The sequence below is a fragment of the Mesoplodon mirus genome, assembly GCF_964341445.2.
Source record: "Mesoplodon mirus genome assembly, chromosome: 16".
In the NCBI taxonomy this organism is placed as follows: Eukaryota; Metazoa; Chordata; class Mammalia; order Artiodactyla; family Ziphiidae; genus Mesoplodon; species Mesoplodon mirus.
Window position 1 is genome coordinate 18,432,660 of NC_138992.1, and position 250,506 is coordinate 18,683,165.

Here is a 250,506-nt window from a genome sequence, read left to right on the forward strand (position 1 = left end):
AAATGTTTGTTCCCCTCCTCTTTTACTTCATCTAATGGATGATCTCAAAAGCTTATCTAATATTCACAAAAATACACTGCTATCCCAATTTTATATATAAGGGATACAAGGAGAAGCTAAGAGATTCATCCAAGTTCACATACTCGTGCACGACAATCTCTGACCTCAAACAAAATGCTCTGTTTCTTCGGGAGAAGATTTATATTAAGAAGTCACCCTTCACTTAGCTAGAAGAATGAGTAATTTAACACTACAAACTCTCCGCTCATCTGAAATCAGGGAGAACTGAAGGACACAATCTTAAGAGTAGTATTCTCTCTCTACTTGCCCTTTACTACCTCTTAGTAGAGAATGCTAGTCACACAAAACAAAAACACAAGCTTCCCATTCTCAATATGACATGAATGAAAGAGTCTACATTTCTCTGGCTTATGGGAAAATATGGATTTATCATAAGAACTGCTAAGTTGAACTAGAAAAGGAAGTTGGCTAAACCTAACATTTGGATGAACAGAGAAACTATTACTGTTTGGTTTCGACTGGAACTTGGGGAGAAAAATCTATTTATAGATAGGTTCTTATTACTTATGGAAGAAAATTAAAAATAAAAGTTTTTAAATGTTAAACAACACATCCAGTTTCTGAGCCGAATCTTGCCAGTGGGCTGGTAGACATCCTTGGTCAAGCTTATCGCAAGGTCCTCATTTTTGCGCCCTTTTAAAAAAACTGAGTACACAGTATAAAGGTTACTAAAGGCCTGACAGACGCTTCTGGTGTTTGTTTTTTTTTTTTTTTTTTGCGGTACGCGGGCCTCTCATTGTTGTGGCCTCTCCCGTTGCGGAGCACAGGCTCCAGACGCACAGGCTCAGCGGCCATGACTCACGGGCCCAGCCGCTCCGCGGCATGTGGGATCCTCCCGGACCGGGACACGAACCCGGGTCCCCTGAATCGGCAGGCGGACTCTCAACCACTGCGCCACCAGGAAAGCCCCTCTGGTGTGTATTTTTAAGCATTTCTAATGAGTTCTAGCTTTGTTTTAATTGAACTTAGTTTTTGAAATCTACTATTTGTATTACTGGGATCTGCATTTTTTTTTCTTTTTTTTGGCCACACTTCACAGCTTGTGGGATCTTCCCCGGCCAGGGATTGAACCCAGGCCACCACAGTGAAAGCCCAGAATCCTAACCAGTAGGTCACCAGGGAAGTCTGGGATCTCCACTTTTATTTTTGATTTCTGCTAATTCTTATAAAGTATGTCAGGGGGTGGCAAACTACCACTCATGGGCCAAATCTGGCCCATTGTCTGCTTTTATAAATAAAGTTTTATTGGAACACAGCCATGCTGATTTGTTTACATATTGTCTGTGGCTTATTTCACACTGCAATGGCAAAGTTGAGTAGTTGTGATAGATACCGTATAGCCCACAATGCCTGGAATATTTATTATCTGGCCTTTTGCAGAAAAAGTATGCTAACCTCTGAAATAAGTGTACAATATATATAAAGTGTGCAAAGTGACATTACTAGATAAACATGGTAATCCTGAAAAAATGGCAGTGTTGGTGCTGAAAGAGTCATTCATCAGTAGAGCAAGGAAGTCTAAATGTGATAAAGTGTTTAAGGAGTGCTAATGTCTAATGTCTGGAATTTAAGGCTGTAGAAAAGTCAGATGCAAGAAACACCACGCTCTTCAAAGTGAGGCTCACTTGTTTGGAAAGGAATGGAACTTGACTCTTTGCATGGTCACATAGTTTTAAAACACTTGGAGTTAATGACCATATTTCCAACTACTTCCTGCAACACATAGGGATCAGTTGGGAAGAAACATTCTCTCTTGTTCTAAGCACTGGCTTTGTTATAATTTGTTACAGCAGCAATAGAGAACTAATACAGTCAGTATTAAAAGGTATACAGGACACTAACTCTCTCCTCCTAATCAACCTAATGCCCTTTACCTCTTAGTCTCTCCATGTAATTCTTAACTTTCCCTCTACAGAGAATGTGAACCTCCACTGGCCCAAATAACTGTTTATATCTGGATTATTCCAGTATTTTCTTTTCAAAACAAGTTATTAAATGAATTGGAACATAGAGAATGTAATGGTGTGTTGGCTGTAAGGGAAAAATATGTATAGCATGACAGAATGGTGGTACCAATAGTGTCTCAGAACTTCACAGTAAATCTATACTGGGTTCTAGCAGTGTTTGTTTTGGATGGTTACAAAAATGAACCACTAAAGATAGAGTAACTGTCACCTAAAAACTTCAAAGCATATACATTTGAGACTTTGCATAGGGGCTAGATTTCACTTTATAGAGGCCTCTGTGTTAACACATTTACCCATACTTTTTGCTGTTATTAGTAGTCAAATATATTTGGAAGTTTGAGAATATTTTCTTTACTGCGGTTTTCACCATCTTTGTAATAGATTATGAGATTATAACATTTTAAATTCTAAGCAAGATAAAAAGAACTCTCTAGCATATCCCAGAGTAAATTTCCCTCAAATTTTAATTTCTCCTATTTCTAAAACAATACTTTTAATACATTTACCAATACATTTAATTAAAAAATGACTGAGATAAAAAGTTAAGGTCTTCTGTTATTTGTTTGTGGTTTTTAAGACCACTTGGAAATATAATACAAATACTTCTCTGCTGTTTAAAGGTTTTTTGCTTAATAAATATAATAGTTTATTCCACCAGTATAGCACTCTAAACTATGTTTTGAAGGGGAAAACACTCTCACTGCCCATACTGCTCCATTTCTATCAGTCAGAGATTTTTGGCTGCAAATAAAAGAAACTTTCTCTGGCCAATTTAAGCAAAAAATGTATTTACTGGTAGATAATGAAGTAGGTCATATAATTATAGTAAAAGTTAAATAAGCTTTGAAAGTATAGGAATCTGGGAACACTCTGGGTAGAGTTTCTAGGAACTAGTGACCATTTTTTCTTAGGGCATGTCTTTGGAATGAAATGACTGGAGCTATTTTCCATCCTTCCATCACTGGACACAAGTTTCAGATTCTTGGGAGAGTTGGCCTGACTGGTTTGAGTCATTTTCTCACCCCTTAGCCCAGAGAGGAAGTCTGGTGGATACAGCAGCCAAGGCTCCATGTGGTGGGGGAGGGAGTGTTGTTCCTTGGAAGAAAACTAAGAGACTGTTAGAGAAGCAAGAGGCAGACTTCCCTGGTGGCACAGTGGTTAAGAATCTGCCTGCCAATGCAGGGGACAGGGGTTCGAGGTCTGGTCCAGGAGACCCCACGTGCCACAGAGCAACTAAGACCATGCACCACAACTATGGAGCCGGTGCTCTAGAGCCCATGAGCCACAACTACTGAAGCCCACGTGCCTAGAGCCCGAGCTCCACAACAAGAGAAGCCACCACAATGAGAAGCCCACACACTGCAATGAAGAGTAGCCCCTGCTCACCGCAATTACAGAAAACCCGCGTGCAGCAACAAAGACACAACTCAGCCAATAAATAAATAAATAAATTTATTTATTTATTTATTTATTTATTTATTTATTTATTTATTTAAAAATAAAAGTGAGAAGGGAGGTAATAGTGAGTAGGGAAGAACAGAAGACCTTCATTTCAGTGTTCCTTTGTAAAAAGTAGTGTTTCAAGAAATTAAGAGTATTCCATTAGAAAGATTTTAGATGAGCTGAACTGAAGTGAAAGAAAGGAAGGAAGGAAAGGAGGGCAGAAAATTAGTCCTTTAATACATATTCGTATGATGAAATAAAATTTCTTAAGTACCTGATAACAGTGAGTCTTTGACAGAAGACATAAACATTCTTTTTCTGCCTACAAGATTTGATTTCTATGAGAATGATTGCAGTGAAACTCTGAGTTTTTTAAATTTTATTTTATTTCTTTAACATCTTTATTGGAGTATAATTGCTTTACAATAGTGTGTTAGTTTCTGCTTTATAACAAAGTGAATCAGCTATATATATACATACATCACCATATCTCTTCCCTCTTGCGTCTCCCTCCCACCCTGCCTAGACCACCCATCTAGGTGGACACAAAGCACCAAGCTGATCTCCCTGTGCTATGCAGCTGCTTCCACTAGTGATCTATTTTACATTTGGTAGTGTATATATGTCCATGCCACTCTCTCACTTCGTCCCAGCTTACCCTTCCCCCTCCCTGTGTCCTCAAGTCCATTCTCTATGTCTGTGTCTTTATTCCTGTCCTGCCCCTAGGTTCCTCAGAACCATTTTTTTTTTTTTTAGATTCCATATATATATGTTAGCATATGGTATTTGTTTTTCTCTTTCTGACTTACTTCACTCTGTATGACAGTCTCTAGGTCCATCCACCTCACTACAAATAACTCAATTTTGTTTCCTTTTATGGATGAGTAATATTCCATTGTATATATGTGCCACATCTTCCTTATCCATTCATCTGTCAATGGACACTTAGATTGCTTCCATGACCTGGCTATTGTAAATAGAGCTGCAGTGAACATTGTGGTATGTGACTCTTTTTGAATTATGGTCTTCTCAAGATATATGTCTACTAGTGGGATGGTTGGGTCGTATAGTAGTTCTATTTTTTGTTTTTTGAGGAACCTCCACACTGTTCTCCATAGTGGCTGTATCAATTTCCATTCCCCCCCCAACTGGGCAAGAAGGTTCCCCTTTCTCCACACTGTCTCCAGCATTTATTGTTTGTAGATTTTTTGATGATGGCCATTCTGACCAGTGTGAGGTGATACCTCATTGTAGTATTGATTTGCATTTCTCTATTGATTAGTGATGTTGAGCATCCTTTCATGTGTTTGTTGGCAATCTGTATATCTTCTTTGGAGAAATGTCTATTTAGGTCTTATGCCCATTTTTAGATTGGGTTGTTTGCTTTTCTGATATTGAGCTGCATGAGCTGCTTGTATATTTTGGAGATTAATCCTTTGTCAGTTGCTTCATTTGCAAATATTTTCTCCCATTCTGAGGGATGTCTTTTCATCTGCTTTATGGTTTTCTTTGTTGTGCAAAAGCTTTTAAGTTTCATTAGGTCCCATTTGTTTATTTTTGTTTTTATTTCCATTTCTCTAAGAGGTGGGTCAAAAAGGATCTTGCTGTGATTTATGTCATAGAGTGTTCTGCCTATGTTTTCTTCTAACAGTTTTATAGTGTCTGGCCTTACATTTAGGTCTTTAATCCATTTTGAGTTTAATTTTGTGTATGGTGTTTGGAGTGTTCTAATTTCATTCTTTTACATGTAGCTGTCCAGTTGTCCCAGTACCACTTATTGAAGAGGCTATCTTTTCTCCATTGTATATTCTTGCCTCCTTTATCAAAGATAAGGTGACCATATGCACGTGGGTTTACCTCTATGATTTCTCTCCTGTTCCATTGATCTATATTTCTGTTTTTGTGGCAGTACCATACTGTCTTGATTATTGTAGCTTTGTAGTAGAGTCTGAAGTTAGGGAGCCTGATTCCTACAGCTCCGTTTTTCTTTCTCAAGATTGCTTTGGCTATTCCAGGTCTTTCGTCTTTCCATAGAAATTGTGAAATTTTTTGTTCTAGTTCTGTGAAAAATGCCATTGGTAGTTTGATAGGGATTGCATGGAATCTGTAGGTTGCTTTGGGTAGTATACTCATTTTCACAATGTTGATTCTTCCAATCCAAGAACATGGTATATCTCTCCATCTATTTGTATCATCTTCTATTTGTTTCATCAGTGTCTTATAGTTTTCTGCATACAGGTCTTTTGTCTCCATAGGTGGTAGGTTTATTCCTAGGTATTTTATTCTTTTTGTTGCAGTGGTAAATGGGAGTGTTTCCTGAATTTCTCTTTCAGATTTTTCATCATTAGTGTATAGGAATGCAAGAGATTTCTGTGCATTACTTTTTTATCCTGCTAGTTTACCAAATTCATTGATTAGCTCTAGTAGTTTTCTGATGCATCTTTAGGATTCTCTATATATAGTATCATGTCATCTGCAAACAGTGACAGTTTTACTTCTTCTTTTCCAATTTGGATTCCTTTTATTTCTTTTTCTTCTCTGATTGCTGTGGCTAAAATTTCCAAAGCTATGTTGAATAATATTGGTGAGAGTGGGCAACCTTGTCTTGTTCCTGATCTTAGTGGAAATGGTTTCAGTTTTTCACCATTGAGAACAATGTTGGCTGTGGGTTTGTCATATATGGCCTTTATTATGTTGAGGTAAGTTCCCTCTATGTCCACTTTCTGGAGGGTTTTTATCATAAATCGGTGTTGAATTTTGTCGAAATTTTTTTCTCCATCTATTGAGATGATCGTATGGTTTTTATCCTTCAGTTTGTTAGTATGGTGTATCACGTTGATTGATTTGCGAATATTGAAGAATCCTTGCATTCCTGGGATAAACCCCACTTGATCATGGTGTATGATCCTTTTCATGTGCTGTTGGATTCTGTTTGCTAGTATTTTGTTGAGTATTTTTGCATCTATGTTCATCAGTGTTATTGGTCTGTAGTTTTCTTTTTTTGTGGCATCTTTGTCTGGTTTTGGTATCAGCGTAATGGTGGCCTCGTTGAATGAGTTTGGGAGTGAGAGAAGGAGAGAAGGATAGGTGTTTGAGAAGGATAGGTGTTAGCTCTTCTCTAAATGTTTGATAGAATTCACCTGTGAAGCCATCTGGTCTTGAGATTTTGTTTGTTGGAGATTTTTAATCACAGTCTCAATTTCAGTGCTTGTGATTGGTCTGTTTATATTATCTATTTCTTCCTGGTTCAGTCTTGGAAGGTTGTGCTTTTCTAAGAATTTGTCCATTTCTTCCAGGTTGTCCATTTTATTGGCATATAGTTGCTTGTAATAATCTCTCATGATCCTTTAAATTCTTTGAGTTTAAAGAGAATCTTCTCTCTCAAAAAATACAGCACAACAAAATAAAAATACCCCTGTACTTTCAGTAACAAGGCTAACCCTGCAGTCAAAGAATATAACAACTGGACCATCCTTGGTCTTCTTGCAAAATCCCCGTTTGGGATGTTCATATATTCACAAATGTTGTAATTGGCCATAACCCACATAGGAAGCCTGACTTTACTACACAAAAGATGAGTTTGTTGGCTCACTCTGGGTTCTTGATGTGTGCCAGAAATCAAGCTTTACACTTAATTTTTCTCTTTAAAGATTTTAACTGACACAAATTAACTTTTGAGTCAAGTTCATGCAAGCATTTATATTTATTACAGAGTTAAGTATATGTATTGAAGCACCTCCTTTGTGCTTGCAAAAAGAAAAATCATGGTTCTGATATTAAATATACACACATTTTTGTTCCATGAGATAAGAACAATTATTTCTCCACTGCACTTACAGTGTTTCTGTCAATCTCGCTGCCTTTGCTTTGGCACAAGTCCCAGTGCCTTCCATATAGGGAAAAAGGAGGTAACTTTGAAGTTCAAATCGGTGACCTCAGGCCTGTTTCTTTCTTAAGTAACATATCTTCTTTTCAGTGTTTTTCCCCTAAAGGCAAAAACCTAAAGGAAATATAAACTTTGTGTCTAACCAAGGTTTTCTTTTAATGATTATAGAATATTTATGCATATCTAGGCAGTAGATGGGGTCCATTGATAAAAGAAAATGGTGGTATTGTTTTTTGCTAGTAGTTGTAATGGGACTGTAGTCATATAAACCATTTATAAATTGTTTTTTTAAAAAAGTTGAATATTGAAGGATTTGGTTGCTGCCTTTGCTACACACTTTATTTCCTCGAGTAGTTCAGTTGAAGCCAATGCCACTGTGGGTTCTAAAGCACCATCCGTGTTGTCTGGGCATGATCTGTGGTATCTGGGCATGGTCAATGTTATCTTCATTACTTCTCCCGGAGGTTCGGAAGTTTGGCCTATTGACTGAAAAGATGTTGTGGGCTATAAACTCAGACCACATTTAAAGAACAAAAGCCTGGATAGAAGATGCTACAAAGATTTCTAATCTTTAACCTAGGAATCCTGAATGTTGTTAACTTCTTTGCCCTCCTTGTGATGTCAAGACACCTGGGGTGCAGATAGAATCAGTTGGCCCTTAGAACTGACCAGACTGAAGCCTCCATTCTGCTTCTTATGCTTTTCCACTCGATGCTTCCCAGGATGCCCACTTCCTGTCACCCAGGTATGAAGTGGCAGAAATATTTTGCTGACAGTCTTTTTTTTTTTTTTTTTTTTTTGCGGTACGCAGGCATCTCACTGCTGTGGCCTCTCTCATTGTGGAGCACAGGCTCCGGACTCACAGGCTCAGTGGCTATGGCTCATGGGCCCAGCCGCTCCGCAGCATGTGGGATCTTCCTGGACCAGGGCACGAACCCTTGTCCCCTGCATCGGCAGGCGGACTCTCAACCATTGCACCACTAGGGAAGCCCTGTTAACAGTCTTTTTAAGAGACAAGGCATGATCGAGATACATATATACACACCTTATAGGCCCTTATTAACAGAATTGATTTTGCAAATTTGACTTTGCTGATTAAATTTGTATGACATATTCAGAAGCACATTAAAAATGAGCTGTTTAACCAACTGCCACAAAATTAATATGCTCAGTCACTGGTGAGGTCGTAACCTTCATCAAAGTTGTGGCACATTTCTACAATGTAAACAGTTAGTAAAACTGAGTAAAAGTCAACCTATGACCCTGCCTAAGCCAACCTATGACCCTGCCCAACCTATGACAGCTGAACCAGTGAAGCACTCTTAAGGTAAATAAAATAAAAAATGATAATCAGAACCAAAATGGCCAGACTCCCAGACCCTAATTATTATATTCAACTTTTCCATTACCTTGACCCTGGACATTCGTGCAAAAATAAGCAATTGCCAAAAAAGCTGGAAACAGCCAATGCTGCATCTTGCACTGAAAAATCTTCATTTTATTTCCTGCTTTTCACATGGGATGTAACAGTAGTCCTAGAAACAGAGAACACAGAGATATTTTGAGAAGACTAAAAATAAATTATATGCAGTCATCTAAAACAAATAAGCCAACATGTATTAGTATTGTCAGTAAGTAACTCATTCCTTAGGGCATTGTATATTTCACTCTAAAACGTACACTGATAAAAGAAAGATTTTTGAGAAGATGCTGTAAATGAAGAGAATTATTAGAAATATTTGGGCGAGAAATTCAGAAGGTATCCTGTGACTCTTTTATAAGGCAAAAATAGCACAATGAATTTCCCAGATGGATAAATTCCAAAAGTTGGCCTGAAATGAGCATTATAATCAGACAGTTACAACTCCCTTGCCAGTCATAAGTATAGATACACAGTACGATTCTTCTAGTGATCAAGGAGCATTTGAAAAACCACTTTGTGTGATTATTAAATCACCACTGAGCTTTCACTTCATTGGGCTGAATAACCCTTAATCTTTTCATCTTTGCTTATAATTTTTTTCTCCATATGTGTGAATCTAAAACTCTTCTAAGATCATCCTTTTCATTAGAATATCAATAAAAGAAAAGCTCCAAGAAAAGGTGAAAGAAATGAAAAAGGGGGAAATTAAGGAAGGAAAAGAAGGAAGGAGGGAGGGTAGGAAGGAGGGAGGGAAAGAAGGGGGTGGAAGTGTGAATGTTTGGGGTTAATTTAAAAGGCTAGTCTACAAGTGCTTGACTACAATTCTATTGCAAGCCATTACAGAGGAGAAATTCTGAGTCCTTACCTCAGAAATTAAGACATCTCAAAAGTTTTCTTCTATCCAGGGCATTTTTTGAAGTAGGTATGATTATAATATTGATTTAGAGATAAGGAAAACGAGGCACAGAGAGTTTCCCCAAGTCACATAGATAGTGAGTTCAGGATCCAGGATTTCAGCCCACACAGACAATCAGACATGGTAGAAGCATCTTAGGAAAATGCTTCTAAAGTATCACACTTCATATAACTTTCTTTCCACTTTAAAATATCTTTTCTCATTCTGATTACAAAAATAATGAGTTTAATCATAGAAAATTAGAAAATACAAGAAAGCACAGCAAAGAGTATGTGCAAATATTTGCTGATGACATAAATGTCCTGTTACAATATGCATGGCAATATCACAACTTATTTATTATCTAGCTTTATTTGGAAATTTAGATTGTTTCTAAATTTCCCTAATACATGTAACACTGAAATGACCATCCTTATTCACATCTCTTTGAATACATGACTATTGATTTCTTTGGCTAAACTCCCAATTGTAGAACTGTTGGGTAAAACAAGATGTGTTTTTTAAAGGTTTTTAAAACATAGGTACATAATGCCTTATACTGATTTCCACTTCTATCAGCATCTTATATGAGTACCAAATCACATCACTTCCATCATCACAGGGGTTCATTGCTTTCAACATATCCTGATTTGATAGGTAAAATGTGATTATCACAATATCATCTTAATTTGTTTTTTATAATCAGTAAAATGTAACATTTTGTGTTTGTTAGCTACTTACACTTTTTATAAAATACCTGTTCATATATTTCACCCATTTTCTCATTGATTTGTAAGAACTCTTTATATATTATTAATTTTAACATATATACTGCAGTATTTTTCAAGTTTGTTTTTGACCTTTCTATTTTGTTTTATTGGGTCAAGATTTTTTTTTTAATCAAGGCATCTGATTTGATCTTTTTCTTTATGGTTTCTGATTCAGTGTCATGGGTAAAATCATTTTTTCCATCTCAAGGTATATTTCTAGTTATCTTAATTTTTTAATTCCAGTTGTGAATGGAAACCTGGATTATTTTTTAATATAGAAAAGATAGTAATTTTTATCTAATTATTTTATAGTAGGCCACCATTCTGAACTCTTACTCTATATTTTTTCAATTTAATCTCTTGCATTTTCCAGGTTGACAACTGCAACCACCGTGTGTGTGTGTGTGTGTGTGTGTGTGTGTGTGTGTTTAATTATATAGGCCAGGAGTTTTAAAACCATTATTTTACAAGGAATGCCTCAAATATTTCATCATTAAGTATATTGCTAGTAGTTAGATTGAGATATATTGTCTCTTTCCGTTAAAAAATAAATTCTTGACTTTTTACTGGGCATTTTTTTTCAACCAGGAATGAATGCTGAAATCTTGCCTTTTTGCTGTTTCATCTATGGAGATGTTCATGTTTTTCATCTATACCTCTTAGTGTAATTCATTACTTTCGTAGTGTCTAGTATTAATCTATCCTTGAAACACAGAAATAAATCCTGCCTGTTCATGGAAATTACTGTGGTTTTTTTTTAACTTTAATGTAATTATAATGGTTTTAGTTTTCAGCCAAGCCATTTTCAAATAGATGACAGAGTCATATTATTTCTTTCAAGAAGATTCTGTAACATTTGAGCTATTGGTTGCTTATGGTCTAATTAAACTCTTCAAACTGAAAGGATGGAAGCAGAATTGTTTGAAATAACAAAGACAGTAATAGAGCAAAAGAGTCCTTCTCTCTAACTCCTAAGGAACTAACCAAATGCAAGCACTCTTTGTTAAATGCTAATGATTTTTCAAATGTTTTAAACTGTAAAACACCTATGATTTTCTCTGTTATAGATATATGTCTGTGGTGGCAGAAAATAAAAGTAAATGAATTCAAGTTACCTATTTGCAAATTAAAAATGAATATAATTGATTGTAGGACTCAAAAATTGGATATTAATTCTTCTTGAGCAACAAGAGTGAGTACTATTCTAGGTGACATTTATCCCCAAATGGAAGAGTATGGGTTTTAAAAAATTATTATTACAGTGATATTGTATGCCACATTAAGTTTATCTAGTATTTTCATACTATTACCTCTTCAAGAACTTTGATATATCCAGATAAAACCCCTTCTGTAGCTTTGGATTATATCTAGTAGAGCTATCTTTTAGTTTCCAAAGCTTGGGAGGAGACTCTGACCCTTGTATGTTTTTTAAAGCATCAATATTGCTTATTTAATCCAAGTATTTAAAAAATTGCTATCATGTTACTTTTTCCCAATCCTGGCTGCTGTTCTTTTGAGAGATGCTACACTGGCACATTCTTTGAAACAACATATGTAATCTAGTGAAGCACATGTCAGCCAGGCTTTAGGCTGGAGCCAGTCTTGGGAAATATTTTTCAAACAATCCTGCTTCCATCCTTTCAGTTCGAAGAGTTTAATTAGAAAACTGCACTGAGTGAGTACTGGGTCCCATAAGAGTGAGTCCTACTATTCTCAGATTCTGTGAATAAAATGAGTAGGAGGATTAGTACAGCCTTCAGGTAGCAGCTATAGATGCTAAAACATCTGATGACCTACTTCAGTGAGCTTCCACATGTTAGGATCTGGTCTCTGCCATCCTTGGGGGCACCTGGGGCCTGGCCTTGCTAGCAATACCACACAGGGCTCTGAGGCTCAGCGATCATCTCTGGGTGAGGAAGTGTGAAGGCCACTGTAGATCTCAGTCAAGGCTAAGATAGTGATTTCTTCCTTTTCTATGTAAAATCATAGTTATCCTGCTTTCTTGGCTTCTTGTAACTCCCCCAAGGCCATTCATTGCTCTTGAGAGAGGATTCCTTTTTCAAGGACCCTCGTTCCTTCATGATCCAGTCCAGCACCATGTGGCTGTTCATCTTTTCATCCAGGGAATACTGGAAATAGTAGGTGACTTCCTGTCAGGAATGCTTTGTTTCACAAAGGGCTTTTCGGCTTCCTTCCCAGTGCAATAGTTGGAAAATGGTCATCAGCTCTTGAAATAAACATGGTTGTCCCAGTGTTTAACTAACATGGAGTCATAGGCTTTGATGCAGATGCTGGAGTCATCAGAGCATCTAGTGTGCCTCTGATGCCGCAACTGTTTCCTGAATACTTTCCATAATGAATTATTTGGTGTGATCCTTCTAAAGGGCAGCTCACTGAAGGAGTTGACTGGGACAACTTCAGGAGCATCCCATCAGGCCTCAGCTCTACCTAAGCAGCACTGAAAATTGCCAAAACAGTGTCCCCCTGGGAGGGTCACATAACTCACAAAGGAAGGTCTAGGGGATGACATGGACCTGTAGACCACTGCAGCTTCACTTGGGAGTGCAACCCTTTCTGCTGCTTGCTTTTCCAAAGTTTCTGTGACACTGAGACAATATTGAAGTCTTCAGAGATGAGAGCCAGATCTCTCTGAGGCAAGAGCTGAGCAATGTAGTGTCTGAGGGATTTCAAGGTTATGTCCACCTTCAGTCTGCAATGTAAGCCTTCTGCAGAGCGCTCCCAGGCTTGAATTCTTGCAGTCCTGGACTGAGTCTGTGCAGATCATTGACGCATTGGATTACCAAAGAATCCCTTTAACATCTGCCAATCGGACATTTTCCAGGGTCTAAAGACTCCTCAGGGCACCCTCCTCCCGGTCTAACTGATCTTTGCTGTATCTGCATATTATTGTTTTTATATCATGTCGACTTTGTATAGCTGCTTTTTTGGATCTATGTTAATAATCAAAATTGACTAAGAGTTTTCTTTTCTTAAAAGGTTTGGTGTCAAGATTATTCTAGCTTCATAAAAAAAAGTTAGAAAGGTTTCCATTTTTTCATTGTGCCATAATAGTTTAAGTAGCATGAGAATGATCTACTCTATGAAAGCCTATGAATAATTTGATTGAGAAAATCATATGGGCCTATTCCCTTTCTGAAGCTAATTCCTACACAACTTTAAAAATATATTTTGTCTTATTTATAAATCTACTTAGCTTTTTTACTTCTTGGTTCTAGTTTGGATATTTTCCCATAAAGTTATTCTTTTAATTTTGATTTTCAAATTGATTAGCAGAGTTGTGTGATCTCTCAAACTACAATCTATCTTTTCTTGTTATAGCTCCATTATCAGTATTAAGTGATGTGTTTCTGACTTTCTCTTTTCTCTCCAAAATAGATAAGCTATATATATTTGTCCAGATTGTAATTTTTTGAGAATAGTTTTTTTTATTTGCCAATATTATTTTTGATTTCTAATTTATTTAGTTCTGTATTTATCTTTGCTTTTCTGCTCTTTTTTTTTTAATATTTATTTAATTTATTTATTTATTTTGGCTGCGCCGGGTCTTTGTTGTGGCACGTGGGATCCTTTAGTTGCGACACGTGGGCTCATAGTTGCAGCATGTGGACTCTTAGTTGCATCATGCATGTGGGATCTAGTTCCCCAATGAGGGATGGAACTCGGGCCCCCTGCATTGGGAGTGTAGTCTTACCCACTGGACTACCAGGGAAGTCCTGCTCTTATGTTTTTAATTCTTGTTGTTCTTTTTGTTTATTTAATCCTTAATTAATGTAATATTCTTTATTTGAGGCCATAATTTTTCTCTGAATATGCTTTGGCAGCAACATACAAACTTTAATTTCCTTTTTAACCCAAGAGTTATTTCAGTGAATGTAGCAAAGCATAATTCTATGAATCTTCAAAACAATATGATTCAATATGATTCATGCACTTAAACTTATTCTGGTTTTATTCCAGAGTGATACAGTATATCCAGAGGAATAAATTAATTATATTCCTTCAAGCAATCATTCATAAAAAAATTTTTTTGGCAACTACTTTTATAATATCCAGTGACGGTCTAGTGTGCAATTCTTTTGTATTGCCAATTAAAGGAAGATCCACATGCTTTGATAATCATAGAAATAATCAAGTTAAGATCCTATAAAAATATTAAAGAATGTATTCATTTGTATTTAGGGATCCAAAAAACATCTCCCCCAAACAGCCTACCATAGTTCCAAAATGCTAATTACTAAAGAATATTTTCTTAAATTAAGACTTTCACATACTGGAAGCCCCTTAAAATTCAATGGAATAGGCAACACATTGAGTGACTATTTTATATGTAATATATATGGCATTTTAGTCTGGATGAAGTTATTATTAATTTATTACAGATTAATAAACCAACTATTTGTCAGAGCACAGAAGAAATGGGACAAATGGAGAGTGAATTTAGATAAAATACAGGGGGAAAGGCCCTGAGGCATCTAGAGAACCCTAACCCCACCCAGGCAAGTAGAACAAGATCAGGTGGGTTATCCAAAGGAATGTGAATCACTCTTTTGCTCTTTTGTATACAGAAGGCTTGAATACAGGGGATTTGAAAAGATAGGGGAGTAGGCGTCAGCCCTATCATGATCAAGACCGTGATACCCAAAGAAAACCACAGAAGTAGAATCACTCTCTCAACTCAAACGAAATATTCTTTCTAAGATTTTGTTCCCCAAACATAACCACAGGTTTCATCCAGAACAGAGCAAAGGGAAGGAGAGGTAAGGAAACAATTTATCTCTTTGGCATGCCCTTTAAGATCAGGGACTTTTATCAGATATCACAGAATACTATGTTAACATAGTAGAGAAAGTCTTTTTACAAGCCACAGTCCAATAGTCTTTCTCTTTCTCATCAAAACACTGCAGTTCCTGTGTCCAGGTGTTTTGAAGCAATACTTAACATGCCACATTAGAAGTTAATCTGCATTTCACACAATTTAAATAAATAAATAAACAAACCGATAAATTAGTGCTACCCTAATCTTGGCAACATTTTTGAAAACTGTGTATTATTTATATGGAAAAAAAACTGTAGCCCTAGCGTATCTTTAAATTCTTCCTTTTTTGTTGTTTATTTTAAATTAAGATCAGTAATACCATATTGGGAGAAGTGGAATTTTCATTTTCCCAAGGTTTTCTGCCAAGTCTCTTTTTTGGACAGTAAAATAGGGGCAAGAAAAAAATCCCAATTCCTATTAAAGTGCCATGAGATATTTTAACATTTACCAAAATATCAAAGCCTAATTTGTTGAAACTTTGCCTAAAACCTTGCACAAAACAAATAACTCTGCCTTAATTTTTTTTTTTTTTTTTTTTTTTTGGTTTAAAAACATCATGTTAGAAGTGGCTATCTAGCTCTAAGTTCGGAAGGTATAAACCCAATTTAGGGGAAGCTGATAATCTTTAGTACAAGTTTTCTCAGAACACTGTCATGAGATTATGTAATCAGTAACTTAAAACTATCCCCATTAGGACTAATTGACCCTTCCTCTACTTCATATGTTTGTTTTATTTAATCGCATTTATACAACTAAGTTTAACAAGGAGCAAAGCCCATTGTGCAAGCCAGTTTTATCAAAATCCCTTAAAATATTTATCCTAAAGTTTTTGTAAACTACTCATACACACACACACACACACACACACACACAGACTTACACACATATATACCCAAACCTTGGATAATGTTCTACTCAGTCAGTGCTGACATATAAAAAACCATAAACTTAAACAAAATTGTTGCCAGCCAACTGGCACACCAGGCCCTGAGAGAGACTGATATTTGTAATATCAGAATCTTCATTCCAACAATCACTAATGAGAGTCCTACTATGTAACCAAAGCTCTCTACTCTAAGGGAGATACAAAATTTCATACCATATGATCCCTGCCTTCAGTCAACTCACAGTTTTATTGAAAATAAGACTGCAAGCAAATATATTGCCAAGTTAAATGAAATAAGTATGAAATAGAACAAAGAGTTAGCAGAAACTGGAGGTATGAATAGAAAACTGGGAGCTAGGAAGACAAATCTGCCAATAATTTGCTAGGGGTCCTTGACTAACTAGTTTAACCACTCCATGACTTGATTTCTTTATCAGTAAAATGTGCAAGTGAACATCTGCCTTATAGGATGATTGTGATAATGTAAATAATGTACTTAGAAACTCAGGAAGCTCTCAAAAAATTCTAACTAGTAACATGTTAGGAACAGGTTGAAAGGACACAAAGGAAAAGAGAATGATAATCATCAATGAATTTACTACTTGGGTAGATACTAAAGGAGGAAAAGACTCAAGAAGTCTTTATCAGGACTTCTCTGGTGGTCCGGTGGGTAAGATTCCGTGCTCCCAATGCAGGGGGCCCAGGTTCGATCCCTGGTCGGGGAACTAGATCCCACGTGCATGCTGCAACTAAGAAGTCCACATGCCGCAGCTAAGAAGTCCGCGTGCCACAACTAAGAGTCTGCAGGCCACAAGTAAGAGCCCGCATGCTACAACTAAAAGATCCTGCATGCCGCAACTAAACATGCCGCAATGAAGATCCAACGTGCCATAACTAAGACCCAGTGCAGCCAAAATAAATATTAAAAAAAAAAGAACTCTTTATTTCCTCCATCTAATGAAGGTTGTGGGACTAACTTCATGTGGGCATAAAGGTTTAGGCAAAAACGGAAGATCCAAATAAGGACAGAGGCACAATTATTTGCATGGGTGAACTACTTTAAACTTTTCTAATTACATCCCTATCCATTTTTTATCATTTTCCAAATGACAGCTCTATACAGGTTCAAAATAATCAACCATCTGAAGATCTGGAAGATTTGACTTAAGAGCAATTCATTGACTAAAAAGAAGACTTAGCAGTTTTAGTTGACAAGCCCATGCAAAGAAGATTTGAAAGAAATGGGAATGATTAAGCATGATTTAAGCCTAGGAAAAATAAGAATCGGAGGCACATATTGGATGTCTTCAAATATTTGAAGGGCTTTAACATAGAAAATAAAACAAGATTATTTTGTGCAGCTTCTGCAAATAGTACTCGAATCAATGGACAGAGCCACAGAGATGCGGATTTGGATATAAAAATCCTCTAACAACTAGAATGCCTTCTTCACTTTTATTAGAAGTTCTGAGGCAGAAGCTGGCTAAGTTTTACCCATGAGAGGTGTTATAGAAGAGATTCCTGGATTTGTGGGCAGGAGAACTGGACAAAATGACCTTTAACTCTGAACTCTTTCTGGACTCTACATTATTAATATTTTGATATCAATTTTATAGGAGAATTTTCCAGTGAATTGATGATCTAGTTCATACGTATTTACAGATAAGAAAGCAAAGACTAAAAACAGGGCTAACGTCTTAGCCCAGTGTGTTGACATGTTTAGTACTCCTAATTTCATCTCTGTAGTGAAAATACCACCCTCCTTACACCCAGAATAACCAAAAGGGTTTTCAGGATTAGTTAATGAGGTCTACTTAAAAACAAGCCCTAGAGGAAGTCAGTGGTTATCACTCTTCTCTGTTAGCATCAGGACACAGGAGAAAACAACTCTAATTTAGAAATAAAGACCTAGTTGTGTTACTATTAGCTTGGTGACTAGCCTTTTTCCCCCTGTGCGAACTCCCCACTGTGCATGGCATTCTGATTAGAAATCAAGTGGAAAGCCACAACTGTATTAGCCTAAAGTGTCAAAGGGTAGAAGAGCTCAGGAATGCCAGAGACTGGAAATTGAGAAGGGGTGCGTCAGAAAAGAGTGAGCCACAAGTAGGGGGAATCAACTCTGCATAAAAACGCCCCTTGGGACTTCCCTGGTGGTCCAGTGCATAAGACTCCATGCTCCCAATGCAGGGAGCCCGGGGTTCAATCCCTGGTTGGGGAACTAGATCCCACATGCATACCGCAACTAAGAGTCCACATGCTGCAACTAAGAAGCCTGCAAAGAAGCCCACATGCTGCGACTAGGAAGCCTGCATGCCACAACTAAAAGATCCCACATGCCGCAACTAAAAGATCCCACACCTGGCAATGAAAATCCCATGTGCTGCAAATAAGACCTGGTGCAGCCTAAATAAATAAGTAAATAAATATTAAAAAAAGAAAAAAAAGTCCCTCAAGTCGTGGACAATTCAGAATAAAGGGTCAATTAATCAAGAAAAGTTAACAATCATAAATGAGTACGTGCTTAATAATAGAGTTTCAAAATACACAAAGCAAAAACTGATAGAACCAAAGAAAGAAATAATAAGCAAAGTTAGAGATGTTAACAATCCCCTCAGGAACTGAATGAATAACTAGACAAAATATCAGTAAGGATATAGAAGATGTGAACCACTCTATCAACTAGTAATTGATATTTATTGAACATTACATCCAAAAACTGCAGAACATTCTTTTTTAAAAAAATTTCTTATAAAATCGGCCATATTCTGCATCCTAAAATGAGACAATAAATTCCAAAAGACTCAAAGTTTGCAGAGTATGTTTTCTGACAACAACAGAATTAAATTAGATATCAATCATAATAAAATATCTTTACAAATTCAAAATATTTGGAAATTAAACAGGATGCTTCTATTTAATCCATGGGTAAAAGGAGAAATCACAATGCAAATTTTTTAAATAGTTGTAAGGGAAAAAATATAAAAAGATAACACATGAAAATTTGTGGGATGCAACTAAAGGATTAGAGAGAAATATTTACATAAAAAAAGAAGGAATTTAAAAATTAATGATCTAATTTTCCACTTAAAGAAGCCAAAAAAAGAAGGGCAAATTAAAATCCTAATTAAGTTGGAAAAGGGATTAATAAAGACAAGCATAAAACCCAAAATTACATAAAATAAATATTAGTAAAAATTAACAAGGCCAAAATTTGCTTCTTTAAAATATTAATAAAATTGAAAAATCTTTAGAAAGAGTGATCAATCTCCAACAGACTGCATTGGCCTCTTATCCCATTGTAACTCTCCAGCTAACTTCATGGCCCCAGTAACTTTACTTTCTGAGTCTTGGGTAACATAATACATCTAGATGGGCAGTTTGACCCATAATCAAAAAAGTTCAAAGTGCATGATAGTCAATCAATAAATATTGATTGATTTAATGATCAGTGATTGAATGACCAGGGCTGATGTATACAGTTCACAGTTGACGCACTGCACAATTTGCAATCGGCCTAGGGCAAGTAATGCTTGAAATTAGCAGACACTCTCTCCAACTTGTATGAAAAACTGTTTTCCAGAGGAAAGTATACTGTTTTCTTCTCCCAATAGTATGGGTCTGCCCAGAGGTACCTTTTTCTAGTTTACAGAAAGACCCCATGTAGGATCATAGCAGCCCAGTGAATGGCTCAAATGCAAGGGATATGTCTGCAGATCACCCTCAGAAATGTAGCTGTTCAGTCTTAAACTAGGTTGCTGTAAGTCCTACATGACAGAAGGCAGAGCCACTCCAAAAGTATGGCAAACTGGAGACTTTCCTTGACTCAGGAATGTTCCATTACCCAGCATTGTTTTTTTTTTTTTTTTAAGAACTGACATAGCTTCTTGGTCAAAGAAATGAGAGTCGCTTTTAACTAAACTCTATCTACAAGCAGCATAAAGGGCAGCTGCACATCTCAGCGTAGACATCTCATCCTTTAGGAAGGCTTCCCTGATCTTCCAAGTATGGGCCAGATGCTCCTTCTGTGTTTCCTACAGTAGTAATCTTTATTTTCCATTCTAAACCTACAGTAGAACATCATTTTTTGATATCGATTCAGTGTGCTCCCCTTTGCAAAAGCAGACAGAAAGCCATTGAGGAGGAAATCTTTATCCAGTAAAAGATCCCCTGAGTACCTCTAGTTATAGACACCACCTATGAAACTCAGAAGAACTCAACCAAGACTGGCCTCCCTCTGGATCAATTTTTATAAACAATCCAGGTTATGTCTGGGAGGAAAAAGACTAAACACAGCTCCCTAAAATTAAACGTTAGGGACCCTTGCCGGTGAGCTTCAACAAAGGCCCACTGGCAGAAAAGTTCTTCGAGAGCATTGATTTTAAAAAATTACCTTGAAGTATAAGATAAAAATTAAATTAAATTTTAAAAAATTACCTTGAAGAAATGTGGAGTCTAGACTCTAAGCCCCAACTTAAACAGACACTCAGTTCTCAGTATTTCCTGAGAATTTCCTGTGCCTTTCTAGTCACAATCCACTCAAAAAGCGGAGCAGAGAACGAGAGAAGAGGAAACGTGGGAAGAAGAAAAAAAAAAGGTAGAAAGAAGGAAAAAGAAGCAGGAGACAAGAGAAACCAGTTTTGTCTTCCCTACTCTGTACTAAATCATTTTAGGCCTTAAAACATAAGGTAGCTATGTTATCCCTGTTTTCTAGAAGAGAAAACTGAGGCCCAGAGAGATTAAGGAACATGGGCAGGGGCACAGAACAAGCAAGTGTAGATTTCACCCACACCTCTCTGCCTTCCAGCCTCTGTTTCAGCTCCCAGACTTGTATGGCCTCAGTTGATGTCATCCATTTACAGTCACACACCCTTGAAGTGAAGGGTCACTTCACCCTTCCCCACCAAAGAAGCTGACGGAGAAATGGGGTCTGGGTTCAAATCTCATACAGACTTTTCTTAATCACGTATCTGGCACTTGCTGGCTTTGCAACCCCAGGCGAGGTAGTTTATATCCCCGAATCTCAGTGATCTTACATCTAAAAGAAGGAGAATATTTACTTCCACAAGTAACTGGGGGGCTTAAACGTGTTTCTGAAAAAGAAAAGGGCAGGTACCCAACAGGGACTCGAAACACATGTCAGCACTTCCTCGACTACACACACCCATCTCCCCACTAGAACAGGATAAGGCTTGGTCTTCACAAGGCTTGTTCTATATAGAAGAGTAACTGGGGCCCTGCCACTTTTTATTTAGTTAGTTACCAAAGAGGAGGAGAAACAAGAGGAGACTGTTTTCTTGCCATCTAGCACCATCAGGGGCAAATCTGTCAAAGAGGAAGTTTGTTTTTGTCCCTTTCCCTTAAACTTTCCTCTTCTCCCCTCCCCCACCCCACCCGTCCCGCTGTTCCCCTTGGTCATTTATCATCTGTTCTCTACAAATTGTCATAATCCCAGATAATTTGTTAGCTCAGTGGTGCTCAAACACCACCACCTCAGCCTGCAGCAATTCAGGAAGGCCCTTGTCCTTTAAAGGAACCTTGAGTTACACTCGACTGGCCTGGAAAACAGCAGTCATTTGGCTGAGTTTGGAGTAGAACGACAGCAAATGTGGCTCTAGAGTCACATAATTGCAAAGACTCTCAGCCTAAAACAGGCAAAAGATCTTTGTGTTTTACTAGCTGACACTAGGAAGTATTTAAGAGTCAAAGGGAGTGTACCCCAATGAGCCCTTTTTTGCTGTGCTGGGGCTTGTTCCGGTGCCCCTCAAATCATCCGAATTTGCTCAGCCCTTTCTTTAAGGCCAGCCCTGGCTGATTCCAAAAACCAAGACTTTCATGGAAGGCCCAGAGTTCTCTGAAATCCACAGCTGGACCATTAGCAGCAGGAAAAATGCCAAAGGACTCCTCCCATCAATCCTAAAGCCTGGGACCTGCCCAAAACTGCTCCAGGAATCCTGATGGGTTCCAAGGAATCCTTCCCAGGGAATTACTGGGAGGCCTCACCAGTGTGGTTCTTGTCCTTTCAAAGGGACCCCCAGGAGGTCAGGGATGTAGTGGAGGTTCAGGTCTGTCCTGGCTCAGGGCTCCCCAGGCAGAAGGAGGTGATGCCCAGTGCTTAGTGAGAGAGTATCCTGTACATAATGGATAAACCTTGAAAACATTTTACTAGGTGAAAGAAGCCAGTCACAAAGGACCACACATATATTGTATGCTTCCATTTACATGAAATGTCAGCAGAAAGTAGGTGAGTGGTTGCCAAGGGTGTTGGGGGGGGGCGAGGTTGGGAAGAAATGGGGAGTTTCTGCTAATAGGTACAGAATTTTTTTTTTTGAGTGATAAAAATCTTCTAAAATTGACTGTGGTGATGGTTGCACAACTCCGTGAATATACTAAAAAACCACCGAATTGCACACGTGTGCAATTATATCTCAATAAAGCTGTTTCTTCAAAAAAATACTATCCCGAAGTCTATCTTACAGTAGCCACACCCTTGGGACCAGGTTCAAAGGAAATCCATCCAAGCTGCTCTTTTGAAGCAACTCCAAATCCAAATGCTATCCATGCATTAATTCATTCACTCATTTTACATTTGCCAGTGAGTTCTCTGTGGGCAGAACTGGACCACCTTGTCAGAAACACACCACCAGCTCTCCCCACTGCATCCAGCTTAAGCCGGTTTGCTGGATGCGAGCAGGGCCTCTTTATCACATGCTGCAACCAGGAAGGGCCCCCCTTGACTCTCTGTAGCGGAGGAGCCCCGGAGCCTTTTAAGAGGGGAGTTTCAGGAATACTCTTTCTCACTTCTGCTCCCCACAGAGCCACCAATGTCTTATCCGCATATTTCTTTGTTTCTGCCTCCTCCCACCCCCTTCTACTGCTGCAGGCAGCTGACTCTCCAAAATTTCCAGAAGGGAATCCAAAACTTCCAGAGGGAATGAGGCTCTCAGCTGTAGCTCCAGAAGTAGTTTTCCGGGGGGGGGGGGGGGAGGAGGGGGGAGGGGCAGACCCAGGCCGCTGTGAGAGCTGCACGCAAGCTCCATTTGCACAGTTGTCCTAAGGACAAGCCGAAAGCCTGAGCACAGTGCGCGACCCTGGGTCAATCCTGAGCTTCGCGTGCCACAGGGCGGAGCCTCCCACAGAGGACCCAAGAACCCAGCTCCAGAATCAGAGTGCCCGTGTCCTTTACTTGCAGGCAGCGTTCAGACCCTTGCTTAGGACTAAGGCCACTCCAGCGGCACAACGCCGGCTCCTCTTGGCCGGGCCCTAACCCTGTCTTGACTGTGCGCTGTGCACGCTAAAGCCAAGCTCGGCCAGATGCACCTCCGCCCAGGCGCTGCGTACTAGAGCGCTTGAAGCCGCGGGCAGTTCAGAGGGATAAAAAGGGGCGGGTGGGGGGTGGGGGGGTTGGAAAAGCCAGGGCAGAGAAGACCCTCCAGCACCACAGTCTGGTGGTGCATCTGAAAGCTGCAACCTCCTGGGTCCAGACACCAAAGTAAAACGCGCGAAGCATCCGGGTTTCCTGGCGTGGACGAGCCATCACTACGTGGAAGAGCTCTCACTACTGCCAACATCCTGCATCGAGGCACTGCGTTTGCCTGCTCCTCTTTTCGCGAGCACCTGGTCCCCAGCGCGGGTCACCCACGGGGATCTAGGTGAGTTGCGTACCCCATGATCTCCATCGACTGTTTCCCCAAGCGACCCTTAATACAATCTAAATAAAAACAGCGTGCTTTCTGTTTATATACAGCTCTCCAAAACAATCCCTAAGCCCCTTTCTCAATGGAATGGTCGCCCTTTACGAAGCCCCTTCTACTCGGAAATTCTGGAGTCTCCACTGTCTCGAAGTGGGGAAACCCGCTCTTTCCCGCCGAGCACTCACAGCGCCCAAGTACCAGGGGGACCTGAGAGCAACCCAGGGCATCTTACTGTCTGCATTTGCATCACGCAGTGCCACCAATCTCCCTGCCCAGTGACCCCCTGCGAAGAGGCACACGGGTGCACCTTCCCATCGCACCTCAAACGTCCCCGGGCCATCCCAGGCGCGCGTGCAGAGAAGGTCCATGGAATTGCACGGTGTCTGCAGGTGGCTCGCCCTTCCCACTTTCCCTTCCTCAAGAATAGACTTTGCAAAGCCGACCCGAAAGAAGAGCGGAGAAAGATTGCAACTGACCTGTGCAGGAGAAGATTCCAGCCCAGGTAGGGGGCCTCTCCGTGCCTAGGGAAGATCCAAGTTCCGCCGAGAATTGGTTCTGGGCGGCGCACGGGTCTCGCGCGCTTCCCGCCGCGTGCCCCTTTCAATTAGCCTCTCTCCCTCTCCTCTACCCGCTTCTGCCCCCACTCCCGGCCGCTCAAAGCTGCCTCCTCCTCTCCAGAGCTTCCCTCCTGCTAGGCGCCCGGGATCAGATAAGAGGAAAGGAAGGCCCGCTGGCAGCCAATTATAGAGCGGAAGGTGGCTGCGGGGGGAGGTGGGAGGCAGGCCTAAGTCCCTAACGCACCCCCCCCTTTCCCTCCTCCTCTTCTCCTCCAGCCCGGCCCCACAAGAGATGCTCTGAGGAGCCCGCCCAGCGCCGCAGGCGCGCCAGCCCCGACCTGGCGGCCGCCCCAGGTGCGGGCCGCAGCCGGGTGAATGGTGCCGGGATAGAGCGGCTTTTGCCCCTCCACTCGCACCGAGGCTAGCGTGCGGCTGGCTGCTTTGCGAGGTCTGGAGCCCTCGCGGACGCAGGTGCTGTGTGTCCGCTTTCCCATTCCCAAAGACCAGCCTCGTCAGGGACCCCGCGCTCGGGGGACCGGTACCCGCTATAAAGGGGTAGCCTGCCTTGGGACTTCCCTGGCGGTCCAGTGGTTAAGACTCCGCGCTTCCACTGCAGGGGTCGCGGTTCGAGCCCTGGTCAGGGAACTAAGATACCACCAAAAAAAAAAAAAAAAACACACCCAAAAAACCAAAAGAACAAGGGGTACCCTTCCTCCCTTCCTTCTTCTGAACGAGGGCTATAAAATGCCAAAGCAGAGATGCTCAAACTTTAATGTGCAGGAGAATCACCTGCGAAAGTTGAAATAGACATTTTTGGTGTTTAAAAGGACGAATGTCGGCTGTGTCCGGTGGTTGGACTTCTTAAACTGCATATGCTCCCTCGCAGAGATCCTGTTTCAACAGGTCCGGGCTGAGGCCAGGGACTCTGCATTTATCAAACACCCTGGTGGTTCTGATACATGCAGGCCACCCTCCGAGAGGCTCTGCTTGAGCTGTGAAGCCCACGAGGCGCGCCAGAGCCCCGCGCCGGGTCTCCAGGGACTCGGCCCTGCGCGGTCATCCCCTGGGACCCCTTGGAAAGTCATCATCGTTACTCATTTTTTAACCTCACGAACAGCCTCCCACTCCCCTCCCGCGGCGTCTTTACAATCCAGCTTGTTGTGTGCCCACAAATGTTGGGAGCTGGGAGGTATAAAAACTAAGTGTTTATCAAGAAGCCACTTTTGTGAGAAAATACCCTCTCGCCTTGGAAAACTGCAGAGGGTATTTCACCACCGTTAAAGGCTGGTGATGGCGAAGAGAGAAAGGGCAGGCGGTGCTCTTAAAAGGTCCCCGAACCTGCTACCACCCTGCTCAGCCCAGAATACAGAAAGAGGGGCTGTGACCCATCCACCCCCTTTCAAGGGGGTCCTTCGGATATTCTAACCTTCCCAAGCCACCTCTTCTGCTTTCCCCGAATTTGCTGGTATTCGCATCCCTTTGTCCACGCTCTGAACTTCCCCGCTTGTCCTGCGATTGGAGTGCAAAAGGCCCTCTGCAGCTCCCACCGCCGCCCTGCGTCTGTTGGTCCCTTTCCGAACGGGCTTCAGGTCTGCCACAGGACAGGGCCCGAGCTAGGCGCCGTTTTGCTTCTGCGCTTCACAGAACGTGATTCTCCCGGGTCAGGCAGCCAGCGCGACTTTTTAGCAGACAGGGTCTAAATCCGAGGGTTCCATTCGCTGAGCTGCGAGCATGCGAGCGCCACCTGGTGTCTGCGACTGGGAGTTCGAGATAGGGCGGGAACTGGAAAGCTATCCATCCATCCTAGATTGACACGGAGGGACCAGAATTCCTGAAATTCAGTACTTATAGCTAGAGAAAACGACCACTTTAGTTAGATCTCCTTTCCTCGGCCCACCCCCAAATGAGAGTTAGGCTCCTTATACACAAGGAGCCTGACTCCTTGTGTACAAGAAGAGAGTCATTAATTATATCTCAGGGGATAGTCATGCAGATTAAATGACAGATGTGTTTATGGACCTAATCATACTAAATAATAAATGGCAACTATATCACCCAAATTAGGACTTTATCTCCCTTCTGCCCAAGGCATACGGCTCTCCTCTCTTCAGTAGCCCCTTATGGATAACTCTTGCAATCTGTCTAAACAGAGATGCTTTGACATTTTGGATAGGTCGGCATGACTGTCCCAGACATTGTAGAACATTTATTATTCCTGATTCCATCACCAAATTCCAGTAGCACCCTCCCTATCTCCTAGCCATTGTGAAAACCAAAATTACCACCACACATTTCCTTATACACTCAGCAACAAACCATTAACTCTTTGCAGTTCTACTCCAACCCCTCTGTAATAGCCAGCTATGATTTTTCCTCAGCCTATCCATTCCCCCTTCCTTTGGTTACAGAAGGTTCATACTGATAATAATGTGCTATACCTATAAGCAGTAACCATGGCCCAGGATCCTGGCTCCACGTCCACACCCCCTCTTCCATGCTGACCCCCGGGACTCCTAGTATTTGCCCTCATCTTGCAACAGCACAGCTGGTAACGAAAGGTTAACTCCCAACAAATCAGAGAAACTTCAGGATCCTGCCCCCAGTCAAGGGCTGATGTACCTTCTCACTGATTGATGTCCCTGCCATACCAGCTGTCAAATACGTTATTCTCGCCTTAGAGTAACAAGGACCTGACTTATTTTAGGAAAGTGCCTCCACTCCATTGGATGCAGCTGTGGCTGGGCTGTCCTTAGGAATGCTCTGTTCTCCACTAGCCGAGTGTGGGCAGGAGCCCGCAACTAGGCCAACCACACACTCTCTCCCTCAAATGTGAGTATAACGCAGTGGGACACAAGAGGAGGAAAAAAGTGCTAAATTTTTATCTCGATTCATCCTAGCAGTGAGGCCTGCAGTAACAATAAATAGCTCCTTAAATCTAGACATCCTGCAGAAACACACCAATACAGCTGTACCGGCTGTTAAAATATTGAAATACTTCCCTGCCAGTTGGTAAACAGCTGCCTCCTCACCACCCTGTATGTCCTCCCCACCATCCCCTTCCTGGGATCACTACGCCAGCTTTCCCTTTGATGCAGCAGCTCAAGAGGTAACCCCTGTGCTATGGTCTGAATGTTTGTGAGTCCCTAAAAGTCACATGTTGAAATCCTGACTCTCAAAGGTGATAGTTGTAGGAGGCGGGGCCTTGGGAGTTGCTTGCAACTCTTGAGGGTGGAACGCTTATCATGAACGCTTATCAAGAATTAGCATTCTTGCCTAGAGAGATCCCTCGCCCTTTCTCACTACAATGAGAAGTCCGGGACCTGCAAGTGAGCCTTCCCTCAGCCCTGCTGGCAATTGCCTGAGCTTGGACTTGCAGCCTCCAGAACTGTGAGAAATATATTTCTGTCCTTTATAAGCTACCCAGACTGTGGAATTTTGTCACAGCATGGATTGAGACACCGTGTATCAGCTGAGTGCCGCTAGGTCTCTGTGTGGCTACTGGTATCCATTCCGATTTGCCTGTGCCATCTTGTTGTTTTATTGTTTGAATATCAGCCCTGCCCAGAGCTCCACAGTATCTTTGGCTCCTGGCCTTCCTGAAGCTTTTGTCTCAGTTCTGTAAGCTACCCTATTTTTGCCAAATCTGATTTCTTTTTCTGCTAACTGAAGAACTCCAAGTCCATCTTCATTTTACCAAACCTGAAGCTGCGATAAAAGACATGAGAGAGTTTGTCAAACTTACCTGGGGGATTAATGGCAAAGTCAACACTAGAATTCAAATGTTTTAACTCCCAGGCCAGAGCTTTCCCCACTAGAGTGCACTGACCCCTTTCCAAACAATAGTAGAGATACAGCTTACGCTTGTATAGGATTTTCACTTTACAAAGAGCATCCAAGTACATCATCCCATTTTAATTATATCAGCTCTGCAAGGTAAGACTCATTCCAGAGGTTGAAATCATATTGTCTTATAATGTCCTTCGTGGTGCTGGAATCCCCTCTTTGTCTCACAATCACCTTTCATGTTCTTGAACTAGTGAGTAAGACATTGCTCATCTTCTGGGCTCCATGGCGCAGATCAAAGTCAGGACTTTAAAAGCAGCCAAGGGCTTCCCTGGTGGCACAGCGGTTGAGAGTCCGCCTGCCGATGCAGGGGACACGGGGTCGTGCCCTGGTCCGGGAAGATCCCACCTGCCACGGAGCGGCTGGGCCCGTGAGCCATGGCCGCTGAGCCTGCGGGTCCGGAGCCTGTGCTCCGCAACGGGAGAGGCCGCAACGGTGAGAGGCCCGCGTACCGCAAAAAAAAAGAAGCAGCCAAGTTTCGCATGTGTGACAGTAACCTGTCAGTGTATGCATGTTGCATAAATAGGTCCTGTTCATAACATAATAGGGCTGGAGCAGGCCTAAGAGGTTTTATATATATATATATATATATATAAATATATATAGATGGTAAATATATATATATATGGTAACCCCTTAAACCCCTTACATATGGCAACCCCTTAACCCCATAAATATATATATATGGTAACCCCTTCACTTTACAAATGAAGAAACTGAGATCCCATGTATTAAATCCCCAGAAAGAATCAGTGGCAGATATTACTAGATTCAGTATCAACTGACAATAAGCCAAGACTCTTTCCAATAATAATAATAATAATAATAATAATAATAATAATAATAATAACAACAACAACATAGAAGAAGAAGAACCTTTACTGAGAGTCGTTTGGATACCAAACTTTTGTGAAAGCCCACGTGGACACTTAATTTTTTTTATAACATTTTACTAAAATAATTTATATATGTAATTTTAAATAATACTAAAAATGTGTTAAAAAATATTACTTCTGCTCACCAGAAGTAATCACCTTTGACTCTTTTAGCAGTTTTTTTTCTGACATTTTCAAATCTCCATATTTCTCAATATAATGTATGTACTGCTATGAGTTTAATAATCAATTTTACACATCATTTCTATATTTCCCGTTATGGTAGAAGAGGATGTAGCTCCTTCAGGCTGCCATCCCTTTTCTCCTCTTTTATCTTCCCAATATGATGTTTACCTCCACATTCAGTGTTTCCATTCCTATGCTTTGCAAATATTCACATAAAAGCATCATAACGTATTATGATCATTTTCCTTCTACTTTTAGGTTTTCTCTGAAGTTAATAATTGTCTTGTTTTTTCCTTTGCTTTGTTTTTTGCTTATTGCTAATCTTTCCAACTACTTCCAATAACGTCTCAGTGCAATGTCCAAAAGTCACTGATATCAGGTAAAAATATTTTTAAACACCGCTTCTTCTCCAGGCAGGCTTTCCTTTAGACCTGCTGCTCAGTTGTCATCCTGGCCTTTGTTTTCTACCAAACTTGGAATTCCTTCTGTCTTTCTCCAAGATTGGCTTCCCTATTTCCTGGCTATCATACCTTCCTCTTTCTTAGTATATTCCCTTGTTTGGGTTGATACTTTCTCCAGGAGTTTTCTCTGGTTAAAAGATGGTTCCACAGCAGCAGGCATGGTGCTGACAGCTCCAAACAGCTTGTCTCCTGAGTCTTGCTGCTTCCATCTGGATGGCTGCCCTTTACAGCTGAATTATGAATTATCTACACCACAGTCATTTTTCTGGGGGTTCTCTCCTCTGCTGGATACCCTGTTCTCAATTTTGCACATCTTCCTAGATTGAATTTTACTCCCTCTTTTTTGTTGTCCTAATTTTTTTTCTTTCAGTTTTATTGAGATATAGTTGACATACAGCACTGTATAAATTTAAGGCATACACCATAATGATTTGACTTACATATGTCATGAAGTGATTACAACAATAAGTTTAGTGAATATCCATCATCTCATATAGATAATGAGATGATGATAAATATTCCCTCATTCTGAGGAAGGACATCCTCTAATGGTATCCTAAGACAAGGGCATGGGGGGCAGGAAATCAATACATTTTTGAGACCTTGTATGTCTTTATGCTCAAATTTCATTACTAGTTTGGCTATGCATAGAATTCTAGCTTAGAAACTATTCTCCTTCAAAAATTTAAAGGTATTGCTCCCTAATTTCTTAGCTCCAGTATTGTTTTTGTGATGAAGAAGCCATTCTTGATTTTTGGTGAAGTCCATCGCAGGCAGAATTGCCTTTCCCTCCTTTGAGCTCTTACAGTAATTATTGTCTACTTTTGCAAAGAAAAAAAAAAGCATAGATTACTTTGAGAAGGCTCTTTTATTGCTGTCAACTCCGGTTACTATATATATATATATATATATATATATATATATATATATATATATATATACACACATATATATATATATTTTTTTTTTTGCGGTACGCAGGCCTCTCACTGTTGTGGCCTCTCCCATTGCAGAGCACAGGCTCCAGATGCGCAGGCTCAGCGGCCATGGCTCACGGGCCCAGCCACTCCACGGCATGTGGGATCTTCCGGACCGGGGCAGGAACCCATGTCCCCTGTATCAGCAGGCGGACTCTCAACCACTGCGCCATCAGGGAAGCCCCTGGTTAATATCTGATACGTTTCTTTCCTACCTGCCCAGGGTAGAATGCAAGCTTCCTGGGAGGCAATAATAGTGGTTAAGAGCATGGATTCTGGCACAGAGTTCTGGCACGATTACTAACCTTGGACAAGTTAATGAACCTCTTTTTTCCGTTTCCTAATTTGTAAAATGGGAATGGTAAGGGTACCTACCTCATGGGCATGTTGTGACTATTAAATGAATTAATTCATCCAATCTGATTAACCTATTAAGCCCTTAGAAGAGTATCAGGCACCCAGTAGGTTCTCACTGTTAGCTGATGTTAACTGTACCCTCCACTCTTTTTATTCCATCCTTTGTATAACAAAGTCCTAATATAAATGTGTGCATTTAAAATTTACTCATATAAAATGATATAGATAAAATATACCAGAAATTAACTATATAAGTATTTGCACAAAAGTGAATCCTAAATGTTCAGAAAATAATGAGGCAAAGATATGAATTTTTGGTTAATTTGTAAAATATGTATTTTTTTCTTGTCTCAATCAAAAGTGAACATCAATGAGCAGTGTTGGTGCATGATTCTGGTAGAACTTTAATAGCTTTAACATTTGCACTTGTAGAAGTACTCGGGTTAATACAGCTCTCCAAGGTCTATAATCTTATGCTGTACTGCTGTCCTGAATTATTTTTTCTGAGTATCAGATTTGCCATTATTTGAAGGTGAAGGATCAACACCCTTATGAAGTCCATCAATGGGATTAATCAGCAGCCTAGTGCCTTGACTGTAGTAGGGATTTGACAAAGGCGTGTCAATTTAAATTTATTTCAACAAGAATCAGAAGGGGGTGGGACTTCCCTGGTGGCACAGTGGTTAAGATTCCATGCTCCCAAAGTAGGGGGGTCTGAGTTCGATCCCTGGTCAGGGAACTAGATCCCACATGCATGCCACAACTAAGGAGCCTACCTGCCACAACTAAGACTCCAGGCAACCAAATTAAAAAAAAAAAAAAAGAATCAGAAGTTGGGGGGTCCCAACTGTCTGAGGAAGCCTTTCTGCTTTGGTTCTTCTTTGTAAAAATCAATTATAAGGCTTCTTCAGAGAAGCAGATGTGCCAATATCAACCCCCTGCATATGGCCTTACTCATAATAGGGGCTGGATAAGTGTTTGCTACATTGAATTGAATACAATTCATCAGTTATGCCTCCTCAATTCTTCCCATGTGGCTATCATCAGTTTTAAGTCATCCACCTAAATCCATATGTGTAGCACATGCTGGCTATGTGATTAAGGTAACAGAATCTCCAGAGCCATCCATTTAGTCAGCAGTCCATATTTATTCAGTCAGCAAATACTTATTCAAGCAGGAACTTCTTGGAACTTACTCATGGAGAGAGAGACAGAAAACATCATTGACAAGTGATAGAAAGAAGAATAAGACAAGGAGGTGGAAGAGGACTAACTGCTGTTTTAGGTGGGGAGGTCAGGGATGAGTCCCCAGAGATGACGTTTGAGCAGAGACTGAATGAGGGCAGAGAGCCAGTGGTGGAACTCACTGGAGGAAGCGGAGGGAGAACCAAAAATGCAAAGTCTCTGAGGACAGAGGAACTGCAAAGAGGCCTGTGAGGCATAAGAGAAATGAGCAAGATGGGCACAGTGAGGGATGAGATCAGAGAGGCCTCTGGGTCCAGATATGGTGAAGCCTTCAGGCAAAGACTTTGGATTTTACTCTGCTTGAGAAGGGGAATTGGAAACACAAGAGGGATCTGGTCAGATTTCACTTCCAGAAGAATCGTTCAAACATCCAGTTCTGTCTTTCTCATTCGCTTCCCTCATCCGAAAATCTTGTTGTTGTTGTTGTTTTAATAGATCTTTGCTGGAGTATAACTGCTTTACAATACTGTATGAAAATCTTGTTTTTGACGGGGAGAAGAAGAAGAATTTTTATGGAATAGCCATTTTGCTTTCCAAACTTCCTGAAATAAACTATCATGCAAGATCTTCACCACACAACTCTGGTTATAGAAAGAACACACAGTATCATCCATTTAGAAAAACAAATGGAAGCATGAAGAAATCAAATAAGAAAAAGGTTTCTTGTAGTTCATGGCAGATTCCCAGGAAGCATTACCTCTTGAGGATGGGGTTTGACTTGCTGCATATTTAATTCGCTTGATCTCCTCAAACACCATGAAACGCTTCTATTTAGCAACCCAGAGGAGGGTACAGGAACATAAAAGTTAGATATATTCCTTGCTTTGAGGAGGTACCTGCACAGGGACCCTGTCTTAAACTGGGGGAGACATCCTGACAAACCTTCAGCTTATTCCAAACCTCCTGTGCAGTGAACTTGCCAAGTCTGATCTGTCAGCACTTGTGATAATGAAGTAATTTATGACAACCTGTGATGATAGAATTGAACACGATTTCAAAATCTTTTCTTAACAACACAGGACAAAAATGCATTTTCATCTAAGAGGTTTCAAATCAATGATCAAAATAAACTACCCATCTGATCTTTGAAAGAAGTAGATTTACTCCTGGTATACAATGTATATTCATTTGTAACACTGTAAGAGCTTTCAGTAATTTTATTTAGTACTTAAACTCAAACACATAGAGAGGAAGTAAAAATTCTGGTGGTGAGGCTCTGAAATTCTGTTAACTCGAAATATTTTTCAGAAAGGAGTTCCCTTAAAAAATATTTTTAATGAATTTATTTATTTATTTTTGGCTGCGTTGGGTCTTTGTGGCTGGGCGCGTGGGCTTTCTCTAGTTGTGGTGAGCAGGGGCTACTCTTCATTGCTGTGCGTGGGCTTCTCATTGCGGTGGCTTCTCTTGTTGCAGAGCATGGGTTCTAGGTATGTGGGCTTCAGTAGTTGTAGCACGCAGGCTCAGTAGTTGTGGCTCGCAGGCTCTAGAGCGCAGGCTCAGTACTTGTGGCGCATGGGCTTAGTTGCTCCATGGCATGTGGGATCTTCCAGGACCAGGGCTCGAACCCGTGTCCCTGGCATTGGCAGGCAGATTCTTAACCACTGCGCCACCAGGGAAGCCCTCCTTTAAATTTTATGAATATATTTTATACATTTGAACTTCGCAATTAAAATGACTGTTGGTCATCCCCAGGTCTGCGGGGCTATCTGAAAGAAAACAGTTGACTTGGCTGACCTTCCACAGTTTTCCCTTTTTTCCTAATTTTATGATTCATGAAAGTGGAACTTTCCTGGAGTTTCAAGTGTATTCTTTTTGTTTTCCCAAACTTTGTCATTGTATGACAGCCGCTGCTTTTATGTACAGTTGGTCTTGTTGGAATGGCACTTTCTTGCATGCTTGCCCAGAAAAGGGTCTGTTATAGTGTCCCTGGAGCTCATGGTCTACTGATTTCCATACTAAATTTCACTCTACACTTTTCTAGTCAATTCTAGAAAGACCCATTAACAAGATAGATTCTAAAAGAGTTGAAAGCTGTAAGATTCTTCATCTGGAGTTAGTTAAATGAGGTAGTAGGGGAAAAAAATGGTAAATCATTCCAGCCAGGAAACAGTCATACAAAATGATAGACTCATCCACTGGAAAGCGTTTGGGGAATTAGCTCCTCTATTTTATGCTTCCAGGGAAGACATTATCTAAGTGATTTCACCTCCTCAAACTCCTTCAAACTTTTGGAAGATTCCAGTGAAGGAGAACTACCCTCGTCTGCTCCCTTTCTACCAACAGCCTCATTTGGGGCAAAGTCTTTCATTCCTAGAGACCAAATAGCTCTACAGAAGATAGGAGCCTATACCCTAGTGATTTTGCCCATAGGACAAAAAAAAAATGTGTGTGTGTGTGTGTGTGTGTAAAGAGAGAGGGAGAGAGAAAGAGAGAGGCTTTAAATCAAAGCTGATAAATTATTAAAGATATTCAAAGGGCTTTGAAAAACCTAACACCATTCCTACTTAGTTTTGAAATATCTCCATTCAGATTTATATAATTTTAAAAATAGTTTTAAAAAATATTTTTATCTAAATAATTCATGTTCATTATGAAAAATTACAAAAGGAAAAATAAAAGAAAAAAGAATCACCCAATATTCAACCTCCTAGAAACAGCCACTGTAATAGCCACTAGGTTTAAAACTATTTCCTCTGTACATAGGGACCTCTGTGAATATTTTATGACGAGCTCATACCTTTTACAATTTGTAACATTTTCTTCTTACTGACCATCACACCACCATCTTTCCATGTGTATAAATAGTTATATACATAATAATTTTAGTTAATCTTAAATGTATTGAATGTTTGAAAAATCACCTTAAACCTCCAATGCCGATAGAGGTGAGACAGCCTACATATTCTTAACAAATTTCCATTAAAAAAACACAAAACTATACAATGTATTTATATAAAAGCTCTTAAAATACATTGTTAAACCAGTAAGAAATTTTTTTTTAATCCTTAGAAAGCAAAAATTAATAAAAGGCAGGAATCCAGAGGTGAGTAAGCACATAAGCATTCTTTGTCCTTGAGCATCTGCCAACCCCTGGAATCTGGTCTATTCTGGCAGACTTTCAAGCTCAAGGGTAGAGCCCCTAAAGAGAGAACTCTTCTAGGAGACCCTCACATAAAGCTGGGAACCTAAATGACTATTTCATCAATGAAAAGGAGATCCAGAAATAAACCCACTCTCAGAAGCAGACAGTAAAGAGTTGTTTGGCTTTTTTTTTTTTTAATCTTGGAACTGGGTGAATGAATGGGGAGAGATATTGCCTGAGAAATTGTAGCTCTAAAACAGCCCTCACCAGGTTTATGGCCTGAATTCACACTATCCATGTGAATTAAGAAGCCCCAAGTCTAACTGTGGAAAACAGTATGGAAGTTCCTCAGAAAACTAAAAATAGAATTACCATATGACCCAGCAATCCCACTCCTGGGCATATATCCAGACAAAACTATAATTCAAAAAGATACATGCACCCCTATGTTCATAGCAGCACTATTCACAATAGCCAAGACATGGAAACAACCTAAAGGTCCATCAACAGATGAATAGATAAAGAAGATGTGGTACATATATACAATGGAATACTACTCAGCCATAAAATAGAATAAAATAATGCCATTTGTAGCAACATGGATGCAACTAGAGATTATCATACTAAGTGAAGTAAATCAGAAAGAGAAAGACAAATGCCATATGATATCACTTATATGTGGAATCTAAAATATGACACAAATGAACCTGTCTGTGAAACAGAAACAGAATCACGAACATAGAGGACAGACTGGTAGTTGCCAAGGGGAAGGAGGTTGGGGGAGGGATGGAGTGGGAAGTTGGGATTAGCAGATGTAAGCTTTTAGATATAGAATGGATAAACAACAAGATCCTACTGTATAGCACAGAGAACTATATCCAATATCCTATGATAAACCATAATGGAAAAGAATATTAAAAATGTATATATTCAGTCATATATATTGTTATATATAACTGAACCACTTTGCTGTACAGCAGAGATTAACACAACATTGTAAATCAGCTACACTTCAATATAAAAATATTAAAACTGAAAAAAAAGCCTCAAGGCTAAGAATTGTTTTGAATTCGTCATATGTTGATATTGTCCTTAAACATCTAGCAGAAGCAAATGGGGTCCTTTCTGGAGGAACTCACTCTAAATGGAGGCCTCAAATAATTTCACAGATAGAATTCCAAGGAATATGAATACATGGTCGAAAAAAATCGCAAAACACATAGGGAATAATAGGCCACGAGCAACAGCCAGCAGAAATAAAATGAAGATGATAGAACTAGATCTGCAAAGACTTTAGATAGTGAAACTAATAAGCTAAGTTATTTTTAAATGCTTAAAAAGCAAAAGATGTAGTTAAGAATGAGTACTAAAGCACATACAATTTTAAAGATAGCAAGGTATAAAATTAACTTACAAAATTAATATCCTTCATATACACAAAATAATGGAAGAGTGAATCCCATTTACAATAGCAAAAAAAAAACCAAGTTAAAATACTTAGAAATAAACTTAACATGAAATTTGGAAAATCTACATGAGGAAATGCTAAAACACTCCTGGAAGACGTATAAGCTTAAATGGACAAGCATCCCTTGTTCTTGAATAAAATGATTCAGCATCATAAAGCTGTCAGTTTTTCATAAGTTAATTTAATAAATGTTTCATAAAGCCTCTGTAAAAATACCAAAAAAGCTTTTATCTTAAAATGAGATAAGTTAATATTAAAAATCACATGAAAAATAAACATGCAAGAATACCCAGGGAAACACTAAAAAAGAGGCACCATTGAGAGACAGGGAGAGGCAGAAATCTCTATCAGACCATCAAATATATCAGAAAACCATTTTAAGTGCAAGGATGTGGGAATAATTCATGAATAGACACATGAATCAGAGAAATAGACTAGAAAGTACAAATATATGTGGAAACGTAATGAGTGATAAAGTTGACATCTCCGATCACTGGACCAAAATTGGACCAAAATAACTGGAAAACCATTTAGAAAGAGATAAAATTGTATCCCCAACTCACACTGTACAAAAGGAAAAAACAACAATAACACAACAAATAGATAAGAACTCTAACTATAAAAATGAAGCCATGAAAATACTAGAAGAAAACAGGTGGGTTCCTTTGAAACCTGTAAAGAAAGACTTTCTAAATACATCTAAAAATTCACAACAAAAGGAAAGATTCATGAATTCAACTAGATAAAAATTAAAATATTTTTAAAGAGGCTTTGCATGGCACAAAACTCTATAAGCAAAGTCAAAAGGCAAATTACAAAGTGGAAGAAAATACTTAACAGCATATATTGCCGATAAGAACTAATATCACTAATGTGTAAAGAACTCTTAACGCCAAGGTGAAATTGATCAAACCCCATTAGATAAATGGGCAAAAACCTTGAAGCAGAAAGTAGCCCCCTAAAAAGATATAAATGTTCCTTATACTTATGAAAAGCTCTTCAGCGTCACTCATAATTAAATTCAAATTAAAAGGAGAAACACCATTTCTTATCAGAGTGGTGAAAATTAATAATTATGATATATTCTGTTGGCAAAGCTATAGGGTAACTACTATTCTTATACATTGCTGACCAATGTATAAGAATACTAGTGTGTGCAAAATGGTACACTCTTTATCCAGACATCGTGTTACAAAGACTGTTTCGTTCTTACAACTATATTTATCTCCTAATGGTTCTGCTTCTTTGCACCCTGACTGATACAGAAGGCTCCACTAAGGAAGTAACACTTGAACTAAATCTTAAAGTCTAATGAGTTGGATTTCTCATGTAAAATTTGATAAGTTTGAAAATGTAAACCAATTGCCTCTCCTATCTTGTAACTGTTTTTTTTTTCCTGCAATGTTGCCTTACAGAGATACCTCTAAGAAGATAAGCTCCCCTGTAACGCTACTGCCATTGGTCACGTTTTATCCATAAAAAGCTAACTGCCCTGTGCTTTCTGGTTATACTTGTACATCTCAACAGCTGTACCAATTAATGTCAGTTCACAATATTTATATCTAAGATGTATCAAAATTGTTTCCTGAGCTCATTTTAATTGTATAACATACAGATTAAAAATTTTGCATTTTGGGGGACAAAAGGAGGACTCTAGACCAGCTGTCTATCTTAGGTTCTCCAGTTGGGGCTCTAACAAAAACCAGATTAACAAGAAAAAAACAAACAGAAGTTTACTAACATGGGCATTGTGCATACACATGGGAATACCCAGTGATGAGTAACTCAAAGGGGTGGTTAGAACTTGGTCTTATAGAGCATCTTACCAAAAGAACAATACATTTTTATAGAAGTGATAAAACAAAGAAAAAAGACTTTGAGCTTCTAGGGGTGGCAAACTGTGGGAAGAGAAATATATGAGGCAACTAACTCACGGTAGGTAAATGGTTAGTTTAGCAAGGTTTGTTAGGCAGATTCCTATGGTGCCACCTCGTGAGCTCACAAGGGACTAGAGTTGCCTCTGGTGATTAGCTTCTGCTCTTTATGGAAAAGAGGAGCAGGGAGGGACACCTTTATAAATTTATATTCTGCTTTTAAGCGAATAAGGGAAAGGCAGGGAGTTTTTCTTGTACCTGCTTCTTCTCATTTGCCTTCAGTTCAAAAGCATCTTTTATCCCAAAGTGGCATATTTGGGGAAGGCATATTCTGCTACCCTTCAGGGAAATGACCAGACATTGTCTTTCACCAAATAATTCCTCAGCAAAAGGGGATGTTATAGACTACAGCAGAACAACAACGGCAGTGCTGTGAATCTCAACAGGTTGCATATAAAGGTTAGAGGGGAGAGGACGGCTAGGAACGTATATGAAAACTAGTTCCGAGAGAGAAGACCTTCAAAATTTGTGTACTCTTTGACTCAGGAAATACAGTAATTACACTTGTAGAAATTATCCTAAGGAATTATCATGGCTATATGTGATGTTTAAATGACAATCATAACAGCAAAACAAATGACTTATATTTTATATGCATGAAAAAAAAAGTCTGGAAGAATATATACCAAGGTGTAAACCACAGATTTCCATGAGTGGTGAGATAATGTAAATGTTCTTCTTTTGTTTCTCTCTGTTGTTAATGTTCTCTATAATTATTATGCCTTTCTTTTATAATTTTTACAGAGGTTTTTATTTTTTTTTAATTTGTGGGTGGGTCTTTTCTAGTTTGAAAGCATTTAAAAATGTTCTCTGCTCCAAGAGTAGAAGTTAAAATTCCAGGGAAGAGGAATCTAGTGGTAAACACAAGGGTTGTGGAAACATTAAGAAGTTGAGTCTCCTTCCCATCCTCAGACTATCTGGTTTGATGTTAAGCTAGGTCTTTTCCACCCCCACTTCTGTCATGAAATGATTCCTACTGTGTCATGTAGACGGCTGCTAAAGGCCAAGTGAATCTATGCTTGGGCAGTGAGCCTGGAAAAATGGAGGGTACTGCCAAAAGGGAGTTCAGATTCCTCCCCAGTTTAATTGTTTTCCATTTCACCATGACTAGATGATCTCCTGGTCTTCTCCTGCCCAAGAATGTCCCTAAAAACTTGGATGCTTTGTCTGGTCTCAGGAATGAATCATCCAGAAAGAAATGATTCTGAGAATAAACATTTTCTGTACCAAAGATATGTCAGAATCTGAGTCAAGTACTAGCCCAAGTCCCTCAACAACCTTAAGATTCTCCCAGGTGTGGAGAGAGCGAAAAAGATGCCATGATGGATGATATGTAAGAACCAGGTGCAAAGGTCCGTGGGGTCCAGCCCATCATGGGTAGAAGTATGTTTGGAACACAGTCTCTAAGAAATGCATTTCAGTGATGTTTTGTAAGCATTAAGAGACATGGTCTTACTCATGAAAAGAAAATTCAGGAGACTCTCAATGTTTTCTACAATACCCTCCATTGAAGAGCAGCAAGAAAGCAAGCAGATTAGACTTAAATTCTTACAAAAATTATAGTTGGGTAAATAATTTGAACCTACATGTCTTTGACTCCAGAAACATTTTGTTCTGTTTTTTAAACCATGTGATACGGTCACCAAATATATCAGTGTTGTAAAAACCTTTTTCACCGCAATGAAAAAAAAATTAACATCACACACACATACACTCTAACACACATTTACAAAGAAAAGCTTCACAAAACAATACATACTTTTACTATGTGTAAGTAGATCATTTCTATTCTACCCTATTCTTTTTTTTAAGATTATCTTTTCTTTTCTTTTCTTTTGGTGCTGGTTTCAACCCACTCAATATATTTCACAACCCAATGATGGATCAAAACCTACCTACATCACTTACACAAGCTGCTTCAAGCAATTTTTCCCCAAAATTAGCTCTTAAATTTTCATGGTTTTATTTTCTACACCATTACCACAAAAAGACAAGAGAGTTTGTTTTATGTTTAAACACATTTTTAATAAGCTCCTCTTTCAGACAAAACCTTCTCAACCTTTTCAATTAAGTATTCTGTCTTTAATTGTTTGGGTAGAATCCTTTTTGCATGAATAATACAGGCACTGCATGTCCAAGTCATTAATATTGTGGTGCTATCGGAAGCAAGTTCTCCAGGTAATTCTATATAAAGTGGGTTAGAATAACAGCATGCTCCTAAAATAAAGCATCCTACTTACTGTGTGATCTTAAAGAAGTTATCTAACTTCTCTGGGTGATGGTTAATTCATCTGCAAGATAATGTCATTTTATTGGACTATTGGGAGGTTTGTATTAAATAATCCAGTGAAAGGGCTTGACTCAGGGCCAGACACAACATAGGTCCATTTTGAGACATGAGCTAGTATGATTTTAAATAAATCCCTTGTGTTAGACAAGGTTCTCTAGGGAATAGAGCCTGAAGCAAGCATTAAGATCCTAATACTGTTTTGGAGTGAAAGCCCTCCTTCCTGCTCTACATTTGCCATTCTCTCTCACACACACACCTGTATGTTCTTCCCACCACCCTATTTAACCTGGCTATACACAACTGGACAATTTCTGGCTACAATAATGATGCCTAAGCCATCCCAAGCTCATCACACCCTGGCACACATCAAAGAAATTGATAAAGGTAAGTGGTGGTGTAGCTAGCTGCACCACCATCAGTGCCAGCCTTGAAGTGACAGTAAAGATGTCTCTTGAATTTCTAAGCTCACGAGAGAGACAATTTTTACAAAAATTCCAGGAGGTGAGTGGAGTCAGCCTGACCTGACACAGCTACTCCTTGAGAGAAGCAATTAGACCTGCGGACAAGGCCACATGTCCTTGGTGACAGTGGGTTACTATATTGGAACAAAGTAGATCTTGAAGAGAAGACCTAGTGAAATGGTGGAAATCTAGGGTCCAATCTATAAGACGCTGTTAAACATCATGAAACTTCAGGTGTGATTGGATTTGTGTGTCTGAAAGAGAAGCTTCCAGTCAGAACTGTCACAGATTGGAGTGGATGAAGGAGAAATAACTGCTAAATATAATTCAGGATCCTGGATAGGATCCTGGAACACAAAAAGGGCAACAGTTGAAAAACTGATGATATTGGAATAAGGTCTACATTTTAGTTAATAGCATAGTAACGATTTTAATTTCCTGGTTTCGATAATCATACTATGGTTAGGTAAGGTGTTAACATAAAAAGAAGGTTATTTTGAGTCAGCTCTACCATTGAGAACCAACTAGAAAAGCTGGAATTAATTACTGAGGTGTAATTTGTATGCAGCAAAATGCTCAAACTTAAGTATAGAGTTCAATCTATTTTTTTCTTTGATTTTTTAAAAATAAAGGTATAGTTGATTTACAATGTGGTGTTAGTTTCAGGTGTACAGCAAAATGATTCAGTTATATATATTCTTTTTCAGATTCTTGTCCATTATAGGTTATTATAAGATACTGAATATATTTCCCTGTGGTATACAGTAGGTCCTTGTTGTTTATCTTTTTACATGTAGTAGTGTATATCTGTTAATCCCAAACTCCTAATTTATCCCTCCCCTCTCCTTTCCCCTTTGGTAACCATAGATTTGTTTTCTATGTTTGTGAGTCTTTTTCTGTTTTATAAATACATTCATTTGTATCATTTTTTTTAGATTCCACATATAAGTTGTATCATATGGTATTTGTCTTTCTCTGACTTACTTCACTTAGCATGAAAATCTCTAGGTCCATCCATGTTGCTGCAAATGGCAATATTTCATTCTTTTTTATGGCTGAGTAATATTCCTTCATGTGTGTGTGTGTGTGTGTGTGTGTGTGTATCTCACATCTTCTTTATCCATTCATCTGTTGATGGACATTTAGGTTGCTTCCAAGTCTTGGCAATTGTAAATAATGCTGCTATGTACATTGGGGTACATGTACTTTTTGAATTAGTTTTCATTTTTTCTGGATATATGCCCAAGAGTGGGATTGCTGGATCATATGGTAACTCTATTTTTAGTTTTTTAAGGAACCTCCATACTATTCTCCATAGTGGCTGTACCAATTTACATTCCCACCAACAGTGTAGGAGGGTTCCCCTTTCACCACAACCTCTCCAGGATTTGTTATTTGTAGACTTTTTGATATTGGCCATTCTGACTGGTGTGAGATGATACCTCATTGTAGTTTTGATTTCCATTTCTCTAATAATTAGCAACGTTGAGCATTTTTTCACATGCCTGTTGTATGTATGCCTTCTTTGGAGAAATGTCTATTTAGGTCTTCTGCCCATTTTTTGATTGGGTTGCTTTTTTTTTTGATATTGAGCTTCACGAGCTGTTTGTATATTTTGGAAATTAAGCCCTTGTTTGTCACATCATTTGCAAATATTTTCTCCTAGTCCATTAGGTTGTCTTTTCATTTTGTTTATAATTTCCTTTGCTGTGCAAAAATTTCTAAGTTTGATTAGGTCCCATTTATTTATGTTTGCTTTTATTTCTTTTGCCTTGGGAGACTGATCTAAGAAAGAATTACTTCGATTTATGTCAGCAAATGTTTTGCCTATGTTCTCTTCTAGGAGTTTTATGGTGTCATGTCTTATACTTAAGTCTTTAAGCCGTTTTGAGTTTATTTTTGTGTATGATGTCTCAATGTATTCTTACATATGTAATATATAAAATGTGACATGACCCTACACATCCAACCCAGATCAAGATGTAGACTGCTTCCCTCACCCTCACCTCATGAACATATGGTATTAGAAGTCAAGACAGTGGTTACCTTTGGAAAGAAAGGACAGAGTAGTGACCAGGAGGGGGACCTAGGGAGCCTTCTGGGGCTCTGGTAATGTTCCATTTCCTGACTCCAGTTTTGGTTATAGGTGTCGGGTTCATTTTTTGATAATTTACCGAGCTGTACACTTATGGTTTGTGCATTTTGTATAATTCTATTAGAACATTTATTTTAAAAATATAATTTGTACTGAATCTGACTGAGGGAACTGCACAGTGGAAGTCATTTTAAAGTCCTTAAGTGCTCCTAGGCACTGGAATTTGTTTGGACAATGTTTTCCACAATTTCCCAAAAACAAAGACAATATGTCCCCATGGGACAGATGGGCTATAACACGATTCTTCATCTGAGTGTCTTCAGCATTCCAAATAAGAAAGGATGACAGATTTAATGGAATGGGATTGGCATTTACAAGGGAACTTTTTTTAACTTTAGAATTTTTTAAAATTTATTTTTATTCATTTATCTTTGGCTGCGTTGGGTCTTTGCGGCTGCCTGTGGGCTTTCTCTAGTTGCGGCGAGCGGGCACTACTCTTCTTTGCGGTGTGCGGGCTTCTCATTGCGGTGGCTTCTCTTTTTGCAGAGCACGGGCTGTAAGTGCACTGGCTTCAGTAGTTGTGCCACGCAGGCTCAGTAGTCATGGCTCACGGTCTCTATAGCACAGGCTCAGTAGTTGTGGTGCACAGGCTTAGTTGCTCCACAGCATGTGGGATCTTCCCGGACCAGGGCTCGAACCCGTGTTCCCTGCACTGGCAGGCAGATTCTTAATCACTGCGCCACCAGGGAGGTCCCAAGGGAACTTCTTTTAATTTATTTTTTAAGCCAAGTATCAGGAATATTTGATTCAGTGGGAATTGAGCATAACAGATCAATTTTTAAATGAAGGATTTTAATCAATTTAAAACGAAGACTTTATTTAAATTTTGTAAAACTAGATGAACCCCGAGAAAACACAAGGGGGCAGCATTCCATAACATTATAAATGAAGAATGCTGAAGGAGTGTTTTTTTGTTTGTTTGTTTTAGTAACAATATAAATATTGAGAATGGTCCTTAAAGAGAGCATCTTATCAAAGGAGTAAACAAAAGGTCAGAGAGATTATTACAGGAGTTGCTTTAAATTCCCTGAAATCACAGAGGTCAAGAGTGGCAAAACAAGGACCACAGCTTATGTTTCCCAACTGCAGATTGAGTGGTTTTTCCACTCTGTATCGTCTCAAATGGTCTCCTGGATGAAAGAGCACTTGCTGTGTGCTGGAAATGGTTAACTTCTCACCAAAAGACCCTTGGATAAGATCTCCATTTACTGTGGACACGGATTAGGGTGTAGGTGCCTGACACCTGTTACTGAAGATGAGTAGTTTCATCTGAGTGAAACATGAATCAATTTGCAGAGCAGAAATATGCTTCTAATTTAATATGTGCTGATCTTCAATATAAAGGAGGCCTTGAGGGAATGGTTAGATGGTGATAGTTTTAAAAATGTGGTTTGGAAATGTTAGCACTGTGCATTGTAATTTCGCCCTTGAATTATGTTTTATTGCACTCTCTTGCCTCTGAGAAGGAGCCATTATTAAGCCTCAGGGTGATAGAGTGTATTTGCCCTCTTTAGAAAGACAATAAAATCAGGCTTTATGGGGAGAGATGATGAGGGTTTGCAGTAGCTTTTAGCTGTGGAGTCTTTTTACTACATCAAGGTTAAGCCTAGTGGACTAATTCACAGGGTTCTTCCTAGTATAGAAAAGCCACCCTTTCTGCCCATGACAGCTGGGACACAAGACTTCCTGCTCCTTGGGAATTCCCTGGTTGTCCTGTGGTTAGGAGTCTGCGCTTTCACTGCCAATGGCCCGGGCTCGATCCCCTGGTCGGGGAACTAAGATCCCGAAAGCCACATGGGTGTGGAAGGGCCAAAAAGAAAAAAAAAAGACTTCTTGCTCCATGTTTCAAGGTGGCTGCAATGTCAGGGAAATAAGAAAAGCTCACCTCTTGTAACTGATGGGATTGTGGGAAGAAGAAAGTGAGAATGGACCAAATGAGGAAACTAAAGTCCAAAGAGGTTATTCAGTGAGTCACTTTAAGTTCTCTTAAATCACAGAGGTCAGAGAAGAAGGATGGAGAATGCAGTGCTCAGAGTGTGTCCTGATTTCCCCTCTACAGGAGAAAGCCTAAAACCTGGAGAAGAAAGCCAATAGGAAGATTTCTACCTTCCTAATCAGTTAAGACTCTGAAAAGTGACAGCCACTTCTGGCAACCTGGTGGTTGGTGCAGTTAGTAGGCGGAGGCCTTGACTTTGAGGTTCTCCAGGCAGCTCTCAGTCCAAGGGCCCAGGAGTCCCTGAAGCTCCAAGAGACCTTGGAAGGCAGCAGAACCTGCAAACCTACCCAGTGCCCTGTGGCAGAGGATGAGGCTGCCACGGGGCAGAGCCTGACAGTGGATGGGCAATGGATAGGCAGGCCCAGAGGGCTTAGGTGGGAGATGTGGCAGAAACTCAGGTGATCTGTTGGGCCAGACAGAGCCAAAGTGAGACTAAGACAGCCAAGGAAGAACCCAGACCCTAGCCAGGCCGAGAGAAAGCAGTTTACAAACTGCAACAGCTACAGCCTGTTAAAGGCTGACGATATTGAAATGTTATCCCACTTGGGTCAAACTCTTTTATTCCATCACAAGCAAGACAGCTGTGCTCCCTCCCTTTCCTGAGGCTGCATATCAGCCTAGCTCTCCTTTGCTATTTGATTCATTAACAATCCCTGTATGTCCTTATTTCTCTAGGGACCTGATACCAAGTCCCCGTGGTACTGACTTGACCGGCATTGAACTTAAAAAAAAATCTCTCTTGGTTAATTCCCAGCAGGTACACCCCGAACATTTTCCCAAGCATTCCCAAGCTTCTGCACCCCAAAACATTTTCACTTCTCAAGGGGGCATGCCTTCCGTATCTGGCATGCTACCTGGGAAGTCAAAAGGAAGCCGTTGGTCTCCCCAGTTTTGGAAGTCTTAGCCCTGGGGAACAGCCATCCAGTCCTAGCTCACTCACCTAGGATGCATCAGGCTTTCATGCTAATAGGATTTTCATCTACCTGTCCACGCACAACCTGGACATTCTCTCACATGCTCCAATTGGCAGTAACTATGCAGTTAGGCCCTTACTCCGAGACCCTCGCCATTGCTCTGAGGAACTTCAACAGAGATAATGAGGCTCCAAGAAGAAATAGGGGTCAAGGGGTTGCCAGGAACACCCCTCATGAAACTCTCTTTCTGCCAGGCAGTGGGAGTAAAGATGGCTGCAGGTCTAAGGTTCGGCAGTATCTCCCTCCACTGGCCTGGGCAAGGATTCAAGAGAATTCGTGGAGTCTATGGAAGGACAAGAGGTTTACTGTTAGTTAATTAGTTAGCTAGATTTATGGATGGTAACTTGGCCACACCCCCAGGTCCAAATTCCATCTCTGCCACTTACTGTGTGACTTTGGAAAAGTTGCATAACCTCTCTGTCCTCAGCGGCATTCTTATTTGTAAAATGAAATTAATAACAATACCTGCATTGGAGGGTTGTTGCAAGCCTTAAATGAGACAATGAGGCATTCCATGCAAAGTATATAGTGTCTGACTCATAGGAGGATGATAAATGTTACTTATTATTATTGGCTTAATGGCTTTAGTTTGCTTAAAGAGATAAAGTTTAAATAACTCTGGAAATCAACACATTTCCATAACCAGATAGTACTGATGGATGCAAAATCATCTTTATGTTTCCTGGTATAGATTCTAAACTCTAACCTAGTAAATAACCACACCTGGATGTAATTAACATGATCCATTCTACCCTTGTCTCCAGAAACAATTATCATCATGTTCTTGGGTAAATCATCTGAGTAAGGCTGTCCTTATGAGCAAGGCTGAAGTGGCAAGTGAAAAGAACACTGAATGGCAAATTTGCAACCTTCAGAATAGGCAGCGGCGCCGCTCCACCAGCTTCGGACCCTTTCAATCAGGATTTATTAACGTGTGGGTCGAGGGGAGCATGGGGCCTGCAGAGGTGTTTTGTTGGGGCAGTGATTTTGTTCTATGTTGTTTTCAAACAACTACAGATGTGAGCTGAATGCTTTAGGAGGAGCATGCCTTCTACACTAGTGGTAGCCTCACCGTTCACTCTTGTCTTAGGCTGTGCCTCTCCACACCTGTCCATCACCCACCTGTCAGTCGGGCATTTGAGGGAGTATCTCTTGAATAAAATAAACTCTATGGGCTTCCCTGGTGGCGCAGTGGTTGAGAGTCCGCCTGCCGATGCAGGGGACACGGGTTCGTGCCCCGGTCCGGGAAGATCCCACGGATCTCCGCCCAGCGGAGCGGCTGGGCCCGTGAGCCATGGCCGCTGAGCCTGCGCGTCCGGTGCCTGTGCTCCGCAACGGGAGAGGCCACAACAGTGAGAGACCCGCGTACCGCAAAAACAAACAAACAAACAAAAAAGTCTATGGACCAGGACCTACCTGAATTTCTGTTATGGGGCTTCTCATCGCAGAAAGACCCTGCTGCATCTTCTCTCGAAAACACAGAATCCACACCCAAGTCCGAGACCCACCCTTCCCTCTCGCTCTCTTCACAGTTTACGTCCAACTCTCCACCCAGTTTGTGGGCTGGATTCTGCCGAAGGGAGGGGGCTCTGTTAATCTTTTCAATGCGTCTCACCTTTTTAATAGGAGACAAATTACTTACCTGTTTTCACGTGTTTTAAATGATGTGACTCTTGGCTCGGTCTTGTCCTAAATAAACAGCAAAACGTCAGGCAGATCCAAGCATTCAGGTACCTTCTGACTCACTGGGAAGCTGTGAGCACAAAGACAACCCCAGGCTATAGGCTGGGTGGGAGAAGCTTCCAGATTTTAGGACTCCTTTTCTTGCTTTCATGGTTTTTCATACAGAGCAGGAGCTCTCAGTGACACCGTTTTTAATTCCTGTAAAGTCAGGTCAAGTTCCTTGATACTGAACTGTTATATTCACAGAGTATTTAGACATTTTTTTCTATCTTTACACACCTATGTTCCACTATATTTTCCCAATTTAGGAATTCCACTTATTGTCTCAAAAATTGTCATTTGTTTTGTTGGGTTTTTTGGTTTGTTTTTGGCATTTCAGTCAGAAGGAGTGAACGATCCTAAAGAGAACTAGAGGAGCAGACAAGTACTGGTCTAAGTACTGTGATGACTGTCTTTTATCAACTGTCACACTTTGGTGGTGTCCCTACCACAGCTTCACAAAGCCTTGTTTCCTTCATGTGGAAATACAGTCGAGGAATATTTTTTAATCTATCACTAGCTGATAAGAGCTTTGGTTACCCTGTAGAGCCAGAGGGAAAAAGCCCTACAAGGCACATTCTATAAGGGAGACTGCTTCTCTGGCCAAGGCCACCATGTTGCACAACTCTGAGGGATACCATTCCTCAGAGTTTGTGTGAATGGGTCCCCTACAGCTGTGCACTATGCAACCATGCATTGGCCTTTATGCATTGGCCCTATAAAGCATCGTTTTACCTATTTTGTATCTGAATATATCTATATTAAATAGGTAAGGCCTGTCCTTTTCATATATCTAATTATGATCATCCCTAGAGGGTTTCTTTAACTCAGGGCTTAAGAAACAACAGTTTAATTTGTTGGGACAGACTTACTTATACAAACTAATGATTTTAGCAGTTCCTTGGTGAGGGCTAATTGGTATTCTCTGGCAGAATACCATTACCTAGTAACTGGAGTTTGAGCCATATAATTATAGAATGTTAATTGTAGAATGTAAATAATTCTCATTCTAGGGTGTGGGTTCAGTCTGTTCCCTACAAATTCAGTTGTTGTTTCATAATGTCCGAGGTACTGGGGGTTTCCTAACCATAACATCCATTATCCAAGGGGTGGCTTTTCTTTGTTTGCTAAATACTGCAGCACTCTGGATACCTGCTCAGTTCAATCACTGGGGGTCTGCACCTCTTCTGCCAGATCAATAATCTGCTCCTGCTGTATCAGTGGATGTGATTAGAGTGATTAGAGTTTGCTTCCTGTGATGAGAAGAGAGCCTAATTGTGTTAAAATAAAGCAATGTTTTGTTTTGTTTTCTCTTTAAGCAGAAACATGGACACTATGACATTTCCTGTGTAAAACCAGTAAAATAACCTCTGATTGGCTAAAATTAGGAGTTACTCTTAACTGTTTCACTTCCAACTGGATATAAGCCAGTTCTTTTTTCTTTCTTTCTTTCTTTTTTTCTTTTTTTTTTTTGGCTGCGTCGGGTCTTAGTTGCAGCACGTGGGTTCTACTTTGAGGCATGTGGGATCTTTCATTGCAGCACGGGCTCTTCGTTGTGGTGCGCAGGCTTCTCTCTAGTTGTGGGGCACGGGTTTTCTCTCTCTAGTTGTGGCGCGCGGGCTCCAGAGCGTGTGGGCTCTGTAGTTTGCGGCACTCAGGCTCTCTCGTTGAGGCACGTGAGCTCAGTAGTTGTGGCGCATGGGCCCAGTTGCCCCACAGCATGTGGGATCTTAGTTCCCCGACCAGGGATCGAAGTCGTGTCCCCTGCACCAGAAGGCAGACTCTTCACCACTGGACCACTGGGGAAGTCCCTAAGCCAGTCTTTTTGAAGTTTAAAATTGCAATCCATAGGTGAATTTGAAATCAATTTATTAGATTGTGACTAGCATTTAAAAAAAATAGAATATAATAGAGTATGATAGAATGCAATTAAATTGAAAAAACAAACATCAGCATGCATCATACATAGTGTGGGTACATTTATCAGTCAGGGTTCTCCAGAGTAACGGAACCAATAGGATATGTGTATAAAGGTAATTATTTAAAGGAATTAGCTCACCTGATCAAGGAGGCTAGTAAGTCCAAAATCTGCAGGGTGGGCCCACAGGCTGGAGACCCAAGAAGAGTCAATGTTACATTTCAAGTCCAAAAGCTGTCTGATGGCAAAATTCCTTCTTGCTCAGGGGATGGTCAGTCTTTTGTTCTATTCAGACCTTCAACTGATTGGACGAGGCCCACCCATATCATGGAGAGCAATCTGCTTTACTCAAAGTCCACTGATTTAAATGTAAATATCATCCTAAAACACCCTCACAAAAACATCCAGAATAATGCTTCAACAAATATTTGGGCACCGTGGTGACCCAGGCAAGCCGACACATTAGATTAAACATCATGGAACCTATTTGCGGGAGTCATTCATGCTGTGCACCAGATATTTTTGGTTCTTTCCCCAGGCACATGGTGGAATTGCACTGAAGTTAGGTATGGCCAAAGAAATGTGAGCAGAAATGAGGCCTGCCAGGCTGAGTGGAAGTTTTAAGTGCCATTGTGGGATTCACCATGGTCTCTTTCCCTCTGCCATTAAGACCAGTGACCTATTTACAAAACAGAAACAGACTCACAGACTTAGAAAACAAACTTATGGTTACTAAAGGGGAAGGGTAGGGGGAAGGGATAGACTGGGGGTTTGGGACTGACATGTACACACTGCTATATTTAAAACAGATGACCAACAAGGTCCTACTGTATAGCACAGGGAACTCTGCTCAATATTCTGTAATAACCTGAATGGGAAAAGAATTTGAAAAAGAATAGAAAAATGAAAAGGAAAAAGGAAAAGAATAGATATATGTGTATGTATACTGAATCACTTTGCTGTACACCTGAAACTAATACAACATTGTTAATCAACTATAGTCCAATATAAAATAAAAATTAAAAAATAAAATAAAATAAAAAGGAAAAAAATTAAAAACTGGTGACCTTTGACATGGAGGCTGCTCCATCAGCCTGAGTCCTGGAAGGACAAGGTGGAGCTGTGTCCCCAACCACCTTGTGAGACAGAACAAAACGCTGGCTGCTTTGAGATTTGGAGATTGTGTATTACTGCAGCAAAATGTGGTGGATCTGGCAGTTTCAGTATGCTCTGTAAAACTTATATTTCAATTGTGTGTGTGTGTGTATGCTGAGTCATGATGCAAAATGAATCTCTTACTGTACATTATAATCAAGAAGTTTGCTAGCCAATGACACAGATTGCAGTTTTACCTTATATCATCTCTGGGTAAAAACATTAGCACTGGAAGGACCCTGAAAAATCATCTAGTTCCATGCTCTCATTTTAGAGATGAGAATTCAGAGGCCGAAAGAGGTCAAGTCATTTATCTGAGGTCAAAAGGTGAGCAAGGACTAGGACTCAAGCACATGTTAGACTTCAAGCCGGTGCTTTACCACAAAACCCTGCTTTGGGGCTGATCTTGCGAAAGTGCTTTGAAAACTACAAAACCTCATAAAAATGTCAAGTAATGAAATTACCACAAGAACTAGTCAAGTAAGTTGGTAAAAGGCCTAGGCTTTGTCAAACCTGGTTTCAAATGCCGGCTCTGCCACTTATGAGCTATATAACCTTGGGGACATCATTTAATCTCTTTGAACCTCTGTTTCCTTATGTGTAAAATGACAATAATATTATGTATGTCCTATTTTCATGATGAGTAAATGAGATAATAAATGCAAAGGTCCTAGCACAATGCACATCTCATAGTAAGTGCTAATAAGTTATTGATATCTGTAGTAAATATAATGCCAAAGAATTTGGTTTGGAATAACCACGACAAAAAAAGCGATTCCTGGCCTTGGAAAGAGCCAGGGTTTAGTACAGAACAAGGTTTCTCAACTGTAGCACTATTAAAATTTGGAGTCAGATGATTCTTTGTTGTGAGGGCTGTCCTGTGCACTGTAGGGTGTCTAGCAGCATCCAGGGATGCTACCCACTAGATGCTCCAAGTATGTTTCCAGGCATTGATGAATGTCCCCTGGGGGCAAAATCAATCCCAGTTGAGAACCACTGTTGTAGAAACTGTGCTTAGAGTTTTTCAATGAATTCTTCCTATTAAACAACAAAAACATAAAAGAAGGTTAAACACTTTGAGAGAAAGGAGTCTGAGCTTCCCTATTCTTATATTTTATTGATGTTACCTACTTAATGTCTATGTGACCTATTGGAATAAATGCTCCATGAAGGCGCTATGTCTGTCTTGTGTCCCGCTGTGTCTCTAGGGTGCATGTCACCCAGCACATAGCAGATGCACAAAAAAGGATATATGTATATGTATAATTGATTCACTTTGCTATAAAGCAGAAACTAACACACCATTGTAAAGCAATTATACTCCAATAGAGATGTTAAGAAAAAAAAAGTATCACTGAATCAATGAATGAAAGTAATTTTTTTCTGCAGTCCTTATCTAGTAACTAACAGGCACAAGGTTCCTGCAGGATCAATAGGGTGGACTAGGTTTGTGGAAAGTATCCATTTTCTTCACCCCAACTCTAAAATATAAAGGTTCCTGAAGAGAACCTATTCTTAACCAAACAGTTAAGGTCTTCACCAGAGCACAGGTCCTCAGATAGCGGTATGAAAAGGGCAAAACAGGGTTCCAGTTTTTAGGGTGAGCCACCAGGACCCAAGAATCAGCATGAGGAACCCCTTTAGGTCAAACTGATAGAAAAGCAAGATCCAGAGTGGCTTCAAAAGTCCCCGGGGCAGGTAAGGACTGGTCTGACGTCAGAGCTGGGGTGTGGAGAGGGCTGATTTGTAGACAGGTAGAAAGAGGATGCAAAGTCACAGTAGATCTGACTCTGGCCCCCTCCTACTGTTTGAGGTTGTGGACTGCTCCCCAGGAACAGAGCTGCCTAGAAAATGATGTTTTTGTGTTCTCGGTCACTCTGCCCTTGTTATTTCTCACATGTGGTGGTTGAGTGAACCTGAAAAAAAGCGTGCACCCACTCTTCTGCTCTAAAACCGTGCTACCCACTTAATGATCTCGTGACTCTGCCTGGATATACAAGTCTAACAATAACCATTCTGTTTCATTCTAACCTCTGTTTGGATGCCATCCGGGAACCACAGCCTTTTCTAACTATTCTGGCAATCGTGAATAACATTTCTTATGTATTCAGAGTCTTATCAGTTGAGTGGACTCCTGTGATTCTTGCTGGCACCCACCCAAAGCCACTACTTTGGCTTCCCTGCATCCCCACAGCTGGACCCCATCTGTGTCCATGGCTTCCTGGACGCCACCTCAATTTACATTTCTCCACATGAGTCTATGGCTTTGCTCCTGTGGATGAATCTCATTTCTACTTCCCTTTTCCAGCAACTTTGAAGCCCGTGTTTATCATGTCCTGCATATTTTCCTGCATGCTTTGTCCTTGGACAAAATACCATTCCTCTTTCCCTATATATCAGAGATGATCTCTGTAGGGTTTACCAACAGCCAACAGTAAAGAAAGAATTGTCTTGATAACCCAACAGAAAATGGGCAAAGACTTGAACGTTCTCAAAGGAGAATATCCAAATGGCCAAGAAACATATGAAAATGTGCTCAGCTTCACTGGCCTCCAGAGAAATGCAAATTAAAACCACAATATACTCACCACCCCAATGGCTCAGGATGGAAAACACCAAGTATTGGTTTTAATGTTCATGGTCTGCAAGTGGCAGTATAACTTGGTACAGCCACTTTGGAAAACTGTTTGGTAATATCTACTAAAACTAAGTATTTTAAATTCCCTACAGCACTGAGCATTCATGCCCTGCCAAAGACCTATTCTAGAATGTTCTTTGCAGTGCTGTTCATAACTGCCTCAAACTGGCACTACCCAAGTGCCCATCAGCCACAGAGTAGAAAAATAAATGGCATTATCTTGTCACAGTGGAAGACTATATAGCAACAGGAATGAATTATGTAGAACCTCATGCAACACCATGAGTGAATCTCACAACATGTTGAGCAATAGAAACCTGACACAAAAAGAGTATACACTATATGACACCATTTCAATAGAGCCCTAAAAGAGACAAATCTATGCTATTGGAAGTGATAATAATGGTGACCCTTAGTGATGGGAAGAGAGCATGTGGGATGTCTCTCTCTTTTTTTTTTTAACTTTTTTTAATTGAAGTATAGTTGATTTACAAGGTTGTGTTAATTTCTGCTGTACAGCAAAGAGACTCAGTTATACGTATATACATTCTTTTTAAAATACTTTTCCACTATGGTTTATCCCAGGACATTGAATATAGTTCCCTGTGCTATATAGTAGAACCTGTTTGTCCACCCAGGATGTTTCTTGATTTGGGTGCCAGTTATACAAGTGTGCTCATTTTGTAAAAATTCATCAAGTTGTACAGTTATGGTCAATGCACTTGTCTGTATCTGTGTTTTACGTTATCAGGGGTCAGGTTATCTGGAAACAAACTCCAAGATGGAAAGTTTGTTGGCTAGGAGCTCTCAGGAACAATATCTGTGAGAGTCAAGACTTGACTGAGCAGGGAGAGCCGGTGACTGGGAAAGCCATCCTTGGCCAGTCCCACAGGGAGTTCTGGAATTAGGATGGTCCTTCAGAGACATCAAATTGGGAGTGCAAGAGTCAGGCCTTTATACACTCAAACTAACCACATATTCTCTTTTGAGAAGTGTCCCTTCAAGTCTTTGGGAATTTTCTGTTCAGTAAGTCAGTCCTTTCTTTTTTTGTTTTTCTTTTGCCGCACCCTGTGGCATGTGGGATCTTAGCTCCCTGACTAAGGATCAAACCCGTGCCCCCTGCAGTGGAAGCAGAGTCTTAATCACTGGACCACCAGGGAAGTCCCATCAGTCCTTTCTTTAAAGATATGGACTGTCTCTGGGCTTCCCTGGTGGCGCAGTGGTTGCGAGTCCGCCTGCCGATGCAGGGGACGTGGGTTCGTGCTCCAGTCCGGGAGGATCCCACATGATGCGGAGCAGCTGGGCCCGTGAGCCATGGCCGCTGGGCCTGCGCATCTGGAGCCTGTGCTCTGCAACGGGAGAGGCCACAGTGGTGAGAGGCCCGCGTGCCGCAAGAAAAAAAAAACATATGGACTGTCTCCAAGGAAAGGGCCATGACCTTGGATGAGGCAGCTCTCTCTCTCTCTCTCTTTTTTTTTTTTCTTGCCCTTTAAAATTTTTGTCTTTGGTGAGAACATTTAAGCTCTGCTCTCTTAGCAAATTTCGACTATACAATACAGTGTTATTAATTATAGTTACCAGGTTATACATGAGATCCTCAGACCTTATTCATTTATTTTTTTTTTTTTGGCCACGCCTCGGCATGTGGGATCTTAGTTCCCTGACCAGGGATCGAATCCCCACCCCCTGCAGTGGAAGCACAGAGTCTTAACCACTGGACCGCCAGGGCAGTCCCAGACCTTATTCATCTTATAACTGAAAGCTTGTACTGTTGTACCAACCTCTTAATATTTTCCCATCCCCAACCCCTGGTAACCACTTTTCTACTCATACTGTCTAGCTGGACCAGAAAGGGGCTCAGCTGAGGGTTACTGGCCACCTGCACTCCCGGAAGCTGGGCGACTGAGGGCCTCAGTCTGGAAGGGGTCTGCAGCAACCCCTCCATATTTGAATTAAAAATTGAAAAAGAAATAGTCTGTCTTGAACAGTGAATAAAGAGAGATGAAACATTTGAAAAAAACAAATGAACAAAATGGGACCACCAGTATGTACACTGACCGTCGACCAGCACTGAAATGATTATAACAACTATCAATTTGTTTCATTACCCTGAACTCTGGAACAAGCTGAGCTATGACATATTTCATTAGCTACTTCTCCTGAACCAGATGTCCATGCTTGTTTGTTTATTCACATACTGTTTAGTTCCAAGAATTTCCTGTGACTGACCCAGATACTTTAAGCTCAGCAGGAGAGAATTCACCTATTAATAGCCCATGTGGAATCTCCCATTTAGAATGTGGAGTCCCAACAAGTGTGTCCAGCTTCCAGCGTTTTCAGCCTTACTGACTGGTTCCAAAGGGCAGGGCTTACTGGCAACCTTCCTGCTGTTCAGCACTGTGGCAAGGGTAGCACCATCCACTCCAACGGGGCTTGGGCTGAGCCCTTGGTTATTTATTAGAGTTCAGGCTGCAGTTTTCTGGAAGGCACAGGGGGACCTTGGGGTGAAGCGCTCTCTCCAGTAAACACTGCGTTCCTCACTGTGGTGAGGGATCCATTGCGAAATAGTGTCCCATTGGGCCTCGCTCTCCACCCAGCCGCTGTGCCGAGTGCCTTCTTTGGGTGGGAGCCCACAGTCACCCAGGCAGCCTTTCACACACTTATCCACTCCTTTTTTTTTCCCCAGGGAAGGGCTGGGCAGGGAGAAAGCAGACTGCTGCTGAGTTTTAGCCACCATGCGATCCTCTGCAAAGTGGAGAGGACCATCCCAGGGTGGCAGAAGGTAGCGTCTCTGTTCCAAGTTTTATCACAAACAGTGGTGCTTTCCAACAACAAGCTGAAACAGGAGCCAGTGGCGGTAGATTTGGGAGCTTAGCCAAGCGGCGATGGAAGGGAAGTCTGCCTCTAGCGTCCTCTTTCTGAACCCTTTTCTAGGGAGTCCTCGCCTGTCTTTCTGTTCCCAGCTCCCCCTTTAAACTCAGGGTGCCCACTGCCCTTATGGTTCTGCCAAAGCCTTTTGGGGGGTAAGTTCACTTCATTTGAGAGGTTCTAGAGGCTCATAGGAACACCAAGCCCTGAGGCCTTCCATATCTCTAATGGACTGTTATATACTAGACTCCAAAGGGATAGAGCAATCCACTTTGTGAAAGTGGATTGTAAAGAGTTTCCTGGGTAAATGGGTTAATGGTTGCTCCAGCATTCGGACAGCTGTTCGTATAATGTGTATTTTATCCAATAGCTGTGTTTTACGTTCCCATACTGCCAGTGGATTTGACAGCAGGCGCTCTGTAAGAGTCTGTCATAGTGGATATATATGGTTTTGTCTCTCAGAAGAACTCTTCTCTTTGGGGAAATGCTGCTTTAAACTACTGGGCCTATTGATTAATGGTACTCCTATGTCATCAACACAAGAAGGGCATATGGTCCAAGGTGAACCAATGGTAGGAATGTATCCTTTTTTTTTTTTCTAAATTTTTTAAATTTATTTATTTATCTTTGCTGTGTTGGGTCTTCATTTCTGTGCGAGGGCTTTCTGTAGTTGCGGTGAGCAGGGGCCACTCTTCATCGCAGTGCGTGGACCTCTCACTATCACGGCCTCTCTTGTTGCGGAGCACAGGCTCCAGATGCGCAGGCTCAGTAGTCGTGGCTCACAGGCCCAGTTGCTCCGCATGTGGGATCCTCCCAGACCAGGGCTCCAACCCATGTCCCCTGCATTGGCAGGCAGATTCTCAACCACTGTGCCACCAGGGAAGCCCAGGAATGTATCCTTTTGTTCACAAAGATTGGTCCAGGGGTTATCAGGTGACACAGGCCAGGCTGCTTGAAATTCTGGGGCAGGTTATTTTATACTGGAGCAGATGGAAAAGCATCTTTTCTCCTCTGACTGGTAATCTGTAAGAATTTGAGGCTGGACCTTCTGGCAGTGTGCCCCCTGCTACAAACACTTATGCAAATAGAGCCCACACAAGAGAAGTAGAAAGTAGAGAAAAATAACTGTTACACAAAGAGAGAGATCCCTGGCAGCCTTTTAGGTTTTTTTATTCTATTTCCTTACATGAAGATTCATTCCAGTTTGCCTAAGGCACGCCCAGTTTACATCTGTTATCCCAGCTTAATCATTAACATCTCCCTCTTTCGTTCTCAGAAGTGTTCCAGGTGGGTGATAAATTATATAATCACTGCTCCTATCACAATGTGGTTAATAAAGCAATAAAGTCCTTTTCCCCCTTAAGCTAGTTCAAGCTGGTTTTCTGTCATTTGCAAACAAAAAACATCCTAACTGACCTACCATTCATTTCTAAATTAATCAGGAAATCTGATTTGCTAAACTCCTAAACTTGATTGTTTCTACTTACTTGAACTCTTTGGCAGATACCTGATTCTATATCTGGTTCTTGGTCTCCACCTGTTCTGTGGAATTGACACCCTGTGCTCTTCCAAGCTTACCCAACCACCTTGTCCTGACTCTGAGTGCCTTTACTCCACACTTCACCAAAGGTCAGCATAGCCCACAGATTTCATCAGAAGGCTCTGGGACCAGGCTTAGAGAAGAAAAGAACCAGGGTAGGTTTGAGGGACCACCTGGGTTCATAAAATTCAACTGTGTTTCCCATTCATGTGTTATTCTGCTCAAAGTTCAAAGTCCTGGAAGAGAGTGTTGATTTAATTTGGGTTTGGGGCCCATTCTTTCACTAGGAGAAACTAGGGCACCATGATAGACATCTTATCATAACTGTACAAACTGAGGGAGAGGCAATTCACCTCCAGGATATAGGTGTTGTTAGCAAAAAAAAAAGGGAATGAGTGCCAGGAGACCAAAAGCATATTCAACAATGTGTATTTAATAATGCTATTGGGTAGTTTTGCCAGCTATTAGTATGTCTATACCAGTGAGAGCTAAGTGAGCTCTTAAAATACAGGTGCCTGGTGCTCAGAAAAATTGGAGATGAGGTGGTTAATCTTTCTGGAAAAACCATGAACCCCAAATCTGACTATCCTAAGTGATAATGGAGCTAGTCTTCATATACTGTGCATTTCTGTAATCCATGATCATGACACAGAAATGCTAGCTGGCATTTGTAGGGATTTTTGGAGGGTTCCTGCTGTTCTCATTCTCTTGCCTCAAATCCTGTCCAACAGGGCCTCCCTGGTGGCACAGTGGTTGAGAGTCCGCCTGCCGATGCAGGGGATACGGGTTCGTGCCCCGGTCCGGAGGATCCCATATGCCGCGGAGCGGCTGGGCCCGTGAGCCATGGCCGCTGAGCCTGCGCATCCGGAGCCTGCGCATCCGGAGCCTGTGCTCCGCAACGGGAGAGGCCACAACAGTGAGAGGCCCGCATACCGCAAAAAAAAAAAAAAAAAAAAAATCCTGTCCAACAGGGCTGTCCCCTTGGCCAGCATTACATGAAATTCAGTCTCCAGGTTGAGCCCCTCTTCCTGATTCTGTCCCTCTACACTCAGTCCTGTTACCCTCTTTTGTCTTCTGGCCTTGTAGTACATTTCCCTTCTTATGGCACATCTCACCATTCTGAACTTTCAGCACTGCCTCTTTAGCTTTGCATTTTGGTTCTCTCTTTCTCCACTGTTCTTGACCTATTAAAGCCCTGGGCTAACACATCATTTGATCTAGTTTGGCCTCTGAGACCTTGTACTTTATCACTGACTCTTGCAGGAGGCACCTTGACTGGTTCATCCCCAACTGATGTAGGATGGAGTAAGGAAAAATACCGGTCCTAGAGTCAGACACACCTGATTCAAGTCTCAGTTCTGCCATTATTATCATTATGCAAACCTGGAATCTAACCTCCCAGCAGAATGATGCTCTATAGCTTTCCTAAAACTCCACATACAATTTTGCAGATTTGTTTCATGTGTGAATATTTACTTCTGCCTTACTTGGTTATGAACTGTTTTCAAATAACTAATTTAGAGAAAAATTGTTTCCCTTCTCTTCCACATCATTGTATTAGTCAGAGTAAGATGATCTATGCTACAATAATGAATAAGCCCTCGAATCTCAGTGGCTTAAACAAAGTTTGTATTCTCTCACATCATAACCTGATGTGAATCTGAATGCTGTTCTCCGTAGATGACTCAGGGATCCAGGCTCTTTCCATCATGTGGCTCCTGTATTGCAGAATCCTTCTCTTCTAGCTCCATATAAGGGGCAGAGAAGACACATAAGATTTCACAGGATATTCTATAGCCAGCCTTGGAAGTGGCATCCATAACTTCTACCCACATACCATAGGCCAGAACTGAGTTACCCTGTCCCTCCCAGATGCAAGGCAGGCTGGATAATATAGACTTTCTATGTGCCCAGGAAGAGGAAGCAGGGTTGGTGTCAAGCGCCTAGTTAGCCTACCACAATCACATTTCCCAGCTGGTATGTATTGAAAATAAAACCACATGATGTTATCATATAATTATTATAGTAAGTATAATGATATTAAGCCAAGCATATAATATATGCCAAGCATATAATAAGTTCTTTATATGAATTTTTTAAATTAATTAATTTATATATATATATTTTATTTTTGGCTGCATTGGGTCTTCATTGCTGTGTGCAGGCTTTCTCTTGTGGCGAGCCGGGGCTACTCTTCATTGCAGTGCATGGGCTTCTCATTGCGGTGGTTTCTCTTGCTGCAGAGCATGGGCTCTAGATGCATGGGCTTCAGTAGTTGTGGCACACGGGCCCAGTAGTTGTGGCTCACAGGCTCTAGAGTGCAGGCTCAGTAGTTGTGGTGCACGGGCTTAGTTGCTCCACAGCATGTGGGATCCTCCTGGACCAGGGCTGGAACCCGTGTCCCCTGCATGGGCAGGCGGATTCTTAACCACTGCGCCACCAGGGAAGTCCCTACATGAATTATTTAATTCTCACAACAACCTCATGAGTGTTACAAGGATTAAACAAGATAAATGTTGTGGAAATGCCTGGTGCCAGGAATTATTCATCTCATTTGTTGGTGCATTTCACATTCCACAGGGCAACTGCCCAAGTTAGGATATTAAAATAGACCCTAGTACTGTCTTTAATGTCTATGTTTGGAAATGAATCATTTTGTTATGGAGCTCCATGATAGGGATGTGAGGTATACCAAAAGGAGTCTGCTCAGGTCTTTAGTGATAAGACATAACAACCGTATAAATAGAATTAATACGAAGCAGACAGTTACAGGGAATAAGGATGAGTCTGCTTGAATTCTGTGATTTAATTTAACTGGGGTTGATTTGCAAAGACATGACCTTGGTTCTATGTCTTGTTTGTCATCCAGAATGGACCCACCAATAGACATAGCCTCTCCACATAGATTCTCCAGGGCTTCTACTATTACGTAGTTTTGCACCCAGACTCATGTTTATGCTTGCCCCATCCCAGCCACCATCCCACAGATAGACTTCAGCATTCAGTAACTGCTGGAAGAGCCTGCTAGAGGCTGATAAGGAGAAATAACAGATTTTATGTCAAAATGGGGAAGGAAAGATTAAGAGAGAGAGAAAGTCAGTTGGTGGTCAAGGAAACAGAAGGCAAGGAGGAGCGAAAGGAAATAGCCTTGCACCCAACTCACAATCAGCATAACTTTTTTAAAAAGGAAGCTTTCCTTGAAATTAGTCTAGAGTCTGGACACTAACCGTAAAGAAACTTTTCACCAAGAAAGAAGAGTACTGAATGAGAAGCTGTGCACGCACTATTTTTATTTTTTTGCAGTAGGATTCCCTTTGGGGTGGCAGGGGTTAGACTCCAGCAGGCAAATGAGAGGCAGTCTCTGTTCCTACAGGGGAAGGTCTCGGCCCTTACAGAACCCTACAATTGTCTGGCCCCGTCAGACTCGCCTGACACAGCAATGCTTGCTTTGTTTCTGGACTTGCTCTTTTTCATATGAAGAGGTTGACATCATCCAAAGGCATCTGCCATATAGTTGATGCAAACAGAAGCCATTTCCAAGGAGTAAGAAGAGGGTACTTCAGCCCTTGGCTGGGCGGGTGTGTGTGCATTCTGCTCTTGCTTCACAGGGCTGGGAGCTGAATTCAGGAAGCCCCCTAACAATTACGTGCATTGTGTTAAAAAACCATAAATACACATCACCATTGAGTTTTTCTCATTCTAGGCACTAATGATCTTGGATTATTAACAGTCCCTTTCTCCACTGAGAAAATCTGTCATAGTCAGTAACTTAGCTAGGATGTTGAGGTAGTCTTCCAGAATCAGATGACATGTTCCTATTTCTAAGTGAAAACTTCAACACACTCTTCTTGACTTCTAATTCATGTAAGAAAAGCACAACAGATCCAAGAATGAAGAATTTGTCAGAAACGAAAAGATAGCACAACTCTCACAACCTGCATTAAGATGAAAGTTTCATTTCCTTCACATCTGTGTGTGTGTGTGTGTGTGTGTGCACATTCGTGCGTGAGTGATAAGTCTAGCTATATCACAAAGCCCTGGCCTTATAACCTAGTTGTTCTCATGACGGAGGTTGTAGGGGAGGGAGAAGATCAAAAGTAAAGGTGGGGCTTCCCTGGTGGTGCAGTGGTTGAGAGTCCGCCTGCCGATCCAGGGGACGCGGGTTCATGCCCTAGTCTGGGAAGATCCCCCACATGCAGTGGAGTGGCTGGGCCCGTGAGCCATAGCCGCTGGGCCTGCGCGTCCGGAGCCTGTGCTCCGCAACGGGAGAGGCCACAACAGTGAGAGGCCCGCGTACCGCAAAAAAACAAAAACAAAAACAAAAACAAAAGTAAAGGTGGAGTTGATAAAACATGGTGACATGCATTAAAAAATGGTTACTCGGGACAATGTGCAGAAAGTAAATAAAACACTTAGTAATGCGCATAAAATACTTAACATGGGCATGGCACTGAGTGGACATTCAATAACTGTCACTATTATCATTTTTAAATTAATTAATTAATTAATTTTTGGCTGCGTTGGGTCTTCATTGCTGTGCGTGGGCTTTCTCTAGTTGTGGCGAGCGGGGGCTACTCTTCGTTGCGGTGCGCGGGCTTCTCATTGCAGTGGCTTCACTTGTTGTGGAGCACGGGCTCTAGGTGCGTGGGCTTCAGCAGCTGTGGCATGCGGGCTCAGTAGTTGTATCACTATTATCATTGAAAAACTCTTTCTAGAAGCCTGGAGTCCTGGGGATTTGCCTTCATTCCTTTTATGGTGGGTCTGTGACCTAAATGTCTGTCCTTATAAAGAAGGAATTCTGGAGATACACAGACATACAGACACACAGACACACAGACACACACAATGGAATCCTACTCAGCCATAAAAAGAATAAAATTTTGCTATGTGCAACAACATGGATGGACTCAGAGGGCATTATGCTAAGTAAAATAAGTCAGAAAAAGACAAATACTATATAATATCGCTTACATGTGGAATCTAAAAAATACAGCAAACCAGTAAATATAACAAAACAGAAGCAGACTCATAGAGAACAAACTAGTGGTTACCAGTGGGGAGAGGGAAGCAGGGAGGGACAAGCTAGGGGTAGGGGATTACAAAAAAAAGAAGTTCCCTTTGTCTCTCCTCTGTCCTTGCTGTAAGTTCACTTTCTTTTCTCTAAGCTTCGAGAAAGATGCCAGACTGAAGGTCTCCTGTGCTCCAGTAGATGTCAGTCTGGCCTTATGGGAGGACCTAGGGAAAACTAAGATACACGCAAGCCTGCTTCCAGGAATGAATGAAAAGGAGGGTGGAGTGCCTTTCACAGGCCATCTAAGAAATAAGGCAGGAAAGAGGAGGCAACAGCAAGACTTCGAAGCCCACTTCCATCTCAGGAGAGTATGTTGTAAATTTGGGATTTTTACAAACACAAACTTTTATTTAACAAACATTAATTGAGAGGTTACCGTGTGCTGGGGACCTTCTTAGGTCCTGGAGATAGAGGATTTGTTGATGTGGTTCCTATCCTCTAGGGCCCCCAAGTTACTTTTTTTTTTTTTTTTTTTTGGCTGTGTTGGGTCTTCGTTTCCCTAGTTGTGGCAAGTGGGGGCCACTCTTCATCGCGATGCGCGGGCCTCTCACTATCGTGGCCTCTCTTGTTGCGGAGCACAGGCTCCAGACGCGCAGGCTCAGTAGTTGTGGCTCACGGACCCAGTTGCTCTGCGGCATGTGGGATCTTCCCAGTCCAGGGCTCGAACCCGTGGCCCCTGCATTAGCAGGCAGATTCTCAACCACTGCGCCACCAGGGAAGCCCCCCAAGTTACTTTTTAATTGCCCATCTGTAGTGATTAGCACTTACCATGGCAATAGGAGGCCATCTATTATTATGTGTTGAATGAATGAAATGAAATGCATGCATGAGAACAAAAGTGTCTGAGTGTTTGCTTGCAGAAGAGCATCTTGGAAAAATAGCCACACACACCCCCCCCCACAGTTTTGTAACAAAGGAAACCCTAAGGATGAACCAAATGATACGTAGTGATGTTGAGAAGAAAGAGGAAAAGAGGGGTGACCCCTGATGTCTGCAGGAGGAAAGTCAGGTGAAACAGCAGCCACCAGGGAAGAGGAATGAGCCCTGGATCATCACTGCTCAGGAGTGCAATGATGCGTGTGGACCCCACAGCAACATCAAGGAAGTGGAGTCCTCTCAAGGAGCGAGTTCTGGCTCTCAATGGTTCTCTGCTACTACGAGCATGTGTGATCTTGGATCCTTGGGCCACCCGGGCGGCCACTGGAGCCAGATACCATCAGTAGTCAGTGACTGGTTCCAATTCTGACCCACCACTTGGCTGGTGTGTGGCCTTGTGCCACCAACTTCACCTCCCTAGAGAGCTCCTTGCCTATAAAATGAGGATTTTTACCAGAACCTACCTTATGGAGTTGTGTGAGGATTAAATTAGATCATCCCTAGAAAACAATAGACTAGCTGGTATATATTGAGAGTGCAATAAACATTAGCTATTATTGTTTATTGTTATTCTTATTAATTTTTCTAGGACTGTTTCTCCATTCATAGAATGACAGAATAAACCAGCAAATGTACAAAGTCTCTTACCAATGTAAAAAGAGATGATTCTGATTTCATACTTTTGTTTCCATTTATACACTAATGTGGAAGTGTGGAGTATGGGACAAGCTAATTCTCTTCAGCAAGAAGGAAAGCAAAGACCATGGACTGGTAAGGAGAGAAGTAAGTGAGTGGATTACCGGCTGGTGATAACAAACAAAAAGATGGTATAGTGCCTCCTCCTCATTCCCCTTCTTTTTTTTTTTTTCCTTTCTTTGGCTGTGCCACGTGGCTTGTGGGGTCGACCAGGGATCGAACCCGTGTCCCTGGAAATGTGGAGTCCTAACCACTGGACCGCCAGGGAATTCCCCTCATTCTGTTTCAAGCAAGGAAAGCACTAGAAATAGTTTTTTACATCCAATGTAGCTCAGATTTGCTGAAAGAAAATCCGAAAAAAACAGCGGTTCTTTGTCTCACACAAACTGGCTGGTCTGACATGCGCAGACTCGTCTTCCTTAGAGCTCACAGCATTTGTTTCCTTCCCTTTCCTGCTATGAAACACCAGACCTGGGAGTCTCTCTGCTTAATCATGAATGAACCTTCATGTTCCCGAGTCACATGGTCCATGGGTTTCCCAGGCTCAAGAATAAGGGCAAGTATTCTACTTCTTCACATTTCACGGTGGCAGGAACATCCAGAACTTTTAAAATCTGGACTCCTCTCAGAGTCTTGGCTACATTCACATACACATTTTCAAAGTTAGGGTAACAGAACAAATGCCCTTCTTCTCTCTTCCTTTCTCCTCCTCACTGGCTTATCCACCGAAGTCCCATCCACTCAGGTTGGATCTCAAGACGTGTCACTAGCCACCTTCATAAAGTTTATATTATGAATTGGCCTTTGTGGACCCAGACATTTCAGACTTCAGGAAGAAATGAGTTTAATGTTTAACCCCAAGGGAACAAAGGGAATTTAGAAGATGCTATGGGGTCTCAGGAGGCAAAGAAAGGAAGTCAGAATGACAGGCAAAGGAAAAGAGTTGTCAAATCCCAGATGTAAGGACAGGAGACACTTCACCAAGTTCCTCACAGAGCACTCCATTATTTTGCTCAGTACCTTCATCAGATGTACAAGGCAAGCAGCAACCTGTGTCTCCACTCCCTGCCTGCAGAAAGCTTGTGCCAACAGAAGCACAAGGTGGTGATTTTTGCTTACATAATTCTGGCATGAATCCTAAACCTCTAGACCTGGGAAGCTGCCCACGAAAGACAGATGGACAAATGGAATGATGTCTCAATTAAGGTGTGCTCAGGAAAAGAACTTCCTTTATAATCAAAACTAAGTCTCCAATATACCCTGAGAGATAGTGTTTGCCAAGGAATGTGGGGCACAACAATTGATGACTTTTATTGCGTTCTTAATAGGATCTTAAAGTGCCAGAAGGGAATTCTCTGGCAGTCCAGTGGTTAGGACTCCAGTGCTTTCACTGCCAGGCCCAGGCTTAATCCCTAGTCAAGGAACTAAGATCCCCACAAACCACCAATATACAAACAAACAAAACCAGGAAGGGAGCAAATGCAGAAACAAGGGAGGAGCAGTCAAGCAACAACAGTGCAGCCTTGGGGCAGGGTCCTGGTTCTTCCTCAAGGAATATACATCACAATATCATTGAGTTCTTCTGCAGGAACTAAGGTCCCCACCAGCTGGTAACTTCAGGCTGAGCCCAAGATTCCTGGAGTGCCACCCAGTTATCTCACCACCAACCAATCAGAAGAAAGACACACACTCTGCAGCCCTCACCTAAATTATGCCTATAAAAACTTATAGCTGAAAACCATTGGGGAGTCCAGGGTTTTAGAGCAGGAGCCACCCGTCCTCCTTGTATTGGCACTGTTAAAATAAATGCTGTCCTTTCCTTCACCATAACCTGGTGTCAGTAGATTGGCTTTACTGTGCCCAGGAAAGCAAACCTGAGTTTGGTTCAGTAACATATTGTCGGTGATGAAGACATATATGTACAGACAATATATAAAGGCGATAGTATGGATTCGTGTGGGTCTTTCAAGGTATCAGATAATCAGCATGGTATAGTACTAAAAATGATAACAATAGCTATCATTAGTTGTTTTTGGAGTACTTAACTACTTGCCAGGCACTATACCAAGACCTTTAAATGTATTAATTCATTAATCTTCATAAGAGCCTTATGAGATTGTTATTTCTCAAAAATGAGAAACCCAAAGCACAGAGAGATGTACTGAAAAGAGCATTGACTGAGCATTTTGGGGGCCTGAAGTCCAGTCCCAGGTAAAAGTAAGTTGGCATGAGTTTAGGGAAAAGTCTAGCTTCTCCAGAGTGCATTTTCTTTTCCATTTAGTACACAAACAAGAGAAACATCCAATTATTGATTATTTAGTATGGATCAGGCACAAGAGTGAGCATTTTACATGCACTATCTCATTTAATTTTCATAGTTAAATGGGGTGGGTACTGGTATCCTCATTTTACAGACAAGGAAATTGATGTCTCAGAGGTGAGTAACTGGATGTGCTCCTAAGTGCTACAGCTGGAATCTGAATCCAGGCCTGTATGTATCCAGAGCCCATGCTCTTAACCCACACAACCTTTCCAGCTTCAGTACCTTTAGACTTGCTTCCTTTACCTGTAGTCTTTCTTTAAGGCTGTGTCAATCCCATCCTTTAGGCATTAACTCAAAACATCAAGTTTGTAGAAGCTTTTCCTCAAGGCTGTTGCACTGCATAACTCCAGGGGGCGCTGTCCACATGGACCATCATGTGAGAGGTGCCCCACTGAAAATGAGTAATATGGCAGCTGTTTTCACTAACCACCGCATGAAATCCTGTTCATTCTCTATCACCCCATCTGGTTTCATTTACCTCTTAGGACTTACCCCCATCTAAAATGAATTATTTTATTTATATAATTATTTTCTATGTCTCTGTGATGTTGTGATTCATAATAAGACATATTTGGTCTTTGTCCCATTTCTGGCACAGAACTCCTAAAGCCTTTGGAATTTCCTAAGTGATGAGAGCAATAAAGGTGTCTTGTGTTATGTTAATGAGGTGACTTTCCACACACACCTAAAGGTGGTTGCCAGAAAAGCCAACCATGTGATTAGAGGGTTGGAACTTTGAATTCCACCTCCCTGACCTCTGGGGAGGGGAAAGGGACTGGAGGTTGAATTGACTGCCAATGGCCAAAGATTTAATTAATCATGCCAGTGTAATGAAACCTCCATTTAAAAAATCAAAAGGTTGGCTCTTGAAGATGGTGGAGTACAAGGATATGCACTCACTCCCTCTGGCGAGAGCACCAGAATCACAACTAACTGCTGAACAATCATCAACAGAAAGACACTGGAACTCATCAGAAAAGATACCCCACATCCAAAGACAAAGGAGAAGCCACAATGAGACGGTAGGAGTGGCGCAATCACAATAAAATCAAATCCCATGACTGCAGGGTGGGTGACTCACAAACTGGAGAACACGTATACCACAGAAGTTCACCTACTGGATTGAAGGTTCTGAGCCCCACGTCAGGCTTCCCAACCTGGGGGTCTGGCAATGGAAGGAGGAATTCCCAGAGAATCAGACTTTGAAGGCTAGCAGGATTTGATTGTAGGACTTTGACAGGACTGGGGGAAACACTTTGTGTGTGGAGGGCACACACAAAGTAGTGTGTGCATCAGGACCCAGGGGAATGAGCAGTGACCCCATAGGAGACTGAACCAGAACTAACTGCTAGCGTTGGAGGTTCTCCTGCAGAGACGGGGGGTGGCTGTGGCTCACCGTGGTAACAAGGACACTGGCAGCAGATGTTCTGGCAAGTACTCCTTGGAGTGAGCCCTCCCAGAGTCCAACATTAGTCCCACCAAAGAGCCAGGTAGGCTCCAGTGCTGGGTCGTCTCAAGCCAAACAAACACCAGGGAGGGAACCCAACCCCACCCATCAGCAGACAAGTGGATTAAAGTTTTACTGAGCTCTGCCCACCAGAGCAACACCCAGCTCTACCCACCACCAGTCCCTCTCATCAGAAAGCTTGCAAATGCCTCTTAGATAGCCTCATTGACTAGAGGGCAGACAGCAGAAGTAAGAAGAACTACAACTCTGGAACATGTGGAAGGAAAACCACATTCACAAAAAGATAGACAAAAGGAAAAGGCAGAGGACTTTGTACCAGATGAAGGAACAAGATAAAACCCCAGAAAAACAACTAAATGAAGAGGAGATGGGCAACCTTCCAGAAAAAGAATTCAGAATAATGATAGTGAAGATGATCCAGGACTTCGGAAAAAGAATAGAAGCAAAGATCAAGAAGGTGCAAGAAATGTTTAAAAAGACCTAGAAGAATTAAAGAACAAACAAACAGAGACGAACAATACAATAACTGAAAGGAAAAATACACTAGAAGGAATCAATAGCAGAATAACTGAGGCAGAAGAATGGATAAGTGACATGGGAGACAGAATGGTGGAATTCAATGCTGTGGAACAGAATAAAGAAAAAAGAATGAAAAGAAATGAAGACAGCTTAAGAGACCTCTGGGACAACATTAAATGCACCAACATTCACATTATAGGGGTCCCAGAAGGAGAAGAGAGAGAGGAAAGACCTGAGAAAATATTTGAAAAGATTATAGTCAAAAACTTCCCTAACGTGGGAAAGGAAATAGCCACCCAAGTCCAGGAAGGGCAGAGAGTCCCAGGCAGGATAAACCCAAGGAAAAACACTCTGAGACACATAGTAATCAAAGTGACAAAAATTAAAGACAAAGAAAATTTATTGAAAGCAACAAAGGAAAAACAACAAATAGCATACAAGGGAACTCCCAGAAGGTTAACAGCTGATTTCTTAGCAGAAACACTACAAGCCAGAAGGGAGTGGCATGATATATTTAAAGTGATGAAAAGGAAGAACCTACAACCCAGATTACTCTACCCAGCAAGGATCTCATTCATATTTCACAGAAAAATCAAAAGCTTTACAGACCAGCAAAAGCTAAGAGAATTCAGCACCACAAAAACCAGCTGTACAACAAACACTAAAGGAACTTCTCTAAGTGGGAAACACAAGAGAAGAAAAGGACCTACAAAAACAAACCCATAATAATTAAGAAAATGATAATAGGAACATACATATTGATAAGTACCTTAAACGTGAATGGATTAAATGCTCCAACCAAAAGACACAGGCTTGCTGAATGGATACAAAAGGAAGACCCATATATATGCTGTCTACAAGAGACCCACTTCAGACCTAGGTACACATACAGACTGAAAGTGAGGGGATGGAAAAAGATATTCCATGCAAATGGAAATCAAAAGAAAGCTGGAGTAGCAATACTCATATCAGACAAAATAGACTCTAAAATAAAGAATGTTGCAAGAGACAAGGAAGGACACTACATAATGATCAAGGGATCAATCCAAGAAGAAGACATAACAATTATAAATATATATGCACTCAACATAGGAGCACCTCAATACATAAGGCAACTGCTGACAGCTATAAAAGAGGAAATCGACAGTAACACAATAAGAGTGGGGGACTTTAACACCTCACTTACACCAATGGACAGATCATCCAGACAGAAAATCAATAAGGAAACACAAGCTTTAAATGACACAATAGACCAGATAGATTTAATTGATATTTATAGGACATTCCATCCAAAAACAGCAGATTACACTTCTTCTCAAGTGCACAAAGAACATTCTCCAGGATAGATCACATCTTGGGTCACAAATCAAGCCTCAGTAAATTTAAGAAAATTGAAACTATATCAAGCATCTTTTCTTACCACAACGCTATGAGATTAGAAATCAATTACAGGGAAAAAAACATAAAAAACACAAACACATGGAGGCTAAACAATACATTACTAAATAACCAAGAGATCACTGAAGAAACCAAAGAGGAAATCAGAAAATACCTAGAGACAAATGACAATGAAAGCACAACGATCCAAAACCTATGGGATGCAGTAAAAGCAGTTCCAAGAGGGAAGTTTATAGCAATACAAGCCTACCTTAAGAAACAAGAAAAATCTCAAATAAACAATCTAACCTTACACATAAAGGAACTAGAGAAAGAAGAACAAACAAAACCCAAAGTTAGTAAAAGGAAAGAAATCATAAAGAGCAGAGCAGAAATAAATGAGAGAGAAACAAAGAAGACAATAGCAAAGATCAATAAAACTAAAAGCTGGTTCTTTAAGAAGATAAACAAAACTGATAAACCTTTAGCCAGACTCATCAAAAAAAAGAGGGGGAGGACTTAAATCAGTAAACTTAGAAATGAAAAAGGAGAAGTTACGACGGACACTGCAGAAATACAAAGCATCATAAGAGACTACTACAAGCAACTCTATGCCAATAAAATGGACAACCTGGAAGAAATGGACAAATTCTTAGAAAGGTATAACCTTCCAAGACTGAACGAGAAAGAAATATAAAATATGAACAGACCAATCACAACTAATGAAATTGAAACTGGGATTAAAAATCTTCCAACAAACAAAAGTCCAGGACCAGATGGCTTCACAGGTGAATTCTATCAAACATTTAGAGAAGAGCTAACACCCATCCATCTCAAACACTTCCAAAAAATTGCAGAGGAAGGAACACTCCCAAACTCATTCTATGAGGCCACCATCACCCTGATACCAAAACCAGACAAAGATACTACAAAAAAAGAAAATTACAGACCAATATCACTGATGAATATAGATGCAAAAATCCTCAACAAAATACTATCAAACAGAATCCAACAACACATTAAAAGGATCATACACCATGATCAAGTGGGATTTATCCCAGGGATGCAAGGATTCTTCAGTGTACACAAATCAATCAATGTGATAAACCATATTAACAAGTTGAAGGAGAAAAACCACATGATCATCTCACTAGATGCAGAAATAGCTTTTGACAAAATTCAACACCGATTTATGATAAAAACTCTCCAGAAAGTGGGCATAGAGGGAACCTACCTCAACATAATAAAGGCCATATACAACGAACCCACAGCAAACGTCATTCTCAATGGTGGAAAACTGAAAGTATTTCCTCTAAGATCAGGAACAAGACAAGGATGTCCACTCTCACCACTATTATTCAACATAGTTTTGGAAGTCCTAGCCATGGCAGAGAAGAAAAGGAAATAAAAGGAATACAAATTGGAAAAGAAGAAGTAAAACTGTCACTGTTTGCAGGTGACATTATACTATAGGTAGAGAATGCTAAAGATGCACCAGAAAACTACTAGAGCTAATCGATGAATTTGGTAAAGTAGCAGGATACAAAATTAATGCACAGAGATCTCTTGCATTCCTATACACTAATGATGAAAAATCTGAAAGAGGAATTAAGGAAACACTCCCATTTACCATTGCAACAAAAAGAATAAAATACCTAGGAATAAACCTACCTAAGGAGACAAAAGACCTGTATGCAGAAAACTATAAGACAGTGATGAAATAAATTAAAGATGATACAAACAGAGGGAGAGATATACCATGTTCTTGGACTGGAAGAATCAACATTGTAAAAATGACTATACTACCCAAAGCAATCTACAGATTCAATGCAATCGCTATCAAACTACCAATGGCATATTTCACAGAACTAGAACAAAAAATTTCACAATTTGTATGGAAACACAAAAGACCTGGAATAGCCAAAGCAATCTTGAGAAAGAAAAATGGAGCTGGAGGAATCAGGCTCCCTGACTTCAGACTATACTAGAAAGCTACAGTAATCAAGACAATATGGTACTGTCACAAAAAACAGAAATATAGATAAATGGAACAGGATAGAAAGCCCAGAGATAAACCCACGCACCTATGGTCAACTAATCTATAACAAAGGAGGCAAGGATACACAGTGGAGAAAAGATAGTCTCTTCAATAAGTGGTACTGGGAAAACTGGACAGCTACATGTAAAAGAATGAAATTAGAACATTCCCTAACACCATACACAAAAATAAACTCAAAATGGATTAGATACCTAAATGTAAGAGCAGACACTATAAAACTCTTAGAGGAAAACACAGGAAGAACACTCTTTGACATAAATCACAGCAAGATGTTTTTTGATCCACCTCCTAGAGTAATGGAAATAAAAATGAAAATAAACAAATGGGACCTAATGAAACTTAAAAGCTTTTGCAAAGCAAAGGAAACAACAAACAAGAAGAAAAGACAACGCTCAGAATGGAAAAAAATATTTGCAAACAAATCAAACAACAAAGGATTAATCTCCAAAATATATAAAGAGCTCATGCCACTCAATATTAAAAAAACAAACAACCCAATCCAAAAATGGGCAGAAGACCTAAATAGACATTTCTCCAAAGAAGACATACAGATGGTCAAGGAGCACATGAAAAGCTGCTCAACATCACTAGTTATTAGAGAAATGCAAATCAAGACTACAATGAGGTATCACCTCACGCCAGTTAGAATGGGCATCATCAGAAAATGTACAAACAACAAATGTTGGAGAGGGTGTGGAGAAAAGGGAACCCTCTTGCACTGTTGGTGGGAATGTAAATTGATACAGCCACTATGGAGAACAGTATGGAGGTTCCTCAAAAAACTAAAAATAGAATTACCATATGACCCAGCAATCCCACTACTGGGCATATACCTGAAGAAAACCATAATTCAAAAAGACACATGCACCCCAGTGTTCATTGCAGCAGTATTTACAATAGCCAGGTCATGGAAACAACCTAAATGCCCACTGACAGACAAATGGATAAAGAAGGTGTGGTGCATATATACAATGGAATATTACTCAGTCATAAAAAGGAATGAAATTGGGTCATTTGTAGAGACGTGGATGGATCTACAGACTGTCATACAGAGTGAAGTAAGTCAGAAAGAGAAAAACAAATATCATATATTAACACATATATGTGGAACCTAGAAAAATGGTACAGATGAACCGGTTTGCAGGGCAGAAATAGAGACCCAGATATAGAGAACAAATGTATGGACACCAAGGGGGGAAGCTGGTGGGGTTGGTGGTGGTGATGGGATGAATTGGGAGATTTGGGTTGACTTATATATACTAATATGTATAAAATAGATAACTAATAAGAACCTATTGTGTAAAAGAATAAATAAAATTCAAAAATTAAAATAATAAATGAAGTAAAATAAATAAAAAATTAAAAGATTGGGGTTGGGAAAGCTTTGGGGTTGTTGAACACATGGAGATTTAGGGAGAGTGGCATGTTCTGAGAGGGCATGGAAGCTTCATGCCCTTTCCCCATACCATTCCCTGTGCATCTCTTCCATCTCTCCCGAGTTATATCCTTTTATAATAAAGCAGTAATCTAATAAGTAAAACATGTCTCTGCTTTCTGTGAGCTGCTCTAGCAAATTAGTCAAACACAAGGAAAGGGTCATGAGAACCTCTGATCCATTCAATCAGAAGCACAGGTGATAACCTGGGCTTGCATTTGGCAGCTGAAGTGAAGTGGAGGGGCAGTCTTGTAGGTCTGAACCCTTAAACTGTGGAATCTAATGCTGTACCCGGGTAGATAGTGTCAGAATTAGGTTGAATTATAGGACACCTTGTTGGTGCTGGAGCATCGTTTGGTGGTGGTGGAGGAAACCCCCACAATGGAACTGGGTGCAGAACTCCTTTTAGTCCCCCAAGAATATATAAACTTCATAAGGACTGGGACCTTTCTTATTTACTGCTGTTTGGGAAAGATTTAGTGGCAGGCCTATAGTAGGTGCTTAATCAATTCTTTGTTGGGTGTTTTTGAAGATGTTACATGGCTTCCAGTAATCCTTGTCTCATCAAAATCACAGAGTTGTTGTAGGGTAAAACATTTCAAAGACATCCTGTGCGTAAAGAAGACATTGATATACTAAGTTAGGATCACAAACGACTTCTCACATTTTTTGTACTTTAAACTTTATGAACTTTACAGCAACTTAGAATTCTCAATATCATTGACCAAATAAACATTTGACAAAAATTAAGAAGTTTCAGAATATAGGTGTTGGAGAAGATACTGATCCACATATACCGCTTTTATATTTCAGATGGGCAACTACATTGGTTCAACCACTTTGCAAACTAGTTACATGTGATCTTGTAGAGTTAGTATTCACATTTCCTATGACTCAGAAATTCTTGTGGATACCTAAGAGAAACTCCTACACTTGTACCCAGGAGATGATATCAGAATGTTCCTAGTAATCCTACTTATGACAACAACAATGGAAACAACCCAAATGCCCATGGTCAAGAAAACAGACAATTTTTGCTCTGGAAATATATGAAGCTGTAAAAAAATGAATTAATTACAACTACATATAAAAATCTAGAAGAATCTTAGTAATATAATCTTGAATGAAAACAAGCAAGGCCCAGAAGTTTATATAAAACTTGATGTTCTTCTAATAAAGTTCATTTTTTAAAAAAACCTAAACAATGATTAAGAACAAAAAGAACAGTGGGGAACTCCCTGGCAGTCCAGTGGTTAAGACTCAATGCTTTCACTGCTGCACAGCCAAAAAAAAAAAAAAAAAAAGAACAAGAGAATGAATGGTAAACTCAACATTTGCCATTGTGCTTTCCTTGGGTAAGGGCAAGTGGGGGACAGGATTGGGAAGGAGACAACAGTTTAAATATAAGTTGTTGTCAGTGTTCTGGTTCTGGGGTTGGATGGTGGTTTGTGGTATTGAAACACCCATATCAACCTAGGATTTCATATTCCCACCTCTCCATGGAGAGAAGTCTTCTAGGAGACAGGCCTAGAGGTGACTCCTGAAGGATGAGCTGAATCCAGGGTCTGGTCTACTCGGTTTTATACTTCCAGGGCCTATATATACTGTCCAGCAAAACACAGGTCCTCAGTGAGGTTTCTTGAATGAATGAAAGCACAAGTGAATAAATGAATAAATGAGAGAAAAATGTAAAGTCCTTTTGTTTAATATTGCGTATAGTCTGAATAACCACTCACCTCCATACTTCTGCCCTACACATACTGAATTGTGTAACTGATTTCCTAATTAGTTGAAAAAAACCAAAAAGCAAAAAAATAACATTCTCTCAAAATCGTAAACAACAACATAGCATATTTCCATATAGACTATTCCCTAACACTCATCAGTAACTGTGTAGTGAGGAAATGATTTCAAATCAAATACACTACAGAAAAAGCTTTTTAATGCACTTTTTTTTTTCCAGGCAAAAGAGCTTCAGAAAATATCCATCATTAAGTAGTTTTACAAATGGCACTTTTGGCTACATTAGAGAATTAGATATGAGTCCCATGTGTTTTCTCTGATAGGTTAGCAGTAGATCAGCTTTACAATGCAACCCTTTCTTAGGATAAAATAATGGCTAATGTGTTCTAAAAGACAGAAAAAGCTGGAACCCTAAAGTCATTGTTTTAAAAATTTAACATTTATTTTATGCTGTACTGTCTATTTTCATATTACAATTTAAAGTATTTTGTTATAATTTTTAAGAAATGGAGAAAATAAATTTCAACCTAATTTTAAAATAAACATATATATTAAGTACATATATTAATGCATTTGACAATACCATATACTAACTTTGATGATGAACTTCCTTTTGGTACACTGCAGATTTGTCCTTTTGGTATTCAACTGAGGACAAACATATTACACCTGAAATTCTGCCTTAAATGAGTAAAACCATGGTCAATGACACCAATAGAGTCCAACCAATTTGCAAAACTGAAATGTTCTAGAGTTATTCTGATCATATATAACCAAAATGAAACAGGATTAATATTCAATGGGAGAGAATAGTCAACATCATTCAAGTAGATCATAAAAGCAGATTAATTTCACAACATATTTGAAAGTAATGAGTATTTGGAAATGTGAGACTCAATTCTGGCCTGAAAGCAATGATTTTTTTTTTTTTGCGGTACGCGGGCCTCTCACTGTTGTGGCCTCTCCCATTGCAGAGCACAGGCTCCGGACGCGCAGGCTCAGCGGCCATGGCTCACGGGCCCAGCGGCTCCACGGCATGTGGGATCTTCCCGGACTGGGGCACGAACCCGTGTCCCCTGCATCGGCAGGCGGACTCTCAACCACTGTGCCACCAGGGAAGCCCTGAAAGCAATGATTTTTAAATTATTAATTGCTACCACTCCAATGCATTCACCTTTTATAAGGTAGTGTGAAGTTGATCATATCTAATCTACTCAAACATGGATATCTTCTTCATGTTACCAACCATTTCTCAACTAGAAATGTATCCATTTATACAATTATTTATCAGAGATTAATAAGAAAACATCAGATAATAGAACCAACCCAAAAGGCAGCTGCATTTTTCTCTCTACAGCAGAATTAACCAACATGGCTTTCAAATCCTATGCTAAAGAATTAACGAAAAATGATTTCTGTCTCTATCACAAAAACACAGACACATTACACAAACACCTGAAAAACCAAAAGTGTTTTCTCTAGGATAAAAGTAAGCCATTTCAGGGATTCTCCATGAGTGAACTCTCACACACAATACACCAATAGACACAGACACACACATACATAGGAAATAAAAGCTCTTAGAAATACTGCTTACTGTTAATTTAGAATCATTCTTGGTGTTACATTTAGGAATGGAGTTTCTAAATTTTAAAGCTGTTCAACTGTCAAAATATCACCAAAAATATTTATTTATTTATTTATTTATTTATTTTTATTTTTTATGGTATGCGGGTCTCTCACTGTTGTGGCCTCTCCCGTTGCGGAGCACAGGCTCCGGACGCGCAGGCTCAGCGGCCATGGCCCACGGGCCCAGCCGCTCCGCGGCATGTGGGATCTTCCCGGACCGGGGCACGAACCCGCGTCCCCTGCATCGGCAGGTGGACTCTCAATCACTGCACCACCAGGAAAGCCCAAAATATTTATTTTTTAATGATATGATTTAACAACTCAAGGCCTGAGTTAATTAAAGTATGTATTCTTCACCTGCACAGGTACATGGCACAACTGCATTTTATGAATAATCCAAAGCCAAAGGCCTATTTTCACTGCATTACCCTCCACTGCAGGAGGCTATATAAGAACATAGGATTGGAGGGCGGAAGGCTGGTGTTTGGCCCAGGCTCTGGCCCCAACAAGCCTCATGAGTATCGGCATGTCACCTGACCACTCCACACCTCAGCAAAATGCAAAGAATAAAAACCGTGCTCTCCGTGGTTCCATGCAGCACTATTATTTCAGGATTTTTCTGACTCTAGTTTTCATTAGGCATGGGGCTTTATTCACAACTGTTGTACGTCTACCCAGTGGTTGGTCAGTAATTTACATCTGGATAGCTGGAGCCTTTCAGTAACTAGGTAAGTTTTTGGTCCTTTATTCAAAACAATAGTGAGTACCTAGTCTTAGTGGGTTAAAAATGGCCAGATTTTTTGCAGCTCCTCCCATCAAAAGGAAGAGTCTGTTTCCCAGACTCTTGATTCTGGGCTAGCTTTGTGACTTGCTTTTGGCCAACAAAATGCTGTGGAGGTGACACTGTGTGACTTCCAAGCAAGTCCACAGAAGGTCTTGCAGTTTCCATGCTCCCCCTCTTTGATCTCATGAGGCCTAACAAGAAAGCCTGGGCTAGCAATGGGGAAAGGCCACGTGAAGTGAACTGAGGCACCCCAGCCAACAGCCCCAGCCAACAGTGAGATATATACACAAAGCCATCCACAATCAGCCAGCCCCCAATCGACACGCTCCTTGACCACAGATGTTTGTTTGAACCCAACCTGTAGCACATCAAGCTGTGGCTGGTCATCCTAGCAGAGCTTTGCCCAAAAGGCCAACCCACAGGATCATGAGCAAATAAGTAGTGTTATAAGGTATGTTTTGGGTTGATTCGCTAGACAGCAATGGATAGCTGACATACTGCTCTGTGTTAGGAACTGTGCTAGGTGAAGGGGCAACCTGGGCAGCAAGACACAGTTCCTGTTCTGCAGATGCTTAGAGTGCAGTTAGGGAGACAGACGTGTAATGGGACAATTTCAAAGGAAATGTCATCAGTGCTGTCATCACAAGAGGGTGGCGTATAGGGGTCCATGGGAATTTAGAGAAGGGCATCAATCCCAGAACCAGATTGCTGGCAAAGACTTCTCAGAGGTCATATCTAAGAATACCTAAGGGGAATTAAAAAGACAGATTTTTCCAGGCAAAGAAGGAGAAAGAATAATATTCTAGGGAGGAGAAACTGCATGGGCAAAGGCTGCAGGGAGCTAGACCGGGGCCCTTTTGGGACTGGAGCTTTCACTTTAACTACAGGGTGAGGATACCAGGGGTGGGCTGGGACTATAGCTAAGGTGAAGCTCTCTTGGCCTTAAATAGAATTCTCTGGCATTTGCACTTTAAGAGTGATGGGAGTCAAAGGAGGAATCAGGTCCATCCTCCCTTCCTGCTTTTCTTCCCTTCCTCCCTCTCCCTCCCTCCTTCCCTCCCTCCCTTCCTTCCTCCCTCCCTCCTTCCCTCCCTCCCTTCCTGCTTTTCTTCCCTTCCTCCCTCCCTCCCTCCCTCCCTTCCCTCCCTTCATCCATCCTTCCTTCCTTCCTTCTTCCTTCCCTCCCTCCCTCCTTCCCTCCTTCCTTCACCTTAGTGTTCATTTGAGCAAAGATATCAATGCCACTCTCTGAATCAATGAAATTTCACAGACAGGAGGCTGTGTGAAGTCAATAAAGGCAGATGCTTCTCTGGTGCTTAGTCTGGCTGAAGGGAAGTGGTATTATGCCAAGGTCCAAGACAATGGGCATTGGGACATGCATAAAAAGGACAGGTAGCAGCAAGAAGATGCCACGCCCAAAAGGCATTCCTCCTTCTTTTATCAGTTAATGAATACATGCAGACAGGAGGCATTTAGGACTTATCTTTTTTTTTTTTTTTTTTTTTTTTTTTGCAGTACGCGGGCCTCTCACTGCTGTGGCCTCTCCCATCATGGAGCACAGGCTCCGGATGCGCAGGTTCAGTGGCCATGGCTCACGGGCCCAGCCACTCTGCGGCATCTGGGATCTTCCCGGACCGGGGCACAAACCCGCGTCCCCTACATCGGCAGGCGGACTCTCAACCACTGCGCCACCAGGGAAGCCCTAGGACTTTATATTTTAAAGATGTTATACATTTTTTTAAAGTCTAATGGTAAGGCTTCCCACTTACTAGTTGTGTGGCCTTGGGTATATGACTAACCTTTTTATGAGTCCGTTTCCTCAGTTGTAAAATGGAGATGATGACAACACTGACCTCACAGGTCAGTAAGGATAGGCAATGTATAGTTTTAGCACAGCACTGGCTACAGGACAAGCCCTCAACGGAAGGTCCCTACATGCGGAAAGGCTGGGGAATGTAGGAGAGGGAGTAACATGGGCTTTAGCATTAGATAAACTTGTGTTTGAATCCAGGCTCTATCACTTAGTAGCTCTTGCAACTGTGTGAACTTGAGACCATTTTAAAACTTGCTCAGACTTAGTTTTCAAGTCTGAAAAATGGGGGGTATAATACCAACCTTGCTGGGTTGTGATGAGTATGAAAAGAGAGAACGTATGTAAAGTGCCACAGCGCACAGCCTGGCACAGAGTTTAAATGCACATACACACGGAGATGATAACATTTCTCAAATGTAGATCGACAGTATTAATGCTAGCCATCCTATATTACTTCAAAGTCCTATTCTCTGACTAAAGCTACAGATCAGAAAAGTTGGACTACCAGAAACATATATATGTGGTATCTTTAACACGGTATGTCCATTCCACCAGTACCATTACATTATAACCTATCACCAAAAAATGGCCAAGGTACAACATTCATATTTTGTTACTACAGGATAAGAAAGTAACCTTGTCGTTCAGAATGTATTATATGAAAATAAGAGGAATTGAGCATTCCCTGATTCCCTAATTTGGCACGTTGAGCTTCCTCTATACAGCAAGCCCCAAAATGCATTCTCTTTGAGACCAAAAAAAGAAACACGCATATATACAAGTGAGCTGAAGAGTTACAACACAAGAAGTTTCTTTTGGTGAAAAATAATCCTGCCAAATAAGCAACATGTCATGTCCTTAGAATATGTCACACTAGAAAGCTAGTGAAAATTCAGGCCAATAAGGCAATTTAGTTTCAAGTTTTATCATATATGGGCCAAGTTCTAGAATACTTCACTTAAAAGGGGACAACTTCAAAGTGAAATCTTGCCAGAGGCGTGATTTTGAATGACATGTGTATATACAAACTTGTCTGTTTCGACATTCAACATACTCAGGATTATTTCTAGAAAGCTGCTGTTGCTGACTGATAGGCTCAGAAAGAGAAAACAGAGCACACAGTTTTAAGTAGTTATCTCCCTATCTACCCCACCCATACCATCGTAAGGTTTTTGGTTTTTGACCAACGCCATAACTGAAAACACATGTTAAGTGAAAAGTTGATACTAAAGGCAGGAATTAAGAAAAAGTCAAAAATTTGATGGCTTTTAAGCACTGAATGATATAGAACCTTCAAAATGCTAATTAACAAGTACTATTCCTTTGGATGTTGTTTTAATTTGAAATTTGGTGAAATCTAGATCCTCTAATAAACAGTTCCATGCTCATTTGGTGACAGTACAACTTCAAGTCTGTAAAAACTACTTTATTGACTCCTGTGAAGGGGATTTTAGCACATTGCTGTCTTGGCAAGAGAAGCATTTCAACAACTTTCTGCAAACTAAGATATAAAACAATGGATGAGAACTGCAAATGGAAATTGAGTGAGGCAATGCTACTATGTAAAAAAAATTTCTGTTTCTCAAACTTTTTCTACACTGACGTAAGTCGTTTTTTTTTAAAAAAAAGATGTATTACCCGGTTCTTCCACATTCAACAGGGAAACAGTGTGTGAAACTCATAAGATGTGTATGTATGGAGAAAAGATCTGTATGTCCAAAGCCATCCAGGTATACAGAAGTCTTGTCATTGCAGAGCTTTGTGTTGTTCTGCCTTTGATCCTCCGCAGGCCACGGGATGGGCTGGGAGGGCTGCCCTCTCAGCACTCTAACTCCTCCATGACCTCCATCACAATCGTCCGTGGGCCCGTCAGAATCAGGTTGCTCACCGTCCGGTAGTCAACGTGCAGTACGTTAAGCCCATTTACAGAGACGACGAACTGACAGACCTAAAGGAAGGACAAAGAAAAAGCATCTCTTGAATTCCCTAGCGGTCCAGTGGTTAGGACTCCCCGCTTCCATCTGCAGCAACATGGAAGGACCTAGAGATTCTCCTACTGAGTCAAGTAAGTCAGACAGAGGAAGACAAGTATCATGAGATATCGCTTATATGTGGAATCTAAAAAAAAGGGCCTACAATATGGCACAGAGAACTCTACTCAGTACTCTGTAATGACCTATACGGTGGAAAGAATCTAAAAAAAGAGTTGATATATGTATATGTATACCTGATTCACTTTGCCGTACAGCAGAAACTAACACAACATTGTAAATCAACTATACTCCAATAAAAATGAAAAAAAATAAACTATGCAAATTAAAAGAAAAAAAAGCATCTCTTAGAGCTCCTGGTTTTTCATAGACCTAGAATAAAGACATTGTGTATCTTTAACAGGTAACTTCCTACATTGGTACCCAAGTGTACCCAGTCAGCAACTGCAATTTAACAATTTCCAAGAAACTATACTTTTCCTGGAAGGCAGTATAATAGAAAAAGCATTTGGTTTAGCGTTTTACCAACTTGGGTTTAAATCCTAACTCAGCAAACTTATTAGCTTAAGCTAGGTACTTAAATTCCTGAGCTTCATTTCCCTCAGCTCTAAGATAGGGATGATTAATAATCATAATATCTACCTTATAAGATTGTTGTAAGAATTAAATGAGGTCAAGGACATAAAGCTTCTACTCCAGTGCTCTGAACCTATGGGGTACTCAATACTTTGTCATAATCACAGTGTTTGTGGCTGTTACTATTCATTTGGACTCAGTTTATAGCGAGATTCTATGTCCTCGTGTTCCCCAGTCTTCTTTTATACCTATTATTCCTGCATGATTATTAATAGTTTCTCCTTTCACCTGCCATGGTGTCCCAGTTGAGATGATAAATTCCACACATTTCCCTATTTCCCATCCTTACGAAAATGGATGAGGCCAACAAAGGTCAGCTTTTAAACTAAGTGAGTATGAGTTTACCTATGATAGGACAGATAATTCCAATAAAAAATTTAAAAAGCATTATTCAGTAACGAGCGGCCACTTTGGATGTGTCATACTGAACATAATACTGACCACAGCTACTGCCTCAAACGGAGGGGCTTCTCTTGAGGTTGGTGGTGGCATCAGGTGCTGGGTACTTTCCATTTAGCTGACACGGATTAACAGATGGTATATCTGTTGCGTGTCTGAACAGTGCACACTGGACAGGAATGATTTGTTTATGTCACTCAAATAGAAAAATGGAGAGATACACAGATCTCCAGCTGTCGGTGATAAGTACTTCTAATCAGCAAAACAGAATCAAACAGAATATAAATCTGTAAGGTGCTTGGCATATAGTAGGCACTGGTGGTGAGCTGAATGATACCCCCAACCCCCAAAGATGTCCATGTCCTAGTCCCCAGAACCTGTGAATATATTAGTTGACATGGCGACAAGGAATTAAGGTTGCACATGGAACTGGACTGCTAATCAGCTGATTTTAACATAGGAATTATCCAGGAGGGCCCAATGTAATCACAAGGGTACTTATAAGAAGGAGACAAAAAAGTCAAAGGCAGAATTAGGAGATGTGACCACAGAAGCAAGACTGATGTGAGGAAGTGGCTAGGAGCTGAGGGATGCAGGTGGTCTCTAGAAGTTGAAAAAGGTAAGGAAATGGATTCTCCCCTCAGAGCCTACAGAAGGAATGCAGACCTACTGATACCTTTATTTTAGACCCTTTACTCCAGAACTATAAGATAATAAATTTGCGTTGTTTTAAGTTACCAAGTTTGTTAATTTGTTACAGCAGCAATAGGAGATGAATAAAATAATCAATACATATCCATTGTTGAATGAACTGAATGAATAATGTATTAAGCAAAAAAAGCACAATTAGGATTGAGCCTGAAGGATTTCTGGCTTCTTATAAATTATTTCTTCATTTACTGGGAAAATAAGAAAATAAAAAGAGGGACTTCTCTGATGGCACAGTGGTTAAGAATACACCTGCCAACGCAGGAGACATGATCCCTGGCCTGGGAAGATCCCACATGCTGCAGAGCAACTGAGCCCATGTGCCACAACTCCTGAGCCTGTGCTCGAGAGCTTGCGAGCCACAACTACTGAGCCCGCGTGCTGCAACTACTGAAGCCCATGCGCCTAGAGCCCATGCTCTGCAACAAGAGAAGCCACCGCAATGAGAAGCCCTCGCACCGCAACGAAGAGTAGCCCCAACTCGCCGCAACTAGAGAAAGCACACGTGCAGCAACGAAGACCCAACACAGCCAAAGATTAAAATTAATTAATTAATTAATTAAAGAAAAAAAAGAAGACAAAGGGGAAGGGACAGAAGTTGGGGGGGGGAAGGAGATGGCTGAGGTTGATTAAGTTAATGGAGTTGTTTTCATGGCTGTTAGCTTTGAGCTCTAACCCGCCCCCTTCCTTGAGGGAACATAAGCTGCAGCTGTGGAGAAGTGTTATCCTTATCTTATAGAAAACCACCAGAAAAGAAAAACAAGAACCCACCAGAACTGGTTAGAACCAGCCAAATCCAAGATGGCAGAAGACCTGACCTTCAGGAGACCCTGAACCTCATTATACGCTCATTGTAATATGTTAGCATGCTAAAGGACACACCCACCAATACCATGACAGTTGACAATTGCCATGACAACAACCAGAGGAATCCATATTAGGACTGAAAAGGGATGTTGCCCCAGTTCTGAGCAAACTACACGCCTGTTCTCGGAGAAGTAATGAATTCCCTCCCCCAACCCCTCCCCTCTATATCAGAGGTATCCCAGCCCAAGTCTGGTGAGAAGGTGATTTGCAAACTAAGTTCCCGATTCTCCATTCTCTGGCCTCTGAATAAAGCTTGTGCTGTTTCTGTCTCAGCGTCGGTTTTGTTATTGGCTGTGGAATCCAAATGGACAAAGAACCTTCCCTGCAGAGGCAGGGGGTTCTGGACAGGGCCAGGGCCCAAGTCGGGGTCCGTCCAACCAGTTCGGTAACAATGTGTCCCATATCTGTGTTCTCATCATCATACTTCTTTTAAGTGTAATGTCTTAAGAATTAAGGTGCACACCTGCTCCCAATTATTTATTAATAAATTAATTTAGTGTTGACAACACAAAGAATGTGAAAACACTAAAACACTTGAAAATCACTGTTTCCTTTTACTGTTCTCTGAGTGGGTAATATCAATAGAAACTCAGATACCATATTAACAAATATAACAAATATGAAATAGAACTAATATGAAATATAAATTACATGTTATATTTTAAATGTAAGTATGAAATAAAATACATAAAATACTGTATTAAGTCTAAAGATATCTATACCTATTACTTAGATAAACCAAAAGTGGAACTTATTAAAAGGGCAGCTGTGTATCTGTGGAAAAGATGAAGGATTTGGAATCCAATGATATGTATTTAAGTCCTAGCCTCCTTTGCTGGATGATCTTTTTTTTTTTTGGCCGCATAGCTTGTGGGAATTTTAGTTCCCCGACTAGGAATCGAACCCAGGCCCTTGGCAGTGACAGCGAGGAGTCCTAATCACTGGACTGCCAGGGAATTCCCTGAATTATCTTAATAAAGTCATTTGCCTCTATGCCTCAATGACATCATCTACAAAAGAGAGGTAAAAATGCTTATCCTCACAGGTTCAAATTAATGAACTGAAAACCTTTTTGCAAATACCAAGCCCTACACCAATACTAGCTTCAATGAACTTCTTTCCCTTTAAAAATACCCACTTTTTTCAAGGTCACAAGCAAAACAAAATGGAAAGTGGATAGTGGAAAGCACAGTGGTTATTTACTCAATAAACACTCACTGTTGTCATAAGCCTCAATATTTTCCACTCCCCAACTTTAAAATACTATGGTGTCGGGCTTCCCTGGTGGCGCAGTGGTTGAGTGTCCGCCTGCCGATGCAGGGGACACGGGTTCGTGCCCTGGTCCGGGAAGATCCCACATGCCGCGAAGTGGCTCGGCCCGTAAGCCATGTCCGCTGAGCCTGCACGTCCGGAGCCTGTGCTCCACAACGGGAGAGGCCACAACAGTGAGAGGCCTGCATACCGCAAAAAAAAAAAAAAAAAAAAAAAATACTATGGTGTCATTCTCCATAAGGAGACCGACCTCTGTTTTTCTTTTCCTGTTCCCACAAATCTGTCACCGTGAATTGAGGACACTTTTTTTTTTTTTTTTTTTCCCCGTCAGAGCACATCTTGTACAGAATCAGCAGTTCTCAACCATGGTTGAAGTCATAGTCAGAATCAAGGTCACGCATCATTCAGGTCAGAATTCATCCTGAAACAGGCTACAAGTGTAATTTGCAGGACAATTCAGCATGAATTCAATGTAGACATTTGCTGGAGTTTTGTGTTTTCTACTCTAGCATACTCTTGAGCCAAAGAATGAGAGGAATTCCACCCCCACCCAACCCAGAGTGTTGACTTTAGACCCGGGTCCTTCTTTTCTCCAAAGGGATGAACAGCCTTTTTGTGCTGCCCAAGGAGAGCGCAGAAGTTGCCTGGTAAACTCACACTCTAGCTAACCCTTCATAGGCTCCCAAAGATGAGACATGTCTCTGCATCACTCAGGGATCACCTGCAGCATTTAGTCTCGACCAGAATTGTATTCTCCCTCTCCCACATGGTGTTGGTTTCAACTGACCAACATTTAAAAATTAGAAAATTTTCACATAAAAATCTATATTCTGGCTTCTCTGGAACAATCTGAAGATCTAACAATACCAGGCCTGGATGGCCACTTGACAATGGCTCCATAGGGGCTGCCCCTTCTAGATGGGCACACATTCTCTCATTTGCCGTGGTCCTCACCACTTCCTATTTTTCTTACACCTAGCTGAGAGACATTTGAGTCTGTGATCCCTGATCTGGGGCCATCAGAGAGAGAGCTTAAGAGAGGAAAGCTTTGGTGCTTCAAAATTAATGGACCCCAAATGTTTAACAACTGATGAAAGGGGAAATAAAATTTGGTATATCCATACAATGGAATATTATTCAGCAATAAAATGGAACCAACTACATGTTAAGACATGGCTAAACCTGGAAAACATTCTGCTAAGTGAAAGAAGCCAGTCCCAGCTCTGACTCAGCCAGGTGATCACAAGGTAAACAATAAATACACTTACAACCATTCTGTTTTTCACTTTCAATACAGTATTCCATAAATTATAAGAGATAGTCAACACTCTATTACAAAACAGGATTTGTGTTAGATGATTTTGCCCAGCTGTAGGCTAATATAAGTGTTCTGAGCATGTTTAAAATAAGATAGACTGGGCGCAGTGGTTGAGAGTCCGCCTGCTGATGCAGGGGACACGGGTTCGTGCCCTGGTCCGGGAAGATCCCACATGCCACGGAGTGGCTGGGCCCGTGGGCCATGCCACTGAGCCTGCGCATCCAGAGCCTGTGCTCCGCAACGGGAGAGGCCACAACAGTGAGAGGCCCGCGTACCAAAAAAAAAAAAATAAAACTAAAAATAAAATAAAATAAAATAAGACTAAGCTATGATGTTCCCTATGTTAAATGTATTAAATGCATTTTTGACTTACAGATATTTTCAAGTTACAATGGGTTTATCAGGATGGAACCCCATCATAGGTCATCTAGTTCTCTAGACCTGACTTTGAATCTCTTACATTCTTGATATCCTTCTAATCAATTTCTTTTTCTTTCTTTCTTTTCTTTTTAATGATAGCTGGTTTCTGTCATTGGCAACCCATGCTCATCAATACAATCCTTAAGGACAAACTGAATATCGGAGAGGTTAAGTTATTTGCTCAAGGGCACACAACTAAGTGCCTCATCTGGAATTTGAACTCCATGACTCTACAGCCTGACATAAATACAAATTTATAAAGTACAATATTCAAGTTCTGAGGAATGTAGAGAATAGTGGAAAACAAGTGTTTTCTCTCTTGGCTTTAACTGTTAATTAAACAGTCTGGGTTCACTCAAATACCTTGTGATGTTGATGTTTAGGCTCTTCCAACTTCATTAAGAAGGTTTTTACTCAGTTATGGTTGGGCTGCTTTTTGTGTCACTTAAAATCCTCAAAAATATGTAAATTTGGACATTTATTTCCATTTTTTTTTCCTTGAATGACACAAGAAAAAAAAAAGGTCTTTCAAACACTTATCATGCTTATATTCAAGGTAGTAATTTTAGGGTCAGGCTGTTGGAAAGACGTCATCTCTCCCTAAGTGGTCCCAACAACTTCTGTGGTTCCAGCAGTTCCAATATCCTGTTACTAAAAATGTGCAAAATGATCTAGAAATGCAGGTATTACTATGTAATGTATTCAGTTTTAATGGACTTTGAATTAGCATCTATGGTACACTATGTTCTGAAAATCAACACACAAGCAACAACAGGAAGCACATGGCCTGGGGGAAAATTATTTCTCTACTATATTAAAAAGCACAAACACACAGAACATGTGATGAACTCTGAATAGACCTACTTTAGATACCTATTACCCCCCCTGGGGTGGGGGACTTAGATGCCACCCAGAGTGGGTAATGAGAATTTGAGTGAGGTTGTGATGCTTTTCTTCTGCTTATAATTATCTTTCTCAGATTTGTTCTCAAAGGTTTGAACGCAATTACCTCATGTCCCCAGTTCACTGAAAAGAGCTGTCATGAGCTCCTATAGCTGCTCTGATCTCGTCTCCTACAAAAAGGAGGGTACCTTCACTTTAGAAAGAAGAGATGTAGAGGACATTATCCTTAACGAAAGGGAAGAACCCAGCCTTCATAAGTCATGGGTAAGTGATGTCTCTGAGCATCCGGGCAGTGAAGAAAAGGCCTAAAAACCAGAGCAGGTCCAGTAAGAGTTAACAAGAAGAGGGAGTCAGGACTCATACGTTTCAGGGTGTGACCGCGTTGGGATAAACACCTAGGCTGAACTCCAGGCTTCTTCCTGATAAGGAGCCAGAGCGACTAAATAATCTTGCCTCTAATTCCTCTCCCTGAGCCAGTGCTGGCAGAGGTACACTAACCCTCTGAACAGACTGAGCGCCTGTGGGATGAGGCAATTGCACATGAGTTCTTGTATGGCTGGAGTTCCCTCACAACCATTTGATTGTTTCAACCAAAGTGGGAGCGAGATTGAGGAGAAACACTACACCTATGATTACCTAAGTGTCTTCTCACTGCCATGGAAATCTGTATTCACCAACATCCCTGAAATGGCTGCACTCATGTGAAAGCTACTCTAGCTTTTCTCTATTTTTTTTTTCTTTCTGATCTTGAAGGACAAAGAAGGATTGGAAGGTAAGGCTGCTTCAGGCTTTCCCTGAAAATATTAAAACATTTAGCAAGACAGAGACCAAGGCAGATAAAATTTCGGAGACAGAAAGAGTCATATGGAGAAAAAAGATAGACCCAGACAGATACAGAAAATAATCAGGAAGGGCTGAGTCCTGGTGAGTAGGAGACGGAAGCTTGTCCAATCAAATGATACAGAAAGCAGAACCAAGATATTAAGGGCAAGTTAATACTTAAATTCTTAATCAAGTAGAACCCTCAGATGTATTCTAGAGATCACCCTAATCAAGCTCCCACTAAAAGCAGAACTCTCCTCTACAAATCCCTGCCAGGCAACCAACCTATCTTACTTGGATGCTACGTATGACAGGAAATGCACTAATTAATGAGGAAGCTTATTTTGAGCCAGTTACATGTTAGAAGTTTCAGCTACACATTCAGTCAACATTATTTAAACCATTTTCACTGTTCAGTGCCTAAGTGAAAAGCATATCCAAATATAAAACAGTGGCTCTCAAACTGTAGTGCAAATATAAGTAAACTTTGAGGGCTTGTTGAAAATGTGAATTCTCAGATCTTACCCAAGACCTACCAAATACGACTTTTCAGGGGGTGGGCCCCAAGAATCTGCACTTTCATTAAGCATATCAGGTGATTCTGCTACAGCACAATGTTGAGAAACCAATGCTATAAAGTATCCACCAGAATTTTTTGTACCAAAAGTTAGTTTATGTGCTCATCCCATTCCTGTTAGTATTGTGATAATACATTCTATGGTTTGAGAATTAACCACCTCAAATACAAGAAGGGGGCTGACATTTCAGATTTTATTATAATTATTACTTGCCTGAAGTCTATTTCGTTTTTAGAGCCAAATTTTGCTATCTTCTAGACTTTAAAATTAGTAATAACAATGTATAAAATGTTTAAGTTTAGAACTATTATCTGAGATAATATCCAAATTGCTCAAAATGCAATACCCCAAATAACCAAACCTGCTGCCATGTTACCACACATATTTTTAAAGCCATGTGTGAGCCACCAATGTCAACTGTTAATGTGGCAAACACAGCCCACAACCAGACCTGCTGATAATGAAGCTTGAGGCTTTTTGACAGCCAAAGTATCCAAAGTAAAAGAAGACGGAGGGTGAACCAGATTAACAAAAGTCGTGAGTAGATTAAGAAATATTTGAAAGCTGCTGAAGTTTAGAAAGGAAAAATGTATATTTTGATTGTTCCTATTTCTTTAAACCTTGCTCCAAATCATACACCATGGCTTTTATAATCTGACATCAAAGGCTGTGAAAGCAACAGCATAAATACTTAAATAGAGAACTATCTTTTTATGGATGATTTTTAATTTCTTTTCTTTGTTATCCACCCTGGGAAAGCCTAGCCATTTGATCCATATACCTGGACCACTTCTCAGGTTACAACTTGCCAGTCAGTATGGGCAGTGCTCTAATTGCTAACAGGACCACCTAATATTTTTCCAAAGTTCTTTACATGTGTAATCTCATTTAAAATTCCCAACATACCCTATGAGGCAGGTATGATTATTGTTATTATTATTTACATATCACAATCGAGGGTACAGAGAAATAAAGTAACTGGCCCAAGTTCACAAAGCTAGTAAGTGGCGGAGCCCAGGTTTTGACTCCAAACTTTTATACTTAAGCCCTAGGCTACCTTGCCTCCTAAGTAATAGATAATCAGCTCCCCTAAAATTGGCACTGACACCACATGGATAAACACCTCAGTATGGTATCTAAGCACCTCTCACACACAATGAAGTTTCTTAAGAACACTGCATTTGATTTTTCCTTCTATGATCCTTGAAAAATGGAATAATGCTCACTTCATCATCATCATTATCAGGGAAGAAAACAATGGAGAATAGTAAGGGGGCATTTTTTTACTTTTAAGAATAACTCAGGGGCTTCCCTGGTGGCGCAGTGGTTGAGAGTCTGCCTGCCGATGCAGGGGACACAGGTTCGTGCCCTGGTCCGGGAAGATCCCACATGCCGCGGAGTGGCTGGGCCCGTGAGCCATGGCCGCTGAGCCTGCGCTTCTGGAGCCTGTGCTCCGCAACGGGAGAGACCACAACAGTGAGAGGCCCGCGTACTGCAAAAAAAAAAAAAAAAAAAAAAAAAAGAATAACTCAGGCTCCGGGCTTCCCTGGTGGCGCAGTGGTTGAGAGTCCGCCTGCCAGTGCAGGGGACACGGGTTCGTGCCCCGGTCCTGGAGGATCCCACATGCCGCGGAGCATCTAAGGCCGTGTGTGCCACAGCTGCTGAGCTTGCGCTCTGGAGCCTGCGAGCCATGGCAGCTGAGACCGCGTGTCACAACTACTGAAGCCCAAGCGCCTAGAGCCCGTGCTCTGCAACAAGAGAGGCTGCTGTAATGAGAAGCCCGTGCACTGCAACGAAGACCCAATGCAGCCAAAAATTAATTAAATAAATAAATAAATTTTAAAAAAAGAATAACTCAAGCTAATCTTTACATCTGGGCTAGACCTGGCAGGTCTTATTATCCTCAACCAAAGTTTAAAAACCATGTTTATTTATAACTCTTCTGCTAGAGTGAGGTGAATGTTAATGATTCCTGAATGAAGATTTTAAAGGTTCCAGGAGGAAGGACATAACACAAATAGAGGATTGTATAATTACCCTTGGTAACAATGCTTCATATAATTCAGCCAGCAAACTCCCCCAAGGCACACCATTTGTCATGGTGATTACATCACCTAATCTGTGCCTTTAACTGGCATTACCAATTCCACTCACATTCCCATTTTGCTGTTGCAATCTTTGCTTCACAATAGAAACAGGACAGCAGAAGATTCAATATACCATCTGTCTTCTGTAGGTGGGTGAGAAAGTTGGTATCAGGTGATCAACACAGCATGGGTGTTGCCAAGTTCAATGTGAGGCACCCTTCACTTGTCTATAAAGCTTGGCTTATTCACAGCAAAAACAGACTTCCTAAAAAGTGTATCTCCGGGGATACACTCATTCTCTCCTTCCTTCCTGCCTCCCCAGTGAGGATCTCCCCAAGGGTAAATGAAGCATAGAGCAATGGAGAAAGCACTGGATTAGGAGTCAGGAGAGAAATTCTAGTCTCAGCTCTGCACCCAAACAGCTGAATCATTTTGAACATGCTGTTTGACTTCTCCAAGCGTTAGTTTGTCATCTGATCAACTGGGCTGCCAATAAATGTATATTTATTAGAGACTTTAAAGCACCTTTCAGCTCTAAAATTCAATGAGAAAAAAATAACTTCTATTAATTAGTGATTGAACAACACTTACTATTTTTTTTTTTTTTTTTTGCAGTATGCGGGCCTCTCACTGTTGTGGCCTCTTCTCCTGCGGAGCACAGGCCCCGGACACGCAGGCCCAGTGGCCATGGCTCACGGGCCCAGCCGCTCCATGGCATGTGGGATCTTCCTGGACCGGGGCACGAACCCGTGTCCCCTGCATCGGCAGGCGGACTCTCAACCACTGCGCCACCAGGGAAGCCCAACACTTACTATTAATAACTGGTTACTTAGGTGCCAAGAACTAGGTCAGGAGTTTGCTTACATTACATTTGCAAAGGAGACATTATTTTTAGATATGTAAACTGAAGTTCAGAAGAGTACAAATGAAGAAGTGTAAGATGAATCTCTTCAGGCACTTAAGTGTTTTCGATATGTAAACAACAACAACAAAGGTCTAAAAGACATATTATAAAGCTACGGTCTATTATTATAGTCTATGAGATGGTGGTAGTAATGTTAGTATTAGCATAGGTATATAGACCAACACAACAGAATCAAAAGTCCAGAAACTGGACCCCTACATGTGGGCTTATGACCAAGTCAGCATTGAAGAAAAGCACACTTGATAACGTACAAGGTTCAATCCATCAGGAAGATACAAAAATGATAAACATATATACCTAACAAGTACATATACCAAGCACAAACACGAAATGTACATGCCAAACAAAAAAAGCCCCCAAATACATGAAGCCAAATGCACAGAATTCAAAGGATAGACAATTCAATAATAGTTGGAGACTATTCTGCTCCACCTTCAATAAAGGACAGAACAATTACTCTAGTTAAATGTAACATATACGCATAACTTATGACCTAGCAACTTCACTCCTAGATATGTACCCAATATGATGACTGCAATATGATAAATTTATATAAATTTCAGAAGTAGACAACTAATCTATGGTCTTAGAATTCCTAGGTAGTAGTTGCACTAGTAAGTTACTTTGTAATATAGTTTGAGGTGTGCATGAATAATCTGTACATTTTTTATATAGTGCAATAAAAAATTTTAACTCTCACTTTTATAATTTACTAGTTATGTGACTTTAGCCAAGTTCCAAATTCTCTGAGTTATACTTTACTCATCTGTAAAACGGGGCGCGTGTTTATTATGAGGATCAAGTCTGATTAAGTACTAAGCCCAGTGTTTAATACCAGTGAATGTTAAATAAATATTTGTTTTTCTCTTCTGTCCCTCTTCCTGTGTAATCTCTCCCTCCAAAAGAGCCCAATGGATGCAGATTGTTGAAAGGGAGACAAACCATTGCACGGGTCCACATCCAGGAAGCCAGTTTGGGTTCTGGTTTGGGAAATGGAAATAGATGTCAAGGTGCAGTTATTCATTCAGATAAGAAATTTTAAATAAACATACTTATTTTAAATGGATAAATTTAAATGGAGGATAAATTCGGAGGTTGGGATTAACATATACACACTACTATATATAAAATAGATACCAAAATAGACTTACTATATAGCACAAGGAACTCTACTCAATATTTTGTAATAACCTATAAGGGAAGAGAATCGCTGCACTGTATTCCTGAAACTAACATGCTATTGTAAATCAACTATACTTCAATAAAAAAATTTTAAAAACCTTTTTTTGTTTTTGTTTTTTTGGCTATGTGGCATGCGGGATGAGGGATCTTAGCTCCCTAACCAGGGATCGAACCCGTGCCCCCTGCAGTGGAAGCACAGTCTTAACCACTGGACCACCACAGAAATCCCAAAAGAAAATTTTTTTAAAAGAAAAATTTAAAAAAAACCATAAAAATAAAAAAACAATACAGGGTGATAAGAGAGAATTTTTCCCAATCCAAGAGAACCCCATAAGGATAGAGCATCCAGGAGCCACAGTAAATAATCAGCATAATCTTAAAGTAAACAGAGCAGTGGAATTCAGTTAAAGAATCTCTGCTCCTGTCCCTAAGATATTCACTTTAACAAAGCTGCTTCAGAACTGAAGTAGTTGTAGAGTGTAGCTAGACTCATGGATGGTCCTTGAACAAAATATTAGACAGAGACATAAGCTAAGTCACGATTTGTTAGTTACATCTATGGAATGAGTTTCTTTCATCCATAGAATGCTTTATGTTTACCCACACAGTCAGATTCAGCAAGGGATACCACTTAGGAGTTTTGGACATTCCTGGAGTAAATAAGTTGTGTGTGTGTGCTTATTGCACAACAGCCCTGACAGCAGAACACTGTTCTTGGCGGGGGGGGAAGAAAGAAAATTTGCAGCTGTATGTTCAGTTCCATAAATCTCTCCACCAAATATGCAACTGGCTAGAGAGTGACTGGTGTGGGAGGAGGCGGAGATGCAGTTCTTGGATAAACACAGGATTTGCTCTCCAGAGAACTACCGTCTTCCTCTAAACTTTATGCATTTTAAGCATGCTATGTGGCTATGTGGTGTCCCCAAAGAACAGACTGCACAATTAGCCTTGAAGGAAAGCCAACTGTGTGTAAGAATGACTTTCTTTCACAACACAACAGCGGCAACAACAAAAAGCAACTCTAAAGAATTTTTGTTGCAAATTGAGAAATCAAAGTGCCTGCTGGTTTCAAACAGAATCTGCTCGCTCCCAGCCCAAGTCGACCAAAGGTCTGTTTCAGATCCAGGCTCAGCCTTGGTCCACTTTGCTCAGTCGGGGGTGGTGGTGGCGTCATGTCAGTCATGGGGAGGGGGGATTGTGGTGCACTTAAAGGAGGGGGCGATAGGAGGAACTCGGGTTCAGTCCAGAGAACTTGGATTCCCAAAGTTAGGATGAACGTTTGCCTTCCTGGCGATTCTCTCTAGGGACGCGTGTTAGACTGAATAGAGGATTTGTAGCCTACCCTGGTGGTTCTGTCACCTTCCTACGAGCAGTTCATGATTGCACTGGGACTGCGTCCAAGGTCTGCTTGTGCTAAGGACAGACAGCATGCTCTTGATCTGGTGCTTTCCCGAGGTTCTAAGAAGTGGTCAGGCACCGAAGAGAAGCAGCACAGGCACATTATAACCACAGGTTCCTTGGACTTCCTTTACTACTGAAGGAATCTGTTACCTGGGAGCCTTTATACCACAGGGGGTATGCAAATTATCACTCCTACCCATTCCACACAGACTTGGCTGCCCCTTGTGGATACAGGAAGTTCCTTAGAATTGCCCGTATTTGCAGACTGGGGCTTCCAACAGCAGGAGACATGCTCTGACCACATGTATTAAACTCCCACAGGAGTGACAGCCAAAAGGAAAAAGGCTCCAGAAGGTCAGACTTCCTCCCTGACCCCAAATTCTTTCCTCCACAAGAAACTTTCACTCAATTAGCAGTTTGCCCTTAGAATGTTTATTATTAGCCATTTGACACCCAGAAATTATTATGCTTTTTTTCTGGATTATACTAAAATGTAATATTAATATACCCAAGATTTTCTCTCTTTTTAAAAAATTAATTAATTTATTTTTGGCTTAGTCAGGTCTTAGTTGCGGCACATGGGATCTTTCATTGCGGCGTGCGGGCTTCTCTCTAGCTGTGGCGCGCGGGCTCTGGAGCTCGCAAGCTCAGAAGTTGTAGCACACGGGCTCTCCAGTTATGGTGCAGGGGCTTAGTTGCGCCGTGGCATGTGGGATCTTAGTTCCCCAACCAGGAATCGAACCCGCGTCCCCTGCATTGGAAGGCAGATTCTTAACCACTGGACCACCAGGGAAGTCCCTCCAAGATTTTCAAAGATAGATTACTTAACGAGATACAGAACACATTAAGGTTATTCATCAGACAAAAAACTGCATTATAACTGTTTTCACAAATGCAATGCATTTTTTATATATTATTTTAATCGTTAGAGGAGACTTGTTGTGTGTTGATGACACTTTCTAGCTTTGAAAAGTGAGCCAAAGTCTCGTTTCCTTTATTTTACCTCCAAGGTGGTGCTGCTCTGATCTGGGCTAAGAACAAAATGTGTGTGTGTGTGTGTGTGTGTGTGTGTGTGTACATACTTTGCAGAGATACATAGGCCACCATCTACTTGGTAGTGTTTTGGTGGGAAAAGTAAAAGGATTATAAATAGGTCTGAGCATGGAGCAACCTCCTTTGGGGCGTGATATCTGGACCAAGAAACTCAGACATCCTTTGCGAAGGCTAATGGGAACTGAGTGTTCCCAAGGTGGGTAGCCAAGCCTGTGGTTTCTGCTGTAGAACCCCTTCCTTATTCTACCAGTACCTGGTGCTATATTCAGGACCAAGCAATCTGTGGGCCAAGAAATGGAGCTGCCAACCAGGCTCCTCAGGACTGTCTCAGTTCAAGAACTTGTGCTGAAGGATCAAGAGAGTTCCACACTGACTTGGCTAAAGGCTGGAAGAATAAAGCCTTCTTTTTTTTTTTAATATTGATTTATTTATTTAGGCTGTACCAGGTCTTAGTTGCAGCACGCGGGATCTTCATTACGGCATGCAGGATCTTAGTTGCGGCATGCATGTGGGATCTAGTTCCCTGACCAGGGATTAAACCCGGGCCCCCTGCATTGGGAGCATGGAGTCTTACCCACTGGACCACCAGGGAAGCCCCCGGAGGAGTAAAGCCTTCTATCTCTCAACTCCCACAGTCTAGCAATAAACGGAGGGCATGGCCCAGTGTGTCATATTCTGAATCATGTCAACTTTAGAAGCCTCTCACACCAGTCCCAGAGAACGTGTGGAGTTGAAGACTGGGGTTCCCTCCAGTATCTCCATTCCTAGAGAAACACCTAACCCCTGGCAGAGTTGATTACGTATTTCGCCAAGATCAGCCAGATGGAGAAACTCAGGACCAGAAAAGTAAACTAATATCAACAGATTTGAAGAGCACCATGATATAATGGAAAGGTCAAGGGCCCTGGAGCCAGACAGACCTGGGCTAATCTGGCTTTTGGTTCTGTCATTTAGTTGTACAACCAGAGGCTCTGATTCAAACTGTCAGCCTCAACTGTAAAATACAGCGAATCTCCAGCTCAGAGGGTTGTGACAAAGATGAGAGGAGATGATACATATTAAACAACGAGTATAGCACCCAGCCTGGTACCCAACAAAAACTGGCTCCTTCCTTCCGCCATCCCTATAGAACATACCAGACATTGCTACATTAAGCAGTCTACCCTCTAGGTCAGCTCTCATGCCTGTGAATGTTTACTTCTAATGCTAATCCACTGCATTCTTAGCCAGGACCAAACTCTTTTTGCTAAGCCTGTATGCAAGAAAGTGATTATAGGCTAACCCTGAAAAGCTGACTTCCATTCTGGGCATTCAAAAATGCTTCCAGGAACATTTTCCAGATGGCCGTATTCAGCCTGGTCATATTTCTTCTGTCTTTTACAAAGCAGCCAAAATAAGCCAGGTTGTGTATACAACTCTAGTTTGCCAGAACCAGTTCTTTTTAGAACTTTGGAGAGAAAAGGCCAAACTGAAGACTCCTATCTTAAACATTTCATCCTTTTTGGGTCCCTGCCTCAAGGAACCAGAAGGAACAAGACAGAGATAGTTTCTGCTTACAGAGACAACAGTGAAAGCAATCTCATCCTAGACGTATGTAACACAATTCCATATACAGTAGCGTGTACAAGGTACCGTACCCAAGGAAAGATCTACCCCTTTTTCAGGGCATCCTCACTCTCCTTTACTGGCTGCATCTCATATTCATTCTCCCCATCCCTTCCTCATACTTGTACCGAGGACATTTTGTGGGTCAGTTAGTAGGAAGAACATGAACATAAATAAGAGGGTAGAGCTCTGTGGTGTCAACTTGGCCAAACTAGAACTACATTTCCCAGATTCCCTTCCCAGGGCAGTTTCACAGTGGAGTTGGCCACAGAAGAAATTAGCATAATATCTGGAAGGTGGAAATGAAAGCAAACGTTACTCAAGGCTGCCATGGCTAAATGCAGTGAGAGGCCAACCTGGAGGTGCCGTAGAGTTCCAGCCTGTCCTTGCTCTGTGCTGCTCCAGACCCAGTTCTTCTCCCCACTGACAGCCCTGCCAAACAAGAGTGGCTTCAAGCCCCCCACCAGCCAATGAGCTCATAGCTTTCCAGAGATTTCTTCACCAGCTTCCCTGATAATCCCACTCCAGAACCTTCAGGAAAGGAAGTGGAAGTCACCCAACCAGGAATAAAGATTTGGAAACCATAAACAGCTGAGGGGTTTGCTGAGTGTCCAGGGAATATGAAATGAGTAGTAGAAAAAAGAAGTTATTAATACACATGCAGAGATGTTAAGGGATTACAACTTGTTCTCAGTTGCCCTTGAGGTGAGAGGTAAATGCAGAAGGGCTGGCAGTTTCCAGCTTGTCCTGGCTCCTCCCCAACTCTGCATCTATCTCTTCCTCCCAACTGCCAGCCCTGCCAACAAGAAGGACTCTCACACCCACCACCAGATCCTCTAAAAGAAGTGTAAAAAGGGAACTAGTCACCCAGGCTAGAGACAGAGGACGAAAGAGCCAGAACTCGAGTTATACTGATGGAAATCTAAGGGAGGCATAAAAATGGAAACTGTATAGACAGTGCTGAAAGAGTTGAGGATGGAGTCTGAGGATTAACAGGAGAAGCAAGGTTTTTCTTTTTAACGTCTTTATTGGAGTATAATTGCTGTACAGTGGTGTGTTGGTTTCTGCTGTATAACAAAGTGAATCAGCTATACATATACATGTATCCCCATATCTCCTCCCTCTTGCATCTCCCTCCCTCCCTATCCCACCCCTCTAGGTGGTCACAAGGCACCGAGCTGAGGGAGAAGCAAGTTTAAGGCAAAGATGAGCAGGGACTTGGACACATTGCTATGCTGATGAGACATGCTGGCACTGGTGTCCGGGGTGACATGGAATGTGGCCTGGAGCTCTGAGACAGTTTGTGCTGAAAAGTCCACGTTGGGAGTCTATGACATTGAGGTGATGGGGGAAGCAGTCAGGGATGGACATGGAATCCTTACTGCAAAATGGAACACCTAATTATAGACAAACATGTAATTTTTTTCCAGCTATTTCTCTCTGTATATATCCTATTTCCACAAGATCAGAAGCTCTTAGAGAGGATGACTTTGGACTCTCCACAGCATCTGAGATGCATAAGTCGTGCCCCACACGTGGACCCACAGCACTGGATTCCAGCTTACACAGACGTGAGTACCCTGTGGTCCTCCGCCTCCGCTGACCTAGCCAAGGCGGGAGACAGTCATGCCACCTCTGGGCCTACAAAGAAATGCTCTGTGCCTTGTCTTGATTATTCTGGCTCTGGGAAGTGGAACCTGATCTCATCAACCCCAGCTGTGGGTACAGGCAGGAGGCTGCCCCGCGCAGAACACAGTATAGTTGGGGCACTGTGGTCCTACTGTGGTAAAAGGGCTGGTCACACATGGCCCCGGACAGAGGCAGCTTTCTCCTCCAAGACGCAGAGGGGCTCTGGGGGCCCTCCTTAAGCAGATGGCTGCCTTTCCCCGCCCCCGGCAAGAGAGCCCCATTTAAAAGCCTGCTCTGGGAACTCTTCATCCCTCAGCGCAAACGGTAGCCAGATCTGGGTGGCTACAGGTCTAGTATGAAGCAAAGGGGCGGGGGAAGTAAACATTTTCTCTTCAGCGAAGAAACATCCATGTTTTAAACTGAAATACCCAAGGCACATTTGAATTAATAAAAACTTAACCTCCTTAAACCAGCCTTAGACTTGCCTTGGGACAGTAGGCAGTATATTTTCCTTCTCTTTTAAAAAGCTTCTGTTGTTCAAAGAGAACAGGACACAGTGGAACCTTCCCAGGCTACAAGACCACAGCTGTCCACTGGCAGCCTCATCATCCAACGGGGCTGAAACTCCATCTGAAACCCCATCCCTCTGTACGGGACACGCGACAAGAGCTGTGTCTCATGCTGGCCATTAGGGGAAGCCGGGTTTCTTGAATGCCATGTGGCGTGGCTGCAGTGATTCAAAGCAGCTGAGATGAGCACAGGAGCAAGATGGGCTCAAGCACTGTGTTACTGGGCTTTGGGGGCTGCTGCACTGCATGTTTTGCACCATGAGAATACTGACATCAACTGGAGCTCAGCTATTTCTAAACATGCTTGTAACTGATACACTGCAAGGAAACACCTCAATGCCAAAAGCACACCATCCAAATGCCTTTGCAATATCTTTCAAAGACAAGCCATGGAACACCACCTTCTGTGTGAACCTGAGGCATGAAAACCAGCACAGCCTCTCATCCAACAACCAGAAGGAATGATGCAGCACTGAACCCATCTTTTTAAGAGGTCGGGGGGCTTCCCTGGCAGTCCAGTGGTTAAGAATCTGCACTTCCACAGGTTCAATCCATGGTCGGGGAACTAGGATCCTGCAAGCCTCGTGGTGTGGCCAAAAAAAAAAAATAATAATCACTTTGGACTTCCCCGGTGGTGCAGTGGTTAAGAATCTGCCTGCCAAGGCAGGGGACACGGGTTCGAGCCCTGGTCCGGGAAGATCCCACATGGTGTGGAGCAACTAAGCCCATGTGCCACAACTACTGAGCCTGAACTCTAGAGCCTGCAAGCCACAACTACTGAACCCATGTGCCACAACTGCTGAAGCCCACATGCTCTAGAGCCTGCGTGCCTCAACTACGGAAGCTTGTGCACTCTAGGGCCCGTGTGCTGCAACTACTGAAGCCCACACGCTCTAGGGCCCGCGTGCCGCAACTACCGAAGCCCACGTGCCCTAGGGCCTGTATGCTGCAACTACTGAGCTGCGTGCTGCAACTGCTGAAGTCCATGCGCCTAGAGCCCGTGCTCCGCAACAAGAGGAGCCACCGCAATGAGAAGCCCGTGCCGCGCACCGCAACAAAGAGTAGCCCCTGCTCGCTGCAACTAGAGAAAGCCTGCGTGCAGCAACGAAGACCCAGTGCAGCCAAAAATAAATTAAAAATTTTTTTTAAATGTTCAAAAAAATAAAAAATAAAAAAATAAGAGGTCTGGGATGGTATTCCTTACTCTTGGCTGCTGCACATTTAAATCACCTGGGAGTTTCTGAAAAGTACTGATGTCTGAGCCTCACCCCAGACCAACTGAGTCCCTACCTTTGGGTATTTTGTAGGAGTTTCCCAGGTGATTCTGAGGGATAGTGAAGGTTGAGAAACACTGGTCTGGGCATTCGTTCAAGGACCTTCATGTTCTTGCTTATGCTTATTTTAAACAAGAGGATTAGACAACAGCCCAGTACCCCCAAAATGTAATTCACAGCATGAGAAGAGCTGGAACTCACTCTTCACTTGGCCCTGAACAACTTACTTGGGTCTTTGATTTTCTTACATGTAAAATGGAGTTAACAGGACTTATTCAGCTCTGTATCAGGAAGTTGTGAGAAATGTAATATTCTCTGACACATGTTTTACCAAAGCAAGGCATCTTCATTATTACTATTAAAAACAGTTGAACATAATATGAACTCAAACCAGCCCATATCCATGGCCGCTGGGCCTGCCCATATCATATTAATCACTGAAATGAATATGATGGTAGGGGTGGGGTAGAGAAGGGATGGAAATAATATAAACTTGGTGTCCCCTGGGCCAGGCATTAAAGCTGATATATTACACACATACAGTTTCACAGCATGGCCAGGAGTGCTCAGACCCCAGTTCTGCTTATCTTCCTTAACCCTGAATAAGTCATTTCACTTCTGTGGGCTTTACCTTTTTTACCTGTAAAATGAGATTAGACTGGGAGATTTTTATCCTGGGGTCCAAAGATAAGTTTTAGATGATCCACGAACAGCATTAAACTGTGTGCAAGTGTAGTTCTCTCTCTCTCTCTCTCTCTCTCTCTCTCTCTCTCTCTCACACACACACACACACACACACACACACGCACCCTTTTTTCCTAGGAAGAGTGCCCATAGCTGTCACTGGATTCTCAAAGAGGCACATGACTCTTAAATAATGGGGTCATCATTATGACCTAAATAATGTTAAGAACCCGTGGAATCTTTTTTTTTTTTTAATACTGTTTATTTTTACTTGTTGACAGTTTTGCTTTATTTATTTATTTATTTTTGGCTGTGTTGGGTCTTCGTTTCTGCGCGAGGGCTTTCTCCAGTTGCGGCGAGCGGGGGCCACTCTTCATCGCGGTACGCGGGCCTCTCACTATCGCGGCCTCTCTTGTTGCGGAGCACAGGCTCCAGACGCGCAGGCTCAGTAATTTTGGCTCACAGGCCCAGTTGCTCCGCGGCATGTGGGATCCTCCCAGACCAGGGCTCGAACCCGCGTCCCCTGCATCGGCAGGCGGACTCTCAACCACTGCGCCACCAGGGAAGCCCCCCGTGGAATCTTTTTAACTCTAAGTTTCTGATTTACCGGTAGTGGAAAGAACACTACTACTGCTGTTGGAAATTCAACAGACATTTTTATATGGGTGAATTTCAAACACATTTATAAATCTACCCAATGAAAAATCCTGGATAACAGCCAAGAATAAAATCTAGCCAATAACCGTTAAACATTGTCAATGGCTTCTTTCACCTCCCAGAAGTCAAACTAGTTTGAAAGTGATGTCAAACGACGGGCAAAATCTATACTGGCCTAGAGAGGTCCTGTGGGGATCAGAGCGTGCTAGGTCCCTGCCAATCTGGAGGTCTTCTGTAGATGCTGCACTCTGGTTGCACAGTAGGACTGGTGGAAAGAGTATGTATGTGCATGGGGGCTGAAGGATAAATGAGGCAGAAAGTGAAGTCTTAGGGCAAAGGGGGACAAGTCTAAAGATAGGACTAAGCCAGAATGAGAACTTGAACCAGTGTCAGACAAAACACAGAATGAAGAAAAACCCTGAGTGGAACAAGGTATCTGACGATGCTTAGTACGGATGTTGCTTGAGGCTGTCTATGATCACACCGTCAGGATCTACACTTGGTATCCCGAGACACTAAGATTCATGCTTTCAGGCTTCCGACCAACAGAAAATATTCATTCAGGAGCCCAGCTTAAATGCTGAGTATCATATTACAGCTAAGGATACACAGATTTGGGCTGCTCAAATCCTGGGATACAGAAAGCTCAGAGATAAGGACATGCTCTTGCTAGTTTTCAAAGCTCAATCCTTTACTTTCAAACATGTTATGGATTTGAATTTCTTAACTCACAAGAATGCCACCTATCAGTGTCATATTCTTGGAGGACATAGCTATACAAGAGCCAATACAGAGCAGACCCAAATGCAACATTATCCTTCAGTCCACAGGATCATCTAAATCCCTACGATATATTAAGAGCATTTTTGGCTTATATCTTCTCTTGATATAATCAGTTCCACACATTTACAATAATGGTTCCAAAGCACAGAATCTAGAGCCAGGCATATCTGAATTCATATACGTCTTAACCTTAGGCAAAGTTCTTAACACTTCTGCACCTCATTTTTTTCCATTTGTAAAAATGGAGACAACACCTATGTCCAGAATTGTTATTATCAATGATCAGAGATAATGCACCTAGCACAGTGCCCAGCATGTAATATCACTCAACAAATGTTGCTTTAATTGGTCTTAGAACTGTTTTCACTACTTCTCCATTAAATCTACTGAAAGGATCGGACATGTGCCCCAAAATGTTACATGGGAAAACCCTTTTTATACAACTATATTCAGTGCCATCTGCCTCCTTATCTTAAATAATATATTGTCTGGACATCCATGGACAAGCTCAAATTCTTTTAAAAAACAAAAAAGGGTACCAACTTTGTACAAGGCAAGATGCTAGCGATTTTCATATGAATTATATGCTTGCTGCTGGTCTGCAGTATATTTTATATTTGTCTGTCTCTCTTAGAATATAATGATAGAGCTTTGGGGATCAACTTCCAATTATTTAAGATGAATAAATGGAATCAATTAATTGAGATTTTTAAAAATAGTGAGCACCTATTAAGTGTCATGTGGTGTGGTAGGTGCTAGAGTGAAATTCCACTGGCTACCTGCTACTCTAACAAGCCATTTTACTCTAGTAAAGCAGAGATAGTGCCTAGACTTGAGTCTCCACTGTCTCTACTCACCAAAGTCAATTTATTGACTCAACAAACATTCATTGAGCACGTAGTTAAAAAAGAAAAAGGATTAGAGGGATTTCCCTGGTGGTGCAGTGCTTAAGACTCTGGGCTCCCAATGCAGGGGGCCTGGTCAGGGAACTAGAGCCCACATGCATGCCGCAACTAAGAGTTCACATGCCACAACTAAGGAGCCAGCAAGCCGCAACTAAGGAGCACATGTGCCGTAACTAAAGAGCAGGCGAGCTGCAACTAAGAAGCCCGCCTGCCACAACTAAGACCTGACACGACCAAATAAATAAATAAAATATTTTTTTAAAAAAGGAAAAAGGATTAGATACTATCCCTGCCCTCATAGAGCCTATGTCTTAGAGAGGTTCAAAGAAAATAAATACATATCTATGAAGAAAACAGACATGAAGGTATAAAGGAGAGAAGTGAGTGGCTCTGGTAGATACTGTAGGTTTGATTCGACTCACCTCATCCCATCCACTCTTTCTCTTGCCCTGTGAAAGTTGGAAAATAAAATATTCAAATTCCCAGCCCCTTTGAAGTGACCACACAACACAATTCCAGCCAATGAAATGTGGTCAGAAATGCTATGCAGACTTCCCATCCTAACTAAAAAGGAGACTGTAAGGTGAGGTGTGAAAGATAAGGAGCCATGAGAAGAGAATTCCAGGTGGAGGAAACAGCAAGTGCAAATGCCTCCCGGAGAGAAAGCAATCACTGGTTTGAGGAACTAAAAGGTGGTAATGGAGGCGAGCAAAGAGGAAGGAGGCAAGGAGAGAAGATTTGAAAGACAGGTAGAGGTCAGATCACGTGGGGCTGTGAGTCCAAGGTAACGCTTTTAGATTTTACCCTAATTGCAAAGTGAAACCAACAAAGGCTCTCAAGCAGGGGAATGGCAGACCTGATTGTCTTCTTCAGTTGCTAGGTGGGGAATGGATTATAAGGCTACAAGAGTAGTTGTAAGGAGCCCAGTTAGAGCCACAGTAGTCCTGGTGAGAGAGGACAGTGCTTTGGATTTGGGAAAATAAAGAAAAACAGGTACATTTGGGATACATTTTGGAAGCATCTTGAATTGGAGGGAAAAGAGAAAAGGAAGCATGACTTCTAGGTCTCTGGCCCCAGCACCTGGGTGGATGGTAGTGATATTTACTGAGACAGAAGAGACTGGAGGAGCAACAGGAATGTGCAAAACAAAGCATTCAATCAACTCAACATCCATAATTCCCATTCCAGTGACCTGACCTCTGCCAAACTAATGTTTTCTCATCTTGCTCTCCATCATTTCACTTTCTCTCATAGGCTCTCCTCTGAGAATTGTAAGTTGTAACTGTAATACCAACAATATTTGACTTTATCTGGCAGAAAAAAAAATGATGGGTGAAATTAAGAGACTCTGAAGCTAAAGGCAAAATGGCAGACTCAGCATATGACTCTGTAGTCTTCAGTGTGGAATTCTCAAAATGAATGAAATATGCAAACTTACAAAAATGTGTGTCTGAGACCTCAAGTCTTGCAGCCAGTAGTGTTCCTGCCAAACACACATATTACAGTTTATAATTAAATACTTGAGTGAATAATTAATATCTGCTTCATCACTCGACTTGAAGCTCCACAAGGGCAGGAGCCTCACTTGCTTTGCCCACCAGCAGACCCCACAGGGTACCATATGCAGTAGGCACTCAATAAATATTAGTTGAAGGATGTTTGTACAGGTCTTTCTGGTCAATGACAGAAACTCTTAGTTGTCCTCCAAGATCCATTGTCCCCACTCTCTTTACTAATAGAAGCTCCTTTTTTTTTTTCTGGACACGGTCGCTATATTAGTTTCCTAGGGCTACCATGACAAATACCAAAAACAGGGTGGATTAAAACAACATAAATCCATTGTCTCATAGTTCTGGAGGCTAGGAGTATGAAATTAAGGTATCAGTGGGCCATACTCTTTCTGATGGCTCTAGGGGAGAATCCTTCCCTGTACCTTCCAGCTTCTGATGTTGGCTGGCAATCTTTGGCATTCCTTGGCTTGTAGATGCATCTCTCCAGTCATATGGCCATCTTCTCCATGTACACCTTCACATTACCTTTATTCTGTGTGGATCTGTCTCTATGTCCAAATATACTCTTTTTATAAGTGTACCAGTCATATTGGATTAAGTCCTAATGACCTCATCTTAACTTGATTACCTCTGTTAAGACCCTATTTCCAGATAAGGTCACATTCTCAGGTACTGGGGGTTAGGACTTCAATATATCTTTTTGGGACCAGTATACAACTGAACCCATAAGAGTCACCCAGAATAAACTCAACATTTCCCAGATTCCCTTGCAGCTAAGTGTGGCCATGTGGGGTTACATTCTAGTCAATGGAATATAAACAGAAGTAGTGTGTGTAACTTTCAGGAAGTAAACCTAATGGCTAGAGTTACAGCAGCCATCCTAGACCATGAAGTGGCCTTGTGAATGGAAACCGAGCAAAGTGAAAACACAAAAAGTGGGAAATCAGAGACCTCAGAGACATGTCTCAGCCTTGAACTGACTTTTTTCCAGCTTTTACATGGCAAAGAAATACTAGTCTAGGGACTTCCCTGGTGGCACAGTGGTTAAGTATCTGCCTGCCAATGCAGGAGACATGGGTTCGAGCCCTGGTCCGGGAAGATCCCATATGCCGCGGAGCAACTAAGCACATGTGCCACAACTACTGAGCCTGTGCTCCTAGAGCCCATGCTCTGAACAAGAGAAGCCACCACAATAAGTCCGTGCACTGCATGGAAGAGTAGCCACCACTCACTGCAACTGGAGAAAGCCCATGCACAGCAACGAAGATCCAATGCAGCCCAAAATAAAGAAATAAATAAATTAAAGAAAAAGAAATACTAATCTTAACCACTGTTCATGAAGATTTTACTTCGTTCATAAAGGAAGCTAATTGTAACTGATATATAGCCTTAACCTGTGGAATCTTCTGTAAGTCACACACAAGTGGAGACAGTAAAGACACTACTATATTTATCTTTACTTCCCATGATACTTGGATTGTTTATGGATAAATCCAGGAGTACAGCTTTGGAAAGAGATGTCCTACCTGGGTTGGGACATCTTTGAATTTCTTCCAGATACAGGTCAGTCTTGGGGAGGTCCCTGACTTTATACCTGGAGACAGTCTTGGGGTAACTGGTTTTGTGGAGTCTTTCAGAGGGCTGACAGGATTTGGTGCTCACTAATTATTTAGTTGTGACCCAGAAAAATAAAGCTACCACCTAATCTATGAAGACCTGAGGGCCCCAGGGCTGTCCATTTCTCAGTACTTGCCCTTCTTCCTGTCTCCAGGGATCCAGCACAAAGAAAGCCATTATTAGGTCCCATAGCAGATCTACTTAGGAACAGCTCAGGATTATACCAAGTTATTTCTAACACTTCCCATGTCTTTGCTTTGTAAAAGATTCCTTTTTCTACAGTTCTGATTAAAAGTGTTTAGTTTCACCTCAGTGTTAAAAAGCTTAGCAAGATGTGAAAACAAACCCACTGATATGTGTACAGCAGTCAGTAGGGCTGAAATTTGATGTAATGCCAATAATCACTCATTTTCAGATGCACCTTTTAACAACTCTGAAATCGGGTCACATCTTATGATCAATGCACCTTATATTTGATGAAATACGTTAGCTGATGCTCACTAAATGGTACTACGTGACAGGCAAGGGGCTTGATACTTCATACACATTTCCTTATCTATCCTCACAGTCGTACCATGAAGCAATTAACACTGCCATTTTAAGATGAGAAACAGAGATTTAGCATTTCTAAGAAAGTGATAGAATTGTAATGGCATGCTGCAATATGGCAGAAACATATGATTACATAGATTCTGCTTCCCATGATATCCCATTTTGGCTACTGTTTTGTTACTCTGCGTTTTGTGTTTGTAAATATAAATTTATTTAAGCGAGAGTCAGCCAGAAGACCAACACAAAGATTCTAACAAGCAATATAATACATGACACTTACAAATACTTATTGTTTATTATGAGCCAGATACTGTGCTAGGACACATTTCATTTAATTGTAACTATTATAAGTGCCATTTTAAAGGTGAAGAATTTAAGGGGAGAGGGCAAATAGGGGTAGGGGATTGAGAGGTACAAACTATTATGTATAAAATACGTAAGCTACAGGAATCTATTGTATAACACAGGGAATATAGCCAATTTTATAATAACTATAAATGGAGAATAACCTTTAAAAATTGTTAATCACTATGTTGTACACCTGAAACGTAAATAATATTGTCCATCAACGATACATCAATTTAAAAAAAAGAAGGTGAGGGCTTCCCTGGTGGCGCAGTGGTTGGGAGTCCACCTGCCGATGCAGGGGACATGGGTTCGTGCCCCAGTCCGGGAAGATCCCACATGCCACAGAGCGGCTAGGCCCGTGAGCCATGGCCACTGAGCCTGCGCATTCAGAGCCTGTGCTCCGCAACGGGAGAGGCCAGAACAGTGAGAGGCCCGCGCACCGAAAAAAAAAAAAAAGAAGGTGAAGAATTTGAGGCCTAGAGTTTAAGTAGTTATCCTGGGTCCTATGAAAGTGGTGAAGTTGGGCCTCAAACATCTGGTGTCTGACACCCAAGCCTGGGCTCTTTATGACATGACCTGGTGCCAAACACAAACGAGAAACTTAAGCCCTCGGTGAATGTGGGATGGGCCACAAGTAAAGGGAATGTGATGGGTCAGATGAAAGGAAGAAGAATGGCCAGGAGAAGTCAGACATGACTTCTGGGAATTTTCTGGGAGATTTTATTAAAATTAATTTTTATTGGAGTATAGTTGCTTTACAATGTTGTGTTAGTTTCTTGCTGCACAGGAAGGTGAATCAGTCATACGTATACATACATCCACTCTTTCTTTGATTTCCTTCCCATTTAGGTCACCACAGAGCACTGAGTAGAGTTCCCTGTGCTATACAGTAGGTTCTCATTAGTTATCTATTTTATACATAGTTGTGTATATATGTCAGTTTCTGGGAGATTTCTGAAAGTGCTAGTGGATGAAATCCGTCAGAAAGGACCTTGCAGCCTCAGTATGCAGCAGAGTGTGGCTTTCTAGACAAGCTTAGGAGCAGAAACATGGGGGAAGTGGGAGGACTGGGCAGAATTCTCAGGTCACAAGGCAAATGGCAGCTTAGAGTGGAAAGGCTGGCGCTCAGGGAATCTGAGAAGGATTTCCAGGATTGAAGAAATGCTCAGACTTATTCCACAAGCTGGGAACACCTCTTCAAGATGTATTCCTTGCCGTCACGCTGCGGGGAAGGAAGGGTAACCCACCTCCCTCACCAGCCCTGTGAGGAGGACTCCACATATGTCCTCATTTACCAGATGAGAAAAAGGCCCAGAGAAAAGAAATAATGTGCCAAACATCACAGAGCCATGAGGAGGGGAGCCAGGATTCTGTCTGACTCTAAGTCTAAAGTAATTTCTGGTGACAGAACTCATAACAGTGGTTGCCTCTGGTGGGAGGGGACTGACTGGAAAGAGGCAGGAGGGAACTTTCTGGAGTACGGGAAATGTTCTATGTGCTGATTGGCAGTTACACAGGTGCATACGTTTGACAAAACCTATTAAACTATATACTTAAAAGCTGTGTTGGGAATTCCCTGGTGGTCCAGTGGTGAGGACTCCGCGCTTTCAGTGGTGAGGACTCCGCGCTTTCAGTGGTGAGGGCGCGGGTTTGATCCCTGGTCAGGGAAATAAGATCCCGCAAGCTGCGCGGTGCAGCCAAAATAAATAAATGAATAAATAAATAAAATTTAAAAAGCTGTGTATTCTGTCGTACGAAAATTATGATTCAATTCAAAACACAATTTTATAAATCTCTTAAGCTTTCCTCCCCTAACTTGTGCATTTTCATTGGGGGTGACCTAGGTAGTTTTTTCCCTACCTCTTGGCATATGAAAAAACAATCTTCCTCTTTTTATGTATAAAACATATACGCACATATACGCACATACATATAGTCCATAAACAGGTATATAGTTATCTGTGGTATCCACATTTCATGGGGGAGAGATGAGTAAGGAAAAAAAAACTGTCTTGAAAAGGCTCCTTAAGGGAAAGATAATAAAAAACAGGTTGAGAAACACTGCTCTAACTCACTGCTACCTCTCCTTCCAAAATTTTCTTTACACTGCAGTCAAGTCTTAGCTGTCATTCTTTTCTTCCAAGGAACTATGTTCCATTCTGGGTTTCTTCTATATGGAATAAACCCTGTGTGTATGTGTGTGTGTGTGTGTGTGTGTGCACACCTGCACACACTACAACCATGTGCATGCATACATACACAGATACACTTAGGTTTACTTGATTTCTATTCATTCTTTTGGTCTCACCTCAAGCATTCCTCCCTCGGGAAAGTTTCCCTCTCATCCCTCCCACTGTTCTACACAAATGAGAAGCACTGGTCCTTTTCTTCACAGCTCTCATCTCTGTTTATAATTATACACTTCAGAGTGGAATTATGTGATGAATGTCTCTCTCCCGCTTTAGACCTTAAATCCCATGAAGGCCTAACATGATGTCTGGCTCATGGTAGGTGGTCAAGAAATACTAAGTGGAGCTTCCCTGGTGGCGCAGTGGTTGGGAGTCCGTCTGCCGATGCAGGGGACACGGGTTCGTGCCCCAGTCTGGGAAGATCCCACATGCCGTGGAGCGGCTGGGCCCGTGAGCCATGGCCACTGAGCCTGCGCGTCCGGAGCCTGTGTTCCACAACGGGAGAGGCCACAACAGTGACAGGCCCATGTACTGCAAAAAAAAAAAGAAAAAAAAAGAAGAAGAAGAAATACTAAGTGAACAAAGAACTGTGCAGAGTTGCCCTGTCTTCTCCAGGGCTGCCAGCGCTTGACATGAGGGATGGTTCACCGCCAAGGAAGGGCATGGAGCAGAAAAGAGGTCTGAGCTAAGGCCCTGAGAAGTGGCCTCTAGTGCTGGTAGGGTCCCCCACAGAGAGAGTGGTCATCTCTCTCCGCCCACCATGCCCAATGATGAGCAAAGGAACACTGACCCTTCCACTTCCTGTTGACTGAGAAACTGACAACTCCACTAGAATAAAACATAGCACAGTGCGTCAGACAACCCTTTTTATCCACACATATGACTTTTCTGAACTCAATTGGAAAGGAACTACTTTTAAAATATCACAGTATGCAATTTTTTTCACATGTGTTGATTATCATCCCACCATTTGCTACTTCAGTGCCCAAACTGTCCTGGCTAAATGAATTAGGGACTTGGGATGGTTTGCCCAACCTGGCCTCTTTTGGTTCAGGAGGAAAATTCCATGGAATATACAGGTTTGTGGACATGGGGAGGAAAGATCAAAAAGCAGGATTTTGACATTTTCTTCTAAATGAGAAATGGGAATTTTTGAAAGGAGAAAAAGAGAACACAATGGCCACTAATTCCTTACTCTGACTCAGATGGTTTTGTCTCCATATAAACATACAAAGAAACAAACAAACAGGGCAAAAAGGTCCCATACGTCCACATCCATCAATTCATCACAGCAGGAAACAAGAAAAGAAGCCAGGAGTCTTGAAATCCCTCTGAGAGTTGGCATAGGGTTGCGTGAACTTGAATACTGTTTCTCACAGGATTTAATTATTACCACCAGAAAAAAATAAACTTTCCAGAAAAGAGCAAGGATATCTTTTGTTTCTTATTTGTAAATATGGCTCAAATTCCTTCACAGTCTGAAGGCTGAATGGTTTGCTCTGGTAAGTGTTTGATTAAACTAACAGAAGTGGATTTTTTGTTACATCTTTCACTTGGATGACCCTACAAGATCTAGCCCTGACCTAGGTGAGGGGCTGCTGCCAAGAATAAACATCATTTATTTGATCTTCTTCAAGCCAAGGCAGGTGAACGTCTGACCACCGCAACAATTCATCTTGAATTGAATACAAATTCTCCACGCAAGAGACATGAAAGGTCATGCAGCCAATAGCAGTTCACAAAGGGTTTAAGGTTTTCTTGGACTATATCATCTATTGGGCTCTGCCTCGTGGGTTTGCATTTTTTGAAGTAATGCAATAGGAAGCATTATGAGGACGTTGGGGTGGAGAGACCAGGTTCTAACCTAGCTCTAACATTTACAAGCTGGGTGACCTTGGGAAAAGGATTAACTGGGTCTCAGTTTCCTCATTTGCAAGGTAGGGAGAACACGACCCCCCCCCTTCAAAAGGTATAAGAACAATAAAAGAGATAATGTGTGTGAAATGCATGGGAACACAATGCAGGTGTTCAATGAGTGAATTCCTTAGCCTTTCTATAGAAGCAGCGATTCACTGGATCATTCAACAAATTTGCTTCCAGTGCTTACTAAACGCCGGGAATTGTGCTGAGTACTGGGAATATAGTAGTTAAGACAGACAACAAGGTCCGTACATTTATGGAGCTACTGGAGACAGATAAATAATAAATGTTAAGTACTATTATCTGATTCTGATAAATGTTATGTCTTGAAAAAATAAGACAGGGTAATATGATAAAGAGTAACTGGAGGAAGACAGGGTATTTAAGAAAGTCTTCCCTGAAAAATTGACATTGAATCTGAGACTTGAATGACAACAATGGAACCAGTCATTCAGCCTGAGGCCAATGGAGTTGCAAGCAAAACAGGGTTAAAGATAATGTTCTAATCAAAAGGGCCCAGATCATGTTCTTTGAGGGCCATAGAAGGTGCCTGGAATTTATTTTCATTGTCATGGGAAGCCAATAAGGTTTTAACAATCAGAGTCAAGTAATTAGATTTACTTGAGGGGAAGACCTAGGCACACTCATGATGTATCTGTGAAATGTAAAAATTCTGCCCTGACTAGAGTGGAAGATAGCTACTAGAGGATCAGGGAAAATGAAGTTATGATAGAGAATGCGACCCAGAAATGGGTTTAGACTTGATGTGATAAAATCAGAAAAGAGGATGTCATTAAAGGTTGCGACATGAAGCCAAGTGTAAGTGACATTCATTAGACTGTAGCCAGTAGACTACTCTGGGGAAGGAACTTTATTCCTTTTCAAAGCAGATGAAAAGAGGTAAGAAATAGAAGTATTCCTCCTGGAATTATTTCTTCCTTCAGGATTTTAGTATTTAGCTGCTGATATGAAGTGGACTCATGTACAGAAAGGGGCTAGCATGGTGCAAGGTCAGGCATACAGAAGACACTCAATAAATTATTGTTTTTTTCTCTTCTTTCCTCCTTTCCCCATTGTGTTGAAATGAACCAGAAGTTACTGGTATGGAATTGCTAAAGGATGAGTGAAGGGTGGCCAAAGGGAAAATGTACAGAACAACCTCTTTCAGATGAAAATGCATTGCATGGGTTGACTCAACCTTGATGGGTCCTGTATTTCATGTTCCATTCTAGAGTTGCAATGCCAAGGAAAGGTCTTCTAAGCCAGAGGTTTACAGATTTCATTTTTTAGGTAAAAGAACCTTCAAAATAAAAATAACTCCAAATTAAAAAATGGTGGATCAAGTGAGAATTCTAATGATACTACTGCTGTTGTTCTCTAGGCCATAAGGGGGTGGAGAGGAATATGAAATAATATAGAAACTTATCAGCAAAGTGTAATTAATTGTTCTCTTTTGTTTGTTCATCTTGATTGAGACAAAACTGAACAGTAAGATTATAGTTTCGGGCCTCTGGTAACATCTGTTCCCTTTTTGGTCTCTGGGGACAAATACGCTATTACTGCATGAGGAGGAGAAGGTAATTGGAAGGGAAGAAGGGAAATGGACTAGAGTAAAAATAAAATCTTCAAACAAGCTGGAGATGCTGCAAAAGTCTTTTGACCAAAACACTTAAAACTCAATTCCATTTACAACTGAAGTCAAGGTGGAACCTTCCCTGGCCTACATCTCAGCAATCCCCTCCTGCAAGCTAGCTGCTTGACCCACCCCCAGCAGCCTGGGTCAGCTACGAGGAGGTTGTGAGTATGAAGAGTTCTGGGAATTGGGGCTAGATCACAGACTTCTCCATCCCATCCATAAAAGGATTTGGGTGGATCTTATCACTCTCCCTAAGGACACATTTTCTCTGGAGTTCTTCCAGAACTTCTAGTGAAGGAAATTTTAATACAGGCGTGACAGCCTCCCCTCGTCATGGGGGAAGGGTTCCCTTTAAACCAGGCAAAGAGCTCTTCTCTGGGTCTGGAAAGGTCGAGAAATGTTAAGAGGGGAATATGAAACTCAGTCTCTTCACTCTGGGGCCTGACCTGTCCACACACTGGTGACCCACTTCTTAAAATTTTCCAAGCCTCATTAAAAGGTAAAATAAAAGTGAGAAATGGGACAAGCCTCTTAGATAGCCTCAACCACCAGAAGCAGACACCAGAAGCAGAAGAACTACAATTCTGCAGCCTATGGAAGGAAAACCACATTCACAGAAAGATAGACAAAAAGAAAAGGCAGAGGATTTTGTAGCAGATGAAGGAACAAGATAACCCCCCAGAAAAACAACTAAATGAAGTAGAGACAGGCAACCTTCCAGAAAAAGAATTCAGAATAATGATAGTGAAGATGATCCAGAACCTTGTTAAAAGAATGGAGGCAAAGATCAAGAAGATGCAAGAAATGCTTAACAAAGACCTAGAAGAATTAAAGAACAAACAAACAGAGATGAATAATACAATAACTGAAATGAAAAATACACTAGAAGGAATCAATAGCAGAATAACTGAGGCAGAAGAACGGATAAGTCACTTGGGAGACAGAAGGGTGGAATTCACTGCTGCGGAACAGAATAAAGAAAAAAGGATTAAAAGAAATGAAGGCAGCCTAAGAGACCTCTGGGACAACATTAAATGCACCAACATTCACATTATAGGGGTCCCAGAAGGAGGAGAGAGAGAAAGGACCCAAGAAAATATATGAAGAGATTAGAGTCAAAAACTTCCTTAACATCGGAAAAGAAATAGCCACTCAAATCCAGGAAGCACAGAGAATCCCAGGCAGGATAAACCCAAGGAGAAACACGCCAAGACACATAGTAATCAAATTGATAAAAATTAAAGACAAAGAAAAATTATTGAAAGCAACAAGGGAAAAATGACAACATACAAGGGAACTCCCACAAGGTTAAAAGCTGATTTCTCAGCAGACACTCTACAAGCCAGAAGGGAGTGGCACGATATATTTAAAGTGATGAAAAGGAAAAGACTACAACCAACATTACTCTACCCGGCAAGGATCTCAATCAGATGTGATGGAAAGATCAAAAGCTTCACAGACAAGCAAAAGCTAAGAGAATTCAGCACCACCAAACCAGCTCTACAACAAATGCTAAAGGAACTTCTCTAAGTGGGAAACACAAGAGAAGAAAAGGACCTACAAAAACAAACCCAAAACAATTAAGACAATGGTCATAGGAACATATATATTGATAATTACCTTAAACGTGAATGGATTAAATGCTCCAACCAAAAGACACAGGCTTGCTGAATGGATACAAAAACAAGACCCATATATATGCTGTCAACAAGAGACCCATTTCAGACCTAGGGACACATACAGACTGAAAGTGAGGGGATAGAAAAAGATATTCCATGCAAATGGAAATCAAAAGAAAGCTACAGTAACAATACTTATATCAGACAAACTAGACTTTAAAATAAAGAATGTTGCAAGAGACAAGGAAAGACACTACATAATGATCAAGGGATCAATCCAAGAAGAAGATATAACAATTATAAATATATACGCACCCAACCTAGGAGCACCTCAATACATAAGGCAACTGCTAACAGCTATAAAAGAGGAAATCGACAGTAACACAATAAGACTGGGGGACTTTAACACCTCACTTACACCAATGGACAGATCACAGCGACAGAAAATTAATAAGGAAAAACAAGCCTTAAATGACACAATAGACCAGATAGACTTAATTGATATTTATGGGACATTCCATCCAAAAACAGCAGATTACACTTTCTTCTCAAGTGCACATGGGACATTCTCCAGGATAGAACACATCTTGGGTCACAAATCAAGCCTTGGTAAATTTAAGAAAATTGAAATCATATCAAGCATCTTTTCTGACCACAACGCTATGAGATTAGAAATCAATTACAGGGAAAAAAACGTAAAAACACAAACACATGGAGGATAAAGAATATGTTACTAAATAACCAAGAGATTGCTGAAGAAATCAAAGAGGAAATAAAAAATACGTAGAGACAAATGACAATGAAAACACGATGATCCAAAACCTATGGGATGCAGCAAAAGCAGTTCCAAGAGTGAAGTTTATAGCAATACAAGTCTACCTCAAGAAACAAGAAAAATCTCAAATAAACAATCTAACCTTACACCTAAAGGAACTAGAGAAAGAAGAACAAACAAAACCCAAAGTTAGCAGAAGGAAAGAAATCAGAAAGATCAGAGCAGAAATAAATGAGATAGCAACAAAGAAAACAACAGCAAAGATCAATAAAACTAAAAGCTCGTTCTTTGAGAAGAAAAACAAAATTGATAAACCTTTAGCCAGACTCATCAAGAAAAAGAGGGAGAGGACTCAAATTAATAAAGTTACAAATGAAAAAGGAGAAGTTACAATGGACCACACAAATACAAAGCATCATAAGGGACTACTACAAGCAACTCTAAGCCAATAAAACGGACAACCTGGGAGAAATGGACAAATTCTTAGAAAGATATAGCCTTCCAAGGCTGAACAAGGAAGAAGTAGAAAATATGAACAGACCAATCACAAGTAATGAAATTGAAACTGGGATTAAAAATCTTCCAACAAACAAAAGTCTGGACCAGATGGCTTCACAGGTGAATTCTATCAAACATTTAGAGAAGAGCTAACACCCATCCATCTCAAACACTTCCAAAACATTGCAGAGGAAGTAATACTCCCAAACTCATTCTATGAGGCCACCATCACCCTGATACCAAAACCAGACAAAGATACTACAAAAAAAGAAAATTACAGACCAATATCACTGATGAATATAGATGCAAAAATCCTCAACAAAATACTAGCAAAGAGAATCCAACAACACATTAAAAGGATCATACACCATGATCAAGTGGGATTTATCCCAGGGATGCAAGGGATTCTTCAATATATGCAAATCAATCAATGTGATACACCATATTAACAAATTGAAGAATAAAAACCATATGACCATCTCAATAGATGCAGAAAAAGCTTTTGACAAAATTCAACACTGATTTATGATAAAAACTCTCCATAAAGTGGGCATAGAGGGAAGCTACCTCAACATAATAAAGGCCATATACAACAAACCCACAGCAAACATCATTCTCAATGGTGAAAAATTGAAAGTATTTCCTCAAAGATCAGAAACAAGACAAGGATGTCCACTCTCACCACTATTATTCATCATAGTTTTGGAAGTCCTAGCCATGGCAATCAGAGAAGAAAAATAAATAAAAGGAATACAAATTGGAAAAGAAGTAAAACTGTTACTGTTTGCAGATGATATACTATACATAGAGAATCCTAAAGATGCCACCAGAAAACTACTAGAGCTAATCAATGAATTTGGTAAAGTTGCAGGACAGAAAATTAATGCACAGAAATCTCCTGCAATCCTATACACTAACAACGAAAGATCAGAGAGAGAAATTAAGGAAACAATCCCGTTCACCATTGCAACCAAAAGAATAATATACCTAGGAATAAACCTACCTAAGGAGGTCAAAGACCTGTACTCAAAAAACTATAAGACACTGATGAAAGAAATCAAAGATGACACAAACAGATGGAGAGATATACCATGTTCTTGCATTGGAAGAATCAATATTGTGAAAATGACTATACTACCCAAAGCAATCTACAGATTCAATGCAATCCCTATCAAATTACCAATGGCATTTTTTACAGAACTAGGACAAAAAATCTTAAAATTTGTATGGAAACACAAAAGACCCCGCATAGCCAAAGAGTCTTGAGGGGAAAAAACAGAGCTGGTGAATCAGACTCCCTGACTTCAGACTATACTACAGTAATCAAGACAATATGGTACTGGCACAAAAACAGAAACATAGATCAATGGAACAGGATTGAAAGCCCAGAGATAAACCCACACACCTATGGTCAACTAATCTATGACAAAGGAGGCAAGGATATACAGTGGAGAAAAGACAGTCTCTTTAATAAGTGGTGATGGGAAAACTGGACAGCTACATATAAAGGAATGAAATTAGAACACTCCCTGACACCATACACACAAAAAAACCTCAAAATGGATTAGAGACCTAAATGTAAGACCGGACATTATACAACTCTTAGAGGAAAACACAGGAAGAACACTCTTTGACATAAATCACAGCAAGATCTTTTTTGATCCACCTCTTAGAGTAATGGAAATAAAAACAAAAATAAACAAATGGGACCTAATGAAACTTAAAAGCTTTTGCAAAGCAAAGGAAACTACAAACAAGAGGAAAAGACAACCCTCAGAATGGGAGAAAATATTTGCAAACGAATCAACCAACAAAGGATTAATCTCCAAAATATATAATCAGCTCATGTAGCTCAATATTAAAAAACAAACAAAAAATGGGCAGAAGACTTGAATGGACATTTCTCCAAAGAATACATACAGATGGCCAAGAGGCACATGAACAGCTGCTCAACATCACTAATTATTAGAGAAATGCAAATCAAAACCACAATGAGGTATCACCTCACACCAGTTAGACTGGGCATCATCAGAAAATCTACAAAAAATAAATGCTGAAGAGGGTGTGGAGAAAAGGGAACCCTCTTGCACTGTTGGTGGGAAGGTAAATTGATAGAGCCACTATGGAGAACAGTATGGAGGTTCCTTCAAAAACTAAAAATAGAATTACCATATGACCCAGCAATCCCACTACTGGGCATATACCCAGAGAATACCATAATTCAAAAAGACACATGCACCCCAATGTTTATTGCAGCACTATTTACAATAGCCAGGTCATGGAAGCAACCGAAATGCCCATCGACAGACAAATGGATAAAGAAGTTGTGGTACATATATACAATGGAATATTGCTCAGCCATAAAAAGGAACGAAATTGGGTCATTTGTAGAGATGTGGATGGATCTACAGACTGTCATACAGAGTGAAGTAAGTCAGAAAGATATAAACAAATATAGTATATTAACACATATATGTGGAACCTAGAAAAATGGTACAGATGAACTGGTTTGCAGTGTAGAAATAGAGACACAGATGTAGAGAACAAATGTATGGACACCAAGAGGGGAAAGCGGCGGGGGGTGGGGGGGGTGGGATGAATTGGGAGACTGGGATTGACATATATACACAATATGTATAAAATGGATAACTAATAAGTACCTGCTGTATAAAAAAATAAATAAAATAGAATTCAAAAATTTAAAAAAAAAGCGAGAAATGGTAAACATACAAAAACTAGTTACAAAACGATTTCTGTTTTGGCAAGGAAAGCAGTGAAATTAAGCAGCCACAGTAAAAGTAGAAAAATTCCGCTGGATGGAAAGGTCACAAAGGCCCAGATGTAAAGCTTTGTCTACATTGGAAAGTAGGAGAAAACGAGGGCTGAGACCTGAGACGTGAGCCTGGTCTTCCACGTAGACACGGCCATGGAAGGCAAAGTGGGATGCCTTTCACTGTCCTGGGTCAGCTCTTGCCAGTCAGAGGTGCTAAAAGGAGGCTTCTGACCAGATGGGAAATTTCTACCACCCAGACCAAGCAGGTTGATCACTGCCCAGGTCACCAGATCCTTCCCCAGGACAGGCTCTTGTACGGTCACCCCCGCTGCGCACCCCCATCCCCCCAGCTGAGCTCCACACAACCAGACACGCTGCCCTGAAGTTCAAGAGCAGCAGCGATGTGACAGGTTGGTGGTAACAAGCCTTCAGGATTGGGTTATACCAGCGGTCCCTGACCTTTCTGGCACCAGGGACTGATTTCGTGGAAGACAATTTTTCCCTGGACTGGGGCGGGGGTGGTAACACTAGCGATGGGGAGCGGCAGATGAAGCTCCGCATACTCACCAGCCACTCACCTCCTGCCGTGTGGCCCGGTTCCTAAGAGGCCACGGACCAGTACCGGTCTGCGGCCCGGGAGTTGGGAACCCCTGGGTTATACAAAGGGCTTTTTATATAAGTTATTCTATAACAAATACATATGGTAAATATACGAAAGAATTCATTCAGTGTTTTTTATAACAAAGTAATGGATTTAAATGAACATACACAAGTAAATTACATGGAAGAGCATGGTATTCCCTGTCATTTTCATTTAACTAATAGTATAATTCAAAAATATCTCAATACAGTCATTCTAATACAGAATTTGATCAAAAGCAGGTTTTTAGAACAGGGCTATATTTTAAGATTTCATTTCAGTGATAAATGTTGTGTTAGATAATTTAAACAGATTTTTTTCCCCAGCTGGATTTCCCAGCATTTTTAGTATGCTAATGTGCTTTTTGTAGATTTCCAAGAGGGGAATAAACTGTGCAGCAGTTGAAAACTGTTTTGATCACAGAACCTCAGGACAGGATATTTTGCTGGACCAGAGAGCTGTATAATACAATTTTGGAAACGCTGTTCTAATGAATTCTGTACTGCCCTACAACATATGAAAACCATTGTACAACCCCCTGAGAAACTAAGAATATAAACCGTATGAAGTGTTAGCTTCTGAAATTGACAAAAGTGTATCAGGTTACCCATCTATCAGGGTAGGTAAATTCAGAAGTTAACTAAGAAATCAACTGACAATGTCTAGAACAGTTATGCATGTTAATCAATAGAGATGGACTAAAATCAATGAAATACACCTGGCTAAGCAAAACAAGGTCTTTAGCTGCAATGTAAATCCATTGCTTTCCCCAAAGGAAGTATGCTTCAAGCCCCATGTGAGTGAGTGCACGCTCCGAACCAAAGCACGCTGCCAGAAATAATTTATACTGAGGTACTTTACTGTGGGAATAAAATATAAAACTCTTACCACAGCCAAGAGTTCCATTAGAAAATGAAAAATTCAGCCTCAGCGCAGATACAAATGCTCCTGGCCAACTTTCCTGCTCTGGGTTTGTTTGGTGCTGTGCCCACTGCAATACTGAGGATGTAGGAAGGGCCTCTAATACAGATGGACTTAGCCAACGAGGCTTCTGTAACTTACCCAGAGCACAAGACACAGCAAGCCTGTGCCTCCCTGTATGAAGGAGGTGTTCAAATCAGGGGGCAGAGTCAATCCTGAATCCTACCAGCATCCGTTACCCGGACTGGCCGTAATCTCTGCTCTGTGCTCCCTTGAGCTGCTCTCGGCTGCCCATCTCTCTTTTCTAGTAGGTAAACCATTGCCAGAGGGTAAGTGCTGGAAATCAGAGCTGTGGAGATCCAAACCATGTCATTGCTTCACTGGTTTACTGCTCTAGGAAAAGGACTGAGGGGTGAGGATGAAAGTATTGAAGAAATAAAGGGGGGAATTATCTGTGGCTTTCAAGCCTTCTGCATCCTCCCATGGCCCCAGATAATCAAGAGATAAATACCCTCTGTGAAATGTTTTACAGATGACAGAACAAAACTGTGCTAGATAAAGGTGGTTTTTTTTTTTTTTTTTTTTTTTTTTCTGCGGTACGCGGGCCCCTCACCGCTGTGGCCTCTCCGGTTGCGGAGCACAGGGTCCGGACGCGCAGGCTCCGGACGCGCAGGCCCAGCGGCCATGGCTCACGGGCCCAGCCGCTCCGCGGCATGCGGGATCCTCCCGGACCGGGGCACGAACCCGTGTCCCCTGCATCGGCAGGCGGACTGTCAACCACTGCGCCACCAGGGAAGCCCGATAAAGGTGTTTTGAAGCAGAAAACCAGTGCTCTCAATATCCTCTTATACCATATTTCTTTACAAATAAAAACAATGTGTATATATATACTTATACGTATATATATATATATATATGTATACATACATAGAAGAAGTCTGGAAGAATATAAATCAAAATGTTAACAGTGATACACTTTAATGTATGTCAATTATACTTCAAAAGAGCTGCTTAAAAATGTAAAGAGTGGTTATCTCTAAGCTAGGAAAGATTATAGGCAGTTATCATTTTTTTTCTGCCTGTGTGTATTTTCCAAATTTTCTTGACTCTATATTCATTACTTTAATACTAAAAATGTGTAAAAATTATTTTCAAAAATCTTACACAATTCACTCAGTTTCTTGATGTTTGTGTAGTTCTTTGTACTTTATCAAATGTTTCGACATATCTAATCCATAAAACAGCAGAATGAAATATGATTATCATTTCAGAGAGGAGGAAACAGGCTCTGAGATGTTGCAGAACTTGTTCAAAGAGCTAGTAAGTAGTAAAAACCAATAAAATAATCCAGATCTCCTCTTCCAAACTCCACAACTTTTGTTCTCTTTTTCTCACTATTTACTGTTTCTTGTGTCTTGGCTGCTTAAACACCACAAGTATATACTTTGAACAAAAGCAGTACAATTACTGTATAAGATTTAAGCAAAAAGAAACTTTTTTTCAAATTCAGTATTGGTTCAGGAGAGAAATGTAAAATACCGAGGGAGGTTTGGAGACCAAGAAGGCAATAGTCCGAGCGATAGAAAAACTTATCCTTTTAGTTGCTACCTCATACACGCTTGGCTTCACTTCACCCCCATTCAGAAAGGGAAAAGGAAATGACAAAAATGGGACCAAAACACGCAGGGAGAGAAAGTACAGATGGCACCAAACAATGAAATAAAGCGAGAAGTATTTAGACACTGCTGTACTGGAGGTACCTTCATTCCTGCAGCGGCTGCTGGGCCACTGGGATCCACGGCCTGGATGTGGCATGGCTTACTGCCTCGCACCACAAAGCCCCAGCCTACTGCGTCACCAACAATCTAGAGAGGAAAACCACAATTAGCCATCAGCAGACGGTCCCTGGCAGTGTGCCCGCCCTTCCAAGACAGAGAAAAGCCAAGACTAAAGACATGGCATGAGATACCTCTTCTCCACTTCATCTCTACCCTGTCAGGGGAACAGGACTCTTCTATCACAAACACAGGCTTATATCTCTGTGCAGAAAACATGGTCAAGAAACACCTGTTTGGCAGAAAGAAGCTTCTTCTGTGAGGTCACTACTCAATAAATAACTGGCAGAAGGCCTCTTTCTTAGGCTGCTATGCAGTTGAATATCAGACTCAAATGGAAAGTCTGAAGATCTAAAGAAATAGGGTTGAAATTTCCCTCCAGATCCAATTTCTCTTCCCCTGCATCCAAAGGATACTTTCCTGATGATCTTGCTATGTCACTGAACTTTTTAAAGATTTTTTATTGGAGTATAGCTGCTTTACAATCATTGAACTTTAAAGTAACCATTTCAATTACTAATGGGGGGAAACCATGAAGAGTCTTGGCTCTCTTGAAACACAATTTTCTGTACCAAGAAAAGATAGTGAAAAAGTACATAAAGTTCACAATTTACAAATTGACTCTGGTCCAAAAGTTGTTTGAAACTGGAGGGTGACTTTCCTTATAGAATCATAATTAGAATTGCCAGTTACATTCTCTGGGTGGCTCCCAAACATGTCTCTAATACATACCCCAACTGAAATGGAGATGACAGCCATTCACAGTCAATTACTAGCAATGCTGGCATTGATATTTAAAACCAAAAAGAAATACAGCTAAAAAATACAACCCAATGTCTCTTGAATGCTGGAGACTGAGGAAAAGTAGGGAAGCAACTGAAGTTTTTGTGACCATTCTCAGAAAGACTTTTAGGGCAGGTTTTAGTGTCGATGAACTCTTATTCGTGTTTGCTTGTCTGAGGAGTTCTTTATTAGGTACTTCATTGGCTTTAGGGTTTGCTGCTATTAGTTCATCGTACCTGATTGCACTTCCAAATGTGCAGTTTACCTCTTCCCTGATACAGACATATTACCAGTGCTTTTTTCATATTGACTGGCTAGGACTGGACCCATCCTGTTTTAATTCCTTAGTGCTCAGAACGTGAAGCAGTCCTCAACAAATGTTCGTAGCACAAATGAGTGTGGAAAGCTTTTTCCCCACCCTGAGGTATTAAAACAAAAATTAGAAGACTACAGGAAAGATGAGAAGTATTTTAAAGAAGACGTCAATGTACATGTGAGGAGACAAAGAGACAGAGGCAAGTCGACAGGAAGTGGGTGAGGTGATGTCAAGCAGAGAACATGGATTCTGTTTGAAGACCAGTGGGGGACTTCCCTAGTGGTCCAGCGGTTAAGACACCGTACTTCCACTGCAGGAGGCATGGGTCCGATCCCTGGTCAGGGAAGTTCCACAGGCCTCAGGGTGCGGCCAAAAAAAAAGAAAATAAAAGAATACCAGTGGGACCCTAGGAGTAGAAGGAAGGCTGAAGGACCTTCAAGAAAGGGCAGGTGGTCAGGAGGTGCTCACAGGTACGCAGTGCACCCAAATCAGGTGCTTGTATAACTCAAGGCACGATAACATTGTCAAAAAAGTCATTCCTTATGGTAGAATAATCTATGCCATAGTTTTCTCTAAAGACTTCCCTCATGTCTTACATAATTTTTAGAATTAACTATAATGCAAAAGGGATTATTAGCATGATTTGTTCTACCATCTGCCTTTGAACCTGTCATTATATTAGAATAAGTACATAATGGAAATCTTTTTTTAAGGACACATCAAAAGGAATTTTAAATGCTGTATTAATAATAAATTATGTCAAGTCCTAATGCATTTTAGTGCCTAAAGGTCAAGAAAGTCTACTATTATAATCATGCTCAAAACAAAAGGGAAATTGGGAGAAGCTTTTCAGTTCCGTCCCTAAGCTACATATGGACACACTACCATGTTGACATGGCCCAGACAAACGAGCAGCACGGGAGAAAAACCAAATGATGAGCCTACCGTGAATGTCTTCCTTGCATACGGAGCCCCGGGAGTCAGGAGTTCCTCAGAAGTGACGGGTCTTTTTAACACTGTAAGACAGACGCAGTGTCAAGGTACAGACCCTCTGAGCCCTCTGTTCTTTCATTCAGCAGATATTTACTGAATGCCTCATGTGTGACACCAGTGACCAAAAGTGGCAAAGACCCCTGCCTCCCAGTTTATATTCTAGCTGCCCAGAGGCAGAAAATATTAGCAAACATAAATAACCCTAAACCTAACTTACAGAGCTACAGAAAGCAGAGATGGGAGCAGGGGAAGGGGAAGCAAGAGTGCCAGGGGTGGGGTAAGGAGCGGCTTGACCTTTTTCTATAAAGGAAAAGACCACATTTTCTAGTTCCTGAATTTCTTTCTCTTAGACCTTGATGTGCATTCAACATGTCAAAATTAAGAGAAATCCTTAAAGATGTTAAAAAAAAAAAAAGAGAGAAATCCTGACTCTGGCCGTCTGATAACCGTTTCCACCCCATACAAACCCCTCCCCCATCATACCATACACGCCCCATTCACCAAAGCCGCACGGATTTCCTTATTAATACCCCGGATTGCGCGTACGCACTGCCTTTTGCCTTGAATCATAACACTGGGGAATTCTTCTGCATAATTAACATGTGCTAGGCGCTATGTTAGGCGCTTTAAATATATTCTATTATTTAATCATCACAAGAACTAATGGGTTCATTTCATCCTTATCCCTATTCTATTCGGGAGGAAAGAGAAGCTGAGAAAAGTTAAATAGCTTCCGTCCAAGGCCTCAGAGTCAACGGGAAGTAGAATTAAGATTTAAATTCGGGGGCTTCCCTGGTGGTGCAGTGGTTGAGAGTCCGCCTGCCGATGCAGGGGACGCGGGTTCATGCCCCAGTCCGGGAAGATCCCACAAGCCGCGGAGCGGCTGGGCCCGTGAGCCATGGCCGCTGAGCCTGCGCGTCTGGAGCCTGTGCTCCGCAAGGGGAGAGGCCACAACAGTGAGAGGCCCGTGTACAGCACAAAAAAAAAAAAAAAAAGATTTAAACTCGGGCTTCCCTGGTAGTGCAGTGGTTGAGAGTCCGCCTGCCGATTCAGGGGACACGGGTTCGTGCCCCGGTCTGGGAATATCCCACATGCCGTGGAGTAGCTGGGCCCGTGAGCCATGGCCGCTGAGCCTGCGCGTCCGGAACCTGTGCTCCACAACGGGAGAGGCCACAACAGTGAGAGGCCCGCGTACCGCAAAAAAAAAAAATTTAAATTCAAGCATTTGGTGCCATTGCCTGTACTCAGAAGAAAGGGCACAGAAGCTTCAAAACGTCACTGTGTGTTGTGTTCCTAAGACAACTGTCCCCATCAGATCACTGCTGTGGTCTTCCAAGATGGCAAAGATTGCAGTCGATTCCTGACTTGTGACTGCCTAAACATCCACCAAAAATGAACTTCCCCCTCCATCCTGTGCTAAGAACTAGACAAGGGACTGCCATGGCCACCCAGAGCAGCCAGTGGGTTGGGGGACAGGGACCATCCTATCCCAGTTATAGAGACATCATGAACTTGAGTCCACAAAGAAACTGAAAGGATCAGGGCTAGGAGCCTAACCTGGTGAAGTGCCAGCCTCCAATTCCCTTTGCTGGTGGCCTTCAGAGGTCAGATGCCAGTCCTGGAACAAGTGTGCAGCAGAAAATAAAAGGCAGCCTGGGGGTGAGGCCTGGAGGATCCACCAGGCAGCTGGGCCCTAATAAGCACCTTCTCAGTCAAAGGCAACGAAGTGCTTCTTGTTGAGATGACACATGGCTGGGATTGTTACTTTTGCTTTCAGAAAGCTCATAAAAGAGAACATGAATTTATGCTTCCTCCAAGGAGGGAGAAGGTTGACTACCAAGAACAGAAGCTCTCAGCAAATGGTCAGGAAGTAAGAGAAGGGGTCCATGATTGAGGATTCTGACCTTTTTATTCCCTGTCACTCAACTGCCTCCAGGCCCCTACCCACACAATCCCCTCTGGGGTTTATGAACGTGGATGTAGGAATCACACTGTACTTGTGATATTTGACAATATCGACCATTTATTTTTATTATACTTTTTCTCTATTTTTATTGAGATATAATTGACATATAACATTATATTAGTTTCAGGTTACAACGTAATGGTGCATATATTATGAAATGATCAACTCGTCCAGTTGACATCATCACCTCACATAGCTACAAACTTTTCTTTTTCTTGAAATGAGAGCTTTTAAGATCTATTCTCTAAGCAACTTTCAAATATACAGCACAGTATTATTAACCATAGTCACCTTGCTGTATATCACATTCCCCAGGACTTACCTATAAACTGGAAATTTGTACCTTTTGACCCCTTTCACCCATCTGGTCCACCCAACCACCAACCCCCGCCCACCGACCAACCCCCCTCTGCCAATCACCAATTTGTTCTCTGTATATATGAGTTTTTTGTTAGATTCCACATACAAGTGAGATCATATGACATTTTGTCATTCTTTGCCTGACTTATTTCACTTAGCACAATGCCCTCAAGGTTCATTCATTTTGTTGCAAATGGCAGGATTTCCTTCATTTTTATGGCTGAATAATACTCTGTTGTGTATGTGTGTATATGTATGTGTATGTGTGTGTATATGTGTGTGTGTATTTATATACATACAAAAAAAGTACCATATTTCCTTTATCCATTCATCCATTGATGAGCACTTAGGTTGTTTCCATGTCTTGGCTATTATAAATAATGCTGCAATAAACATGGGGGTACAGAGAGCTTTTCAAATTAGTGTTTTCATTTCCTTTCGATAAATATTCAGAAGTGAAATTGCTGGATCATATGGTAGTTCTACTTTTAATTCTTTTTTAAGGAACCTCCATACTGTTTCCCATAGTGGCTGCACCAATTTACATTCCCGCCAACGGTGCAAGAGGGTTCCCTTTTCTCCACAGCCTCTCCAGCATTTGTTATATGTGTTCTTTTTGATGATAGCCATTCTGACAGGGATGAGGTGATATCTCATTGTGGTTTTGAATCACACTATATTGTAATATGTGGCAACAATAGTGATCATTTAATACACTTTCTCTCTTATGTTAAAAAATGTAGAAACTTTGAAACCTAGGGAATTATTTCTAGCTTTCTCTTTTCATATCCTTGGGAACTTATTTACTCACCACAATGATACTGATTATGTTACTTTCCGTAGCACTTTCTTTATCTGAATTAGCGCATTTATATACAGTGTTAAAAAATATATCCTGATGGATATCTAATGATTAATTTTAAACGCCTTACTGTGAAGCCTGCTTACCTGCTTGAGAGGAAAAAAATCACAGATGAGCTCCCTGCATCTTGGGAACCCTCTTAGAGTAAAAGAGAAGCTTGTCAGAATACAGGTAAGAGGTAGGACTTATGAACCACAAAGAAGTCCTGACAGCTTTGGTCCTTAGAGACCCAAAAAAGGCAACCTGACCTTTCTTTTCTGCCTGCATATCAGTAATATTTTCCCTTTGAGTCAAGGGGGTAAGGAGAAAGAGGAAACAATGTAAACCTACCTCAGGGAAGATGAATGTGTAATTTAAGCAATTAACACTTTGTTCATTTTCTACTCTGGTAAGCAATCAAAAACATGTAAAATGGCTTTAGCACAACTAACCCTTTCCTGAAATTGAACTCTTTTGATTCTAACCTGGAGGTATCAGATTTCTACCAGGGCTTCAAACATGCTATTTCTAACAATATAGTTCTTATTCTACCTTACCAGCAGTGCTCTATTAATTGAAAAACCTGGTAATATATGGGTGCTGGAAGATTTTCCAGCCAGAGACAGTGTGGAAGCAAGTTTCTTCATTCACTTGCAGGTTACAACTTTATTCTTAGAGCTAACCCTCCAGAAGACAGCAAAAAAAGAAGAAAAAAAAAGTTAGGTTAAGAAAAATACCTAGACAACAGCATTAGATGACTGTTTTCTCTTAAAGCCCTTTAACAACCTCTATTTGTCCTTATTCTCATGAGTGCATTTTTTTTTCCTCAAAGAGAGGATGTGCTCACTGAGGGATGGGGTCATGACCTCTCATCTTTGTATCCCCAACATCTGGTAATAAGGAAACAGCATGAACAAAGGAACAAAAGTGTCTTCCCTGAAGGTGAGACACTGAACTGAGGGTGGACAGGGCACTAAACAAGTGGAGTGGAAGGTGTTTTCAAGCCCATGGTTATCATGATGGGCCATGCAAGCTAATCCTGGAAAGGAGGTGGGTAAGCACAGTGAGAAGGTGGTGGTATCGATGGGTTACAGGTTCCTGTGGGGCTTGAAGAACTGATTAGATCTAAGTACAAGTTCATTAACAATCTTTGTGCCTAGGGTTTTTTTTCTGGAATGTACAAGCCATGGAGGTTGATGAGTAGAGTTTGAAACCACAAGGCACCAAGAGTCCACCGCAGGGATGGCTACATTTGCAGAGATCCAAGCTTCTTCCTTAGGGGTGCGGAGACCCAACAGATCTTTGCATCAGTTGCAATCTGGGGCAGCGCTACCTCCCCTGCTGTTTGCTGCTCGAACCTTCCTTCAGGACTGCGTGTTTCCTGCCACTGCTGGGACTGCTAGCAGCAGACAGCCCTCAGACAGCCAGCGTTCTCAACTGTCCTTGGAACTCTCTCTCCAAAGAGAGCCGCCTTTCCCCAGGTCACGCCCTCCTCCCAGGGGCAGCCAACATCCAATGGTTGATCAAGGTGAGGGTATAAAAGCCTGGCCACCTCACCCCAAGTCAGGACAACCCTCAAAAGACCATCCCAACTCCAGAGCTCCACCTGGGGCGAGCGGCAGGCTTCACGGAGACTGCATCGCAGCCCAGTTCTCCCTCGGCCCAAACCCACGTCCTTCCCTTCCATCCACGGGGTGCTGCTCCCCAAGAGCACAGTGTAACAAGATGCTCCCAGGCTAGTCTCCCTCTGCCTGAGAATCCACTTCCCAGGGAGCCCCGCCTGCACACAGGCCCAAGTCCCCCACAGTCACGGTCAGAAACGGGGCAGCTCATCAGCCACTCACCAGACTTGGGGTTGCAGAGCACGGGGGGGCTGCTGCTGGGTGGGGGGCTGCCGCTGAAGTAGCCGCTGCCGCCGCAGCTGCTCATGCTGCTCCTCCGCATGGCAGATACGATCTTGACCTCCTTGCTGGGGCTGACTGTGGGCCGGGAACACACAGAGTCACCGATGGTGATGGTCTTGGTTCCCCAGAGCATGCACGCAGGCTTTCCGCTGCCAGGTATAGTGAGGCAGGTCACGTGTGCCGGAATAAAGCACTCTGGCCTTGGCATCGGAAAAGCAAGGGTTTGAGTGGCACCTCTGCCCCTGACGAATAGCACAGCCTGGGGCCGTTCCCTTCGGTTTTAAACGTACAGTTTCCCCAACTGTAAAGTGGGAATAATGCCATCTCATGGGACTGGTGCAAGGAGTGGATTATATATTGAAAAGTACTCGGTTACATAAAACATTATTTTAAGAACTACCGAGTCCACGCTAAGCATCCCTGAAAGGATGTAAATTAAGTGCTGGCGAGACACTTAATGAATTAACGGTGATGGTAAGTGCCTCCGGGTTGAAGATTAAATCTTTAATCACCCAGAGCCACAGAAGAAGGAGATGAAACCACAGAGCACAGCTTCGGGCTTTGGAGGCGTCTGTGAGGCAGCAGCTTCAGTGATACGATCTCGTTCTCTCCACTGTGGACCTGGCTGGCTCTCAACGAGGGAAAGAGAGGAAGGCATGCGACCCAATGAGAGAAACCATGGAGGGTGCTCCGCTCAGTGCTGGCACATGGGAAGCACAAAAGCAATGCTGGCTTTTATGGTGACCATGGTTACTGTGTCCTCCTCCTCCTCATCACTTGTTCACGTCTACGGGGCCCACTGAGAAACAGGCGAACCTTAGCGCCAGCGAAGACGTGAACGGTTCCTCTGCATCTGCAGGAGACTGCGGCCTGAGGGACACACAACTGGTGCGCATCTAAGCACAGGCCTAGGCTCCTGACCCTTGGCTAGTGTTTGCTTTCCTGGAGTGGCTCTTGGCTCCTTCTCTGCTCCATCCCAGCTGTGTCTGAGGAACCTGGGATGTAGAAGGTTGGGTAGGAGCCAGTATAATATAAGCACTGGGATGAGACAGAACCGGTGCCAGACCCAGCCCTGTCCATCACTTTCTAGCTGTGTGACCTTGGGTAAGCCACTGAACTTCTCCATGCCTCAGTTTCTTCACCTGTAAAATGGAGATAAGAAAAGTCTTTCCTCGAAGAGTAACAGTGAGAATTAAATGAGAAAATGTATGCAACTAAGCTTGGATCTGTGCCAAGGGCACAGAAAGTTCTCAATACATCTAGTCGTAAGTGTTCTCACGGTCCGCTCCTATTCATAACCAAGACACATTTTGGTTTTGCTCTGGGTTTCGGGTGAAGCCCATAACTTCCAACCTTAGGCCAATCAGTTTCTCAAGTCAATGTCAAGTTTTCAGAGGAGTTGAAGATATCCTGTTAAGCACCTCACCCACTTACACAGAATGACACATCAAGTTAACCTTTTCCGGGTGAATGGTTTTATTTTATATTATTTTATTTTTTGTTTAAATGGGGTTATCTTTGTGAACATCAGTCATCATTTCTGTCCAGGTTAATTGTCAATATGGGACAGTCTGACCTAACATATAATGTCCCAGGCTGCTGTGCTTTCTGAGCACCTGTGTCTACCTTTCATAGTTTTAATTTGTTCTGTGTGATGGATTGATAATCAGTTGCCTTTTAGTTGTATATGCCCTAAGAAGACTTTATTCATCCTTAAAATATATAGCTTCTCAATGCTGTGACTTAGAAAACTGGATAATTAATGATATGTAAGGATTGTTTGTAAATGAAAAGTAAATAAGGTAGGAGTGAGAGCTTGAGTAGTCTTCTCTAATTCAAATACATAGTGTTATAAAACAGACTTCTTAGCATGTATGTTGGCTGCACAGGAACAATCTGGTTGTATGTGTGTATGGTTTCTTTTCGGGGGGAGTAATAAATAAATAAATAAAATTTTGGTTATAAATAAATACAAATTTGCTGGAGAACAGAATTTCACAAAGGTGAGTTACAACTATGCTATTTCTCAAAAGACAGATATATATGATCAAACAAACAAGGGAACTGACATACCTGACATAAAACTGGTAGATTTCCGATTGTCATGGCTCTGCTTCCTCAGGCAGAAGGGGCTGTCATGAGTTTCCTGGGAGGAGGGGGATTTTTCATTGAGCAGCTCCATCAGTCTTCGCCTCCGCCGGAAGTTCATTCTGAACTGGTAGAGAAGATTGCTGTCCACAAACGGGTGCTTGTTGGACACTGGGGAGAGGAAACAATAGATGAGGGCCGCCTGGTCACTAAGCACTGTAGCCAGGAGACTCCAGCCAACAGGAGCAAAAGTCTTGAGAAAGGGTCTGGTTCTACAGATGTCCCAGGAGCCTGCAGTCCACACATGGTCCCAGATTCTTTCCACGTGTCATGCATTTTAAAACTTTGCTAACCAATTCCTCTGGGGGATCTCTGCCTGATGTCACCCCAATCTAAGCTATACTCCTCCTGGTATTGTCCTGGCTCCTACTTTACCTCCATCTGAGCACTTGTCACACACGCTCTCATTGCCCCTCAACTTCTCTGCCTTTCCCACTAAACTCTAGGCTCTTTGGGGCAGCGATCGTGGCTTCATTTAGTCATGTGTCCACTGGGCCGAGCACAGTGCTTGTCCCAGAGCAACACGGTCATTCATTTTTAAACGTTTTATCTTGTGATAATGATAGACTCATGGAGAGTTGCAAAATAATATAGAGACCACATAGTATGATTCCATTCATATGAAATATCCAGAACAAGGAAATCTATAGACGCAGAGTAGACTGGGTGGTTGCCAGGGGCTGGAGGGGATCTAGGGGGTTGGGGATGTTAACTAAAGTGTGAGATTCCTTTTTGAGGTGATAAAAATGGTCTAAAATTGACTGTGGTGATGATTGCATATACCTGTGAATATACTAAAAACCAATGAATGGTATGCTTTAATATGAGTGAATCGTATGGTATGTGAACTATATCTCACCAAAGCTGCCGAAAAAATCAACAGCAACAAGAAATAGTAGAGAGTCCCCGTGTACTCTTCACCCAGATTCCCCCAATGGTTTCATCTTACAGAAATAACTAAAGTACAATATCAGAAAAAGACATTGACATTAGTACAATCTATAGACCTTATTCAGATTTCGCCAGTTTTTACGTGCACTCATTTGTGTGTGTGTGTGTGTGTGTGTGTGTGTGTGTGTGTATTTTTAGGCAATTTTATCACATGTATAGATCTCTGTAACCACCACCACACTCAAAGCACAGGACTGTTCCATCATGACAAAGGGACTCCCTCATGCTAACCCCTGATAGCCTCCCACTCCAAATCCTTAATGTCTGGCAACCACTAGTATGTTCTCCACCTCTGCAATGTTACCATTTAGAGAATTTTATAGAAATGGAATCAAACATTATGTAGCTGTTTAAGACTGATGCTAAATGAATGAATGGCTATCCAGATAAAGGCTGGTTACTTCCCAAGGAAAATCTACACTTTTGAGCACCTAATCATGCCAGGCCATCAACTCAAAATCAATAATAACAATAGCTAACCTTCATACAGCATTTTCTATGAATTCAGCATTATTTTAAATGCTTTATTTGTATTAATTACTTTAATTTTAACAACAGCCTGGGGTATAGTTACTGTTACTTTCTTCCTTATTTTTTGATGAAGAAACTGAAGCCCAGAGATATGAGTAAGACCCAAAGAAGACACAGTAAATGGCAGAGGTAGAAATATAACTACAGTATCTGACTCCAGAGTTCAAGTTCCAAATTACTACTCTCAACTGCTTCTCTGAAAAACAATTCCTGTGCTTCTTTAGGTTCTCATAAAGAACTGAAATAATGTTACATAACACTGCTAATGTATGGCTACCAGGCTAAACTTACATCCAATTCTACATTACCATTTATACCTCGGGGATCTATTGTGGTCTATTCGCAACTTTATATTTTGAGTTCTAATCACGGAGTTGTGAAACAGGCAAGACATCAGGCTCCAAAAGCCATGTTCCTAGGTCATTTTGTCTCTGGAAAGTAACCAGGAGCCCTGCAAACTGGCCAGCGTCATGCTGAAGTCTCAACCCCCCAAAATTCAAAACAACCGAATAGACTTTACAAAAAAAAAATCTAATTAGCACGTGAGAAGCTCAACCTCATTAGCTAATATGGAAATGCAAATTAAAATCACAATGAGATGCCACTTCACACCCACTAGAATCACTAAAATAAAGAGAATGACGGCATCAAATGTTGGTGAGGATATGGAGCAACTGGAACTCTCATTTTGCAGGCAGGAATATAAAATGGTAAAAACAGGTTGGAGAGTAGTCTGACAGATCTTATAAAGTTATATACATATCTACCCTATGTCCCCACAATTCTTAGGGACCCACCCACAACAAATGAAAACATATATCCCCCAAAATGTTCATTGCAGCCTTATTCATAATAGCCAAAAACTGGGGCCAACCTGTCCATCAACAGGAGAATGGATAAGTAAATTGTAGATACAATGAAACACTACTTGACAATAAAAAGGAATGAGCTGCTGACACATAAAACAACATGGATTAATATCAAAAGTATTAAGTTGAGTGAGAAAAGCCAGACACAAAAAACATACACTGAGTGACTTAATTTACATGAGGTTCAAGAATAGAGGAAATTCACATATAATGATAGAAATCAGAAAGGGGAAGGGGAGAGGATTGACTGGAAAGGAGTAGGAGGAAACTTTCTGGGGTGATGAAAATGTTCTATATCTTGTTTTTACATGAATATATACATTGTCAAAATGCACCAAACTAAACATTTAATATGTATATTTCATTGTAGGTTAAGTATATGTATGTTAATAAAAAGGAAACAAACAACAACAACATCTTATAAATGGACTGGGAGACTAGGAACAACAGAGTCTTAACAGGGACTTCCCTGGTGGTCCAGTGGTAAAGAACCTGCCTTCCAATGCAGGGGGCACAGGTTCGATCCCTGGTCAGGGAACTAAGAGCCCACATACCGCGGGCAACTAAGTCCGTGCACCACAGATACAGAGCCCACGTGCCCTGGAGCCCGTGGGCCACAACTAGAAAGAAGGCCATGCACCTCAATGAAGACCCCGCATTCCGCAACTAAGACCTGACACAGACAAAAAAAATAAATTAAAAACAAAAACAAAAAATAGAGCTTAACACTGTAAACCCACATTGCCAATATAAGATGTTATATAATGTTAATGCCCAAATAATCATTTGGCTATTAACCACTGGGCATATGGTCAGTCTCAGAAAGGAGTGGTCCTATTATAGTATAATTCACCCACTTAATGTGCATAGTTCTCTATATATTCTAGTCTATAATATATTCACAGAGTTGTGCGTCCCATCATCACAATCAATTTTAAAACATTTCCATCACCCCCAAAAGAAACCCAACACTCCTTAGCTATCACTTCCAATCTGCCCATAACCCCTAGGCAACCCCTAGGCAAGCAGTAATCAACTTTCTGTCTCTGTAGATTTGTCTATGTTGGGCATTTCATATAAATAGAGTCATGTAAGACGTGGTCCATTGTGACTTGCTTCTTTCACTTGGCATAACGTTTACAAGGTTTATCCATGTAATGTCAGGTATCGGTATTTCACTACTTTTTACTGCCAAATAATATTCCATTGTATGGACATACTATACTTTGTTTATCCATGAATCAGTTGATGGACACTTGAGTTGTTTTCACTTCCTGGTTATAATGAATAATGTTATTAACATTCATATACAAATTTTTGTGTGGACATATGTATTCATTTCTCTTAGGTTTACAACTAGGAGTAGAATGGCAGGATCATATGGTAACCCTATATTGTATGCCAGATTCTTCTCCAAAGAGGATGCCCCATTTTACATTCCCACCAACAGAGGAGGGGGTCCTAATTGTTCCACATCCTTAGCAACCCTTGTTATTCTCTATCTCTTTTATTACACTTGTCCTAATGGCTGTGTAGTGGTATCTTATTGTGATTGTGACTTGCATTTCCATGATGGCTAATAACGTTGAACATGTTTTTATGTGCTTATTGTCTATGTGCCTATGTTCTTTGGAGAACTGTCTATCCAAATCCTTTGTCTATTTTTAATTGGATTGTCTTTAAAAAAAAAGATTTATTTTTTAAAGTAGTTTTAGGTTCACGGCAAAACTGAGCAGAAAGTGCAGAGTTCTCATGTACTCTCTGCCCCCCGACACACAACTTGGCTCTACCATCAATTATCAAGAAAGGAACAGATGTTACAACTGATGAATGTATACTGATACATCATTATTATCCAAAGTCCATAGTTTACATTAGGGTTCACCTTGATATTGAACATTCCACAGATTTTGTTCAATGTATCTACCATTATATTGGGTTGGCCAAAAAAGGTCACTCAGGTTTTTTCTGTGAGACGTTATGGTATATAGTATCATACAGACTCTTTTTGCTGTTCAAAAAATCCTCTGTGTTCTACCTATTCATCTCTCCTTCCCCCCAACCCATGGCAACCACTGATCTCTTTACTGTCTCCATAGTTTTGTCTTTTCCAGAAGGTCATATAGTTGTAGGCTTTTAATATTGGCTTCTTTCTCTTAGTGATATGCATTTAAGGTTCCCCTAAGTCTTTACGTGGCTTGATAGTTCTTTTTGTACTGAATAATATTCCATTGTCTGGATGTATAACAGTTTATCCATTCACCTACTGAAGGACACATTGGTTGCTTCTAAGTTATGACAATCATGAATAAAGCTGCTATAAACATCCATGTGCAGGTTTTTGTGTGGACATAAGTTTTCAACTCCTTTGGGTAGATACCAAGGAACATGATTGCTGGATCATATGGTAAGAGTATGCTTACCATACTGCCAAAATCCCTTGCAAAGTGACTGTACCCATTTTCTATTCCCACCAGCAATGAATGAGAGTTCCTGTTGCTCCACAACCCTGCCTGCATTTGGCATTGTCAGTGTTTTGGATTTTGGCCATTCTAATAGGTGTGTAATGGTATCTTGTTGTTTCAGTTTGGAATTCCCTAATCACATAGGATGTTGAGCATTTTTTCATATGTTTATTTGCCATCTGTATATTTTCTGTCAGAAGGTGTCTGCTCAGGTCCTTGGTCCATTTTTAAAACCAGGTTGTTTTATTATTGTTGATTTTTAAGAGTTCTTTGTATATTTTGGGCTAACGGTGTTTTTCAGATATGCCTTTTGCAAATATTTTCAAGTCTGAGGCTTGTCTCCTCATTTTCTTCATGGGTTGTCTTTTTATTATTAAGTTGTAATTGTTCTTTATGTATTCTAGATATAAGCCCTTTATCAGGTATATTATTCACAAATATTTTATCACATTCTGTAAGCTGTCTTTTCATTTTCTTGATGGTATCCTCTAAAATACAAAAATTTGGGGGGACTTCCCTGATGGTCCAGTGGTGACTTCCCTGCTGGTCCAGTGGTTAAGACTCCACGCTCCCAATGTGGGGGGCCTGGGTTCAATCCCTGGTTAGGGAACTGGATCCCACATGCCACAAATAAGAGCCTGCATGCCCCAACCTAAAGATCCTGCATGGCACAACGAAGATCCCGCATGCCGCAACTAAGATCTGGCACAGCCAAATAAATAAATAAATAAATATTAAAATAGAAAAGATTTTAATTCTGATGATGTTCAGTTTGTTTTTTACTTTGTTGCTTGTCATGTTACTTTTTTGTTAGTTTTGGTGTCATGTCTAAGAAACTATAATGTCTTTTAAAGGAACAATTTTAAAAACAGTACCTCACATAAACATGAAGAATAGTGGGCTCTGGATGAATTGACAAACCTTCATAAATATATGTCCATGCATGGATGCCTTATCCATGTTATTTATTTAGGGCCGAAATGAGGAAGATGAAATGAAAATTGGGATGGAAGAATTTATTAGCACCTTTAAATCTATTTCCAGTTTGTAAAATACCTTACACTGCTAATCAAAAAGTTTTGCATGTCCACATTTAAAAACTGAAAAATATAGAAAGTTTTCATGCCTTTAAAAAAAACAGAATTATCTATCTATGTATATATGTTGAGCAAAAACAAGGCTGGCAAATACCAAATTTGATGGAGAGGAATATTCTCCACCTTTTGTTCAGTACTTAAATACTGACTCATTGTTATTCATTTATACTGTGAATACCTAGAGGCCAATCATCTGCTCTAAGAGCTAGAAATACTAAGAGAAATTATATAACAAAATCTTACCCTCAATAAGCTTATAGTCTGGGACTTCCCTGGCAGTCCAGCAGTTAAGACTCTGTACTTCCACTACAAGGAGCATGGGTTTGATCCCTGGTCAGGGAACTAAGATCCTGCAGGCCGCATGGCAGCCAAAATAATAATAATAATAATGACAATAATAAAAATAAAATAAAACCGCTTCATTAAAAAAAAGCTTATAGTCTAGCAAAGGCAATAAAACATGCTCACATATAACAAAAGTACAAGATGGAAATTCCAACAATCTTAAGGAAATTATATATAAAGTGCTATGGAAATTCAAAGGAGACATTATTTTCAGCCTGGGGGTGAAACAAGATTCATTAAAAATCGACATTATCTAAAAAATACACACATATATGAAGCTTATTTGGGAACATGGAAGAAAAACCCACATCAACAATCAAATCCAAAGAGTTAGAATATACATGTTCAACATAGCTTAACAACAAAGACCCTTAGGTAGAAAGGATGGCTCAGCGTTCTCTTTCTCTCTTACTTTTTTCACCTTCACTTGAAGAACGTGAGGAAATGTGCCCAGTTACCTAGTGGCAGAGGCAGCATTAGCACCATGCTCTCTGACACCAAGTCCAACGATTCTCCCATTACTCTGGGACGTATCTCAGGTGGTCGAATGTTGAGTGTTATGTTGACTTCTGTGGGGGGTGGGCTGCCCTCTCAGCCCACCAGGGCTTAATGAAAGCCTGCGTATCTACCGATTGCCATCTCTAACCTGCTCTGCTGAAGTCTGTTATACTTACGTTAGTAGCTCACGTACCAGATGCCACTGTACTAACTTTACAAATACTATACAATACCGTCCCCACGCTCACTCTGTAAGTGATTGACAGTGCAAGAATGGAGACTGAGGTTACTTGAGTAACTTCCCCAAGGCCACACAACTGTGGCTTCTGATCCAAAAGCAACATGCTTACTTAGAAACACAGGCCACAGGAGACTGGAAAAGACTCTAAAGTTCTAGTAAAATGTTACCTTATCCAACACTCAACTTCCATGTTCGTCACAGAGTACAATTTTATTTTCTTTCTGTCACCCATACACCTAGCGATCGGCAGTCTTTTTGTGACACTTACCACACTGTAGTGTGATACGGGTTTATTTGCTGGGGGGAACACATCTCTTTCCCCAACTAAGTCACTCTGCTTGAGAGCCCGGGCTGTGTCTTAAGCATTGTGGCATCCTCAAACCCTAGACTACTACATGTTTGGGTCAGAGTAGGTGCTCTGTAAATGGCTAGAAGTGAATTGTCCATGGTGGGTAGACAAAGGGATACGGAGCACATCCAGAATACAGCTAACTCTGAACTATCTAGCCGCTAGTTATGTAGCAACCAGTCAATCTGTGGGCTCATGGTATGTCACGAAGAGTGTGCTGGGCCATGGGGAAATTGCAACATTAAGGACAATGCATTTAGGTTTTCCTAAAAATAAGTATATTCCATTTAAAGGCTTTCATTTATTCTAAAATTATATCATCACAACTTCTTTGTTGTTCATTCACCCGCCCATTTATTCAACTAACGTTTATTGAGTCAGGATGACTGTATGCCAGGTACTTTTCTTGCCCAGTGTTTTATGAAATTACGGTAAAAACAGAAGTTCTTTTTTCTAAGTATTCATTCTTGGCAAAAAATTTTTTTGGACTGTGAAATTCAAAAATTCTATAAACCACTAGGAAAATAATCTAATACAATGTACTAAGAATCACATTAACCCTTTTATCAATAATGTTTACTGGTTCAACAGCCTCCTTGGGTATTTCACAAACAGAATCACATCCCTTCTAGGTCAACACAAGCAAATGCAATCTAGGGTTGCGACTGTATATATCATCCACATTTGCTAATGAATAACTCTTCTGGTTACATAAATATCAGAGTCTCAGAAATGTGGGTCCCTATCAAGAGAGTACACCCTGCCAAAATTTAACTTAATGATTCATATAGGTGTTTCACAATCTTTAAATGGTGATAAACTATTCACTTCACCTAAATGAATGATGTCGGCCACAAAGACAAACACATCTAATTCAGTGAAAATTCTGCATGTTCTCAGTAAATAACACATTCTTGCATTCAGGAGATGCTAAATGCATCTTGAACCAAAAGATAAGCCAATTACACTTTGATATGATATCCACAAATACTAGCTCTTTCAATAGTCAAATTTTTACATAAATTTAGTACATCACTACATTCAGTAATACTATAATATGGGACTTCCCTGGTGGTGCAGTGGTTAAGAATCCACCTGCCAATGTAGGGGACATGGGTTTGGTCCCTGGTCCAGGAAGATCCCACATGCCGCAGGAGAACTAAGCCCGTGCACCACAACTACTGAGCCTGAGCTCTAGAGCCTGTGAGTCACAACTACTGAAGGCGGTGCCCCCTAAAGCCTGTGCTCTGCAACAAGAGAAGCCACTGCAATGAGAAGCCCGTGCAGCAACGAAGACCCAATGCAGCCAAAATAAATAAATAAATAAAATATAAATAAATTTTTAAAAATGCTATAATACAGGGCTTCCCTGGTGGCTCCGTGGTTGAGAGTCCACCTGCCGATGCAGGGGACGCGGGTTCGTGCCCCAGTCTGGGAGAATCCCACATGCCTCGGAGTGGCTGGGCCCATGAGCCATGGCCGCTGAGCCTGCGCGTCCGGAGCCTGTGCACAACAGGAGAGGCCACAACAGTGAGAGGCCCGCGTACCGCAAAAAAAAAAGCTATAATACAATTTTATAGATAAGTTATTTATTTCTGGCAACCTGTTCTGAGTTTAGGGTGATTTTTTAAATCCTCAAGGTGACTTTGGCAACAGTATCTTAAATTATAACCTGAAAATACATGGTACTGTATATACCCTTATTAACACCTATTGTTTTGTCTTTGTACAGTGAATTACACAAAACATTGGCTTTGGTATAAATAAATTCAGAAAAGCATTGTGAATCTAAACGAATTCCATAACAGATAAAAGTACTTTAAAAATATTTTTAATTGAAGTGGAAATTTGACTACTAAGTTAACTTCCTCAGGCTTTGACTACTGAGTCAGAGATTAATTCACCCCCATTCCCCACCTCCCCAGCATGGTACCACCTCTATCTTAAAGGGTAAACATACCATCTAAGATAAGATACAGGGACTAAGTTTAAATAAGCTTTAATCATCACATTCTCTTTCCAGTAGTGTACATGACCTTAAACATGACCAAATCAGGGAAAACCAGGACTGGATGAGATAGTAGACTATCCATGTAAAGCGTAATGTCAAGTAGATTGTAAGAAGTCAATAAATTGCACTTTTGGGGCTTCCCTGGTGGTGCAGTGGTTAAGAATCCACCTGCCAGTGCAGGGGACACAGGTTCGAACCCTGGCCCGGGAAGATTCCACAAACTGCGGAGCAACTAAGCTCCTGCACCACAACTACTGAGCCTGCACTCTAGAGCCTGCAAGCCACAACTACTGAGCCCGCATGCCACAACTACTAAAGCCTGCGCTCGAGAGCCCGTGCTCCACAACAAGAGAAGCCCGCGCACTGCAATGAAGAGTAGCCCCCGCTCACCACAGCTAGAGAAAGCCCGCACGCAGCAACGAAGACCCAACACGGCCAAAAATAAATAAATAAATAAACAAACAAACAAATGAATGAATGAATATACATGAAAAATAAATAAACAAGAACATTCAATTTAAAAAATTGTACTTTTGTTATTTTACAACCAATGTTGTTGTCTTTACTGTGACCATCATTTGCTGATGATATACTGCCATGTGACTTATGGGAATTCAATTTTATGAGACACTACATTTAATGCCCCACTTCAATTTTCAAGGACTTATTTGGGTGTTAGGGCCTCGGGAGCAGCCACATGAAGGTCTCCATGTGTTCATCCTCCAGCTGTGTGTCTGGCACAGATGGAGTCAAATTCTTCTCTCAGAAGAGAGAAGTGACAATTGCATGTGTTACTTGCATTGTTTTCAATGAATTATTTGGCTTTTAAAAGGATTCTTTATTTTTTACCCTCTCATTAAAAGTTTAATAACATGAACAGAGTTTCATACATTTGCTTTGTTTGTGAGTGTAGCCCTAGGTATAACAAAGATAATCGTAGCTACAAAAGCTAAGAGTGCAGGTAGACAGCCATATTATAGCATCAATCAATCACACGTGACATCATTCATTTATTCAACCAAGTACCTAGTAAGTGTCATGCAGGATCCCAGCTATCTATCCTAGCATGCTGATTGGAATATGACATCTTCGACTGCTCATCCTTTCAAGCTCATCAATACCAAAGTCTTCTAAAAGAGACATTGTTTCATACAAGAAGTAAGCAGTTAAGTTGGGATTTTTCTGAAAACTCTCTTAATGCTAAATAACTTTTAGAAAACAGTATCATGTAATGAAAAGCAAAGGTTCTAGAGTCAGAAAAGCTCGGTTTTACTCCCAGTTCTACCACCTTTATGAGCTGAATGATTAGGGCAACTTATTAAATTTAAGCCTCAAAATTTTTGCATAGTTTTGTTGTGAAGAAGAAATGGGATAATTTACATAAGAGATTTGAAATGGTATCTGACATATAGTGTTTTAAGTGTTCTTCTTCTCAGATTCCTAAAGATTGACTTTAGCTTTTGGTCACTTACGTTCTTGCACAGAACCCATTTCTTCCGTCTTTTCTGCCCTTCTTTTAAGAACACTTTGCCCAGCTCCCACGAGCAGTTCTGTCATCTCTCACTTGAGAAACATATGAAATCTTAACCAGATGTCCAGTTCAAGTTTGGCAAGTATCCCACTGGAAAATAATTAAATCTCAGAAGTCAAAGAAAAGCGAGAAATAAAGGAGTGAGTTAAGACACAGGAAGTTTTAAGAATTAGTTTAAGAAAGCCAAAGATTTCTTTTGTTTAGCCATAAGTTACATATGTAGAGTCTCAAGAAACAAAAATGGCTAAAGGGCATATAGTTTATATTCCAGAGAGAGAGATGCACTGATTCTTTCTACACTTTAACATGACACTCTCCAAATGAAATGCAAAAATCATTTGCTACATAAGCAAGTTGCTCTTTATTAAACACAGAAAAAATACCCTAAGAGCTAAGGGGAAAAAAATTAAAGAGAAGGAAAGAAAAATCAAGAACAGTGACTGGTGTCTCTAAATCTTGAGGTCATTCCAATTCTTCATTTCTTAGATCCCAGTGCTATACAGGACATATATAATTTAAAAATTTTCATTCTTTGCTCCTTGAGAATATATATATTTTTTAAGATGGGCACATCACCATTGTTTGCAGCTACACAAATTTGGAACCAAAATTGATGTCTAGCAATAGAGGAATAGTTGACTGAATTGCTCCTGGAGAAGATTAATCTCTAAGCAGGAGGAAGTAAGGAGAGACAATGTTCAACTCAGTATCTACTGTTCTAGTCATGCTTTTATCACAGCTGTAACTGAAAACTGACAACTTCTCACTCATCTAATTTATAATTTCTGGGACTTTCCAAGCATTCTCTTTTTATTGGTGGAATTCTCTAGGGGCTTGGCTTGGCTTAGTATTAAGTGAGACATAAAACAAGAGGAAAAGCAGAAATAGCCAGAAAGCTGAAGCAATGTAAATACAAGATAATCTTATTGCTTAGGGACATGGGGGCTTTAGAAGCACTAAACTCCCCATGTTGATATTTGGTAAAAGAAAACAGATCCCTATTCACTGTATGCCTTCACTTTTTTTTAAAATAATTTATGCATTTAGTTTTGGCTGCGTTGGGTCTTCGTTGCTGCACACGGGCTTTCTCTAGTTGTGGCGAGCAGGGGCTACTCTTTGTTGCGGTGCGCGGGCTTCTCATTGCGGTGGCTTCTCTTGTTGTGGAGCACAGGCTCTAGGCGCTTCAGTAGTTGAGACATGCGGGCTCAGTAGTTGTGGCTCACGGGCTCTAGAGTGCAGGCTCAGTAGTTGTGGCACACGGGCTTAGTTGCTCCGTGGCATGTGGGATCTTCCCGGACCAGGGCTCGAACCCATGTCCCCTACATTGGCAGGCAGATTCCTAACTACTGCGCCACCAGGGAAGTCTGCCTTCACTTTTCAGAAAGCATGAGGGGAACGTCATGGAGTCTACCAAAATAATAAAGTGACATAGTTCAGATATATTCTTTTGGTGGATGATGTGGCTACATTTTTTTCTTATAAATTATTAGGATGAGTTAGCAAAGAAAGGAATTTTTAAAAGCTGATTATCTGAAAGAAGGAGAATTGGCTTCTATTCCATTCACACATATGTTCTAAGGATGAATATAAAAACTTATCATCTTAAGCCCTGTAAGTTCCACTGAATATAAGACATTTCAGGCTACTTATCTAGCTGGAGAGAGGAAGATCACATACCTTCATCCATCCTTGAAATGTTTGCTGGCAGATGACATAACACAACAGACATCATGAAATAAGTAACTGAATCCAGCAGTGTGATAAGAAAGTAAGAAGGTGGTGGTGAGGAAGGGGGAGGGGGAAAGAATATGTGTACATCAACTGTCCCCTGAATAGCACTTCATCGGAACTTTTAAAAACTTTTAGAATTTAGAAGAGTCAAAAGAGGGCTTAGACAGGGGAATAAGGATAATGACTATTATAATGGGGAAGAAAAAAGACCAGCAAAGTATGAGGCTGAGGGGGCTGTGACTAGTCCTGCAAGTTGGTGTCAAAGCTAAAAGGTCTTCAAGGTCACCTTCCAGGCAGAAGACCCTCCCTGGCTGTGATTAACATCGTTATCATCAGAACATCGCACAGCAGCAAAGGTGGGCACGGCTCACCACGTCACCCAGTGTGCGATGGTGGGTGAAGGATCTTTCTGGGCCATCTAGGATGTCACCCCATCCTACCACTGGCTCCATTTCCTCTTGTTTTCTTTTTTATATCCTACTGATCCTTATAGCTCCTCCTGAAAGGACATTAGCACCTACAGACATTGCTTAAGAGGACTGACAAACTTTAAGGATTAAGAGGTGGCAGACCTAGTCCTCAGACATTTGCATTAATAAAAGGCAAATAAATTCTGCCTATGAAACTGCTGCACCTTCCCTGCCAACAAAAGCTTTCAGTTGTTTCACACGTCCAGGTATGGATTTGCACTCTTTTGCCTCCCTGCTCCTGCTAGATCACAGTCCTACAGAGTCCAAGCATTTTATGTCACTTAGTATGCTGCATATTTAAAAAATTGTCAAAACTAAAAATATAAATATTATGCTTTTTAAATCATGTGTCTATTGGAAAATATGAATTGAGCATTAATTACAACAGAAGATGAAAACTATTCTTTCAAGAAAATCTAAACTGTACTTAAAGCCATAACTACCCATCTCAAACCATCCTAAAGGGATGCAGGAGTTGAAAGAGCTCTGTTTTCCAAAGCAGCACAAGTCCTTGATTCGAGAAGGTTAGGCAATTATGTTTAAGTGCCTATGCCACACAAGGACAGTTAGGTGCCTGGGATACAAAACTCTTCAAAAGGCGATACCAACAGTCAGTCAGAGAACTAAAATAATTACTTCCTGAGTACTGACAATATTAAGAAGAGGATATGAAAGCAGGAAATTGATTTTAGGGCATAAAGTTCTATGAATTGAAATTACTAAAACAAAACACTTCACATACACAAAGTTAGAACCCAATTACACTTATTTAATTGGCTGAAGGGAGGAAAGGAGATGGAAAAGAGGAAAAAGGATCCAAGTAACTTCAGTAAGATTGCAGAAAAGACGAAAATCAAAACATGACATTGTGATTGTACGGGTTTCTGCTGCTTCTGTGTCTTACTGCTAGAAAAGTAAAGGTAATAAACAGATGGAAGGTCAAATTATATTTTATTCTTTTCTATGCATCTTTAAATAACAGCTGGGTGCATTCCAAAGCCTAGAACCTCATGTTGTTAGTGACAAAATTCAGAACAAAGAGTATGTTTTTCAAAAATGAGGTTGTTTTCCAGAGACTAATTCATATTGTAAGTGCAGAGAGGTCTGAAAACAAATTTACTTTGTCTGGCAAATGGAATCCTTCATATGCATAATTCAATGAAAGAAATCTGTAACTCTGTTCTAGAGCCTTTGGAATTGTTGGCATAAATCCAAGGGCCTTCAGTGTTGATTTATTTTTAAAAGTATATATTCAGCATAGAGTATGTATAAGATATTAAGACCAGCAATGGATGAGGCCATTAAACGTCTATTCATCTCTACCCACCAAGGCATCTGATGATGAGGATATATTGATGATAACAATAATAAGAGTAGCAATCAGCTAACATTTACTAAGTGGTACACATGGCATGATTATATCAGTCAGTCCTCAAAGCAGCAGAGAGAGTTATTATAATTATTCGTATTTTACAGATGAGATTACACAAGGTCAACTTGCTCAAGGTCCCATAGTCATTAACTGGAAGATCCAAGACAGAAGCATTGACAGATTAACTCTGAAACCCCATCCCTTAATCTCCTCACTAGACTGTCTCCCATCCCACAATAATGCCGAATGAGGAGGCAGATGAGCTTACAAACACCAGAAAGCAGTCTGCTTGTTCCTCATTTATTCCTGTCACCAGGTAACAGAAGACAATTTGGCTGGGCATGTTTTCTACAAAATTCTTCACCAGGGTAAAATGTTGATTACCTTGGAATTGCTTATTAAAAGGACAAAGCAACAGCATGGGAAACACCCCTCTGCCTACAGATGGTCTTGGGTTGAACACTGGCTTCACTCTTTACGAAGTTACTTAATGCCCCTGAACTTCAATTTTATTCATCTGTAAAATGAGTTGAGGAGGTAATGAAACAACATAGGTAAAAGGCTTATTAGAGTTTCTGGTACATAGAAGCATTCAATTCATGTTAGCCATGTGTGGGCTTCCAATTGAGGGCCCACCCAGGTGTCAGTGCCCAAAGGATACGTTTCTAATCCTTTTCAGGCTTCACCTATGTAAGCAAAGCTTCTGGCAGCAACTCTAGGTGGTCTGTGGGAAAAGAAGGCATCCTACCTAAACCAGATAAATTCAGCATGGCCAACAACGTAGAGAAGGACATCCAATGTGATGCTGGAGGTATCAGAATAAATCCTACTCAAAACCACTGGCTGTGAAAGCCCACCAAAACCTTATTCCCAGATGACATCTGCTTACCATTCCCAGAAAGGTTACCATATAACCTGTGGGTGCTTTAGCGTACAGTAATATATCAGGTATTCCATATGAGACCGGAGAGACTAGGACCCTTGAAGGAGGAAGAAGCAGACGTTCAGAAAAGGAGGATGTCAGTGGTGAGATTTAGTAGCTTTAAAAAAAAAAAGTCTCCATATATTTCTATATTATTTATACTTGTACTCATCTTAAACAAAAAAGGAAAATAGGAAACACCTCACCTACTTTTTTTCCCAGTAAACTTTATGTTTTAAAAAATTTTTAGATTTATAAAAAAAGCTGTAAAGATTGTACAGACAGTTCCCATATATCCTTCACCCAGCACCCCCTGATGTTAATATAACCATGATATAAACTAAGACAAAACTAGGTCAAAACTAAGACATTAACACTTGTACATCCACCTGCTTTAAATCTAGCTTAGAGCTACCAGGAGCTCAGTGTGAGGACAGAGGAAACAAACTGTTCCTTGGAAGCCCATGTTTCAGAGGGAAGGTCACTTAGTTACTTAATGAAAAAGACACTTGTCCTTGTGGCTTACAATGTTAGCTGCTTGTCCAAAACCCATTTTCCCTTTCTTCCTCCTTTATTATTTGTACAGGGCAGCAGTGTGCCTGGCTAACAGCATTAGATTCACTGATTGCCATCCGGAGAATGAGTCCATGTTGACACAGATCTGGCCCATGTAATGTCAGTAGAAATCTCTGGGAAAGGTGACTCTTCCTAAATAAAGAGGAACCTTTCTGTTCAAGCAGGCATTACTACATTTTCTCTTATTTGTAGCAAAACACAATTCTGTTATTGTTCCAAACTCAGGTCTGGACACAGAAATCAAAGGCTTAAAAAACAAACACTCTGTTTATCTGCAGCCCACACCTTGTAACAAACTATGCTTTACTCAGAAGCCAAGACCGATTAGACAGAAAGTCTTAACAGGCAGAAGATGTGCCTTCCAGCAACTCGGCTCTGATTCCCTGGTGACAGAAGTGGTTATGGACAGTCCCTGGGACTCAGTGTTTCCATCTGCAGAAAATAAATTACAATAACTTCTTTTAACCAAAGCAAGTGAAATTAATAAATATATGGGAAGCCACAGCTCTCTGGAAGACAGGGTTGCAATGATGCCTGTGCACCATGAATAAATAATATTGTTCTGCTGTCAGCAAAAATCCAAAGGATCCCAGGACAAAGACTAGGAATTTAAGAAAGTGCTCCTGAATTTGGGTTCATATACTGGATAAGCCCATTCTGAGCAAAAAGAGAACTGCTGAGTTCAGATCCAGTCCAAATGGTCTCAGTCAACAATTTCTGACTTGTTGAAATATTAAAAATATTTAATCAAAGGAAATATTTTAAAAATCAGAGAAAAAAGAAAGCATGACTGTGAAATCACTGAGCTAAAGAAGAGAGAAGAGGGACTTCCCTGGCAATCCAGTGGTTAAGACACCTCACTTCCACTGCAGGAGGCACGGGTTCAATCCTGGTCGGGGAACTAAGATCCCACGTGCCACACAGCAAAAAATAGGAAAAAAAGTAAAAAAGAGAGAGAGAGAGAAGAATTGTTGCCATTCCAGAAACTTGTGTGGCTGGCACCCAGGTTTACTTGGGTGTCCAAACTGGTACAGCAAAATAGAGATACCAAGGTGCTTCCTCCACACAAACTTATAGGCATTTCAGCTGTCAGGGAACAGAGATCTCAACAAAGATCTCTGAGCTAAGGGGCTGAAAAATGGAATACACACTCACCGGGATACCACCATACTCTGTGCTGGTTTCAAAAAGGTCTAGAGCTTTGCTCTCCAGAATGGCTGACAAGCACCAAAAATGTGGCAAGGAGCTATAAGTGTAAAATACACACTGGATTTGGAAGATTGAATATGAAAAAAAAGAACATAAAATAGCTGATTGCTATTTTCCATATTGATTATATTTTGAAATAACATTTTGGAGATGAGTTAAATATGTATTATTAAGGTTAATTTCACCTGTTCCATTTTACTTTCACTGCGGCTATTAGAAAATTTAAAATTACATATATGGATTGCATTTGTGGCTTTCATCCTATTTCCATGGAAAATAGGATCAGTCTAGAGGCTGGTACCTCATAGGAACAGATCAGCTACCCAACAAACAAGTTCATCCCTTTAAGTGTAGCACTTTGAGAGCCATTTGTCCTAGGAGATAATTCTTATCCTGAGCTCTTGACAGCCAAGTGGTGAAAAGTTGTTGGTACTGCTGTCTGCTTCCCACCCCCACACACTATCTCCCTGTCCTATTTCCTTCATTTTGATGAGGAAGTACATTATGTTCCCACTTGACAGGAATCCTTGCTTGAGGTTAAGCTCCCAGCAACTGTGGAAGAGGACTTCAGAGAGACAGGAGTGGTTTTGCCAGTGGCCAAAACCAATACCCAGAGCCCCTTCTTTGGCCTGGTGGCTTTGGCCATTTCCAATCAGACTGAAACCTAGGCCACAGCTAAGGGAGTGGCTAAAATAAAATGGAAGGAATATAGACTCTGATGTGCAGGCCTTCCTCGGGTGGAAGGAGGAGAGGGGCTGGGCTCCTTGTTGGGTCAAATGTCATTACTGGAACAGAGAGAAAGAAAGTGAAGGGGACCTTTTCAGAATAAAGCTAGATAAAGTGTTAGAGACTTTAAAACGTTATGTCAGTTTAAAAATAATGTATATAAGCAATTTTACAAAAAATTACTCTCCATTTTAGATTAAAATTGCTTATGATATTAATAAAAGTATTTTTCCAACTGTAATAAGGATATGTGTGTGTGTGTGTGTGTGTGTGTGTATGTAATCCCTTAAATTTTAACTTAATACTGTTCTATAGTCACATTGATCAGAGTTTACATACGGTCAGTTGTTTTTTCTTTTACAATTTTTTAATTCATTTAAAAAATTTTTAAATTTATTTATTTATATTTTTGGCTGCATCGGGTCTTCGTTGCTGCACGCGGGCTTTCTCTAGTTGCGGCGAGCGGGGGCTACCCTTCGCTGATGTGCGAGTGTTTCTCATTGCTGTGGCTTCTCTTGCTGTGGAGCACAGGCTCTAGGCACGCGGGCTTCAGTAGTTGTGGCTCACGGGCTTAGGTGCTCTGTGGCAAGTGGGATCTTCCAGGACCAGGGATCGAACCTGTGTCCCCAGCATTGGCAGGCAGATTCTTAACCACTGTGCCACCAGGGAAGTCCTGTTTTGCTTTTTACTTGAAGTACAGTTGATTTACAATATTGTGTTAGTTTCAGGTGTCCAGCAAAGTGATTCAGTTACACATTTTTTTTTCAGATTCTTTTCCATTATAGGTTATTACAAGATATAGTTTTCTGTGCTATACAGAAAATCTTTATTGCTTATCTATTTTATGTATTTATATTGGTATGTATCTGTTAATCCCACATTCCTAATTTATCCTTTACCCTCCCTACCTCTTCCCCCTTTGGTAACCACAAGTCTGTTCTCTATATTTGTGAGTCTGTTTCTTTTCTGTAAAGAATTTCATATGTATTGCTTTTTAGATTCCACATATAAGTGATATCACATAATTTTTGTTTTTCTCTGACTTCCTTCGCTTAGTATGATAACCTCTGGGTCCAACTATGTTGCTGTAAATGGCAATATTCCATCCTTTTTTATGACTGAGTAATATTCCAGTGTGTGTGTGTGCGCGCACGCACACGCGCGTGTGTGTGTGTGTGTGTACTACATCTTCTTTATCCATTCATCTGTCAGTGGACACTTAGGTTGCTTCCATGTCCTGGCTATTGTAAATAGTGCTGCTATGAACATCAGTGTGCATGTATCTTTTCAAATTACAGTCTTCCTCTTTTCTGGGTATATGCTCAGGAGTGTGATTGCTGGATCATATGCTAACTCTATTTTTAGTATTTTTTTAAATATATAAATTTATTTATTTATTTTTGTCTGTGTTGGATCTTCGTTTCTGTGCGAGGTCTTTCTCTAGTTGCAGCGAGCAGGGGCCACTCTTCATCGCAGTGCACGGGCCTCTCTTGTTGCGGAGCACAGGCTCCAGACGCGCAGGCTCAGTAGTTGTGGCTCACGGGCCCAGTTGCTCCGCAGCATGTGGGATCTTCCCAAACCAGGGCTCGAACCCATGTCCCCTGCACTGGCAGGCAGATTCTCAACCACTGCACCACCCAGGGAAGTCCTATTTTTAGTTTTTTAAGGATCCTCCATACTGTTCTTCATAGTGGTTGCACCAATTTACATTCCCACCAACAGTGTAGGAGGGTTCCCTTTTCTCCACACCCTCTCCAGCATTTATTTGTAGACTTTTTGGTGATGGCCATTCTGACCAGTGTGAGGTGACACCTCACTGTAGTTTTACATATGGTCAGTTTTATACCTAATAATCACTCCATGGTATCAACAGACTTCAGCTTGTTGATCCATTTCTGTCAGAAGAGGGGAGGAGGGAGCAGGGCGGAGGCAGATAGAAAGAAGGAGCGTCTCCAAAGGACTACAGGCCAGAACACAAAAGACAACCCAGTCACACTGCCTGAGACAAATGTATCAGCTAAGAAAAACGGAGTTAAAGTGAGTGGCTAAGACTCGAGAGCCCTAAGTGGCGGGTGGGAGATTTTCTAGAGGAAGAACTAAGAGAGACCTCAGTGTGGCAAAGATGAAACGGCCATGAGAATAACCCTCATAACTGCTCAAGGAGAGCCTGGGTCCCACACAGGAATCCCTGCCCGGACTCCCAGCCTCCCAGCTGAGAAAGGAGCTCCCTCAAGATTGACAGAGGGTCAGAGCTAGAAAAAAGAGAATGGAGGCAGTTTGTCCTTAAAGGAGAACCTCTTAACTTTTTGCCCCCCGCCCCCGCTCCCAACCTCCCCTTGAGGGCTGTGGTCAAGCTCACGTCCATCAGTAACCAGGAGTGAACACCACCGTGCTCCTTGACCAGGAGGAGAGGGAAGGGGCACATCAGAATCAGCAGTCTGAACTGTCCATTCCACCCAGGAGATCCTGACATATTGTTCTTTTAATAAACTTCAGACCCCAGCCTCCATATCTCTCCAAAAATGACCACCAAAACCCAGCTGAGTCCTTAAATTACCAGGTAAGGCCAGGAGACTGCATACTTTCATAAACTTCAACTGCACAGAGATTGTGTGCATGTGTTTTAAGGCTTCCTTGTGCCGCTTTAACAAGGTCACATTTGGGCAAACTGAAGACCAAGTACTGCAGCGGCCACTGGCCCACAAGCTGTCAGAAGCAAGGCAGGAGTCGGTAGGGGCCCAGGCTACAGAGCCACAGTCTGTATCTAGAGGATCAGTTTCTGGATACCTGACAAAAGCTATACTGATGTCAACTAAGGAAAGAAGTATTTACAGTTATGACACTGTTCACAAAAGACCTCTATTTTTTGCACATAACACCCTTCTTTTGGAAGATTACATAAGATGAGGCATCTCTCACTCCTTTCATACTTTCTAAAAGTCAAGGCTTTGTGTAGCTACAGACCTGTTTTCCTTCAACAAAACCAATACTATATTGTGTGCCAAAGTATTAGCCCGTGACTTTACCAAGGAAACCTGTTTCCTTCTGTTTGCATTGTAACAGCATGCTGGCTGTGTCCGTTTTTCTTCCTGCTTTGGATTCAGCTATTAAAAAAAGTAAAACAGAGCCAAAGCCTATCAGAGGGCACAGTAGGAAAATTCCCAGAAATTTTAAATTGAGAAAGGAAAAAGTTACAGTAGATAACAGATGCTGATAAAGATGACACTTGAAATATTAATTATTGAAAGCAGATTGAGGAAATATCCTACCTGATCTTTATTTTCTTCTATTCAGAGTATAAAATTTAGGAGCTAAGAATGATTATGCTCATGGCAAATGCTTAAATATTGTCATCTAAAGCAACAGGGAAAATAATATCAAGTGAATTGATTTGGGGGGAGGATTAAATGAACTAAGAGCAGTAAAGGACAGCTTGTCTGTTGCTTTCGCCTGCTCAGCCTGCCTTGTGGTAACAGAAGTTGCAAAAAAAATTTTTTTTTTCTTTGGGTGGAACAATGACCCACCACCACTTGGTTAGTCTGTCAGTCAAATGGCCCTGCCTATCCAGGGGGCAAGAGGCGGGCATGTAACCCAGACTCAGCCAATCAGAGTTGTTCTCTAGGGTTTAGTGTCTGGAGAGAGGGACAGCATAGGCAGAAAATAGCTAGCACTGGTTTCTTAGCTGTAGGTGTCTGAGAGGGATTGCCCTGCATCGCTAGTTCCTGGCAACTGGATCCCCAAGAGCTGCTCCAGGTCTTCTCCAGGCAGCTTGGCTTTCCAGTGCTTTAACTATTAGTTAGCTCTGCCATATAGTTGAAGCAAATGATGATTGAGGCTGCTTATATTCAAAGAGCTCTAGCTGGTGTAAACACCCAACTCTGTGCCTGGCAAATGGCAAATCCTCACCAAGTGGTCACTACTGTCGTTCATTCACTCTACACGTTTTTTACTGAATAGCTAATATATAAGTGCCAAGCCATGGGGCATACAGAGACAAGAAAACAAATCCTTTTTTTTTTTTTTTTTTGGCTGCACGGAGCAGCATGCAGGATCTAGATCCCAAACCAGGGACTGTACCAGTGCCCCCCTGCCATTGAAGCATGGAGTCTTCACCAATGGACCACCAGGAAGTTCCCAGAAAACAAATTATCTGTCTTCAAAGCGCTTATATTCCAGCTAAGGGTAAAGAAACACTAAGATACTGGGTACCACCTGTAATGGAAAAATCTTCATCTTGTTGGTGGCAAGGAGTTACCAAAAGCAAAAGCAGGAGAGGATAGGCTTGATAGGGAAGAAGAAAGGGCAGGCAAGCAAGGGTAGGGCGCCATTGACAAAGACTCTCTCCTTTCCAGACTTTAGTCAGGTTTCTCTGAGCTCTCATTTCCATTTAAAAAAAATATTTTTATTTATTTATTTGGCTGCTTGGGTCTTAGTTGCGGCATGCGGGATCTTTCGTTGCAGCGCGCGGGCTCTTCCTTGAGGTGTGTAGGCTTCTCTCCAGTTGTGGCGCTGGGGCTCTAGAGTGCGCGGGCTCAGTAGTCGCAGAGCACGGGCTAGTTGCCCCTTGGCATGTGGGATCTTAGTTCCCCGACCAGGGTGGAACCCAAGTTCCCTGCATTGGAAGGCAGATTCTTAACCACTGGACCGCCAGGGAAGTCCCTGAGCCCTCATTTCTACTAGGCCTTGACATTGGCCCCTATCCTGTGGTAACAGAACTTTCAAAAAAAAATTTTTTTTTGGTGGAAGAATGCTCCTCCCCGACTTGGCGAGTCTATCAGTCAAAGGGCCCTGCTCATCCAGGGTCAAGAGGTAGGCATGTGACTCAGCCAGATTTGACCTACCCAGCCCAGCCTTAGCAAAGAATCCTGCTAAGTCAGGATCCCCCAAATCGTGATATCTGATCACTCTTATTATTTTATCAAGTTCCTCATCCTCCATCTTTGACGTCTAAGTCCCTGGCCTCAAAATCCCCCTGCCCTTGGTGTCTCCCATTAATAAATTTCCATCCACTGACCCCCTCACCCTGTTCCATGGCTATAAATCCTCACTTGTCCTTGCTGTTCTTGGAGTTGAGCCCCATCTCCCTCCCCTGCTACAATACTCCTATTGCACTAGGCTTAAAGTCTTTACCATTTTAACAAGTGTCAGAATAACTTTTTTCTGTAATATCATATGGTCTTGGGCAAGTTGCAAACTCCTCAATCATCAGTGCCTTTTTTCTTCCTTCCTCCCATCCTTCCTTCCCCCCATCCTTCCTTCCCTCCCTCTCTTTTTCTTTGGCTAGGCTATTCCAGGCTAGGCTGAACTCTGTCAAGTGCTCTTAATTACTGAGAAGATGGGGTTAATTCCTGCCTGGATCTGGCATCTAACTTCCTTTGCAGAAGATCCCAAATTCTCTCTTCATGGCTACCAGGGAGAATGTCTCAGCTACTGCCTTCCACTGGAGAATGGGATCACCAAAACTACCCTCGAGCAGCTGGGAGGATTAAAAATATAATACATGGAAAACTGCTTTGTGTGTTGCAAAATTTATATAAATATATTTTTCAAAAACAAAAGAAAAAGAAAGAGGGCTTGATGAAGTGTTGAAATTGTTAAAGTGCTCTGACTAAATCTTTAAAAGAGGAAATTATACGCCTGGACACAGCAGCGGTAGCCTGATTATCCAGGGTCAGCTGCTGCAGCTGTGAGCAATTTACCCACGTGACTCTGCTGTCTGTTACCCTCCATTTAAGGAAAAGATAGCTGGAGAGCAGCTCAGCAGTTGAGGGAGATATTTACGTGAGTAAAGAAATGTGTTCATCGCGTTTGCAAAGGTCACATAAAAATCTCAAGGTACTCGGTCATTGTTTGCGAAAAAGGAATCTTGTAATATTTTATGAGCTAACAATGATTATAGTTGCAATATCTGACAGGCTGTGTGAGCTGATGCAATAAAAGTTGAGAATTTTTTTCCTAGTCTAGTGAAGCTTATAATTAGTATCCAATCTTCTTTACTGATCAAGAGCCAGATATTCTTGATGTGAATCTTGAATCTACCATTTACTAGCTCTTGTCTTCAGCAAGTTACTTAACCTCATTTCAAGAATGAGAATTATTATACCTAACTCATAGAGTTATTTAAAGGAGTAAATGAGTAAATGAGTAGAGTGATTAGAACAGTGTCTGGCATATAGTAGGGACTCTGTACATTTTAACTGTTATTTAGAATTGATCAGATCAAGTACAATAGCTGGCATTTGAGGGCCATAAGAGGTAGATTCTGCTAAAAGCTTTTGCCCACCTTTATCGTTTAATTCTCACAGCAGCTCTGTACAGGAAAGAGTTACCATAGCAGCCTTGAAACAGAAAAGCCTGCTTGTGGGGCTGGCCCGTGGCTAGCTTCTGGGAACTTGGCTTTTTTTTTTTTTTTTTTTTTTTTCCGTACGCGGGCCTCTCACTGTTGTGGCCTCTCCCGTTGCGGAGCACAGGCTCCGGACGCGCAGGCTCAGCGGCCATGGCTCACGGGCCCAGCCGCTCCGCGGCATATGGGATCCTCCCAGACCGGGGCACGAACCCGTATCCCCTGCATCGGCAGGCGGACTCTCAACCACTGCGCCACCAGGGAGGCCCGGAACTTGGCTTTTGAAAGGTTCTCTGAGTTACCGTCTGATAAGCAACTCTGCTTTACCCGGGACACTGAATTCTGCTGTACCAGCCTGCCCAGGTTGTTTGCACAAACACTGCAGTTAATGGAGAATACGTGCTTTCCTTCTGAGAGTCTGGAAGGCAGGGAGTGTGGCTGCCTGGGCAGGCAGAGTATACCTCTATGAGCAGCCCCCAATAAAAACCTTGCCCTCCGAGTTTCAAGTGGGTTTCCCTGGGCAGAGATATCGTACACGTGTTACTGCATGTCCCTGCTGGAAGAAGGAACCAGTTCTGCCTGGCCTTGGAAGGGAGAACAGAAGAATCCTGCACCTGGATTTCTCCAGACAACACCCAATGTGTCTTTTTCCCTTGCTGATCCTTCTCGGTGTCTTTTTAAGATTAAAAAATCTTAGCCACGAGTCCAATCCTATGTTGAGTCTTTCTAGTACATGTGGGTAGTCCTAGGATTTCAGAAACCAAAACCAAAAACCCAACGAACCAACCAAACATAACTCTCAAAGGTATATAATATGACTTTAATTTAATAAATGTTAAAACCTGAGGAATGGAAGAGTTGAGATGTCGACAAGGTCACACAGTAGGTGAAGGAGCTGGGATGTAAATCCTGCCTGTTTCCCTCCAAAGACCATGTTCATTCCACAGTGCCGGGCAGCCACACCCAATTACATACATCCTGGACCAACAGAAACTCCTTTCTAAGGCACAATGCCTAGTAGCTACCGGTTAGCTATGCAACCTTGGAAAAATATCTTAAAGGCTTTGAATTCAAGAATTCTTCACTGTAAAACTGTAATAATGATAGTAATATCATTATATATATATATATATACACACACTCACACATATACATTTGCATGCAAGTTAATCACTCAGCTAACAAGTTCTGTCTTGATTATAGAGCACCATTAACCATTCATAAATGAAGCTGGTTAGGATTTCATAAGTGGGCTTGAGTTTTATGCCTACTAGTTTCAAGCTAGGGAACCACTTTTATCCAGCAACCTTTTGCTCAAAGCCTAGAGGCTGACTTTCTTTAATGTTTAACTTATGAAATTAATTATTAGCTGGACAATTCAGAGCTCTGCTTAAGATACTAGCTGGTATTTATCATTAACTCTAACGTACACATATGTGGTGGCCATGTTTTCATAAGTCAAAGTTAGAATCTGTGATCTAGCAATGAGTTGCTGTGCTGGGAAACTGGAACTCCCTTGGAAACTCTGACTCTGTGCATAGAGAATATTCAATCCTCCTAAAACCATGGAAAACAAATTTCTGTGGATAAGATTTGCTAACAATAATTCCTTATTTTATCCTTTACATCACAACGTTATGGCATTTATGTTTACAGCATTATAAAATTACACTGTAGGGGCTTCCCTGGTGGTGCAGTGGTTAAGAATCCGCCTGCCAACGCAGGGGACACGGGTTCAAGCCCTGGTCCAGGAAGATCCCACATGCCGCGGAGCAATTTCGCCTGTGCGTCACAACTACTGAGCCTGCGCTCTAGAGCACACGTGCCACAACCACTGAAGCCCGTGTGCCTAGAGGCTGTGCTCCGCAACAAGAGAAGCCACCGCAATGAGAAGCCCGCGCAGCACAACGAAGAGTAGCCCCCGCTCGCCGCAACTAGAGAAAGCCCGCACAGCAACGAAGACCCAACACAGCCAAAAAAATAATAATAATTGCACTGTAATTGAGGTATAATTACTCACTCTTTGGAAATCATTTGGAAACAATTTGTGGCATCCTCTATCTTCTCTCTGAAGTCGAGATGTACATTATCAGTCAGTAAACGGTAGTATAAAATTCTGGTTTTCTCTAGAGTTTGGTATCACCAAGTTTTCTGTCTGGGGCAAAGATGACAGCATTAACTCTAACCCAAACACACAATTTTTCATGGTGGAAAGCCCCAGTCACTCCAACCAATTCTGAGTTCACACTAATTAGTGATAATATCCATTTGGACATTACCACCTGAGTGGCCTCATACAAATTACTTAACCTATTGGTGCCTTGGTCTCCTTATCTGTAAAATGGAGATAATAAAAATACCTGCCCTGTAATTAATGGTTACTATTTTGTACACTTAAAAAAATTTTGTTAAGAGAGTTGATCTCATATTAGGTGTTCTTACCACAATAAGATAAATTTAACAACAACAAAAATTAGAATATCTGACTCAAAGAGTTTAAGAGGTTTCAATAAGTTAATGTGTAAAATCTCTAGGACAGTGCCTGGCACATGGTATAAAATAAATAACCAATAAATAAAATATATCCTACAACTTCAATTGCTCTCTAATTGCTTCTATATCCATTTTATAATCTCTACAAGACTATAAGCTGTTTAAGGCCAGGAACCATACTGGCATTTTACAGTTCTATCCACCTTCCAAACCTCAATCAATAGCCCAGCAGGAAACATATCAGACCATCAATAAACAGTTGTGAGTGTTATTGAGGCAACATCAGTTAGGAGAAAACACCCCAAAATATACTGAGTGGCTTGAGTGCCTTGCAAACCAATGCTTCTAGATCAGGGGCTTTTCAAAATATTTGACCACAATGCAGAGTACTAATTTTTATGTTACAAATCAGTGCACACATGACTATGGCCATATTTTATATAGTGTATATCTAACTGAAATAAACGTTTTGCAAAACAATCCTTGACCGTATTACATAAACTATGCTCTGAAATTTTCTATTCTAGTTAAATCCAACCCACTGCATCTCAAACTTTTAAAGTGCATTCGAATCACTTGGGGTTATGCTAAAATGTAGATCAGATTCAGTAGGATCAGAGATTCTGCATTTCTATCATGTTCCCAGGTGACACTGTGGGTCCATGGACCATGCTTTTTTTTTTTTTTTTTTTTTGTGGTACGCAGGCTTCTCACTGTTGTGGCCTCTCCTGTTGCGGAGCACAGGCTCCGGATGCACAGGCTCAGCGGCCATGGCTCACGGGCCCAGCCGCGCCGTGGCATGTGGGATCTTCCTGGACCAGGGCACAAACCCATGTCCCCTGCATCGGCAGGTGGACTCTCAACCACTGCGCCACCAGGGAAGCCCCATGGACCACACTTTGAGTACTAAGAGTCTAGTCTATGAAAAAAAAATTTTTTCTTAGTAGTTCTTTTTTTAAAAAAAATTTATTGAAGTATGGTTGATTTATAATGCTGTATTAATTTCTGCTGTACAGCAAAGTGACAGTTATTTATACATTCTTTTTCATATTCTTTTCCATTATGGTTTATCACAGGATATTGAATATAGTTCCCTGTGCTAAAAATAAATGTTTTTAATGCCGGGGGAATGACTCCCTAAACTAATTTCACTAAACCCACTAAAGGGTTGCAATCTGCAGTTTGGAAAACACTGCTCCCAATAATTTCAAGAGTTTCTTTCAAATAATTCCATTATTATCTCCCTAACACTGGGATAGAAATTCTAGGCCTGTGTAGAAGTGGAGGTAGGAGAGTTTACAGTAAGAATGATTCAAGTTATTACCTTTCATATTGACTCCTAGGCTGAAATGCTTATCTGGTTCCCAGCCCTTTCCTCACTGTTCTAAGCCTACACCTTACAGCTATATTAGTAAACTGATTGAGCACTTATTAAGAGCAAGGCACTGAGCCAAGTGCTTTATATCTACCTCCTGTACTCCTAAAACCAACCTATGCAGGTATGCCCATTTTACAGATGAGAGAAGGTAAGTAGCTAATCACTGCTGGAGTTGGGATTCCAGAGCCTATGTTCTTGCAATAGCCAGCCTCATAAGAACTGAGATGGCTCCAGTGATCCTTGCCTTCTGGTTATCACACTCATAGTCCTCTCTCATACTCAATAGGACTAACCTGGTAACCAATAGAGTATTGAAGAAACAACAGTGTGTGACTCCCAAGGCTCAGTTAAAAGACACTGTAGCTTCTGTCTTGCATTCTCTTGGATCACTCCCTCTGCAAGAAGCCAGGTTGCCATGTCATGAGAATTCTCAGGCAGCCTTATGAAGAAGTCCATAGAGCAATGGACAGAAGCTTCCTGCCAACAGCCAGCACCAGCACTTCTATGGTAGGCACAGAAGTGAGCCACTGTGGAAGCAAATACTCCAGGCTATCAAGCCTTCAGATGACTGTAACCCCAGCCAATGTCTTGACCGCAACCTCATAAGAGACCTCCAAGCCAAACCACCCACTAAGCTTCTCCCAAATTCCTGAGCCACAAAAACTATGTGAGATCATAAAGATTTATTATTATTTTATACCATTAAGTTTTAGAGTAATTTCTTATGTAGCAATAGATAACTAATAGAGTTCCTGAACAGTACACTACATTGCATTATGATTCAGCTCTAAAAAGAAAAGTGAAAATCCGAAGGCCTTTTGGATACTTCTTCAGTGTGGCAGCTTGAACCATGGTTCAACAAATTTTCATTCTCCCAATGCGACCAACGTTGCGAGAGCCATCTACTTCCCATCCAGACTTGACCAGATGACCTGCTATAGCCAGCTGGACATGAAGCTGTAATGTTAAATCACACCCAAGCAGAAGTTTCTGGAGACACTGCAAGAATCTGCCTGCCTTCTCTAGCTTCTGCCCTCATCTGTCAAAACAATATAGTCCAGAGAGTGGATGCTCCTTTACTCTGAGTCCCAGAATGAGAAGGCATGAAACACATGGCTGAATGAGACCCCCGGTGTGGAGACAAGCCAAGCTGAGCCCAAGCAGAGGCACAGTTGACTTACAGAGCCACGATTGAGAAATAAAAGCCTGTAGTTGTAGCACAAGATTTTAGGGTTTAGCAAAAGCTGACCCATACACTCACCATGCTGTATGATGCTGTGCTCCATAAGCCGGTGGCAAAGCTGTTCCGCCTCTTTCCTTGTGGTGGCCTCACCCTCCTGAACCAGCCAATCCAGGAATTCAGACGCCATGAAGGTACGCTCATACTTGACCCCTTCCTCTTCCCTGGGCTGCAGGAGTGTGTTTTCAGGGCTCATCAGCCTGGAGGAAGAAAGTGAAAAAATAAATAAATAAATAAAGCTACACTTACCAGTGGGGAGAGGGAAGAGAGGAGGGGAAAGATAGGGTTGGGGGTTAAGAGGTACAAACCACCATGTAAAAAATAAACAAGTGGGCTTCCCGGGTGGCACAGTGGTTGAGAGTCCGCCTGCCGATGCAGGGGACACGGGTTCGTGCCCCGGTCCGGGAAGATCCCACATGCCGCAGAGCGGCTGGGCCCGTGAGCCATGGCCACTGAGACTGCACATCCGGAGCCTGTGCTCCACAACAGGAGAGGCCACAACAGTGAGAGGCCCACGTACCACAAAAAACAAAAACAAAAACAACAAGAACAAATAAACAAGCTACAAGGATATATTGTCCAGCACAGGGTATATAGACAATATTTTATAATAACTTTAAATAGAGTATAATCTATAAAAATTTGGAATCACTATGGTGTATACTTAAAACTAATATTGTAAGTCAACTAATACTTCAATTTAAAAAGAAAGAAAGAAAAAGAAACCTACACAAAAGGAAAATTACTCATTTGAAATCCTACATCCTAGGCTTCTGTGAAATAACACCACAAGGTTGTCAGACAGACAGATGTGGCTGTCATGTGCTGCCCCAAATGCAATTGTCAAGAGAAGGATCTGCTTCAGAAGTGAATAAGATGCATTTTTTCCTGGTGATTAGAAAAAATCTGAAAAAGCAATCCAAAACTCTAGCTTTAGCAAACTGTATTCAGTTTAGCTATCTTGAAAGGGAGTTCCTGACCAAACCCCACCCTAGTTTTCTAAGAAACTCTCGTATTTCTTCCCTAAAGGCATTTTTCCTTTTCCCAAGTCACTGGGCTAATAAGAAGACTACTTGCTATGGACTGAATGTTTGTGTCTTCCCAAAATTCACATAGTTGTTAGGGGAACCACTGATTGAATCCACCCACCCTAGCCAGGCTGGATAGTAGCCACTTGCATGAGTCATCTTACAACAGGAGATCCTGGTAAGGAATGCGGAACTAACAAGCTACCACCAACTGGAAGAATTCAGGAAAGGTCAGAAGGAGAGAGGAGACGCCAGTCCATATGTCCTCCCAACCTCTCAGAATCCTTCTCACTGGAATCCATCTTGGCCAAGTGATGCAAGCGCCACCAGGAAGGACCCTGAGTCAGAATGACTGGCCAGAGACAACCCAGAAACTAACCCCATTCCTATAAAACCCGAGACTGGGAGCCACATGGCAGAGCAGATCTCCTGGGTTCCCTGATCCTCCTGCTCTCCCCCCGGGCGCCCCTTCCCAATACAGTCTCTTGCTTTGTCAGCACGTGTGTCTCCTCGGACAATTCATTTCCTGGTGTTAGACGAGAGCCCGCTCTCGGGCCCTGGAAAGGGTCCCTTCCTGCAACACAAGGACTAGGGGTGGGAAAGATCTTGGGATATGTGAGGGTGTGAAAGGCAATAGGTGTGCCCTGACATAATGGGAGGGTTGGTAGGGAACAGGTCAGCAGATCCTTATGGGCCCCACTGAGGATTCTATTCTAAGTGCAATGGAAAATAATGGAGAAGTCTCAAGCAGAAGTATGACAGGATCTGATTTAAGAGTTCAGTATATTGGCAACAATTACATAGTATGCTCTAAATGTATTTCCATGTAAAAGACATCTGATATGAGAGGGTCCACCTATTAGGCTCTCTAGGGCCCTAGAAGGGGCCCCCCTTTCTGCAACATATTGAAACACTAAAGACCAATATGATAGAATTTGGAGATGGGGCTTTTGAAAGGTGATTATTTCATGAGGGTGGAGCTCTACTGGGGAGGAAGAAGTTTTCCTCTACCCTTTTAGGTTCTTCTGGCTGGTCTAAGAAGTAGATTGACATAAGACTGATTAACAGGAGAAAATCATACAAAAGTTTAATAACATGTACAGGGGAGAGACCCAGGGAAACTGAGTAACTCACCAAAATGGCCAAAACCCTCACTTTATTTATTTTTTTAACATCTTTATTGGAGTATAATTGCTTTACGATGGTGTGTTAGTTTCTGTTGTATAACAAAGTGAATCAGCTATATGTATACATATATCCCCATATTCCCTCCCTCTTGCATCTCCCTCCCACTCTCCCTATCCCACCCCTCTAGGTGGTCACAAAGCACTGAGCTGATGTCCCTGTGCTATGCAGCTGCTTCCCACTAGCTATTTTACATTTGGTAGTGTACATATGTCCATGACACCCTCTCACTTCCTCCCAGGTTAGCCTTCCCCCTCCCTGTGTCCTCAAGTCCATTCCCTACATCTGCGTCTTTATTCCTGTCCTGCCCCTAGGTTCTTCAGAACGATTTTTTTAAATTTTAGATTCCATATATATGTGTTAGCATATGGTATTTGTTTTTCTCTTTCTGACTTACTTCACTCTGTATGACAGACTCTAAGTCCATTCACCTCACTACAAATAACTCAATTTCATTTCTTTTTATGGCTGAGTAATATTCCATTGTATATATGGGCTACATCTTCTTTATCCATTCATCTGTTGATGGACACTTAGGTTGCTTCTATGTCCTGGCTATTGTAAATAGAGCTGCAATGAACATTGTGGTACATGACTCTTTTTGAATTATGGTTTTCTCCAGGTATATGCCCAGTAGTGGGATTGCTGGTTCGTATGGTAGTTCTAGTTTTAGTTTTTTAAGGAACCTCCATACTGTTCTCCATAGTGGCTGTATCAATTTACATTCCCACCAACAGTGCAAGAGGGTTCCCTTTTCTCCACACCCTCTCCAGCATTTACTGTTTGTAGATTTTTTGATGATGGCCATTCTGACTGGTGTGAGGTGATACCTCATTGTAGTTATGATTTGCATTTCTCTAATGATTAGTGATGTTGAGCATCCTTTCATGTGTTTGATGGTAATCTGTATATCTTCTTTGGAGCAATGTCTGCTTAGGTCTTCTGCCCATTTTTGGTTAGGGTTGTTTTTTTGATATTGAGCTGCATGGGCTGCTTGTAAATTTCAGAGATTAATCCTTTGTCCGTTGCTTCGTTTGCAAATATTTTCTCCCATTCTGAGGGTTGTCTTTTCCTCTTGTTTAAGGTTTCCTTCGCTGTGCAAAAGCTTTGAAGTTTCATTAGGTCCCATTTGTTTATTTTTGTTTTTATTTCCATTTCTCCAGGAGGTGGGTCAAAAAGGATATTGCTGTGATTTATGTCATAGAGTCAAAACCCTCACTTTAAATACTACCTTCAGCTAAAGACAGAAGAGGATGTTGGGGTAGTGGTTCAGGACTTCAAAGGGGAGGAAGGCAATTCACATGGAGATGTAAAGGCAACTGTTTGGTAAATAAATGTTTGTTGTGTCATGCAGAGACAATGGGACACAGAGGGGAATTTTAACAAACAGACTTCGCCAGGTTTCTCCTTGCCTACACACCTAGCTCATTCTATAGTTATCTATGTTGATAGCTCCCTTCCTGGAACAGGTCCTCTATCTAACATTTTTTAGGTCACAGGTCAAAGGTTCTTCCAGAGTCTTTTGGGCCTTGATTGTTTTCAGCTCGAAGTAATCCACACACCAAAGAGACATTTTGGGGTGGCAAACTTTGTTCCCCTACAGACCCGTGATGAGATTACTGTCCTTATAAGAAGGGACAGAGAGAACTTGCTTCCTCTATCTTGTGATGATAATACAATGAGCAGACCTCTGCAAACTAAGGTGCCTTCCCATACACCAGGTCTGCTGGCACCTTGATCTTGGACTTCCCAGCCTCCAGACTGTGAGAAATGAGGGTCTATCGTATAAGCCATCCAGTCTATAGTATTTTTGTTAAAACAGCCTGAACTAAGACAACTACATAAGTCACTCCTTTACAACCCCCCTAGCCCCACGTATCCTGTCTCACACCTACCTTCCCATGCACTCTTCACTCCTCTAGCTTCTGCCTTTACTACTAGGGGCACAAGCATTCTCCCTTGTGTCCATATACGATAGATATCTTGTAGGTCCCCCATGTGGTTGACATTAATAGCATCAGGTGCTATTGAGCACTCCCCTCAGTTAGAAGGACGTCACACACTGTACTGGTTTCTCTCTGTCCCTGCCTTTTCTCAGTGACCACTGTGGGTTACCGCCACCTCATCTCCATGGATTTTAAAGGCTTGAGTCCCTTGAGATTCAGTTCCCCAAATATCTCTCTTCTCTCGTCTCTCAGGCAAGTTCTTATATCTCCATGGCTTCAATTACCATCCATGCCCCAAGGATTCTCAGATTTATATCCTTAGACCAGGGCTTTATTCCCAACCCCAGACCTTTGTATCCACATGGACATCCAAAAGACACCTCAAAATCAACAAGCCCAAAACTGAGTCCAGGTTCCTCCCTCCAAACCTGAGGTCCTGTGCCTGTGAGTGCTCCCACCATGCAGCCTGAAAACAAGGCTTCATCCACGATGTCTTCATCTTCCTCAGCCCAGTCTATCAGTCTGAACTGTGGTTTTTACCCCCCAGATAGCTCTCATATATGTCTAAGTCTTCCCATCTTTGGTACTGCTACTGCCTTGGCCCAAAATACCAACACCTTTAACCTAGACAATTACATTGGTTTCTTAATTGGACTATACTATGCACCCACTCTTGTTCTCAACCCAACCTCAAGCACCCAAGCCCAGACACAGCAATTAAAATGATCTTTTAAAAATTTGAACCTGAAAATGTCCTGCCCCTGTTGAAGATGCACTTTAATGGCTTCTCATTGCTTTTAGGCTAAAGACCAAAACCCTTTATATGGCCCATAATGCATGCATGGCCCTGACCCCATCCCCTTTGGAACATTCTCACCTCTGGCCCCTGTGTGCTCCAGAGATGCTAGGCTTCTTTCAGTTCAAACATATTATGCCTATCTACCACAGGGCCTTTGAATATGTCATTCCCAAACCTGGAACATTCCTCCTCACTTCTCTGGACTATTCCTCTACTCCTCAAGCCTACTTAACTCCTTATCCTTTGCATTTCAATCATTATCAGACCTCCATTGCTCCCTATACAGTCTACGTAATTATCAGATTAAAGACTACCTTCCCTACTCAAATATAAGCTCCAACAGGATAGATAGAGTCCACGTTTGTCCACAAAACCTTGTACAATGAAAACAGAACCTCATAAAATGTCACAATCATTGATTGTATCATCTTCCTTTAGAACTGTTCCTGATGAGTTCTTGTCTTCTATATGAAAGTTCATTTCTCTCTTTTAAAAACCTTCAGGTCTTCTCAAACTAACAATAGTATGCAACACAAACTGTACCATTTCATTCTAGAGCAGGAAGAAACCTTAGAGATTATTACAATACAACCCCCGCTTCATCCATATGAGAAAAATGTAATTCTCATCTAAAGCAGAAAAAGTGAATGACAGCATTCCGTGTTGCGGGGAGGAAATTTGCTCAGGGTCATACAAATGAGAGCACTTTACACATGTTTATAAATCATATCATTTGTGGGTAATTGAACCTGCGTACCTCAATGTCCACTCATATGATGTTCATTTTCAGTGCTTTCAGACTTAGAGACCAATCCTGCTGTGGAAAGAATATTCAGCTAGGAATTTGAAGATTTACGTTTTATTCAGAATGGGTCACTTGGTAGCTGTGAGATGAAAAGCAAGCCACTTTTCTTTTTTTAACCTTCCTTTTTCTCAAGAGTGTAATGATAGCTTCACTCATCTGTTGTGAGAACGATAGGGTGAGTGTGAATGAAACAACTTAACAAACTTAACTAATCATGGTGCGTTCCTCAGGGCGTGATGAATTTGTGCCAGTAGCTACACGGGGACTCCTCTGGAGTGGGACACCTCCAGAATCTTCAGAGTTCTACTAGCTGGAAGCCATGGAAGGAGCACAGCCTTGGGAAGTAGGACACCTGGGACTCAAACACAACTCTGCCACAAACTAATGACATGATTTTTCACTACTTCAAGTGTCCCCAAACTCATATTAAATGAGGAAGATAATACATGTTCTACTGCCTTCGCTGGATTGCTATCATTAAAAACTTTTGTTAGAAAGTTCTAAGAACGTAAGTGTATGCTTTTATATTTAAGAGTATTTACACTAAACTGATAAGAACAGATACCATACTTGATCTTAGCCAGAAGTCCAAGAAGTAATTAAGAGTATTTATAAAAGCTTTTAGCATATAACTGAACTTATTAAAAACCTTATTCAGCTTGTAACAGAACTCACTTTAAAATCTTATTGGCAGGGGAGTGATAAATTAGGAATTTGGGATTAACATATACACTCTACTATATATAAAATAGGTAAACAACAAGGACCTATTGTATAGCACCGGGAACTATACACAATATCTTGTAATAACCTATAATGGAAAAGAATCTGAAAAAGAATATGTGTGTATATATATACACATATATGTATATATATATACACACATATATCTATCTATCTATATATACACATACATATATATATATATACATGTATGACTGAATCACTTTGCTGTACACTTGAAACCAACATAGCACTGTAAATTAACTATACTTCAATTAAACAAATTAAATCTGAAAAAAAATATTATTTAGACCTCTTCCTAAGTAAACCCTCTTCTGTACTTTAATCCATCCTTAGAAATAGCTACTAGGCTGCTTTCAGAGGCTTAGTAGCAGCTGAGTTGATATGAGCCATAAGAATTATACTTAATATAATAATGATCAGGCCCTTCTTAGAAGATGTAAGGGACAACTGCCACATATACCTCAACACAAGGGGCAGAATCCTGACGTCCCATAGGAGATTATGCGCCATGACGGCTGCAACAGCTCCTGATGCTTCTTTCCAACTGACTTCACTGCTTCTCCCATCAAGAGGTTGAGTATTTCCCCTTCCCTTGAACCTGGGCTGCCTTTGTGAATTCCATTGCCCAACCAAATGCAACAGAAGCAACATTATTTGACTCTCAAGGCAAGGCTTTAGGAGGCCTTGCAACTTCCACCGTTGCCCCCTTGGAATGCCATACTGAGACCGCGGTGTAAGGAAGCAAGGGTAGCCTGTTGGAGGTGAAGGGGTCACAGGCCCTGGTGATAGCCCGCACCAACTCTCAGACATGAGAATGAGGCCATCTTGGACATTCCAGCTCAGCTGACCCTCCAGCAACCGTATGAATGAGCCCAGGTGAAACCAGTACAGGAATCGCCTTGCAAGCCACAGAATCAGGAGAAATAATATATCACTGTTGTTTTAAACTAGTCAGTTTTAAGGCAATTTGTTTTGTAGGAATAGATAACTAGAATATATTCATATCATGAGAAATGGCAAAAAAGATGTGAAACCCAAAAAGAGGAACATGTCACATCAGTTGGAAAGTATTGAAAGAACAGTGAATGAATACTGGAAGGTCCTGGAAATAAACTGTATAAAATAAAGCCACATGGAGTTAGACCTGGGAGCCTGCATCAGTGATAGGAATCTAGAAAACAAAATGCCTAAATAAGGAATACTACCCTTTCCTCATTTCTTTTCACCCTCAAATAAGGTATTTTATTTTATTTATTATTATTATTATTTTTGGTCGCTCCGAGCAGCATGTGAGATCTTAGTTCCCCGACCAAGGATGGAACCCATGCCCCCTGCATTGGAAGCGCAGAGTCTTAACCACTGGACTGCCAGGGAAGCCCCCAAATAAGGTATTTTAGAGTGAAGATGAGCTTCCTCAGTTTTCCAGTTTTAGATGTTATTTCTCTAAGAAATCTCCCATCCCACAAATCTAGACCATGTGCCACTTCTAAGGGCTCCCAGAGTCCCTGAAAGGCCTTCTCAGAGCCCTGAGGAAATGGCCTGCTCACGTAACTATAAGCTTTTTGAGACCAGGATCCCTGTCTATGTGGTTGACAGCTGCTTCCTAGTACAGTAGGTCCTAGAAAAGTATTGGCTGAATGATAAATGAAGCTCATTTCTCTGCATTCCCCTGCTACACATCATTATCCAAGAGTATACAAAAAATGACCCCCTTAGAATTCCCTGGTGGTCCAGTGATTAGGACTCCATGTGTCCACTGCAGGAGGCATGAGTTCGATCCCTGGTCAGGGAACTAAGATCCTACATGCTGCAGAGTGGCCAAAAAAAAAAAAAAAAAGGCCCCCTTAGAATGACTCTGTGTGGAGACACGAGGTGAATCAAGAGTTTCTGCCCTACTGATACTCTATTTAAGATACAGACACAAACGCCTGGCCTTCATTTCTGTTGTCAAACCACTCTGTCCCGTCCAGCTTAGTAATTTTCCTTTCAGGGTGTGGGGAGGACAAGTGGATAGGGGTTTATTTGTGTCACTTCTTGAAACCAGAAAAATGACCTGCCAGCCCTCTAGAGCTCCTGCTAAGTAACTCCTGGCCTCTGGACAAATGGCTGGTTAGCTGCTGCTGCCAATGTGAGCTTTAGACAAGAGACCAGTTGGCAGGCCTGCCTGGATCGGCTCAGCTAGCTATTTAAAACATGCTCCACAACGCTTGGCTCTTCCTTATTTCATTTTCCCTTAAAATCAAGCATAATACTATTCCTATCCAGATTCTTCTCCTTAGGACAAAGGCTTGCCTGGGATTGATTTTAGTATCAATATATAGTCACAGTGTTAAAACAATAATTTGACTCACTACTTGGTCCAATGATCTCTTGCTATGTAACAAGTTGCCCCAAAACTTGGTGGCTTAAAACAACCACCATTTATGGGAATGTATTTAAATTGGTGCAGCCAGTATGGAAAACAGTACGGAGGTCCCTCAAAAGGCTAAAAAGAGAATTGCCATAAGATCCAGGAATCCCACTCCTGGGCATATATTCAGACAAAAGTATAATTGAAAAAGATACATGCACCCTTATGTTTTTAATTTTTTTTTTTTTGGCCACACTGCGCAGCATGTGGGATCCTACTTCCCCAACCACAGATCGAACCTCGCGCCCTGCAGTGGAAGCACAGAGTCCTAACCACTAAACCGCCAGGGAAGTCCCACCCCTATGTTCTTAGCAGCACTATTTACAATAGCCAAGACAAGGAAACAATCTAAATGTCCAGTGACAGATGAATGGATAAAGAAGATGTGGTACGTATATATGCAATGGAATACTACCCAGCCATAAAAAAGAATGAAATAGGGGCTCCCCTGGTGGCACAGTGGTTGAGAGTCCGCCTGCTGATGCAGGGGACACGGGATCATTTCCGGTCCAGGAGGATCTCACATGCCGCAGAGCGGCTGGGCCCGTGAGCCATGGCCGCTGAGCCTGTGCGTCCGGAGCCTGTGCTCCACAACGGAAGAGGCCACAACAGTGAGAGGCCCACGCACTGCAAAAAAAAAAAAAAAAAAAAAAAAGAATGAAATAACATTTGCAGCAACATGGATGGACCTAGAGATCATTATACTAAGTGAAGTAAGTCAGAAAGAGAAAGACAAATACCTTATGATATCACTTTTATGTGGAATCTAAAATATGACACAAATGAACTTATTTACAAAACAGAAACAGACTTCACAGACATAGAGAACAGACTTGTGGTTGCCAAGGGTAGGGGAGGCTGTGTGGAAGGGATGGATTGGGAGTTTGGGATGAGCAGGTGCAAACTATTATATGTTTGTATAACTGAATCACTTTGCTTTACATCAGAAACTAATACAATGCTGTAAATCAATTATAATTTAATAAAACAAATTAAAAAAAAAGCCCAACCACCATTTAATCATATCTTAGTATTCTGTGGGTTGCCTGGGGCTGAACTGGGCAGTTCCTCCATCACCTTTGCTTGGGATCACTCATGCAATTGCAGGCAGACAGTGGGCCAGGGCTGGATGTCTGGCCCTGCGGTGCTCCTAAGTCAGTACAGCCTTTCCTTCCCATGAGACAGCCTGGACATTGAGATACAGAGCTCAAGAGGAAAGAAGCAGATGCTGCCAGAATTTTTTTTACACTTTTATTAGCATATATTAAGATATTAAAAATAATAATAATAATATATTATTAATATATATCCACTTACCAGACAACTAACCCATTTAACGTGTAAAATGCAATGGTTTTCGGTATATATATCGAGTTGTACAACCATCACTACCATCCATGTTAAAATACTTTATCACCCCAAAGGAAATGCTGTACCATTAATAATCATCCCCCACTTCCCCATTCCCCCTGCCCTAGGCAAACACTAATCTACTTCCTACATCTATGAATCTGCCTCTTACAGACAGTTCATATAAATAGAGTCATACAATATGTGGTCCTGTGTGACTGGTTTCTTTCATTTAGTATAATGTTTTCAACATTCATCATGTTGCAGCATGTATTGGTACTTCATTGCTTTTCATTGTCAAATAATATTCCACTGTATGAATATTCCACATTGGGTTTATCCATTCATCAGCTGATGGGCATTTGTGTTGCTTCCTTTAGGTTATTATGAATAATGTTACTTTGAAAATTTATATACAAATTTTTTATGTGGACATATGTTTTTTTACTCTTGGATATACACCAAGAAGTAGAATTGTTGGGTCATGTGGTAACTCTTTTTAACCTTTTGTGAAAATGCCAGACCGTTTTCTAAAGTGGCTGTGCCACTTTACATTCCTACCAGTACAGTATGAGAGTTCTAATTTCCCCACATCCTTGCCAGCATTTGTCATCTGTTCTTTGTTATTAGGATCCTCCTGGTGTGTGGGAAGAGGTATGTGAGTGTGTTTTTGATTTGCATTTCCCTGATGATTAATGATACTGAGCATGTTTTTATGTGTTTATTGTCCATTTATATATCTTCTTTGGAGAAATGTCTATTCTGATCCTTTGCGCATTGTAAAATTAGATTACTTGTCTTTTTATTATTGAACTTTAAGTGTTCTTTATATATTCTTTGATGCAAGTCCTTAATCAGAAATACGATTTGCAGATATTTTTTCCCATTCTATGGGCTGTTTTCTCACTTTCTTGATGGTACTGTTTCTAGGCCCAAAGTTTTAAACTTTTATGTAGCCCAATTTATCCATTTTTCTCTTTTGCTGCTTGTGGTTTTGGTGTCACATGTCAGAAACACTGCCTGACACAAACCCATGAAAATTTACTCTTATGTTGTCTTCTAAGAGTTTCAAAGTTTCAGTTCACACATTTAGCTCTATAATCCACTTTGAGTTAAATTTTCTAGGAGGCATGAGGTAAGGGTCAAACTCTGTTTGCTTGTATGCAGCTATCCAGTTATCCCAGCATTATTTGTTGAGAAGACTATTCATCCTCCATTGAATTATCTTTTTGACTCTTATCAAAAACCAATCAACCATGCCAGGCCTTCTTAAACTGCTTAGGCTCAGAAGTCACAGAATGTCAATTGCCCTGAATTATACTTGTTTAAAAGCATGAAACTAAAGACAAAAGTAGCTTCAATTCCTAACTCTGCATACCTGTTAGCTACATGACTCTTCTTCCCCAAGTGTAAACTGCAGATAATGACAGTGCCTACTTGGGGAGCTGCTGTGCAGTTTAAGTGTGATAATGCACGAAATGCTTCAATTGTGGTGTTGAATACACCTTAAACACTGAATACATTTTAGCCATAATGATGATGATAATGATTATGATGATAAACATTTTCTAGATAGAGCCATAAGATCAAACCCCTTTCTTTATGGCAAAATGAATTAAGATTCTGTGTATATTTCTATAGACAAGAATAACAATTCCATTTTAATTAGTAATGAGAAATGGGGATGATGCTCTGAAAGTCTTATTTTTATAGAACAAATTCATCGTCAGTCAAAATGGTCCTGTATAACCATGACGTAAAGCCACACACCTTATAAGGTGTTAGGCATTAACAATATTTGTCTCCTGGAAGTACTCACCAGATTTTGATTGTCCATGTGACTGAGTTCAACCTTTCCTGGATATATATCTGAGTCATATTTCCCAGACTCACTCTAACCCAGGGGAAAGGAGCATCACAATAGAAGGAACTGCTACATTTAGGAGCCAGTACAGGAATAGAAAGAAGCTGATAGCAATCTCCTTGTGCATTGAAAAAAACATTCAAAGGAACTGAGAAGGCCCTATATAACGTGGGAACATATGTGAATGGTATACAAGGGCACAAGCTAGGGAGGGAGCCAAAATGACCCATGGGCTATTAGGCCAGAAAGATGCTTTAGAATTTAAAGAGCTTTAAAAAAAAAGTGTTAGTATAATGATAAATTATCTTGAAAAGCAAAACATAAAATTATATACATGATAACCATTAAAAATTAAAAATTCATTCATCCCAGTATTAGAAGAGTTACTTACCCCTGGGGGCAGTTTCTGAATGATTTTTCTTTTCACCTTAATAGAATTCTCTATTACTCAAATTATTCCCCAGAGAGTATACTATGTTTATAACTGGGAAAAACGTTATCAATAAAGAAGTTATATTAAGGTTAAGTTTATATTTAACCAGATGACTTGTCCCTGACAAAATGCTTATATTAATGCCCAATATAATAAAGTTGCTCCCAATGTATAAATTATATATTTAGATGTATGCTTCCAAAATACAGTTTGAATGTGTAACACTGACTCGTGTGATTAGGAAGCAAGTATGAATTATCGCGAAATGCTTATATGAGCATCGATATTTTTGAATACTATGCTATTATAATACTATGCTATTATCTATAGAATAGATGTGACAGGCATAAATTGATACAATTTTCATAATAATTTGGTTAGGAACTAGTAAACAGAGAGCTGTTTGGTTAATATTTGTCAGTAAAACTATTATATATTAAAAAAGGTGAGGGATGGGCTTCCCTGGTGGCGCAGTGGTTGAGAGTCCGCCTGCCGATGCAGGGGACACGGGTTCGTGCCCCGGTCCGGGAGGATCCCACATGCCGCAGAGCAGCTGGGCCCATGAACCATGGCCGCTGAGCCTGCGCATCCGGAGCCTGTGCTCTGCAACGGGAGAGGCCACAACAGTGAGAGGCCCACGTACCACAAAAAAAAAAAAAAAAAAAAAAAGGTGAGGGAAAGGGAAAAAAAACAGCATTTTACGCTCTTTGCCAACAAATACCTTTCACCTTCCTTCAGCTGTCTTCCTGTTATACACTGAACAGAACATACTATTTCTCATCTTTTTTCCTTACTCATGTTCTTCCCTCACATTCTCCCTCCTCCCCTTCCCTGGAGAAATCCAAACTATTCTTCAAAAAAAAAAGGCACTCCTTGTACAGTGGTGCAGGTTGTTCACTGCATAAGGGAACCTCGCTTCAGCGACAAATGAAGTCTAAAATCCAGTGCCCACTCCTCAGGAGCAGTCCCTGTGGAGGAGAGGTACTGTAGGAGCCTGAAGGAAAGGGCAAAAGGGCATCTGTTTCTCATTCGCACAAAGGTGCTAAGTAAGATAGTGGGGTTCTGCTTTGAAGGGCTAAAGTACTAACCTCTCTTTGAAAATATCCCAACTAAAAAGCAATTCATACAGATCTCTCTTTTTTTTTTGAACTCTGAGCCAGTACCATAGTTTTGTATATATTCTCTCAATTTTTAACACACTATTTTTACCCCTTCAGCTAAACTAGAAGCTTCTGAAGGAAGGACACAATGCCTTCAATGCTGGTGAAAACCCAGCCCTGGGAGGCAGTATAAATTAGGTGCTTAACAAATATTTGTTAATCAACTGACTGGAAACTAAGAATACCACAAACAACAGTAATGGAGAGTGTTATTTGTCTTTGAAGTTAAAATCCCTTCCTCTTTGCTTGCTATTTTAGATTTGCTGGAAAAAAAGCAAGAACTTTTTTAGTGCTGGTTTTATGCTCTGAAGAGACTGATATGCTGGAACCTAAGTTGTAATTTTCACATTGCCCACAGTTTTTAGTGTTGTGCTAAACATTTTCAGCTTTTTAGTGTGGTTGTATTAAACATTTCAGCTGTTGTTACTGAACTTGAATCAGCTTTAGATAGAAGCTGAGTGTGGATTCCAAGGCCATGGCTGTCCTAAAAGGCTACATTCAGCTATGGTTTCATAACCATAAAATTACACAAGAAGGAGAGAAACCAAGCACTTCTACACTGAATTCAAAACAATTCAAACCTCTGTGAACCCTTTCAAACAACTGTCAAGGGAAGCTGGGTTCTCAAACATATTATAAAGGCTCCTTTTAAGGGAATGGTTATTATTTATTTTGGATGCTTCCATAATTATTAGAAAATAGAAGGATTTGCTGCCAAAAACAAAGGGAAAAAAAGGAGGTAAATAAAGAAGGTTAGGAGGGGTAAGATGAAGTAATTAAGAAAAATTAAAGATAATACCAACAAGGGAAAATAAAATGAACATATTTTAAAGAGGTAAGAAAAAATGATAAAAAACTGAACACAATGACAAGTAGGGACTACTTTTCTGCAGGTTAACAGGCTAGGTGACAGAAGGACCACTTTATCCTGCATATTTGTGGAAGTTACATGAAGAAGAATGGGAAACAGTCTTTCCTCTTTTTTTTCAACCAAGGTCTTACACTGTACAATCCTAAGACTCCCTCTCTTAAACCAGATTTAAAAATCTTAAACCAGATTTTAAAAATGTATCAAAATGCTTTGATACATCTATGGCCAACTGATTTTAACAAGGGTGCCAAGGCCATCTAATGGGGGAGATAATAGTCTTTTCAACAAATGGTTCTGGGATAATTAGAGAACCACATGTAAAAGAATGAAGTTGTACCCTTACCTCAAACCCTATACAACAAATAACTCATAATATATTAAAGACCTAAATGTAAGAGCTAAAGCCATAAAACTTTGACAAGAAAACATAAGGATAAATCTTCGTGACCTTGAATTTGACAAAAGATTCCTAGATATGACACCAAAAGCACAAGAAAAAAAGGAAAAATAGATAAATTAAACTACATTAAAATGTAAAACTTTTATGCTTCAAAGACACCAGCAAGAAAATGAAAAGACAACTCAATGAATGGGAGGAAAGGCAAATCATATGTCTGATAATGGATTTGCATCTGGAATATATAAAGAACACTTAAATAAGAAGACAACCCAATTTAGAAGTGGACAAATGATCTCAATAGATCAAAGAAGATATACAAACGGCCAATAAGCACATGGAAAGATACTAAGCATCGTCAGTCATCAAGGAACTGCAAACCAAAACCACACTGAGGGGCTTCCCTGGGGGCGCAGTGGTTGAGAGTCCGCCTGCCGATGCAGGGGACACGGGTTCATGCCCCGGTCCGGGAGGATCCCACATGCCGCGGAGCAGCTGGGCCCGTGAGCCATGGCCGCTGAGCCTGCGCGTCCGGAGCCTGTGTTCCGCAATGGGAGAGGCCACAGCAGTGAGAGGCCCGCGTACCAAAAAACAAAAACAAAAAAAAAAACCACACTGAGATACCACTTCACACCTACTAGTTGGCTAAAATCAAAAAGTCAGATAATAGCAACTGTGGGTAAGGATGTGGAGAAACTGGAAGCTTGTTGGTGGGAATGTAACATGGTACAGTCGATTCAGAAAATAGTCTCTCAGTTCCTCAAACCATTAAACACAAACTTACAACGTGATCCAGCCATTCTACTCCTAGGTTTATGTCCAGGAGAAATGACAACCTATGTCCACAGAAAAACTTGTACACAAATGTCCCGGCAGCATTATACATTATTGTCAAAAAGTATAAATAACCCAAATACCTATCAACTGATGGAGTTGAAAACGTCATATATCCATACAATGGAGCAATATTTGGCTATAAAAAGGAATGAAGTACTGAAACACACTACAACATGGACAAACCTTGAAAACGTTACACTAAACGAAAGAGGCCAATCACACAAGACCATAAATTTTATCATTCCATTCACGTGAAATGTTCAAAACAGAGAAACCTATGGAGACAGAAAGTAAATTAGTGATTGCTTAGGGACGAATGGCGAAATAGAGAGTGACAGCTAAGAGGTACAGGGTTTCTTTTGGAGGTGACAAAAATGTTTTAAAATTCTGGTGATGGTTGCAAATGTCTGTGAATATACTAAAAAGCATTAAATTGTACACTTTAAATGGGTCAATTGTGTGGTATTGACCCAATTATATCTCAATAAAGCTATTAAAATATCACTACTTTGGACATTTCATTTATTCATTCATTAATTCAATAAATATTTACTGAGCATCTTCTCTATCCTAGGAGATGCAGAAATGAAAAGACATGGACTTTGTCCTTAACTTGCTTACCATCCAGTGGGACGCAAACATTAAAAACCTATGGGTGGGGCTTCCCCGGTGGCGCAGTGGTTGAGAGTCTGCCTGCCGATGCAGGGGACGCGGGTTCGTGCCCCAGTCCGGGAGGATCCCACATGCCGCGGAGCAGCTGGGCCAGTGAGCCATGGCCGCTGAGCCTGCGCGTCCAGAGCCTGTGCTCCGCAATGGGAGAGGCCACAACAGTGAGAGGCCCGCGTACCGCAAAACAAAACCAAACAAAACAAAAAAAAACCTATGGGTGGGACTTCCCTGGTGTTCCAGTGGTTAAGACTCCGTGCTACCAATGCAGGGGCCCCAGGTTAGATCCCTGGTCAGGGAACTAGAGCCCGCATGCATGCTGCAACGAAGATCCCACCTGCCACAACCAAGATCTGGCACAGCCAAATAAATAAATAAATAAAATATTAAAAAAAAAACTATGGGCAGGGTAGATAAATGTTACGATAGAGTTATAAGTATATATAGAATGAAAGGAAAGTAAGGAAGAAGATACCCAAGTCTACCAGAGTCTCTTAAGGTCAACTCCTGTTTGACGAAACAGGAGTTGATCTTAAGAGACAGTAAGAGGGGGACTTCCCTGGTCGCGCAGTGGTTAAGAATCTGCCTGCCAATGCAGGGGACACAGGTTCGAGCCCTGGTCTGGGAAGATCTCACATGCCGCGGAGCAACTAAGCCCATGTGCCACAACTACTGAGCCTGCAAGCCACAACTACTAAAGCCCATGAGCCTAGAGCCTCTGCTCCACAACAAGAGAAGCCACCACAATGAGAAGCCCGGGCACCACAACAAAGAGACGCCCCCGCTCGATGCAACTAGAGAAAGCCCGTGTGCAGCAACGAAGACCCAATGCAGCCAAAAATAAATAAATAAAAATAAATTTTTAAAAAATTAAAAAAAAGAGAGACTGTGAGAGGATACAGGATCAAGGAGAAGCAAGTACAGATACACAGTATGAGGAGAGATCAGGACAAGCAGTTCAATGTTAAGTACCAGCACGATGTGGGGGGGCGGTGGGAGTAGGTGGCAAAGCAGAAGGAGATAAGCATGGGCAATGGGATGCCATTAGGCCAGAAAGGTTCTGATGCTATAGGTGATAGAGTGGATGAATTCTGAGCTCAGGATTGTCAGTGAAGATAACAAAGATGACAGCATAGTGATCCTTTCCTGTGATGGTCACCTTTTCACTTTCCATTATGACAATTGTGCTTTCAGCTCAACAAATGTATCAGCACTTACTGGATACCCCACCCTGCACTGGTCACTAGAATACAAAGAATAAGTCAAAGTTCCTACTCTGGAAGACCAGGAGGAAGCAAAGTTACCAAACTTCCTGAAAGGTTGAAACTGCTCTCGTACACTCTGATCTCACCCATCTGCTAGAAACCAGCAGGGAGTCATCGGTGGCGAAGGACCAATCACTAACCTCAGTCTAGGAATAATGGGATAAAGAAACCCTCAGCAAGCTGGAGCCACTGGTGTGCATGGAGATGCTAACAGCCTCTCAGCCACCTCTCAGCATGCACTAGAGGGAAGGGCATGGTCTGAAGAGTGAAATGTGATGGCAAGGAGAGTCTTCCCAGTTTTTTTGAATCTATCTGTCCTAGCGCAGGTAGGACATATTGATATAATGAACACAAAACAATATCCCTGTGCCACGCAAAAGCAATCTGGGACTGATCTGGATGATTTTCTTCTCCTCTGCTCTTTCCCATCAGTACAAACAGTTCCAGGGTGACAGTGGCAAGGGGAGGGAGTCCTAGCTTTCAATCTCTGAACTGTGATTTCCAAGCTGGGGTTGGGCTCTGAGTTTCTTCTCTTATGTAATGAAGGTAATAATGCTTACCTCAGTGGGGTTGTGAAAATTAGAGGTAATCTGTGTAAAGCATCTAGTGTATTGTCTGGCACAAAGCAGCAGTGAACAAATGATACACACACACACACACACACACACACACACACCCCTGAGAGTTGACCCTTATCAACTCTTTTTTTTTTTTTTTTGGCCTCTCACTGTTGGGGCCTCTCCCGCTGTGGAACACAGGCTCCGGACGCGCAGGCTCAGCGGCCATGGCTCACGGGCCCAGCTGCCCCGCGGCATGTGGGATCTTCCCAGACTGGGGCACGAACCCATGTCCCCTGCATCGGCAGGCGGACTCTCAACCACTGCGCCACCAGGGAAGCCCCGACCCTTATCAACTCTTATCAATCCTCGTCAGGTTGGACGATAGTCCCAACCAGCCAGGAGAACCAATTCCAAGCACCCGGGGAGAAGAGGTGACAGGTGAAACATAGAAAAACCAAAGTTTAATTACTTACAAGGAAATTTTATACTCTAGAGAATGCTAACACTGAGGCGAAAGTTAATTTTATTTAGGAGATTGAATCATGGTAGAATACAGAGGACAATTTTATAAAAAATATCATTTGGGGGCTTCCCTGGTGGCGCAGTGGTTGAGGGTCCGCCTGCCGACGCAGGGGACACGGGTTCGTGCCCCGGTCTGGGAGGATCCCACATGCCGCGGAGCGGCTGGGCCCGTGAGCCATGGCCGCTGAGCCTGCGCGTCCGGAGCCTGTGCTCCACAATGGGAGAGGCCACAATAGTGAGAGGCCCGTGTACTGAAAAAAATATATATATATCATTTGGGTGGTTGTTCCATAAGTGTGTTCAATTTGTGAAACTGATAGAGCTGCACACTTATGATATGTGTGCTGCATATAATGATATACTATACTTCAGTACATTTAAATTTATAGTTAAAGTTTGACTACATATTTAACTTTAATAAAGTTTAAGATGTTATCTGGATTTTCTTTCTTTCTGGTCTGAAAGACTCTTTTGTTAGGGGCTCTAAAATTAATAAATGCTTTCTGTAGATTTGGTAGAACAAGGCCATTGTTTACACTCCCCAGCTCTGTGTGAAGAGACTATGATTAAGCAAGGATGTTTTCATTTAGCAAACAAAGCAAGAAAAACAACATAGCAACTACAGCAAGTGCCCTGCACACGAACCTTCAAGCTGCGAACTTTCAAAGACGTGAACGTGTGTTCCATCAACGTCAGGCGTGAGTGAGATTGCAGCTTTCCCTCCATCTCCTATTGCTGAGGATCCTTCAGCTCTACCATCTCCCACCTCCTCTCCCTCCTCCAGTCAGTAACTCTTCTTGCCTGTTCACTCAATGCCAGCTGTTGTACCGTACTACTGTACTTTTCAAGGTACTGCACTGTAAGATTAAAAATGTTTTCTTTATTTTGTGTGTGTGTTTGGTTTTTAAGTATTAGTAGTGTGAAAAGTATTATAAACCTATTACAGTACAGTACTGTATAGCCGATTGTGTTAGTTGGGTACCTAGGCTAACTTTGCTGGACTTACGAACGTGCTCTCGGGACAGAACTCGTTTGTATATGCAGGGGACTTATTGTATGCCTCTTGGAATCATCTCTGTATTAAAAGACAAAGCCGCCTACCCATGGAGCCTCCACACAAAGCTTCTAATAATGGAGGAATAACCTTCAACTTTAAAAACCCCAACGAGTCAAGCCTTCCCCTGGTATCGCTCCTAGAAGGTCTACTTTTATTTTGCTCCAATAAGTGTCTCTCCTCCCAGGAGGTCCTTCCTTCTCTCCTGCTCCCTGTGTGTTCTTCTTCCCCTTTGTTGCAGAATGTTTGGCCTCACCTCACCCTGCCCCACCCACCTTAGATCCACTCACTCTAGAATCTCAACACTTAAAAACACACAAGAGCCATTTCCTCTAGAAACGACTCTGAGTTCTTCATCTCTTCCAGATGGAATAAACTGACACTTGATGTGAACTAGAGTTGTTGGATTCAAAGCATACTGGAGAGAGACATTATGCCATTTCTACAGGTTCACTCAACTGGAGGCTTAAAGCATGTCACTTAGCCCACCTCAAATTTGCTTTCCTTCCCTGTAAATTGATGGGGAAAATCTCTCCCTCTTATAAGTACAGGAAGAATTAAACAAAATAATATGTGGAAAATATTTAGAATGATGCCTAATGCACAGAAGTCCTCAGGAAATGATGACTATGATTATTATTCTTACGCTTTGAATGTTTGTGATCAGAACCTACAATGAGTAAATACGAATAGAGTGATCTTAGAATAGCAAATATCTACTCCTGGTTTTAGTCCAATTTGCACATTCCAAGGTTAGGAAAGAAAGGGGCTGCCCACTGACTTCTTTCCTAAGTAAGGATGACCATGCGTTCATTTATCTATTCATCTCTTCAACAAACATTTATTCGGTATATGCTATGTACTGGACATTGAGGCTCTAAAGTTGTGTGTGACCTCAAGGTCCATGACCTCAAAGAGCTTCTAGTCAAGCTAGAGAGACTGAAACATCAAGCACAATCACCTTGGAGAAATGTGGTTGCCGGGCTAGAACTCAGGTTGATGAGGGTCAGAAAGGGAGCCAAAGAAATTCATTATAATCCGACCATACTCCATACTCATACAACAGTGAGAGTATCCTGTGCTAATTCCAACCATCACATCATGCATGGTACACACTCAGAAAAAAGCAGAAAGAGCAAGTGACTTTTCCATTGATAGAGTGTGGGCAATTCCTCATGCCTGTCCATTCATGGAGATAGGAGACAACTCATTTCAGATCCCAGGTGGGTCTCACAGGCTCTGTCAGTCAGGGTCCCCTAGCAGGAAACTACAAAAATGTACAAATGGGCTAATAAGAGGTAGTCTAGCATAAAAGAACTACTAAAGCTTTGGGCAGGGTTAAGGGAAACTAAAGGAGGTGGCAAAGGTCCAGACTAGCAGGCTGTGATCATTAACAACTCCAGGCCTCAGGATTATGGAGAGAGGGCAGTTTCCAGAGCCTAAAGGGGATAGATGTTAAGAAGAGGGCTGCCTGATGGGACCTGTGGCCTTCAATAGCAGGGAGCAAGCAGAAAAATAAGTACTCTGACCTTATCGCCTCCCTTCTACCTACTTCCTGCTGGTGCCTCCCACTGACCCAGCCAATGGCAATGGAGCCTGTTGACTCAGGCCATGTAAGTCAGCCTCCTGGGGCACACGAAAGGTGGGAAAAGGGTAGAGAATGATCTGGAGGACAAACAGAAATGTCCTGTGTACAGGCTGGGCATCTGACCATGCAGAATCGAATTCTTGCATATAAAGGCACTTTTTTTTTTTTTTTTAATGCAACCTGGGTCACACGAGGATACTTTCGACGATGTGCATTTTTCCTCACATACTGGAAACACAACACGTCCTGTATGAGGTAAGACTCGGCTGAACTTTATCTCATTTAGTCTTCATGACAAGTTTGCGAGCTATGTCTGTTCTCCCAATTTTATGGATGAAAACAAGACTCAGACAGGTTGAATGTCTCGATAAGTGGAGAAGAACTCTGACACACGCTTCTCCACCTGCAGAAATCTTAAATGGTTTTTCCATTCTACCAAGTTGAAAACTAACTACGGAGATTGATTGGCAAAATCGATGTTACAGAGACTTGGTTCGTCACCCTGCAATTACACAAGATCAGGAAAACTTGGCAGAAATGCCCGGCAATGAATCCCTGTCGAGGAATCACGTCTGCTGTTGAAGCAACACCTTGTGTCTACCTCTAAACCAAGTCATTTCTGAATAATCAACCAGAGCTAGAAATCTGTACATGACAATCTAGGGCTGATGACTTCTGACAAGCACAGCTGGCCTGCTGCCTGTACTGTATGTTAACAAAGCTCTAATATTATTGCCATATATTTATTATATGGAGGGAAAGTGTGGCATTTCCAAGAAGTAGTAAAGAATGATGTGATTTCCAAAACCAGACTCAAGGACTTAGGAGAAACCAGGAGATGAACACTTTTTTCAGGTCCATTTATTTATGTGTTCATTTATTTATTCATTTATTTATTTTTTGGCCACAACACGCGGCACGCGGGATCTTGGTTCCCTGACCAGGGATCGAACCCGTGCCTCCTGCATTGGGAGCACAAAGTCCATTTCAGGCCCATTTAAAAATCTATAAGCTGCATATTGTTTAATATTGTTTAGTGGTATTCATTCCTGCTACAGCCTCCTTGGATAGAAGCTGCAGAAACTTTGTGAATTAGAAGCTGCAGACTGAAAAGGAGTTACATGCGGGCTCATGTGCTCTGGAGCTAGAGACCAGGGTTTGAAATGCTCCCCCAACACCCCACCGCTGATTTCTGGCTATGTGAAGGTAGGCAAGTTCCTTTACCACTCTAGCCTCGATTTCCCTATTTGCCAAAGGGAGAATCACATTTTTTATCTCATTGGTGTAGGACGAGGCTTTAATAAGAAAACACATGTAAAGGGCATGGTATCTAATAAGCATCAATAATGTCCTGTGATTGCTCCTTTCATCCATATCATCAGCATCTTCAGGCCTCCTCCACTGTCCCTTCAACTCCTCTCACCATCTTCTCAAGAATGTCTGCATAATGAACAGACCTGGAAGATAAAGATACTTCCTCCATCTGGGTCAGAAAGCAGGTTTGCTTGAAGACCATTTCAAAAGGTTCCTCGAGCCTGGGGCTCCGCTTCTGTAACCCAACCCTGGCAGGTGTCATCTGCACCTCATTGTGCTGTTCTTTGGGAACTAAGCCTTGGAGGAACTGTCAAAAAAATGATGATGCTCTGGCTACTGCCACTGCCGAGAGCAACAAATTGTTCTTTGTCCCCCAACCCGGGGGTCTCCTACCTGCATCCATGAAATGGTGGCAGGCAAACCCATTAGCTTGCAAGTAAGATAAAATCTCAAGACTCACGACAGTTCTCAACGTGAGTTACACAGTATCAAAACTCATGCCTTGTCACCCAGACTAAATAGTTGCAAAAGGTAACAACTTTTTTTTTGTTGTTGTTGTTGTTTTGCGGTACGTGGGCCTCTCACTGCTGTGGCCTCTCCCGTTGCGGAGCACAGGCTCTGGACGCGCAGGTTCAGCAGCCATGGCTCACGGGCCCAGCCGCTCCGCGGCATGTGGCATCTTCCTGGACCGGGCCACGAACCCGTGTCCCCTGCATTGGCAGGCGGACTCTCAACCATTGTGCCACCAGGGAAGCCCGCAAAAGGTAATAACTTTTATTCTACTTACACTGCAATTTTAGGACACCCTTCAAATCATCCAAGAAGGAAACATTTACTCCAAGATTCCGTGAAACCACTAATTAACTAGGAAGCACAAGCAAACTGTGAAAAGCTGTATATAACATATTAGAAAGTATTTTTATTACAGTTTGCAAAATAATTAAGATATACTTTGAACATAAAACTTGAATCAATTTGCAGAACTCAGGATCCCGGTTTGGAAAGCACTTCTATACTGCAAATGCAATAAGAGACAAAAATTTGGAGGCTTTTTTTTTTTTTTTAAACTCCAGCTCCATGTTTTCAGGTTACACCAGCCATTAAGCCTCTTTCTAGCTCAGGTGCCCCATCCCTGCAATGGGATTAATTGTGCCTACTGGGTGTAACTCAGAGTTGTACAGAGCATCAAGCAGGTTAATGGACAAGATGCTTTGTAAACTCTAAAAAGGCAAGACAAGGTACACCTCTGACTCCTGTCGCTTACCATGAAAAGCAAGCTCTCTTTAGCTTCTTCATGGTACCAGCTCAGCAGCTTGTAGCAATCACAGCATGTAGAATCCTTTGTTCATTCAACAAATATTTATTGTGCCAGCTTCTGGGAGGGAACAGGAAAAAGATCCCAGGGGTATATGGTAGAGAAACCTCTGATAAGATAAAATACACAAAAGGGCTGTTCCCCTTTGTATATAGTTCTCCCCTTATATTTCTCTTCAGTTCTATGAAATAGAGAATATAAAGAAAGCAGTGGGAACTCAAAGAGATCTAATGGTATACAGGCACTTTAATTCTTCAACCAGGTATACACTCCTAAGCAGAAGAAATAGACTGCTGGTGGCTGGTGAGAGAAACTCCTGATAATAAGAAAACTAAGACCCTTTGGATAAAAAACTAAACTAATGCCCTTATGAACCAGACCTAGAAGGGATTGAACTCCATATTAAGACTGTGTTAAATTAAAATTGAGAAGTCGTGGGGGGAAGGGATAAATTAGGAGGTTGGGATTAACATATATACACTACTGTATACAAAATAGATAATCAACAAGGACCTACGGTTTAGCACAGGGAACTCTACTCAATATTCTGTAGTGACCTATATGGGAAAAGAATCTGAAAAAGAATGGATGTATGTATATGTATAACTGAATCACTTTGTTGTACACCTGAAACTAACACAACATTGTAAATCAACTATACCCCAATATAAAATTAAAAAACAGATTTAAACAATGAATAATAAAATTGAGAAGACTCCTCTACGTCTGAAGATGAAATCAAGGTTAGTTTAAAATGTGTGTTTCAACTATTAGTTTTAGTAAGGATGGTCCAAATTGCACCCCAAACTCATATTCTCTTTTATAGCTACTTCTATTTATCAGTATATAGAGCAGTCGGTAATCCAGAGTTCAACTTTTTTCTTAAAGAGATCTGCTGTGCCCACTGATGCAAAGATAATCAAGTTTTGTACTTTGGAACATGCAACCGAAACACCTTCTCCCTTCCGAAGGCAACGTACACAGATTCAATGCTGTTCCTTAAAGACACTGATGGGTTTTGTCCTTTCAAAGCTTTTACTGGAAAACTAAAAACTGCCCTGTTTGAGAGCATGTGAGTTCTGTTCATGTGCTGTGTGTTGGGGGTATCTGTGCTCATGCAGAATTAACGGGGGAGCTGGAAGGCCCACCCGGGGAGATGCCGTGCCTTGGTCCCTGAACCTTCAGTCCACAACTGGCCACAGTGAAGGTCTGAGGAAGCCTGTTGATGAAAGCGTCTTGTGCTCTGCGTGGGCTTAGATGAAGTCCTCAAAACAACAGAGTGTGGGCACGGATCCAGGGGCATACACCCTCTTTCTCACACTCCCCTCAAGCCGGCAGCAGGGCATGACTCCTATTCTAGGGGAGGCCCTGTCCCACGTGCTTAAACTAATCAGTCCAGTTAATCCCCACAAGTCCGTGAGGTTGATACAATCAGTATCTCCGTTTACTACATGGGCAAATGGAGGCAAAGAGAGGGAAGGCCAAGGCATAGACCCAGGATTCACACCCAGGAAGACTGGCTCCTGGGTCCTTAACTTCTATGCTAGGCTGTATCTTAAAATACTATCATAAAACAAGAAAAACAACTGTCATTTATTTATATTATGATTTACTAGTCTAATAGCAGCAGCTCAGATTTCGTGGGCTCTCAACTCTATGCCAAGCACTGTACAGACTGGATTTCATTTAATCCTTCCAACAGCCTTTCCAAGTGGGTCCCCCACTTATCTCCATTGAAGACTACAGGTCAGGGGCTTCCCTGGTGGCGCAGTGGTTGAGAGTCCGCCTGCCGATGCAGGGAACGCGGGTTCGTGCCCCAGTCCGGGAAGATCCCACATGCCGCAGAGCGGCTGGGCCCGCGAGCCATGGCCGCTGAGCCTGCGCGTCCGGAGCCTGTGCTCCACAACGGGAGAGGCCACAAGAGTGAGAGGCCCGCATACCGCAAAAAAAAAAAAAAAAAAAAAAAAAAAAGACTACAGGTAAGAGAGGTTCAAAGCCCACTCAAGGTCACAGAGTGAGCAAGTTGTGAGGCTGGGATTGAAGACCAGGACTGTGCAACTCCAAAACCCACACGCTCTGCCACTTGCTGTGAGAGAGAGGCCTCATGTCACCAGCTCCCCTACAATGCTCCTCACACTGGGACAACTTGAAAAAGTCAGCTTCTGCCCCTTAACTAGCATTCGTTGGAGTACCTCTGAGTTAAGGTAACGGAAGTGACGTAGACACTAAAAGGCAACACACAGAGTCACTGACTTTTAGTCCTGAGACACAGATTTGTCCTGCAAAATAGCAGACTGAGAAACACCACCAGGGGTTAGAAAGCCAAGGTGCCCCCAAATCAGTATGTCTCAGCAAAACCCCAGCCAGAAACCACCAAGTTTCACAAAGGCCTATAAATAACACAGAACAAGCCAGAGGAGAGCAAAAAGGAAATACTGACAATAGAACCAGGCCCTTAGGGCTGGATGGGAGGCTGGGGAAAGCACGGCCTGCACACCTGTCACCCTGGGTTCAGGCATCTCCTGTCCCCCTCGAACTGTAGCACCAGGACGCAGAAGTGACTTAACTGCTCTGGATCCCAGATTCCCCTCCTTCTGGGACAATAACGTAATGCCCCATCTATATTATATAATTATCTACTATGTTATCACTATTATCATTACGGTTATTATTTACTACTCTATTATTACTCTGTTCAGGAGGTTCAGATAAAATAATCTAATGGCAGTGTTTTGAGCAGCTTAATGTACAAATACAAGTCCCTGTTGTTTTTTTATCATATTTATAGAACACCACATAGATTTACCATGAAGGAGAATCATTTTACTCCCCTTTTCCAAAGTCTACTTTAAAATCCTGGAATATTTTCAGTAAATTTTTATAGCAAATCTCATACCCAGATATTCACAAACTCCATGTTACATTTTTGAAGTAAACACTGGTTTCATTCATTTAATCTCCATTGAAGTCAACAGAAGAGATTTATTAATAGCCTAGTAACAATAAGTTTGGGCTCTAGGTTCAAATCCCAGCTGTTTTTTTTTTTTTTAAATGAATGAGGTGACCTTGGGTAAGACACTGAACCTCTCCTTGCAACTTTTTTCTCATCCATAAAATGGGAACAATGAAAGCATCTAACTAGGGGTTGTTATGATGATTAAATAAAATAGATTAGTCAGGATGTCTGATATATAGCTAGCAATCAACAAATATTATCTATTGTTATTACCTTAAAAGGAAAACAACTAAAGGAATATATCTTTCGTAAGACTTTCTTTCACTAATATTAGAGATATCCTAAACAAGGGTTCCAGCTAAAATAATAGAGGGGAAAAAAGTCAGTTCTAAAATAAATAAAGTCCTTGAAAAGATGAGCTATGAACAAAATCAGCTATTCATTTCTTAATGTTATTTTTTTAAGTATCCAAGACTTACAAAATAATAGTACATGCTGAGATTCATGGAAAAAAATGGCCAGAGAAACAAGGAAAATGCATTAAAAAACAGATAAGTGTATATACCAAACAAAATTGATCAAACAGGTAAACTGAACTATCAATTCCAAAGGCCCTTAAGTTTGTTCCATGCATGTTCTAGCAACCAAAAGTAGGGGCCAAGATTTGCGAGGTGGCAGTTAGGTCATGCAAGTTAAGTACTTATTAAATTACTTCTCCTAGTGCTAATTTTACAAGCAGTTTGAAGAAATAACTTTACTTGGAATTGAGACACTTAACACTAATGACTAGGAAGCCACTGCACACAGGAAAAGTACAGCAAAAAAAAAAAAAAAAAAAAAAAAGTACAGATCAACTCGTCCAGGGATCAGAAAGTTTAGTCATCCTTTTCAGCAAATATTTACCATCGACAATTGGCTGGGAACACGTGAAACCATAAGAAATACAAAGAAGGATAAAGCAGTCTCTCCCCTTAAGTTTCTTAGTCTAATGCCGTAAACAAAACGAGATGAAAGTTTAACACAGCTCTTTCATGGCGTAAACACACAGTAGCAGCACCTAACTCAGTCTTAAGGGGACGCGGAAGGATTCTCAGAAAAGGTGATATTGAACACGAAGCCAGGAAGTGTCAGAGTGAGGTAGAGAAAGGGCTGAGTGTGGCAGGAAGAGTCTTCTAGACAGAGGGAACAGCAGATGCAAAATGTACATCAGATCACCACTTTACCACTCCTTACTGTCTGATGGCCTCCCATCACACTTAAAATAACATTTTCGATATCATGGCAGTAAGGGCCCTTCACGATTTGGTCCCAACTCATCTCCTACCCGCCCCCTTACTTCTGGCCCTCTGGACACACTGGCCTCCTTGCTGTCCTAAACTACGTAGAGCATATTCCCACCCGAAGCTTTTACCCTTGCTGTGTCCTCTGCCTTGGATGCTGTTCCACCAGATACACACAAGGCTCACTTTATTCAAATGCCACCTCTTCAGGGACGTCTTCCCTGTCCCCCCGTCTAAAATAACCTCATCAACTTCAGTGAGTCTATTTCTCCTTCTATACTGAAAATCACCCATACTAAACTACATTCCTCTTCACGTGCTATCCCTTTAATGTCTGCCTCTTCAACTAGAATGCAAGGACTTCCCTAGTGGCACAGTGGTTAAGAATCCGCCTGCCAAAGCAGGGGACATGGGTTCGATCCCTGGTCTGGGAAGATCCCACATGCCGCAGAGCAACTAAGCCCGTGTGCCACAACTACGGAGGCCACATGCTGCAACTACTGAAGCCTGTGCGCCTAGAGCCCACGCTCCGCAACAAGAGAAGCCACTGCAATGAAGAGAAGCCTGTGCGCCGTAGTGAAGAGAAGCCCGTGTGCCACAACAAAGAGTAGCCCCTGCTCGTTGCAACTACAGAAAGCCCACACACAGCAAGGAAGACCCAGCGCAGCAAACAACAACAACATACTAGAATGCAAGGTCCATGAGGCAGAGGTTTTGTCTATCTCTGGTCCAGGGCACATTTCCAGTATATAACTATAACTGTGCCTGGCAGGTGGTGAGGGCTCAATAAATATTTGTTGAATAATTAATGAATTAATAAATGCCCTGAAGGCAGAGAGGAGACTTGGATGGTCTAGAGACACAGTTTAGTGTGAATGGCACGTAGGATGTATGGGGAGAAGCAACAGAAGGTAGGGCTGGAGTAAGTATTTTCTAGAGGGTATGAACAACTTTTTTCAACTTTTCTTATCATATCCATCCCATTAGTAAGAATAGTTCTCTAGGGACTTCCCTGGCGGTCTAGCGGTTAAGGCTTCACCTTGCAATGCAAGGGGATGTGGGTTCGATCCCTGGTCGGGGAGCTAAGATCCCACATGCCCCGGGGGCCCAAAAACCAAAACAAAAAACAGAAGCAATATTGTAACAAATTCAATAAAGACTTTAAAAATGGACCACATCAAAAAATCTTTAAAAAAAAAAGAATAGTTCTCTTTCAGACGTTTCAATTATTGCTAATCCCTGCTCCCATGAAGTGTTTACCCAGATCCCAAGAGATAATCTGTAGCTAGAGAAGAGTATTACAGAATCCCCTGGCTTCCTTCCATGGAAATGACATGTATGTTTTTGACAACATAAATTCTTATAGTTTGAAGAGACCATCAGAGTAATTTAAATACTTAACATCCGCTAGAATTTTCCAAAAGGAACTAAGAAAGTAAATGAAAGCGGCAACAAAACATACATACATACTCAAGCAAACAAATGGAGGTGTTGATGGATCCCTTCCATTCAAATTCATGTGAGTCAGGGAGATGAGGGATTTTCTATACTTTGATATAGAAAGCAAGGAATAAGAGAACTGGGAGAGCTAGTACATATTGGGCATTAATTGGTTGGCCAATGCCAGCTCCAGAAACCGAAGTGAACAGAACTGGCACAGAGGTAGAACACAGGACAGACAGAATCGAGGATAGTCATCAGTGTCATATTAATATCTGAAATGGCTATCCTCCATGGGGTCTGACAACATAGCAGAGTTACTGAACCAACTATTTAAGTACTTGACACAATTTATTCTTTTAATTCCCAGGACAGCACTAAACAACTAGGAGGGAGGGGCTATCACCCGCTCCCATGTCATAAAAGAGGACACTGAGGTTTACAAAGGTAAGGTAACGGGGCTAGAACTCACACCCTGTCTGGCTCTTAACCATCCGCTACTTAATCCGACCACCCAGGTGCAGCTCCCTCACGCACCATCCCACTTATAGAGTAGGCTCTTTTATGTTATAAATACATGTTTTGAAAGGCAGTCAGAGTTAAGGAAAGGGTGCCACTGCCCCTGCACTCCTTTCTCAAATGGTTGCCCTTAAAAACAACAAGGAAGGTAGGGTGAGAAAGGGACCACGGAAACAGCAGATCAGCTCAGAGACAAACCAACTGGGAGATTCAATGTCCACTAACCAAAATACTCCTGGGCCACAGTATATTCATCTGTTACAAAGAGCCGAGAGATTATTCCTCTTCCACCACCCTGCTATCTGAAGTTCTCTCACTATTCATCTCTTGACCTGAACCTGAACTTCCCCTGTACTTGACACTGCTTCTCTAGCCATTTAAAAGACTAAACTTCTAAGTTATATACTAGAAGATACTTAAAATACTTAAAAGAGAACTGGCAACTGCATCACTTGATGGCAAACATTAAGTGCCAACCTTTTGTTTTCACTTCTGGAGTTTTGTTAAATAGACTTAAATGTAGAAATACTATTTAAATAAATTCTTTATTAAGAATCTTATGAAATCAACTTAATTTCTGGTAAAGAGAAAAGCAAGTGAGTGATAGAGTTTTCTCATATTAAAAGGCACGGTTATGTAACCATTCCACATGGAAGAGCCAGGCTGAAGTCAAAATGATAAAAGACTGAAATAGCCCTGCTTCTCTCTACAAGACTACAGCACATACTTCTCATACAGCCTCTGTCCTCTCATGAAGGCCTTCACTTCGTTGTCCAGTGGGAAGGTGCCATCATCCTTTCTAAAGCGATAGAAGAGTTTGACATCCTTGAATTCCTTATGCTCATCACACACTGAAAGACAATATACACAGAGAGGCAAATAAGAAAAAAAAAAACCCTCTTATTTAATTACTCAAATGAAGGAAGATGCTAATTAAGATTTGTTTTATTACCTAATTTCTCAAGCACATGACTCTACGATTTAATACACAGTAAACTATTTAGCACAGTACCTGGCATAGAAAAGTGCTCAGTTTTATTAGCTATCATCATCATCATCATCATCTGTTAAAAGAGTCACAAAATTCAATTCATCATTCTTTCTACAAACTCTTCTTGAGCATGATATTGGGGTAGGCATCAGCCTCGAAGAATGTGAAATCTAGCGAGATTCAAGGAAATGTCGACATGTAATTAAAATATGGCGTGATCAGGCTATGAAAGAGCTGAGGAGATATTCAGTGGGAACCTAAAGGAGCACCCAGCACCCCAGCTTTGGGAAATGTACACGTCTCTGAAGAGTTTGAATGTAAGTGGAGACCTGGAGAATGAGTAGAAAACAAGCAGAAATGCAGACGGAGGGCATTCCAGCCCAAGAGAATAACAGCATGCGAAGGTCTTGGCCAGGATTAGAGATTTCAAGGAGACACGTTCGTGAATGTTCACTGAACCACTGAGAGTAACAGCAAAAACTTGGAAACAACTTAAATGTCTGTGAGTAGAATGGATAAAGGTGTGATGGCACGCACTGCAGCGAAAATGAGCAAACAAGATACACTATCAACATGAGTGAATCCAACAAACAGCAAATTGATCAAGCTGCACAAGAATAAGCATGCCTCTCTATAATGACTTAAAACATTTAAAACAATATGTTACATTGTTAAGAGATGTATCTACAGAAAGGAAAAAATATAAAGAAGTCCAAGGAAATAAAGCCAAATGCGTCTTGGAAGAAGGAAGGGAATGTAATTGGGGAGAGGTATACAAGAGACAAAGTAAAATGTTTATTTTTTAAATGGGTGGGTTCATATCTGAAACAGAAGATCCAGTCCTTTGTTTCGTCTCAAGTTACCTTGACAGTCGCCACCTCACTCACCGTGATGGATAATGCCCCGGTCTGCTAATTTCTGCATGAGTTTAATTGCCGTTTCTCTGTCAGAAGCCTCTTTGTGTTCAATCAGCCAGTCAATCAGTTCTTTCGCAACAAAACAGTTTGGGTAGGTTTTGAGATGATGTCGCCTATCTTTAATAACCTTTTCTTCATGCAGCCTGAGCCTGGAAAGAAAATTTGGCAATCAGTTGAGGAATTTTGATAACACATTATCATTAAGCCAATCCCAGAGAACAGTACAAAATGGAAGCCTGCGATGCATCAGAGTGCCATCCCAATACCTTTATGTCAGTGGGTGATTTCCATATTGTCAGAGCCCAGAGGCCCCAGGAAGTGATTCCACCCACAGACCTAGAGATGATACAGGTAAAGGGGGGGGAAACCCAACCACGGACAACCTAGAACTCTCCTGTCACTCAGGAGACTGAGAAAAGCTTTCTCACCCCTACTCTGTCTCCACCAGTGGGCTTATGGTTTCAACCAACTAACAAACAAGACTCTAGAAACTTGCTGAAATGAGGTACTTCCTCTTCATCACAGACTGCTCAGGATCCACCATATTTGAATTCATTCAGTCACATAACAAATACGAATGAGTGTCTACCACCTGCCCATCAGGTACTTGCAAGCATTAGAGACATACATTGGAAAATGGGCAAGATCCTTGCCCTTGCTGGCCTTGTTTTCCTAGGGGCAACAGCTAATCCTTTTGTGAGGCTCTTTACATGGATTAAATCACCTAATGCTCAAAACAACCTCATCAGAAGTCATTATTACTATCTCCATTTTTTTTTTTTAACAGCAAAGAGAACTGAGGATTCAGAGAGATTAGGTGACTTGTCACACAGCTAACAAATAGTGAAAGTGAGATTTGAACCCCGATGGTCTCACTGTAGAGTCGGGCTTTCCAACTGTCACATCATGTTGCCTCTCCCTAGGAAGGGATAACTGAAGAATCCAGAAGAGATGGATAAAAGCTGTGGGACAGGGCTTCCCTGGTGGCGCAGTGGTTGAGAGTCTGCCTGCCGATGCAGGGGACACGGGTTCGTGCCCCGGTCCGGGAGGATCCCACATGCCACGGAGCGGCTGGGCCCGTGAGCCACAACTACTGAGCCTGCGCGTCCGGAGCCTGTGCTCCGCAACGGGAGAGGCCACAACAGGGAGAGGCTCACGTACCGCAAAATAAATAAATAAATAAATAAATAAATAATAAAGATAGCATTTGAGCCCTTACTATGTGCCAGGCACAGTTTTGACTGCTTTATTGGCATTAACCCTCATGACAATTCCCCGAGGCTGGTAATATTAAAGCCACAAATGATACCAAAGTAGAGTTGTAATTATTAATAGAAAATAAATGAGCCCTAATAAAAAAAAAAAAGAAAAAAAAAAACACATTCACATCGGTGTGCTAAAGTCATCACATGAATCTCTCTAATTAATTCAGGGACAAAGACACTGAGTAATTTGTTTAACATGCTCAAAGTGGCAGAATGCAAAACATTAATTTTTAGACGGGATGTCTGTCAGGAATCTACGAATAATGAAGACCAATTTATTTAGAAATTGAAATGTGGAATAAGCTACCATATAATTTGGTGGAGGAGGAATATGTTATGAGCCAAGAGACAAGTTTCAGCTCCTGTAAATTTTCCAACTTAAAAAAAATGTATTAGGTAATGTTTAACTTTACTACAGAATAGAACCTTTCAGTTACTATCCTGTCAACCCTGAGCGTGGTGCTAATTCTTAAGCATACTTGATTCCCTCTGATTCCCACCCTGCACAGTAAGAAGAAGCACTGGTCACTACCCCTGCAGCCCCACAAGGACCTGGTATATTTCCATGTTTAGAAAACTGAGCAGAAATATGATGGAGGGGAAATAACTTTGAATCTGGGAGATAGCATAGAACTTGATCTTTTTAGACATGCTACCAGGGGTTAAAAATGTTCAGTAACTGTGCTACCATCTGTTTTTCTTTGATAGTCAGAGACACAAAATTCTAAAAATGAGCATTAAAAATTATATATTCCAGAAAAGCTATCCCAATAAAGAGGTAAGAATTTTCATACTCTAAATAACCAAGTGTTTTGCCTAGCACTGTGAGTACTTAATAAATATTTGGTGAACAAATAAATATACAGGGGGACTAAGAGAAATGACACCCCTTTCTAAAAAGTAGGGAGGCTTCTCACTAAAAAAGGGGGAGTTCCCACCCCACAAGTGAGTAAACATCTAATATCATGGAATTCATCTTTTGTAAAATAACTATTTATATGCTTTCACTTCTAGGGCAATCAATTTCCAAAGTTTTATTCCCTGTTGTGTGGATGTAAATGTGGTTTGTTTGTTTGTTTGCTTGTTTTGGCTGCGCTGTGTGGCTGTGGGATCTTAGTTTACCGACCAGGGACTCAGCAGTGAAAGCGTGGAGTCCTAACCACTGTACCACCGGGGAATTCCTATGTATATGTGTTTTTTTTTAAAAAAAGCATTTCCGTTTAGTTGAACTCAAGCTACTGCTTACAAATTTCCACAATATTTAATACACTAATATGCATGGAGATCACCAAGAAGGATAGGCAATATTTCAAAGTCTTGTGGAAAAACAGAAATTTTGTGTAGTTGAGCCTCTCATGGAATAGCATTCTCTAGAAAGACTCTGTAAGATACTGAACCAGGGCTGAAAGCCATACTTTTAAACATGGTGTGTTGTCTGGACATGTCAGTCAGTCACCTTGTCTGCCATGCTCAACAGCCCCTTCGATTCAAAACTGCCTTCCACACCTTATCCACACCAGGCAGGGTTCAAACACCCCATGCCTGTTTTCTTTGCACAGGGCGGCGCCTGCCTGGAAGAGCCCTTGACTTAAAGAGGCCCCTGCACACACCCACCAGCAGCTCAATGAGGGCACCAAGGCCACAAGTTTCTACCCAACTCAAGTGACAGTAATTAGCTAAGCCTAGCAGGATGGCTCCATCCAAGATTTAAACTAGAGCTGAAGTTTTCAAACCCTATTTGTGCTGGGACACTTTCTTCAAGTGGAACTTACCTAGGAGTCAATGTAGAAAACAGGGCAATGAGGAGTGCCCTGGCTAAAAGCGGGTAGGGCTCCCAGGTCCAGGATGTTTCCTGGTTTTCCCATTTGGTTCTCCCATGTATACCCTCCACATCCCCCAGACCATCTACATGGAGTTTTTAGAGCACAGGTTAAAAATCCTCAGTATTACAAGACACTGAGGAAACTGGGCAACCAGGAAGGAGGGCGGGGGTGAGGCAGGCCAGCTCCAGGAAGCCAGAGGGCAGGAGAAAGCCCTGAAGCCACAAATGGGAGACAGCAAGAGACACCTGACCCTGGAGCGCCTTGGTTCATTAGAGTTTTCCAGTTCTTCTTCCAAGCTACATACACTCTAATAATAATCAGAACAGGACCAATCCTTTCAGGTGGCTGTAAAAGCCTTGACTACCTGCATCCAAAATAACTTCACCCACCCAGGCTCTAGGGAGGCCTTCAGCTTGACCCCAGCCCGCCTCCCAAGCTTCCTCGCCCTCTCTCACCTCCAATCACAAGCGTGCCTGTCTCATAGTCTGGATGTCCTGGATTCTTCTCCATCACCCTCCATGCCCCTGCTCAAGGCAGAGACCCCTCTGCTTAGAATGCTCCCTCCTCCTGCAATAATTAGAAAAAAATTCTACTTGCTCTTCAGCTTAAAAGGTACCTGCTCGTGAACATTTTCTCAGCCTTCCAAAGGCAGAAAACAACCTTCACTCCTCTGCTGTCTAAAATACTAGCGGCTATTTTCCAGCCACTAGTAAAGAATTCATCCCACTGTATTACAACTAGACGAAGCGAAGGATGCGAAGGGAGAGTTGCTTATCTGATTTTGCAGTTCTAGTGCTTAGCACATAGTAGGGGATAGATACTCATTGATCTGAAAAACCAGGCAGTGCATGCCATGTCCGCAGCCTTGAGGTGCATACGGCAGAAGAGTCTTCTGAATAGCATAGTGCAAATCGATCCACATTGAACCCCTGGGAAAAATAATCACCTCTGTTTTAGTTACATTTTCGACCCCACTGGCTAAGGAATTTAAGTACGAAGACCACCTTCCCATCATTCATTTCAGACAGCTGGTTCACAGGCTTTAGAGTCAAGGTGATTCTGGAATAGTCTATTCGTGGCCAGCGAACCAGCTGCTGAAATTGCATCCGACAATTTCCTCTTCCAGCCCTAGGAGAACAAACACTACTGAGTGCAGGGTGTTAATAATCCTTAAGAAATTACTGTCCATAGGAAAAGAAACGCAGAAATTGTTTTTCAAAAAACAGCTGGTAGAAAACTGCAGCAGGTTGCAGGACTCAGGGAACAAAAGGGGGACAGAAACCACACATTCTCATTTAAAAACAGCGTCATAAATCTCAGCTGAAGTAAACAGTTTAATTAAAAAACACAGCATGCTGAACAGTGGGGCTGACGGTGTGAGTCTTGTGATTTGGGCAACAGCACTGACATAGATGTGCTTTAAACCAAAGCTATTGTCCCTTCCAGATGTTCAGCAACAGCCAATATCTGTCCCTGGGGGTCGGAGAACTTACAGAAAATCACTCTAAATCACCTACCCTTGAAAGGCCCCGAATCTAAAAGGATGAGAAAAAAGATAGGAACAAATGAAACCTAACACACTGCATTTCCTTTTTGTTTGGATTTATTTTATAATTAAAATTTCAAATTATCAAACTAATGCATGCTCCTGGTAGATTAAAAAACTTCAAATGAGTATAATCCAAAGCTGGGTAACTGGTGATGAACTGATACTTGTTGAAGCTAGGAGATGGGTGCATGGGAGTTTGCTGCACTATTGTATTTATTACTTTGGGATGGGTTTGAAATTTTCTTTGACCCCCACTTTTCAAAGGAACCCAGTATGAATAGTTGCTTATGTATTCTTGCAAAAATCTATTATGTCCATGTGTATGGTTATATATGTATACTTTTATGTGAAAGGATCGTAATAGACATTTCAAGTAGTTTTGCTTCAAGAAGATGCTTGAATTCTCTCAGCCTGAAGAGAACAACAGAACAATACAGGCAGTGGTAGGAAGGAGAGTGCAGAAGTGGTTAATATAACCAGAGTACATGTGATTCTGGAGGGCCAGAAGGAATTGGTCTCAGACTGAGCGCGTGCGCGCACACACACGCGCACACGCACACACACACACACTATGCAGAAAGCTTCACTAACCACCTTCTATAGTTTTAATGTCAAATGTTCCATTAGTAAGACTCCTTTTCAGGAGGGTAGTAAGCAATGGCTATATGAATCAGGAACAAAGTCCGAGTCATAAGTTCTACACAGGGCCCTTCCAGGGCTCACATTAAGTCAGTACAAAGCAAAGTCCCATGTACGCTGTGTGTCTTGTCACCCCAATGAATTGAGATGGTAAACACACCCAGGAAGGAAGCATGCTTGATTCCAAGTCTCATATATCACGCGCTGTATTTGAAATCATGATGAAGGAGCATTAGGAAAAATAATAACAGTAATACTTTACATCTGAACAGAACCGAACTCTATCAGAACTGAGCCTAACAATATCCCCGTCAATCAGGCAGGCCTTGTCATACTCATGCGACAGATAAGGAAGCAGGCTCAGAAAAATTACAGTGATGTACTCAACTCACATTTTCAATAAAGAGTAGGGTTAGGATTTGAACCCAGATCTTCTGATTTCTATGTTTAGAGAGCTTTCCATGCCATCAAACTTTAAATAGAAGCACCTGTCTTCTGCCTATTTTATGCTCATATAGGCTAAGAAGGAGAAAACATTCTAGTTATGCTAAAGTGCCATGGTAAGGTGAAAATGCATGCAATTTATACATCACACTGATACTACCACATAAATACAGATGGGGATCACAGAAGTGCCTACAAAAGCAGTCATCACGTTATCTTCATATTTGCACTGAGCCAATGTTGTATAATTAAGATGACACTCCTGGGGTGCAGTGGACATGGACATGGTAAGTTACACCATCCCAGAGAGTCAGCATCAGTTCATGTGGAACATATAACAAACACTTTTCAATGACCTGGGCATAAAAGCTCATGAGGCCCTTTAAAATCCATCATCTCATCCTTAAGATAAGATGTAAATACAGGGTCAAGACAGGAAGGTCCCTAAGTCAGCCTTCCTTATGTCATTAGACCTGAGATGTTCACTGACTTTTTCCTCCACGTGTGCTTTTTTCTAGGAGGTGTCCATTTCCAAGGAATAAAGAACAGTAGCATCGACCTCCAGCTCGGATCTCTTCCTCTGATGAGTCAGAAGAAAGGTGCTCGTCCCACTTACAAAGCGCCTTCCCAAGAAGCGCCCAGATTTTTTTCCAAACAGGTCATTATTTGTTTACGTACTGTATCTAGCAGAATCAGGCCTCTAACTGCCATTTTACAGGTGAAGAAACAAACCCAGAAAGGTTCGTGGAACACACTGAGGACACAGAGTGACTCACAGGACCAGTACTGGTTACTGAGTCAACCGAGCCTTGCTGTCTTGGTAAAGGACCAGGCAGCACTCGTACTGCTCGGGGGCCGCTTCTGGTTCTGGCCCCCTGGCCCCGTCGTACCCCTCTGTAATGAGAGGATGCTGCATCCTGACTCCTTCTTCCCGAAACAAAGAGGTTTCCTCTTCACTTAGAATAGTAGTTCTTAAACTGGGGCAAACTTTATGTCCCTCCCTTACCCCTGTTCTCCAAGATCCAGCACAGGGCCAATAAATGGTACTATTCAGGTGGCAGCAAGTGGGGAATAAGAAAGTATAGCTTTCAGGGAGGAATAGAGACTCCTCCCTGAAAGCTGTAGTTAAGCTATAGTTGCATTAGTTAGCAAATTCCCTCCCTGCCCTCCTCATTGGCTATTCATCATTCACTAATAGCCAAGCTGTGAAACCAGACTGACTGGGGTTCAAATCCAAGCAACATCCATTACTCACTGTATAACTTTGGACAAAGCATTCAACTTCTCAGTGCCTCAACTTTCTCATCTATAAAATGGGAATAGTAATGTATGTCTCATACTGTGAGGATTAGATGAGAGACTATGTAAAGTGCTTGGCACATAGTAGGCTCTTGATAAATGTTAACTCTTACTGCTATTATTATTATTATTATTATTATTATATAATATATAATTGTCAGATTTTGCCAGAAGTACCATCAAGATGCCACTAAATATGCATTTCAGTTGCTTTTTAGAACAAATGCAGTCCTCAGTTGCTGACCACTGTTTTCCAGTATGGATGCAGGACTTTGCACTAAATTTCCTTAATGTCTCTGGGAGTGCATCTCAGAACAATCAGCGGGGGTTAGCAACTACTGGAAAGATGTGGCTGTTCTTCTTTGTTAAGTACCTTCTTCTTGGGTAAAGACAGAGAGAACCAAAGGTGACAAAGTGTTCAGTCACTCCCTGAAAACACACCAAGGTTTTGCTTCCTGTGGGGTTTGCTAGAACCAATCCCACCTCTTCTGAAGTGTCAACCAAACTGATAACTAAAATCACTGAATTGTTTTAACTGGAAAGAACCTTCCAGCCATCTAGTTCAAGCCCTCCCTGACATCACCATTTTACAGATGTGGAAACAGAGAAATTAGGTAACCTGCCTATGTTTTCCTAGCTGGAACTTCAACCTTGGCCTCCTGACTCTGACCTGATCTGTTGAACTCCACTGCAGGACAGCCTGGAAACAGGCTGCTGCTAATCTAGCACTTTATCAAGGAGTACTTTTTTATTTTTATTTTTTGGTACGTGGGCCTCTCACTGTTGTGGCCTCTCCCGTTGCGGAGCACAGGCTCCGGACGCGCAGGCTCAGCGGCCATGGCTCACGGGCCCAGCCGCTCGGTGGCATGTGGGATCTTCCCGGACTGGGGCACGAACCCGTGTCCCCTGCATCGGCAGGCAGCCCCCCAACCACTGCGCCACCAGGGAAGCCCAAGGAGTACTTTTATCACTGATGAAAGAGCTGGCCTGGACCCTGTCTGCAATAGCCTTGCGAGTCGTCTTTGGTTAACACCCAGACCACATGGCACTCTTGAAAAAGACACTGCATTCCAACAAAATATTTAATGTTAGAAACTGCAAACTTCTTTACTGAGAAAAAAAAGTCTCAGAGACAATTTTATTTTATTTTTTACTTTAAGTTTTTTTGATGTGGACCATTTTTAAAGTCTTTATTGAATTTGTTACAATATTGTTTCTGTTTTATGTTTTGGTTTTTTGGCCACAAGGCATGTAGGATCTTAGCTCCCCGACCAGGGATGGAACCCACACCCCATGCATTGGAAGGTGAAGTCTTAACCATTGGACCGCCAGGGAAGTCCCTCAGAGCCAATTTTAGACAAAGAATAATACACAGAAAAATTAAGTATAAAAGATCATGAGAGGGCTTCCCTGGTGGCGCAGTGGTTGAGAGTCCGCCTGCCGATGCAGGGGACGTGGGTTCGTGCCCCGGTCCGGGAAGATCCCACATGCCGCCGAGCGGCTGGGCCTGTGAGCCATGGCCGCTGAGCCTGCGCGCCCGGAGCCTGTGCTCCGCAATGGGAGAGGCCACAACAGTGAGAGGCCCGCGTACCTCAAAAAGAAAAAAAGAAAAAAAAAGATTATGAGATAATAACTAAAATATTGCTCAGTTTACGCCCTCAACTCCCCGCCCCCAGTGGAATGTGAAAAATACAAGCCAGGTGATGTGCAGACTGAGGCAGAGATTCAAGTTAGAGAAGGTGAGAGCAGGGATGCCAAGGACAACCTGCATTAAGATCACCTGGAGGCCTTGCTGAACCAGAAGGCTGGGCCTCACCTCCAAAGTTTCTAACTCAGTAGGTCTGGAGGTCAGTCCAAGAATCAGCATTTCTAACGAAAGCCCAGGTGATGCCGAGGCTGCTCACTTGGGAGCACACTTTGTGAACCACTGGGTTGGAGTGAAACACAACCAACACTGTGCTATGGGCTAAAAAGAAGAAAAGGGTGATGGGAGGAGGCAGGGAGGAGAGTGGCCTATGAGCCAAGCACTAATAAAGCAGATCTGGGGGGACAGGGGGGCAGGGTGTGGTCAAGGTAGGACCTACTTTCAAGGGGTATATTTCCAGGCCCTGGAGTGCCTTCCCTGGGGAATCAGGAACCCGTGAATCTATGGGCTCACCCGTGTCAAAACCTTAAAAGGCTGACAAGTGAACTAACTCCGGGGCCAGCCTTACCATGTGATCTTTAGGGCCCCTCCTTGCTTTAACTGGGTCTCCCCACCTGCTCACTGATGCTCGTTCCCCTTTGAGAATGAGCACAATCTCCCACCCAATAAGAAGGTATGAAAGTCTTTTTTTTTTTTCAAGACGGGTCTTTGGCCGAGGAACAAGTGACAAGCTCACGCACATGAAATGTAATCAGCTAAGCAGCAAGGATAAATGACAGTATTGACTCTGTTCCCGTTTTGATTGGAAGGGAGTTTTAAAACAGGAAGGTGCACGATTTCAAAGGAAGAAGAGGAAAGAGCTGGTCCCGCCGGTAGGGAACGATGCCCGACGCAGAAGCTGGGTTCGGAAAGCGGGCTTCACCCTCGTCCCAGCGCAGGTGGACCCACAGAAGCCAGGTGCTGTGCTGACTCTGGGAGAAGTCAGGCTACCTGAACCATAGTGCACAGTCTCTGTCTAGGAAACATGACCTGGAGGAGGGCCCTTACGACTTAGGACCTCAATTTCCTAATCCGGAATATGAGGAAGCCAACCACATTTATCTAAACTCTCTTTCAGCTCTAACTTCTCTGTTTTAATTTTTTTTTTTAATTTTATTTTTTGGGGGTAGGCGGGCCTCTCACTGTTGTGGCCTCTCCCGTTGTGGAGCACAGGCTCCGGACGCGCAGGCTCAGCAGCCATGGCTCACGGGCCCAGCCGCTCCGCGGCACGTGGGATCCTCCCGGACTGGGGCATGAACCCGTGTCCCCTGCATCGGCAGGTGGACTCTCAACCACTGCGCCACCAGGGAAGCCCCTAACTTCTCTGTTTTTTATGGACATTCCAAAGAGCCTCCAGGGTAAATCCTCACTTACGAGATCAAAATAGAACAGGCCATTCGGGGCACATTTTGTACTGAAAAGATCAGCCACTAACCACAGGCCAGGGAGCACGAAAGAGCAAATTTCATTTCCTTCGGGCTTCCAAGCAAGGATGAACATATCAGAGCAAATCCTGTGCTAAGCATGCTGTCCAAACACTGTCTAGGGTTACCATCATCTATTTTCAGCTCACAGGACAGATGCTGAAGCTGCCCAAGTGCTACAGGCTTTGGGTGTGTGGGTCTATAACAGGGAATAGAAAAGGTTTCTTCGGGGTTAAAAATATTCCAAGAGTCCTCAAAAGTGTTATCGGGGACATCCGTGGCTATAGTGGAGGCTGCTTTCAGCTAAGGGGCTTGTGAAAGATTTCTCAACCAATATTCATTTATTGAGCTCCAACTGCATACCAGGCATAGCTTAAACAACTGCTCAGAGTGGTGGACTAGTTTCTATAACTGAAACAGGTGTTGTTTCTTCAAAATGAAAATGCCGTGTCCTCTGTGTATAGGACACACACACACACACCAAAGTCTCCATAATACTCCAAATTCAGTTAAAACTGAATCTATCCAACATTGTTTTCCTTTTCCTCTATTTCCTCTGTTTTAGCAAATGCATCACCTTCTTTTCTGCCTCTGTCCCTAGACTTACGCTCTTCCCTTTTCAGTATATACTCCGCCTCTTTTCCTATCCATCTGTTAAAGTCTAGCTTAACTCAACCTTCTTCCATGTCTTCTCACAACCAACCAGATATGATGTGGTTTCCTGACCCCTCTATGATATATTTTCTACAAATGCCCATGTTTACCCATATATTATTTTGTATTACTTTACTCTTATTTGCATTAATTCTCTTTCTCCAACTATAGTACAAATTGTATGAGGAAAGAACTATCTCCTTCTTTCGTATTTCCCAAGTGTCTAGGACAAGGCTAATGGTAAATGATACTCAGTATAAGAGTCTGGGTTTTCATGTTTGTTTTCAGCTGGACAGAGAGAAATTTGACCACAGAACAGAATATAAAATTGAGTCTCTAGTCTTGGGCCCTTTGGTGGCTGTAGAGCCACTCTGGTTGCTCTTACTGGGCAGTACTTCAAAGTGTTTCTCCATTGTCTTTCCATTAATATGAAGGAGTACTTGGACCATCTGTGGGTGTTTGGTTTCCCCGGGAAAAGAAATGTTAAGTAATTCTTCCTTCAGGAAGAGCCCACGCCATTCTCCACAGAATGAGTATACAGCAGGGGTCTGGCTTTAGCTCAGGGTCTGTCTGCTGTCAGGATCCAGGTGGGTCTGGGCAGGTACAGCTCAGGTCAGTGGGTGGGACTCTCCAGGAGTCCACGGGCAGCTCGGCAGAGGAGCTAGACCCCCAGAGAGGAGGAAAGTGGGGAGACGGCCACAGTGCCTGGCAGCCCCAAGGACAAGGAGGCAAATCTGAAGGTCCTGTGTTCACTCAAGTTCTGTGACGCCAAGGGCCAGAGGCCAGAGGCTCTGCTGTGGGGAAAAGGTGACAAAGCACAGACACAAAAAAGGGAATACTGAGAGTCACAGGTGCCGTGATGCAAACACACACACACAAATATTAGGGGACAAAAAAAGGTCATGGACTTTCATGACAAAAAAAAGGTCATGAAGGGCTGTTGAGAAACATCCAACCTCTCAAAAAGAAGCATCTTGGGAGGTTAACTGTCCCTTATAAATACTCAATACACTTCCATCCAAATCTTTAGGTCACCTTTTGCACTCCGTGGGGACCCCTAATACACTTGCTATTATGATTTTTTTTTCATGACTAACAAAATGCAAGTAAAAGGAAACCCTGGGAGAAACTCAAAAAGCCTGATAATCTGTATTTCACTTATGACTATGAAGAAAGCAAAAGAGGTTTATCAGGGCTACATAATAAAATGCTATTCCTGATATCACCTTCAGGAAAATCTTCACAGACTCAACAGTCAGACACAGCTAGTGAGAAAAGTTCCTGGAAATCTAGGTATTGGCTTATTCAATAGGTTTACATTTTCCCTTTCTTAACATAGTGACCCTTGCAGGTACTCGATACACTTACAGTTAAATTTTCAGGCTACTAGTGTACCGCTGTGGTCGCTGAATACACCTGGTGTATGTTTCTTTGTATTTAACGAGGCTTTAGTACATATAACCTTATGTACCTAGACCCACACTTATCTGGATTCCAGGTTACTCAAACTGTTTGAGGATCAGAGAGAAGAGGGGCCAAAGCAGAAGCAAAAACCATCAACAACAGCCAAGAAGGAATTATGTTGCCTGTGAGAGAAAGGCTCTGGGTGGTAATTCTAGCATATGCAGTTTTTCTCTGTGTCTGAGTCTCCATGGGGTTCTACATGATAATAAAGCCATGTGCTTATTAGCACATTATGGCTTATAAATGACTTCCATACTCTTCACCTCATTTGATTTTGCAAACAGCCATGTGAGGTAGTTAGGGGAGAGGTGATTAACCCCTATCTACAGATGAGAAGAAGGTTTACTCTGGTGGTCAGAATTGGCCACTAATAGTTTACAAGTGGAGAAGCCACATTTTGCATCTAGAACTTAAGATTTCTCATCTACCAAGACTCCACACTTGTAAGGATATATCCAGTCTCATTCATTAATAAGAATATTTCTGCATGGCTGTAGCTGGTTATGTTAGTGGTTGTATCTGCAGTGTTATTTACATATTTATGTTTTTCAAGGGTCCTCCATTACTTTATAAGCACCCCAAAGACTCCATCTTCTCTACAACTCTCTATTTTGCTATGGTGGATAGGCAGCTATTTAAACCCCATTGATGATTATATAAATAATCTGAAAACTTACCAAACCCTAGGGTAAGCTCAAATATTAACATGGCTCCAAACACCTGTGGCTACTTATGAACTACAGCACTCACTAAACCAAAGACAATACCTTCTAAAGATAGCTAGATACCTAAAGATCTAGTTGGCTCTCAGCCACATTCTCCTGACAGCTGTCATTTGAACTGCAGTGGCATTTCCACAACTAAAAAGTCACACTATTAATTAGACTACCCGAGGCAAGGTAGCAAAGCTACCAAAAGTAGACTGTTTGGAAATCACTAAGATTCTAGAGCGGCTTGGAAAGGCCTCTCCTAATTTAAAGTCACCATGCTACTGCATTTGTTTCCAATATCTTTCCATCCCAGTACTTGTCTTACTGTGTGCTAGGAAGCAAAGCCAACATAACAAACTCTCACTCTAGGCACCAAGAAGCAAATGATACTTGTGTTCTGTGAATTGGTGGTTTTTAAAGAAGGCCCTCGCATCTGTTTAAGTCTAGGGTCTGTCCCGCAGGGACTCTGATTTACGTCATAATTACACCTGTCCTGCGAGTGTCTGATAAGTTAAACTATCTGTTTTTTTCCTTGAGAAACCTTACAATGTCCTGCAAATCAGTCTCCATTTATCAGACTTGTAACTTTCCCACTGAATACATAATGAAGGGACAAATATGCGATTTGACTGGATTGCTATTTGATTCAATAAAAACCCTCTTCCACAAAAAAGAATGTTTCTTCCTCAGTCTTTCTGTTTTTCTTATTTATTTTTTTATTTGCTGCAATGACCACACTATCTAGTTCTCTAAATCTCTGAACATTTAACACAAAGAAAGGAGAAGCTCCTACCCAAACCAAACTCAACCAGTGAAACTTTCCACAATGAATCTGCACTAATGACTAAAGTCCGGGCATCACACTGGATGTACAATTACTTCTTGACATGTGCTTGCAGTGTGGCTATCAGAGCTGAGAATAAATTCTGCTTGTTTTTGTAATATATCACTACGTTTGAGTCCTATCTTGTACTAGATCCGTTGAACGTTTACTTAATATTAAGTTTATTCTGCATTTCTTGAATACATGAGCTGAAGGTCAGGAGGTGACCATTAGAATGAAAAGAAAGGTGAACATCCTGGGTTAAAAACATGCAGTGAAAAAATCAAACCCAGACCCCCGCCAAACTCAACATACACAAAACATGGTGGACACAAATCTGCAATCATTTCAATGCTCCCACTTTTCTTTCCTCCCTCCCTCCACACCTCTACCCATAAACACACACATTCTCTCATCATCATTCCCTGCCAAACTAGTTCCTCTTCCCCAACATCTGATTTCTAGGAATGATTCCCCACATATTCCAGCCACCCAGGCAATATTCTTAGGCACCCTGGATGAAGAGCTCCCATTTCTGTGTCTTTGCCCATGGCATTCCCAGTGCCAGGAATTCCGTCTTCTTCCCTTCCACTTCTATAAAACCTACTCATCTTTCCTCACGTCCCATGAAGCCATCTCCTTCTTTTCTAGGTCACAGGGAGTTCTCCTTTTTAAAACTGTTGCTTTAATTCTCCAGGGTTCTTCACAATATTTTGTTCAATTACCCTCCATTTATTCATGGATTCCTATTCTATTTCTCTACCTAAAAAGTCATCTTCTTGGGGGCAGGAATCTTGCTGTTTATTTCTTGATATCTTTTCCAGTAGAAACAAAAGCTGCCCCACAGGCTCTTGATAAATATTTGTAGGCTGATTAACTAAAGATAAAACATTATCAGCAGGCATGTGTATAAGAAATTTCTCTGGGAGGAAAAGATAAGAAAGGGTATATCTAGGTTTCTCTGAAACATGCAGATGAAATCTATATTCTATATATACCTACAAGTATATAATCTTTTTTTTTAATTGAAGTATAGTTGATTTTTTTTTTAATTTATTTTATTTTTTTGCTTTATAACAAATTTAATCAGTTATACATATACATATGTTTCCATATCCCCTCCCTTTTGCGTCTCCCTCCCACCCTCCCTATCCCACCCCTCCAGGCGGTCACAAAGTACAGAGCTGATCTCCCTGTGCTATGCGGCTGCTTCCCACTAGCTATCTACCTCACGTTTGGTAGTGTATATATGTCCATGCCGCTCTTTCACTTTGTCACAGCTTACCCTTCCCCCTCCCCATATCCTCAAGTCCATTCTCTAGTAGGTCTGTGTCTTTATTCCTGTCTTACCCCTATGTTCTTCATGACATTTTTTTTTCTTAAATTCCATATATATGTGTTAGCATACAGTATTTGTCTTTTTCTTTCTGACTTACTTCACTCTGTATGACAGACTCTAGGTCTATCCACCTCATTACAAATAGCTCAATTTCATTTCTTTTTATGGCTGAGTAATATTCCATTGTATATATGTGCCACATCTTCTTTATCCATTCATCCGATGATGGACACTTAGGTTGTTTCCATCTCCGGGCTATTGTAAATAGGGCTGCTATGAACATTTTGGTACATGTCTCTTTTTGAATTATGGTTTTCTCAGGGTATATGCCCAGTAGTGGGATTGCTGGGTCATATGGTAGTTCTATTTGTAGTTTTTTAAGGAACCTCCATACCGTTCTCCATAGCGGCTGTACCAATTCACATTCCCACCAGCAGTGCAAGAGTGTTCCCTTTTTTCCACACCCTCTCCAGCATTTATTGTTTCTAGATTTTTTGATGATGGCCATTCTGACTGGTGTGAGATGATATCTCATTGTAGTTTTGATTTGCATTTCTCTAATGAGTAAAGATGTTGAGCATCCTTTCATGTGTTTGTTGGCAGTCTGTATATCTTCTGTGGAGAAATGTCTATTTAGGTCTTCTGCCCATTTTTGGATTGGGTTCTTTGTTTTTTTGTTATTGAGCTGCATGAGCTGCTTATAAATTTTGGAGATTAATCCTTTGTCAGTTGCTTCATTTGCAAATATTTTCTCCCATTCTGAGGGTTGTCTTTTGGTCTTGTTTATGGTTTCCTTTGCTGTGCAGAAGCTTTTAAGTTTCATTAGGTCCCATGTGTTTATTTTTGTCTTTATTTCCATTTCTCTAGGAGGTGGGTCAAAAAGGATCTTGCTGTGATTTATGTCATAGAGTGTTCTGCCTATGTGTTCCTCTAAGAGTTTGATAGTGTCTGGCCTTACATTTAGGTCTTTAATCCATTTTGAGCTTATTTTTGTGTATGGTGTTAGGGAGTGATCTAATCTCATACTTTTACATGTCCCTATCCAGTTTTCCCAGCACCACTTATTGAAGAGACTGTCCTTTCTCCACTGTACATTCCTGCCTCCTTTATCAAAGATAAGGTGACCATATGTCCATGGGTTTAACTCTGGGCTTTCTATCCTGTTCCATTGATCTATCTTTCTGTTTTTGTGCCAGTACCATACTGTCTTGATTACTGTAGCTTTGTAGTATAGTCTGAAGTCAGGGAGCCTGATTCCTCCAGCTCCATTTTTCGTTCTCAAGATTGCTTTGGCTATTCGGGGTCTTTTGTGTTTCCATACAAATTGTGAAATTTTTTGTTCTAGTTCTGTGAAAAATGCCAGTGGTAGTTTGATAGGGATTGCATTGAACCTGTAGATTGCTTTGGGTAGTAGAGTCATTTTCACAATGTTGATTCTTCCAATCCAAGAACATGGTACATCTCTCCATCTATTTGTATCATCTTTAATTTCTTTCATCAGTGTCTTATAATTTTCTGCATACAGGTCTTTTGTCTCCTTAGGTAGGTTTATTCCTAGATATTTTATTCTTTTTGTTGCAATGGTAAATGGGAGTGTTTCCTTGATTTCACTTTCAGATTTTTCATCATCAGTATATAGGAATGCCAGAGATTTCTGTGCATTAATTTTGTATCCTGCAACTTTACCAAATTCATTGATTAACTCTAGTAGTTTTCTGGTAGCATCTTTAGGATTCTCTATGTATAGTATCATGTCATCTGCAAACAGTGACAGCTTTACTTCTTCTTTTCCAATTTGGATTCCTTTTATTTCCTTTTCTTCTCTGATTGCTGTGGCTAAAACTTCCAAAACTAGGTTGAATAAGAGTGGTGAAAGTGGGCAACCTTGTCTAGTTCCTGATCTTAGTGGAAATGGTTTCAGTTTTTCACCATTGAGGACGATGCTGGCTGTGGGTTTGTCATATATGGCCTTTATTATGTTGAGGAAAGTTCCCTCTATGCCTACTTTCTGCAGGGTTTTTATCATAAATGGGTGTTGAATTTTGTCGAAAGCTTTCTCTGCATCTATTGAGATGATCATATGGTTTTTCTCCTTCAATTTGTTAATATGGTGTATCACGTTGATTGATTTGCGTATATTGAAGAATCCTTGCATTCCTGGAATAAACCCCACTTGATCATGGTGTATGATCCTTTTAATGTGCTGTTGGATTCTGTTTGCTAGTATTTTGTTGAGGATTTTTGCATCTATGTTCATCAGTGATATTGGCCTGTAGTTTTCTTTCTTTGTGACATCCTTGCCTGGTTTTGGTATCAAGGTGATGGTGGCCTCGTAGAATGAGTTTGGGAGTGTTCCTCCCTCTGCTATATTTTGGAAGAGTTTCAGAAGGATAGGTGTTAGCTCTTCTCTAAATGCTTGATAGAATTCGCCTGTGAAGCCATCTGGTCCTGGGCTTTTGTTTGTTGGAAGATTTTTTATCACAGTTTCAATTTCAGTGCTTGTGATTGGTCTGTTCATATTTTCTATTTCTTCCTGATTCAGTCTTGGCAGGTTGTGCATTTCTAAGAATTTGTCCATTTCTTCCAGGTTGTCCATTTTATTGGCATAGAGTTGCTTATAGTAATCTCTCATGATCTTTTGTATTTCTGTAGTGTCAGTTGTTACTTCTCCTTTTTCATTTCTAATTCTATTGATTTGAGTCTTCTCCCTTTTTTTCTTGATGAGTCTGGCTAATGGTTTATCAATTTTGTTTATCTTCTCAAAGAACCAGCTTTTAGTTTTATTGATCTTTGCTATCGTTTCCTTCATTTCTTTTTCATTTATTTCTGATCTGATTTTTATGATTTCTTTCCTTCTGCTAACTTTGGGATGTTTTTGTTCTTCTTTCTCTAATTGCTTTAGGTGCAAGGTTAGGTTGTTTATTCGAGATGTTTCCTGTTTCTTAAGGTGGGATTGTATTGCTATAAACTTCCCTCTTAGAACTGCTTTTGCTGCATCCCATAGGTTTTGGGTTGTCGTGTCTCCATTGTCATTTGTTTCTAGGTATTTTTTAATTTCCTCTTTGATTTCTTCAGTGATCACTTCGTTATTAAGTAGTGTATTGTTTAGCCTCCATGTGTTTGTATTTTTTACAGCTCTTTTCCTGTAATTGATATCTAGTCTCATAGCATTGTGGTCGGAAAAGATACTTGATACAATTTCAATTTTCTTAAATTTACCAAGGCTTGATTTGTGACCCAAGATATGATCTATCCTGGAGAATGTTCCATGAGCACTTGAGAAAAATGTGTATTCTGTTGTTTTTGGATGGAATGTCCTATAAATATCAATTAAGTCCATCTTGTTTAATGTATCATTTAAAGCTTGTGTTTCCTTATTTATTTTCATTTTGGATGATCTGTCCATTGGTGAAAGTGGGGTGTTAAAGTCCCCTACTATGAGTGTGTTACTGTCGATTTCTCCTTTTATGGCTGTTAGTATTTGCCTTATGTATTGAGGTGCTCCTATGTTGGGTGCATAAATATTTACAATTGTTATATCTTCTTCTTGGATCGATCCCTTGATCATTATGTAGTGTCCTTCTTTGTCTCTTCTAGTAGTCCTTATTTTAAAGTCTATTTTGTCTGATATGAGAATTGCTACTCCAGCTTTCTTTTGGTTTCCATTTGCATGGAATGTCTTTTTCCATCCCCTTACTTTCAGTCTGTATGTGTCTCTAGGTCTGAAGTGGGTCTCTTGTAGACAGCATATAGATGGGTCTTGTTTTTGTATCCATTCAGCCACTCTGTGTCTTTTGGTGGGAGCATTTAGTCCATTTACATTTAAGGTAATTATCGATATGTATGTTCCTATTCCCATTTTCTCAATTGTTTTGGGTTCATTATTGTAGGTCTTTTACTTCTGTTGTGTTTCTTGCCTAGAGAAGTTCCTTTAGCATTTGTTGTAAAGCTGGTTTGGTGGTGCTGAACTCTCTCAGCTTTTGCTTGTCTGTAAACGTTTTAATTTCTCCATCAAATCTGAATGAGATCCTTGCTGGGTAGAGTAATCTTGGTTGCAGGTTTTTCTCCTTCATCACTTTAAGTATGTCCTGCCACTCCCTTCTGGCTTGTAGAGTTTCTGCTGAGAGATCAGCTGTTATCCTGATGGGGATTCCCTTGTGTGTTATTTGTTGTTTTTGCCTTGCTGCTTTTAACATGATTTCTTTGTGTTTAATTTTTGACAGTTTGATTAATATGTGTCTTGGCGTATTTCTCCTTGGGTTTATTCTGTATGGGACTCTCTGTGCCTCCTGGACTTGATTAACTATTTCCTTTCCCATATTAGGGAAGTTTTCAACTATAATCTCTTCAAATATTTTCTCAGTCCCTTTCTTTTTCTCTTCTTCTTCTGGAACCCCTATAATTCGAATGTTGGTGCGTTTAATGTTGTCCCAGAGGTCTCTGAGACTGTCCTCTGTTCTTTTCATTCTTTTTTCTTTATTTTGCTCTGCAGCAGTTATTTCCACTATTTTATCTTCCACCTCACTTATCCGTTCTTCTGCCTCAGTTATTCTGCTATTGATCCCATCTAGAGTATTTTTTATTTCATGTATTGTGTTTTTAATCGATGCTTGATTCATCTTTAGTTCTTCTAGGTCCTTGTTAACTGTTTCTTGCATTTTGTCTATTCTATTTCCAAGATTTTGGATCTGGGAAATAGAATCTTGGATCATCTTTACCATCATTATTCTGAATTCTTTTTCAGGTAGACTGCCTATTACCTCTTCATTTGTTAGGTCTGGTGGGTTTTTATCTTGCTCCTTCTCCTGCTGTGTGTTTTTCTGTCTTCTCATTTTGCTTATGTTACTGTGTTTGGGGTCTCCTTTTTGCAGGCTGCAGGTTCGTAGTTCCTGTTGTTTTTGGTGTCTGTCCCCAGTGGCTAAGGTTGGTTTAGTGGGTTGTGTAGGCTTCCTGGTGGAGGGGACTAGTGCCTGTGTTCTGGTGGATGAGGCTGGATCTTGTCTTTCTGGTGGGCAGGTCCACGTCTGGTGGTGTGTTTTGGGGTGTCTGTGGACTTTTTATGATTTTAGGCCACCTCTCTGCTAATGGGTGGCGTTGTGTTCCTGTCTTGCTAGTTGTTTGGCTCAGGGTGTCCAGCACTGTAGCCTGCTGGTCGTTGAGTGAAGCTGGGTGCTGGTGTTGAGATGGAGATCTCTGGAAGATTTTCGCCGTTTGATATTATGTGGAGCTGGGAGGTCTCTTGTGGACCAGTGTCCTGAAGTTGGCTCTCCCACCTCAGAGGCACAGCACTGACTCCTGGCTCCTCAATTTGGGATGATGTGTTGTCTATTCATGTATTCCGCAGATGCAGGGTACATCAAGTTGATTGTGGAGCTTTAATCCGCTGCTTCTGAGGCTGCTGGGAGAGGTTTCCCTTTCTCTTCTTTGTTCTCACAGCTCCTGGGTCTCAGCTTTGGATTTGGCCCCGCCTCTGCGTGTAGGTCGCCGGAGGGCGTCTGTTCTTCGCTCAGATAGGACAGGGTTAAAGGAGCAGCCTCTTCGGGGACTCTGGCTCACTCAGGCCGGGAGGGAGGGAGGGGCGCGGAGTGCGGGGCAAGCCTGCAGCGGCAGAGGTCGGCGTGACGTTGCACCAGCCCGAGGCGCGCCGTGCGTTCTCCCAGGGAAGCCGCCCCTGGATCCCGGGACCCCGGCAGTGGCGGGCTGCACAGGCTCCCGGAAGGGCGGTGTGGGCAGTGACCTGCGCTCGCACACAGGCTTCTTGGCGGCGGCAGCAGCAGGCCCAGCGTCCCACGCCTGTCACTGGGCTCCGCGCTTTCAGTCGCGACTCGCGCCCGTCCGTGGAGCCCCTTTAAGCAGCGCTCTTAATCCCCTCTCCTCGCGCACCAGGAAACCAAGAGGGAAGAAAAAGTCTCTTGCCTCTTCGGCAGCTCCAGAGTTTTCCCGGACTCCCTCCCGGCTAGCTGTGGCACATTAGCCCCCTTCAGGCTGAGTTCTCGCCGCCAGCCCCAGTCCTCTCCCTGCGCTCTGACCGAAGCCCGAGCCTCAGCTTCCAGCGCTGCACGCCCCGGCGGGCGAGCAGACAAGCCTTTCGGGCTGGTGAGTGCCGCTCGGCACCGATCCTCTGTGTGCGGATCTCTCCGCTTTGCCCTACCCAGGTATGTGGGGAGTTTCTTGCCTTTTGGGAGGTCTGGGGTCTTCTGCCAGCGTTCAGTAGGTGTTCTGTAGGAGTTGTTCCACGTGTAGCTGTATTTCTGGTGTATCCGTGGGGAGGAAGGTGATCTCCGCCAGTATAGTTGATTTACAATGTTGTGTTAGTTTCTGGTGTACAACGAAGTGATTCAGTTATACATATATATACCCATTCTTTTTCATATTCTTTTCCATTATGGTTTATTACAGGATATTGAATATAGTTGCCTGTGCTATACAGCAGGACCTTGTTGTTCATCTATTTTATATACAGTAGTTTGTATCTGCTAATCCCAAACTCCTAATGTATCCCTCCCCCACCCTGTAATCTTAACTAATCTATAATAAAATGTTAACTGTGCTTTTTAAAAAGTTCACATACACTGCCTTAAGTCTTGTTTATATTCATCTAACAATTGCAAGGCCTGTGAGAGACCTTCTGTTTTGTTTGTTGCCATGTGAAAAAGACAGTTCTGTGGCTAGAACATCATAGACCCTTATTCTCACAAGTCAAACAGAAAAATATGCTTTTGATGTTGCTATCATTATCCATAAGAGCCATGGTGGGAGGAAGAATGGCCCTCCTTTTCTCTGCCGCTTATACAAGGGCTATTTACCATTTTGATAGGTCTTTCATCAGTGCCAAGTGCTTCACAATATCACTTTTATTAGTCACTCACCATAAGCGCCACATGATCTGCAGGAACATTATTGCCCCCTGCTGAACAGCGCAAATGCCCTCATGAGACACAGAGAAATGCTGTGAGGGTCTTGCCCTCCCTAAGATAAACAGTGGGAGTCAGAGCTTGAACTCAAAGCGCTGGTGTTCTGCTTCGGGTCTTGGGAAAATCCACAAAGGTCTTCCTTCAGTAAAGCCGGGGAGCATTTGTCCTATCAGCTCATCACTTTAGGCTTACTCTCCAGCAATACTGAAAAATCAACTCAATCCAACAAATACTTGCTGGATGCCTAGTAATGCAAGAAACAGTGCTAGACATGGGAGAAACTGCAGTGAATCTGACAGACCTGGCCTCCCTCGTGGAGCTGAGGGTCTAGACAGTGGCTTACAAAGGAGGAACCTAAGACCATCCTTTGGGGTGTGGCTAGAAAATATCAGAATGTCTATATTTCTTTTATCTCGCCTTTAAAGAGACTTTTGTTTGTTTGTTTTGGCCACGCCAGGTGGCATACTGGATCTTAATTCACGTCCTCGGCAGTGGAAGCACGGAGTCCTAACCACTGGACCTCCAGGGAAGTCCCTAAAGGGATCTTTTAACTTTCTACTTTGTGAGTGTGCTTATGATATACACAATGCGTCAGTACAGTATTACCTGTGTATAACAGGTAATATGCTTATACTGGGGGAATCTACGCTCAAAGTGTTTGCACAGACATGGATGGGCAAGCAAGGCATTTGAAAACCAATGCACTGCAGGACTATGTGGACTTCCCTGAACACGCTATGACATTTCACATATTCAAGTCTTTCTTCTTGCTATTTTCACTGTCTAAAAAGCACCTCCTCCTCTTACTGTTCTCCTTCCTGAGTAAACTCCTGCAAAACCCAGCTCAGCTGTCACTTGCTCGGGAAGGCCTTCAGAGGCAGAGCCATTCTACCCGCGGCTCCCGTTGTACCTTGGACATCCCTCTACCACAGAAATTATCATGCTGCATTGTAATTGTCCACATTTCTCTCTCTGGCACTAACTAGCTGGAATCTCTGGTCTGTGAGTTCCTTGAGGACAGGGGTCCTGTGGTTTACCTTTTGTTCTCAAAGGCTAGCCCTGGTGCTTGTCACGTAAGGGACTCTCACTATGTGTACGAGAAATTTATTCACTTTTTTTTTTCTTTTTTGGGACTTCCCCGGTGGTCCGGTGGTTAGGACTCTGCGCTTCCACTGTAGGGGGTGCGGGGTCCGATCCCTGATTGGGGAACTGATATCCCGCATGCTGCACAGCCAAAAAAAAAAAAAAAAAGAAAAGAAAGAAAAGAAAACGAACAACAAACACAAGAAAACAATTTTTTTTCCTTTTAATTGTGTGGAGGTGAGGAAGTGTGTTTATACCCAAGGTATTAAACTACAACCCCTGACTCCCTAGTGAAGTAGAAAATTTAGAGATGGGCTATGAGAAAGTGATGCATTTAAAATTTACCAGTGAGGGCTGGCCAGTTTCAATCCTGAATTAAAGGCAGAGACTAAGTACTGCTAAAGCTGGGAAGAACAAATCAGAAATGCAGAGAGATGCTGAGTTCAGACGGAACAGTCTGGCAGAGATGCCTGTGCGACTGAGAGGAAAGGAACTCAGGACTGCGTCACAAGGCTCATGTTCTGCCTCAGCTCTACATACACTAACGACCTAACTGCCTTGGGGCCACTTGGTCTCCAGAGAAGGAGATCATCTTGATTCCTCATAAATACTTCAGAGTTGACATAATGAAAGTACAGGTAGAGAGGAACCAAGATGGTCAGTTCCATCCGTACTCTGGTAGCAAGTCAGATGGCCAATCAAGAGTCATTTAAAAGGCTGGATTCGATAGATTATCACTAAGGTCCCAACAGCCTAAAGTTCAACCACTTGATTATGCTGATGACATGGAGATGGTATGTCAATCAACCATGTTATGATCGATCCTTTGGGAAGACCTTCACTAAGGTGTGACTTAGAGCAACTACGTTAGTTTTCTGGACCTTGCCCAGTCAACAAACATTAATTGAACATCTAGTATCCATCGGAAGCTGTAAGTAATAAGTAAACAAGATATATATTGACTCTACCTTCACGGAGCATGCATTTTTGTAACTTCACTTTCCTTGTCTCTAACACGTAAAGCTTCTTTCATGTCTAATAACCCTGAAATGTGATGATTCAGTGTGAACTCCAAAGCAGCATGGCCCTCAAGACTAGCTCTCCAATTGATTTTTTTAAATTCCATTCGCACGCATCAGAACCACAGAACTTACTATTAGCTGTAAAATAATCCCTGTTCAATTTAAGAGATATGCATTCTAAGATTTCAAACATATTTCTTTATCTTACCTCTTACCACGGAACACAACTTCAGTTGCCCTTGTTGGGGCATCAGCACTACAAAGCTGAATGTGGGATTTGGAATCAAAAATCTTAAATCTGAGTTCTGCCCCCATCACTTAGTAACTGTGTGTCCTTGGCCAAGTCACTTAATCTCTCTGAGCTGCATTTATTTTTGTCACTTAGCAAATTTTTATTCCATGTACCCAAGTATGACAGAACTTCAGGAAAGCACTTCCCCTCAATCAGAATAATCACTCAGGATAACCAACAAGGGCCTGCTGTATAGCACAGGGAACTATACTCAACAGTTTATAACAAGCTATAAGGGAAAAGAATCTGAAGAGGAATAAATATATGCATATGTGTGTGTGTGTGTATGTATCTGAATCACTGTTCCTACACACCTGAAACTAACACAACATCATAAATCAACTACACTTCAATTAAATAAAAAAAAGAACCACTGATTCCTCTTAGCTCACAGGCTAAGGATCAACAGAATGTTAAGAATCAATAGAATGATACATATAAAATCTCTTTCGAAAATAAAAGATGCTGTTTAAATGTTAGTTGGTGTTTGTAACTGGTATCACAAATATTCATCACAAAACAAAGATAAACTGTTATAGAATTGTTATTATGGAATTTTTGAATATATTCATCTCACCCAGCAAGTGTTCTGTGATTTTACAGACCAAAGGCTCCCAGTATGACCTCCACCCGTTTTTTCTGAAGGTATCTGAGCCATGAACTAATAGGTTCTGTGGATCCACGAGGCTGTAATTATCGTATCTTTCTAATAGTCTCCGTGAAAGCTAAAAATATTAAGATGTTTGTGTGTCATCTTACCTGCAACTGCATAATCAGCTGACTCTAAAGTGGGATTTTTATGTTTGTACCTAAATATTTAGCAATTTTAACAGCACACTGAAGTGACAGACTAAAAATATAAAGAGATCAAAAAATGTTAACTGGCTCACGATAGAATGGCCTAAGGGTCCTTGTCCATGGACACTCTGCTTCTTACACCCAACGTCAACTCTAAAGCATAGAGAAGTTCAATTCCTAAAACCTCAGTGTGCCTATTTGTTAAGGAGGAAAAAGAAGAATGAAATTTCATGACTTGAAAACTTTCCATAAAGGATCAATCAACAAGCATTTATTTATATTCTACCCTATTCCTAGAACAGTGGAGATGCCACAAGAGTTACAAAAATAGAACAACATTCAGCCCTCTATATAACAAATGTGGTTACAAGTCAAACACTTTTATGTAGTAAAGCTCATACAAATGTGAGGGATCGTAAGATGATTATTCTATCCCAAGCAGAATTAGTCTTTGTTTACACTTTGTAACAGACAATATTTTATATAAATATCCCTGACTCTTTGCTTTTAGCACAAAAAAAAATAAAGAAAGAAAAAAGAAAAGGTTAAAAAAATGAGTGTAATAAGTATCTGTGATTTTTGTCACGTAGTATTCATATGTCTCATTCCTGGTACTAATTTCTGTGTCAGTGATGGTTATGAGAAACCGAAACTAATTCTGGCTAGCTTAAGCAAAAGGGGATTTTACTGAAAGGATATAGAGGCTCTTACAAATTTGAGAGAAGGCTGAAGAAGCAAGCTTAGAAACTGCAGGAACTGTGTTCCTCTGAGAATATGCTTAAGACTCTCACTAAGGAAGCACGGGGGGCTGCTAGACGGATTTCTAATTAGATAGGCAAGAAATTTCCTGGTGACTTTTTTTTTGGCCGTATTGCCCAGCATGCCGGATCTCAGTTCCCTGACCAGGGATCGAACCTGCGCCCCCTGCAGTGGAAGCACAGAGTCTTAACCAGTGGACCGCCAGGGAAGGTCTTAAGACCTTCTAGAAGATGGAGACTGCAAGATCTTGAAATAGGCTAGCAAATTTCTCTGAGCTATATAGTGATTCAGGGAGTACAAACTGCTGTGGTTTCATAACAGAGTTGTGATTTTTTTTAAAGGTTTTACAAAGCAAAACCCATTCCAATTGCTGACAACAAAAGACTTGTCTCTGAAAGAAGATACTTTATTGAACTGAGATTCTTGACTAACAATTTAAATATATACAGATTTCTGCACAGATTTCAAGCATTAACTTCTATAAGCTTATATTGAGTGTCTAAATGAATGTGTGCATGCCTTCTTACCCAACTGATAGACAACTATTCCCACTAACAGGAGATATGGAAATGAATGAAAAGAGCAGGTAATTCCTTCTTTATTCAGTTCCTAGATTAGGTCCTGAGGCCAAGAGTAAGAATTAACAGGGGTGAGAAGAGTTGTAAGTGGTTAAAGTGCAAACCAGCTAAGTAATAACTGTAATTTTTAGTGTAATTTCTTGTCTAGTGATGTGAAGAAGCCTGGAAACATACACACGCACAAGCAGCTACTCAACGTGGGACAAAATGAAGAAAGCATTAAATCACAGGAAAAGGAAAAATTAAAGAATAAATGTGACCTTATACCTACAACACTATTTTGATATCTATAGTGGCTGACAGAGGGTTTTGGGTGAAGGAAAAACGAAGATGGGAGAAAATAAAGTCAGCATTTCACATCTGGTTAAAACAGCAACATGTAGTCTTGACATGGTTTTCACCAAAAGGAATATGGGCTTTGGCAACACTGCACAGAGAACATGAGTCTACACTTAAGTATACATTCTTAATGTCACCTTCTGTCAGCGCAACAGGTATCAGGCATGCATGCTGGGGAAAAATAATTAGAAAACAAATGGTTTAAGATTCTATATGGCTAATTAAGTAAAGTCTTTACTTTTTTCTCTCAGGATACTTGAAAATTCTAGCATTATGCCCAAACATCCTGATATCTTAGAAAATTTTTATACTTATTCTGTTTTGAATCCAAAATTCCCCAACCCTGAGAGTTCTGCATTCTTCTAATCCTAAAATCAACACCTAGACTACAGGACTTATTTTCCTGCAAATCTAAAGACTTGGTGTGAAAAATTCAATTATAATCATAAAATGATTGCCTTACGCATTCCTACAAAGGAAACAAGAGGATCTTGAACTAAATGCCCAGTGCTTATTTGGCTATTTCACCTTATTTGGCTATTTCAATGTACACCCTTTGAGGACAATGAGTCAAAAGCTCTATATTAGAGTCTATTTTACGGATCTACAGTTAACTAAGTTAAAAATTTATTCTAGCTCTAAACGAAAACTGAGCAATACCTTGAAAAGCTCCAAAATAATATTTGGAACTTTTTTTTTTTTGCGGTACGCGGGCCTCTCACTGCTGTGGCCTCTCCCGTTGTGAAGCACAGGCTCCGCATGCACAGGCTCAGCAGCCATGGCTCATGGGCCCAGCCGCTCCGCGGCATGTGGGGTCTTCCTGGACCGGGACACGAACCCGTGTCCCCTGCATCGGCAGGCGGACTCTCAACCACTGCGCCACCAGGGAAGCCCTGGAACGTTTTTTAATGTTCCTTGCATGAGATCCTACTGACTAATCTATTCCTCACATGCAAAACATAAGTCTGAGGATATGCATCTTTCATGTTGCTGAGAAGCGGCAATAAATGTTTCCTTCTAGAACCTAAAATATGACCCGCTGGACTCACATTCCAGAACTTCTAATTTAGTTAATCCATAGGTGAATAGTATTTACTATTATCTTCAAGTAAAACACACAAGTTAATCTGACACTCTGCATATATACACGCACATCAGTATGCTTCCTGGTAATCAGCCATACGTAGCAGTGTAAATAGCCTATTAGTCACACAACTAACCCAAGTTTTTGTAGCTTTTAAATAACTCTTAATAAGTTTTTAAATATATTAATGGTGCTATTCATCTTTTTCATATATGTAAGTTTACTTTTTGCCCAACACAGAATAAATACTCAGAGACAAGAGTCCAGGCTCCATGTCCATAGTAGTTGGGGAGTTCTTTGCTTCTGACCTCCAGGCTCCAATGGCTTAGAGCTGAGCACAGCTGTATGCTCAATGTGTACACGCTAAGAGCATGACTTGTGCAGGACACTGTGAAGCTGCAAGGCCCAGCTCTTCTATTTGCTGGTCTTGTGACCCTGGACAAGTTTCTTAATTTCTCTAAGACTTTGTGTGCCCATCTCTAAAATGGGACTAATGATACCCACTCAAGGATTAAATGGTACAATTCATGTAAAATACTTATCACGCTACTTGGCATACAGTAAGTGTGCCAAGTTTATTATAAATAAATACTGTTTATTATAATTATTATTATTTACTGAGAAGGCTAAAAGAAAATCAGAGTAACACCAATCCAGTGAATATCGCAACAAATTACATAGCTATAAAACTTAGAACCTACTGCCAAGGGATGATTTATCCATCTATCTTGGCAGAAGGAAGCGTGGTGTTAAGCTATTAAAAACAAGGCCAGAGGTTAAAAGACATAACCTAGTTTGACCTTTGAACTAAATACCCTCATTTATAAAATAAGGTAAAGTTTAAAGTCCTCATTTCAAAACTTCAGAGTAAGTCAAAATGCACTTGTAGCGTTGAAATACGGTATGCCTCTTCCTGGATTTTAGACACAGAAGTTCTGGACCTAAGAATGAGTAAGGTGCCATACCTTGCCTCGGAGAGTGCACAGACCTGCCATCTGCCGGGGTGGGGGGACACAGCAAGATTTGTGACCTTAGAGGCCCAGCTTGACTTCACAGGCAGCGAGCTGGCTGGGACTGGAAGCCTGGTCTTTCCCCAGCAGGAGGGGCTGCACCCAAACCCAGCTTCCCCTAGGATTGGTGGCCGCCTTTCCCCAGCAGGAGGGGCTGTAACTTCGAACAAGCCCCGGAGGTCTCCAGGTGCTGATGCGTCTGGCATTTCCCAGCTCAGACACTTAGGCGCCTGAGTTCACATTATTTGTAACCCAGAGATAAGGCCATGCTCATGCTTGCATTGTAGGAAGGTTGTGTAGCCGGGGGTCAGGGTCCCTCCCATGGAACAGAAACACACTGTATGTCAGGCAGCTTCATGCTTATGCCCAACTCTGTGGAATAATGAGAGAATGGAGGACCACATATCCCCTCTTGCTGACCCTTTGCGTTGATGGGTCCCCAGTAAATATGTTCTTTAATCCACACCATAAACCATGATATTCACCTTCACCCTCCCTCACTACACAAGAAGGACAAAAATGGAAAGGGTTGTAGGTGCCCTGATGTAGGTCTGTACAAGGCACTGGAAGGCCCAAAACCAGAGAAGCACCCATTCTTTTTGCGGTACGTGGGCCTCTCACCGCTGCGGCCTCTCCCGTTTCAGAGCACAGGCTCCAGACGCACAGGCTCAGCGGCCATGGCTCACAGGCCCAGCTGCTCCGCGGCATGTGGGATCCTCCTGGACCGGGGCATGAACCCGTGTCCCCTGCATCGGCAGGCGGACTCTCTGCACCACCAGGGAAACCTGCACCCATTCTTTTAAGTCACTAGAATAAGTTCAGCAATGGGAGCTGGACTTCCCTTTTAGAAGGTGCTACCTTTTGCTGACACCTCCCATTCCTAAGTCTAAAGGGCTAAAGGAGTCAGGCCTGCAATCACCTTGACCCTCTTCCAGGAGAATCATCAAACTGGTTGCAGGGGCTCTTAGAGAAGAAAACATCTGCCCTGTGAAAACACATACTTCGCTTGAACAATCCTTCTCGTATGGGAGGTGGTGCAGGTCACACAGATAAGATACGATTCTCAAGGCCTTATGGTGAAATACTGAAATATCTGCATTCCAGTAAATGCAGTTTTAAGTGACACACTGAGTATCTCAGATTTAACCTTTGAACACGTCTCTGAATAGACTACCAAATAGTTTTCAATAAGTGTTTTTTCTTTGTTACCTATTGTACTATAATCTCCATGAAGGCCTATCTCCCAGAATTCCCCAAGCAATATAATTTAGTATCTACTGCTATGCTCCATCAAGAAGAACATTTTTGACTACAAAGTAAAACAAATTGTCATATTTTATTATAGATGGGTGTTCTTTTAAGGAATGCCAGGCTACATTTCAGTAAAAAAATTTTTTTTCGCATAAGCCACCAATAAGGACTACCATGATTTCCCCAAATGTATATTAGATTCCATAATTATGATTGCAGTGCTAAGGGTGGCCTATCCCCTCACCACCCATACATGTAGACGCTCAAAAAGAAGTGACTGAGTCCTGGCCACTAGAAGTTTTCTCTGGCAGAGGCTAGAAGGTCAGCTGAGGAGCATTAGTTGGGTAGGCACAACATCAAAGGACTGAAAATGTCCAGATAATCCCCCAATTCTCACAGGCTTCATACTCCTCCCTGAATAAACATTCTTTCAGAACTGCTGACAAATAGCCAAACCAACTTCCTCTCCTTCTCTGTGTTCCCCTTTCAGAAATGAAATTATCTAGCAGCAAAATAACCACCCAAAGTGGAGCTGCAGGAAGACAACTGAAGAGATTCCCTCTGGTTCATTAAGCTTTTAAATAATCAACTGGTTTTGTCCCTTGTTAAACAAAATGGCCTGACAAACCCTGATGCATTGGAATTGTGGTTTCTAAGGAATTCCTGGCCCTAACCACTGCACCTCCACTTGAGGTATCATAATTGTAAATTATGATAAAGTCCTGAATAATCAGACTCTGCTCTTCTTGGCTTAAAGCCCCGATTACTGCCAAGTCAGCAAATGTTGAACATGTAGACAAATGCATTGGCTCCAAGCCCAGCTTCTCAGCTTTCATGGATGCTTCTCAATGGGTTTAACTGGAGCTTCTCTCTTTTGTAGCCAACACAGGCATAAGAAAAAGTCACAATTTTATATCACAGTTTCTTGTCAGGACTTGAGGACAAAAGGTTTATTGCATTTGTACACACACCGCCCATTTTGAAGAATAAAAGGCTAAATTCATGCAGTATTCTCCAAGAATAAAATCATAAGAATAAATTTGGATTTATTCCTATTCGTTATCTTTATGGTAAGATGCGGTACAAAATCAGTGCCAAAGCTGCCATTGTAAAGTCAATGCAATGGTGCAATGAGATATAAGCTTAAATCTTACTAACAGTAGTGAAAAATCTGCCTTCTTGATCATCGAAGGTAGCTCCTATTTCCAATTTCTGGAGAAGGGAGGGAAAACATTGACAAAATATATTAAAACACATGACCTGAAAGACCTTTCTTAGTTGAGTTATGTAAGTGAAGAACATTTTGCAACTTCCTCAGAAAGTCTGCATCTTAATGATTCCTAAAGCAGCCTGCTTAAACAAAGAGATAACTTTTATACAGCTTTGGCTGGGAGTCTTTCTGGGTGGAGGTGTTACTTGGAAAGACATCAAAACCCAAGTGATGCAAAAATCATTCTTTGCAATTTGAACCTGAGCCACCTGCCATTTTAGTCATCTGTTGAGAGTTCTATTTTACTTCTATTACTGAGCAAACCCTGAACACCAGAGGCATCTCTTCCATTTCAAAGGGTAGTGAGGGGTGAAAGGGGAGGGAGGGAGCATATGGGTGATGAACAGGTGACCATCATGATGGGGAAGTTTACAGGGAAAATTACTTTGAAAGCAGTAGGGTCCAGGATGTATGCCAATGTCTCCTAACCTCTCCCACATTGTATCTTCTCTGTGGCTTTTCTGTGAGCACTTTCTTCTTCTCTGTATAAGCTCCCCCCCTGCAACTTTAAGTTATTTCTCCTAAAATTTGGCCTTAATTACACCGTACCCTGTACAATTTTTTTCCCACTGGTTTCTCATCATTGAGCCCAAATTATCATTTGTGGAGGACACTGGGCTTATCTCTGCAACACCCAATGAACCCTTCACCAGAGTATAGCAGCTATGATCCTACCTGTGCCTCTAAGGAGGAGGCGGGGGGCTGCTGCTTGACTTAAGGCAGTCAGGGTAATACCAGCCTTTTTGCCACAATATTGCAGATGGGTAAGCCTAGGACAACCAGCGAAGGACTCTGCTCTGCTTTAGTATCTTGTGAGTCTGTAAGTCAAGATGATCCAAAAACATGAAAGCTCAAGACTGCTGTAGATGGCTGATGGCAGCCAGTCCTCTCTTTTCAGTCTGACTGGTGCTAGTGGCCATCATATGACTGCAAAAGAAGTCTTCATGAAGGCAAAGTTAATGCACAGAGAAAGGTAGAATCAAGAGAAGTTAAGAGAAATAGACCTGGAATCCTGATCAAACCTCATGTGAAGTCTACATATCTCTGAAATTTAACATTACATAAGCCAAGAAATCCCCTTTATTGTTTAAACCACTCTACATGTCGCCCTTTATATACTGCCGCCATATATTATTTAAATGCATATGTCTTTTTCCCCCTCTCTACCTGGCTTAGGCTGTGACCTGAAGGCAAGAAGGAAGGGCCTTACTGCTTGCTAGTTTACAGAGTTGTTTCCATAGTTGTCTGCACCTAGTAGGAATTCTGAGAGGCCTGGATTCAAAATTAAGCTCCCATACTTACTACTTATGTGACTGGTCAAACTGCTCATGCCTTAGCTTCTTCCATTTAAAAATAGGGATGACAGAATTATTATCAGAATTCAATAAAATATACATGCAAGCTCACAGAACAGGACCTGACATTTTGTTATTATTATTGTTTAGTAAATGCCTGAACCGTCCAACTGTCCTTCACTTTACAATCCACATATAAAAACACAAACCCTGATCACCCTCCTCTACAATGATTATCATCATCTCTCACTCTTTTGTACCAAATTTCCCTACAAGTTATGAGAAGATCTTTGTACTGTACCAAACTACTGCCCCATGCTTGTTAGAGAAGAGTAACATATTCAGGGCAACCCAGAACCTGAAGACCCGCTTCTGGCCAGGTTTCCCATGATATAAGCTGTTTATCATCTCTCAGACTCATGTCCTAGGTCTCTGGCCTATGTCTTTCTTTTGTCATTGATCCCTCTTGCCCTGCAGGAATTTCTGAGTCACTGATCTCCCCTGTGCTAGATGCATGGCTTCCATTCCTAAGTGTCCTTCTCTGCCATAAATGCATCTTCGACACTCCCCCGTCCTTAGATTTTCAATAATTTCTTTTCCATTTCTCTCAATTTTTATACTTACTGAATTATACTGCATCATTAACATATGAATTTATTAAATTATTTTATTATGTATCCATATTTTAAAACAAATTTATTATGCAAAGATATACGAGGCATGAAATTCATGTAATATACGTTACTTGCCCTTTCCCACCCTGGCATCCTTGTAGATTCCACTCCCCTAAGGTATCCACCCCTTCATGAAATTAATTTTGCTTCAGGACAAATACAAATGGAACAAAGGACTCTTGCCTTAAGCAAGTCCAGAAGTGTTATCTTAAGATTAATAGCCTTTTTATTATTTTGCACTTGGTTTATTTCACGATTTGGAAATCTTAAACCATAAAAGTGAAAATAAAGTTTCTGACCCACAGTAGGCCAAAAGCGTGCTTGAAACTAAGAGATACAAGTGATGACAGAGGGAAGTCTGGAAAATGAAGGTCCTCCTCTTGTCCCCAGCACCTAACCCAGTGTCTGTCATCTAGATGGACTTTGGAAATTATTCATAAAACTAGTGATGAGGCACTGAGAGGACTCCTGCCTGGATATGGCAGGACAGCAGAGCCCTTCATGCTGCTGTTGAAACAGGTTTTGGCTTCAAAAAGTAAAATCCAGGGGCTTCCCTGGTGGTGCAGTGGTTGAGAGTCCACCTGCCGATGCAGGGGACACGGGTTCGTGCCCCAGTCTGGGAAGATCCCACATGCCGTGGAGCAGCTGGGCCCGTGAGCCATGGCCGCTGAGCCTGCGCGTCCGGAGCCTGTGCTCCACAATGGGAGCGGCCACAACAGTGAGAGGCCCGCGTAGCGCAAAAAAAAAAAAAAAAAAAAAAAGGTAAAATCCAACCTTTCCTTCAGCTTTGCAACACTTCTGCTGAGTCCTGGAAAGGAAAGGGAGGTAAGGACTCCATAGATGACAATTCTATAGCAGAGTATCATAATTCTAAGGATACAGTATTATTTCAGAAGAAATATAATTATGTATGCACATGGTATCAGTTGGTTATTCATATCTCCTGGATTTCCAGTTACGGGAGTGAATACATTGTTTGAGTCGATTTTCTGTTTCTTGCAGCCAAAACATTCCAAGATATCCAGATAGGGGTTTGGGTTTCACAGATATATGTCTTAGTCAGTACTCATCAAATGGTGCATTTCATTATACATAAGTTTTATCTCTTAAAAAAAAAAGAACCTTGTAGCAACATGAATGGTCCTAGAGAATATCATAGTACGTGAGGTCAGTCAGACAGAGAAAGACAAATAACGTATGATATCACTTATACATAGAATCTAAAAAAATGATACAAACAAACTTACTTACAAAACAGAAATAGACTCAGACATAGAAAAAAACATGGTTACCAAAGGGGAAGGGGGGGAAGACCGATAAATTAGGAATTTGGAATTAACAGATACACACTACTATATATAAAATAGATAGTTAAGGACCTACTGTATAGCACAGAGAACTATAATCAGTATCTTGTATCACGTGCTAAAGCAAGCACGGTGGAATGTTAATTGTGGAATCCAAGCGGTGGAGAAAAGGGCATTCACTGTAGAATTCTTTACACTTTTCTGTATGTTTGAAATCTTTCGTAATAAAATGTTGGAGGAAAAAGCTCTAGTTCACTCTTGTTCCTTATATTTGAATGTCCTTAAATACTCTGTGATAACTTTTGGCCCTTGTAAGTATGGTAGTAGGATAAGTGTACTTTATCATGGCAACTAAGGTCTATTCATCCTCTCTCATGAGGACAGGTTATACCCACTGTTAGGTTTGACTATCAGAGTCTACAAAACAGTCATTAATAAAGTAAATTCTTTTTTCCCCAATATTTATTTATTAATAAACACTTATAACATTAACTGCCTGGCATAGTTCTAAGTGCTATACAAATATCAACATATCATTCTAAGACCAATTTACTGAAGTCTCTTTTCATCACCACTTTACAGACTAAGAAACTAAGACACAGATTCATGAAATAACTAACCCAAGGTCATCCAGCTGGTAAATAACAGAATCAGGGTTTAAGCCGAGGCATTCTGATTCCAGTCTAGACACTCTTCAGGCCTGTACTTTCAATCCAATATAATCAACATGTGATCCTTTTCAGCAACTTCATCTGTGATCTCTGGTTATTTCAAGAAAACCTTAGAAACCACAAATAAGTCATGCTATTTGGTACAGACCAGTAATGAGCAAATTTTTAAAAATGTATTAATAGTTATCTTTTTATCACTTCATCTGTTGTATCTGTGTTGTGTATGTGTGTACTTCATTTATTGTTTTACTCTTTAATAAACTTATTTTAGAACAGCTTCGGATTTAGAGAAAAATCGTAACCCTTCTACAATCCAAAAGTTCACGCTTTACTGGACTCAGTATATGTGCCTGAAAATAGTGTGCAAACCATATAAAAAGAATTGCATCTTTTTTTTTTTTTTTTTTTTCTGTACGTGGGCCTCTCACTGTTGTGGCCTCTCCCGTTGCAGAGCACAGGCTCTGGACGTGCAGGCTCAGCGACCATGGCTCACGGTCCCAACAGCTCCACGGCATGTGGGATCTTCCCGGACCGGGGCACGAACCCATGTCCCCCGCATCGGCAGGCGGACTCTCAACCACTGCGCCACCAGGGAAGCCCAAGAATTGCATTTTAAACAGAAAACTAACCCAGGATCCTCAACAGAAAATGTGCTAAATCCTTTTTTAAGATGGAAAAAAACAATCCTTTCTTAACACATCCTTTTTGTAAATTTGCACATTTATACACTGGTTGTTCTTAAACCAGTACCTCGTTATATATCTCTACACTAACCGCCTCCCAATCACCCTTGTTTTTTTTTTGTTTGTTTGTTTGTTTGTTTTGTGGACACACCACTCACAGTGTATTCCTCCAGAATTTTATAACTTGTTAGAAAATGGCCAACTTCACACATAATAAAAGCACAGGGACTAAGCTAACTGTAATGAAAGCAGGATAGCATGAAATGAGGCTTCCTCTCTTAACGAGAGAATGTTCACTCTGATCTTATTTGTTTCTCACACTTTAAGTCATGATCAGAGAAGCCACTGAGCACTCTGTACCAGGACTGGTCCTTCTGAAGCCTACCTGATCTGCCACAAAGCACAAGGTTCGGTTCTCTGGGGCTGTAACAGTTTCACCACCCAAAGGAGAGCCTCACAGAGCTGGATGATCAAAATAAGGCCAGGACCTCAGTGGGTGCTGAGCCACAGTTTACTTCAATGAAAGGAACCTCTGGGTAAATATCAGAATCAGAAGTCTGTAGGTACAAGTGTTGCAGGGAGACAGTGTCATCAGGATTAAAACAAATAACAAACACATACCACCACCAACAAGAAAATCACCAGAAGCAGCTAAAGGTTCCAAGTGGAAAGATTTGAGCCTTTCTCTGATGACACTAGCTGCTATCTACCTCCTCTGCAGCTGCCATGAGCTTCCCCCAGCTGGAGGCTCTGGCATTTGTCCCCTCTTGCCACACCCTAGCAACAGCTGTTATCAGAAAACTGCACAGACGAAAGGATATCTTGTCCCCCACTCCCAGGTGTGTTTTCTTTCTCCATCTTGCCTCTCCTACTCAACCTTAAAAATATTTGAAAAGCTACAGAAAGGTGACTCTTTGTGCAGATGAGAGTATATTCCTGTTCTCTCTGAACTCTTCCAGTTTGGGGCCATCCCAGCCCTGATGAAAATAGTTCCTGTTGCCCCTGCTGGTACTGCCACGGGAACAGCTGTTTACAAGCAGGCTGTCTGATCCGCTAAGCTCTCTCCCCGTACTCCGTCTCCACTGGTGTTCCCCCAGCATCTAATAATCCATAAAAACAGTCACTGACATAAGCTTCCAAATTTGGTTAAAGCTGATAATACAGGGACAAGGATCCCAGATCTGGGACCCATCTCTCCTTGGTAGATAATGAGGAAGAGAGAAAAGTGTGATGACTTACTAGGTAGAAAGAGGGTTGATGATTGTTTCCTTTGTCTCTTCCTAATCACTAAACTCATAGACACCAACAATTTAAGAGCTGCCACCTAATAAAGGGACGTGAGTTCCTGATCCAAATAAATACTAGAAATTCTAGGACAGGAGAACAATCATCCATCACCTCTCATTCTCTTCATTTGAGGTGTGTTTATTTAATAACTTATTTTCAGGTTTATTGATTCCAAAGTCGACAGAAGCCAGAACCTAAATATCAGCATTGGCCTTTAGAAAAGTAATCACAAACATATTACTCAGAAACAATTAACACTGCACTCACTTCAAAAACAGGTTTACGTAAGAATAAGTGCATGAAGGTGTAAAATAATTCCACAATCATGTATTGAGCACTTACTAAGTGTCTTCCATTTGCATGAGGGTTTTGGCAAGTGACAAAGTACTTTCCCAGTCTCTCTCTCCACGGGAGAAAGGAGTCTTTACTGAGCTTGCTATGTGCCAGGACTGTGCCTGCTGCCCCCACATCCAATGTGTGAAGCAGAAAAGATGTTCATAGGAACAGGGTCTGTATATGAGAAAAGCCTCTGGTGTAAAGGCAGCTCATCACTCTACACGAGGCTTGTCTGCACTGACTCCAAATACAGTCATTTGCCATTTCCTAAAGTTCTCCCTTTTTCATCTGAACAGGTGGTAATTTCCCAAGGCCAGGATATCCTCTCTGCTTATTAGAAGAATAAAAGCATATTCTTCCTGCTTGGATCCCTACATTTCAGTAGCAGCATCTGGGCAGTAGCTTTCCCTCTATTCCCTTTGGTTACAATGTCTAGTAGAGCTAGGCTTCCATAGTAACGGACACCAGTAGGGGCTGCCCCCTAAGACATTCTCTAAGCCAATTTTGAAGTTCCTTAAGTTCAAAGTGCAATAAAACAAACTACAGTTGACCCTTGAACAACTGGGATTTGAACTGCTCAGGTCCACTTATACTTGGATTTTTTCAATATAAATACTACAGTACTACATATTTCATGTTTGGTTGGATCTGTGGATGGGGAACCAGGGATACAGAGAACGTCTGACTATAAGGTCATACTCGGATCTTCAACTGTGCAGAGGGTGGGTGTCGTAACCCGCGCATTGTTCAGGGGTCAGCTGTATTTCTCCTTGTTCTGTTCTGTATCTCTAAATTCCATATCTCATATTTACTTTATTGTAGATTGGCCTTTGGTTCCAGAAGCTGATTTTTACCTTCTATCTGCATACTGCATTAACATTGGCAAAGCAAATTCAGAAAAGCAACTCAATACTGATTTAACATGTGTTTATGAAAAAGGCAACAGCAAGGCTGTAAGAGTCTGGAAAGGCAGTCTGGTGTAGCAAAAAGGTAATACATCAAACAATTTGAAAGAACTGCAATTTCCTACAACTTACCTAAAACTCATTGCCTCGTAAATTGCTTTTACGGACCCAGCTTTAATGACTGGATAAGACTGTTGTAATTAGCATATTTAGTCTAGGTAGATGAGCATAACCGAAAAGCTTGAGGTGTTTTCTCTCTTAATTAAGCATCCCTCATTACATTCTTAATTCTCCCCCTTACCCCACTCCCATCCTCACAGCTGGCAAAACAGTGAACTGTAATTTATCTTCCCATTAAAATGATTACAAATTCAGAATGAGTTCAAATTAAGTTTTCAAAACCATATGGCAAGGGAGACCCACTTTAAAAGTTCTATCTTGTCAAAACATAAACACTTCTAGAAATTAATTAGCTTTTTCCCGACAGAAGGGAAAAATCATTTGTCTACTTGCTTGTTTGCAAAAGTTCTCATACCAGAATATCATAGTCTTATGATTCTGTTGTACATTGGTCTTACCCTGACACTTCTTTTTTTTTTTTTTTTTTTTCTTTTGCGGTACGCGGGCCTCTCACTGTTGTGGCCTCTCCCGTTACGGAGCACAGGCTCCGGATGCACAGGCTCCGGATGCGCAGGCTCAGCGGCCATGGCTCACGGGCCCAGTCGCTCCGCGGCATGTGGGATCTTCCCGGTCCGGGGCACGAACCCGTGTCCCCTGCATCGGCAGGCGGACTCTCAACCACTGCGCCACCAGGGAAGCCCACCCTGACACTTCTTAACCCTCTAAATTGTAATCTAGCATTTTGCTTAAGAGCAAGAACTCTCAGCTCTAGCGCTTTCTGGCTGAAAACTCTATGGCCAGTTAGCTTACATACTTCATTCCTCAGTTTTCCCATCTGTAAAATGAGGCTAACAAGTATATCTTCTACACAGAGTAGCTTATAAAGCTTAAAGGCATATATATGCTTTTGATAATATATATTAATATATATATATTTCTAATAGTATATATAAGCACTTGGAAGAGTCTTTGGCAGGTAATATATGCCATATAAGTATTATTGTTATTATTATCATGCCTACCATTACCACAGAGAGAATAGTGATATTCATTGGCCTTCTTTATTTAAATGCTCTATTACAAACCACTTTCTTGCTAAGTATCTCTGGGATTAATCTATAGAAGAAACATAAGGTGGATTTTGGATGCTGTAATTAGAATGTCAGTTATGATTGCATGACAAATTTCAAGATAAAAGATTTATACATAAAACATAAAAATAATGATTTAAAAAGTCATCGTATGAAACCTCACTAATATGAATGATTTTTATATGGTTAATTATCTTCAAATCAGGAATGTTCTGAGACAATTTTCTGGACTATTTATGGTATATTTTCTCTGTGCTGTATCAAGAATAATACCATAAAAAGATATATGTAAAATATCAGTCCCATCTGGTGTGGCAGTAATGTGTTATCAAGTTAATGATAAATATCATCGCATTCTTTGGCCAATCCAAAAAGAAAACATAAAGTTTATTTTTAAAGTTTTAATATTTTGTCTTTCATCACTCTAATGTGTCATCCAAATGCATTTTTGTAGTAGTTTTATTGATATAATTCACACACCACATAATTCACCCATTTACTGTCTATAATTCAATGGTTTTTCAGCATATCCACAGAGTTATGATATCATCACCACAATCAAGTTTAGAACATTTTCATCATCCCCAAAAGAAACTCTACACCCATCAGCAATCACCCTCCATTCCCCCTCCCCGCTGCCACTGGCAATCACTTTCTGTCTCCACAGATTTGCCTATTCTGGACATTTCATATAAATGGAATCATATTGGGTTGGCCAAAAAGTTGTTCGGGTTTTTCCGTAACATGGAGAGCCCGAATGAACTTTTTGGCCAACCTCCTAATACGTATCTTTTTGTGTCTGTCTTCTTTCACTTAGTATCATGTTTTCAAGGTGCATCCATGTTGTAGCATATATCAGTACTTTATTCCTTTTTATTGCTGAATAATACTCCCTTGTATGAAAAGACCACACATTATTTACCCATTCATCAGTTGGTGGGCATTTGAGCTGTTCCTGGTTTTGGCTATTACATAAAATGCTGCTGTGAAAATTTGTGTACAAATTTTTATGTAGACATATGTTTTTGTTTCTCTTGAATACATACTTAGGAGTAAAATCGCTGGGTCACATGGTAATTCTATGTTTAGTCTTTGAGGAAATACCAGAATGATTTCCAAAGTGGCTGCATCATTTTACCTTTCCACCAGCAGTGTGTAAGGGTTCCAATTTCCCCGCATCCTTGCCAACAGTTCTCATTATCTGTCTTTTTGATTATAGCCATCCTGGGGATGTGAAGTGGTATCCAAATGCAGTTTTAAGATACAAAAATACTCAGATACATTGAGCAAGGAAGTAAAATCTTTTACGACAAGGGAAAGCACAAAGAGATTAGGAAAAGGATCCTGCAGTCAGGCTGGAGAAGAAAGCAGGAGATGTTTTTAAATGTTACTCAATTTCATATCCTTATGCAACCAGCTGCCCTTACCAAAGTGTCAGGATTACGGAGCCAACCCCCAATTTCACATCTGGAGCTTATAATAATCATAGCAACAACTACTCTTGATTTATTGATTTATTTTACAAAGTTTCTTCCCACGTTATACTCCATTTGCTCCAACACCACAGATCTTACGTGGGAGGATATTATTATTCCCATTCTGCAGGCATAGTCGCTGAGGCCCAGAGTGGCTAACTGGCTTGCCCAAGCAAAAGTAGTTCAAAATAGTGGGCTTCCCTGGTGGTGCAGTGGTTGAGAGTCCGCCTGCCGATGCAGGGGACATGGGTTCGTGCCCCAGTCTGGGAAGATCCCACATGCCACGGAGTGGCTGGGCCCGTGAGCCATGGCCACTGGGCCTGCGCATCCGGAGCCTGTGCTCCACAACGGGAGAGGCCACAACAGTGAGAGGCCCGCGTACCGCAAAAAAAAAAAAAAAAAAAAAAAAGTAGTTCAAAATAAATACATACATCCATATATACATCCATAAATAAATATTAAATTAATAAAATTCACAGAGCTGGACCTGGAAGCCAAACTTTGTATTTCAAATCCCAATCCTGGTGTCTCCTTTCCTTACCACCTTCATTCACTTCATCTTTGATGACCCAGAAAGCAATGGAAAGGAAAGAGAAGGCAGAGAGAAGCAATTGTCTGTGTGTCTGTGAGTGTGTGAGTGAGTGTGTGTGTATAGCAATTAGAGGCAGTATGCCTGGACATCACAAAGTCCCCACAATCAGCCAGTGAGAAAGCAGTTAGGGATGTGAAAACATGTTGTGACAGTGACAGCCGGGAGGGCTGCATCCCTACTCCTTTATGAGAGGTTCTTCCGGTAACCAAGAAGCTAGGGGCATACATGGCCACTTAAATCCCTAAGTTCTGAATATTACGTTATCTGTATTTACAATAGTATATTTAATTATATACACTAGTTATTCAAATATTCGAGTAATTACTATGTACTCTGTACTCAGCATGGTGCAAGGATGGTAGAGATTTTTAAAAAGCAACGATGACAGTTTCCCAAAGTAAAATTAAGTAACTAACATTTACTAAGCCTTTTACATGTAGCATCTCCTCGTTTAATCCTCACAAAATTCCTGCAAGAGAAGTAAAACGGAGGCACAGAGAAGTTAAGTAAATTGTCCACAAGTCACAGGACTAATAAATGGTGGAGACAGAAATAAGAACCCAGGCAGCCTGTGTTCTTAACCACCAACCAATCCTTTCTGCTAGATCTTGCTCAGCTGGAAGTCATGTGTGGTGACACACAGAGACCAATAACACTCGTTAATTCCAACAACCATTTGTTGAATGCTCTTCAATACATGAAGCCCAGGGGAAAACTCTCACAACAACCCTATGAACTGCTATCTTCGTTGCCTTTCTACAGATGAGGAAACAGGCTCAGAGAAGTGAATTAACTTGTCCAAAGTCACAGAACTATAATAGCTAAGGCTGGCATGGTGCATACTATATCCCAGGCACTGATCTAAGCACTAACTCATCTAATAATCCTCATCACGATACAGAGGTAGGCTCCATTATTACCCATCATTCTTAGTTAAGTAACTTGTCCAAGGTCGCACAGTAGTAAGCAGCAAACCCAGATTCACTCTGGTTTTAAAGTCCTCCTCAAAACAACTTAACAATGTTAACTCTTGGCAACAAAGTGGCTGAGCAGAAATTCAAACCCAGGTCTATGTCACCCGACTGTGAGACAGCCCTCTATCTCCTTACCGACACACTAAGGCTACCCCTCAAACTTGCTGCCGTGCAGTGGGGTGCCTGGGAAGAGGAGAAGTGCTCTGGCGACCTCCCCAACCAAGGAAGGGGTATTTAAGCATCTCGAAGGAGAAAGTGCTTTCTGTACAAACAGAGGCACCCTGCAGTTTATTATTTTAAAGGAAGTGAAACGTACCCAATTGAGGAGCAGATAAATTATTAAAGTGTTTCAAGGTGAATCAGAAAAGCTTTATTTTGATTTTTTTCAGTTAGAAAATCTCTTGATGGAAAAGAAGCTTTTATTCCCTTTAATTCTGACTATACATTAAAAAATCATCAAGGGATAGAAATGCGCAATTTGCCTCTTGTAACTTTAAGCTCAATTAATTTTGACCTCCAAAATTTACTTTCTCAATCTAAGGGCAGCAAGCAGGGTGGTTACCAAACCTTTAGGGGTCGTTGCAAGAGTCTCTCTCCTTCGGGTCCTGAAACACAGCATTTTAGAAACCAAAATGAGCCTGGAGATTCAGGCCAAGAACTAGAAGTAAGAGGCAAGCGCACCGTTCCGATGCGACAGGGGCCGGCATGCAAGTTTTGACTCAACCACTGTAAAGCCAAGAGGTTTTTCCCCCTGGCAAACTGATTAATGACCACAAGACGGGCAGCTGCGGAACCGGTCATACCATAAGGAGAATTCTCAAACATGAATCCAAGAAGGACCAGGATGGGATGGGAATGATAAAGTGGGCGGGAGGGGGGCCCGAATCTGGGGGTAACTGCCTGTCCTGGACGCAGTGACACACATCAAGTCCCAATTCTTGCAGCAGCCGGGGGCCAATGGACCCTGCTGCCCAAAATGTGCGCGCTGGGGGAGCTGGCAGCAGGGCAGCGGGACAAGGTGCCTCCACGCCCCCTTGCGGACCCAAATAATGACTGATGAGTACGTCCCAATTAAGTGATAGGTACAGTGTTTCAGAAATGTTCTCAGTTTAGCCCCCACCACAACCGTTCAAGGAAGTTGCCGTGATCAGCCCCATTTTACAGATGAAAATACTGAGGCTCAGGGGAGTGACGCCAGACTTGCAAGCCAAAAGTAAAACCTTAAGTGAAGGGGATCTGATCTGGCTCCTTTTATCTAGGAGTAAAGGGGCTGGGGTTGGGGCCGGCGGGGGGCCCTTCACCCGCTCCTCTCGTTCTCTGAGCGGAAGAGGAGCTAGCTGTCAGCCGGGAGGCCTGGCAGCTCCCGGGTGCCCGGGCAGAGAGGGCGCGCGCGGTCGGCAGCAACGCGTCTGCGGGGCGCAGGGCTGCAGCAGCTGGGCGAGGGCGCAGCGAGCACCGCGCGCCCACCCGCGTCCGCCTCAGTAGCCCCGCGCCAGTCCGGAGTCCTCAGGGCGCCGGGCTGCAGCAGCTAAGCGGGGGCGCGGCGCGGACGGTCGACGCGTCCGCAGGCGTCCCGGAGCGCCGCGCGAGTCGCTAGCCACGAGCCACGGCGTGCGCGCGCGCGCGCGACTGCCACGGACACTGGCTGGCAGTGCCACCTCAAGCCTCCCCCGGCACTGCCCCTCATCTTACCGTAGCTGCTCTCCGGTGACCAGGACCTCAGCCATGCGCTCCAGCTCCCTTTGCTGCGCCCCGCCACTCCCGCTGGTGCTGCTGTCGCTGCCACCGCTGCCAGCACTGTTGCCCTCCTCCATGGTCGGGGCTGCGCCGCTACCTCTGTCTTCGCCGTCCGCCGCGGGTTCGGGTATTAAATCCGCCTGCCCTCACCGAGGCCTCCACCGCCATCTTTGTTAGGGGCCGTCCCGTAGTTCAGACGCGATTGGCTGGAGAGGGAATCCCTTGTGGGTAGGCTGAAGCGCTCGGCGAGTCCGCCCCAGTAACTCCAGCTTGGGGGCGTGGCTGGAACCCCGCGTGGTCGGGGGCGGGGCCGAGAGAGGAAAATATCAACATCTGGGCGGGGGGCGGTTCTGAGCTAATTGTGCTGTTTGAGGTCGAGTTCGTTGTGGACGTTTTCCTTTACCCACAAAGCTCATGCTGTGGGATCCTGGGGACGGGCGGGGAGGTTACTAGACAAGTGTGGAGGCATTTTTATTATACTGTCCGTGTCCCAAATTGCCAGAGAGTGAAAATAATAATTTAGCTAAATAGTGAACAATGAAGTCTGTACATGTCATTGCAGGGCTTTAAGAAATTAAAGCAACCTCCTCACCAAAGACAGCTTACTTACCTTTCGGTGTAGTCAATAAAGAACGCTGGCCTGGGAATCAGACAGACCTGGGATCCAGCTCCACACCTATAATTTTGTAACTAAATGTGCTTAATCCCCAGTTTCTTCCTTCACAAAATAAAAATAATTGTGGCTATCATCTGTTGACAATCTGCTGCATTAAAGATGCTTCAGGTAGTTGTTACTGTCTTTAACTGCAACAAATTATAAAATTAGTATTGTCCTCGTTTTACTCAGGAAGCAGTTCCGGAGAGATGGGGTAACTTGATCCAAATTCTGCATAAAGTAGGAAAATCGTTTAACAGAAGTAGAGGTCCCAGAGATAACGAGATTAACTGGCTGTTGCTCATGTTTTAATTCTGTAATCATTACATAGACTATCAAAAGTTTGCATGGGCTTCAAGCTCAAAAATGAAGTTTCTATCCTGATTCTGTCATTTACCAACTTTGCAAACTTATGCTAGTTACTTAACTTTTCTGGGCCTCAATTTCCTATCGATAAAACAGGAAGAATTCCTACTTTATATGGATGTTGTGTGGCTTAAATGAAATAACATTACGTAAAATTTCCAAGTACATGCTATGTATTCAATACATGCTCTCTTTAATATCATTACTGCTTTTAATACGAAGAAGAAGAGAAAGGAAAAAAAGAAGAAATTCTTGCCAGATACTTTCCATTATGAGTTTTTGATGCTAGACAAAACACTTTTCCTCAAGTTAACTCTAAAGAATTTTTTATTATTAATAGGCCTTCAGAATGAAGAAAAGAGAAGTGCAGACCTAGCCCCACTAAATCTCTCTTTGATTTAATGGTTTTAAGCTTTTCGAAAGTGCAAAATGAAAAAAAAATTACCTATTCCTAATTATCCATTGTTCAAGCAACATTTAGTTTTATCCAAAAGCTCTATCTACATATTGTAAATTGTATCACTATTATGATTGTCTTCTGGTTTTTCTCCCTTTAAATCTAGTCATGTGTGGTTTGAATTCAGACAGATTCCTTTACCTGAAAAATAAAAATGAAAAATGTTTTTTTTGTAAAATCCTTTCTTGTTTAATAGTTTCTGATAAAAAGTTCAAGATCAAAAACGTTTATCATACAAGTTTATGATTAAAAAAACTATTAAAAAAAGCACCTTAACATACGGGGAAAAAAATCAAGTCAGTAACATACCTGATACCAGTACTCCAGTGAGAGATAGTGCAGAATTTATTTTTCATGCTTGATGAGAAGGTTTTGTGAGTGTGTGTGTGTGTGTGTATGTGTGTGTATAGATGTGAACAGGAAATGGGGAATTGGCATGCTATTATAGTTTTAACCTTTCTTTTGACATATGAGACACACCATGTTCCATTGGGTTAGAAGACAGACCCTTTTTCCTAACTTAGGGAAACGTTAGTGAACTGACTCTTAAGGACATGTGAGCATAAATGCCAAGACTCTGAGCTCTGGAGCAACTGGTCCCAGAATAAAGTGTGATCTATAGGTATTGCTAGATGAGAGAAGGGTGCTGAAATGGCAATTAATCCAAGATCTTCAAAGGGCTAAAAATTCCAGCAGATCTTGGTTTGACTCCTGGCTCCATTAGAGAAAGTTCATTATATTTTCTATGTTTTTTCCCTTCTTTGTAAAGTCGGGATCATACCACCAATCCCATTGGGTTGTTGGGAGGATTAAATAAAATTGAATAAGCCCACTTGCCATAGGTAGAAACTATTAAATGTGAGGCTTCTCCTCCAGCGCACCCTACTCACCTGCTTCATGCCTTCTGGCTGTTTTGGTGTTCTGGAGCCAGTGCTTCTCAAACTTCTAGTAGATAAGGATCAAATGTGTGTGCATGTGTGCTTGCACAGGCATGTGCGTATGTATGTTTTCAATCCACTGAAGACTGACACTATGGTAAAATACAGTAAAAAAGAAATTAAAAAAACATACAAAGCACAAGCCCCAATTTTTTATTGTGTGGTCAACAGATAGAAAATTGTCAAATTGCTATAAACATTTATAAATGATTTCTCTCAATATCTGTATGTCTCAGTGTCTCTCAATACAGGTAATGGTTACCAGCTGGCCGACCACGCTTTGAATAGTTCTGGAAGAAGGTGAGCAGCAATGTGAGAAGATGAACTTGATTAAAACCTGTGAAAGAATACTGTCAAATACGAAGCTTAATAGCATGTTAGCTATCATTACTGTTATTGCCTCTTCGTAGAGGCATATTATTATTATTATAATATTATGTATTATTCCCACCTGATCTTAAAGACAACTCAAACCCCACCTTCTCTGTGCTATCTCCTTGCACTCCCCAAAGTGGTGTGTTGCTCTTGTCTACACATTCTCATAGTATTCGAAGACGTACGTTATTCTTAACCATTAATGGAAGTCTGGAATCTCCAGCTGCCACAATTTTTATTCTCCTTCTGTGAATGGAAGCAGATTGATGGTTTAGCAACATCCTGTCCAGATATTTCTGTTGATCATTTAAGAAGGGAACTTGTCTTTAAAAATTAAATGTAAAGATAGAGAAAATTAAGTATTCATGTGTTCATTACTTGCACCCATTTTCAATATTTTTGTCACTTTTTGTAGTGATAGAAATAAAACATTACAAATAAATTTGAGGTCCTCCAGTCCCAGCCCTGCTCACTCCCAAGTTCTTAATGCTGTAAAGGTGTCAAAAATACTGAATCTTTGGTATATGCTGCCGCCTAGTGGTCCATTTTGCAATGACACTAAATGATACTGGGTCTCCTGCAGGAAAAGGGCCACGCTCAGGAAGGCTTCGGGGAAATTTGGATGGGGTTGGGGAGGAGGGTGTAGTTTGTCTCCTTATTGGGCGTGTTCCTGGCTTTTAGTGAGCATGGACTAGGGATACTAGGTATTCTCATTTTCTTGAGACAACACCTCACAAAGAAGAAATGAATTTTCCTAAATCCTGAATGTCTTTCCTATGTCCTGTGGGATCTTCAAGGGTAAGAAAAACATGTTTGCAGTGAACTGAGCTTTAACCTAATTTGGTTTTACATAGAAACACAAGATATTTTTAAATTTTTAAAATGTAATCTTGAATTGTCCATGGATGCAATTATTGCGTACATCAAGAAAAATTTGTACTTTGTTCTGTTCAGAACTTTACCAAAAAAGGTTCATCATTGTATAAAATTGCTTCACCCACCATTTGTGTGGTACCATGAGAACAGCACACCTTTTTCAGTGCATTTGTTAGATATTGCATGCCTGTGTGTGTATTTGCATAGGAATATATTAAGTCAAATTGTAAAATACCAAATATAAAAAAGAAGTGATGGCAATATTCAGTTAAATATTGTCTTAATTCTGTTATTCTAAAATTATTCATTAGTTATAAATATCTGATGACCACACTAGGCCTTCTACTAGAGTCATTTGAATATTAAAATACACATTATTTTGTTATATGTGATTTTCCTTTTCTATTTCTTCCCTATATTTCAGCATAAGGGCATCATATTGATTTTCTTTTAAATAATGCACCTAGAAAGCTTATGTTCTCTATGAATTTAATGACAAGAAAATAAAGTGAGCATCACATACTATCTATTATTTTTAAAGGGGACATTGAGTTAGATGGGATTGAGAATTTTTTAATGGAATAATAATGTTATATTTATTGAGCTCTTTCTCTGTGACTGGCCATGCTCAAAGGGTTATACATGTGTTAAACAATTATTCCTCAAAATAACCTTGTGAGTTGGCCACTTTTTTCCTTTCTTTCTCTTTCTTTTTTTTTTGTTTCTTTCTTTTTTGTTGTTGTTGTTGAAGTATTGTTAATTTACAATATTGTGTTAGTTTCTGGTGTACAGCAAAGTGATTCAGTTATACATGTGTATATTCTTTTTCCTATTCTTTTCCATTATAGTTTGTTACAAGATATTGAATATAGCTCCCTGTGCTATACAGTAGGACCTTGTTGTTTATCTATTTTGTGTATAGTATCAATAGTTTGTGTCTGCTAATCCCAAACTCCTAATTTATCCCTCCCCCAATTCCCCTTTGGTAACCATAAATTCTTATTCTCTGTCTGTGATCTGTTTCTGTTTTGTAAACAAATTCATTTGTATCACTTCTGTTTTGTTGGCTGTGCTGTGCAGCTTGTGGGATCTCAGTTCCCCAACAAGGGATCTAACCCAGGCCCTCAGCAGTGAGAGCACAGAGTCCTAACCGCTGGACCACCAGGGAATTCCCTGTAACACCTTTTAGATTCCACGTATAAGTGATATCATATGATATTTGCCTTTCTCTATCTGACTGACTTCACTTAGTACGATAATCTCTAGGTCCATCCATGTTGCTGCAAATGACATTATTTCATTCTTTCTTATGGCTGAGTAGTATTCCATTGTATATATATATATATATATATATATATATATATATATATATATATATATATATATATATATATATATATATATATACACCATGTCTTCTTTATCCATGATTGCTTCCATGCCTTGGCTATTGTAAATAGTGCTGCTATGAACATTCGGGTGCATGTATCTTTTTGAATTAGAGTTTTCTCTGGATATATATTGTAGTTTGTATCTGCTAATCCCAAACTTCTAATTTATCCCTCCCCCCCTTCCCTTTGGGTAATAATAAGCTTGTTTTCTATGTCTATGAGTCTGTTTCTATTTTGTAAATAAGCTCATTTGTAAACTTTTTAAATTGCGGAGTAATATTTCATTGTATATATACACCACATCTTCTTTATTCATTCATCTGTTGATGGACACTTAGGTTGCTTCCAAGTCTAGGCAATTATAAATAATGCTGCTATGAACATTGGGGTGCGTTTATCTTTTTGAATTATGTTTTTCTCCAGATATATGCCGAAGAGTGGGATTGCTGGATCATATGGTAAGTCTATTTTTAGTTTTTTAAGGAACCTCCATATTGATTTCCACAGTGGCTGCACCAATTTACATTCCCACCAACAGTGTAGGAGGGTTCCTTTTTCAAGGATGTATATTTTAATCCCTACGATAATTACTAAAATATTGCAAAGAGAAAGGGCTAAAAGATCAACTGGTAAATTATAATGACATTCTTTTTTAAAAATTCAAGTAATCCACAGGAGGGCAGAAAAGGAAGGAAAGAATAAAAAAAGGTGGAGAAAAAAAAACAAATAAAAAAGTGGCAATTTCACTAGGAAAGACCAGGTGCTAGGCCACAAAACAAGTCTCAATAAAATTAAAATAATTGAAATCATATAGAGTATGTTCTCCATGTATAAGCCATACCATAATGATATTAAGTTAAAAATTAATAAATATCTAGGAAATCACAAATATCTGGAAGTACAGTCTACTCCTAAACAATTCATGGGTCAAAGAAGTAATCACAAAGAAAATCAGAAAATATTTCACACTGTGTGATAATGAAAGATAACTTTTCAAAATTTGTGTGATACAGCTAAAGCAGGGCTTTGATAAAAATGTATAAACACATTTTAAGTGTTTATATTAGGAGAAAAGAAAGATCTAAAATCAATGATAAGAACCTAGAAAAAGAAGAGTAAAGCAAACCCCACGTAAACAGAAGTTAATATCTCATAAATATTCCTCCTCTTTTTTCCAGTGGGCATAAGGAAACTTTTGGGGGTACTGAGAACGTTCTGCATTTTGATTGTGGTGGTGGTGTCACCAGTGTATAAGTTTGTTAAATCCTTAAATTTTACGATTTAAATGCATGCAATTTATTTTACTTAAATCGTACCTCAATAAAGTTGATTTAAAAACAAAGGAGTCCTGGGGCAGCAGTGCCTCCTGTAAATTTAGGGAACAGCAGGGGCACCTGGGTGAGGGGGTGGGGAGGGGATGAGGATTGTATAAGGTCTTATGGGCCTTGATAAGGACTTTGAGGCTGTGGACACAGAAAAATTAAGATCAATAAGACAAGGAGCATTGCTCACCACCCAGCTCTATAAGGGTAAAGTCATAACCCACTGCCATTGACCACTGCCAGCGCACCCTGAAAGGAATTCAGGATGAAAAACAAGATGAGGCGTTCTATGCTTTGGATGAGGAGGCCCTTAGATAGATGCATATCTCAGTAAGAATTTCACTGATGCTAGATTATTGCATCTTCCCATACACAGAAAAGCAGTAAAATCATTAACTTGAGATATCTATTCTTTGTCATCAGCAGTCATCTTTTACCAAGATGTATGGTTGACTGCACATATTTCCTAGCCAAAAATCATGTATAAACTGGTTTTTCCCCTACCTCTTCAGAGTTGCGTGGTTGTCTCCCAGGCTCTAGTCCTCATTAAGATCCTGAATAAAACTGAAATTCACAACTCTTTCATTGTGTATTTTTCTTTAAGTTGTCAGAATTTATTCTGAAAGTGATCAGGATCCTTTGGTGGATTTTGAACAGAGGAATGCTGTGATCTGACTTATGTTATTGCAAGGACTGCAGAAGATAATGTATACAGGATACACACCTGAGTGCTTGACTCAGTAAATGTTTACTAGATATTTCTTCTCTTTTCTAAGGCAATGGAGAAGAAAACAGCAAAGCAGGCTACTCTGTGAAACATGAAACACTACCACCATCTAGTGGGGAAAATCCTGTTCTATAAGCAAAGCCTAAAAAGTTTAATTAATAAAGGATATGAAGTTAAAATCTAAACTACTGTATTTCCCACAGGATGAAATAAATCTTGCTGTGAATCAGCACTTCCTTACCTGAAGTGATTTTAAGTAAATACAAAGTAATGTGGTTTCCAAGACACTATTCTGTTTTTCCTACCATGTTCAATTCTTTCCTCCAGGGAGGTATTTCTTTCAAGGCTTCCACCTCCACTGTTTGGTGAGATTTCATCTTTAGTCCAGTTTTTAGTTGTACATAACACTCTTGCTGGGTGATCTTGTTATCAAACCAATCTTGGGTCTGCTTGCCTGATGTGCAGCAAAGCCAATCTACTGACACCAGGTTGTGGTGAGGAAAAGTGAAACCGAGCAGAATCCTGTGGGACTCCTGGGCACAGAAGCCTTTCAAACAGTTGCTAATCAGGGAAGGGAAGGGGTGCAGAGACAAGGGAGGAGCAGCCAAGAAACAATAGTGCAGCTCTGGGGCAGGGTCCTGGTTCCCCTTCAAGGGAATACACACAACAATATCTTTGAGCTCTTTTATAGAACTAAAACCCCCAACAAATGGAAGATGTTAGCATTCTTCATTCCAGAGAAGGTCACAGTTTGATATCCTCGAGAAGCTCATCAGAACAACTGAGGCCAGATTAAAGGAGTGCAGGCCCTGCAGACATCCTGATCCTTACCAGCAACTCCGCCCTCGAACCACTGCTATAAAACTCCTCACCAAATCCTCCCAGGTTGGGACACACAGTTTTTCAGGGCAAGAGCCCACTGTGTCCCCCTTTGCCTGGCAAAGCAATAATGCTATTCTTTTCTACCTCACCCAAAACTCTGTCTCTGAGATTCTATTTGGCACCAGTGCGCAGAGGCCAAGTTTTCATCAAAAGTACAGCTTTATTGCAAGGTGCTCAACATGGGGCTAAACAAGGATAACAGGCAGTTCATGCTCAAATGACCAAACTCCCTGACGGCTTTTCAGGAAATGGTTTTTAAAGACAGTGGGAGGAAGAGAGTCATAGGCTGTGTAATCAGCTCACATACAACTCTTCTGATTGGGTGGTGGCAGGGTAACTGGGCGGTATTTCAGGAATCAACATCATCAACCTTCTTGTTCCGACTGGTCTGGGGTCTATGTGCTGGTGGTCAGCAGTTAACTTCTTCCACCTGATGGGGGATTAAGTATCGGCAAAACAACTCAAGGATATGGTTCAGGATATTATCTGTAGCCCTTGAGGAGGAACTAAAGGTCCTTGATTTTGTTTTATGGCTAAACTATTATTATTATTTTGTCTTGCTTGACTGTTTTCCTTTGTTTCTGTATTATCTCACTTCTCTGATTAAGTTTGCTCTTTGGAACTAGGGAAAGGCCTAGAAGGCTAAAGTTCATCTATAAATGAAAAGAGGGGATGGGGGGGTCTGTCCTTGGAAAGGTCCCACAGGGTCCTGCTCAGCTCCCATCTCATTCACAGGCACTCTTGTAATTACCATATATGTGCATTTAAAAGCTTTATCTTTTAGCTCCTGGCCAAACCTTTTTTCATACTCCAAGTTCTAGATCCTCACATGTATATTCTCAGAGCAACTCAATCTCCAAGTATCAAATCCAGAACTCATCTGACTCCAAACCTATTCCTACCCTTCCTACAATATGTTGTAAATGAGGGGATGCAGTTGCTCATGCAGGAATCTAGAATTCATCCTTCATTCTTTTCCCTCTCTTACTCTCCGTGTCTAATCAAGTAGCCACTGTTGTCCTTTCAATCTCAAAAATTATTTCTCAAGCCCAGCCACCCTCATCAATCATTTAAGATCTTACTAGTCTCCTACACTTGTCTCCCTTCAATCTGTGCCAGGAACTCTTTTTCTCCCTTTTTCCTCCCTTCCTCACTCATGTATGATTTATTACCTGTCCATTGAAGTTATTTGCCTGTATGTCAGGGGTTTTTTTGTTTGTTTGCCGCACCATGAGGCATGCAGTATCTCAGTTCCCTGACCAGGGATTGAACCCGTGCCCCCTGCAGTGGAAGTGCAGAGTCTTAACCATTGGACTGCTCCATACGTCAGGTTTTGTAATACTGAGGAAAAATATTTTAAATATATTTTATTACACATATTTAATGCATGTATATGCTCTCAGTGTTAAAATTTATACAGTAAAGAAAAACCAGAAATCCTTTTTGATGTCCCCCTGCACTCCCCTCCTTAGAGGTAAACATTATCACAACTCATTCATTTATTCACTCATTCAAATGTTCAGCAAATATATATGAAGATCCATTATGTGCTGGGCACTCTGCTTAATGATGACTGAAAACATATCCTAGTGAAGTTTATAGCTTACAGTCTTAGAGAAAAAAAAAAAACCAACAAACCAAACAAAAAAAAACCCATATTAAGTAATTACACAAATGTAAAATTACAACTTACTTAAAATCTAGGCATGAGAGGTACCTGTTGCCATGAGATATATATTTGACAGGCTTGGCCTGATCAGGGAGGTCAGAGAAAGATTTCTGAGAAGTGACTATTGACCCAGAGTTGAATGATCCAGTGTAGTAGCCACTAGCCACCTGTGATTATTTAAATTTAAATTAATTAAATTAAGTAAAATTTAAAATTCAGGGACTTCCCTTGTGGTCCAGTGGGTAAGACTCCGAGCTCCCAATGCAGGGGGCCTGAGTTCGATCCCTGGTCGGGGAACTAGATCCCACATGCATGCTGCAACTAAGGGCCTGCATGCCGCAACTAAAGATCCTGCATGCCACAACGAAGATCCTGCATGTCACAACTAAGACCCAGGGCAGCCAAATAAATACATAAATACATATTAAAAATAAAATAAAATGCAGTTCCTCATTCACATTATCCACATTCCAAGCAGTCAAAAGCCACCTGTGGTTAGTAGCTACCAAATTGGACCGTGCAGATATAGAACATTTCCAACATCTCAGGAAGTTCTGTCAGACAGTGCTCAGCAAGGACTCTGTGCTCTCACTGTGAGGGCCTGGGTTCAGTCCCTGGTCAGGGAACTAAGATCCCACAAGCCACATGGCAAAAAAAGTAAAATAAATAAAAGACACGTACTCAGCAAGAGAAGAACATGCCAGACAAACAGAGGCCCAAATGGTGGGAGGCACCGAAAGATCTTATTGTAAGCCTGTGTGCCTGATGTTAGGAGGAAGCCTTGAAGAGGAAGAGGGAAGCAGTAGTAGATGAGGCGGGATATAGACCTTCCAAATCGCCAGAGGGAAAAAAAATCAAACAAACAAAATCAGTTTAATGAGAGACAGTGAAAAAATAAGAAGCAACAAAACCAAAAATGTTCAATAAATAGAAAAAAAAAGCAGAGCAGTCGAATATTTATATTAGATCTAAATTTGCATACTGTGTATGTGAGTCTGTGTAGATCTGCTCGGGGAAAAATGCTACGTTCAGCACAGCCTAAGATCTAGCTTTGGTAGAAGATCTTATCTTGATGTATTAGAAGACACCTTAGAGAAAGCCGAGGGAGCACTTTACACATCATGTAGCGGTGAGTTTGTCTCCCCAGGACACTGCAGGGCCTTGCCTACCTCAGGAAGGTGCTTTCCTCTTGACACGGGGTCTCAGCCCCTCACCTGCCATCCATCCCAGACTAGGTACTCAACGAACGGATGGATCTAGTCCGAGCCATAGATTCCCAGATCTAATGAGTGGTCCCCAGACCCAAAGAAGCGAGATGTCCTGTGCAATTCTACCAGGACCTCACTCCGGGTCCAAGGTGTTTGCACAAACTCGGTGCGGTATTTTTCGAGCCATAATAGACTAGACTGGAATCAGACTTTACTACCTCC

The 250,506-nt window shown here is 41.3% G+C and overlaps 2 protein-coding genes across 3 annotated transcripts in view; both read right to left on the minus strand.

Annotated features, from left to right (window-relative positions):
* The window catches only part of COL14A1 (collagen type XIV alpha 1 chain), a 229,571-nt gene extending 204,792 nt beyond the window's left edge, over nucleotides 1–24,779 (minus strand). The window contains exons 1-2 of the mRNA XM_082601195.1: nucleotides 24,356–24,779; nucleotides 8,787–8,912 (exon numbers count right to left, since the gene is read on the minus strand). Coding sequence (XP_082457321.1) covers nucleotides 8,787–8,874 — 88 coding nt within the window. The 5' untranslated portion in view covers nucleotides 8,875–8,912; nucleotides 24,356–24,779. The remainder of the gene's footprint in view (nucleotides 1–8,786; nucleotides 8,913–24,355) is intronic.
* Nucleotides 24,780–30,469: 5,690 nt separating this feature from the next.
* Nucleotides 30,470–239,592, minus strand: DEPTOR (DEP domain containing MTOR interacting protein). 2 transcript variants are annotated; one of them, XM_082601043.1, is made up of 10 exons: nucleotides 239,374–239,592; nucleotides 194,725–194,903; nucleotides 193,574–193,697; nucleotides 162,557–162,735; nucleotides 133,113–133,298; nucleotides 130,980–131,114; nucleotides 125,921–125,991; nucleotides 123,802–123,906; nucleotides 48,383–48,429; nucleotides 30,470–30,619 (listed from the first exon to the last, which is right to left on the minus strand). In XM_082601043.1, the coding sequence occupies exons 1-10, from the start codon at nucleotides 239,493–239,495 to the stop codon at nucleotides 30,613–30,615; spliced, it is 1,155 nt and encodes a 384-aa protein (XP_082457169.1). In that variant the 5' UTR covers nucleotides 239,496–239,592; the 3' UTR covers nucleotides 30,470–30,612. The 2 variants fall into 2 exon arrangements, with proteins under 2 accessions (XP_082457169.1, XP_082457168.1); XM_082601042.1 differs by lacking the exons at nucleotides 30,470–30,619; nucleotides 48,383–48,429 and adding an exon at nucleotides 79,764–82,322.
* Between the last annotated feature and the right edge of the window lie 10,914 nt (nucleotides 239,593–250,506).

What these genes read in the sequence shown, in the direction of transcription:
- DEPTOR (XM_082601042.1), bottom strand. Translation starts at nt 239,495, where the DNA reads ATGGAGGAGGGCAACAGTGCTGGCAGCGGTGGCAGCGACAGCAGCACC. An exon ending in ATCTACCAGTTTTATGTCAG is followed by an intron (nt 131,115 to 133,112) that starts GTATGTCAGTTC and finishes CCCGGCCCACAG; the next exon opens with TCAGCCCCAGCAAGGAGGTC. An exon ending in CAGCCGCTGCAGGAATGAAG is followed by an intron (nt 82,323 to 123,801) that starts GTACCTCCAGTA and finishes TCCTTCCTTTAG; the next exon opens with GTCTGTCAGTTCGTCGTCTC.